This window comes from Triticum urartu, chromosome 3 (assembly GCF_003073215.2).
Source record: "Triticum urartu cultivar G1812 chromosome 3, Tu2.1, whole genome shotgun sequence".
In the NCBI taxonomy this organism is placed as follows: domain Eukaryota; kingdom Viridiplantae; phylum Streptophyta; class Magnoliopsida; order Poales; family Poaceae; genus Triticum; species Triticum urartu.
The window spans coordinates 461,610,664-461,899,021 of NC_053024.1; the positions used below are offsets into that span (position 1 = coordinate 461,610,664).

General features: G+C 47.5%; 1 protein-coding gene across 2 annotated transcripts; it reads right to left on the reverse strand.

The window, feature by feature from the left end:
- Positions 1 to 116,894: 116,894 nt before the first annotated feature.
- LOC125544344 (protein DEHYDRATION-INDUCED 19 homolog 3-like) lies at positions 116,895 to 121,355 on the reverse strand. 2 transcript variants are annotated; one of them, XM_048707994.1, is made up of 5 exons: positions 120,898 to 121,355; positions 120,614 to 120,807; positions 118,444 to 118,521; positions 118,036 to 118,235; positions 116,895 to 117,385 (listed from the first exon to the last, which is right to left on the reverse strand). In XM_048707994.1, exons 1-5 carry the CDS (start codon positions 120,971 to 120,973, stop codon positions 117,274 to 117,276), a joined length of 660 nt encoding a protein of 219 aa, XP_048563951.1. In that variant the 5' UTR covers positions 120,974 to 121,355; the 3' UTR covers positions 116,895 to 117,273. The 2 variants fall into 2 exon arrangements, with proteins under 2 accessions (XP_048563951.1, XP_048563950.1); XM_048707993.1 differs by having other exon boundaries at positions 118,036 to 118,322.
- Between the last annotated feature and the right edge of the window lie 167,003 nt (positions 121,356 to 288,358).

A 288,358-nucleotide genomic window follows, 5' to 3' on the forward strand; every position in this document is an offset into this window, starting at 1 on the left:
GGTTTAAAAGAGGTGGACTTGGATCTTTTGTCGAGTATCACGTCGTCCCTGTCCACTGTGGAGCACAGCGCAGTTAATTCCTCCGCCGCAAGGGCTTCGGATAATGCCTCGAGGGCCAGTGCGGCTGTTTTGTTCTCGGTGTGGAGGGCTATGTCCGGATCACTAGCTAGAGTGATGATTCCATTGGGCCCAGGCATTTTGAGCTCCATGTACCCATAATGGGGTATGGCTTGGAAGATCGTGAAAGCCTCCCTCCCTAGAAGGGCGTGGTATCTGCTACTGAACGGGGCCACTTGGAATGTAATTTCTTCGGACCTGTAATTCTCCGGAGTGCCAAATACCACAGCTAGTGTGATTTTCCCAGCGCAACGTGCCTCCTGACTGGGGATGATTCCTCGGAAGGTCGTGCTGCTTTGCTCAATACGGTTTCTGTCTATTTCCATTTTTTGAAGAGTCTCCTCATAAATGAGGTTTAATCCGCTGCCGCCGTCCATGAGCACTTTAGTAAGCTGAAAGCCGTCCACAATTGGACTGAGGACCAAGGCGGATGGTGCTCGGGCTGTTCGAAATTTAGGTTCATCACTGGCATTGAAGGTGATAGCCGTGTCGCTCCATGGATTTATTGCTGCCACGTGGCAGACTTCGGCAAGGCTGCGGAGTGCTTGCTTACGCCTATTATTTGAGGCAAAGGTCTCAAAGACTGTCAATACTGTATTGTTATCCACGGGATGGTGCTCTGCGGTGTTTTGAATGAGGAGATCCTCACCGCTCTTGGCCACCTACCGGAGTACCCAACATGCTCTAAGGCTGTGTGTTGGTATGGTATCCGCTGTACTATGAATTTTGCAGGGCCCGTTAAGCCATCCCTCCAATACGGTTCCACGCCCTGTAGTGGGCTTTTGCTTCTTTGTAATTGAGTCGGGCGACTTATAAGAGTGCACCCTTTTAGTTTGGACTGGGGGTTTTGTCAGAGCCGGATTATCCCAAAATTTTGTTTGGGTTTTCCAGGCGCTTTTCCATCGCACAATACTTCCGTACTATGGCTGCCAAGTCATCGAAGTGTGATATGTCATGGTGACTTATGGCGTTGAGGATTCCCTTCTCCGTGCAATTGTTGTAAAAGAACGAAATAGCGTCTTCCTCGCGACGGTCCTTGACCTTGTTCATTACAAGGAGGAATCTGGTCCAATAGTGATGTACTGTCTCTTGGGGCTCTTGCCTAATGCGGGAAAGATAATTTATATCTGGGTGGGTGGGTGGATTTAAGTCCAGACCTTGACCCAATCTGAGATCCCGGGGCGGGGGAGTTTCCGATCTTGGAAGTTCGGGCTCCGGGATGTTGCCCCGCAGGTTCGGCATGCAGCCTGATTCTAGGTTCAGGGTTAGGGCAATGTCCTCCCATGGACGGGTATTTGGCTTGGAGAGCTCGGGAATCCGGACATAGTTCATCTTCAGGATAGAGGGAGAATCGCCGCATTGCTCCTCCACCACCGCTATCTTATGGGTGACCGGCGGAGAGTTAATCTCCCTTTGGTTGGGTTTAAGCCCAATCCGATCATAGTCCGTAGCGACTCCCAGAGCGGCGATGCGATACAAGAGCTTGTTCAAAGAGGAGAGCTCCATTGGATCCATCTGCTCGGTGAATTTCGAGCCGATGTGGAGGCTATTTTCGATGACCCGAGAAGTCATCGTCGGCGCAGCGGCCGAGCGGGCGGTCATGACGAAGCCACCTAGTCGGAGAGTTTGGCCTATAGCCAGGGCTCCGCCAGAGGTGATGTTGTTCTTGACAACGAGACGAGCCATCCCTCCTTATGATGACGACACAGTGGAACTCTCAATGAAAGCACCAATGTCGGTGTCAAAATCGGCGGATCTCGGGTAGGGGGCCCCGAACTGTACGTCTAAGGCGGATGGTAACAGGAGGCGGGGGACACGATGTTTACCCAGGTTCAGGCCCTCTCGATGGAGGTAATACCCTACGTCCTGCTTGATTGATCTTGATGATATGAGTATTACAAGAGTTGATCCACCACGAGATTGTAGAGGCTAAAACCTAGAAGCTAGCCTATGGTATGATTGTATGTTGTCCTACGGACTAAACCCTCCGGTTTATATAGACACCAGAGGGAGCTAGGGTTACACAGAGTCGGTTACAAGGGAGGAGATCTACATATCCGTATTGCCAAGCTTGCCTTCCACGCCAAGGAGAGTCCCATCCAGACACGGGACGAAGTCTTCAATCTTGTATCTTCATAGTCCAATAGTCCGGCCAAAGGATATAGTCCGGCTGTCCAGAGACCCCCTAATGCAGGACTCCCTCAAACATCCTTATTCATGTTTTGTAAGTTTGTAGCCATTGAAATACAACTCTTTAAAAATTGATACAACCGTTAATTGCAACAGGCTTAATGGCCATTGAAACTGGTACTGATAAAAATGCAATTGGCAGAGTTAAACATCAGAGGACAGGTCCTGCCAGAGCAGATAATGGCCCAGTTGTCTATAAAAAAGTAGGGAAAATAGCTAAAACATGTTAGGCATGTTTACTACAACATGCTTAATACATCAACCGTACCGAACATATCCATTAATTGCAACTGGTATTGGTAAGATTGAACTGATGAGTACATACTTGGTAAGTCTTGAGAGGTAGTTGCTGGGGCACTTCATCTTGGCCAGAGCCCACCCAAAGTCAGCGGCGGCGGAGGCGAGCTGTTCCTCTGGGTCGAAGCATGGATCAGTGCCATTGACATGTGTACCTATAGGCAACCAGTAAATGGTAGAAGTTAAACTGCAATTGCACAAATGATGTGAAATACTGTAATACATGGGATGCAGCTAACCTCGATGGCAAACAACAGCATCAGCCGTTATGACCCTATGTAAGTACGTGGACAGGCATGTTAAGTACAACAGGGTTAGCATCCACCAAAAATAGCAAATGGGCAGCATATCTAGTATATCTTCATTGCGGAGAGTAGCATGGTAGCAAATGGACAGATTAAAAAATGGATACAACTGTTAATTGCAACAGGTTTAACATCATCCTAAGTCATGTTTTGTAAGTTTATAGCCATTGAAATACAACTGTTTAAAAATGGATTCAACTGCTAATAGGAACAGGCTTAATAGACATTGAAACCGGTACTGATAAACATGCAATTGGCATAGTTAAACGTCACAAGGCAGGTGCTACCAGAGCAGAGAATGGCCGAGATGTCTATAAAACGGTAGGGAAAGTAGCTAAAACATGTTAGGCATGTTTACTAGAACATGCTTAATACATCGACCGTAGAGAACATAGCAATTAACTGCAACTGGTATTGGTAAGATTGAACTGGTGAGTACATACTTGGTAAGTGTAACAGCCTGGATTTGCCTTCTCTCTTTCTCCGGACTTTCATTTGCATTTGCTTTGGATTTGGAGTTTTGAATCAATTCAAATGGACTTGAACACTTGGGCCTACCCTTGATTTTCACCCAAGTGACCCATCCACCTCTAACTCACCTTTCCTTCTCTGAAAAACTCCAACAAAAGCCCAAGGAATATTTTTCATAAAAGAAAATTATTCATTTTCTTCCTTGAAAATCACTTCAGAGAAGTATGCTCCAAAGCAACCCCTAGATTTCTTGCTCCAAAAATCCTGAATAAATTCACAAATATTCTTTGAACCCTAGGGCACCTTCCCGAGCAAAAATATTGCATAACTTTTTGTAATATTTTTGCTACAGAAAATCATTTCTGTTCTGGACAAAATGATCACTTTGCACAACAAGTATAGTTTTGCTTGATCTTTTGGGGCTAATCTTTTCTGAGCTTGATCTTTTGGGGCTAATTTTTCCTAGTGAAGCTCACGAGTTTCTGTCCAGAAACTTGCCAGGAAGAAAGCCACTCCCACAGTTCACCTGTGACCCAGCCAACCGTGCACAACAACCAAAACCACTAAGGACAAACTGCCAGACATGGTGTTTGCGCTTAGCTCAGCCTGATGCCAAAGTTCACCTAGTGACCACGAGCGTCCAAGGGGGTTGGCATGCAGCTGACGCGCTCTGCGGTGCGCCAGCATCTCTGTTTTGCGCGTGCTCGCTACCCCGGCCGCCGCACCTTGCCAAACCGTGCCCCCATCCTCGTTTGCACCTCCATAACTCCACCCTAGAGCTCATCGACGCCGGAGCTCACCGCAGCGAGCACGGGCACGGTGCGGCCAAGGCAACAGTGCGCCCATGCCCCTGTGCTCGTCGCGTACCGCGCTATTGTGCTCGTCCCAGCTCATCTACAGCCCCTGCGTGAATCTCCGGCGTCTTCTCCCTCTCTAACTGATGCCATTCGTCGCCGGGCGACACTCCAGAGAGCTCTGACGAGCTCTCAATCCCCGCCTCGGCCTCGCCTATAAATAGATCTCCCCCGAGATTGTTTCTCTCCGCACACACACTTAGCACACCTCCACACCACCGTAGGAAGCCGTAGCCCGGCCGGGCAGGCTTCTGGCCGCCGTCCCCGCCCCGAGCTCGCCGACGATCCCCGTCCTCTGCCCCCTCCATCTCCAGAGCCACTCGAGCTCCACTAACCACTCCGACGTGTTCATGGTGGTCCACTGGTGCATGCTGGTGCCGTTGGAGCTGCTGGACTGGCCCTGCTTCGCTGGAACCACCATCTCCGATGAGCTCCGCCCGCCGCCGCCGCTAGAGAGCTCCGTTCCGACCCCGTCCGGCCACCCCTAGCCACGCTATGGGTACGGGCAGGTGCGCCTCGATCTCCTCTATAATCCTATCCTCTTAGATCTCGTCGCCGGGCACTCATCACCGGAGAAAGCGCCATCGCCGCGCCGCCCGCCTCTGCTTCTTTTCCCCTCCCCCTCCGACCTGACCGCTGGGGCCCATTGTCAGCCACTCAGTCCACGGCTGAAGCGGTATGAGTGGTGGCACCCAGGCGGTTTACGCCTTCGACGTCACCCCCTCTGGTTTTTCTTTTAATTCAAATTTAGTTCAAATTTGACCAGAACTTTGACTAGTTGTAACTTTTATTCTACAAGTCCAAATGAGTTGATTCTTTTTGCATTATGTTCTTACTGGAAAGTCCTAGAAGCACACCCAAGATGGAATTTTTCTTTGCTGCCTAGAATTTTTGGTAATTTTTAGAAGTGTTCTTGATATTTTCTTTTTGTCATTTGATTTATTTTCATAAGGTGAAGCTTGTCTTGAAGGCATCCAGGAGGAGTGTGAAGTTCCTCTGCACTAAGGCAAGCCACAACAACATTTTCATGGTGTTTTAGATGCTTAGTTAACAGAAATGAGTGCTTGAACTAGTGAGATATAGCTTGAGTAGTTGATCTAAGTAAATTTGTCATGACTATGGTAATATGAGCACCAGTATTATTTTCCTTATATGCATGATGAGTTTCGTATGATAAATGCCAACTAAAAAGTGATTAACCTAGATGACCAGTAAGTAAGGACCAGAAATGTGGAAAGATGAGTTTGTGCAAGTAGAACTTTCAATGAGGTTGATCTGTTGTTCCTAAGTGATATGTGATGCATGATATATTGTTGCATAAGCATGGCATATAGTGACTCGAGCATTTTATTTCAAGTTAAACCTGATGATAACTGAACTTGAACATAAAGTTGGTCGGGTCATAGTGCCACTGAATTGGGCTGACAAGTGCAACCACATTTGCCTTGGTATGGGAAGGCCGCTAGTCGTCCTGTTGTCATGCCTTTTGTCGGTGCCTCCAACGAGGGAAGGTTATGGGCGTGCGTTACCCTGACCCGGTAAGCAGACATAACCTTGTGGACCTGTTGTTGTTATGGTACCTTGTCCCCGTTTGGGACTGTCTATTTGCACGACGGTGGTTGCTTTGCCTTTGGTAGGCTCGGTAACCCAGGACTAAGCCCAGTGGGGAGTTGGTCGGAGTGGCCGAAAGAGTGTCATGGCAATGGGAGAATTCTGTTGGAATGTCGTTGGTCCACCCGAATGGGAGTGCGAGGCCATGGGTTTCGTGGTTTGGGTAAAGTGCGCTACCTCTGCAGAGTGTAATAATCTATCGATAGCCGCGCCCGCGGATAAGGGCCCAGTTCATAAGTAAGTCACACCATGGATCAACTTTCATAAATAAATCTTGCACACTAAGTTATTTGCATTGCACTGGTTGGATCATGATGATGTCAATGAGACTGACTGTTGTGGTATCACTTGTTATCTTGGAATTATCATTGTTTGGTTACAAGGTTATCGGTTGAACCAAGTATGGTTCTGTTCGTGATTCGTCGTGAGCACTGTTCGGTTGCGAGGCAACCTGTTGGTAAGAGAGTCGGAGTGACTCGATGCACAAGTTTGGTTTCACTGCATGAGTAGCATGTTGTTGTTTGCATTTAACTTGATTAAATGTCATGATATTGTTTGTCATTATGGTTCTGTTTGCTGTGAGCTTGCAAGTACATTCAATGTACTGACCTGGCATGTTACGCCAGATTTCAGGAAAGTCTAACTGGATCGGAGTGCTGCCGTGTCTAGACCGTGTCCACATCGGTGTCCCTGTGGTATGGAGTCCCGCTGCGTCGTTGTTCCGCTACCATGTAGATGTCATGCTCAAGGCCCCTTTTATGTTCACTAAATAATGTACATATTGTTCAGCCGCACCGAGTGTGCCGCTTGGCCTCGCAACTTGATGTAATGTCACACTATGCTTCCGCTAGTTTCAATAAAGCGGTGATTTCTGTACCAAGATGTTGTGTGTTGCCAGAAGACATGATCTCTGGGTTGGCAATGCAAGGTAAACCGGTCGCTCCGAGCCAGGGTGCCACAGTAAGTCCTTAGAGGTAGTTGCTGGGGCACTTCATGTTGGCAAGAGCCCGCCCAAAGTCAGCGACGGTGGAGGTGAGCTGTTCTTTTAGGTCGAAGCGTGGATCAGTGCCACTGACATGTGTACCTACAGGCAACCAGTAAATGGTAGAAGTTAAACTGCAATTGCACAAATGATGTGAAATACTGTAACACATGGGATGCAGCTAACCTCGACGGCAAACAACAACATCGGCCGTTATGACCCCGCGTAAGTACATGGACATGCATGCTAAGTACAACAGGGTTAGCATCCACTAAAAATAGCAAATGGGCAGCATCTCTAGTGATATCCCGAGTCATGAATTGTAAGTTTGTTGCTGGTATTAGTGAAATTGAGCTGGACATAGTAATATTTGAACAACACACAATGTGCAGAACTGAAATAAGCAAGGCACGCACATGCTTAATACATCAACCGTACAAATCATACCCATTGCAAGTGGTATTGGTAAGATTTAGCTGGTCAGATCTTACCTGTTAAGTCCTGGGGGGTAGTCGTTGGGGCACTTCATCTGGGCCAGAGCCTGCACCATGTCGGCGATGGCGGCGGAGATGAGCTGTTCCTCCAGGTCAACACACACAGCGGTCATCGCGCCATGGACCGCCATCAGCTCCTGGCGGTGGGTATTTGGAGGCTTGAGGATGTTTCACAGATGCCATTTAAGCAATCAGGCCGGGGCCGTGATAGAGATTGGTGGTTTACCTGACTAGATCCGAGCAGAACATAGATGTGCTTGAAGCTGTGGTTGCGGCGGCGGCGATTTGAGATGCCGGTAGGGGGAGGCGTGATGGGGGGGGGATACCGAGGGTGGAGATGTGGTTGGAGGAATAAATTCTAAAATTGCGCGCCTAATGGAAATTTCGCTACAAAACTTGAAACTTGGGAGGGGGAACACACAACACAGACTAAGCGCGTAATGTGTAGTTGATTTTTTCGGTCAATGGTACGCCTGATTTATTAGGAAACATCACACAGGTAACTGACTTATGGATCATTAACGCAAAGAAACGCAGACGGGTATGACATAGAAACCGTGTGTTTTGTGATCTTCTAGTGATTAATGCAAAGAAACGCACATGGGCACACATGCTAATCAACGCTCAAAGCCCTCAAAGGATGCTCTTACCGATATTGTACGTTAATACTACAAACTTAAAGTACTACTTGTAATTTGCTCTAATACTACAAACATAAACTACTTCTTGTCGGGGAACGTAGTATTTCAAAATTTGCCTATGACCATGCAAGATCTATCTAGGAGAAGCATAGAAATGAACGGGGAGAGTGTGTCCACGTACCCTCGTAGACCAAAAGCGGAAGCGTTTAGTAACGCGGTTGATGTAGTTGAACGTCTTCGCGATCCAACCAATCCAAGTACCAAACATACGGCACCTCCGCGTTCAGCACATGTTCAGCTCGATGACATCCCTCAGGCTCTTGATCTAATTGAGACCAAAGGAGTGTCCCGTCAACACGACAGTGTGGCGACGATGATGATGAAGTTACCGGCGCAGGGCTTCGGCTAAGCACTAAGACGATATGACCGAGGTGTGTAACTGTGGAGGGGGGCACCGCACAGGGCGAAGACAAATCTTGGAGTGCCTTTGGGGTGCCCCCTTCCCACGTATATAAAGGAGGGAGGAGGAGGAGGCTGGCCTATGCACTACAAAAAAAGACACATCCGTGACATTTTGGGCCGAACGAATTTTTTTCCTGTAATACTTATGACACTTCTATGACAATAATTGTGAAAAAACACGGTATCATCATAGATGTGGTGGGGTTCTACTTCTATGACAAAAAATCATGACGGAAAATGGGCTTTTCGTCCTAGGCGGGCCGGAGACGCAGCTGCATGACATTCTTTGGGCCGTCCATGACGGAAAAAATGGTGGTAGAAGCGAGGGTGGGGAAAATATCGGGGTGTTCCCGGTTACGGTGGGTGGTCGGGGCCGAGCGATGCGTGTTTGTCTCATACACGCACGCGCATGGGTGCGAGGCGTTGGGCTCTAACTGAACCCGAGCGATTGCACTGCAGGCTACGCGTTGGTAAACCCGAGCGATCGATCGATGGCTGTTAACTGAACCCGATCGAGTGATTCCTTCGCTACTGCTGCTAACTGAAGCCGATCGATGCTGCCTCTGGATGAACAGTGAGCGTTGCTGGGGGGTTTGGATGAATAGTTCCCCGTGGGGGTGGATGAACAGGACCCCGTGGTGTTGCCTCTGGATGAACAGGACCCCGATCGATCGAGCCGGTTGGGGCTAGATGAACAGGACCCCGTGGAGGGCAGGATGAACAGGACCACCCCGTGGAGGGCTGGATGAACAATAGATGGTGGAGGGCTGGATGAACAGTAGCCTGTGGAGGGGTGGTTGAATAGGAGCCCGTGGAGAGGGCTGGTTGAACAGTAGCCGGTGGAGTAGCGCGCGGTGGAGGCTGGATGAGCAGGAGCCCGTGGATGAACAGTCGCAGGTGGAGGCTGGAGGAGGTCGACGGTGGATGAACAGTAGCCCGTGGAGGCTGGAGGGGGTCGACGGTGGAGATGAACAGTATCCCGTGGAGTCCCGTTTTGCGGTACGCCACACCTATCCCGATGAACAAGACCCCTGTTTCAACCATAGCGCTCCAACACAAGTCCGTTTCCTCCGTTTTGCGGTACGCCACACCCCTCTCGATTAACAGGACCCCCGTCTCGACCGTAGGAGGTCCGTTTCCTCCGTTTTGCAGTACGCTAGACCCCTCCCGATGAACAGGATCCCGTTTCGACCGTGGCCAGTCGAACACAAGGCCGTTTCCTCCGTTCTGCGGTACGCCAGGCCTCCTTTCCATCGGCTGTTCTGTCCAAGCCCTCCCGATGAACACGACAACGCATTCCGTTCCGACCCAGCCGGTTGGCTCCCCATGATCACGACGACGACGATGTTTCTCTGTTCCGACCCAACCATGTACACTAGCCCTGTCCGTACGTATGCGCGAGTAGGCGTTCGAGACCCTGCCCGTATGTACGTATGTGGCCGTATTTTCTTTCTTCCACACTGGGCGCTGTACGCACGTGTACATGCTACGTGCGCGCCTCTACTATGACACGTGCGCGCCTCTACATCGACCAGTATGTACGTACACGTTCACGACCAGAATGACAACGCTACATACGCTTCGACCAGGTGGGTCTCGACTGTCAGGCACTTCCTTGCGTGCGAAGATGTAGCTGCTGGGTCCAAGCAGTCAGGGGGGCGAATAATTTTTTTGCCCGGACGCACTTCCTTGCGTGTGAAGATGTAGCTGGTGGGTCCCAACAGTCAGGGGGGCGAATCGTTTTTTGCCCGCACGCACTTCCTTGCATGCGAAGATGTAGCTGGTGGGTTCCAGCAGTCAGGGGGAAATGTTTTTTTCATGAAATACGGTGGCCCGTCCGTTGGGTCCCCGCTGTCAGGTGGAGGAATAATTATTTTGCGCGTAATAAGGAGGCACTTCCTTGCTGCGGCCGTGGACCCAGCTGTCAGCCTCTCCACGTACAGTCCATGTACGATGGAAGCCGTTCCTTGACCAGGTTGACCACGCTGCACCGAGAGCACCAGGGCGGTGGACGACGGCGAGGCCTAGGAAGGGGACGACGCAGAGCCGGGGAAGATGTGGCAGTGGGTTCCCACGCGTAGAGGAGTATGAGGGTTCACTGGTTCGCTGTGGTGTGAGGCTGCCGTCTAATACGTCTCCAACGTATCTATAATTTTTGATTGTTCCATGCTATTATATTATCAACCTTGGATGTTTTATATGCATTTATATGCTATTTTATATGATTTTTGGGACTAACCTATTAACCCAGAGCCCAGTGCTAGTTTCTGTTTTTTTCCTTGTTTTAGAGTATCGCAGAAAAGGAAAATCAAACGGAGTCCAATTGACCTAAAACTTCATGGAACTTATTTTTGGAAGGAAAGCAACCCGGGAGACTTGGAGTCCACGTCAAGGAAGCTTCGAGGAAGCCACGAGGTAGGGGGGCGCGCCCACCCCTTGGGCGCGCCCTCCACCCTCATGGGCCCCTCGTGGCTCCCCTGACGTACTTCTTCTGCCTATATATATATATATCCATATACCCTAAAACGACCGGGGAGCAGAATAGATCGGGAGTTCTGCCGCCAGAAGCCTCCGTAGCCACCAAAAACCGATCTAGACCTGTTCCGGCACCCTGCCGGAGGGGGAATCCTTCTCCGGTGGACATATTCATCATCCCGGTGCTCTCCATGACGAGGAGGGAGTAGTTCTCCCTCGGGGCTGAGGGTATGTACCAGTAGCTATGTGTTTGATATCTCTCTCTCTCGTGTTCTTGATTTGGCACGATCTTGATGTATCACGAGCTTTGCTATTATAGTTGGATCTTATGTTTCTCCTCCCCCTCTCCTCTCTTGTAATGGATTGAGTTTCCCCTTTGAAGTTATCTTATCAGATTGAGTCTTTAAAGATTTGAGAACACTTGATGTATGTCTTGCCGTGCATATCTGTGGTGACAATGGGATATCACGTGATTCACTTGATGTATGTTTTGGTGATCAACTTGCGGGTTCCGCCCATGAACCTATGCATAGGGGTTGGCACACGTTTTCGTCGTGATTCTCCGGTAGAAACTTTGGGGCACTCTTTGAGGTTCTATGTGTTGGTTGAATAGATGAATATGAGATTGTGTGATGCATATCGTATAATCATACCCACGGATACTTGAGGTGACATTGGAGTATCTAGGTGACATTAGGGTTTTGGTTGATTTGTGTCTTAAGGTGTTATTCTAGTACGAACTCTAGGGCTGTTTGTGACACTTATAGGAATAGCCCAACGGATTGATTGGAAATAATAACTTTGAGGTGGTTTCGTACCCTACCATAATCTCTCTATTTGTTCTCTGCTATTAGTGACTTTGGAGTGACTCTTTGTTGCATGTTGAGGGATAGTTATGTGATCCAATTATGTTATTATTGTTGATATAACTTGCACTAGTGAAAGTATGAACCCCAGGCCTTGTTTCCTATCATTGCAATACCGTTTACGCTCACTTTTATCATTAGTTACCTTGCTGTTTTTATATTTTCAGATTACAAATACCTTTATCTACCATCCATATACCACTTGTATCACCATCTCTTCGCCGAACTAGTGCACCTATACAATTTACCATTGCATTGGGTGTGTTGGGGACACAAGAGACTCTTTGTTATTTGGTTGCAGGGTTGCTTGAGAGAGACCATCTTCATCCTATGCCTCCTACGGATTGATAAACCTTAGGTCATCCACTTGAGGGAAATTTGCTATTGTCCTACAAACCTCTGCACTTGGAGGCCCAACAACGTCTACAAGAAGAAGGTTGTGTAGTAGACATCACCGTCGCCGCAGAATAACAGGGGGTGTGGGTGAGTAGAGGGATGACCTGGCCACCGGTGGGAGTAGTAGGGGGCGGTGAGGCCTCCGCCGCATCGCAGCCGGCCACGGGAGGAAGGGGCATGAGGCACGATCGGCGCTGGTTTGGCTGCTGGAGCAAGAAGACCAGAGGTTGAAGAAGCACTACGGCCGTTGGATGGACATCGTACGGTAACTGGAGCTAGAATCGTGCATATTGACTAAGTTGACAAAGCCCTCCATCCCCGTCAACTTAGTAGGCCCACAAGTCAGCCTGCAACTATACTGGGTCCTAGCTAGCAGGGGGAGTATTCATTTTTTTGTGCGCAATATGGAGGCACTTCCTTGCGTGCGAAGATATAGCTGTTGGTTCCAAGCTGTTAGCAGCGGTAACGTTTTTTTCGCGAAATACAGAGGCCCTTCCGGTGGGTCCCAGATGTTAGGTGGAGGAATCATTATTTTGCGTGTAATAAGGAGGCATTTCCTTGCGTGCGGCCGTGGACCCAGCTGTCAGCCTCTCCACGTACAGTCCACTTCAGATGCATGTCGGTCGTTGACCACGTTGATCAGGCCGCGCCGAGAGCACTAGGGCAGTGGACGACGGTGAGGCCTACGAAGGGAACGACACGGAGGCAGGGAAGACTCGGCAGTTGTTTCCCACGCGGAGGGGAGTACAACTGTACGAGGGTTTACTGGTTCGTCTGCCGTCGCCGGAGAATTACAATAGGTGTGGGTAAGTAGAGGGATGGCTAGGCCAGTGATGGGAGTACGATGGGGCGGTGAGGCCTGCGTAGCAGCACAGCCGGCCGCGGGGAGGAGGGAGCAGGCAGTCCTGCCGGCGCTTGTTTGAGCAGCTGGAGCAGGAAGAGCAGAGATTGAAGAAGCACGACGGCCATTGGATGGACATCCAACAGTCACTGCTTGTGCGTCAGCCTTTTTCTAAGGAAAGCCTCAAATCTGTGGAAAACATCATACAACCCATCTGCCATTATTTCTAATAATTTACACCCCATTTGCTAATTCTTAAGGTTTTTTTGGAGCCCATATTCTTTTCGTTAGCATTACAGCCCATATTATGGCCACGGTTTAAAAATTATAAGAAATTTTGCATATTTCGGTGCGGTCCGAACTATTTTTAATCCCAAAATTTCGAGTCACGTTCAAACTGATTTTAAAAATAAATGTATATCAATATAAAATCCAACAAATTGTCCACGCATAAAAATCAATGCAATTTAAAATCTCGAAATGAAAAAAAAGAAATTTGAAACTAATTGCTGGTTTGATGTGTTTTAAAAATGTAAAACCCATTTCTCATTACTGATAGGCCATTTTCTTGGCTAGCCGAATGAAGCTCTCCTTGTCTTGAAAGATTTGCAGCCCAACAGGCCTGACAAAGCGACTTACTTGGCAAATCACAAAAAAATTGGGTTCTGGCTGTGGACCCAGCTGTCAGCCTCTCCACGTACAGTAATCTTCCGATGGAAATCGGTCGTTGACCATGCCACGCCGAGAGCACCAAGGCGGTGGACGACGGCGAGGCCTAGGAAGGGGACGACGCAGAGCCGGGGAAGACGCGGTAGTGGATGCCCATGCGGAGAGGAGTATGAGGGTTCACTGGTTCGGCTGCGGTGTGAGGCTGCCGTCGCAGCAGAATAACAGGGGGTGTGGGTGAGTGGAGGGATGGCCTGGCCAGTGGTGGGAGTAGTATGGGGGCGGTGAGGCCTCCGCGGCAGCACAGCCGTCCACGGGAGGTAGGAGCAGGCGGCACGACCGGCGCTGCTTTGGACGGCTGGAGCAAGAAGACCAGAGGTTGAAGAAGCACTAAGGCCATTGGATGGACATCGTACGGTCACTGGAGCTAGAATTGTTCATATTGACTAAGTTGACAAAGCCCTCCATCCCCGTCAACTTAGTGGGCCCACAAGTTAGCCTCCCACTGTGGTGGGTCCCAGCTGGCAGGGGGGTATTCAATTTTCTGTGCGCAATAAGGAGGCACTTCCTTGCTTGCGAAGATATAGGTGGTGGGTCCGACCTGTCAGTGGAGGGAATGTTTTTTTCATGAAATACAGAGGCCCTTCTGGCGGGTCCCAGATGTCAGGTGGAGGAATCATTATTTTGCGTGTAATAAGGAGGCATTTCCTTGTGTGCGGCCGAGGACCCAGCTGTCAGCCTCTCCACGTACAGTCCACTTCCGATGGATGTCGTTCGTTGGCCATGTTGACCACGCCGCGCCGAGAGCACCAGGGCGGTGGACGACGGCGAGGCCTACGAAGGGAATGCCACGGAGCCGGGGAAGGCACGACAGTGGCTGCCCACACGGTGGAGAGTACAAGGGTTGACTGGTTCGGCTGCCGTCACCGGAAAATAACAGGAGGTGTGGGTGAGTAGAGGGATAGACAGGCCAGGGATGCGAGTATATGATGGGGCCATGAGGCCTGCCCAGTAGCACAGCCAGCCACGGGAGGCGGGAGCAGGCGGTTCCAACGGCGCTGGTTTGGGCGGCTGGGGCAGGAAGATCAGAGACTGAAGAAGCACGATTGCCGTTAGATTGACATCTAACGGTCTGACGCTGGTAGAGTCGATTGTTGACTAAGTTTCTTTTTTGATAAACCTTGTGTACGCATGAACTTAGTAGGCCCACAAGTCAGCCTCCAAATCTGTGGCAGACAACATAGAGCCCATTTGCCATTTTTTTAATAATTTGCAGCCCATTTGCTAATTCTTAAGTAATTTATTACAGCCCATTTTCTGCCCAGGACCACGGTCAAAAAGTTCAACCTTATTTTGCATATTTCGGTGGAGTCCGAACTTTTGTAATCCCGAAATGATAAACATTTTTAAGAACTTATTGATTTGCCAATAAAATCGTTTTGTTTTTGTAACCAAATTAGACGTGGGACAATTGAGTTGGTTTAAGGGAAAACCAGTGGTAAAAAAAATCAGCGCTGGGAGGGAAAACAACAACAAAAATAAGGATGTAAATATGAAAAGGGAATTTTATGTATTTTCAATATAATGATACGTGTATATGAACTAGTAAAACTATAGGTAGAGATTAGAAAACGGATGTAGGACATGCGTTTCAAGAGGAAAATAGAACTGGGCTGTGTGTTTGATTCAGTAAAAAAAGTGCCTGCGGATGTTGTAAGACAAAATATAACTAACGCTGGTGGGCCAGAGGCCAGTAGATACCTGCTGGATCTTTGTGCACCGTTGTCATGGGCCGGGCCTGTTAAAAACAAAACCAAGCCTAGGCAGTCTACAACCCAGTTGAAACTTGCTCGACCTGAAAAAATAATATACGTGCTCAATAAACGAGAGAATTATGCAAGTACAGGCTGATAACTGGGATGTAGCAGGGATATTGTTTTTTCATCGTGATAATAAGATCATGCACTTGTTCCGGAAAATTTGGAGAACTGGGAATTCAAACAGCAGGTGCTTATGTTACCCATCAAATAAAAATCAGGTGCCTGAAAATTCGTTTCGAAACAAATGATTCAACTTTATATCGTTAACAACAATACCAACTTGCGGATGACAAGGTAGTACAAGTACCAATACCAAACTAACCTATAATCTTTTTACTCCTGGCCCTAGTGTTCGTCTGGTAGAAAATCTTGCAGAGGACCAGCTCCCACTCCTTCTCTGTCAGGACCCCGATTCCAAGTCACATCGATCCAGCCGGTAACACCTCATATCACTTTGCAGCCTCACGCACGGTATTCCCATGGGTGTCGCCTTACCACGACCCAGGACCATTTGCGCCTTTTGGCTCACGTATATGATAGTGTCGCTAGCATCCATATGACAGAGAACCCGGGCCGACATGGCTAGTCGTGAACCCAAAGCGGCACTAACCTATGGGGACAAGCATACATGAATCACATCGAGCATGTCGGTCAGCAGCGTGTGAATCCGGGCTATAGCACTGGGCTAACAGGACTCCGGGAACCCGGGCTGTAGCAGGCTAGGCAGGACTCCGGATGTCACCGCGTGACATTTCCCCGAAGGGACAGACACAGGAACAAAGTGAAACACATGCCGGCCAGTCAAGTGTCCTGAGCAGTAGTGCTGGGCTAGCAGGACTCCGGTGAACCGGGCTGTAGTGGACTACTATGGCTCATGGAAGCACTAGACTACATTTCCCCATAAGAGAGGCTGCCAAGGATAAACAACTAGATTGTCGGATCCCACACATACAAGCATTTTAATCATACACACAATATGCTCGATATGTGTAAATACAACATGGCATCACAACATAACTCTACAACTCAAGTATTTATTCATTAGGCTCTGAGGAGCGAGATATTACAAACATGGGTCTCATGACCCAACAATCATAGCATACAAATCAAACACATGCGGAAGCTTAACATATCTGAGTACAGACATCTACAAATGGAAAAGGCTAAGAAGCCTGACTATCTACCAGATCCTACCGAGGGCACAAGATCGTAGCTGAGGTATCAAGTTAAACGTCAAAGTCCACACGGAACTACTAGCGAGACTGACATCTCTCTGCAAAACATAAAATAGGCAAACGTGAGTACAATTGTACTCAGCAAGACTTACATCAGAACTAACTACATATGCATCGGTATCAACAAGGGGTGGTGGTGGTGGATTTTAACTGCAGCAAGCCAACTTTGACTCAGTGGCTAACCTGAATTACGACTGCAAGCAACTCTTTTGAGGTGGCGCACACGAGTCCACATATTCACCATTCTATACACCACTATGGATCCGCTCCCGTCTCCCTACGTGAACGCCATCCATAGCACTCACGCTTATCTTGCGAGTTTTAGAGTATTCACTTTCACTTGTCTATGAACTGTTATAGGCAACCCAGAAGTCCTTTACCGTGGACACGGCTATTCAAATAGATCATTTATAACCCTGCAGGGGTGTACTTCTTCACACACACTCTCGCCACTTACCACCATGTACACGTCGTGTATCTCGGCAACCTTCAAGCGAAAGCCTGGTGAGGGAGTCGGCCACGACCTAACTAACCACACAAGTCTCTAGTCCAGGTTTATCGCCTATTCGGTTCCATTCGCGAGGAGATCCAGCCGGAGTTTCGCTCACAGCCCCAAACGATGTGTGCAGGGTTGCCGAGACACCAAACGGGCACCCGGTACACTGTGCCACGGTGTATCTACCACATCATAGCCCACCCCTAGGGTCAGCGCTCCGCACGGCCGCCAACACATATCCTACAAACACCAGAAACTAGTTGCAACTCCTGGACAGAGGACAAGGGCAGTTAATAAGTCGAGAGGGTCCATTGGTTTCGGGCCCAATGCGTGGTAGTAGCTGTTCATGGATCACAAACACATAACTCAGTTCCTAAGGACGGTTTCAATGAGACAACCCACCTTGTACTCCTACATGGCCTCTCACCGCTACCTTTACCAAATCGTGTTCACACACTTAGCTCACACACAGTAGGACATGTTCCTCACTGTTCCAATTCATCCCCGATGAATCAGACCTGAATCAACTCTAAGCAGTAGCAGGCATGACAAATAAGCATGAATGAGTAGGCACGTCAGGGCTCAAACAACTCCTACTCATGCTAGTGGGTTTTATCTATTTACTGTGGCAATGACAGGTCATGCAAAGGATAAAGGGGTTCAGCTACCACAGCAAGTAACAGATGAGTCGTTGTTGTCCTAATGCAGTAAAAGAGAGCAGGAGCGAGAGAGTGGGATTGTATCGTAATGAACAAGGGGGTTTTTCTTGCCTGGCACTTCTGAAGATATCATTGGGTCTTCATGAGTGTCAACGATCACAGCGTCGGTACAACATCTACCAAGAGGGGACAACCACCGGCAATAGAGAAGGAACACAATCAATGCAATGCACAACATGATGCATGATAATGACATGGCAATATGTTGTTGATTGAGCTAATGCAACTAGCAACACAATTAAATGAAGTTGGTTTGAATACAAGATTCAAATTCAAACTCCATATATGATTAGTTAAATGCCATTTATTTGTTTTGTCCAAAACAGAGGACAAACATTGTTCAAACATGCATGAAAATGCCATAAACAGATTCCTTGAATTTTTTCTGATAATTTTTCATATATAAATTATTTCATTCTGGGTTATAGATTATTTTCTATGATTTTTAGAAGTTTTAGGCATTTTCTGAAAATAAATAAATCATTTAGATTTATTTAAAATCCAGAAAAGGTTTTACTGCGTCAGCATGATGTAAGAGTGACGTCATCAGGTCAACTGTGGCTGGCCAGGTCCAACCTGACCAGTGGGACCCACTGGTCAGTGACTCAGTCCACTAACCGAGTTAGTTAGTGTTAAACTAATGCTAATCCTAGTTTAGTTAATGGCCTGGGGCCCACAAGTCAGTGAGAGAGAGAGGTTAAACCTCTAGTCAGACGAGGTCAGACCTGCCGGCGTTGAGTCGCCGGCGAGCCCGAGACGGCGGAGAGCGTCAGAAAAGCTGCTCCGGCCACGGTTCGATGCCCGGGTGGGTGCTACGGGTAGCTGGCGGTGTGGCGCATCCAACGGTGGCGTTGGCTGGAGCTGAGGTGGCCGGAGCTGACGGCAGCGAGCTCTTTTGCGGCTTCTGGAGTTCGGCCATGCGCGGGCGAGGTGTTGCAGCTCGAGGCGAGCGAACGGAGGTGCTAGGCAGCAGGAGCACGCCGGAGCAACTAGTAGGAGCGGTGGGGCTCGAGGGCACGGAGCTCACCGACCATGGGTAACGGCGGCTTCAAGTGCTCGCGCAGCAGCGGCTACGGGGCGTGCGCGAAGAAAAAGGCGGAGGGGAGAGGTTCAGTGGCTCACGGCGAGTCGTCCGGTGCAGACGGCGGGGCTGAGGAGGTGTCGGAGCAAGCGGGGCGGCGAGGAGGATCTCCGGTGACCCGAGGAGGATGAAGGGGTCGGGGACGGTGCTTCGAAGCATCTGGCGCCGCATGGCTCGACGGAGAGGACTAGGGCGACGAGGCGGATCGTCTTGGCGTGTCGGCGAGGCGTGGGGTGGCCGGTGGCCGTGGTAGAGCACGGCGGCGCCCTCTGGTGCGCTCGGGAAGAGAGGGAGAGGGAGCCAGAGGAGGGGAGGAGCTGCGGGCATGAGAGAGAGAGGTCGGGGGGGGGGGGCGTGGCGACGCATGGAGGCATCCAGGGCATCGGGGACGCAGGCAGCCAGGCAGGAGGTGGCTCGGGCGTGTGTGCGCGTGCGGCGAGCACACGCTCTACCTACTGCCTAGTGAGGAAGACGACAGGGGAGGTGGAGGTGGGTTGGGCCGGCACAGGGCCAGGCCAGGTGGGCTGCACAGTGCTGGGCCTCGGGGCTGTGGGTAAGCGCCAGGTAAAACCTTTTTCTCTCCTTTCTGTTTTCTATTTTAGTTACTGTTTTCTATTTTTTTCAATTTGTTTTGATTTAGTTCAAGCACTAAATCATTTTTGTTTCTTCTGATAATTTTTGCAGGGACTGAAAGGAATATTCTAAAGCCCCTCACAAAATAACAGAATTATTGAAGCATTAAATATATTTATAACATATATTTGCTCCAACTCAAATACAATATGAATTAATTCAAAAATCCATAAATGGCCAAGAAATATGCTCATCATTTTTGGCAGGGGTTTTCACCTTTATCATAAATCATGAACATTTTCAAAGGGCATTTTGGGGTCTTTGAAAAGATTTAAGTTTGAACCTGGTTGAATTTCATTTGCTGCTAGGGTTTATTATCCCCTATTTCAAGTTTAACTGAAATTTTAGACATGATGCAACACCAGATGCTAGCACTAAGCATTGCCAGAACTAGGGATGTGACATTCTCTTGCTCTAGGTCCCCGAGGTGGTACTGGTGCATCACCCAGTTGGTCCTCTACTGGTCGAAGTTCTTGTTGGTGTGCAGCACCAGAACCTTTTTGTTGCCCGTCTGCCGGCCGTTGACCATCACTGGCAAGGTATTTCTGGTGTTGTGCCACATCGCGTGCATGCCGCACTCCGACTGTATCTTGAGACGCATCCACGTGCCCCTTTTGAACGCCCTGGAATTGCATTGGAAGAAATGCTTGCTTAGGACACTCAGTGTGATACCTGCAGTATTGTCGAATACAGGTTTTAGTGTACGTAGTTGGCATTTTCATAACATCTTTGGCATGTTGCAGTCACTTGTTTCACTTTTAATTAACTATCAAATTGTAATTGCTTCAGCAGGTCTGCGTCTAAAAAGAAAATAGAGATATAAACAAAGGAATATGTTTGTGCAAGTAGACGGCCGATCGGTGTCTTACCTGGAAGTTTCTCAGGATGGGTGTAGCATATGCCGTGCTCGCTGTCGATGGTTGGTATGAACAAATCGATGAGAGGGTGAGATCTCGCGCTGTCAGCACTCACTTTGGCCTCAAGGTGCTCGATCAGCTCCTGATCCATGGGATCAAACTTGACGCCCGCCGGCAGCACCGGCCAATCCTTCTTCGACTTGCATGGGTTAATTCTAGTTATATGGTACTCAATGTATGATCAATCGACTGTTTTAAGTGAATGATGAAAGATTTCGACAGATAAGTGGTACTCCAAATCTGAAGTCCAGAATACCCGAACATGCCTCCGGGATTCTTGTGTCACCTCATGCGCAGCGTGTTGTCACGTCAATTCAATGTGTGGACATGATGAATAATTTGACCGACGTATACTAGTACTGCTACTGTACTACTTACTAGTCGTATTTAGTGTCACATTTTAACCATAGGTTTAACTAACAAGTACGCACTTGAAGCCTAAGTGATATATATATACTGCACATCATCTCCATCATCATTATCAGTACATCCTGCGCAGGTGAGTTAGGATGCACTTGATCCCAGAAAGGTATCTATCCTTCAAACCAGAGGAGTGCTTCAAACTAACAACAGTACATAATATGCAACAAAAGAGGGTCGTGCTACAGTAGCAGAATACATGGCTTAGCTACATATCAGTACGAATCAAGTTGTGCATATTTGCTGTTGGTATGAACCACATCACCGCATGTCGGGTTTGCAAAAGCCATCCATCGCATGGAAGCTTGATGCCTTTCACACACTGAAGATTATCTAGCAACAAGCTGTGTCGACGAATCTTTGGATATGGTGATTCATGAAACCCATGGTATGATGTGTAAACACAGTCCCCCCTGGTGAATGGAAGTTGCATAGCACGGTAATCATAGCCGGTGATATGATCCATGAAATGGTTTGATGAAATGGTTTGGTCATTTTGGTACGTGCAAATGAGCATCAAATGACCACCGTCAGCTAAACGAGTGATAAACCACCACCCATCGGCTGGTATGATTCCAGGTCCTGGAATCATGAAGGCCAGCGCATTTGCGTCTGCTGCAACAATTCAAATTGGAGACCAAAAGGACAAAAATAAGCAATCATGTTTAGAGTATGTGTGGAATTAAGATTATTATAATAGTGACACATATCATAGACAGAGAATTGCAATGTCGTGGTCATAATCATACCCCAAGTTAAAAAAATAAGCCAATGGCTTTCATATTCTAGCAATATATCATGGTTCAAACATCATGTAACAATGAGAGGAAAATAGATATGATAGGGCCTACTCATATTCTACCATAGCACTTACTACAGTTATCATATCAACTCTATTTTATAACATGCGTTGTTATAAAAATCCTGGAAATGAGAGTAACATATAGCAATCATGAGGTTATACTCATAATATCTATTCTAGAATCATTAGATACCAATTGTTCTCATATCAATTCTAACAATAACATGTGTGGTCATAAAAATCTAGGAAATGAGAGGAACATGTAGCAATGATGTGGTTATAGACATACTATACATTCTAAATTTGTAACAATGAATAGGCAGTCGTATTCTTAAGGTAAAAATGAGATGAGATAGAACAACAACGCGGCGATAGATTCCACCAGTATAGGCAGCCAATCTGTGCGTCAACCGCATAAACGATGCCATCGTACACTATAGCATCAGACAAAAGTGTTGGGTAAAGAGGATCGACGATGAGCCATAACCATGTATGGTGACCGGATTCCAGATAGACTAATCCCATGTTGAACACGACAACGAGCTTGTAATCCATGTACTCTTTTGATGGTGTGGGCACTTCGCAGATTACAACCTTCAGCAAATAGAGGTCAAGCCAAAAGCTCCACGCGTCACGTGCGTAGTAGGCAGGAGTGTCCGGCGGGCCGCGAGGCTCGATGGCCGCGGTATCCAAAGATGGAAGGGTGATCTCTCGCTGGGTGTAGATATCCATGATATGCCACAGACTACTGGATTGGTGGATGAGGACGATCCAGTTGGCCTTCATGCCCGCCCAGTAGTGGCCACGAATGAAGGACAAGTGGATGGGTACTGGTAGCATGTCGAGGGGCACCACGGCAACCTCTGTAGGATCGTCAAGTCGGTGTCTGGGCCACCTGCGAGGATCGGGCATCAGCAAGCAAGGTGTCTTGAAAAGAGGCGGCCGGTTGCAGACGAGTAGACGGTACAAAGACACCGAGCATGCGGCCAGATGGACGGTGCTGAGTAGGTCCATACGATTATAGATCTGCTCCAAGAGAACATCGGGGAGGGAATTCCAATCGCGGCTCTGCGTGTCAGTCGGTTCTGCCATTGGGGTTTTTGGTGCCTGCGAGCCAGCGGGGAACTGGATTCGGGCGGGCGAGCGAAGAAGCTTCTCCTCGTGTGGCCAAGCAGTGAGTGGGGGGATATGGTATGCGCGAGCTACCAAGGAAGATAGCGCGGCGGGCGAGCAGAGAGCGGGGGGAAATGGTGTGCGACCGACGATGGGGAAGAGAGGAGGAGGAAGAAGAGAGGAAGACGGGGAAGAAAGTGCATTAAATCTCAATTCTACTACTACTACTACTACCAGGATATACCGTCCTTCGGAGTGTAAATAGTTACACCGATGACATATGTGTCTACCACAAGAGGGCCCATATGTCAGTTAATGGAGGACAGAAGCATGCTGTACTGGCAAACATGATGGTAGTACTGGGTAAGGCTGATTTAGTAACACCAACACGCTGGTTCAGCTTATTAATTAAGTGTCCCATCTACTGCAGCGTGTATTGTCACTTCACTGCGAAGACTAGTTGAATAGTTCTCTCTAACGGAGATGGGGAATATAATGGATCGCGAAGACTTCCTTTCTACATTATCCCTATGCCTCTATGCTCACTTCACTCATCTTGCTTCGTAGTCACTTGTTGAAATCTCTAGAAAGACAAATACTCCATATTTGGGAACAGAGGGAGGATTTTACTCCGTATTTGGGAACAGAGGGAGGATTTTACTCCGTATTTGGGAACAGAGGGAGTATCACCATATGGAGGGAACAGAGGAAGCTTGAAATATGAACATGTCAATGGGAGGGAGTAAGCCACATGCATGCATGCAACATTCAACACTCACGCATACACATGGACGCACGCAACACTCACACACCTACGTTTCAAATTAAGCCATATTAACCGGAAAGGACGCGGTATGGACTAGTACTAGTACTGCTTTGATGTGTCCCGTCAACTCGCCGAACGAGGAGAAGCTTGCTCACTACGCCTCTCCCTCGCCCATGCGCGCGGTGGTTCGTAGGACGAGGAGAGGGTTTTGACTACAACGCCCTCTCCCTTGCCCTCGCCCTCGCGGTGGACGTGCATCAGTTCAATCGATGTCAGATTGCGAGAAGCATAATGTGTACTGCAGTATCATCATTGTTGGACCTTCCAAAGAGGCAAAGAGCCAAGTGCAAGGTTCACATGAGTACAAACTGTTGAACCTCCTGAAGAGGAAAAGAGCCAATTGCAAGGTTTTATAGGAGTTTTCGTCCTAGTAGGAGTGTACTACAACTATAGCGAACGATGCTACTGTATGATGCCGCCATGTCACGTATATCCAAAGCTGTGCCACCTTTTTTTTCTCAAAGAGCATGTTGGAGCCCGTGTAACAACCACACAAGTTGCACGTATACATAACACATTTACTAGTAATAAAGTCTAAAGGACAAATGCTAGTATGCCACACAAGTTCATCTCCAATTCATGTGATAAATTTGTGCACGACTAGTCTACATATATTCGCAGCGCTACCATTCACAATTTACCGTACTCCACTTACACATTATAGATGGGCTACATGTCCTCCAGGTTCCAGTCCCAGGTGTTCTTCATGGATGGCACGATCCATAGCGGTGGGCAACGGGAATCATTGTCGCAACTTTCTAGTCCGGTTCCACACAATGGAGACTCATCCAAGCTGAAGCGGCATAAATCAGGGATAGCGTGTCCCAGCATGTCATTCATCCGGCGGTGCGCACTGAAGACACAACCATGCTTCATGAACGGCATGCCTTCCGTGTCCTGCACGGAAGGTGGCATCCGCTTCACAATGGGGTAGCTATCCCCTATGAAAAGCGAGTACTATCCAAGAGTGTTCCTCGGCACCCACGTAGCATCATGGGGGTCGAACTCGGCACCGTTCATCTGGTACACGCGGCATCTCAGATCCGGACACATGGTGATGTACATAGGTCCATGCATAATAATGTTGTGCTCAAATATGGCGGTCAGTAATACTGTGCAGCAAATAGTACTACTCCGGTATAGAGGAAGTAAAATAACCGTCTTATTATATATAGCCACTCCTGGCTACATGGATGAGATAGTAAGACATGGAAAAACAAAAATGGTGGCAGCTAGTGGGTAAAAAGTACTCCAAGGTAAAAAGTACTCCTACTAGTATGTAAGTAGAGTACTAGTACAACAATGAAAGAGAAGGCGAGAGGGTTAAAAAAATGGAATACTTGGGTAGATGGTGACGGTCCGATCGTGGTAGATTGTGTGACCACATTGCACATCAGTGGTACCATGGGTAACGACTGCTAAGATAGTTGATCCCAATATGCCAAAGTCAGCAACAAGGTTCCAGGTTCGACCGAATTGCGGATGCAAATGCACATCCAGGATCGGCGATCTTATTTTGATCGCGGGATGACTGGTCCCTGTAAAATAATGGAGTATCGTTAGGGATGCAAATGATGGTTTGTGCATTCCGTTTGTAATCTCCCATACCATAGGATGGCAACTAGATGAAACAAGTCCCCTGGCTTGTCACCACGAAGATGCGGCCTAGATGGTGCACGGCGTCTTCGAACGTGTAGGGGTACAAATCTGCCGCCGCTAACATGCGCCAACCTCTACCATTACTGCCTATTGCATTGATGGCAATCCTTATGTCGAACACTGTGATGAGATAGTAATCGTCGTAGCCGCGTTGCTTTGTCAGCGGCTCCGCAATTGCTATCTTCTTCAATCTCATGTAGGCATCATCATACGTATTCAAGCCCAGCCAGTCCGGAAGGCCGATCCCAATGGTGGAGAAGGGGTCTACCCGAAAGGCCGCGCTACTGTGGATGTTGTGCAAAATGATGGTGGTATCTGACCGGAGGTATGCAAGCCAATCTTTGTTGGCACCAACCCAAACCTATATATAAGACGGTGGGCAACGGAGAAATTACAGGATGGAAATGGAATAACTAAGTACTACATGATCAAACTCCATTACTGACCTGCTCATCGGACAAAATCCGACTACCTCTCAACGTCAGCAACTCTAGCGGAGTCAACGTGCAACCATGGCCAGGGAGCGGTGGACTGTTCGAAGGATTGTCCCATAGAAGAACCTTCTCCTCGAGGACGCATGGAAGACCAACAAGCATGGCCTTTTCCCAAGCCTTTTTAAGCACCTTCTTGGAAAAGTTGGTGCAGGAAGCACAGAGTCTTGCGGCGGTGAGGATGTCGGAGCGGCGTGCGATTTCTCCCGGAGGATCGTCGTCCAAGGTCTCCCAGCCCCGACGAGGAGGAGAACCGCCTAGCGAATCCATGGGAGCAGCGACGAACTACCTTCTCTTCGGGGGGAGGGGAACTGGCGAGGAGGAGATAAGAGCGTAGTAACCGCAGGGCCTCGTCCCTTCCAACTGTAGATCGTTCCTCAGCGAAGGGGTGAGGCTATTATTTACTACTAGTACTAGCATTATGGGACGTTATGGGATTGCATTATACTGTAAATAATAGCACTAGTAAGAAATTTTTGGCACTACCTAGTAGTTTTTGGCGTGGATTAAGAAATTTTGGGTATGTTTTTGCTATTTTTTGTACACGCCAACTAGTGTCAAAAAATGTCTTGCATTATGTGACGGAGGAGTACGTACTTGTACTGTAGCAGTACTAGTACTACTTTCTCAACTAGTAGTGCGATGTACTGTACTTCTAGTATAGTGCACCAGTTTTGAACTCTTGAATCTCAGGGCCAAGGAGCTACAGTTGGAAGTGGAGGGTACTACGTACTGTTCTCTAGAACCATCGCTGTACTATCAATGCAGGGAAAGTACACCTGCGTAGTGGCCTAGTGGGTACTCTCGGTGCTCTATTCAGCCGCTCCTCTCACGTAGCTGTCCTACTCAACCGCTCCTCTCACGCACACACTATTATCAACGACGGTTACTGCGGGGGCAGAACATTTGAGTTATTTGATACAGCGAGACTAGGCTTTTCGCTTCCATTTGTGGAGGTGTAATGGATCTCGTCGAACTTTGTTAGTAGTTCCTTCTTTATGAATGAGATGAAGCAAAGCTTTTGCCTCCGTTTCAAAAAAACACGTCAAGAGGAATTTCTATTATAGTAGAGCCGATAATGGAGGGAAGTCCATGCGTGTAATGCCACAAGCTATAGAGTAGTAGTAGAGCACTTTACGTACAGAGCCATATTGCATAGTTCCGAATGCCCCGCCAGGATTTTCCGGCTCCTCGGGCTTAATTGGGAGGCGCTAGTTTAAATATGCTACTACTAGCTGATGAGGAAGCTGCAAGCGAGGTGCGGCTAGGGCGAGAATGCAAGCCACGAGATGCTGGGAAGGTAAACCCGTTCACGTGGCTAGGATATCCAGTGCACCCAGATTGTGGTGCCGCACGTCCGTTTGACTTCAAAACTCAAACTTCCCATGCAAAATATTGGCTCACAGCAAAGTTACTATTTTAAAAAAAGGCCGCCGTGCGTTCGGCCGGGATCGAACCCACAAAATGAGTTATACACTCCCGCGACCACTAGTAGTACTCGTTGTAGTACAACGCAACCTAGAATCGCCTTTTGTCGCTAGTAGTACATTGTTCCTTACAAGAAACCCCTAATAATGCAAGAAACCACTAATAATGCCAAGAAACTACTACCACTTACATACGTGGTAGACTTAAGATAAGACTACCTTATCAACCATTGTACATGCTCTTACCAACCAGCCCTACCAAGAAACGACTACTCTACAAAGTGCCGTTGTAGGCACGTTTCAACCCATGGCCCTGTTTGGATACATTTGTTGTCAATCTAACCTTGCCATCCGAACACCACTTTGGTTAGAGTTAGTTCAGGGTTAGAATCTAACCTCTGACTTAGAGTATCCAAACAGGGCCCATGTCGCCCATTAAATCAACGCCTTCTATTTGACCGGGCGTTATGACTTGTGGGACCTACATGTCAGTCTGCACAAAAATCCCCGAGTGACCTCCTACCTCGGGCCCGTCCACCTAGTCATCCTCGGCCATGGGACGCAGCTACCGCCGCCGATAGAAGGCGAGGTCAAAACCGCCGGCGGTGCGGAGCCCATCTTGCGGCAGCTCGGATGCCAGCTCCGTCCAGCGCTCGCAGCCGCTAGCTAGCCAAGATAGCTCCGTCCAGCTGCTTGTCTGCAAGGTTTGCTAGCTAGATTGGCACGGTGGCGTGGCGTCTTACTCGCGTGCGCCGCGCTAAGGCCAGCCATATGGCTCGAGCGAAGGCCAGCGCGGCGTCCGGCCCGTCCGGCGGAGCGGCGGCCAACTCGCTCATCATCGGCGTCACCGACGAACACGCATCAATACTGTTTGAAGTAATGTTTAGGAAAAAATAATGATTTGAGGGGGAATAACAGGATAGAAGGTTAGATGTGGGTCCCTCGTGTCAACGGTCAAACAAAATCTGTTGGTTTAAGCTGCCTCGTCAGCACGGATGTGTGGGCCAACCCTGTCATAAATGGGTTTAAACTAACCTAATCGGTAGGTAGTAGTTTTTGGTGTGAATTAAGAAATTTTGGGTATGTTTTTGCTATTTTTTGTAGAATAGATTCTTCCTGGGGCTGGTTGAAAGTGGTAGTTTTTTGTTAAATACTCTACATATTGTAAGTAGGAGTGAAAGTTAAGCTATGGAACCCAATATGCAAGGCTAGTTACATAGTGCATATGTGTACATGATTGAAAGTAAATATCAACCATGAGTGACTAATATCTTGATGGAAAACTCGAAACTATGGAATACCAGGGAAAAATTGCATGGTTGGAAATACTAGCAATGTTCATGTGCGTTGAAATGAAGCATAATTAGAATAATACTTATGCACAAACTTGATACAAAACACTCTAATTTTGATATACATATATCACTAGAGATATATTATGTTTCAATTAGAATATATTTCTTGGGCTGTTTTGGTGAGGTCAGGGAGGGATGTGGTTGGTTTTAAGATACTAATTATGGGTTTCTCTACAAATTGGTAGACAAGTGGGATGTTTGTGAGAAAAGGCAACAACTTACCTCACAGTCGTTAGATGTAGATCTAATGGTCACAAACGACGGATGGTAGACACACCATCATCACCAACTTAGTCTTCTATAGGAGTACTAGCAAGATCCGTGCATTGCACGGAACATCAAGATGCATTTTTTTATAAAAACACTCGTTGTGATTGACCCATGCGGGAGTAATCCCATGTGTAAAAACTAATGATATCTTGAGAAATCGGATATAAGGTGAAGAGGAGTGGGGCGTGGTGGTGATTGGTGGTCGGACTGAGCGGAGGCATGGGGATTGACGATGCCGGCAGCGGCCACCAGGCCAGTTTGTTCCGTAGGCTTCCTTTCTTAATTGCTCAACAATGAGGTTATTGGAGATAAGGATGAACGAGGGAAGGCCTTGTCTGCAAATGTGGAGAGGGGTGCGGGTATCTTTTAGTTTAATTTCCATCAGTCAGATATAGATCGGACGGTCTATATTGCAAGATGGCACACGTACCATCATCACCAACTCGGTTTTTTATGAGAAGAAATGTAAGTATGGAGATACAAACATATTATCGATACTTGTTTCCGTAAACTAGCATATACATTCTATTCAATGCCTCAGCATGTGAGGCCTTAGCACAATGACTTCTCGACTGTGTAAAACAAAGGTTTTCCCGTCACCGATAAGGAGGGGGTGATGGCAGCATGCTTTTTGGCTTGCTCTAGTCCTAGTAGTCATACTAGGTGGTCTAAGCACGTGTAGATTTATTCTTTTTCACGTCTCGTGTTCGCCGTACTGCCACGACTGTTGATGAATAGAGGGTAAGTTATTCACGGGGAAACCCTTGTTGAGCGTGTTTGCGAGAGATAGAGACAGTGTGCGTGTGTGATATGTCTAGAGACCAAGGCAATGATAACAGATTCTTTGTGTCTATGTGTATGTAGGATAGAGAGAGACATATACATGGGGCTTTGTGTTGTGTAACGTGGAGACACATATACATAATTAGAGAGTGAGTGTGCGAGATACACATGCGGACATGGGGAGAGATGATGATCCAGATTAATGGGTGTTTGCGCGTGCGTTTGTGTGTGAGAGGGAGTGTGTGTATGTGGAGTAGAGAGACCACTAATGATGTAAACCTAGTATAAGGGAAGGGGGAATGGTGTGACATGTGTAGTAGCAGGATAGCATGGGTGCGGGCAGGGGGAGCAGACTATTTGGAAGAGACATCGACTGTGTGTGGGAGAGGGGTGTGAGAGTGAGAGAGAGAGAGAGCTAGCGATGGAGAGAGAGAGAGAGAGGAAGAGAGGGGGCGAGAGAGGGGGCGTTTGTGTCCATAAATGGCGTATAGATAGGGAGACAATGTTGATGTTGTTTGAAATTGGCCTATGTACGGAGACGCAAGGGAAGCGAGTCATCGTGTGTGTGATAGAGACTTCATGAGAGATCTAGAATAGATGGTGTAGAGAACAATGTGCGAGATCGAGAATGATGATACATTAGGGAGCTATGGAAAGATTGACGACATATATGTATACAGGGAGGAGCTGGGGCGGGTCCGCATGTGGGAGAGATAGAAAGAGGAGAGTGGTGCACAAGGAGACAAAGTGTGCTTGTTTTGCAGTGGGGGTGGTGTGTGAGGTGAGTGTGCGAGAACCACATAACTAGGGAGATAGACGTTTGGGGGCGATGTTTTGTGTGTATGGGAAAGATACACTCTACATAGTGCGTGTGCTTGGGAAAGAGAAATGCCGGGAGACCTAGCTAGAGAGTGGGGGAAGAGATGTGTGCATGCCCAAGAGACAAAGTGATAGAGACCTATATTGGGGTCCGGACTTTAGAAGAGAGAGGGGTGTTAATGTGCTTGTGTGTTGGTGTTTGGGGGAGAGAACGACTTCTCTGTGTTTGTGTGTTTGGGGGAGAGAACGACTTCTCTGTGTTCCTTCTCACAACAAAATATCTCGCGCCCGAAAGTTTAGCCCTGCGATATTCCTGTTTTACCCCTGCCACATGAACGGAAAAGGGCTCCTTTGGTAACTCCATTGTTTTCCCCTCTTTGCCCCCAACATTCTTCCCCAGAGCCCCTCTGCTTCCCCTCCCCGACCCCCCATCCACGGCAAGCCGCCAAATCTAGTCCTCCACCGCAGCGGTGGACCTCACACCCCGACGGATCTACCTTCCGCACCTTGGAACCCCCAACTTCCAACTCACCACTTCATCGGAGCCGCTTCAGCGACTAGCTTATACACCGCTCCAGATCTCCTTGACCGCCATCATGGTCCACCGCACCGGATCTGCTTTACCGGCGCCCTCGTCCACCACAGTGTAGGCCCTTCACTGACTCCCTCGTTCGTCCCTTCGCTGGCCCTTCATACAAGCCCTCGTCCGCCACAACAGATCCGCCTCACTGAAAGCACTGTACAATGCGCCCACTGAAGCCTTCGTCCACTGCACCGGACCAGCTCCACGGACGCCATATTCAACTCCACCGGCCCTAGTTTACCAATGCCATAGGCTCATCAGGTTATTTCAACCTGTACTCCTTCGGTTTTTCTCTTTATCGTGCAACTGTTCACTTACCACAGATGAGCTTTCTTGTATGTCGACAGGCGCCGCAACCGTAGCACCGGAGCCGCTTCAGTGACGGCGACAGCTGGCCCAAACTCAACAGCAACACGAGCACCATCGACGATCCTTAGCTATCAAGTATGCCAATGATACCCATACGCCACCGAGAATCAGGTACTATTATCCAACGGCCAGCGCCTACATTCAGTTTCTTAGCATAAGCACCGCACCTTTGATTTTCTTCAGGGCATCAATCAGTTTTTCATGAGACACGTTATTCTGTTTGCACCTGTAGGGCCATACTTCTGGCAGTGAACATGTTACATGTGCTAAATTACATACCAATGCACATATAGTTAATATGCTTTAGTTTTGTCCTAAGTATTACTGTACTTCCTAGATATCACTGCCTACTATTTTACTTCTTGCATGCTATATTTATGATAGTGGTGTTGTTCTGATGCCACCTGTTGGTTCCATCAGACTGCTTCATGTTCTCTATGCTTAATTACACATCAGCAAACTAGCATGTGGTTCCGCTGGTTTTTGTTCGTTTTACCCTACATTTTCTGATGCTAGCTATTACATCACTGCTATGAGCCTCTGTTCATTAATTTTGTGTGTGTTCTTGATCTTCCCAAGTTGCATGACTAATTTGATGCTTCTATTAATTATGGAGCTGCCAACCCCATCAAGCAAAATATTTGTTCTTTTGGGGCTGGCACCTCGAACAAGCATAAAAATAGGGGGAAGCAGATATATTGTCGTGTATGCACACGCCCTTCTTTCATTAGTTTAGATGAACCATTGATGATCAATTCGAACCAGTGCATGCGATTAAAATTAATTTTTACCTAAATAGAGGGTGCAGAATAAACTACAACAAGTAGATTTGCAACCACGGGATGCTGACGATATCTTGAAAGAACATTGCAACAGCAGCAAGGCTTCACAGCAACATATGGTAAGCCAGTGTGTTTTAGTACATGTGAAATGTAATGCGTGTGGGCTGCTTTCTTGGCTTGTGCCCTCAACCTGTAATCCTACAGAATAACAAATAGTTCAGTTGTCTGCTTTGTTGTATTGCTTGATTCGAATGCTTGTTTGTTACTTGTTACGCTATACTTGAGTTGGCCAATATGTCAGCAGTGCCTGTTGTACTATCGTAAAGAAATGCATGCCTAGTTCATTTGAGTCCTTAAGTTTTCCTCTAAACTTCATCACAAGACTGTCTTCGTAGTTTATATGAGGCCACACCATTTTTTCTCAGATTATTTCAACTGCTTAGATGCCTTGGCAACTTAAATATAGCGGTGGTACACTCCCTTTCAACTAGGGATGTCAACTAGGTCCCGTTTAATCCCGATTAAAGTCCACTAGTGGTATGATAGTTCAAAAGATTTTTTGTTTTTTGAGGAAAATGAACCAGGGAGCTAGCAAAAACTAACTAGATGGGACTGGTGGATGTCGTTTATTTGCCACTTACATCCCTAGTTTCATCTTACCATTTTAATTTCTTTTCGGCTGATGCTGCTTCAAACCATTTAAATATAGCTTGCCATGCTCGGCAATAATTCGTATGTCGTTTACCATGTAAGCTTACTGCCTGGATCATGGCGATAACTATCTCTTACTTATGTCAAGCCGAAACCTTTCAGGATGCCGTTCACACTAGGACATAATGTACAACCCCAGAATCTATTTGTGGAAGCAGTGCGCCATCCATGTTACCAGATGGTAGCAGTTCAGGGGCAACACTGCCGGAGAGCATTCTGAGCACAGATATTATAGTTCTTGAGGCTCTACTAGAGGAAGAAAGAGATGGTGTGGCTGCCATGAATGAGGTAATCTCGATATTGAAGATGGAAATTATGCAATTAGCTGCACGCATTATGCAAGCAACCCAAGAATTGGAGGAAGTAAGAATGTTGCATTTGAAGACGGAGGAGGTCCTGCTGCTTCTGCTATCTGAAGCCCAGGGTAATCCCAGTTCTTCTTTAGATAGCAGTTGAAATTGTCATTAGATTATTGTACTTGCATGTTGTGTCATGTCTCTGAATGGATTATGTTGTAAGACCCCTATGTTGTCCATGTGTTGTAATGATCCGATTTTTTACGCGAGGTAATCCTCAGTACTTGTATGATTGACATAAGGTGAACTATTTTTCGTGTGAGCATATTGTATTGGATGAAATAACTGTTTGACTCAAAGTGTATCCAACCTACTGAATTCGAAGATCACGACATTTCTAAATCATAATCATATATAAAGGTGGAATACATCTTTGTTGTGGTTTTGAAGAAATAAATAACAAAATGTAGAATTATCTGTGGATATTCGTAATCGGATAAAAATTGGATTTGGATTTAGTTGCCAGGGCCCAGGGCAAACTTGAATGCTAATTCTCCCAAGTTTTGAACGAAGCGGCTAAACACCCACTATCATTTGTGGGCTGCCCGAAGCAAGTGTTTGCGAGATGGAAATAACTATCTACCCCTGACACTTGACATCCTCATCGACCGGATTTACACTGCTGTCGATAGGGGTAGACTAGTAACTTCAATCAGACGTGATACGACGACCTTTGAGCCCATTCAGACACGGTGGGCGCCAAACGTGGGCGGCAAAACACATTTGATTCAAGCTCGTCCGAAAGACATGTGTCTCTCCCTCCATTTCCCCATTCATCCACGGTGGGCGGCAAAACAAACTCTCCTCGTCCGAAATCGATGTAGGCTAATATTTTAAATAGGGGCACATGTGTAACTTCCCTTAGACATGACACAACCGCCCTACCTGTCAGCCATGTTCATACACCGTGGGCGCCAACCGTGGGCGGCAAAACACCCTCTCCTCGCCCGAAATCGTTACTGACAAATATTTGGGAGATGCAAGATTACCGTCCTATCCCCGACCGACATGATGTCAAAATTTTAAACGGGGGGTAAGTTCGTAACTTTCCCACATTTCAGACAAGCGCGTCCCAAAGTTTGAGATCCCCCCTCCCCTCCATTTCCCATTCATACACCGTCGGCGCCACGACAACCTCCCCACTGCGGCCAACCTCCTCCGTCCGCCACCCCATCCTCCACCTTGCCGGAGCCGCTACCCCTACCCCGTCGTCCACTACAAGAGATGGACGTCTCTCATCCACGGCGCCGGACTAGGATCCTTTCATCGCGTCATCTCGCTTCATCGGCGCCGTCGTCCACTTTGTCATTGCCGCTCCTACGACCGCCTCGTCCACGGCAACATGATTTATCCCCAACCCGGCCATCTGCCATCTAAAGTCTTCTTCCCCGCCACCGACAGCCATCGCACCCACAACACCCTCAACGTATCAGTAGGGGCCTACACGGCGTCGCAAGAGAGGTGGTACTCTTCCATATGTGCTTAAGTTATTGATCTCACCCGGAAAATAGATCTTAAATTGTTTACTGTACTTTTCTTGTCTATACCAAATCGTAGTGGCTAGTTGAATGCAAACATTGGTTGCGAAGTAGCTTTGTCCGGTTTGCACCTTCAGATCCGCCATGTCATGGTCACTATACTCGTAAAGCTTATGGTTTCCCTCCTTTATATTCACTAACATCATCGTAGGTGCTTCACTGCTTCGTGTCGTGCTAGCACTGCTCCTCAAGACCTCAACCCATCAAGCGAAACAACATGCCACTCATAATTCTTACGTGTTTAAATACGAATCTGATATGATGCTCATATTACTAAAACAGAGAACATTTAATTGGTCACCTAATGTTCCTACATTTGTTTTGAAAAGCATGTGCGCCACCCACTAGTCTAGCTAGTTCCACTTTCCTGAGTTTACTCTTGATGCTTAGGGTTTTCCCCTTTTATCTACTCTACTATGATCTGCGTAGGTGCTTTTTGTCATACAAGCATTACTCCACCCTTCAAGCTAAACAACACAACACTCAAAATTCCAAAGCTTAGTTGCTCAAATATGATTGTGATATGATACTGATATTAGTTAACAGACACATTTAGTTGGTTAGCTAAAGGTCCCACTTGAGTTTCCAATTGCATGTCGCGACATATAGAGAGACAGCAGAATTGCATTTCTTTGTCACTTGTTGACTGTACTTTCTAGTCCATACCAAATCTTAGTTGTTATTTCAAAGCAAATATCGGTTGCTAACTACCCTTTGCGCGGTTTGCAGCTTTAGATCTGCCATCCCACTGCCATGGTCAACACTATACTCATCATGTTTACGGTTTCCCCATTTTATGATGACCACAATCAGCCTACGTGGTTCGTGTCGTAATAGCACTGCTCCACCCATCGAGCTAAACAAGCTTAGTTGTACAAATTCAAATATGATATTATGCTGATATTAGTAAAACTGAGAGATGCTTAATTGGTCAGCTAAATGTTCCTACTTTAGTTTCGAAATGCATGTGAGCCACATATGGAGAGACCGGAAGGAATAATATTTCTCTGTGCACTCTGGTTCATCATGGGTGGCCAACCGACATTGTATAGAAAGACTTGTAATATCTTCAATCTGCTTGCTCTGCTGCTCTTCTTTAAGATGATCCTCTTCTCTTGCGGTCGACTGGTCAGGTCGAGTTATTCTCCCTTAGTATATTTTGAATCTGTCAAGTCAGGTCGACTTGTTCTTCTTTACTATATGTTGAAGCTGTCATCTGCGAAGTATCATCACTTCTGGAGCTCTCATATTTTGAGTAGTAGGCCACATTATATTAATGCACACACCAAATTATAGCATGCATGGCACCTCTTAGAAGAATTGCAGAGATAGCACAAAGGGGTTTACAAGGAGGAAGTATTGGATTAGAATCACTTCTGCATTACAAAGATAATCTCACTTGTTTTTACGTTTTCATGCATGTCAGGTATTGAACATTATTCACCCATCAAGGTGCATGTTCTAACTTGGCAAGGTTGTATTGGTCGCACATATTTTGCATCTGACCTCTTGCATTACTCCTACTTTGTTACACCATCTGCTTAGTCTAAGCATCATATATAAGTATATGCCATACCTATCCATTTTGTGTACCTATTCCATGTGTCGTCATACTATGTTTTCCAGTCAAATGTTGTTCTTTCGTAATAGATGTCCAAAAGGAAGAGGGTGATTGCAGATCCTCAAGGAGTACAAACTAGGTATTTGGAAAAGGTAGTGATACCTGTTAAATCAGATAGATCAGCAGCCATAGAAAACACAGGTCCAACTGTAACAGACTTTACCCCTACTCTGGTGGCCAAACCCCCTATTAGAACTGCTGACAGCCCAGCGTCAGGTACTGTCTATGATATCAATTCGAAATTTGAACTCCTAAATTTCTGCATGTGCCTTACCTTCTCTCTTGTATGAAAACTAATTTAAGATGGATCTCCTTGCTCAAAGGATCATAGGATCTCACGACAATACTGGGCTCTGCATTGCTCTTGTCAGTACCTCTTGCCCTTTGTCAGCATACTTACACTCATTGCTGTTTGATTATGTAGCATCACTGTAAATGTTCGCTTCTTTATCCTCCCTTTGCTTGAAATTATAAGATCTATATTTACTCTTAGATAAATGTAGAATTAACACAATGGTTATGAAGTTTTGGATTGCTCATGTAAGTACATGTTGTCATGTACTCCCTCTGTATCGAATTAATTGTTGATCAATTGGATGTATTTAGAACTTAATAGTGCTAGATACATCCATTTGAGCGACAACTAATAACCGACAGTGGTGGTATTACTGTACATGCATCGCGAGATAGTTGATTGTCTAGCATTACTCTGCATCTTATCTGCCCTGCCCTCCACTTTCTCCAAATTATCATATCTACATTTACTCTTACCAAATGTTGAATAAAGCCAATGCCACTACACACGTTGATGTGTGCATTCCTCTTGTCAGTACCTTTTGCCTTGTAACGTTGTACTTAATTAATTGCTATTTGATTATGTATCATCAGTCTGCACCTGAGCTTCATTATCCTCTATTTCTTCCAATATTATTTGATCTATATTTACTCTTTGCAAAATGTAGAATAATGGCAACGCTTATAAAGAATTTTCTTTGGGGAATTTATTGAATTATCTTTCCATCAACATGGAGAAGGGCTTTGTCCCGCCTGTGTTAACATGTAATGTAAGTTCATCCCTCTCAAGCCTTCAAACTTTGTTCTAGTATAGATTTGGATAGGCATCATTTCCTCCATTGCTGTTTACATCTGATTGGATGTTTGCAACAACTACCAGTTTTAAATTGTAGTTGTTAAAACATGTTCCTTATGCAGAACAGATCCATTTATTTGCTTATATAATTGTGAAACCTGTTACATGTCTCCTTGTTTCTCTCTCAGAGTCGTATCTCTTATGCCAGGCAGAACTTTAGGAAAGATAGTGAGCCAAACCATCTTGAGGATAGCGAGATGACCCCAAGGTCTTGTCTTGATGAAGACAGTGAGTTGAAGCTACTCACCAGTAGGTGTGAGACAACCTCTGTGCAGTCGCTGCCTCAATCAGTTCGACTTATTCAGTCTCAACTTAAAGCAGAAAGGCTTGCTTTAGCTCAGCTCAGACTTGAAGTCAAAGATGTAATGAAGATGTCAGGGGACTGCCTTGCGCACTATGGTGCCATACAACTAGGGATGAAGCATCTATCGTTGACACAATGAGGTCCCATTAGCTTTTTCGGCTGCTTGCGGGGCCTGAGCTTCCTAGGTCTAGTGCCTTCTGAAGTGCTCTCAGTTTTGTATATTCTTTTGTCAGCGCGATGCACTGGTGGCGACCTTTGATGCCCAGTGTATGTAATCCGCGGTCATGTTGCGCTTTATTATCACCGGTAGCGAACTTTGATTCCCAGTGGATGTAATATGCCGTAATTTCTTTGTTGTATAGTCTAGGTTTATTCTTTGGTTGGTATGCTATAATTTAGGCCAGAAGGTTCAGTGGATCTCAGTGTTGTCGGTCTTCAGGTCGTCCCTTTACTCATATGGGCCAAAACGTGGACCTATAATCATCTTGGGCCATTAGCAGGACTAAACCTATAGTAGTTTCCCGCCTTTAACATGCCATGGGCTACATATTTACTGTAGTGACACTGGGCTTTCTACGGGCCATAGAAACAATGGGCCTTCTACGGTCCATAGAAACAATGGGCCTTCTACGGGCCATACCATCAATGGGCCTTAGACGGGACGTATGATCGATTAGCCAAACATGGGCCAAAAATAGACCGCATTATGGCCGTAAACGGGCTAGAGTTGGAGTCGTCCGTTCATGGGCCGACCATAACGGGCCGTAGTTGATGACGCTATGAAAACGGCCCAACGTATTAACGGGCCACAAACAGGCCGACTATAACCACAGGCTGAATTTGGCCCACAAGCAGAAAATGGTAGTAACGGGCCATAAGTAACAGAATGCTGGAAATGAGCCCAAGAATAAATGGGCCCTGAGAAGGCCGAAAGATAACATGGGCTACAAACGGCCTAATGGATTAATGGGCCGTTAATGGGTATAAAGTGATACACTATTCAGTACGGGCCAGTTCCACCATGGGCCGTTAATGGGCCAAGAGTTACAAAGGGCCTCTTATGGGCCGAAAGACGTCATGGGCCATACATGGGCCGAAACTTAAAATGGGATGGAATCATATTGGACGGCCCAGATGACGCGACTGGGCGTAATTCGGATAGGTCGTAACAGGCCCTGGGTTAGCGGGCTGTAAATGGGCTATATGCGAACATGCCATTAATAGGCTTTCCATGGGCCGGCCCACCACCTTTTGACCAAGTCAAACGGGCCGGCCTTTTCACAGGAATGGGCCTCTGTTCGGCCGTGCGACCTTTTGACGTATCATAGGCGCCTTCGGTCCAATGAGTGGATGACATCTGTCCCAACGGTGAGCCGACATGTGTTTCCTCCAGCGAATGATGATTTTACACGTGGAAAATCCCCATTGGTCGGGGCTGTTAGAGGGTTATCGGATCCAAAACTGGACTCGATAGCTTAACGGCGTTTCATTACGGTGGATGCCACATGTCGGTCACCCTTGACGAAAGCACTTCTGTGACGCGCAATTTATCGTCATGGAAGTGGACACTTCCATGATGATAATTTTGGTAATGTCATGTAACACTTCTACGACAACACAGGTATGACTATCTTGATTCTGTCATACTATCTTGATGCATGACAGAAAACGTGACCTACTGTGAAAAACACGTATCATCGCGGAAGTGTATTTTTTTGTAGTGATGAGGGGCGCACCTATAGGGGGAGTCCAACTAGGATTCCCAATCCTAGTTGGAGTCCCCTTCCTTTTCCAAGAGGGGAGAGTGGGAAGGAGTAGGAGAGGGAGAAGGTAAGAGAGGGGGGCACTGCCCCCTCCCTAGTCCAATTCAGACTTGCCATGGGGGGGGAACCGTTGAGGCCCTCCTCTCCTTTCCCGTATGGCCCATTAAGGCCCAATACTTCCCCCGACGAATTCTCGTAACTCTCCGGTACTCCAAAAAATACCCGAACCACACAGAACCTTTCCGATGTCTGAATATAGCCTTCCAATATATCGATCTTCACATCTCAACCATTTCGAGACTCCTCGTCATGTCCGTGATCTCATTCAGGACTCCGAAAAAACTTCAGTCATCAAATCACATAACTCATAATAGACATCGTCATCGAACGTTAAGCGTGCGGACCCTATGGGTTCGAGAACTATGTAGACATGATCGAGACACATCTCCGATGAATAACCAGTAGCAGAACCTCGATGCTCATATTGGCTCCTACATATTCTACGAAGATCTTTATCGGTCAAACCGCATAACAATATACGTTCTTCCCTTAGTCATCGGTATGTTACTTGCCCAAAATTCGATCGTCGGTATCATCATACATAGTTCAATCTTGTTACTGGCAAGTCACTATACTTGTTCCGTAAAGCAACATCCCATAACTAACTCATTAGTCACATTGCTTGCTAGGCTTATAGTGATGTGCATTACCGAGAGGGCCCAGAGATACCTCTGCGACAATCGGAGTGACAAATCCTAATCTTGATCTATGCCAACTCAACAAACACCATCAGAGACACCTGTAGAGCATCTTTATAATCACCGAATTATGTTGTGATGTTTGATATCACACAAGGTGTTCCTCCGGTATTTGGGAGTTGCATAATCTCATAGTCAAAGGAACATGTATAAGTCATGATGAAAGCAATAGCAATAAAAGTAAACAATCATTTATGCTAAGCTAACGGATGGGTCTTGTCCATCACATCATTCTCTAATGATGTGATCTCGTTCATCAAATGACAACACATGTCTATGGTCAGGAAACTTAACCATCTTTGATTAACGAGCTAGTCAAGTAGGGGCATACTAGGGACACTCTGTTTTGTCTATGTATTCACACATGTACTAAGTTTCCGGTTAATACAATTCTAGCATGAATAATAAACATTTATCATGGTATAAGGAAATATAAATAACAACTTTATTATGGCCTCTAGGGCATATTTCCTTCAGTCTCCCACTTGCACTAAAGTCAATAATCTACTTCACATCGCCTTGTGATTTAACACCAATAGTTCATATCTTTATGTTATTAGTTCACATCTCCATGTGACTAATACCCAAAGGGTTTACTAGAGAGAATAATCTAGTTCACATTGCTATGTGATTAACACCCAAAGAGTGATCATGTTTTGCTTGTGAGAGAAGTTTAGTCAACGGGTCTGCCACATTCAGAGTCGTATGTATTTTGAAAATTTTCTATGTCTACAATGCTCTGCACGGAGCTACTCTAGCTAATCGCTCCCACTTTCAATATGTATCTAGATTGAGACTTAGAGTCATCTAGATCGGCGTCAAAGCTTGCATCGACGTAACTCCTTACGACGAACTCCTTGTCACATCCATAACCGAGAAACATTTCCTTATTCCACTAAGGAAATTATGACCGCTGTTCAGTGATCCACTCCTAGATCACTATTGTACCCTCTTGCCAAACTCATGGTGAGGTACACAATAGGTCGGGTACACAACATAGCATACTTTATAGAACCTATGACTGAGGCATAGGGAATGACTTTTCATTCTCTTCCTATTTTTTGCCGTGGTCGGGTTCAACTTCACACCTTGCAACACAGGCAAGAACTCCTTCTTTGACTGTTCCATTTTGAACTACTTTCAAAACTTGTCAAGGTATGTACTCATTGAAAAAATTTATCAAGCATCTTGATCTATCTCTATAGATCTTGATGCTCAATATCAAGCATCTTCACCAAGGTGTTTCTTTGAAAAACTCCTTTCAAACACTCCTTTATGCTTTCCAGAAAATTCTACATTATTTCCGATCAACAATATGTCATTCACATATACTTATCAAAAATGCTGTAGTGCTCCCACTCACTTTCTTGTAAATATAGGCTTCACCGCAAGTTTGTATAAAACTATATGCTTTGATCAACTCATCAAAGCGTATATTCTAACTCCGATATGTTTGCACCAGTCCATAGATGGATCGCTGGAGCTTGTACACTTTGTTAGCACCTTTAGGATTGACAAAACTTTCTTGTTGTATCATATACAACTCTTCTTTAAGAAATTCATTAAGGAATGCAGTTTTGACATCCATTTGCCAGATTATCATAAAATGTGGCAATTGCTAACATTATTCGGACAGACTTAAGCATCGCTACGAGTGAGAAAATCTCATCGTAGTCAACACCTTGAACTTGTCAAAACCTTTTTGCGACAATTCGAGCTTTGTAGATAGTAACACTACTATCAGCGTCCGTCTTCCTCTTGAAGATCCATTTATTCTCAATGGCTTGCCAATCATCGGGCAAGTCAATCAAACTCCATACTTTGTTCTCATACATGGATCCCATCTCAGATTTCATGGCCTTAAGCCATTTCGTGGAATCTGGGCTCATCATCGCTTCATCATAGTTCATAAGTTCATCATGGTCTAGTAACATGACTTCAAGTACAGGATTACTGTACCACTCTGGTGTGGATCAAGCTCTGGTTAACCTATGAAGTTCTGTAGTAACTTGATCCGAAGTTTCATGATCATCATCATTAACTTACTCTCTAGTTGGTGTAGGCATCACATGAACATATTTATCTGATTAACTACTTTCCAATTTGGGAGAAGGTACAGTTACCTCATCAAGTTTTAATTTCCTCCCACTCACTTCTTTTGAGAGAAACTCATTCTCTAGAAAGGATCCATTCTTAGCAATGAAAATCTTGCCTTCGCAACTGTGATAGAAGGTGTACCCAACAATTTCCTTTGGGTATCCTATGAAGACGCATTTCTCCGATTTGGGTTCGAGCTTATCAGGTTGAAGCTTTTTCACATAAGCATCATAGCCCCAAACTTTAGGAAATGACACCTTAGGTTTCTTGCTAAACCACAGTTCATATGGTGTCGTCTCAATGGATTTTTAGAAGGTACCCTATTGAATGTGAATGCAGCTGCCTCTAATGCATAACCCCAAAATGAAAGTGGTAAATCGGTAAGAGACATCATAGATCGCACCATATCTAATAAAGTACGGTTATGACGTTCGGACACACCATTACTCCGTGTTGTTCTAGGTGGGATGAGTTGTGAAATTTATTCCACATTGTTTTTAAATGAAGGCCAAACTCGTAACTCAAATATTTGCCTCCGCGATCAGATCGTAGAAACTTTATTTCTTGTTACGATGATTCTTAACTTCACTCTGAATTTCTTTGAACTTTTCAAATGTTTCAGACTAGTGTTTCATTAAGTAGATATACCTATATCTACTTAAATCATCTGTGAAGGTCAGAAAATAACGATACCCGCCATGAGCCTCAACACTCATCAGATCGCATACATCAGTATGTATTATTTCCAATAAGTCAGTGGTTCGCTCCATTGTTTCGGAGAACAGAGTCTTAGTCATCTTGCCCATGAGGCATGGTTCGCAAGCATCAAATGATTCATAATCAAGTGATTCCAAAAGTCCATCTGCATGGAGTTTCTTCATGCGCTTTACACCAATATGACCTAAACGGTAGTGCCAATAGTATGTTGCACTATCATTAACAACTTTGCATCTTTTGGCATCAATATTATGAATATGTGTATTACTACGATCGAGATTCAATAAACCATTCACCTTGGGTGTATGACCACAGAAGGTTTTATTCATGTAAACAGAATAACAATTATTCTTTGACTTAAATGAATAATCGTATTGCAATAAACAAGATCCAATCATATTATGCTCAACGCAAACACCAAATAACATTTATTTTAGGTTCAATACTAATCCTGAGGGTAAAGGGAGTGTGCGATGGTGATCTTATCAACCTTGGAATTACTTCCAACACACATCGTCAACTCGCCCTCAACTAGTCTCTGTTCATTTTGTAACTCCTGTTTCAAGTTACTAATCATAGCAACTGAACCTATATCAAATACCCAGGGGCTACTATGAACACTAGTAAAGTACACATCACTAACATGTATATCATATATACTTTTGTTCACTTTTCCATCCTTCTAATCCGCCAAGTATTTAGGGCAGTTCCGCCTCAAGTGACCATTTCCTTTGCAGTAGAAGCACTCAGTTTCAGGATTGGGTCTAGCTTTGGGCTTCTTCATGGGAGTGGCAACTCACTTGTCATTCTTCTTGAAGTTCCCTTTCTTTCCCTTGCCCTTTTACTTGAAACTAGTGGTCTTGTTAACCATCAACACTTGATGTTGTTCTTGATTTCTACCTTCGCCGATTTCAGCATCGCGAAGAGCTCGGGAATCGTTTTACGTCATCCCTTGCTTATTATAGTTCATCACTAAGTTCGAGTAACTTGGTGATAGTGACTAGAGAACTCTGTCAATCACTATCTTACCTGGAAGATTAACTCCCACTTGATTCAAGCAATTGTAGTACCCAGACAATCTGAGCACATGCTCACTACTTGAGCTATTCTCCTCCATCTTGTAGGCAAAGTACTGTCAGAGGTCTCATACCTCTCGGCACGGGCATGAGTCTGAAATACTAATTTCAACTCTTGGAACATCTTATATGCTCTGTGGCGTTCAAAACATTTTTGAAGTCCCGGTTCTAAGCCGTAAAGCATGGCGCACTAAACTATCAAGTAGTCATCATACCGAGCTTGCCAAACATTCATAATGTCTGCCTCTGCTCCTGCAATAGGTCCGTCACCTAGCGGTGCATCAAGGACATAATTTTTCTGTGCATCAATGAGGATAATCCTCAGATCACGGAGCTAGTCTGCATCATTGCTACTAACACCTCTCAACATAGTTTTCTCTAGGAACATATCATAAATAAAATGGGGAAGCTATACACGAGCAATTGATCTACAACATAGATATGCGAATACTATCAGGACTAAGTTCATGATAAATTTAAGTTCAATTAATCATATTACTTAAGAACTCCCACTTAGATAGACATCCCTCTAGTCATCTAAATGATCACGTGATCCATATCAACTAAACTATGTCTGATCATCACGTGAGATGGAGTAGTTTTCAATGGTGAACATCACTATGTTGATCATATCTACTATATGATTCACGGTCGACCTTTCGGTCTCAGTGTTCAGAGGCCATATCTGCATATGCTAGGCTCGTCAAGTTTAATCAGAGTATTCTGCTTGTGCAAAACTGCCTTGCACCCATTGTATGTGAATGTAGAGCTTGTCACACCTGATCATCACGTGGTGTCTCAGCACGAAGAACTGTCGCAACGGTGCACACTCAGGGAGAACACTTATACCTTGAAATTTTAGTAAGAGATCATCTCATAATGCTAACATCGTACTAAGCAAAAATAAGATGCATAAAGGATAAACATCACATGCAATCAATATAAGTGATATGATATGGCCATCATCATCTTGTGCCTTTGATCTCCATCTCCAAAGCACCGTCTTGATTACCATCATCACCAGCTTGACACCTTGATCTCCATCGTAGCATCGTTGTTGTCTCGCCAACTATTGCTTCCATGACTATCGCTACCGCTTAGTGATAAAGTAAAGCAATTACATGGCGATTGCATTTCATACAATAAAGCGACAACCATGTGGGTCCTGCCAGTTGCCGATAACTGTGTTACAAAACATGATCATCGCATACAATAATTTATATAATCACGCCTTGACCATATCACATCACAACATGCCCTGCAAAAACAAGTTAGATGTCCTCTACTTTGTTGTTGCAAGTTTTACGTGGCTGCTACGGGCTTCCAGCAAGAACCATTCTTACCTACAGCATAAAACCACAATGTGGTATAGTGATAGCTTTTTGATCTTCAGAAAGAACCTGGTTCATTGAATCCTATTCAACTAAAGTTGGAGAAACAAACACTCGCTAGCCACCTATGTGCAAAGCACGTCGGTAGAACCAGTCTCATGAATGCGGTCATGTAATGTCGGTCCGGGCCGCTTCATCCAACAATACCGCCGAATCAAGAAACAACTAGTGACGGCAAGCAATATGTATATACCCACGCCCACAACTCCTTTGTGTTCTACTCGTGCATATAACATCTATGCATAGACCTGACTCTGATACCACTGTTGGTGAACGTAGTATTTCAAAATTTGCCTACGATCATGCAAGATCTATCTAGGAGAAGCATAGAAACGAGCGGGTACAGTGTGTCCACGTACCCTCGTAGACCGAAAGCAGAAGTGTTTAGTAATGCGGTTGATGTAGTCGAACGTCTTTGCGATCTAATCGATCCAAGTACCGAACGTATGACACCTCCGCATTCAGCACACGTTCAGCTTGATGAAATCCCTCGGGCTCTTGATCTAGTTGAGACCGAAGGAGAGTCCGGTCAGCACGATGGCGTGGCAACGGTGATGATGAAGTTACCGGCGCAGGGCTTCGCCTAAGCACTATGACGATATGACTGAGGTGTGTAACTATGGAGGGGGGCACCGCACACGGCTAAGACAAATATTGGAGTGCCTTTGGGGTGTCCCCTGCCCACGTATATAAAGGAGGGAGGAGGAGGAGGCCGGCCTATGAGGGGGGCGCCTATAGGGGGAGTCCAACTAGGATTCCCAATCCTAGTTGGAGTCCCCTTCCTTTTCCAAGAGGGGAGCGAGGGAAGAAGTAAGAGAGGGAGAAGGAAAGAGAGGGGGGCGCCGCCCCCTCCCTAGTCCAATTTGGACTTGCCATGGGGGCGCACGGCCAACCCTTGATGCCCTTCTCTCCTTTCCCTTATGGCCCATTAAGGCCCAATACTTCTCTCGACGAACTCCCGTAACTCTCCGGTACTCCAAAAAATACCCGAACCACTCAGAACCTTTCCGATGTCCGAGTATAGCCTTCCAATATATCAATCTTTACGTCTCGACCATTTCGAGACTCCTCGTCATGTCCGTGATCTCATCCGGGACTCCGAACAAACTTCGGTCATCAAATTACATAACTCATAATACAAATCTTCATCGAACGTTAAGCGTGCGTACCCTACGAGTTCGAGAACTACATAGACATGATCGAGACACATCTCTGATCAATAACCAATAGCGGAACCTGGATGCTCATATTGGCTTCTACATATTCTATGAAGATCTTTATTGGTCAAACCGCATAACAACATACGTTGTTCCCTTTGTCATCGATATGTTACTTGCCCGAGATTCGATCGTTGGTATCATCATACCTAGTTCAATCTTGTTACTGGCAAGTCTCTTTACTCGTTCCGTAATGCAACATCCCGCAACTAACTCATTAGTTACATTTCTTGCAAGGCTTATAGTGATGTGCATTACCAAGCGGGCCCAGAGATACCTCTCCGACAATCGGAGTGACAAATCCTAATCTGGATCTATGCCAACTCAACAAACACCATCGGAGACACCTGTAGAGCATCTTTATAATCACCTAATTATGTTGTGACATTTGATAGCACACAAGGTGTTCCTTCGGTATTCATGAGTTGCATAATCTCATAGTCAGAGGAACATGTATAAGTCCTGATGAAAGCAATAGGAATAAAACTAAAGGATCATTTATGCTAAGCTAATGGATGGGTCTTTTCCATCACATCATTCTGTAAAGATGTGATCCCGTTCATCAAATGACAACACATGTCTATGGTCAGGAAACTTAACCATCTTGGATTAACAAGCTAGTCAAGTAGAGGCATACTAGGGACACTCTGTTTTGTCTATGTATTCACACATGTACTAAGTTTCCGGTTAATAAAATTCTAGCATGAATAATAAATATTTATCATGATATAAAGAAATATAAATAACAAGTTTATTATTGCCTCTAGGGCATATTTCCTTCACTTCTCACATGCTGCCATCGGGGCATGCTGGCTAGACGCCGGCGTTCTCCTTCCCAGCCTTGTAGGTAGCAGCCCACCGTGCTTCGATCTCCGCCAAGCTCTTCTTACCACGGCGTGCGGCCTCTTTTTTTATTGCGGCGGCTGGACTCTCTTTTCTTGACTGCTTTCTGCCTTTTCCACTCCTTCTATGCGGCTTTGGCCGCCTCTAGATCCACCACCCATTCGGCCATGGCAGCCTCAAAGTCCACCCATGTAACTGTTTGGCCCCCAGCGGCGATGAACTCGGCGCGGCGAGATGCCATCGCTTCCTTACCATGGGTGCGGTCACGGGCGGCGAGGAACATGGCGCGACGAGATGCCATCGCTTCCTTACCAGTTACTATGCACCATGGTGCCAAGGATGACGCCTGGAGAGAGATCTGGGATGGAGGCGCCGGGCAGCCGTAAAGTGTAGTGGTATTCAAGAGCTCAACGACAAACGACAAAAAATTTGGCTTCCCTTAATATTTTGCTTGTTCATTATCGCACACGGTTCATCTCCGTCGCTTTCGGAAACAGTGTGCGCTGAGCCTATTGTGTGTTGCATTATGATTGGCCGGAACCCCAGCCACGCGGATCGCGCATGTGCACCGTAGGATGCGCTGCGATCGAACGGCAATCCACGTCCCTCACATCACACCCGTGCACCTGTAGTTGGATTGGATTTATATGCGCTAAATGCCTAGAAAATGCACATAATCCCCTAAATATGGTAAATGAGCCCGAAAAAATGCCGAATTTGAACACGGTGATTTGCAGGGTGTATGTTCGTCGTAGAAAAAAACTCCAGGGCAAAGAACGAAGAAAATTTGGATTCCCTTCAATCTTGGTGATTTCCCTCTCGAAAGCATGAACTTCTTTGGTGATTGTTCGATTTATGAAGGGCCTGCATGACGACATAAGTTAAACCTTCTCAAATTTTTACCAGGGCATGGTGAGGTCATACCTTGGCACACCATGCCAGGCGTCATGTTTTTCAAGCACTTATTTCATTTTTTCGATAGTTGAAAACCCAATAAGCAAACGTTTGTGGTTGACTATTCCCACACATTTCATCAAAATATCTGTCCCTTCCCTGTAAAAGTCATGCGAATTTACTAAATGGCACGAGCATGGTTTTCTAGGCCGTTCTTGTGCACCCTTTCCTGCACCGATTGTTTGAACTTGAATTATGTGCATTAATGCCTAGGAAATGCACATAATCCCCTAAATATGGCAAATGAACCTGGAAAAGTGCCAAATTTGAACACGGTGATTTGCCGGTTGTATGTTCATCATAGAAAAAAAACTCATGGGCAAAGGACAAAGGAAATTTGGATCCCCCTTCAATCTTGGTGACTTCCCCCTTGAAACCATGAAACTTCATTGGTGATGGTTCGATTTATGAAAAGCGTTCATCACGACATAAGGAAGACATTCTCCAATTTTTACCAGGGCATGGTGAGGCCATACCATGGCACCATGCCAGGCGTCGTGTTTTCCCACCATGTTTTTCATTTTTTGTATAGTTGGTAACCTAGTAAACGACGCGTTTATGGTTGACTATTGCCACGCATTTCCTTGAAATATGTTCCCATTCCTTATAAAAGGCATGAGAATGTACTAAATAACACGAGCATGGTTTTCCAGACCGTTCTTGTGCACCTTTTCATGCACCGATTGTTTGAATTTGAATTATGTCCATTAATGCCTAGAAAATGCACATAATCCCATAAATATGGTAAATGAGCCCGGAAAAAATGTCAAATTTGAACACGTTGCATTTGAGGCGGTATGTTGATCGTTGGAAAAAACTGAATGAGAAACTAGGACGGAAATTGGATTCCCCTTGAATCTTGGGTATTTCCCTCTCGAAAGCATGGAACTTCCTCGGTGATGGTTCAATTTATTAAGGGTGTGCATGACGACATAAGCCAAACCTTCTCAAATTTTTAGCAGGCCATGGTGAGGTCATACCATGGCACCATGCCAGGCTCATGTTTTTCAACCATTTATTTCATCTTTTTCTATAGTTGAAAACCAAACAAACAAACATTTGTGGTTGACTATTGCCACACATTTCATCGAAATATCTATCCATTCCTTGTAAAAGGAATGAGAATTTACTAAATGGCACGAGCATGGTTTTCCAGGCCGTTCTTGTGCACCCTTTCCTGCATCGATTATTTGAACTTGAATTATGTGCATTAATGCCTAGGAAATGCACATAATCCCTTCAATCTTGATGATTTCCCCCTCGAAACCATGAAACTTCCTCGGTGATGGTTCGATTTTTGAAAGGCGTGCATGACAACAGTTTTACCACGGCACGGTGAGGCCATATCATGGCACCACACCAGGCATCACGTTTTCCAAAAATGTATTTCATTTTTGTATAGTTATTAACCAAGTAAATGACGCGTTTATGGTTGACTATTGCCGCACATTTCCTTGAAATATCTGCCCATTCCTTGTAAAATGCATGAGAATGTACCAAATAGCACGAGCATGGATTTCCAGACCGTTCTTGCGCACCTTTTCATGCACCGATTGTTTGCATTTGAATTATGTGCATAATTAATGCCTAGAAAATGTACATAATCCCATAAATATGGTAAATGAGTTCAGAAAAATGTCAAATTGGAACACGTTGCATTTGAAGCGGTATGTTGATCATTGGAAAAAAACTGAATGAAAAACTAGGACGGAAATTTGGATTCCCCTTCAATCTTGGTGATTTCCCTCTCTAAAGCATTGAACTTCCTCGGTGATGGTTCGATTTATGAAGGGCGTGCATGACGACATAAATCAAACCTTCTCAGCTTTTAACCAGGGCATGGTGAGGCCATACCATGCCACCACGCCAGGCGACATGTTTTCCAAGCACGTATTTCATTGTTCTATAGTTGATAACCCAGTAAATGACATGTTTGTGGTTGACTATTGCCACACATTCCATTGAAATCTCTGCCCATTCATTGTAAAAGGCTTGATAAATTACTAAATACCACGAGTATGGTTTTTCCAGACCATTCTTGTGCACCTTTTCAAGCACCAATTGTTTGAATTTGAATTATGTGCATTAATGCCTACATAATGCACATAATCCCCTAAATATTGTAAATGAACACGGAAAAGTGTCAAATTTGAACACAGTGATTAGCAGGGTTTATGTTCTTCGTAGAAAAAAAATTCATGGATGAAGGACAAATGAAATTTGGATTTCCATTCAATCTCGGTGATTTACTATGCACACGATTCATCTCAGTCACCTATGCGAACCGTGTGTATTCACTGACACATGCAAAAGTAAAAAAAGAAAACCCTTGCCCACTTCATCCCCACTCACTCGCCTCAGACTCTTCCGCAACTCTGCACCCTAAGCTCGATGGCCGTTGGCGGCGGGCGTAGGTCGCGCTCCAAACGGCACAGGATTTTGCCCCTACCACTTTTTGCCGCCTATCTGCACTAACATTCTAGACTTTGGCCGATTAGGGTTTTCTGCGGGATTCGGCCGGGGATTTTTCTCATGGAGAAGGTAATGAACTTAGCGAAATATTCACTCATCTCTTACACAGTCTGTCCGTCGGTGTTAATCAACCGACGGAAATCGCTATGGAATCATTTTTGTTCTAGCTGATTCATGGGTGTTCATACATGTGTCCACAGTGCGAGCACAAATCGGGCAACAGTGGTCGTGGCCAGTCAGAAACGAAGTTCTATCTCACCATTCTAGATGACTTCAGGGAACGCTCGGTATGTTCAATCTCAACCAACCACGGTCGGCATGGCCTAAATTTGTGAACATATACCGCATGTTGCTACATTATCTACATATTTGCATCAAATCTTTGTTACATTATCTATTTTTAATTCTATATTTTTGTACTTTGCTTTCATCTATATATTGATCTATTCTATCAGTTACTCCCATATTTGCATCTTGCTCTGTTATTTCAATATATCTAATTTACGATCTTAATTTTCATTTCAAGCAGTACATCCCTTGCTTTGCAAGAACATGAGTAGAAGGAAATCTTGGGCTTTACTTTGTTGATGACTCCCAGGATGTCATATTGACAATGCAGCATGGATTTATAATGTCGGTTCGCGTAAAACTTGGTAAAGATGGTCACTCCTATTTTAATGCAGACCTTTGGAGAAAAATGTCTAAGTGTTACGAACTGAAAGCTTGCAATAAAATTCTAGTGTGTGCACCACAGCCTGGTCTAATTAACATGGATGTTTACTTCCCCAACGTCATCAGCCGATCAAAGTCTGATCGAGGTTAGTGTCCTTTCAACTTTCTCCATGCTGTCATATTACTTAGCAAAATCGGGGTATTTGTTTTGACTAATTGGTCACTATTTAAGCAACCAATTGTGATTTCATATTCTGACTCTATTCCTAGGCAGTAACAAATTCTATTTACCAATTTATGTGCACTATATATGCTTCTGCCATGTTCTGAATAAATAATACCTTTGCACCTTGTAAGCAGGATATGTTGGATGCATAGTGAATGATCTGTATGTTACTAAGCGTACCAAATTTCACTGGAAGGACTTGAAGGATGTCATAAACTTTGTTGATAATCATACAGAGATAGCACAACGTATTAACACTGGATTTTGGATGGGATTAATTATACCTATGGTGCACACACTGAACAAGACCAATTGTGTGCACAAAACGCTGGTAAAATGTCTTATTTTAATGTTGATGCTCATAAACTATATATATCTTCAACGATATGTTACAATTGGTTTTTATTCTACATGTCAACGGAAATTTCCCCCTGTAGTAGTTCCTGGATCGATTTCCTAGCGTGGTCGAATTACACTTGTGCCTACTAATAACGCCAAAGTGATTGAAAGGTATTGCATTTCCCGCAGAAATGGAACCATTCAAATTAACAAGTTCTCGCTTCTCGTGGCAATGCATCCATATTGGAAAATTGGAGACACTGTTCTACTCATGCTCTACCAAGGCACATGAGGGCTCTTCCTTTTCATTAACAAGATGCCGAGTCACCGTGATCAAGCTACTTCCAGTGGATAGTTGTGGCTGTTGGCCCTCAGCCTCTTAAAATGTGCTAGTTGTTACTATATATGTTAAGTATGTAGATATGGACCATATGGTTGTTGGCCCTTAGCCTCTTAAAATGTGATAGTTGTTACTATGTTACGTATTTAGATATGGACCATATGGTTGTCAAAACCGTGTTATGAAGATCCTCCTTTTGCCGAATAGTGTAACCACCATATATATGTTACTCAAATGTGGTTACCCAAGTTCATAAATTTTCATGGAAAGTATTAGTATCGTACACAGTTCATTGGGTTTAAGCGTGTGCCCGATGTCCAGAAGGCATTTGCATATTAACTGTCCATATTGCAAATTCACACACATGTTAACATAAGGAAACGTATGTGTAACATACTAATCATTGTAGACGAGTACTCGCAGATGCATCGTGTGCGATACTCCTAGCCACCGCAAGCAACTAGTTTGCATTTTTCAAAGTTTTTTGTACACATAGAATCACACACGAACTAACTATATTGACTGTCTGTGTTGTAATTTCTCATCGCAAACAGTTCATCCGAGTCGGTTGTTTGCCACGTATCACACACATCTTGTTTACACAACTCGTTTGTGTTCTTTTGGCTCATCGCAAACAGTTCATCCATGTGAACTATATGCCGCATATCACACACATCTTGTTACGTTGAACCGTTTTTGTTGTGTTCCCTAATCGAAAACAATTCTTCCGAGTGAGCCGTATGCCGAATATCACACACACATTCATATGGCTGCCCATTTCTGTTGTTCTACCTCATCGCAAACTGTTCGATTGGATTAACCATGTGTCCTACATGGCACACACATTGATATGGCTGCCCGTTTATGTTGTTTTGCCTCATCGCAAATAGTTTGAATGGATTAACCATGTGCCCTGCATCGCACACGCAACTAAAATCTGAACTGTGTTTGATGGCTCCACCATCGCAAACGTTTTGCACCTTTTTGACGATTTTTTACACCATTGTTTGTGATCATTGCATCGCACACAGTTTTAGCAAAGGGTCTCTGGTCGTAGTGTTGCGTTAGCAGTATCTTGCAGTAGTGTGTGCCGTGCTTTATGGCTTAGAATTGGGACTTCAAAGACGTTTTGTTCGTCATGGACCATATGAGATGTTCCAGGAATTTAAGTTAATATTTCAAGCAAATGCACGAGTTGAGAGATATGAAGTCTCCAACAAGTTCTATAGCTGCAAGATGGAGGAGAACAATTCTGCCAGTGAACACATTCTCAAAATGTCTGGGTATCATAATCACTTGACTCAGCTGGGAGTTAATCTTCCAGATGATAATGTTATTGACAGAGTTCTTCAATCACTGCCACCAAGCTACAAAGGCTTTGTGGTGAACTATAATATGCAGGGGATGGATAAGATAATTCCCGAGCTCTTCGCTATGATCAAAGCTGTGGAGGTAGAAATCAAAAAGGAGCATCAAGTGTTGATGGTTATCAAGACCACTAGTTTCAAGAAAAAGGGCAAGGGAAAGAAGGGAAACTTCAAGAAGAATGGCAAGCAAATTGCCACTCCCAGGAAGAAGCCCAAATCTGGACCCAAGCCTGAAACTGAGTGCTTCTACTACAAAGGGACTGGTCACTGGAAGCGGAACTGCCCCAAGTATTTGGTGGATAAGAAGGATGGCAAAGTGAACAAAGGTATATTTGATATACATGTTATTGATGTGTACCTTACTAATGCTCGTAGTAGCTCCTGGGTATTTGATACTGGTTCAGTTGCTCATATTTGTAACTCGAAACAGGGGCTACAGATTAAACAAAGATTGGCTAGGGACGAGGTGACGATGCGCGTCGGGAATGGTTCCAAGATCGATGTAATCACCGTCGGCACGCTACCTCCACATCTACCTTCGAGATTAGTTTTAGGCCTAAATAATTGTTATTTGGTGCCAACGTTGAGCATGAACATTACATCTGGATCTTGTTTAGTGCGAGACCGTTATTCATTTAAATCAGAGAATAATGGTTGTTCTATTTATATGAGTAATATCTTTTATGGTGATGCACCCTTGAAGAGTGGTCTATTTTTGTTGAATCTCGATTGTGGTGATACACATATTCATAATATTGATGCCAAAAGATGCAAAGTTGATAATGATAGTGCAACATATTTGTCGCACTGTCGTTTAGGTCATATTGGTGTAAAATGACTAAAACTCCGTTCTCCGGAACAATGGAGCGAGCTAATGACTTATTGGAAATAATACATACCGATGTATGCGGTCCAATGAGTGTTGAGGCTTGCGGCGGGTATCGTTATTTTATGACCTTCACAGATGATTTGAGCAGATTGGGTATATCTACTTAATGAAACACAAGTCTGAAAACATTTGAAAAGTTCAAAAAAATCAGAGTGAAGTGGAAAATCATCATAACAAGAAAATAAAGTTTCTACGATCTGATCGCGGAGGCGAATATTTGCGTTACGAGTTTGGCCTTCATTGAAAACAATGTTGAATAGTTTCACAACTCACGCCACCTAGAACAACACAGCGTAATGGTGTGTCCGAATGTCGTAATTGTACTTTATTGGATATGGTGCGCTCTATGATGTCTCTTACCGATTTACCAGTATCGTTTTGGGATTGTGCATTAGAGACAGCTGCATTCATGTTAAATAGGGCACCGTCTAAATCCGTTGAGACAACACCGTATGAACTATAGTTTGACAATAAACCTAAATTGTTGTTTCTTAAAGTTTGGGGTTGCGACGCTTATGTCAAAAGGCTTCAGCCTGACAAGCTCGAACCCAAATAGGAGAAGTGCGTCTTCATAGGATACCCTAAGGAAACAATTGGGTACACCTTCTACCACAAATCCGAAGGCAAGATATTTTGTTGCCAAGAATGGAAACTTTCTAGAGAAGGAGTTTCTCTCGAAAGAAGTGAGTGGGAGGAAAGTAGAACTTGAATAGGTAATTGTACCTTGGAGAGTAGCTCATCAGAGAAATCCATTCTCGAGATCCCTACACCAACTAGAGAGGAAGCTAATGATGATGATCATGAAACTTCAGATCAAGTTACTACAGGACCTCGTAGGTCGAACAGAGCACGTTCCGCACCAGAGTGGTATGGTAACCCTGTTCTGGAAGTCATGTTACTAGACCATGACGAACTTACGAACTATGAAGAAGCGATGATGAGCCCAGATTCCGATAAATGGCTTGAGGCCATGAAATCTGAGATAGGATCCATGTATGAAAACAAAGTGTGGACTTTGGTTGACTTGCCCGATGATCGGCAAGCCATAGAGAATAAATGGATCTTCAAGAAGAAGACTGACGCTGATGGTAATGTTACTGTCTACAAAGCTCGACTTGTTACGAAAGGTTTTCGACAAGTTCAAGGAGTTGACTACGATGACACTTTCTCACCCGTAGCGATGGTTAAGTCTGTCTGAATCATGTTAGCAATTGCCGCATTTTCTGATACTGAAATCTGGCAAATGGACATCAACACTACATTCCTCAATGGATTTCTTAAAGAAGAGTTGTATATTATGCAACCAGAAGGTTTTGTCGATTCTAAAGGTGCTAACAAAGTGTGCAAGCTCCAGTGATCAATCTATGGACTGGTGCAAGCATCTCGGAGTTGGAATATACGCTTTGATGAGGTGATCAAAGCATATTGTTTTATACAGACTTCAAGAGAAGCCTGTATTTACATGTAAGTGAGTGGGAGCTCTGTAGCATTTCTAATATTACATGTGGATGACATATTGCAGATTGGAAATGATATAGAATTTCTAGATAGCATAAAAGGATATTGAATAAAAGTTTTTCAATGAAAGACCTCATTGAAGCTGCTTATATATTAGGCATCAAGATCTATAGAGATATATCAATACGCTTAATAGGACTTTCACAAAGCACATACCTCGATAAAGTTTTGAAGAAGTTCAAAATGGATCAGTCAAAGAAAGGGTTCTTGCCTGTGTTACAAGGTGTGAAGTTGAGACAGACTCAATGTCCTACCACTACAGAAGATTGAGAGAAAATGAAAGTCATTCCCCATGACTCGGCCATAGGTTCTATCATGTATGATATGTTGTGTCCAGACCTGATGTGTGCCTTGCTATAAGTTTAGCAGGGAGGTGTCAAAGTAATCCAGGAGCGGATCATGGGACAGGGTCAAGAACATCCTGAAGTAGCTAAAAAGGACTAAGGATATGTTTCTCATTTATGGAGGTGACAAAGAGCTCGTAGTAAATGGTTACGTTGATGCTAGCTTTGACACTAATCTGGTTGACTCTAAGTCACAAAATGGATATGTATTTATATTGAATGGTGGAGTTGTTAGTTGGTGCAGTTCCAAGCAAAGCATCATGGCGGGATCTACGTGTGAAGCGGAGTTCATAGCTGCTTCGAAAACAGCAAATGAAGGAGTCTGGATGAAGGAGTTCATATCCGATCTAGGTGTAATACCTAGTGCATCGGGTCCAATGAAAATCTTTTGTGACAATTGTGGAGCAATTGCCTTGGCGAAGGAATCATGATTTCACAAAAGAACCAAACACATCAAGAGACTCTTCAACTCCATCTGTGATCAAGTCAAGGAGGGAGACATAGAGATTTGCAAAATACGTACAGATCTGAATGTGGCAGACCCGTTGACTAAGCCTCTTCCACGAACAAAACATGATCAGCATCAATACTCCATGGGTGTTAGAATCATTACAATGTACTCTAGATTATTGAATCTAGTGCAAGTGGGATACTGAAGGAAATATGCCCTAGAGGCAATAATAAAGTTGTTATTTTATATTTCCTTATTCATGATAAAATGTTTATAATTCATGCTAGAATTGTATTGACCGGAAGCCTTAACACATGTGTGAATACATAGACAAACACTGAGTCCCTAGTGAGCCTCTGAAGGAAATATGCCCTAGAGGCAATAATAAAGTTGTTATTTATATTTCCTTATATTATCATAAATGTTTATTATTCATGCTAGAATTGTATTAACCGGAAACTTGATACATGTGTGGATACATAGACAAAACACCGTGTCCCTAGTAAGCTTCTACTAGACTAGCTCATTAATCAAAGATGGTTAAGTTCCTAACCATAGACATGTGTTGTCATTTGATGAACGGGATCACATCATTAGGATAATGATGTCATGGACAAGACCCATCCATTAGCTTAGCATTATGATCGTTCGGTTTTATTGTTATTGCTTTCTTCATGATTTATACATATTCCTTTGACTATGAGATTATGCAACTCCCAGATACCGGAGGAATACCTTGTGTGGTATCAAATGTCACAACATAAATGGGTGATTACAAAGATGCTCTACGGGTATCTCCGAAGGTCTTTGTTGGGTTGGCATAGATCAAGATTAAGATTTGTCACTTCGAGTATCGGAGAGGTATCTCTGGGCCCTCTCGGTAATGCACATCCTAATAAGCCTTGCAAGCAATGTAACTAACGAGTTAGTTGCGAGATGATGCATTATGGAAAGAGTAAACAGACTTGCCGGTAACGAGATTGAACTAGGTATGGAGATACCGACGATCTAATCTCGGGCAAGTAACATACCGATGACAAAGGGAATAACGTATATTGTCATAACGGTTTGACCAATAAAGATCTTCATAGAATATGTGGGAGCCAATATGAGCATCCAGGTTCCGCTATTGGTTATTGACTGGAGAGGTCTCTCGGTCATGTCTACATAGTTCTTGAACCCGTAGTGTCCGCACGCTTAACGTTCGATGACGATTTGTATTATATGAGTTATGTGATTTGGTGATCGAATGTTGTTCGGAGTCCCGAATGAGATCACGGACATGACGAGGAGTCTCGAAATGGTCGAGAGGTAAAGATTCATATATGACGATAGTATTCGGACACCAGAAAGTGTTCTAGGGGTACCAGGTACGTATCGGGTCACCGGAAGGGGTTCTGGGCACCCTCCGGCAAAGATATGGGCCTTATTGGGCCAAGGGCGGGACAGACCTGCCCCTAGTGGGCTGGTGCGCCCCCATATAGGCCGAATAGGAGGAGAAGGAAGGAGGGGAAGGGAGAAAGGAAAGGGGAGGATTCGGCCTCCCCCTTCCCTTCTCTTCCCCCCTCTCTTTCCTTCCACCTCCGACACTTATGGAAGGGGGGAGGCCGACTTGTGGGAGGCGTCCAAGTAGGATTACTCCTACTTGGGGCGCCACTTGCTGCCCCTCTCCCTCTCCCACCTATATATATGTGCGGGGGCACCGCTAGAACACACATTAATTGCTCCAAGCCGTGTGCGGCGCCCCCCTCCACAGTTTACGCCTCCGGTCATATTCACGTAGTGCTTAGGCGAAGCACTACGCAGATCACTTCCCATCACCGTCACCACGCCGTCGTGCTTACAGAAGTCTCCCTCGACACTTTGCTGGATCAAGAGTTCGAGTGACGTCATCGAGCTGAACGTGTGCAGAACTTGGATGTGCCCGACGTTCGGTGCTTGATTGGTCGGAACGAGAAGAAGTTCGACTACATCAACCGCGTTAACAAACACTTCGGCTTTCGGTCTATGAGGGTACATGGACACACTCTTCCCCCCTTGTTGCTATGCATCTCCTAGATAAATCTTGCGTGAGCATAGGATTTTTTTTGAAATTGCATGCTACGTTCCCCGACAGCCTCTACTTGACTAGCTCGTTGATCAAAGATGGTTATGGTTTCCAAACCATGGACATGATTTGTCATTTGATAACAGGATCACATCATTAGGAGAATGATGTGATGGACATGACCCATCCGTTAGCTTAGCATATTGATCGTTCAGTTTTATTGCTATTGCTTTCTTCATGTCAAATACATATTCCTTCGACTATGAGATTATGCAACTCCCGGACACCGGAGGAATACCTTGTGTGCTATCAAACGTCACAATGTAACTGGGTGATTATAAAGATCCTCTACAGGTATCTCCGAAGGTGTTTGTTGGGTTGGCATAGATCAAGATTAGGATTTGTCACTCCGATTATCGGAGAGGTATCTCTGGACCCTCTCAGTAGTGCACATCATAAGAAGCCTTGCAAGCAAAGTAACTAATGAGTTAGTTACAATATGATGTATTATGGAACGATTAAAGAGACTTGCCGGTAACGAGATTGAACTAGGTATGTGGATACCCATGATCGAATATTGGGCAAGTAACATGCCGATGACATGGGGAATAACATATGTTGTCATAACGGTTCTACCGATAAAGATCTTTGTAAAATATGTAGGAGCCAATATGAGCATCCAGGTTCCGCTATTGGTTATTTACCAGAGAGGTGTCTCGGTCATGTCTACATAGTTCTCGAACCCGTAGGGTCCGTACGCTTAGCGTTCGATGACGATTTAGTATTATATGAGTTATGTGATTTGGTGACCGAATGTTGTTCGGAGTCCCAGATGACTTCATGTACATGACGAGGAGTCTCGAAATGGTTAAGAGGTAAATATTGATATATAGGATGATAGTATTCGGACACCGGAAGTGTCCGGGTAGTATCGGGTATTTATCGGAGTACCGGGGGGTTACCGGAAACCCCCGGGGGAAGATATGGGCCATAAGAAGGGAGCACACCAGCCCACAAGGGGTGCCCCCCCCTAGGCAGGAGGCCGAATTGGAGAAGGAACAAGGGGGGTTCGGCCCCCCTTCCTTTCTCCCTTCCCCCTTCCCTTTTCTCTCCAGCAAAAGAAGGACGGGGGGAGGCCGAATTGGGAGAGAATCCCAAGTAGGATTCCTCCTACTTGGGGCACCCCAAGGCTGCTCCCCTCCACCTCCCACCTATATATACGTGGGGAGGGGGCTCCTAGAACACACAACAACAATTTTTAGCCGTGTGTGGCGCCCCCAACCATAGTTTGTACCCCCGGTCATAGTTTTGCAGTGCTTAGGCGAAGCCCTTGAGAATCACTTCACCATCACTGTCACCATGCCGTCGTGTGGATGGAGCTCATCTACTTCCTTGACACCTTGCTGGATCAAGAAGGCGAGGGACGTCATCGCGCTAAACGTGTGCAGAACTCGGAGGTGTCGTACGTTCGGAGCTAGAAGAAGTTCAACTACATCAACCGCGTTGTCAAACACTTCCGCTTTCGGTCTACGAGGGTACGTGGACACACTCTCCCCCTCTCGTTGCTATGCATCTCCTAGATAGATCTTGCGTGAGCGTAGGAATTTTTTTTGAAATTGCATGCTACGTTCCCCAACAGTCACGCCAACTATTGCTTCTACAACTATCACTAACGCATAGTGATAAAGTAAAGAAATTACATGGCGCTTGCACTTCATATAGTAAAGAGACAACCCTAAGGCTCCTATCGGTTGCTGATATTACAAAACATGATCATCTCATACATCAACATATATCACATCATATCTTGACCATATCACATCACAACATGCCCTGCAAAAACAAGTTAGACGTCCTCTACTTTGTTGTTGCAAGTTTTACGTGGCTGCTACGGGCTTCTGGCAAGAACCGTTCTTACCTGCGCATAAAAGCACAACGGTGATTCATCAAGTTTGTTGTTTTAACCTTCTTCAAGGACCAGCTGCAGTCAAATTCGATTCAACTAAAGTAGGAGAAACAAACACCGCCAGCCACCTTTATGCAAAACTTGTTGCATGTCAGTCGGTGGAACCAGTCTCATGTGCGTGGACATGTAAGGTTGGTCTGAGCCTCTTCATCCCACAATACTGCCAAATCAAGATAAGACGTTGCTGGTAAGCAATATGACTATGACCACCCACAACTCTGTGTGTTCTACTCGTGTATATCATCTATGCATAGACCTGGCTCGGATGCCACTGATGGGAATCGTCGCATGGGAAACAAAAAAAATTATATGCACACGCAATGATCTATCCATGGAGATGCATAGCAACTAGGGGGAGAGTGTGTCTATGTACCCTCGTAGACCGTAAGTGGAAGCGTTTCACAACGCGGTTGCTGTAGTCGAACTTCATCGCGCTGCAACCGATCAAGTACCGAACGCACGGCACCTCCGCGTTCTGCACACATTCAGCTTGGTGACGTCCCTCGCCTTCTTGATCCAGCAAGAAGTCGAGGTAGTAGATGAGTTCCATTAGCACAATAGCGTGGTGACGGTGATGGTGAAGTGATCTCCGCGGCGCTTCACCTAAGCACTACGAAATATGACCGGGGGTGTAAACGGTGGAGGGGGCGCCCCACACGGCTAGGCAATTGTATGGTGTGTGCTAGTGCCACCCCCATATATATATATATATATATATATATATAGGTGGGAGGGAGAGGGGAGGCTTCCAGGAGGTGCCCCAATTAGGCTGAATCCTATTAGGGGTCCTTCCCTTGGTCGCGCCCCCCTGCCATGTTTGTCGGAGGGGGAAAGAAAGAGGGGGGAGAGGGAAGGAAGGGGGAATCTGATTCCTCTCTTTCCTTTCCCTTCCCCTCTTTCCTTCTCCTCCTAGGCCGACCCATATGGGGGGCGCACCAGCCCCTTGTGCCTGGTGCATTTCCCCTCTTGGCCCATAAGGCCCATATCTTTTGCCGGGGGTGCCCGGAACCCCTTCCAGTCACCCGATAAATACTCGGAACCCACCGAAACACTTCCGGTGTCCGAATACCATCATCCTATATACCAATCTTTACCTCTCGACCATTTCGAGACTCCTCGCCATGTCTGGCATCTCATCCGGGACTCCAAACAACATTCGGTCACCAAATCACATAACTCATATAATATTATATCATCATCGAACGTTAAGCGTGCGGACCCTACGGGTTCGAGAACTATGTAGAAATGACCGAGACACCTCTCTGGTCAATAACCAATAGCGGAACATGGATTCCCATATTGGCTCCTACATATTCTATGAAGATCTTATCGGCCGAACCGTTATGACAACATACATAATTTCCTTTGTCTATCGGTATGTTACTTGCCCGTTCGATTGTCGGTATCTTCATACCTAGTTCAATCTCATTGCCAGCAAGTCTCTTTGCAAGTTCTATAATACATCACCTCGTGAATAACTCCTTAGTCGTTTGCTTGCAAGATTATGATGTGTATTACCCAGAGGGCTCAGAGATACCTCTCCGATACTCGAAGTGACAAGTCCTAATCTTGATATATGTCAACGCAACAAACACCTTCGGAGATACCTGTAGAGCATATTTATAATCACCCAGTTATGTTGTGACGTTTGATAGCACATAAGGCATTCTTCCGGTATCCGGGAGTTGCATAATCTTATAGTCGAAGGAATATGTATTTGACATGAAGAAAGTAATAGCAATACAACTAAATGATCATTATACTAAGCTAACGGATGGGTCTTGTCCATCACATCATACTCCTAATGATGTGATCCCATTATCAAATGACAATACATGTCTATGGTTGGGAAATCTTAAACATCTTTGATCAATGAGCTAGTCTAGTAGAGGCTTACTAGGGACACGGTATTTGTTTATGTATTCACACATCTATTTAAGTTTCCGATCAATAAAATTATAGCTTGAATAATAAACCTTTATCATGAATAAGGAAATATAAAATAACAACTTTATTATTGCCTCTAGGGTATATTTCCTTCAGTTTGATCGTTACCCGCCATCTTCATTATGATCTTGTAGCATAATTTTCTTGTTGCGTAACACTTTCCCCTACGGATGATGTTTCTAATGTTAATTTTGATCACATGGGCGATCCTATGAACCTCCCACAGTGGGACGCTGATGAGTTTGAGGATTTTCTCTAATTGTGTTAGATGATTCATAGTCGAGAGGCTCATATACAACTTCTCAATGATCTAATTGAGCATTTGTGGACGTTCCATGGGAACAAACAGATCATGTAGCGAATGGTTCCTTAATGATAGCAAAGAGATTGGGATGAATACTTATAGATTTGAGATCCGCATTTTCCTTACTAGATGATTCACCCTTATTTTTAGGAACGTACATAAGCTCGGAAACTTTAGTGGAGGGACTTGGAGTATTCTTTACGGAAGAAAAAGTGGTTCCCAAGTTGGTAATAATATCCTCAAGTTTATCGATCCTAGTAGAATCGTGATTTATTTTCTCATTTACTATGGGTTCCTTTTCTTTAATATTTTTCAAAGTAACTCCTACTTTAGATACCTATTGAGAGATTTGGTTGTGGATCTTTTTATCCAAATTTTCAATTAACTCTACGGTAGCAACCTTATTTTCAATAATTTCAAGCCTTTGCATTACATGCTCCAAAGTTAATACAGCTCCATGAACCAAGAGAGGAGGTGAGCCAAATAAATCTAGCATAGCATTATAAGAATCAAAAGTATGGCTACCCAAGAAGTTCCCTCCGGTAATAGTATCAAGAACATATCTGTGCCAAGGAGTAATGCCTACATAAAAATTGCGAAGGAGAATGGAAGCAGATTGCTTCCTAGTAGATCTATTTTGAGCATTGCAAATTCTATACCAAGCATATTTTAGATTTTCTGCCTCCATTTGCTTAAAATTTAGAATTTCATTCTTGGGAGACAATGGAGAAGATAAGGGACTAGACATAACGACAAGCAAACAAACTAACACACAAGCAAACAAAAAGCAAGCGGGCAAAAAGAGGCAAATAGAGAAAGAGAGGGAGGATAGAGAGAGAGAGAGAGCAAATAAAACGGCAAGGGTGAAGTGGGGGAGAGGAAAACGAGAGGCAAATGGAAAATAATGTAATGCGGGAGATAAGGGTATGTGATGGGTACTTGGTATGTTGACTTTTGCGTAGACCTCCCCAGCAACGGCGCCAGGAATCCTTCTTGCTACCTCTTGAGCACTGCGTTGGTTTTCCCCGAAGAGGAAGGGATGATGCAGCAAAGTAGCATAAGTATTTCCCTCAGTTTTTGAGAACCAAGGTATCAATCCAGTAGGAGGCTACGCGCGAGTCCCTCGTACCTGCACAAAACAAATAAATCCTCGCAACCAACGCAAATAGGGGTTGTCAATCCCTATAAGGCCACTTACGAGAGTGAGATCTGATAGATATGATAAAGATAATATTTTAGTATTTTTGTGATAAAGATGCAAGGTAAAATAAAGGCAAAGTAAATAGCAAAGGAAATAACTAAGTAGTACGAGATTAATATGATAAAGATAGACCCGAGGGCCATAGGTTTCACTAGTGGCTTCTCTCGAGAGCATAATTATTCTACGGTGGGTGAACAAATTACTGTTGAGCAATTGACAGAATTGAGCATAGTTATGAGAATATCTAGGCATGATCATGTATATAGGCATCATGTCCGAGACAAGTAGACCGACTCCTGCCTGCATCTACTACTATTACTCCACTCATCGACCACTATCCAGCATGCAGCTAGAGTATTAAGTTAAAAACAGAGTAACGCCTTAAGCAAGATGACATGATGTAGAGGGATAAACTCATGCAATATGATGAAAACCCCATCTTGTTATCCTCGATGGCAACAATACAATACGTGCCTTGCTGCCCCTACTGTCACTGGGAAAGGACACCGCAAGATAGAACCCAAAGCTAAGCACTTCTCCCATTGCAAGAAAGATCAATCTGGTAGGCTAAACCAAACTGATAATTCGAAGAGACTTGCAAAGATAACCAATCATACATAAAAGAATTCAGAGAAGATTCAAATATTGTTCATAGATAGACTTGATCATAAACCCACAATTCATCGGTCTCAACAAACACACCGCAAAAAGAAGATTACATCGAATAGATCTCCAAAAGAGAGGGGGAGAAGATTGTATTGAGATCCAAAAAGAGAGAAGAATCCATCTAGCTACTAAATATGGACCCGTAGGTCGGAGGTAAACTCCTCACACTTCATCGGAGGGGCTATGGTGTTGATGTAGAAGCCCTTCGTGATTGATGCCCCCTCCGGCGGAGCTCCGGAATAGGCCCCAAGATGGGATCTCGTGGATATAGAAAGTTACGGCGGTGGAATTAGGGTTTTGGCTCCCTATCTGATCGTTTGGGGGTACGTGGATATATATAGGAGGGAGGAGTACGTCGGTGGAGCAACAGGGGGGCCACGGGGGTGGAGGGCGCGCCTGGGGGGGGGGGGGGGGGGGGGGGGGGGGGGGGGGGGGGGGGGGGGGGGGGGGGGGGGGGGGGGGGGGGGGGGGGGGGGGGGGGGTAGGCGCGCCCCCTACCTCGTGGCCTCCTCTTTTCTTTCTTGATGTAGGGACCAAGTCTCCAGGGTCTTGTTCGTTGAGAAAATCACGTTCCCGAAGGTTTCATTCCGTTTGGACTCCGTTTGATATTCCTTTTCTTCGAAACCCTAAAACAGGCAAAAAAACAGCAATTCTGGGCTGGGCCTCCGGTTAATAGGTTAGTCCCAAAAATAATATAAAAGTGGATAATAAAGCCCAATAATGTCCAAAACAGTAGATAATATAGCATGGAGCAATCAAAAATTATAGATACGTTGGAGACGTATCAAGCATCCCCAAGCTTAATTCCTGCTCGTCCTCGAGTAGGTAAATGATAAAAATAGAATTTTTGATGCGGAGTGCTACTTAGCATAATTTTAATGTAATTCTTCTTAATTGTGGTATGAATATTCATATCCGAAAGATTCAAGACAAAAGTTCATATTGCATTAAAAATAATAATACTTCAAGCATACTAACTAAGCAATTATGTCTTCTCAAAATAACATGGCCAAAGAAAGTTCATCCCTACAAAATCATAAGGTTTAGTCATGTTTCATTTTCGTCACACAAGAATGCTCTCATCATGAACAACCCGGATGACAAGCCAAGCAATTGTTTCATACTTTAGTAATCTCAAACCTATGAACTTTCACGCAATATATGAGCGCGAGCCATGGACATAGCACTATGGGTGGAATAGAATATAATGAGGGGGTTATGTGGAGAAGACAAAAAAGGAGAAAGTCTCACATCAACGAGGCTAATCAATGGGCTATGGATATGCCCGCCAATTGATGTTAATGCAAGGAGTAGGGATTGCCATGCAACGGATGCACTAGAGCTATAAATGTATGAAAGCTCAACAAAAGAAACTAGTGGGTGTGCATCCAACTTGCTTGCTCACGAAGACCTAGGGCACTTGAGGAGGCCCGTTGTTGGAATATACAAGCCAAGTTCTATAATGAAAAATTCCCACTAGTATATGAAAGTGACAAAACAAGAGACTCTCTAACATGAACATTAAGGTGCTACTTTGAAGCACAAGTGTGGCAAAGGATAGTAACATTGTCCCTTCTCTATTTTTCTCTCATTATTTTTTTGGGCCTTCTCTTTTTTATGGCCTTTCTCCTTTTTCTTCTTTTTTTGGGCCTTCTCTTTTTTATGGCCTTTTCCTTTTTTTCCTCACTTGGGACAATGCTCTATAAAATTATGATCATCACACTTCTATTTATTTACAACTCAATGATTACAACTCGATACTAGAACAAAATATGACTCTATATGAATGCCTCCGGTGGTGTACCGGGATATGCAATGGACCAAGATTGACATGTATGAAAGAATTATGAACGGTGGCTTTGCCACAAATACTATGTCAACTACATGATCATGCTAAGCAATATGACAATAATGAATGTGTCATGATGAACGGAATGATGGAAAGTTGCATGGCAATATATCTCGGAATGGCTATGGAAATGCCATAATAGGTAGATATGGTGGCTGTTTTGAGGAAGATATAAGGAGGTTTATGTGTGAAAGAGTGTATCATATCACGGGGTTTGGATGCACTGGCGAAGTTTGCGCCAACTCTCAATGTGAGAAAGGGCAATGCATGGTACCGAAGAGACTAGCAAGGATGGAAGGGTGAGAGTGTGTATAATCCATGGACTCAACATTAGTCATAAAGAACTCACATACTTATTGCAAAAATCTACATGTCATCAAAAACCTCGGTACTACGCGCATGCTCCTAGGGGGATAGATTGGTAGGAAAAGACCACCGCTCGTCCCCGACCACCACTCATAAGGAGGACAATCAAATAACACCTCATGTTTCAAATTTGTTACATAACGTTCACCATACGTGCATGCTACGGGACTTGTGAACTTCAAGCCCAACGGCAATGACAAAGTCCTGGTTCTCCACGCCGGCAGGCGGCAATAGTGGCAGTTCATCGTCAGGTGGTTCATGGCGTCGCCGCCCTCGCTCACTTGGACCATCTGCATCCACGACGGTGGGTGATGACCCACAAGTATAGGTGATCAGTCGTATTCCTTTCAATAAGATAGAGTGTCGAACACAACGAGGAGCAGAAGGAAATGAGAAGCAGTTTTTAGCAAGGTATTTTCTGCAAGCACTGAAATTATCGGTAACAGATAGTTTAGTAGTAAGATAATTCGTAACGGGTAACAAGTAACAAGAGTAACAAAAGTGCAGCAAGGTGGCCCAATCCTTTTCATAGCAAAGGATAAACCTGGACGAACTCTTATATAAAGCAAAGCTCTCCCGAGGACACATGGGAATTATTGTCAAGTTAGTTTTCATCATGCTCATATGATTCGCATTCATTACTTTGATAATTTGATATGTGGGTGGAAAGCTGTTTGGGTGCTATCCTTACATGACAAGCCTCCCACTTATGATTAACCCCTCTCGCAAGCATCCGCAACTGCAAAAGAAGAATTAAGAGAAATCTAACCATAGCATGAAACATGTGGATCCAAATCAGCCCCTTACGAAGCAACGCATAAAGTAGGGTTTAAGCTTCTGTCACTCTAGCAACCCATCATCTACTTATTACTTCCCAATTCCTTCCCCTAGGCCCAAATCATGGTGAAGTTTCATGTAGTCGACGTTCACATAACACCACTAGAAGAAAGACAACATACATCTCATCAAAATATCGAACGAATACCAAATTCACATGATTACTTATAACAAGACTTCTCGCATGTCCTCAGGAACAAACGTAACTACTCATAAAGCATGTTCATGTTCAAGATCATAGGGGTAATAAATATCAGTAAGGATCTGACCATATGATCTTCCACCAAATAAACCAACTAGCGTCAACTACAAGGAGCAATCAACACTCCTAGCAAACCACAGGTACCAATGTGAGGCTTTGAGACAAAGATTGAATACAAGAGATGAACTAGGGTTTGAGAGGAGATGGTGCTGGTGAAGATATCGATGAAGATTGACCCTCCCACGATGAGAGGATCATTGGTGATGAATATGGCTTCGAATTCCCCCTCTGGGAGAGAAGTTTCCCCAGCAAAAAAGCTCCGCCGGAGCCCTAGATTACTTCTACCCAGGTTCCGCCTCGAGACGGCGGCGCTTGGTCCCGAAAACTTCCTTATAATTTTGTCTAGGGAAAAACCTTTCATATAGCAGAAGATGGACACAGGGGACTGGCCAGGGGGGCCACAAGCTAGGGAGGCGCACCCTAGGGGATAGGGTACGCCCCCCAGGCTTGTGGCTACCTGGTGGGTCCCCTTTTGTTGTTTCTTCGCCCAATATTTTTATATATTTCAAAACAATTCTCTGTAAAGTTTCACGATATTTGAAGTTGTGCAGAACAGGTATCTCAGATTTGCTCCTTTCCGATCCAGAATTCCAGCCGCCGACATTCTCCCTCTTCATGTAAATTTTGTAAAATAAGAGAGAAAAGGTATAAGTATTGTACCATAATGTGAAATAATAGTCCATAATGCAATAAATATGAAAATAAAAACATGATGCAAAATGGACGTATCAACGGGCTCCTTCGGCAAGGAGGACCAGCCGCAACAGCGGCCCCGTCTCCTCTCGGATGTGGCTCTAATGGATGAAGAATTCATCTGTCAGATGGGTCCGGCTCCATCGTTGCCGGCGTGCATGAAGGAGGAGCCACCGCCCCCGCAGCGGGTTTGCGTTAAGCCGGAGCTCGCATCCCCACTCTGGCAGGTGAAGGGCGAGTCGATGTCTCGGTTGTGCAAAATTGGCCTCCATATCAGTGGCCGCATGAAGCAGGAGTCGGCACCCCCAGTGCCTCCGCTGCGGAAGGACGAGCCGGCGTAGCCCCCATTGAGGGAGTCCTGGATTACGAGGTCATCGGGCGTCTGGGCTGTGCAACATGGGATGGACTAATGGGCCGTGAAGATACAAGATAGAAGACATTCTCCCGTGTCTGGAGGGGACTCTCCTTTGCATGGAAGACAAGCTTGGCGTGTGCATATGAATATCCTTTCTCTATAAACCGACTCTATACAACCCTAGCCCCCTCCGTGTCTATATAAACCGGAGGGTTTAGTTCGTAGTGGCAATCATAATCATACAAGCTAGACAATTAGGGTTTAGCCATTACGATCTCGTGGTAGATCAACTCTTGTAACCCCAATGCTCATCAAAGTCAATCAAGCAGGACGTAGGGTATTACCAACATCAATAGGGCCCGAACCTGGGTAAACATTGTGTCCCTGTCTCCTGTTACCATTGATCCATAGACGCACATTTCGGGACCGCCTACCCGAGATCTGCCAGTTTTGACACCGACATTGGTGCTTTCATTGAGAGTTCCATTGTGCCGTCGTCGAAAGGCTCGATGGCTCCATCAATCATATACAACAATGCTGCCGCAAAGGAGATTTTTCTCCCCGGATAGATCTTTGTATTCGGTGGTTTCGCACTGTGGGCCAACTCGGTTGGCCACTTGGAGTAGATCGACAGCTACGCCCTGGTCACCGGACCAGTTTTGGAAACTTCAACTATGTCACTGATATCCGAGGAGACTTGATCTTCCAAGGGTTCGTGGCCTCAACCACCGCTCCGGCCTTAGATCTGGAGCACGTCATCAGGTCCGAAGACGGGAGTCTAGAGCCCGCTGGACTCTCCGTGGCCTTGGAGCTCAACACCGAGAGAATAGCGTCTCCGGCAATCATTGCAAGGTCGGACTCTTATCCGGATACTACTTCCGAACCCTGGAGGCCCGTGTCATGCGAGCTCAGCGCAGAAACTTCCGACCGTGTCCAAACCCCACTCTTAAATGAGGCTTTGGACCTAATGCGACCCCTCGTCATCACAGAGGAACCGCTTCTGAATCACGCCCAACCCAGACTAGGGGCTGGAAATAGGGAATTTTCCTTCCCACCCACCACCCACTTCATAGCAATTGTCGAGGACCTAACCAACATGCTTGATTACGCCTTCGAAGACATCGATAGTATGGACGACGATGCCGGAGAGGAGCAGGCCCAAAACCCCCCGGTCACCTGACGTTGGACGCAACCTCCTCGTATGACATATATATGGTGGATACACCTAAAAACAACGACGGTGATGATGAGAAAAAACCCAGTCGAGGACGAACCTCCTGAGATACCGCTGAAACGTCGACGTCAGCGGCGCCACTCTAAATCGCGTCACGGCAAGAAGCAATACCGGCACCAAAGACAATGATACTCCGGAGAACGTCGAAGACCAAGAAAACCCCATCGAACCAACATCTGAACAGGATGATCGAGAGGACGGGCAAGTTGACCCTGACGCACAAAGAGGGAACAACGACTCGGAGGACAGCAACTATCTACCACTCTCCGAGGATGATGTAAGCCTCGGCGACGAAGACTTTATTGTGCCAAAGGAACCCCTCGAACAAGAGCGCTTCAAGCGCCGGCTAATAGCCATGGCTAGAAGCCTACCAAAGAAACAACAACAACTCCAAGCTGACCCAGATCTGCTCAACGACAGATGGACTAATGTCTTGGCAGCCGAAGAGTATGGCCTCGAACGCCCAACAAAGAGTTACCCGAAGCGTAAATTCCTACCCCAATTCGACGACGAGGCGCTGGAGCCCATACCACCCGCACATAATGCGGCTGGCGGACTCAACCGACCACCACGTGGCCAGGGCAGAATGGCAACTCAGGCCGAACACCAGCCCGCTCCACCTCGCCATAAAAGCAAAGAAACAACAGCTCGGGGGTACACATATGACCTACTACAAGACCTGGAATATAGAGAAAGTCAAACCAGATCAATCTATGGATCGCGGGGGCACGCCCCGGCACGAGAGGACGGTTACCAATCCCGGCGCGGAAAGTATAACCATGCCCCAGCCGAAAACCGCATACAGACTTCATCCAAACTGCGCTGTGACACGGCCCGATATAGGGGCGCTGCACACCCCCTATGCTTCACCGATGAGGTAATGGAGCACCAGTTCCCAGAAGGGTTCAAACCCATGAACATCGAATCATACGGTGGCACAACAGATCCCGTAGTATGGATTGAAGACTTTCTTCTCCACATTCACATGGCTCGTGGTGATGATCTACACACCATCAAATACCTTCCCCTCAAACTTAAGGGACCAGCACAACACTGGCTGAACAGTCTACCAAAAAATTCTATTGGTAGTTGGGAGGACCTGGAGGATGCATTCAGAGACAACTTCCAAGGTACCTATGTTTGGCCCCTAGATGCCGATGACTTTAGCCACATAATCCAGCAACCCAGGGAATCGGCCCGACAGCTCTGGACAAGGTTCCTAATCAAAAAGAACTAGATTGTGGATTGTCTGGATGCAAAGCCCTTGCGGCCTTCAAACATAGCGTCTGAGACGAGTGGCTCGCCCGACACCTCTGCTAAGAAAAGCCGAAGTCCATGGCAGCCCTCACCCCACTTATGACCCGTTTTTTGTGCGGGAGAAGACAACTGGCTTACTCGCAAAAGCAATAGCACCAGCAACCCTGGTACCTCCGAAACCAGGGACCGCAATGGCAAGCCACGACACAACAAGCATAATCGTCGAAACAACTGAAGGAATTATGCCCTAGAGGCAATAAGAAAGTTATTATTTATTTCCTCATATCATGATAAATGTTTAGTATTCATGCTAGAATTGTATTAACCGAAAACATAATACATGTGTGAATACATAGACAAACATAGTGTCACTAGTATGCCTCTACTTAACTAGCTCGTTGATCAAAGATGGTTGAGTTTCCTAGCCATAGACATGAGTTGCCATTTGATTAACGGGATCACATCATTAGGAGAATGATGTGATTGACATGACCCATTTCGTTAGCTTAGCACTTGGTGTCGGATTTCGGGTTCCGGCAGACCCTTAAGGTTCGAACACTGGGGTGCGCGCGGAGATTTTGCCTCCTACCTACCTGCACCCCTCCGCCATGCTAGGATCTAAAACTAAGGAAAGAACAACACAAGAGACACAGGGTTTATACTGGTTCGGGCCACCGTTGTGGTGTAGTACCCTACTCCAGTGTGTGGTGTGGTGGATTGCCTCTTGGGCTGATGATGATGAACAATACAAGGAAGAACAGCCTCGCGAGGGTCTGTTCTTGGCTGGGGCAATGAACTGCTCAGTGGAGTTCAGTCACCTTCTCCCTCTCTCTGCCTCCAGCCAACCGACCCCTTGCTATGTGGGTGGCTGGTCCTATTTATAGAGGCCCTCGTCCTCTTCCCAAATATCGAGCGGGAAGGGAGCCAACATTGGCGGGCTAATTTGAAGGGGGACAGCAAGTATCAGCTATCCTGACAAAAGTAGTCTTCGCCTGCGCAAAGCTCTGGTGATGACGCCGTCTTGGGATCCATGGTGACCTCCGTCTCGTAGTCCTCCTGGTCTTGGTCTCGTTGCACCAAAATGGCAACCTTTGCCTGATGCCTCGGTACTCCGCGGCTGCGCTTGCCCCCTTTGCACCAAAGAGGAAAGGAGGACACTGCGCAGGCTGGCACCCGCCTGGCGCCCTGAGTCATCATGGCTTGCGTCACGGGCACCTCGTGAGGTACCCCGCCTTGATCTCTCCGCCTCCTCGTGAGCCAGCCTGACAAGGCCGTGCTTGAGGAAGCTCCGCGTCATCCGCCCCGCGAGGCTTGGCCCCTCGCGAGGGTCTTGGGTTTGTGTTGGTGAAGATGGGCCGTGCTGGGCCCCCCTTTGAGCCACGCCGCAGGCCGCAGGCAGGCAAGTCTGGGGACCCCCATTCCCAGAACACCGACAGTAGCCCCCGGGCCCAAGGCGCGCTCGGACTTGGCCGTGCAAGGAGGCAGAAGGGCAAGAGCAAAGCACCGAGGGCCCTAACAGCCTGCGGCCTTGGGCGCCACGTGGTGGTTGACTGGACGTGGGCGCCTCCACTTCCCCATGACGCCTCAGCAACTGCACGGATGGGACAAGTCCCTGCACGCAAAAACGGGTCATGATTACCTATGATCGTGGAGGTCGGCGGTTGGCCTTCGCCGGCCATAAGTACAGAACGGCGCGCGCCCTTCCAGTCCATCCCTCCTTGCTTCTCCTTCTTCCCGATCCTTGCTCCGTCTTGCCGTGATGGCTCCGATCTGCCGGTTCTCAACGGCAGAGAAGGGAAAGGCTCCCCGAGAGGGGCCAGACCCACTCCCGTCGAAGAAACGGCTCATCCCCCGTGGCCCGGACGAAGGGGCCCTTCAGGTGGTGCCGAGGCCTTGGGGCGAGCGGGCGCCGCCGGGGTTCCCGCTTCCATTGTACGCCCACGTTGAGGGCCCCGAAGGAGTTGATGCGGACCGCCACGGGCGGCGCCGCCGTCGGCGCCGCCGGGTCACGAAGGTGTTGGTCGTCCCCCCTGGGGTCCACACGGAGGGCTCCTTCCAAGAGTTCGTGCTCCGTGTCGCCATTCCTCTTCAGTCTTGGATCCGCCTTCCTCCCTTCTTCGCCTCCATCATCCCGCAGGGGGAGCCCCTGGAGCTCTGGCTGCAGCACGCCGGCTGCAGCACCCTCGCGACCGAGGCAGAGGTCGCGGTCGTCGCCCCGGGCGAGGTCTACATGACTCGGGGCTGGAGGGAGATCGCCCGAGTTTGCAGGACAAGGGGTGTCTTCGCGATCCACTTGGACTACGACGGTGCTTCGGTGATGCTCTTCAAGGTCTTGGATGTGAGCGGGCGCTGGCTGGAGTGCTGCCCCGGGGAAGGTGGCCAGGGCCCTGCTGCGAGGAGGACTGGGCTCGCCACCCGCTCCCTTGGAGGCTCCTCAGGCGGTGGAGACGCCGGAGGTTCCAGCGACTCTGGCGAGTTCTTCGCGACTCCGGAGACGAGCGACGACAGCTACGAGCCCCCGAGCCGGCGCCGCTCCTAGAGCAGGGCGGGCTCGTCAGGCCGCCACCGACTCTGATCTGGATGGGGTTGGCGTCGGTGCTTGACGGCCCACTGTTGGTGATGGCGTCTTTTGCAGGGACGCGTGTAGTTTGTGTCCCTTTAGGATCCGTTCCCTGCGAGGAATCAAAAACGCGTCCCGTAGGGGCTTGTAAGGTGCATGTGATCCTGTCTTGTATATATAACCCTTGTCGTAGAATTGCGCGAGTTGCTCATTCCATCTTAGCTCAGTCCTCCCTTTCGAACCTCACGAGGGCTTGGTGCTCTGCGCCGACAGGTCCCAGTCCCAAGGCGGCTTCAGCCGTCGCTGGTATGCCAGGTCGCGATGCCGTGGTCACGGCCAGGAGGTGAGCGACCCGGAGTCCGGTAAGAGCCCCTGAGTCGTGATGCTCAGGAGGTCCCCTTTGGCGCCCAAGCAGCCGTCGTTCGGTGAGAAAGGAGAGCGGCGTCGCTAACATGGGATAGCATTAGGTGCGGGGATGGTGCCACGGTAGCTGGCGCTTCCGGGCGATGACTTATCTCAAGGATCAGGGGCCGCTCTCTGGTGTGTCACCGGGTCTGTGCATCGGCAGGCGCGAGGTTGCTTGGCGAGATCCTCGTGTGTCTCTCCCCTCTCGCTGCTGCTCCCCTTTCTGCTCTATGTCCTCGGGTCCCGGCCCTCGAGCGAGTCTCAGCCGTCGCTGGTATGCCAGGTCGCGATGTCGTGGTCAAGGCCAGAGGGTGAGGGCTGGAGAGCCAGTAGGAGCCCTGAGTCGCGATGCTCAGGCACCCCCCCTTTAACGTGCAAGCGGTTCACGCGGACGAGAGCGAAGGAGACACCGTAAGGGCCTCGCCTGACGCAGCTCCTTCGGGAGGTCCTGCAGGTCCATCATAGAAAAAGCAAAGGGTTGCCATGACAATTGACGGTCAGCCGTGGGTTGCTTCCGAGGGGTAGTGAGGCACTGAAGGCTTGACGAGGTGACGCTATGCGGGGCTGCCGCGGCCAGAGCTCAGCCATCCAGGTTTGTCGGCGTTGCAGGGACGGACCCATGCGCAAGCGTCATGCCATTTGTGAGCAGCGTCGTTAGTTGGCGTCAGCTGAGCAGGCAACTGGGTAAAACACATTAGCCGTGAAGGAGTGGATTCGTTCAAATAGATGCTGGGAATGCAGAGATCACTGGGTCAGGCCCGAGCGACTTGGGGGTGATGCAGCCCGAGGGGCGCCCCCAACAAGGTAAGCTAACAACAAGGAATAAAAGGGATACACGCCGCAGGGACGGACCCACGCGGCCTGGGAATAATGCAGCCCTGGGGGCGCTCCCTGTTAGAAGTAAAACTCGAAAGATGTCACCTGATGACGCTAAAGACGAAGGGGTGTTGGTGTAGCAGACTCGGTGGGCTGCGGAAGACGATCCTCATGAGCCCCTAGGCCCAGGGGCCTCGGGAGGCTCCGGAGGCGCTGGCGGCTCCTCGCGGGCCATCTCCATCTCTGCCAGGGCTGCGGAACGCCTGGCCTCTCGTGCCTCCGCGATGCGCCTCATGAGGCGCTGGTACATGTCAGCCGCGCTCGGCAAACCGTAAGGCATGCGAACATAGATGTGGGGTGGACCTCCGCAGCGCCCCACTCGCGAGGGCCAGAGGTGCTCCAGGGAGGCGACTTGGTTGAGCCCTGGTACGTCGATGCAGACGCGCAGCCCGCCATCCTCGCCTGGATGGGGGGCCACTACTGGTAGGCGACGGCCGCCTCTCATGACTCTTGACTCCTGTAGCTCCTGAATGGCCTTGCTGATGAACTCCTGAGGGTCTGGATCTCCTTGCCTTGCTCCTTCTTGAGGGAAACGTGCTTCAAAACACGCCTCCATGTGGTGCCCAAGCGCCTCCCTCGTGACCCTAGCCAGGTCGGTGGCCCTCCAGGGGAGAGCCCCCGAGCCCTGCCTAAGGAGGGCGCCGGGCACGCTTTCCTATGCAATGGAGGGAGGTTCCCCCTGCGCAGGCGCGGGCTCAGAGGGGCCTGCCTCCTGAGGGGCCGGGCCGGACGATGTCTTCTTCTTCTTGGGGGCGGCCTCGGGAAGCCTCCTGCTTCCGTGATCCGGGTCTTCCAGTGATGCGGCCTGAAAGGCTCGTTCCAGGGAACACACCACGTCCTTCTCTTCACACGACACCGTGATGACTCCGCCGCTTCCTGGCATCTTGAGGACGTTGTAGCCGTGGTGAGTTACGGCCATGAACTTGGCCAGCGCTGGGTACCCAAGGATGGCGTTGTACGGTAGGCGAATGTGGGCGACGTCGTAGTCGATGAGCTCGGTGCGGTAGTTGTCGCGTGCCCCGAAGGTGACAGGGAGGCGGAGCTGCCCAATCGGGACCGTGGAGCCGTCGGTGATACCGGAGAAAGGCTTGGTTGGCTGAAGCTGGCTGTAGGGCACTTGGAGGTTGTTGAACGTCTCCACGGACAGGACGTTGAGCCCTGCCCCTCCATCGACGAGGGTCTTGGTGACCACCACGTTGCTGATGATTGGGGAACAAAGCATCGGGAGGACTCCGGCTGTAGCCGCACACTTGAGCTGATCTGCTGAGCTGAACGTGATGGCGCACGCCGACCACCTGAGGGGGCGCGTGGCTTCGAGCCTGGGGAGGACTGCATTCACTTCGCGGGCGAACTGCTTGAAGATGCGTTGAGAGGCTGGGGCATGAGCCCCGCCCAGGATGCAGGCGATCGCGCGCGGCTCCTGGAAGCCCCCACCCTCCTCGTCCTGGTGGCGGTCCTCGTTTCTCCTTGGCTGCGGCGGCAGCGGTGGGAGGCCTGCGTTACCTTGCGGGCGATCCTCGCGAGGCTGATCCCTCCAGTCTCCCTCGCGAGGTTGATCCCTCCATCCTATCTCGCGAGGCGGGTCTTGCCAGCGATCCTCGCGAGGTTGGTCGTGCCACCCTTAGCGCGGGCCACGGTCTTCCCAGCGTCCTGCGTTCCTTCCTCCTCCTCGACCGTAGCCCCGGTCACCGCGGTCGGGGTGACGGCCGATCCTTCCTTCTCGCACGGCTCGGAGTTCTTGACATTCGTTGGTGTTGTGGGTGTGGAGGTCATGGTACACACAGTACCGGCTGCCCTTGGAAGGTTTGGGCTGATCTCTGCCCCGCTTGGTGTCTGGTTCTGCCGCGAGCACGGCAACCCCCTTGCGCTTCACATCCTTGGCCTTGGGCTTCTTCTCTTCTGGGTCTGCGGTGGGCAGCTCGAGGTGGGAGAGACGCCCTTCCTCGGCCCTGGCGCACTTGTTTGCCAAGTTGAACAGCTCCAAGGAAGTGCACAGGTCTTCATGCATCGCCAGCTCCTCCTTCATCTTGACGTCGCGCACGCCGTCGGAGAAGGCCGAGATGATGGCCTCCTCAGTCACCTTGGGAATCTTGAGGCGTGGGTTGTTGAAGAGTTGGATGTACTTCTGCAGGGTCTCCCCGGGTTGTTGCTTGATGCGGCGCATGTCGCTCACGGTGGGTGGCCGATCGCGAGTGCCTTGGAAGTTGGCGATGAAGCGGGTGCGCATCTCGTCCCAGGAGGAGATTGTGCCTGGAGCCAGGTTCAGGAGCCAGGTGCGGGCCCCGTCCTTGAGTGCCATGGGGAACCAGTTCGCCATGACCTTCTCGTCTCCGTTGGTAGCTTCGATGCCCAGCTCGTAGAGCTGGAGGAACTCTGCAGGGTCAGACATGCCGTCGTAGCGAGGAGGCAAGTCTGGCTTGAACTTGCCTGGCCACGCGACGCTGCGTAGTTCGGTGGTGAAGGCGCGGCAGCCTGCTGTGGCCACGGGAGGCCTTGGGTGACGGGGAGCTTGGTCTTGCATGTCCCCACGCGCTGGAGCAGGAGGATGGTCGTGACGTGCTGGAGCAGGGAGCACCCGGGCAGCTTCTGGCGGGCGAGGGACTTCTTGGCAGCTCTGTTCTTGCCGCGCTGGCGCCTGACGGAGCGGGTTCCGCCCAGGGGCCACGCGCCTTGGATCCATGGCGTCTTCTTGAGGAGGAGGCGGCCGGGGCGCCACCGGAGCCTCATCGCCCGCGCGGGGCGGGGTGCGGTGCAGCGGAACGGACGGCGCAGGAGAGCCCCCTGCGGCGTGGACGAGCTCGGCGACGCGGTCGAGCCATTCTTCGTAGACGTCGTCGACGGGACGGTAGCGCGGGAGCTCGTTTTTCGCGATGAGCACGGCCAGAGCCTCCATGGGCGCGCGAAGCGCGCGGGACGAAGATCCAGCCGGGGCGAGCGAGGGAGTTGCGGTGCGGCTGTCTTGCCGCACAGACGGATGCTGGGACGATGCTTGCCGCTCGTCCCCCGCCGGGCCGGTGACGGCGTTGACGGCAGGTGACGGGGAACGGCATGGATGCCCGCCGACAGGGGCCGTCTAGGTGATGCGGGAAGCGAGTGCGGCCCGGCGCTCGGCGCGGGCCCGACGAGCGTCAGACATGGGTGAGATGGTCGGAGGAGAACGGGGTGGTGGAAGACGAATTCCGGCACACCCCCTACCTGGCGCGCCAAATGTCGGATTTCGGGTTCCGGTAGACCCTTGAGGTTTGAACACTGGGGTGCGCGCGGAGATTTCGCCTCCTACCTACCTGCACCCCTCCGCCATGCTAGGATCTAAAACTAAGGAAAGAACAACACAAGAGACACAGGGTTTATATTGGTTCGGGCCACCGTTGTGGTGTAGTACCCTACTCCAGTGTGTGGTGTGGTGGATTGCCTCTTGGGCTGATGATGATGAACAATACAAGGAAGAATAGCCTCGCGAGGGTCTGTTCTTGGCTGGGGCGATGAACTGCTCAGTGGAGTTCAGTCACCTTCTCCCTCTCTCTGCCTCCAGCCAACCGACCCCTTGCTATGTGGGTGGCTGGTCCTATTTATAGAGGCCCTGGTCCTCTTCCCAAATATCAAGCGGGAAGGGAGCCAACATTGGCGGGCTAATTTGAAGGGGGACAGCAAGTATCAGCTATCCTGACAAAAGTAGTCTTCGCCTGCGCAAAGCTTTGGTGATGACGCCGTCTTGGGCTCCACGGTGACCTCCATCTCGTAGTCCTCCTGGTCTTGGTCTCGTTGCACCGAAATGGCAACCTTTGCCTGATGCCTCGGTACTCCGCGGCTGCGCTTGCCCCCTTTGCACCAAAGAGGAAAGGAGGACGCTGCGCGGGCTGGCACCCGCCTGGCGCCCTGAGTCGTCATGGCTTGCGTCACGGGCACCTCGTGAGGTACCCCGCCTTGATCTCTCCGCCTCCTCGTGAGCCAGCCTGATGAGGCCGTGCCTGAGGAAGCTCCGCGTCATCCGCCCTGCGAGGCTTGGCCCCTTGCGAGGGTCTTGGGTTTGTGTTGGTGAAGATGGGCTGTGCTGGGCCCCCCTTTGAGCCACGCCGCAGGCCGCAGGCAGGCAAGTCTGGGGACCCCCGTTCCCAGAACGCTGACACTTGGTCGTTTAATTTACTGCTATTGCCTTCTTCATGACTTATACATGTTCCTATGACTATGATATTATGCAACTCCCGATTACCGGAAGAACACTTTGTGTGCTACCAAACGTCACAACGTAACTGGGTGATTATAAAGGTGCTCTACAGGTGTCTCCGATGGTGTTCGTTGAGTTGGCATAGATCGAGAATAGGATTTGTCACTCCGATTGTCGGAGAGGTGTCTCTGGGCCCTCTCGGTAATGCACATCACTATAAGCCTTGCAAGCAATGTGACTAATGAGTTAGTTACGGGATGATGCATTGCGGAATGAGTAAAGAGACTTGCCGGTAACGAGATTGAACTAGGTATTGAGATACTGACGATCAGATCTCGAGCAAGTAACATACCGATGACAAAGAGAACAACGTTGTTGTTATGGGGTTTGACCGATAAAGATCTTCGTAGTGTATGTAGGAACCAATATGATCATCCAGGTTCTGCTATTGGTTATTGACCGGAGACGTGTCTCGGTCATGTCTACATAGTTCTCTAACCCGTAGGGTCCGCACGCTTAAAGTTCTGTGACAACCGATATTATGAGTTTTTGTGTTTTGATGTACCGATGGTAGTTCGGAGTCCCGGATATGATCACGGACATGACGAGGAGTCTCGAAATGGTCGAGACGTAAATATCGATATATTGGACGACTTTGTTCGGACACCGGAAGTGTTTCGGGAGGTTTCAGACATATACCGGAGTACCGAGGGGTTACCGGAACCCCCCAGGGACTATATTGGGCCTAATGGGCCCTAGTGGAAGAAGAGGAGGGGCGGCCAGCGCAGTCACGTGCCCCTCCCCCTCTAGTGTGAATTGGACAAGGAGGGGGGCGGCGCCCCCTTTCCTTCTCTCCCTTCTCCTCTCCTACTCCTACTTGGAAGGGGGGAGTCCTACTCCCGGTGGGAGTCGGGAGTAGGACTCCTCATGGGGCGCGCCATAGGAGGCTGGCCCCCTCCCCGTCCTCCATTCCTTTATATATGGGGAGGGGGCACCCCTTGGAGACACAACAATTGATCATTGATCTCTTAGCCGTGTGCGGTGCCCCCCTGCACCATAATCCACCTCGGTCATATCGTAGCGGTGCTTAGGTGAAGCCCCGTGTCGGTAGCTTCATCAACATTGTCACCACGATGTCGTGCTGACGAAGCTCTTCCCGGAAGCTCTACTGGATCGTGAGTTTGCGGGACATCACCGAGCTGAACATGTGCTGAACGCGGAGGTGTCGTACGTTCGGTACTGAGGATCAGTCGATCATGAAGACGTACGACTACATCAACCGCATTGTCATAACACTTCCGCTTACGGTCTACGATGGTACGTAGACGACACTCTCCCCTCTTGTTGCTATGCATCACCATGATCTTGCATGTGCGTAGGAATTTTTTTGAAATTACTACGTTCCCCAACAGTGGCATCCGAGCCAGGTTTATGCGTAGATGTTATATGCACGAGTAGAACACAAGTGAGTTGTGGGCGATAGAAGTCATACTGCTTACCAGCATGTCATACTTTGGTTCGGTGGTATTGTTGGATGAAGCAGCCCGGACCGACATTACGCGTACACTTACGCGAGACTGGTTCTACCGACATGCTTTGCACACAAGTGGCTGGCGGGTGTCAGTTTCTCCAACTTTAGTTGAAACGAGTGTGACTACGCCCGGTCTTTGTTGAAGGTTAAAACAGCACTAACTTGACGAACTATCGTTGTGGTTTTGTTGTGTAGGTAAGAACGGTTCTTGCTCAGCCCATAGCAGCCACGTAAAACTTGCAACAACAAAGTAGAGGACGTCTAACTTGTTTTTGCAGGGCATGTTGTGATGCGATATGGTCAAGGCATGACGCTATATTTTAATGTATGAGATGATCATGTTTTGTAACGGAGTTATCGGCAACTGGCAGGAGCCATATGGTTGTCGCTTTATTGTATGAAATGCAATCGCCATGTAATTGCTTTACTTTATCACTAAGCGGTAGCGATAGTCGTAGAAGCAATAGTTGCCGAGATGACAACGATGCTACGATGGAGATCAAGGTGTCGCGTCGGTGACGATGGTGATCATGGCGGTGCTTTGGAGATGGAGATCAAAGGCACAAGACGATGATGGCCATATCATATCACTTATATTGATTGCATGTGATGTTTATCCTTTATGCATCTTATTCTGCTTTAATTGACGGTAGCATTATAAGATGATCTCTCACTAAAAATTTCAAGGTACAAGTGTTCTCCCTGAGTATGCACTGTTGCAAAAGTCCGTCATGCCGAGACACCACGGGATGATCGGGTGTGATAAGCTCAACGTTCTTATACAATGGGTGCAAGCCAGTTTTGCACACACGGAATACTCAGGTTAAACTTGACGAGCCTATCATATATAGATATGGCCTCGGAACATTGAGACCGAAAGGTCGAGCGTGAATCATATATTAGATATGATCAACATAGTGATGTTCACCATTGAAAACTACTCCATTTCACGTGATGATCGGTTATGGTTTAGTTGATTTGGATCACATGATCACTTAGATGATTAGAGGGATATCTATCTAAGTGGGAGTTCTTAAGTAATATGATTAATTGAACTTAAATTTATCATGAACTTAGTACCTGATAGTATTTTGCTTGTCTATGTTGTTGTTGATAGATGGCCCGTGCTGTTGTTCCGTTGAATTTTAATGCGTTCCTTGAGAAAGCAAAGTTGAAAGATGATGGTAGCAATTACACGGAATGGGTCTGTAACTTGAGGATTATCCTCATTGCTGCACAGAAGAATTACGTCCTGGAAGCACCGCTGGGTGCCAGGCCTGCTGCAGATGCTACTGATGACGTTAAGAATGTCTAGCAGAGCAAAGCTGGTAACTACTCGATAGTTCAGTGTGCCATGCTTTACGGCTTAGATCCGGGACTTCAACAACGTTTTGAACGTCATGGAGCATATGAGATGTTCCAGGAGTTGAAGTTGGTATTTCAAGCAAATGCCCGGATTGAGAGATATGAAGTCTCCAATAAGTTCTACAGCTGCAAGATGGAGGAGAATAGTTCTGTCAGTGAACATATACTCAGAATGGCTGGGTACTGCAATCACTTGATTCAACTGGGAGTTAATCTTCTGGATGATAGTGTCATTGACAGAATTCTTCAATCACTGCCACCAAGCTACAAGAGCTTCGTGATGAACTATAATATGCAAGGGATGGATAAGACAATTCCCGAGCTCTTCGCAATGCTAAAGGCTGCGGAGGTAGAAATCAAGAAGGAGCATCAAGTGTTGATGGTCAACAAGACCAGCAGTTTCAAGAAAAAGGATAAAGGGAAGAAGAAAGGGAACTTCAAAATGAACGGCAAACAAGTTGCTGCTCAGGAGAAGAAACCCAAGTCTGGACCTAAGCCCGACACTGAGTGCTTCTACTGCAAACAGACTGGTCACTGGAAGCGGAACTACCCCAAGTATTTGGTGGATAAGAAGGATGGCAAGGTGAACAAAGGTATATGTGATATACATGTTATTGATGTGTACCTTACTAGAGCTCACAGTAGCACCTGGGTATTTGATACTTGTTCTGTTGCTAATATTTGCAACTCGAAACAGGGACTACGGATTGAGCGAAGATTAGCTAAGGACGAGGTGATGATGCGTGTGGGAAATGGTTCCAAAGTCGATGTGATCGCCGTCGGCACGCTACCTCTACATCTACCTTCTGTATTAATTTTAGACCTGAATAATTGTTATTTGGTGCCAACGTTAAGCATGAACATTATATCTGGATCTTGTTTGATGCGAGACGGTTATTCATTTAAATCTGAGAATAATGGTTGTTCTATTTATATGAGTAATATCTTTTATGGTCATGCACCCTTGAAGACTGGTCTATTTGTGTTGAATCTCGATAGTACTAATACACATATTCATAATGTTGAAGCCAAAAGATGCAGAGTTGATAATGATAGTGCAACTTATTTGTGGCACTGCCATTTAGGTCATATTGATGTAAAGCGCATGAAGAAACTCCATACTGATGGACTTCTGGAATCACTTGATTATGAATCACTTGGTACTTGCGAACCGTGCCTCATGGGCAAGAAGGCTAAAATGTTGTTCTCTGAAACAATGGAGCGAGCAACAGATTTATTGGAAATCATACATACTGATGTATGTTGTCCAATGAATATTGAGGCTCGTAGTAGGTATCATTATTTTCTCACCTTCACAGATGATTTGAGCAGATATGGGTATATCTACTTGATGAAACATAAGTCTAAAACACTTGAAAAGTTCAAAGAATTTCAGAGTGAAGTGGAAAATCATCGTAACAAGAAAATAAAGTTTCTACGATCTGATCGTGGAGGAGAATATTTGAGTTACGAGTTTGGTCTACATTTGAAACAATGCGGAATAGTTTCACAACTCACGCCACCCGGAACACCACAGCGTAATGGTGTGTCCGAACGTCGTAATCGTACTTTACTAGATATGGTGCAATCTATGATGTCTCTTACTGATTTACCGCTATCGTTTTGGGGTTATGCTTTAGAGACGGTTGCATTCACGTTAAATAGGGAACCATCGAAATCCGTTGAGACGACGCCTTATGAACTGTGGTTTGGCAAGAAACCAAAGTTGTCGTTTCTTAAAGTTTGGGGTTGCGATGCTTATGTGAAAAAACTTCAACCTGATAAGCTCGAACCCAAATCGGAGAAATGTGTCTTCATAGGATACCCAAAGGAAACTATTGGTTACACCTTCTATCACAGATCCAAAGGCAAGACATTCGTTGCTAAGAATGGATCCTTTCTAGAGAAGGAGTTTCTCTCGAAAGAAGTGAGTGGGAGGAAAGTAGAACTTGATGAGGTAACTGTACCTGCTCCCTTATTGGAAAGTAGTTCATCACAGAAACCGGTTCTTGTGACATCTACACCAATTAGTGAGGAAGCTAATGATGATGATCATGAAACTTCAGATCAAGTTACTACTGAACCTCATAGGTCAACTAGAGTAAGATCCGCACCAGAGTGGTACGGTAATCCTATTCTGGAAGTCATGTTACTTGACCATGACGAACCTACGAACTATGAAGAAGCGATGGTGAGCCCAGATTCCGCAAAATGGCTTGAGGCCATGAAATCTGAGATGGGATCCATGTATGAGAACAAAGTGTGGACTTTGGTTGACTTGCCTGATGATCGGCAAGCCATCGAGAATAAATGGATCTTCAAGAAGAAGACTGATGCTGACAGTAATGTTACTGTTTACAAAGCTCGACTTGTTGCAAAAGGTTTTCGACAAGTTCAAGGGGTTGACTACGATGAGACTTTCTTACCCGTAGCGATGCTTAAGTCTGTCTGAATAATGTTAGCAATTGCCACATTTTATGATTATGAAATTTGGCAAATGGATGTCAAAACTGCATTCCTGAATGGATTTTTGAAAGAAGAGTTGTATATGATGCAACCATAAGGTTTTGTCGATCCAAAGGGTGCTAACAAAGTGTGCAAGCACTAGCGATCCATTTATGGACTGGTGCAAACCTCTCGGAGTTGGAATAAACGTTTTAATAGTGCGATCAAAGCATATGGTTTTATACAGACTTTTGGAGAAGCCTGTATTTACAAGAAAGTGAGTGGGAGCTCTGTAGCATTTCTAATATTATATGTGGATGACATATTGTTGATTGGAAATGATATAGAATTTTTGGATAGCATAAAAGGATACTTGAATAAGAGTTTTTCAATGAAATACCTCGGAGAAGTTGCTTATATATTAGGCTTCAAGATCTATAGAGATAGACCAAGATGCTTAATTGGACTTTCACAAAGCACACACCTTGATAAAGTTTTGAAGAAGTTCAAAATGGATCAAGCAAAGAAAGGGTTCTTGCCTGTGTTCCAAGGTGTGAAGTTGAGTAAGACTCAATGCCCGACCACTGCAGAAGATAGGGAGAAAATGAAAAGTGTTCCCTGTGCTTCAGCCATAGGCTCCATCATGTATGCAATGCTGTGTACCAGACCTGATGTGTGCCTTGCTATTAGTTTAGCAGGGAGGTACCCAAGAAATCCAGGAGTGGATCACTGGACAGCGGTCAAGAACATCTTGAATACCTGAAAAGGACTAAGGATATGTTTCTCGTTTATGGAGGTGACAAAGAGCTCGTCATAAATGATTACGTCGATGCAAGCTTTGACACTGATCTGGACAATTATAAATCGCAAACCGGATACGTGTTTATATTGAACGGTGGAGCTGTTAGTTGGAGCAGTTCTAAACAAAGCATCATGGCGGGATCTATGTGTGAAGCAGAGTACATAGCTGCTTCGGAAGCAGCAAATGAAGGAGTCTGGATGAAGGCGTTCATATCCGATCTAGGTGTCATACCTAGTGCATCGGGTCCAATGAAAATCTTTTGTGACAATACTGGTGCAATTGCCTTGGGAAAGGAATCCATATTTCACAAGAGAACCAAGCACATCAAGAGACGCTTCAATTCCATCCGGGATCAAGTCCAGGTGGGAGACATGGAGATTTGCAAGATACATACAGATCTGAATGTTGCAGACCCGTTGACTAAGCCTCTTCCACGAGCAAAACATGATCAGCACCAAGACTCCATGGGTGTTAGAATCATTACAGTGTCATCTAGATTATTGACTCTAGTGCAAGTGGGAGACTGAAGGAAATATTCCCTAGAGGAAATAATAAAGTTATTATTTATTTCCTCATATCATGATAAATGTTTATTATTCATGCTAGAATTGCATTAACCGGAAACATAATACATGTGTGAATACATAGACAAACATAGTGTCACTAGTATGCCTCTACTTAACTAGCTCGTTGATTAAAGATGGTTGAGTTTCCTAGCCATAGACATGAGTTGTCATTTGATTAACGGTATCACATCATTAGGAGAATGATGTGATTGACATGACCCATTCCGTTAGCTTAGCACTTGATCGTTTAGTTTACTGTTATTGCTTTCTTCATGACTTATACATGTTCCTATGACTATGAGATTATGCAACTCCCGATTACCAGAAGAACACTTTGTGTGCTACCAAACGTCACAATGTAACTAGGTGATTATAAAGGTGCTCTACAGGTGTCTCTGATGGTGTTCGTTGAGTTGGCATAGATCAAGAATAGGATTTGTCACTCCGATTGTCGGAGAGGTATCTTTGGGCCCTCTCGGTAATGCACATCACTACAAGCCTTGCAAGCAATGTGACTAATGAGTTAGTTACGGGATGATGCATTGCGGAATGAGTAAAGAGACTTTCCGGTAACGAGATTGAATTAGGTATTGAGATACCGACGATCGAATCTCAGGCAAGTAACATACCGATGACAAAGAGAACAACGTATGTTGTTATGCGGTTTGACCGATAAAGATCTTCGTAGAATATGTAGGAACCAATATGAGCATCCAGGTTCCGCTATTGGTTATTGACCGGAGACATGTCTCGGTCATGTCTACATAGTTCTCGAACCCGTAGGGTCCGCACGCTTAAAGTTCTATGAAAATCGGTATTATGAGTTTTTGTGTTTTGATGTACCGAAGGTAGTTCGGAGTCTCCAATATGATCATGGACATGACGAGGAGTCTCGAAATGGTCGAGACGTAAAGATTGATATATTGGACGACTATGCTCGGACACTATAAGTGTTTCGGGAGGTTTCGGACATATACCGGAGTACCGGCGGGTTACCGGAACCCCCCGGGGAGTATATTGGGCCTAATGGGCCCTAGTGGAAGAAGAGGAGGGGCGGCTAGGGCAGCCGCGCGCCCCCTCCCCCTCTAGTCCGAATTGGACAAGGAGGGGGGCGGCTGTCGGTGTTAAAACTGGTGGATCTTGGGTAGGGGGTCCTGAGTTGTGCGTCTAAGGTCGATGGTAACAGGAGACAGGGGACACGGTGTTTTACCCAGGTCCGGGCCCTCTCTATGGAGGTAGTACTCTACATCCTGCTTGATTGATCTTGATGAATATGAGTATTACAAGAGTTGATCTACCACGAGATCGTAATGGCTAAACCCTAGAGGTCTAGCTTGTATGGCTATGATTATGTTTTTTCCTCCGGACTAAGTCCTCCGGTTTATATAGACACCGGGAGGATCTAGGGTTACACAAGGTCGGTTACAAAGAAAGGAATCTACATATTTAGTCGCCAAGCTTGCCTTCCACGCCAAGGAGAGTCCCATCTGGACACGGGTGTAGTCTTCGGTCTTTGTTTCTTCACAACCCATCAGTCCGGCCCATACCTAACAGGTCGTATGCCCGAGGACCCCTTAGTCCAGGACTCCCTCAGTAGCCCCTGAACCTGGCTTCAATGACAAGGTATCTGGCGCGTAGGCCTGTCTTCAGCATTGCAAGGTGGGTTCCTCCTTCTGAACTCCACAATAGTCTTCGGACGTATTGAACGTGTCCGGACCTATAACACACACACCACACACAACCACAGAGAGAATATAATATTCCAGGAGTACAGTCTGCTGACAACTTTTTACAACGTAACATCATGCTCACCCGGTTTTTTGAATCGTTTCCTGTCCCACCGTTTTGAGTTTCGAGGCGCGGTTACTATTGGCATGTTCTGTCGAAGCAGAGATCGCGTCCCCTTATTGCGGGATCCTCATTAATACGAGTGCGGGTAACCCAACCATTCCATTGGAAAGATTCCTTAGGAATAGGCAGGCTTTCAGGCTCAAGAGGAGGCGTTTAATCCCCACTGCCTTTATAAAGGAACCAAGGGCCATCCTTTCTGACGCCAAACTTCTCCTCAGCCTCTTCAACCTCGGGTTGTAGCACCCAAGGTTTCGACTTCGTTGCTCCGAGCTTCCCCATTATGTCCGGACCCAGCCCTCAAGGCCGATGGGTGGCTTCCTCCATTACAGAGGAGGATATTGTGATGCTTCGAGCGGCCAGATACCTGACCGCGGAAATCCACCACAGGCTTCCTGCTCAAGGGCAGGTTATCCCGACCCCCAGATCTGGCGAGAGGATCGTGTTCATCTCACACTTCCTTCGAGGGCAATCAATGGCAGCGAGAGTGATTTTACGTTACGGAGCCTCGCAGCACCAAGTGGGTAGCTGCACCCATGTTTCGCCCTGGCCCATCGTTACAGCTTGCATCATGGGCCAACAAGGGGCTGGATTGGGGATCAGTTGATGAAGTGCGGACTCTACAAAGCCGCATCCGAACCTCCTCGAGTGGGACATCGATCTTGTCAGCGTGATTCAAGTAATGTTGATTCGGCGAATCCTTCCATGCCAGCGTAGGCCTCTCCGTATGTGGGAGTTCAATCCAGAAGGACCGTGAACCCTCCAGCACTTCTTCGGCATTATGCACAAAGGGATGTGGCAATTGTTTTTCAGAAAATGAAAACATTGGCCGGACACTACTGAGGACACAGGCCTCGACTGTAACCGTCCGAATACCCCGGTAAGCACTTGACTTCCGAACACCCCCCCTTAAATATGCTGTAATACATTACTGAGCAAACTATCTCCTTCCAAGACTGGATAAAGAAAGTGGAGCTGATTAGGTGTCTGGCCCCTCTTCCCGAAGGTTCAGCGGATCCGGTATTAACAAGGATGCTAGCCCCGGCACCGCACCAGATGCCTGTGAAGGAGAGCAAGGCAGAGAGGAACAAAGATGGCCCCCATCCCGAAGGTGCGCCAAACATTGTGTCCGGAGGAATCAAGATTCCATCCTCCGAAGAGAAAAATGAAGGGGAAGTCAACTCTTCCCCCCATGGGAAGAAAAGGGCCGCCTCCGAAGATTGGGAGGAAAAGGCTCCTAAGCGAGGCAAGGTGCCTTCGTTGGGTGGCTCGGGCTTGGAGGACAACGTCATCGCGCAGTCCCATGACGAGGACAAGCCTTAGGCCAAATCGTAAGTGAACAAGGATGTTTTAAACACATCCCGCCCCTTTCTTGTAATGTCTAGAATATATGTTTTTTGTAGTTCGGCATGCAGTCTTCAACGATCCTCTTCCTCGGGGGATCTTCTCCCGGAGATGATGGAAAATGAGATGCCTCCGCCAATCTCCTCGCCCAACGGGGCGAACGACTTCGAGGTGTCGTCACGGAGGGTCTCTCCCGATCAAGTGGTGCGAGGGATGATGAAGACACAACCCGAAGGTGCTACTTCGGTGGCCCAGGGTCCGGGGACCAACAATAAAGGCCCCGAACATTCCGGTCTATAGCCGGATACGAATAAACGGATTCCTTTTAAAGGGAGGCCGTACTCCTACGGCAGCCTACGGAGACCCAGAGGCGCCGGATATATTGACGAACATGCTGCGACAGGCGTCCATCTCAGAGGAACATCGTACTTGATGGGCACGATGGTCGAAAAGGTCCTGGCAGCGAAAAGCGGACTGAATGAGGCCTTCGTGGGCCTGCTAAGAGGCTTCGAGGTTTGTACCATAATCTGTTCAATTATGTTTTATTCAAGAATACACCTGTGTATAGATAGTAGCCCCTGAGACTCTGATTGGCTTCCCGAGGGAGGCGATCAGAGGATCAAAAGATATGCCCAGGAAGTAATATGATTAATTGGAACACAGGCTGTGACCTCCCCGGAAACTGTCCGAACTGTAGAGATTGCGAATTTGCAACACAAGATTGATGAGGCAGATGCTGATATCGCGCTTATCAACACGGCGTCTTGACGAGTTGCAAGGTATGTACTCAGAGCAATCCTTACATATACGTATTTGTACTATAAGCGACGCTGAAAGTTGCATACTAGAATGTGCATGGCGGCAGATGGTGCCGCCACCGTTGAGAATCTTCAGGTGGAGCTGGCCTGGGCCAAGGAGTAGGCCCGGTTTAGTAATGCGGCTGCCGAAAAGGCATCGACCGAGTTAAAGGCCGAACAAGCTGCTCGGCACCAAGATGAGGAGAAAATATCCTCAATGGCGCTCGAACTGAAAAATACTATGAGCCGCTGTGAATTCCTAGAGGAGGAGAATAAAGCCAAAGCGGCTGAGCTTGACAAGGCATTGCGAGAGGCAAAAGAAGCATGGTCTGAATCCAGAGCGGCCCGTGAGGAGATCCGGCAAGGTGGGGAGATTGCGGCTGGTAAGCCATTTTTATTATAGACGAAGTTTGGCGATCCGAATTATGCTCAACTTAACCAAGTGTGGAGTTCTCCATACGTGTTTTGGACCTGCCGAAGAGTTCATCCGATGCGACGCAGTTTTACCAAGCGCAAGAGGGATATGCAATGGAGAAGCTTTTCTGGTCATAGTTCGGCGCATCAAAACGCCCTCTACTGCTGAATGAACAGATGTCTCAATGGGCCGAGCTTCATAGGATGTCCGGCACTGCCAGGAAGAATGTCATACTTCAGCTATGGCCGACTGAGCCGATTCCAAATAGCTATTTTGGCTTGGTGCGGCGGCTTGTTGATGCGATGCCACGTATCGATGCCGTGAAGCGGTCGGCGTGCATTGAAGGTGCACAGATGGCCTTTACCCGAGTCAAGACATACTGGGGGAAGATGAAGGTCGTCGATGTTGCAGCGTGGGGTCCACCCAAGGGCAAGGACCATCAAGCACCAGAGCATTACTTTGAGGACATCTTAGAGGCTGCCCGCTTGATAGAAGGTCAATGTTCGAAAGGCATAATATTCGACTGAACCTTTTACGAGTTCTAAAAGACACTTGTTATAATCAGTCTATATTTTCATTTTGCCTAAAGGCGTTTCTTCCTCCTATGCGGCCGTTTGTATATGAACTGAAAGTTTTCCAGTCGTCGGCTTCAGCCCCCTCGTAGGAAGTACGGGGGTGTTTGGAAAAGCATTTGATCACTCTTGACCCAACGTATTGGTCCATGAAGGAGGTGTCAACGCGGCGAACCAGGTGAAAGGATCGAGAAGAGGTGTCTAGAGGGGGGGTGATTAGACACTAAGTACCAAAAGTTGCAGTTTTTGATTTCTTTAAGTTGAAGTGGAGTTTTGGCACAAGTTTAACGAACACAATACATATCAAGCAAGCATGCACAGAGTATATGAGCTGTGGAAAGTAAAGCATGCCACTTGCAAGAATGTAAGGGGAAGGGTTTGGAGAATTCAAACTCAATTGGAGACACGGATGTTTTTGTCGTGGTTCCGATAGGTGGTGCTATCGTACATCCACGTTGATGGAGACTTCAACCCACGAAGGGTAACGGTTGCACGAGTCCACGGAGGGCTCCACTCACGAAGGGTCCACGAAGAAGCAACCTTGCCTATCCCATCATGGCCATCGCCCACGAAGGACTTGCCTCACTAGGGGTAGATCTTCACGAAGTAGGCGATCTCCTTGCCCTTACGAACTCCTTGGTTCAACTCCACAATCTTGTCGGAGGCTCCCAAGTGACACCTAGCCAATCTAGGAGACACCACTCTCCAAGAAGTAACAAATGGTGTGTTGATGATGAACTCCTTGCTCTTGTGCTTCAAATGATAGTCTCCCCAACACTCAACTCTCTCTCACGGGATTTCGATTTGGTGGAAAGAAGATTTGAGTGGAAAGCAACTTGGGGAAGGATAGGGATCAAGATTCATATGGTGGGAATGGAATATCTTGGCCTCAACACATGAGTAGGTGGTTCTCTCTCAGAAAATGTGTATTGGAAGTGTAGGTATGTTCTGATGGCTCTCTCCACGAATGAAGAGTGGGTGGAGGGGTTTATATAGCCTCCACACAAAAAGTAACCGTTACACACAATTTACCAATCTCGGTGAGACCGAATTGAGAAACTCGGTCGGACCAATTAAGCAAACCTAGTGACCGTTAGGATTTTTGGTGGGACTGAGATGCAACTCGGTAGGACCGATATGGTTAGGGTTAGGGCATAACGTAATCTCGGTGAGACCGATTACACAAACTCGGTGGGACCGATTTTGGTAATAAGCTAACCAGAGAGTTGGTCAGGCAAACTTGGTGAGACCGATTACACAAACTCGGTGGGACCTATTTTGGTAATATGCTAACCAGAAAGTTTGCATTGTAATCTCGGTAGTACCAATTGCTCAATCTCGGTGGGACCGATTTTGGTAATGGACATACACAGAGAGATTACAATCCCATCTCGGTGAGACCGAGATCCCTATCGGTGAAACCAATTTGCCTAGGGTTTGTGGCAGTGGCTATGACATCTGAACTCAGTGGCGCCGGATAGAAAGAATCGGTGGGGCTGAGTTTGACTTTTGGTTTAGGTCATATGTGGATGTGGGAAGGTATTTGAGGGTTTTGGAGCATATCACTAAGCACTGTGAAGCAAGAACCTCATCAAGCAACACCTCATCCCTCCTTGATAGTATTGGCTTGTCCTATAGACTCAATGTGATCTTGGATCACTAAAATATAAAATGTAGAGTCTTGAACTTGAAGCTTGAGCTAATCCTTTGTCCTTAGCATCTTGAAGGGGTTCCACATCCTTTAGTCCATGCCACTTAATTTGTTGAACTTGTCTGAAACATACTAGGTAAAAGTATTAGTCCAACAAGAGATATGTTGTCATTAATTATCAAAATCACCCAGGGAGCACTTGTGCTTTCAATCTCCCCCTTTTTGGTAATTGATGGCAACATACATCAAAGCTTTAGATAAAGATATTGAGAATAGTAAGTAAAGCTTTGGAAAGACATGTAACAAGCATAGGCTCCCCCTACATGTATGCAATCATGTGAATATTGAATATAGAAGCATGTGAGAGCATAACCATGACAGAGTAGCAATGTGTTACATGTATCTTGCCTATATGTATCAGGGCAAAAGATATGAATATGGTAAATGTACCTTCATGCCCATGAGTCCTTCTTGCAAACAGTATGTACATCAGCAAGAATTTCTCATACACATGACTATGATGCATATAATTACCTTGTGGTCTTGAGTTGGCTAGGATGGGATGAGCTTGTGTAAATAAGATTAGATAACACAGATGCACCCACTAGCAAGAGCAAACAAAAGAAACCACAAGAGTACCAAGACTAGGATGACATGTAGAGTGAGTACAGAGTACCACGATAGATATTGACATGTCCCCAAAGAGAAAGATATGCAATGAATTTAATAAATTTCTTTCCCCTGGATGTCTTGCTCCCCTTGAATCTAGCATGGGATATGGGAGAAGATAGGGAACAGAAAAACAGAGCTCAAAGAAACAAATGAACAGATCTAATGCAAATAAGCACATATGAACATCTCTTTCCCCCAAGAAGACATGTGGCATCTCTCCTCTTGAACATCAAGCATCTGGGATCCTTGAAGATTACTCTTTCCTGGAGTATTCCCTCCCCCTAGAGATCTCTCCCCCTAGAGATATGATTAAGCTTTGATGTGATTTCTCTCTCCCCCTTTGACATCAATTTCCAAGAAGGGTCTTCTGGAATTTGTTGTGAATGGGTTCGGTCCTTGAATCACAATACAAAGCATTAAGGTAAATGTGATGCTTGCAGAGGACAAGATTCATTGAGTGGAGCTAGATCAAGAATAAAGCAGGAATAAATGGCGAAATGTTTTTCCTGTAGTGAAATCGGTGTCACCGAGTTGTATGCTTCGGTTGCTCCGAAAATCTTCGGCTAGACCGGAGACATGAAACCGGTGGAACCGAGTTCATCACAGAGAAAAACACTTGTCACCTCAGCTCACTGGACAAATAAGATCTCACAAAGATTTGCAATGAATTGGATGCAGAAAATGCAGAACAAAAAAGCAAAGAAAAGAAACTAAAAGATCTAGATGAATTTTTTTTGAAAGGGGAAACAAATATGCATGAGACAAATGCAAGAACACAGAAAAGAACACAAGAGAACTTCATCTAGAGTTGGGTGGTGACAAAGTCACCTATGTTAGAGTATATTGACTTAGGAGTCAAGTGAGATCACTTGATCATAGGTTGTACTCATCGTTTAAGCTCAAAATGGGGTTACCATTTTTAGTTTAAGTATCTTGATGTATTCACATCTTGTCGAGTTGCTTTGACTCATGACTTGGAGTAAAGCTACTCTAAGATGGAATAACATACCTTGGGTGGTGGTGTTGATCTTGATCATGTAGTTGAACTTGTGTGGGTTGCTCAAGGTTGATGTAGCCCATCAAGAGTTGGGAGCACCCTTTGGATTTTAAGTTCATCTACCTACATGGGTTAGTTTTTGCGAGGAAGAGCACTTGTGTATCCAACATGACAATCATGAAACTCAATATAGAATTTGTCAAAGGATATGTTTGAAAGGTTTCGTGTTTCCTTGTCATCAACCACCATTGTGTAGAGACTTGGTGATGTAGAGATTGCTCAAGATGTGAGTGAGTTGCAATCTCATAGAATTAGATTCATCCAAGTACCTACAAGGGTTAGATAACATGCAAGATGCAAATTTTCAAGACATAAGATAATCATCATAGGAGAAATATCAAGTGATTAGTCGTAAGCTCAAGTCTTGCATGTATCCAATGGAGTTCCTACTCCAAGTTTGAAGCATCAATGACGTTCAATTCACCTCTTAACCTACAAAACACTTTCTCATCAAGTGGTTTAGTGAATATATCCGCTAATTTCTTATTGGTGCGAACATGCTTAAGGTTTATGTCACCCTTAGCAACGTGATCTCGAATGAAATGATGACGAACTTCAATATGCTTAGTTTAAGAGTGTTGCACGGGATTGTGAGCAATCTTGATAGCACTTTCATTGTCACAAAGTAATGGAACATGTTTCACATATATCCCATAATCTTTAAGAGTTTGGGTCATCCAAAGTAATTGAGCACAACATGAACCAGCGGCAATGTATTCCGCTTCGGCGGTGGATAAGGATACCGAATTTTGTTTCTTGGAAGACTAAGACACAAGAGATCTACCAAGGAATTAACAAGTACCCGAAGTGGACTTTCTATCAACCTTGTCACCGACATAGTTCGAGTCAGAGTAGCCAACAAGATAAAAGGAAGCTCTCTTTGGATACCAAATGCCAAAATTTGTGTATGTATTAAGTATATCACTATCCTCTTCACGGCCTTAAGATGACATTCCTTAGGAGCAGCTTGATATCGTGAACACATGCACACACTTAGCATGATATCGGGACGTGAAGCACACAGATATAACAATGAACCAATCATAGAGCGGTAAACTTTTTGATCAACCGGTTCACCATCTTTGGTCAAATCAAGATGTCCACTAGTAGGCATGGGTGTAGTCATACCTTTGCATTCTTGCATATTGAACTTCTTGAATAAGTCCTTGGTGTACTTCGTTTGAGAGACAAAGGTGCCTTACTTAGTTTGCTTGATTTGCAAACCAAGAAAGAATTTGAGTTCACTCATCATAGACATCTCAAACTTCTCCGACATTAGCTTCCCGAACTTTTCACTAAAATGAGGGTTAGTTGATCCAAATATAATATCATCGACATAAATTTGGCATACAAATAGTTCTCCATTAACCCTTTTAGTAAAAAGAGTAGAATCTATTTTTCCAATTTCAAAGCCTTTTTCAATAAGGAACTTGGTCAAGCATTTATACCATGCTCTAGGAACTTGTTTAAGACCATAAAGGGCTTTGTGAAGTTTGTAGACATGATTAGGTTTCTTAGGATTGACAAAGCCGGGAGGTTGCTTAACATAAACTTCCTCCTCAATTTCACCATTTAGAAAAGCACTTTTAATGTCCATTTGGTACAAAGTGATATCATGGTGATTAGCATAAGCAAGTAAGATGCGAATGGACTCAAGTCTAGCAACGGGAGCATATGTCTCACCATAGTCCATACCTTCGACTCGTGTGTAGCCTTGGGCGACAAGACGTGCTTTGTTGCGAACCACTTGTCCATCTTCATCTTGCTTGTTGCGAAACACCCATTTGGTACCGATGATGTTGTGGTTGTTGTCGGGCTTCTCGACCAATGTCCATACTTGATTTCTCTCAAAGTTGTGTAGCTCTTCATGCATAGCATTTATCCAGTCCGGATCCTCCAATGCTTCTTCAACCTTCATAGGTTCAATGCTAGAGATGAATGAGTAATGTTCACAAAAGTTAGCCAAACGAGTGTTAGAGCGAGTGATTCTCCCGGTTTGGATATCATTGTAGATTTGCTCCACGGGATGATCTTTAGCAATTCTTGCTCGAACTCGTGAAAGATTTTGCTTGGGCCTTGGTTGAACATCTTCTTCATCTTGTTCTTCTTCTTGGCCTTCTTCATTGTTAGCGTTGTCGTTCTCTTGTCGTGGTGGAGAAGGAGGTTGTTGACGTTCGTCTTGGTGCACTTCCTCGTTTTCTTCATCTTGGTGTGTCCCACTCGTGGATGCTTCCGTATCAATTATTGGTTCACCTTGTCGTGAGGAAGAAGCTTCCACTTGGATGGACGAGGTACCCTCCTTCACCTCCGTTGGACGAATCTTGCCAATAGACAATTCTTGGATTGCTTCCAAGGGATCTTTGTCTCCTACATCAATTGGCAATTGCTCTACTTGCGAGCCGTTAGATTCATCAAACTTCACATCTACCGTTTCTTCAACCTTTCGGGTGAAATTGTTGTAGACACGGTATGTGTGAGAGTTTGAGCCATAACCAAGTAGGAAACCTTCATGAGACTTAGGAGCAAATTTAGAATGACGATGCTTATCAAGAATGTAGCACTTTGAGCTGAATACTTGAAAGTATCCAACTTGGGGTTTGTTACCGGTGAGGAGCCCGTATGCCGTCTTGCCGAGTAGCTTGTGAAGATACAAGCGATTTGTTGCATGACAAGCTGTCTCAACCGCTTCCGCCCAAAAGTGTTTTGGCGTCTTGTACTCATCAAGCATCGTTCTTGCCATCTCGATAAGAGTCCGGTTCTTCCTCTCAATGACTCCATTTTGTTGAGGTGTGTACGTAGCCGATAACTCATGTGCAATCCCTTCCTCGTTAAGAAAGGTGTCCACATTTGTGTTCTTGAACTCCGTTCCATTGTCGCTCCAAACCTTCTTGATCTTCACGTTAAATTGATTTTGGGCCTTCCTAGAAAAGTTTTTGAAGATCTTTTGGACCTGCGATTTGTCATCAAGAAAGAACACCCACGTAAATCTTGAAAAATCAACTAGACCAAATGAGTTACCACCGAGACTCTTGTAGGCATTTGGACCAAAGAGATTCATGTGAAGTAGCTCGAGTGGTCTTCTTGTGGTCATGATGTTCTTAGTGCGATGACTTCCTCCAACTTGTTTCCCTGCTTGACAAGCACTACAAAGTCTATCCTTGTCAAATATGACATCGTTAACGCCAAGGATATGATCTTCTTTAATGAGTTTGTCAAGGTTTCGCATGCCCACATGGCCTAGCCTTCTATGCCACAACCAGCCTTTAGAAGATTTAGCAATTAAGCAAGTTCTACGTTGAGCCTTTTTAGTGAAATCAACAATGTAAAGATCTGCTCTACGTATACCGGTAAAGACCATTTTATGATTATCTCTACGAAACACTTGGCAGTCTACTTCAGTAAATAGGACATTGAAACCGAAATCAGCAAGTCTAGATACTGAAAGTAAGTTGTAGCCAAGAGATTCAACGAGCATGACATTTTGTATGGAGCTATCATGTGAGATGGCCACCTTACCAAGGCCAACCACCTTACCCTTTGAATTATCACCAAAAGTGACATACTTTCAAGGGCCGTCGTTTCCAGCAAGCTCACGGAACATGTCTTTATCTCCGGTCATATGATCAGTACATCCACTATCAAGGACCCATTCCTTTCCTCCAGCCATGTAGCCGCGAAGATTTGCCATAAGACCAAAGTGTCTCATCGCATCATCGAGATCATAGTCACTATCGTCATCCTCATCATAGTATCCATGTTCAACATCATTTTTTGATTGATCAATTCCTAGAGAGGGTAATTCATTAGACAAATGATCATCACAATGGTCACCTTTATGAATTCTAATAGCTTCGGATATGATATCGCTAATGATCCCAACATTTCCTATGGCACGCATGAGATTGGTAAGCTCAAATAGACAATCACCAAAGCTAGGATCACTAGAATTCATCTTACTCAAAGCAATAGACTTATGGAGAATTTCGTCTAAATTTTTCAAGAAATAATCTGGAAATCGTTCCTCAAGAAATTTTCATATAGTATAGGCACAATCAAGAGTAGGCAACCTAGCAATCAAATTTTTAGGCAATCCTCTTATGATAAGATTGATGGTTCTAAGATTGCGAATCATGTCAAGATCCTCTTCGAGTGTGGGATGCAAGGGATCAATATGAGGTGCACAAGGGCTAGCAATGTACTTGTTCAAGTGATATTCATTGAAAATCTCAAGCATTTCATTTTTCCACTCATGAAAATATTATCCATCAAGAATAGGCACTCTATGTCTAAGACTCCCCAAAGTAGACACATTCATCTTCCTCCAAAGGTGTTTAAACCAAGGCAATGGAGACCAAGGCTCTGATACCAATTGAAAGGATCGAGAAGAGGTGTCTAGAGGGGGGTGATTAGACACTAAGTACCAAAAGTTGCAGTTTTTTATTTCTTTAAGTTGAACTGGAGTTTTGGCACAAGTTTAACAAACACAGTACGTATCAAGCAAGCATGCAAAGAGTATATGAGCAGCGGAAAGTAAAGCATGCCACTTGCAAGAATGTAAGGGGAAGGGTTTGGAGAATTCAAACGCAATTGGAGACACGGATGTTTTTGTCGTGGCTCTGATAGGTGGTGCTATCGTACATCCATGTTGATGGAGACTTCAACCCACGAAGGGTAACGGTTGCGCGAGTCCATGAAGGGCTCCACCCACGAAGGGTCCACTAAGAAGCAACCTTCTCTATCCCATCATGGCCATCGCCCACGAAGGACTTGCCTCACTAGCGGTAGATCTTCATGAAGTAGGCGGTCTCCTTGCCCTTACAAACTCCTTGGTTCAACTCCACAATCTTGTCGGAGGCTCCCAAGTGACACCTAGCCAATCTAGGAGACACCACTCTCCAAGAAGTAACAAATGGTGTGTTGATGATGAACTCCTTGCTCTTGTGCTTCAAATGATAGTCTCCCCAACACTCAACTCTCTCTCTCACGGGATTTGGATTTGGTGGAAAGAAGATTTGAGTGGAAAGCAACTTGGGGAAGGCTAGAGATCAAGATTCATATGGTGGGAATGGAATATCTTGGCCTCAACACATGAGTAGGTGGTTCTCTCTCAGAAAATGTGTATTGGAAGTGTAGGTATGTTCTGATGGCTCTCTCCACGAATGAAGAGTGGGTGGAGGGGTTTATATAGCCTCCACACAAAAACTAACCGTTACACACAATTTACCAATCTCGGTGAGACCGAATTGAGAAACTCGGTCGGACCGATTAAGCAAACCTAGTGACCGTTAGGATTTTCGGTGGGACTGAGATGCAACTCGGTAGGACCGATATGGTTAGGGTTAGGGCATAACGTAATTTCGGTGAGACCGATTACACAAACTCGGTGGGACCGATTTTGGTAATAAGCTAACCAGAGAGTTGGTCAGGCAAACTTGGTGAGACCGATTACACAAACTTGGTGGGACCGATTTTGGTAATATGCTAACCAGAAAGTTTGCATTGTAATCTCGGTAGTACCGATTGCTCAATATCAATGGGACCAATTTTGGTAATGGACATACACAGAGAGATTACAATCCCATCTCGGTGAGATCGAGATCCCTATCGGTGAAACCGATTTGCCTAGGGTTTGTGGCAGTGGCTATGACATCTGAACTCGGTGGCGCCGGATAGAAAGAATCGGTGGGGCCGAGTTTGACTTTTGGTTTAGGTCATATGTGGATGTGGGAAGGTATTTGAGGGTTTTGAAGCATATCACTAAGCACTATGAAGCAAGAACCTCATCAAGCAACACCTCATCCCTCCTTGATAGTATTGGCTTTTCCTATAGACTCAATGTGATCTTGGATCACTAAAATATAAAATGTAGAGTCTTGATCTTGAAGCTTGAGTATTCTATAGTCTCACCTAAATAGCTTGGCGTAATCATGGTCATAGCTGTTTCCTGTGTGAAATTGTTATCCGCTCACAATTCCACACAACATACGAGCCGGAAGCATAAAGTGTAAAGCCTGGGGTGCCTAATGAGTGAGCTAACTCACATTAATTGCGTTGCGCTCACTGCCCGCTTTCCAGTCGGGAAACCTGTCGTGCCAGCTGCATTAATGAATCGGCCAACGCGAACCCCTTGCGGCTTATTCATGCGATGCGTTTACATATTTGACCGGAAAGAGGTCCTTCGTGTAACACGGAGGGAATCGCGAAAGATTCTGATAAGTCATCGAGTGGTTGACCAGCTCTCGCCGCATCATGACAGTCAGTTTTCGGCTTTCTCTACTTAGGTGCTTAACCAGGTGAACTGGAAGCACAATCGTAGTAGTTCTCCCTTTACTACCCTAGCCGATAGAGCTGAACGTAGGATAGCAAGCACAGGAGCCAGGCAACCCAATTATTGACCCAAGACATGATTCGGAGCTGATGCATATAAGGCCAAACTCGCGACGCCGAAGTACGCTATAGAGTTGTTCGAACTTGTCGGCAACTCCTCTGTTCCCATACCGAGCCCCTGGCAAGTTATGCCGAGGTGTACGTTTGAGACAACCGTAGGGGCAAAACGTGTTCCTTTTAGAAAAGAATGGATTATTTTTACTGGGATCTGAGTGATGTGCCAATCGTGTATATAGATAACAAAGCCGCAACCCCGGCTATTTGATATGCTAGGGTTCGAAGGCGGAGGAAAAAGACACTTCACAGGCTCGAAATAGAGAGTGTGGTCTACAAAAAGTTATTTTGGACCTCTTGTCGCACGTTTGCGCCGCATGTCCTCGATGAAGGGACTCCTTGACGAAAATGGCCCTTAAGTGAGTGTATGAATCCGAACTCCGATAGAGTTCGAGGCCAGCCGTTGAGCCACCTGTGGAGGGAAACAAAAAAGAAAAAAAATTAAAAAAAAATTTAAAAAGGAAAGATATGGGAGTACTTTCAGGTCCGTCCGTGTTGTGCTTCCGCCGGTGCCCAGGGTATTTTACGTGCGTAGTTATGTATGCGCAGTACAGGTTTTCCATGTATATGAGGCGGGCGGTGGAAGCCGGACTGCTATTCCTGTATGGGTTTTGAACGGTCGTGTTGAATGGAGACCCGTGGCTTAATGGCTGACATGGTATGTGGTGTAATGCCCCTGCTGTGTAGTTCGGCTGAGATAGTCGTAGTGTGATCCTCTGCACAGAGAGAACGCTCCATGCGTTCCCCTGTTGGAGACGGTGCCATGTGTACCATGTTCACTATCTTTACTTCGGGGGAAAACTACTTCTGATCCCCGGTGTTTGGTTGGCAAGTTTTGTATGAAGACGGTTGGCATGTTAATCACATAGCGATGTGAACTAGATTATTGACTCTAGTAAACCCTTTGGGTATTAGTCACATGAAGATGTAAACTAATCACATAAAGATGTGAACTATTGGTGTGAAATCACATGACGATGTGAACTAGATTATTGACTCTAGTGCAAGTGGGGGACTGGAGGAAATATGCCCTAGAGGAAATAATAAAGTTGTTATTTATATTTCCTTATATCATGATAAATGTTTATTATTCATGCTAGAATTGTATTAGCCGTAAACTTAGTACATGTGTGAATACATAGACAAATAGAGTGTCCCTAGTATGCCTCTACTTGACTAGCTCGTTAATCAAAGATGGTTAAGTTTCCTAGCCATGGACATGTGTTGTCATTTGATGAACGGGATCACATCATTAGAGAATGATGTGATGGACTAGACCCATCCGTTAGCTTAGCACTATGATCGTTTAGTTTATTGCTATTGCTTTCTTCATGACTTGTACATATTCCTATGACTATGAGATTATGCAACTCCCGAATACCGGAGGAACACTTAGTGTGCTATCAAACATCACAACGTAACTGGGTGATTATAAAGATGTTCTACAGGTGTCTCCGATGGTGTTTGTTGAGTTGGCATAGATCGAGATTAGGATTTGTCACTCTGATTGTCAGAGAGGTATCTCTGGGCCCTCTCGGCAATGCACACCACTATGAGCCTTGAAAGAAATGTGACTAATGAGTTAGTCACGGGATGATGCATTACTGAACAAGTAAAGAGACTTGACGGTAACGAGATTGAACTAGGTATGATGATACCGGCGATCGAATCTCAGACAAGTAACATATGGATGACAAAGGGAACAATGTATTTTGTTATACGGTTTGACCGATAAAGATCTTCGTAGAATATGTAGGAAGCAATATGAGCATCCAGGTTCCGCTATTGGTTATTGACCGGAGATGAGTCTCGTTCATGTCTACATAGTTCTCGAACCCATAGGGTCCGCACGCTTAACGTTCAATGACGATCGGTATTATGAGTTATGTGATTTGATGTACCGAAAGTTTGTTCGGAGTCCCGGATGAGATCACGGACATGACGAGGAGTCTCAAAATGGTTGAGAGGTAAAGATTCATATATTGGAAGGCTATATTCGGACATCGGAAGGGGTTCCGGGCAAACCCCGGCAAAGATATGGGCTTAATGGGCCAGCTAAGGGAACACACCAGCCCACAAGGGGTTGGTGCGCCCCCTATAGGGCCAGCCACGTGGGGAGAAAGGAAAAGGAGAGGAGAAAAAGGAAAGTACGAAGTAGGACTCCTACTTCCTTCCCTTCCCCCCTCCTTCCTTTCCCCCTCCCTTCCTCCCTCCATCTCCTTCCTTTATATACGTGGGGAGGGCACCCCTAGAACACACATCAATTATTCCTAGCCGTGTGCGGCGCCCCCCTCCACAGTTAACACCTCGGTCATATCGTCGTAGTGCTTAGGCGAAGCCCTGCGCCGGTAACATCATCATCACCGTCAGCACGCCATCGTGCTGACGAAACTCTCCCTCGGCCTCAACTGGATCAAGAGTTTGAGGGACGTCATCGAGCTGAACGTGTGGAGATCGCGGAGGTGTCGTGCGTTCGGTACTTGGATCGGTTGGATCACGAAGACATTCGACTACATCAACCGCGTTACTAAACGCTTCCGCTTTTGGTCTACGAGGGTACGTGGACACACTCTCCTCGCTCGCTGCTATGCTTCTCCTAGATAGATCTTGCATGATCGTAGAAAATTTTTGAAATACTACGTTCCCCAACACTTCAAACAAGCCAGCAAGCTTAACGCCGAACACAAGGGAAAAGGGTCGCCAAGCGACAACGATGACCAAGAGTCTCGTCAGTCGAGCACAAGGGGACAGAAGCAATTTCCCCCCGAGGTAAAAATGGTGAACATGATATATGTCACGCATGTCCCTAGAAGGGAGCGCAAACGCGCACTACGGGACGTCTACGCCATAGAGCCGGTCACCCCCAAATTCAACCCATGGTCGGCTTGTCCGATCACCTTCGATTGAAAGGACCACCCAACCAGTATTCGTCACAGAGGTTCGGCAGCTCTAGTCCTCGATCCAATCATCGGCGGATTCCACCTTACGCGAGTCCTCATGGATGATGGAAGCAGTCTCAATCTACTTTATCAAGACACTGTCCGCAAAATGGGTATTGATCCGTCAAGAATCAAACCCACTAGAACTACCTTCAAAGGAGTAATACCTGGAAAGGAGGCCCACTGTACGGGCTCAATCACGCTGGAGGTAGTCTTTGGTTCGCCGGACAACTTCCAAAGCGAAGACTTGATATTCAACATCGTCCCCTTCCGCAGCGGCTATCACGCACTGCTCGGACGAATTGCTTTTGCTCGCTTCAATGAGGTCCCGCATTACGCCTATCTGAAGCTCAAGATGCCCGGTCCACGTGGCGTCATTACAATCAATGGAAACATGGAGCACTCCCTCCGTACTGACGAGCATACAGCGGCCATTGCAGCCGAAGTACAAAGCGGCCCTATCAAGCCGCACAGCCCCTTGGCTATTAGGCCATCGGACTTCCCCACACAGGACAGGTCAGCTCTATATACCGGCAGTCCGACAACTTCAGAGCTAGATCAGCAGCCTAGCCTTCGTTGACCGCCACATACATCAACGGAATTCGTACCGCGCGTGCACTATTATGCACTCAAAATACCTTGGGCATCGGCGGAGGCAATATACGGACAGGCCTATACAAAGGTTCGACCTTATACTGCCTTGCCCTTTCTCTATTCAACCTTTCCTTTTTACCACAGGTAAATCAAAACCTACTTATTCTTCGAACACACGAGGACTCCTTCCGAGCCTGGTTTCGTACACATGGTCGAAGACCATTCCTTTAAGGAAATCTTTCTTATTTAGGCGAAAAGCGGCGCAGACGTGCGACAGGAAGACCACAACTTCGCTCAAGAACCTGTATAGAGCTTTTCCCTTAGCCCTAGACCCCCGGCATGTAAAATGGCCTTGGTGATTATGGTACCTTCTGTAAGATTACGTCTTGACGTATCAATTAGATTTCAGTAAACTAAAATTCTTACTCGGTATCGTTTCTTATTCCACCTGTTAAGTGGTCCCACGTACACATCTCGGCACAAAAATTGCCAGGAGCTCTATAAGGAAACATATGTGTTGCCAAACAAAAGTCCGAACAGCTTTATAGCACAATTCGGCGTCCCGAGTTTGGCATTATATGCATCGGCTCTGAATCATGTCTTTGGTCAAATGGTCAATAGTTGGGTTGCCCGGCTCATGTGCTTGCTACCTTACGTTCCGTCTGATCGGCTAGGGTAGTAAAGGGAGAACTACTGCGATTGTGTTTCTGGTTCGTCCAGTTAAGCACCTCAGTAGAGAAAGCCGAAAATTGGTTGTCATGATGCGGCGAGAGCTGGTCAGCCACTCGGCGAGTCAATACAATCCTTAGCGATTTTTCCGTATTACACGAAGGACTGTTTCCCTGCCACATATGTAACGCATCCGCATCAGGGTAGCCGCGTACATACTAGGGGCTACCTAATAGACCCATTGTCAAACTCCTATAGCTAAGTGAGAGCAATAAAACCGAATAGTCTGATTGCCTGGTTTGCCGCACTAACACCTCCTTCAAGGACAAAGACATTGGGTCAAGTGTAGTTATGTGCAATTCCGAACACCCCAGTAGCATCTACATGGGGGCTGAAGCCGACGACTGGGAACTCTCAGATATAATAAATGGCCTCACAGGAGGATAAAAACTTTTCATCAATGAATGAATATCTTACAAAAGACTTCGTTTATAACACAAATCCCCGGACAGTTTGAACTCTTTTATTCAAACACTACGTCCTTAGAGCACTGGCCCTCTATAACGCGAGCACCTTTTAGCACGTCCTCAAAATAGCGCTCCGGTGTGTGGTGGGCCTTGCTTTCGGGAGGTCCCTCGACCACCATCTTTTCGGCATTCATTTTCACCCAGTGCATCTTGACACGGGCGAAAGCCATACGCGCTCCTTCCATGCAGGACCACCTCTTGACAGCGTCAATCCAGGGAAGCGCATCGACGAGACGCCGCACGAGGCTGAAGTAGCTGCCCAAAACGGCTTCAGCAGGCCACAACCAGACTATGACGTCCTTCATGGCCATGCTGTACATCTTATGCAGCTCCGCCCATTGTGTCGTCTGGTCATTTAACAGTAGGGGGCACTCCTGCTCCACAAACTGCGACTAGAAGAGCTTCTCCAACTCGTACCCCTCCTGGGCCTGGAAGAATTGGGCGGCGTCCGTAGTACTCGTCGGCAGATCCGCATACGTGTCTGGAGAACTCCACAGTCGATTAAGCAACGCATACTTCCGGTCCCCAAATTTAGCATGTAAAAGAAAAGGCTTACCAACCGCTATCTGACCGGCTTGATGGATTTCCTCGCGCGCTGCGCGGGATTCGGACCATGCTTCTGGAGCATCTTGAAGGGCCTTGGCGAGTTCGGTCACCTTCGCCTTGTTTTCCGTTTCCAGGGACCCGCACTTGGCGGCAGTCTCCTTGAGCTTCTGCTCCACCTCAGTCACCCGTTCCTCCAAACGGCGTCGAGTGGCCTGTTCGGCCGTTAAGTCCATAGCCGCCTTGTCAGCAGCCGCCTGGCTTACCCTTGCCTGCTCCTTGGCTTGAGCAAGCTCACCCCTAAGGGTCTCCACCGCGGAGGCACCATCTGTATAACCATGAATAGTAACGCTCTTTAACTTCCACAAAAGCACGAAAAAAACAGACATACAGCAAGATGCATCTTATACCTTGCGCTTGGTCGAGCCGCGTGTTAACAAGGACTAGATCCTCATCGACTCGCTCCAGTTTCCGTTTGAGTTTGGAAATCTCCGCTGACTGGGCAGTCGCCGATAACAGAGAGGCCTGTTTTGAAATTCCAACAAAATAGCATGTTACCACCTAACAACTGATTATTGATCCTCAGCTCGCTTTTCTTTCAGAAAACCGAACAGAGTCTCAGGGGCTACCATCTATATACGGGCATACTTCTCATAAAAAAGATCAAAACACATTACATTGCGTACCTCGAAGCCTGCTAGCAAGCTGGAGAAGGCTTCGTTCAGTCCACTCTTGGCAGACTGAATCTTCTCAGACACCGCACCCATCAGGATGAGGTGCTCGTCCAGGATGGATGCACTTTGAAGAGTGTCTGTCGTGGTATTCGGCACCTCCGGATTAGCAGAGGTCGACGCTCCCTTTTCTCTCGCAGGGGGTCGTTCACTAGACTTCGGGGCCATACTGGTCTTCGGAGCAGTCTATGACTGGGGGATGGATTGACCGGGGCCCTCGTCACCGGTCTCTATAAAGACCGTCCTCCCCGGCCCTCCGGCAGCCGAGGTATTACCCTCTGGCGCTGTTAGATCCCCCCCCCCCCCCCCCCCCCCCCCCCCCCCCCCCCCCGCACGCGCGTATCTTCAAGGCTTGGGGAGGGCCTATGAGACGACACCTCGACATCATCCGCCTTAGGCGGCGGGGAGGCTAATGGAGGCGACCCGCTCTCCATCATCTCAGGTGGCAGATCCCCCGAGGACGAAGATAGTTGGGGGAGACTGCGTGCCAGACTAGAAAATATAGAACCTAGAGTTATCATCACAATTCACAAAGAATTGGACAATATGTGAGGCATCCCGAGCTGCTTACGAGTCGGCTTTGGGCCTGGTCCGACGACGATGCATCAGGAGGGCTTTGGTGTCTGACTCCGAGTCATCGGGGAGGGTAATTTTGTCCCTCTTGGATGCTTTGGCTTCCAGTTCATCGGAGGCCGCCCTCTTTTTGCCATTGCGGGAAGTATCTTCTTCTTCCTCCTCCTCCTCGTCGTCGTCATCACCTTCGTGAGAGGATTGGGCATCAGCGTCTCCGTACACTACGTCCGAAGTGCCCTCCTCTCTTTTCTTCTTCTTGTCCTTCTTTGCCGGTGCCTGGTATGGCGCCGGGACCAGCATCCTCATTAGAAGGGGATTGACTGCATCTTCAGGGAGCGGAGCTGGACACCGGATCTACTCCGCCTTCTTGATCCAGACCTGTTTGGGGAGGGATTACTTACCACCCCGGGTTAAATAAAGAATATTGGTGTTTGAAGTTCTTAGAATTTACCTTGGAGGATGGATGGTTGCAGTCGAGGCCGATGTCGTCTGAGGACCTTGGCCACGATTTCTGCTTCTTAAAAAGCAGTTTCCAGATCCCCTTGTGCGTTGTGCCGTAAAACTGTTGTAGGGTCCGCGGTCCTTTCGGATTGAACTCCCACATCTTGAGGGGCCGCCTTTGGCAGGGAAGTGCTCGGCGGATCAGCATCACTTGGATTACGTCGGCAAGGGTAACGTCCTTCGCTATCATGCTTTGGACGCGTTTCTGCAGCCGCATCACCTCAGAGACCGACCCCCAGTCCGGACCCTTGTCGGTCCAGGATGTAAGCCTCAGTGGGGGTCCGGATCTAAAGGCTAGCACAACTGCCCACTTGGAGCCGCGGGGTTCTGTGATATAGAACCATTCCTGTTGCCATATTTTTACGGTGTCCACAAAGGCTCCCTTTGGCCAATTGACTTTGGGGAGCTTGCTCACCATGGCGCCACCATAGTCCGCGTGTTTCCCATTGACCACCTTCAGTTTCACATTAAAGATTTTGAGCCATAAGACGAAGTGCGGAGGGACACGGAGGAAGGCTTCGCACACCAGATAAACGCCGAGATGTGAAGGAACGGATTTGGGGCTAGATCGTGAAAATCCAGCCCGTAGTAGAACATGAGACCCCTTACAAAGGGGTGGAGGGCGAATCCGAGTCCACGGAGGAAGTGGGGAATAAACACCACCCTCTCACCGGGCCCCAGAGTGGGGATGACCTGCGCCGGATCGGGAAGCATGTGCTTGATTTCCGTGGTCAAATATCGCGCTTCCCGCGGCTCCTTGATGTTCTCCTCCGTGAAGGGGGAGGGCACCCACTTGCCTTGAGAGCCGGCCATGGTAGGAGGAGTTGTTGGGAAGGGAAGAGTTTGGAGTTTGGGCGTTGGAGCTCGGGGACGGAGAGGTAAAGGGGATGAGGCGTGGGGTGCAACAGATGGGTTCTATCCGCTTATATGGACTGCAAATATCAAGCGTCCCCTCCCTCGAGCCTTAAAACTCGCCTGTTCCCAAGGGGTCACGTGAACCGCACGGTTAGGTTACCAAAACTCGTATTGATGAGAATCCCGTAATAAGGAGGCACGATCTCTGCTTTGACAAGACATGTCGCCGAAGGTTGCGTCTTGAAGCGCGAAACGGGAGGCCAAAAAACGGTTCAAAGTGATAAAACGGCTGGATGTAACGTCCCGTCCGTGAAATCATCAGAAGATGGAACTTATTTGCATTTTACCTTTATATTTAAGGATTGTGACTATTGTATAGAGCTGGATATAGCGCTGGTGGTCAACTATTTTGAAGTGTTCAGAGGAGGAACCTGCCTTGCAATGCCGAAGACGATCTGCGTGTCGTCGTCATTGAAGCCTGGTTCAGGGGCTACTGAGGGAGTCTTGGATTACGGGGTCCTCGGGCGTTCGGGCTATGCAACATGGGTCGGACTAATGGGCCGTGAAGATACAAGATAGAAGACTTTCCCTCGTGTCCGGAGGGGACTCTCCTTTGCATGGAAGACAAGCTTGGCGTGCGGATATGAATATTCCTTTCTCTGTAAACCGACTCTGTACAACCCTAGCCCCCTCCGGTGTCTATATAAACCGGAGGGTTTAGTCCGTAGAGGCAATCATAATCATATAGGCTAGACAACTAGGGTTTAGCCATTATGATCTCGTGGTAGATCAACTCTTGTAACCCCTATACTCATCAAAGTCAATCAAGCAGGACGTAGGGTATTACCTCCATCAAGAGGGCCCGAACCTGGGTAAACATTGTGTCCCTATCTCTTGTTACCATCGATCCTTAGACGCACAGTTCGGGACCCCCTACCCGAGATCTGTCGGTTTTGACACCGACACCCACCGCATAGCCGCCATGCACGGATCGACGGCCCCTCATCGCCACCACGCCGCCATTGCCGGCAGACGAAGGAGGAGCTGTCGCCCGGATCGCCAAGGTGTGTGGCCGCATCCTCCACTACCTCGGAGGTGGTGGTTTCGGCGGTGCCTCTGGCTCTTGGGCCGTGGTATCCGAGGCCAAGCGCGCAGTGCAACAGCAGGCGAGGTATGACCAGCGCAATGTCAGTCGCTGCTCCGCGTTCGCCAAGACGGACGTGGCACCGGAAATGGGTCCACAACGACCCGGACCTCGCCGCGGCGTGGGTGCTTAACCGCTCTGTCACGACCGCCGAGATGGCCGCCAGGCGCTGCTGTCGGCTTGACGGTGAGCTCGACAAGATCGGCGAGAAGTGGTCGCTTAGAGAATGCTTCGCCAACGCCAGTAGGGGCAAGGCCGCCGCCAGCGCCTTCGATAGTGGCCAGAGCGGCCCTTCACACCACGCGCCAGGAGGCAGAGCGGCTCCTCCGCGAGCGTCAGGTAGCAGCCGGACAGGGCTGTCGCGGACCTCCGGCATCCTTGCGCCGCTGGAAGGGACGACGACGAGGATGGCACGGTCACTGACGGCAGTGTGGCAAGACAGGACGGCCACACTTACGAAATGGTCGTCCGATATAGGGTTTGTGTTTTTTAATAGTTTTTAGTAAAATGGTCGAAATATCGTCCGTTCATGTAAATTATATTGAAACTTGAATAAAATCCGTCTGGTTTGTTCAAATAGATTTTGCAATGTATGCGACTATGGATGGACGGCGGCCTCCCGCATTCGTGTCAGCGGACTAATCCCACTGCACACAGACGGATACAGGAGTGCCTAAGGCCATTGAGTTTGCCGCAGACGCTGGGGCATGTAATCATCGACACTGACGCAACAACTCTTCGCCAAGCCTGCCGATTGGATTCTCAAAAACAATCAACAACTCCAAAAAAAAAACTCTTCGCCAAGCCTACAATTTTTTTGAAAGATCCAACAAAGCTGGCTTTTCATGTTGATCAGAGCAGGGAGCAGTGGATAAAAATTGACGTACATGGATGGTGATCCTGAGATCACAAGGAGCAAAAGTAAGGAAAGGGGTTCAAAAAAGAAAAAGAAAAACTACAGGCGATCATCGGTATTATCATCAGCTTATCCCCTCTGGTGGTAGCGTGAACTGGTGCAGTAAACAGGTTGCTCCGGCCTGTCTCCATAGGTCAATACCCCGTCTGATGGCCTGCAGAACCTCTTGCCTAGATGCCTCCTTGTTTCTGAACGTGCAGTCGTTCCGGTGCCTCCAGATTTCCCAAGCTGCTAGCATCGTCAGTGATCTTATGCCTTTTCTGAACTCAGGTTTTGTGCCCTCCAGAATGCCCATGATCCGATCGGTATTACTGTGGATTGCTCGAGCAGATTGCAGACTCAGGGCTTCACAACCTATCCAAGATGACAGGCTGCTCCAGATTGCCGTGGTGAAAGGGCACGACCAGAATATGTGGTCAACCGTCTCGAGGTTTCTGAAGCAGAATTGACAGAAATATGAATTGGGCCACCCACGTCGCTGAAGCCGGTCATTGCACCAGGGCCTGTTTAGCAGCATTAACCAGAAGAAGATCTTCAGTTTCCCTGGCGCCCAAGTCTTCCAGATGATCTGTGGGAATGTGGAGGTGTGGTTCACCTGGAATTGTGCCCGATAGGCTCATGAAGCGGTGTAGCAGCCGCTGGCTTCCAGATTCCACCTTATCTCGTCGCCCACATCTGCAGAGAGGTTGACTGGCACCAAGCGCAGGAGTCTCGCCAAGGCCACGCAGTCACAAACGATCTGGTCTGTCTGCCCGTGCATCAAGTCAAGGATCCAGCGATCATTACTAAGGGCATCGGCGACCGTTCTGTTCTTCCTCCTTGAATGCTTATAGAGCGCCAGAAAAAGCAATCATAGCGTGCCTGCCTGATGCCAGGAGCAAGTCCAGAACCTGACCGTATGGCAGTCGCCCACCATGACCGAGGTGGCCGCGCTGAAGAACAGTCGATCGGAGTCGGAGCACGGTACCTCCATGCCCACCCATGGCCTGTCCAGGTGTTTACAGGCTAGCCAAAACCATCATTGCCGCAGGGCCTAGCCGAAGCGCTCGAGATTGAGGATGCCCAGCCCTTCCTTCTCCAACGGGGAGCACACCTTGTTCCAATTCACTTTGCATTTGCCTCCAGATAGCTCTTCCTCTTGTGCCCACTGAAAACGGCGTCTCACTTTGTCGATTTCCTTGAAAAATTTATTTGGCATACGGAGTACGGTCATAGCAAAAGTTGGGATTGCAGTTAGCACGGCTCTGACAAGTACCCGTCGTCCAGCAATGGTCATTAGTCTGCCCTTCCAGCCTGCCAACCTTGCTCTGATCCGATCCAAGACGAACTGAAGATGCACGAGCCTTGTTCTTGTCAGAGTGAGCGGGAGGCCCAAATATTTCAGCGGGAAGGAGGTGATGATGCCTCCAAAACTCTGCAGAAGTTGCTGGATGTCAATATTATCGCATCGTATTGGTGTTGCTGTTGATTTTTGTCTGTTGAACTTCAGACCCGTGGCCTCGCCAAACATGTTTAGGATGGTGATGAGCACCTCCATCTCCTCTTGGTCTGGGTTCATGAAGACGACCGCATCATCAGCGTAAAGGTTGACCCTTAGCTTCATCTCCCTTCTTGGCAATGGTTGCATCATCTGCTGCTGGACCGCTGCATCGATCAGGCATTGCAGCGGGTCAATGACCAGAATAAACAACAGCGGTGAGATTGGGTCACCCTAGCGAAGGCCCTTGCGGTGCTGGATTTTCCTCCCTGGCACTCCATTAAGAAGGAATTCAGAGCGTGATGATGCCAACAACCAGGCGATCCAATCCCTCCATCTAGAGCTGAACCCCACTTCCTACAGTAGCTCCAATAAGTAGTCCCACGACACACTATCAAACGCTTTGGAGATGTCCAATTTCAAAACTAGAGCTGGGGTTTTGGAGTGGTGCAGCGCATGAACTCCATTCTGAACATAAAGGAAGCTGACTTGTATACACCTCGTCTTCAGGAAAGCTGACTGTGCAGGGGAGACGATCGTGTGAATTACTTTGGACAGTCGAATTGACAACACCTTAGTGACCAGCTTAGCAAACGAGTGGATCAGACTGATTGGGCGAAAGTCTGTCATCCGCATGGCCCCATCCTTCTTCGGCAGCAGCGCCACGAAGGCAGTGTTCAGAGCAGCCAAATTACCGCCGGCTAGGTGATAGAACTGGTGAAAAGCCGCCATGATGTCGTTGCTGATGGTCGACCAACAAGCTCTGAAAAAGGTACCACTGAAACCATCGGGGCCCGGCGCCTTGTCCGTTGGCGATTGCATGATTGCTGCCCAGACCTCACCCTCCGTGAATGGATTCTCCAAGCCAGCTGATTGGATCCTTGGTAACTGCAGCTCGCTCCAGTTGAGGGTCACACGTCGACCGGTGTTCGCTGTCATCACCTTGCTGAAGTGATCGTAAATGATCTGTGCCTTGTCCCCATGAGCCATGGCACACTGATCATCACTCTGAATGGTATGGATGAAGTTCTTGTGTCTTCTGGAGCAACATTTTGCATGGAAGAACTTTGTGCTGGCGTCGCCTGCCCGCAGCCAGAGGACCCTGGAAGCTTGCCTCCTTCGGGCCCTTTCAATGGACGCAAGCCCCACCAGGCGTATCTTGAGCAACTTTCGCAACTTGAACTCTTCTTCCGAAAGGGTTCTTGTCTCCTGCGCCACATCTAGACGAAGAATTACCTCGCTGGCAATGTGGAATTGTGACTTCGCGTCACTGAACAATCATCTGCTCCATATCTTCAGGTCGTGCACCACCCTGCTGAGCTTGATTTGCAAACGTGCAAAAGCGTAGCGCTGTTGAACCGCCCTATTCCAAGCATGCTCGACAGTAGTGTGAAAATGGGGGAATTTCAGCCAGAAGGACTCAAATCTGAAGCAAGCACGACGGACCATGATTTGGCTATGCCACTGTGATTTTCAAGGAAGGAAAGCATCAGCTTATCACTGGTTTCTCTGATTTCCAAGTTTATTTTCTGTAATCGTGTTTGCAATTCGGTGGCTGCTCATGTACTTGACTCCCATGGTGCTCGTATCGCCCAGGGTAGTGGCACTGTCACAATGTTAACCTGGAAAGAGGGCGACCCATTTCTAGTCGACGCAGAAAAAAATACATGTTCATCCAGCGTGGAATTCAAAGTTCAAAGTGAAAAATACATGACAGGAACGCAGAAAGCAAGGAGGAGATCTTCACCGAAGCATATGAGCAGCTGTTGGGTCACGCCGTTGCTCGGGAAGCAGACGTGGACATGGATTTCCTTGACATGGTTGTGCATGATCTCTCGGATCTTGATGCGATCTTCACGGAGGAAGAGGTGTGGAAAACTATCATGGAGCTGCATCCGGAACGGGCGCCAGGGCCAAATGGGTTTAGCTCTGCTTTCTATCAAAAAGCTTGGCCCACGATCAAGAATGACGTGATGGCGGTACTCCTAAAGCTTTACGTGGGAGACGGGCGAGACTTTGGTAAGTTTAACCGCGCTCATATTGTGTTGATTCCGAAGAAGCCGGACGCCGAGGAAGTGGGCGACTACCGCCCCATCGGCCTCCCTCTTAGTGTGGACAAGATTTTTGCTAAGTTGCTTGCGAATAGAGCCCGGAGAAGAATGAAAGAGATAGTCATGGCGAATCAGTCGCCTTCATATACGGTAGACACTTGCACGATAACTTTCTTCTGGTTAGGCAAGTGGCCAGGAAGATCCACGTTCGTAAGGAGGCTAGTGTGTTCCTAAAGCTCGATATTTCAAGGGCTTTCGACTCGCTAAACTGGTCGTTCTTGTTCTAGGTGATGAGGAGCAAAGGCTTTGGCCATAAGTGGTGTACATGGATCTCGATTCTGCTTAGGACGGCTAGTACCAGGGTGATTGTCAATGGGGTTCCCGGAAGAAGTTTCACTCATGCTAAGGGTCTTAGGCAGGGGGACCCGGTCTCGCCTTTGCTCTTCGTGATCGCCATGGACGTGCTGTCGAGAATTATGATCAAGGCCGAGAGCTTTGGAGTCTTTAGTAGCTTCACTGGCATCGCTGCTCACCAATCAGTGTCGATCTACACAGATGACGTGGCATTGTTCGTTAAGCCCCGGGTGCTGGACCTCACGTTCGTCAGATCCATGCTACACGCATTCGGTGCCGCCTCTGGCTTACGGGTCAACTATCAGAAGTCACTAGCGATCATGATTCACGGAAGCAACACCAATCGGGACCAGGTCGACTCTCTTTTGCAATGCCGGTTGGGCAGTTTTCCATGCAAGTGTCTTGGCCTTCAATTGGCTATTAGACAGCTCTCGAGGGCGGAGTGGCAGCCCATGATCGATCAAGCCAAAAAGTTTGCCCCGGCCTGTCAAAGGGGGCTGTTGCACCGCCCTGGACGTCTCGTGCGGGTCAAGTCCGTGATCGCAGCTAAGCCCATCCATCACTTCATGGTCACGAAGGCCCCATCCTGGGTGTTCGAAGAGTTAGATCAATGGATGCGCTCTTTCTTTTGGGCCGGCAAAGAGAGTGAATGGGGGTCAGTGCTTGGTGGCTTGGAATTCGGTTTGTAAACCTACTTGGCTTGGAGGTTTGGGCGGGCGCAACCTTCAGCTGGAAGGCTTGGCTTTGAGAGTGAGGTGGGAGTGGTTGAGGCGGACGGATCCCCAGAGGCCGTGGCAAGGGCTACCCATGGTTGTGGACAAGGAGGCTCGTGCGGTCTTTTGACAGTATGGTGCATATTGCGGTTGGGGTGGGCAATAAAGTTTTTCTGGAGAGATTGATGGATCCATGGCTTCGCGGTTAAAGACATTGCACCCTACATCTATGCTTTGGCGTACTCTCAAAAAAAAGTGACAGGAACAAAGTCAGTCAGCGTGGATTTCCCATGCCAGTTACCGTTCCCACGTCAGTCAGTCAGCGTGGAAACCCACAGAAGTAACCGTTCACACAAAGAGCAACAGCGCCACACAACCCCTGTTCCAAAGCACAGCATTTGTGTGCCCCGATGGCTACAAAGACTTGGATTCTGCTTATTGCTTCCACACAGGTGGAGCTTCTGTAATTTCCCATTGCATTGCATTCTATAGTATGTAACAGCTGTGTGATGTTGGTACAGACCAATGTTCCTTGACAATGAAGAGGATGGCACAACAAGTTACAACCAAGGCAAGGAACTGCTGGGCGATAATTCGGTGGAAAAAACGGCAATATGGAACAGCTACCATAAATTAAGGTGTATGTGTCAAGTCCAAATAAAATCCGCACTTGACTACGGGTGCACCAGACGCACTTGCCTTCGCCCAAGTTAAGATTAACCACTCATGGCGGAGTGCTGCTGTTCTATCCGAATCAGCGTGAAGGAAGCACCCATCTAACAAGGAAAATGCAGGGCCATTCGAGCACTCAGTCGTCTCCAAATAAAGTGGAGAGGACCAGGTCTTGCACAAAGGTCGCCCTGCTTGTGGCTTGTTTCCGCTTTTGTTCCCTTTCCTCGCTTGTGAGGGACGAGTCAATGCTGCCATGGAAAAATACAATTTAAGTTTGCAGATCGAATGAGGGAAATAGAAGTCGCTAAAAATGGAATAAAGTATGTATATTTGAGGGATTCTATAAAGCTGCTTTGGGGGCACAATACTTGAGCACATATATGACTGAAGTGTAACTACAGAGTTATAGGACAAGGAATCCTTTTGCCTCAAATGGTCCAAATGCACTGTCTCTAAACATCAAAGCTAAACTTATAAGATGTGTGTATTCTCATGATTACGGCTACTCTATATGTTATCCAATAGTTTCTTTTTGGGGGAATAAAGAATATAGTTACTGAAGAAACAGTTTTGGCTATGTGAAACTATTAGACTCGGCTAGCAATAGCTTACTAAAAGAACAAGCAGCAATTCAAAATGAACTGCTGCTCACAAATGCAGTGAAATTTTCCAATAGCAGGAGAGAAATTATTTCCAGAGATGCAAAGCCGTGGAATCGGTTCAATCAATAGCTAGGATATTCGGATTTGGATCACAACAGGACTAGATTTGATTTTGAGAACTATATTATTTCTGTCGTAAAGAGTGTGTAAATTGCGTGCAGGTAATAGATTTAAAATGATTCACAGGAATAAAACCGGTAGGACAATTGGCCTGATACCAGGATAATTATATATACCTTGATTCCCAAGGTTGAGGAGGTGCCTCCTTAAGAATTGAAGTATCATCGAGAACCGGAACTGATGATTTCGATGGTTCTTCGGCATCTGATGTTGCAAAACCCAGGCCAAACGATGAAAGCAGTGGATCAGCATAGATATTTGTAGTGGCGGTGGTGGTGTTCCTTGACCTATGACTATGACCGCCTCCTAGAAGCGCCTGCAAATGAGCATCACGTAGATCTCGGCTCAGTAAAGAAAGTGCACGGCGCTCGGGAATAACGAATCTGCGCAACCGGCTGCCATTCTGTAGATGCCAAGAATAAAAAGGGCATCAGAAACCTTACTGACTTGACAGGAACATTGTTTTTAGCCAAGTTATCCATGAGTAATTAGCATATGCATGTACAAGAGAAGGAGAGAGAAACCTTGAACAAGTAACCATGATGCATGGTGATATGATTTAGCATATCTCTTGTAATCTTTTCAGAGCAGATGGGGCAAGGCTGAAATAAGAATGGGAAATAAATTAGGAGAAGATATAAGAAAAAACAATATGTTTGAACAATCTGACTACGACAAAAACAACATGATATGCTAAATTTAACATAAGTAGGTATTTTAGCTGCCAGGAAGTTTGCAGTTAATCTCTGGAAAATTTATTTGGAAATGGATAATCTCTGGAACGTGAGTTTCAGGTAACAGTATCCTTGTGATATGTGCAATGCTTTGGTAGCTTCTTCAGTCTGTACTGCACCCACTTGAACACGATGGATCAAAATATAGCAACTGAATCCATCGTCTCATTTTTAATCTCTCCAAACAAATCAAATTGTATTGTGCATCCTAACAGGAAAAAAGTGCTGTGGTGAACTTTCAAATGTTCAGACTTCAGACATGTAATTTCTAGATTCCTCTTCCCGTAGCACAAGTAGCTACCAGGTGTGCCATAGGTGGATTACTACTCGTGTCTTAACTCAATATGTGGGAATACTTCTATGTCAACTGAGCATAGCTCAAGTACTACAATGACAAGCAAATACCAAGGTTATCACACTGCCCTGTATCTAAGAGTAGACCTTCAAGTTCAAGTAGGAACACAAGAAATTTCAGACCATGGAAGTTTGATAGGTTAGCAATTGACCCGAAACCTTAGGCAAGCTAAATCTACAAATGAGTGAACCTCTTGATTTCTGGGCCAAGATACAAACTTTCGTTCTAGTATCATTTTGTGTGGTCAAGCCCTAAGAGCATCTCCAACAGACGCCCCAAACGACGCGCGCGCGCGGTAAACCCAGCTTTTAGCGCGCGTGGGGCGGTTTGCCGCGCTCCAGCGGCCGTGGGAAACAAGAGCGCGCCGGAACCGTTTGCGCGCGCGCAAGATTTGGCGCGCCGCTTCGCCACGCGCTTCTCCACACTTCCTCTTCCCCTCTTCCTCTCCCTCTCTGCCACGCGCCGCTCCAGCGCCCCACCACCGACGCGCCGCCATGCCGCCGCGCCGCCGAGGAGCGTCCGGCTACCGCGGCGTCCGCCTGCGCCCCAACGGCTGCTACACCGCGGAGATACGCTCCGGCGAACTCCGGCTCGGCCTCGGCACGTACGGGACGGCGCGCGAGGCCACCCGCGCGTACGACGCGGCGGCGTGGCGCCTAGGCCGGCCGCGCGGCCAGATGAACTTTCAAGATGTGTACACGCTCCAGCAAGCGCTCAACCTCGCCCCTCTGCCTCGTCTGAACACGGCGGAAGACCGCGCCGAGCGGCAACGCCGCCTCCTCATCGCCCAGGAAGACGAGCGGGTCATGGCGGAGTGGCGCCAGCGCCACCCGGAGGACGTCGCCTACGAGCAGGCCTACTGGGCAAGGCGCCGCGAGGAGGACACGCGAAGGCGCCGCGAGACGCGGTTGGAAAGGCGTCAGCGGAAGGCGTTGGCGAATGCGCAGTCCGACATCATTGCAGCAGGTGGGCAGTCGTTCTTCGCGCCAAACGATAATCGGTGGCTGGACATCTGGCTAGACACCTCGGACGACACCGCCGAGGATGATAATGGTGATGATGATAGCGACTTAGAGTAGTTTCTATCTAGTTGCGCCGTAGTTTATCTATGCTTTCAAACTATCTATCTAGTTGCACCGATGTAAAATACCTTTGTATCGTTTTTTATTTATGCAATCTATCTAGTTTTTATTTTATCTATGCGTTCGAAAATTTAAAAAAATGTTGTGTGCACGCTGCATTTTTTGCGCGCTGCTGGAGCGGCGCGCGCGCAGCTGTTTTTTGCGCGCGCCGCGTTGGGCGCCTGTTGGAGATGCTCTAAATCCATAAGCCTATCCTGCACAATCGACTGATGAACACCTGACCCTACATCTTGGGTCACCTAGCACTCATTCAGGAGAGTAGAGTATAGGAGATTTGGGCAAAACCATAGGGAGCTTGCGATCAATCAAAATAGGTAGAAGGAGCTAACATTTTGAGTTAATCCGCTGGGTCAACCTCTCGGGCCACAGCATTTTCTACAGCTCTAATCGGAAAAGGAGCAAGATGCGAGTTTTGCAGAGCACATCAAACTATGAGGGTCGGGCACGGTGGCGATTTACTGACCGCGGGGTGTGGCTCGTAGGGGTGGTCCTCCTCGAGGTGGACGCAGAGGGAGCCGAGGTCGTAGTCCTCGTAGCAGTAGGGGCAGGCGACCTCCGGCCATCTTGCCTCCTCCAGCTGCATCTCCATCTCCATGTCCATCTCCCCGTCGTCCTCCATGTCCATGTCCACTTCCTCCATCCCCATCCCCGCCATATCTGCATCCAGTCCAACATGAAATCAATTAAGTAAATCCAGTGAAGGGGGGAGGGCGAAGAGGCAAGGCGAGACGAGAAGGGCGCGCGCACCGTCGATGTGGCCGAGCTGCGCGGCGTAGAAGCGCTTGGCGGCGGCGAGGCGCGAGATCCAGTGCTCCGAGTCCATGATTGGATTGGGTTCCTCTTCCTTCCTCCTCTTGGTTCCTGTGCTAGACGCGCTTACTCAATCAGCCGCTTCCTCCGGGCCTCGCCTCCGCAGCCACCAGCTAGACCTCACGCTCCGACTACGACTCCGTCTCCGTCCGCCGCCGAACTCCGACAGCGAGAACCCAACAAGTGAACCTCTTGGTTTATGAAACGAAGCCTTTTTCTTTGGGGGATTCACGCTGTGGTTGGCCGTGTTGCTTAGCCCAGCAGTGACCCAGCTCCTCAAGATGGGGCGGATTTTTCGGTTGACGGAGAAGAGGAGGGGGAGGGGGAGACGACGAGGAAGCTTCTTCTTATGGGGGGAGGGGAGGAAGAGGAAATGGGTGAGAAATCGGGGCGCGGGGCCTTTTCGTGCAGGGTAGTAGAGCGTAGTACCGGTCGCCGTCCCGGTCAGCAGCAGCGGCCGGGCCGACAGCTACCCCGTCGCGTCTGGTGGGAATAGTGGATGACGGGTGGGCGCACGGAGCGTCCGGGTCCCGGCCGGCGGTGGATGGGGGTGGCGTGTCCGTGGGCCGTGGCGAGTGCGGGAGGAAAGGAAACCGCGTGGGCGTGGTAGGAGTGGTGGTGGCTTCTGGTGGGCTTGCTCGCTCGCTCGCTCATCACGGGGTAAAAGAGAGAACGGGGGAGGTGTCGCGTTGCGTGGTTGGTTGCGGAGGGTGGAGCCGCGGGGGAGGGGTTTATTTATTTATTTTTCTGGTGGACACGACCGGGGGCCGGCCAAGGGAAGGACGATGGGGACGTGGGGCCGGCCGAGCGCGAGCAAGAGCTGGGAAACGAGGAGGAATTTGTGGTGCCGTGTGCTCGTCGCTGCGGTCGTTTCAATCGTCGCCGTCACGCGGAATGCGCACCGTTCCTCTCTAGAACCAGAATGGAAAGCACAGCTGTCAGCAGGCCGGAGCTTTTAATACAGCAAAGATCCCTTGTTTCTTTCTTAAAATGTAAAAATATACCAGTACTCCCTCGGATTCGTATTGATCATCGTTGCTTTAGTACGGAAAGTAAGGCCAACTCCACCGTGCGACCCCAAACGGACATCCATTTTGTCCGGATTCTGTCTGTTTGGGTAAAGCAATGGGGTCGTGTCCGGACGTGTCCTGGAATGCGGTGGTCGTGCGCCCAATATGCGGACGCATCCCGGCCGCATCCTGTCCGCGTACTTTTTTCTTTGCAAGTCCTTAAACTTTTTTTCATCATTCATTTTTGGTACATGGGAATACATCATCAAATTTTGACTAGAAAAGTAAGACCAAAAAAAACAAGAACCACAATAATACATTTTAGAAGATATCTGACTTCCATAACTACTCATGTAAGTTGGATTAGTGCCTTCTCGATGCATTCATTGTTGATCTGCGGAGGAGCCGCCTCCATCTTGCGTGTTTCTTTCTTCTTCGAGTCTAAAGAAGTAGAGGTTGCTTCCTCGCATCTAGTCTCGTGTCTAGCCTTTAATCTAGCAACAAGTGCATTTGTCTCATCTATAGCCTCTATGCTAGCTAAAAGTGCACGAACATCTACTAAATTGCGCTCTATCAATATATCGATGTACTCTTCTTCCCAATACCAAAACTTGCATCCATTCTACACAACAAAATTTGAAGTTAGCACAACTAGTCAAATCTAGAGCACAAACCGAAGCTAAAAAGAACACATACCCCATCGTTTAAGCACTTGATGAACACCCATCCGGGATGTTCCGGCGTTGTAGACACGCGGCGCATGACCATCTTTAGGCAGTGCTCGCACTTAATGAGCGGCAACGGTGCGCCGACGAGCTTTTGGGCTAGCACCGAGCCCGACCGACCGCCATTCGTGTATCTGTCGGCGGACCACCGACGGTGTAGATCCGAGCGGCTAGAGGAGGAGCCACTGCCTGCATGTGGCCTTGCGGCCCTGCCATGGCCTTCCGGCCCGGTGCCCGGCCAGTCCATGGCGTGGCACGGCCTCCTACAGCCGGGCGAGCTCAAGACCGACCGGATCCGCCCCAAATCCGACCGGCGGGTACGCAAAATAGCTGGCCGTGGTTGGGTAGCTCGGGGGCGCCAAGGGGAAGGGGATGGGCGAGCGCACGTCCGGGTTGCACAGCTACAATGGTAGCTGCGGCGGCGGCGACGGTGAGGGAAGAGTGGGAAAGAGTGAAGAAGAATGGAGGGCGTGCGGCCGGAGGGAGGGAGGGGCGGATAGAAAAAGGCACCCCTGTGTCACCGACGGGCAAGCCAGAGGAGGACACGCGCAGACGGCCCGCGCATCCGCGTGATGTCTGTTTCACCCCAAAAGCGGCGCAAACTTGGGCCGGGGATGGGTAAAAAATGGACAAAAGTCCGTTTGCGCCCGCGCGCTGGGCCATTTGGTTCGTCCATTTTACTCCAAACGAACGCGCGTGGACAGGATGGGGTCACGCGGTGGAGTTGGCCTAATACTTTTTTTAATGAATCAAATCTATTACTATAAAGGTTGATCAAAAGTATAAAGCATCCCAAACATAAATAAATAAATGAAACTACATCAAAATTTGGACTATCCAACAACCACTGCCGGCTGATTTTGTTGGTTTGACCCTTTTGCTAAAGTTTAGCCGGATCTGACCCTATCCGAAAGTATTTCGGGATCTAACTTTTTTGCTACCGCTAGAGTCGATGACGGTCGGGTATAATAGCCTACTGCCAAGGTCCCTAGAGATAGGCAACTTATCCACGTCAGCGCAGTGCTGCCCTACCGCCAAACTGGCTGGCGGTAGCCTGTGTACCCCTACCGCCGACGCGCCGGCGGTAGGTGAGTACACACACTGTATTTTATACTTAGAAATTTTTTGCGGTAGGGCGTGCGCCCCTACCGCCAAGGCCTTGGCGGTAGGCTATTCTATCATACCACCATCAATACTGACGGTAACAAAATGGTCAGATCCCGAAATACTTTAGGATGGGGTCAGACCCATCTAAACTTTCGTAAAAAGGTCAAACACCAAAATCGGACACCATTGCCGCGCGAGAGCAGGTCATCGATGTGTCGATGTCGTCTCTTATACCGAAACTGACATGATCTTGTCGATAACATCCAAAAAGTACTCATGCAAGTATCTCTAAGGACTAGTGCCATGGAGAAGTAGTCGTCGTCATTGAACCTTTGAATCGATCCAAAGAATCTGACATTAAATCTCGTCGTTGTTTACACACGATGAGAACTCTAACCTCACCGTCTCGAGGAGCTAGCAAGAATCTACGCCGAAGCTCGGTCTAATCCATCCCAACTGATCAACTTGAGAGTTTGATGTGATAGATGGATTGTAAGGGATCCTACTTGTGGACTCATATCAACCAAAGGATGGTGTAGATTCAAATGTGTTTCACCACAATGGAAATTGGGATAATACAAAACTGCAACAATTCTTCCTCCTAGTGTACATTTGTGAGATCCAGAAAATTCGCCCCTCTCATTGTCTTGGCGATGATTTTATAGCATGGGATCCAAAAAATGGTTGTTGGTCACGACTACTAAAAAAAGTGGAGATGAATCTTTCTATTTTACATGGAGGAGTGTGCATCTTTATGTTGGGTGTTCTTCCCTCTTATCCGTCAACCGCACCTTAATAGCTCAGACTTCTGAGCCCTGGAAATGGAAATAAATTATGGTAGATTACCTACCTCATCTGAGATGAGATGAAGGAATTTCCTACTTAAGATTCATATGCCTATTTTGTTGTTGATGTGGAGGAATTGGTACTAGCCTACTCGATATGTTCCTTGCCTGGTTCGCTATAGGAAGTTCTTTCAGCAAATGAGGAGGGGAATATTCATAGTATGAATCTTCCGTCAATGGTTAAGGTTGAAGTGAAGGCAAACCTTCTTTGAATTTTGATGCATGAATCCTATTTTTGAGAAAAGCTTGCGCCTATGCTTCTACAAAAATTTACCTATGTGGAACTGATGCTTCTACTTGGTTATCATAGAACAATAAATCCAGCATTGGGAGATCGATCTAATTGCAAAAAAAATGGGAAGCAAAGTGTTGGTTATCTAGCAGTGTAGATATGATGCAATATCTTCATTGGCGAGACAAGCAAGGAAGTAGATTCAAAAAAGCAAAGTCAAGCAAGCAGCAACATTGGTGACTTTATTGAGTCTTGTCCTAGTTGATCTGGAAATGCTCGAGGAAGCCTTTGACTCATCCAATGCTTAATTGATTGTCCCAATTTCTTTCTTGGAAACATGTATGTAATGAAAGACTTGTGTGAATAAGATCCAATTCTATCCATGACCGATATCCCCCCAAGGTGGTGCTTTATATTACTTCAAATAATGACTATGTGACGAAGATACCATGCAAAGATTTTATTTTTAAGTGGTATCTTCATCTCCTAGATCTTCTTGTTATTATCATCTGGCACATCAGACTGGATTAACACTCTATACACTGACTCCACTGAGAATTGTCCATTCCCATGGAGGTTCCATCTGAAAAACATAAGTCCCATGTGACAATTGCACCGTGGACAACCTCTTGAGCAGGATGTTCCATGATTAGAGCCTGGGTCCAATTAAATCTCTTCTGGACGTCACATTTGGCGGAAATGATTGCATTACCATGCAATAGTATCACCCTTGTGGCGCACAATGTTGTATAGAGCCAGATATGGTACCCGGAGTGTGGCACCTCCTAGCCACTTGTCCTCCCAAAATCTAATTTTCAAGTCGTCCTTAATTGAGAAGGATCCATAGTAGAAGAAATATTTCTTCGTAGCCATTAGGCCCGCCCAAAAGTGGGTATATCCCCTCGCTTCCAGTATACTTGGGATACCTCCTTGGAACCCACATATTCCCTCCTTAGGAGGTTTGCCATAAACCATCTTCTGTTAGTAATTTAAACAACCATTTTCCAAGGAGGGCCCTATTCTTAACCTCAAGTTCATGAATGCCCAACTCGCCTTGGTCTTTGGGATGGCAAACCACACTCCATTTGGCTAGTCGATATTTCTTTCTCTCGCTATCTTCTTGCCAAAAGATTTTTGATCGGAAATAATCCAATCTATGTAAGACTCATTCCGGCAACTGGAAGAAGGAAATCATATATAGTACCATATTACTTAGTACTGAATTGATGAGGACCAATCTTCCACCTAGGGACAATAGTTTACCTTTTGAACTGCTAAGTCTTTTTTGCAGTCTCTCCTCGATGTGTTTCCATTCAACATTTGGAGTCTCCGATAATGTATCGGTATCCCCGAATATGTGATCGAAAATTGGCCCAACCCGCATATGTATAGTTCAACGTATAGGTGGGCCTCGTCTTGAGCGTCGCAAAAGAAAAACAATTCACTTTTATGAAAATTGATCTTGAGACCCGAGAGTTGCTCGAATGCTGATAAAATCAGTTTTATATTTCTCACTTTTCTCGAGGTCATGATCCATGAAGAGAATCATAACGTCGGCATATTGCAGTATAGAGAGACCACCATCAACTAGATGATTTACGACTCCATCAATTTGGCCATCAACCTTGGCATGCTCAATCATGACCACTAGCATATCCGCCACTATATTGAATAGCATGGGCGATAACGAGTCACCTTGTCGCAATCCCTTCTTCGTTTGGAAATAGTGTCTAGTGTCATCATTGACCTTAATGGCAACACTGCCTCCAGAAACGAAGCTATGGACCATAGCTTGCCACTATGCAGAAATTCCTTTCATTCTAAGAGTCTGTTGAAGAAAGGGACACTTGACTTTGTCATAAGCTTTTTCATCGTCTATTTTGAGTACCACCCCATTCAACTTTTTTCGCTGTAATTCATGGAACATTTCATGAAGGACAACAACTCCATCTAGGATGTGTCTGCCTTGCATTAAAGTTGTTTGTGAAGGGCGAACCACATGTTCAGCAACTGAATTCAGCCCAATAGTCGCAACCTTCATGAATATTTTAAAACTAACATTAAGGAGGCAAATAGGTCTATATTATTGTATACTTTCAGCCTCATTAACCTTAGTTAATAAAATAATCTCACAAAGTTCAAGCGAAACAATTCTAGCTGGCCAGCATGAAGGTCACTAAACAAACGTAGGAGATCCGATTATATGACTTCCCGGAAGTTATGATAGAACTCTACGGGAAAACCATCCAGACCCGGGGCTTTGTTATGCTCCATAGGGAAAACTGCCTTTCTAACTTCCTCCTCGGAGTATGGAGCTGTTAGTAGGATCTTTTACTCATCACAGACCTGGGGGATGTCATCTGTTCGAGACTCATCCATCGAGAAGTTCCCTTCATCTAGGGCTCCGAACAGATTTTTATAGTAATTAGTGTTATAAGATTTAAGTTGCTCATTCCCCTCAACCTATAGATGGCAATGGACCGGGTTTGGCTCGGGTTGAACAATATCATATCCATATCCAAATCCACGAAGACATTATGTGCCTGTCCACGAAAAAATTCATGGGCGAAAAATTATGGCCATGTCCAAACCCAACGAATATCCATTGGGTATGGATATCCATCGGGTTCTCTCAATACATATACATAAGAAGTAGCACAACATTCACATGAGCTCTCAAATTCTCACAAAATGACAAAGCACAAGTGCATAATGTCAAATAAGCTCTTAAATTCTCACAAAATGACATAAGACAAGTGAACATCACCAAATAAGCTCCCAGATTCTCATAAAATGACATACCATGTCCCAGACAAAGTCCCTGCGGAGTGGAGTTCATCACCGTTGTCGTTGTTCCGCTGCTAGAAATTTTCCCCTGTTACGAATTGTTTCACTGCTAGCATAGAACTACCTTAGTTGGCATAGTGTCGTTCTGATGTAATTCTTTGTAACATCAGACCTTTGTACCCGTATCATTTGTAATAAGAGCTAAGTTGTTCTATGCCAAGTAGTGTCATATTCCGGAAGACTTGATCTCTAGGTTGGAATACGGGGTGTTCCGGTTCCTCTGAGCCGGGGTGCCACAACAGTGCTCAAAGAAAATATTTTACTTTTGAGAAAGAATTTTTAGCGGTTGTGTTTGCATGTGATAAATTCAGACCCTATATTGTTTATTCTAAAGTCACTATTCACATCGATCATGCTGCCATTAAATATCTTATGGAAAAGAAAGATGCTAAACCTAGACTGATTAAGTGGGTTCTATTGTTACAAGAGTTTGATTCATATATTATTGATAGAAAAGGGGCTGAAAATCCCGTAGCAGATAACTTGTCTAGGATGGAAAGTGTTCTTGATGACCCACTACCTATTGAAACGTCTCCAACGTATCTATAATTTTTGATTGTTCCATGCTATTATATTATCTATCTTGGATGTTTTATATGCATTTATATGCTATTTTATATGATTTTGGGACTAACCTATTAACCTAGAGCCCAGTGCCAGTTTCTGTTTTTCCTTGTTTTTGAGTTTCGCAGAAAAGGAAAATCAAACGGAGTCCAATTGAGTTGAAAATTTACAATGATTTTTATGGACCAGAAGAAGCCCCCGAAGCAAAAGAGTTGGGCCAGAAGAGCCACGAGGCCTCCACAAGGGTGGAGGGCGTGCCCTACCCCCCGGGCGCGCCCTCCGACCTTGTGGTTGACTCGTGGGCCCCCCTGACTTGTTCTCGATGCCAAAAAATCCTATAAATATAGAAACCCCCAGGAATAAACCTAGATCGGGAGTTCCGCGCCGCAAGCCTCTGTAGCCACCAAAAACCAATCGGGGCCCTGTTCCGGCACCCTGCCGGAGGGGAAAATCATCACCAGTGGCCATCTTCATCATCTCGGTGCTCTCCATGACGAGGAGGGAGTAGTTCACCCTCGGGGCTTGGGGTATGTACTAGTAGCTATGTGTTTGATCTCTCTCTCCCTCTCTCTTGTGTTCTTGATTTGGCACGATCTCGATGTACCGCGAGCTTTGCTATTATAGTTGGATCTTATGATGTTTCTCCCCATCTACCTTCTTGTAATGGATTGAGTTTTCCCTTTGAAGTTATCTTATCGGATTGAGTCTTTAAGGATTTGAGAACACTTGATGTATGTCTTGCATGTGCTTATTTGTGGTGACAATGGGATATTCACATGATCTACTTGATGTGTGTTTTGGTGATCAACTTGCGGGTTCTGTGATCTTGTGAACTTATGCATAGGGGTTGACACACATTTTCATCTTGACTCTCCGGTAGAAACTTTAGGGCACTCTTTGAAGTTCTTTGTGTTGGTTTGAATACATGAATCTGAGATTGTGTGATGCATGTCGTATAATCAAACCCGCGGATACTGGTGGTGACATTGGAGTATCTAGGTGACATTAGGGTTTTGGTTGATGTGTGTCTTAAGGTGTTATTTTAGTATGAACACTAGGTCTATTTGTGACACTTATAGAAATAGCCCAGTAGATTGATTAGAAAGAATAACTTTGAGGTGGTTTCGTACCCTAAAATAATCTCTTCATTTGTTCTCCGCTATTAGTGACTTTGGAGTGACTCTTTGTTGCATGTTGAGGGATTGTTATATGATCTAATTATGTTATCATTGTTGAGAGAACTTGCACTAGTGAAAGTATGAGCCCTAGGCCCTGTTTCCAAGCATTGCAATACCATTTTCGCTCACTTTTACCACTTGTTACCTTGCTGTTTTTATATTTTCAGATTACAAAAACCTATATCTACCATCCATATTGCACTTGTATCACCATCTCTTCGCTGAACTAGTGCACGTATACAATTTACCATTGTATTTTGTGTGTTGGGGACACAAGAGACTCTTTGTTATTTGGTTGCAGGGTTGTTTGAGAGAGACCATATCCTACGCCTCCCACGGATTGATAAACCTTAGGTCATCCACTTGAGGGAAAATTGCTACTGTCCTACAAACCTCTGCACTTGGAGGCCCAACAACGTCTACAAGAAGAATGTTGCATAGTAGACATCACCTATTAATGATAGTTTTCCTAATGAGCAATTAGTTGTTGTGAGTGGTTCTTCTTCTCGTAATAGTCCATTATCACAACCCTAGAATTTTGGGTGTAATTAAATGCATCAGAAGCATTCATGCATCACGTTAAATTTGAAAGAAATTGAATTGAGGGAATTTTCAAAAGCCTTAGAAAATATTAAATAAAGGGCAAGAACCCTGAAATTGCATTCAATAAATCCAAAATGCCTTCAAAATAGTTCTGAGAATTTCAGGAGGAGCTATATATCAAACCAAAATTTAGGAACATCTTTAAGGATTTATTTTTGGGCCTTTGAATTTAAATCAATAGCTATTTGAATCTGAGTTATATTCATATAATTATAATATAATTTCAAATATCTCTAAAACATTTTATGTGCATTTGGAAAGTCCATATTGCAACATGAAATTATTCACAGGATATTTGACACTGTTTTGAAATAGTTTTGAATTTTAAATAGTGGAAAATATTAAATTAAATCAAAACAGAAAAATAGAAAACAGAAACAGAGAGAAAGACTCACCTAGCAACCTACTGTGTGGCCCAACACTGTAGCTGGCCCAACCCACCTCCTCGCCAGCGTCTCCTACCTCCTGCGAGTAGGAGCACCCGCGTGTTGCCCGCACACGCACCGCGTCCACCTCCTGCTTACCACGTAGCAGCCTCCCCCATGCCCATCCTCTTCGACTGGGAGGGGCCCTCGAGCCCCTCTTCCGGCCTCCTCCTCCCCTGGCCCGTCTCCTTCTCTCCAGCGCTCGATTCCGAGAAACCCTGTCAGTGGTAAAATTGGAAGACCTCGGGGTAGGGGGTCCCGAGTTGTGGATCTTGGATCAGTGGGTAACAAGGGACGAAGGAGATAGTATTTGATACGTCTCCAATGTATCTATAATGTTTGATTGTTCCATGCTATTATATTATCAACCTTGGATGTTTTATATGCATTAATATGCTATTTTATATGATTTTTGGGACTAACCTATTAACCTAGAGCCCAGTGCCAGTTTCTGTTTTTTCCTTGTTTTTAAGTATTGCATAAAAGGAAAATCAAACGGGGTCCAATTGACCTGAAACTTCACGGAGATCATTTTTGGACCAGAAGAAGCCCACGGAGTACCGGAGGTGGGCTAGAAGAATCCCGAGGCCACCACGAGGGTGGGGGCACGCCCTACCCCCCTGGGCGCGCCCCCCTGCCTCGTGGCCGCCTCGTGGCCCCCCTGACCGACTTCTTTCGCCTATATATATCAACATACCCTAAAAACATCGCAGAGCAGAATAGATCGGGAGTTCCGCCGCTAGAAGCCTCCGTAGTCACCGAAAACCAATCTAGACCCGTTCCGACACCCTGCCGGAGGGGGAATCCCTCTCCGGTGGCCATCTTCCATCCCGGTGCTCTCCATGACGAGGACTGAGTAGTTCTCCCTCGGGGCTGAGGGTATGTACCAGTAGCTATGTGTTTGATGTCTCTCTCTCACTCGTGTTCTTGAACTGGTACGATCTTGATGTATCGCGAGCTTTGCTATTATATTTGGATCTTATGATGTTTCTCCCCCTCTACTCTCCTGTGATGAATTGAGTTTTCCCTTTGAAGTTGTCTTATCGGATTGAGTCTTTAAGGATTTGAGAACACTTGATGTATGTCTTGCACGTGCTTATCTGTGGTGACAATGGGATATCATGTGATCCACTTGATGTATGTTTTGGTGATCAACTTGCGAGTTCTGTGACCACGTGAACTTATGCATAGGGGTTGGCACACGTTTTCGTCTTGACTCTCCGGTAGAAACTTTGGGGCACTCTTTGAAGTTCTTTGTGTTGGTTGAATAGATGAATCTAAGATTGTGTGATGCATATCGTATAATCATACCCACAGATACTTGAGGTGACATTGGAGTATCTAGGTGACCTCAGAGTTTTGGTTGATTTGTGTCTTAAGGTGTTATTCTAGTACGAACTCTATGATAGATCGAACGGAAAGAATAACTTCATGTTATTTTACCACGGACTCTTGAAATAGATCGATCAGAAATGATAGCTTTGAGGTGGTTTCGTACCCTACCATAATCTCTTCATTTGTTCTCCGCTATTAGTGACTTTGGAGTGACTCTTTATTGCATGTTGAGGGATAGTTATGTGATCCAATTATGTTATTATTGTTGAGAGAACTTGCACTAGTGAAAGTATGAACCCTAGGCCTTGTTTCCTAGCATTGCAACACTGTTTACGCTCACTTTTACCACTTGCTACCTTGCTGTTTTTATATTTTCGGATTACAAAAACCTATATCTACCATCCATATTGCACTTGTATCACCATCTCTTCGCCGAACTAGTGCACCTATACAATTTACCATTGTATTGGGTGTGTTGGGGACACAAGAGACTCTTTGTTATTTGGTTGCAGGGTTGCTTGAGAGAGACCATCTTCATCCTACGCCTCCCACTGATTGATAAACCTTAGGTCATCCACTTGAGGGAAATTTGCTACTTTCCTACAAACCTCTGCACTTGGAGGCCCAACAACGTCTACAAGAAGAAGGTTGTGTAGTAGACATCAAGCTCTTTTATGGCGTTGTTGCCGGGGAGGTTAGCGCTTGAAGGTATATCTTTAGATCTTGCAATCAAATCTTTTTGTTTCTTGTTTTAGCACTAGTTTAGTTTATAAAAGAAAACTACAAAAAATGGAATTGAGTTTGCCTCATACGCTTCATATTTTTAATATCTTTCATGAGAATGATGGAAAGGAAAATTGTGCTCAAATGCTAGAAGAAGAAGTCTATAATATGTTTGGCACTAAATCTTTGAATGATGAGCATGATTGCAATGTTGTTAGTATGAATTCCTTGAATATCCATGATGCTAATGATATGCAAAGCCACAAGCTTGGGGATGCTATGTTTAATGAAGATGATGTTTTTGAGAATATATTTGCTACAATTAATGTTTGTCCCAAGCTTGGGGATGCTACATTTAATGAAGATGATATTTTTAGTCTCCCAAGTTTTGATATGCAAATTTATAATGATGATAGCATGCCTCCTACTTATGATGATTATATTGATGAAAGTGGGTTTGTAAGAGTGTCAACTTTAGGAAGTCATGATCCCACTATTTTGGAGGATGTTGAATCTTATTATGATAATTATGAAAGTGGATTTGTAGAGGTCATGACTTTATTTAGTGATGATTCCACTATCTTGGAAGAGGTTTCAATCGATTATGATGAGAACAAAGTTGCTACTTATGATAATTATTGTGATGATGCATATGATATAAAAAGTGGTGATGATTATATTTATAAAACTTGTCATGATTATGATTACCCTTTTTCTGAAGATTACTCTTTTAATATGGAAACAATTTATAGTATTCGAGTTTCTTATGATACTCCCACTATTCCGAATGAGAAGAATTTTGCTTATGTTGAGAGTAATAAAATTTCTATGCTTGTAGATCATGAAAAGAATGCTTTATGTGCTGGTTATATTGTTGAATTCATTCATGATGCTACTGAAAATTATTATGATGGAGGAATATATGCTTGCAGGAGTTGCAATAATATCAAGTTTCCTCTCTATGTGCTTAAAATCTTGAAGTTATGCTTGTTTTGCTTTCCTATGCAAGTTGATTATTGTTCCCATAAATTGTTTGCTCACAAAATCCCTATGCAGAGGAAGTGGGTTAGACTTAAATGTGCTATTCATATTCTTCTTGATGCTCTCTTTATGTTTCAATTCTTATCTTTTATGTGAGCATCATTGAAATCATCATGCCTAGCTAGGGGCGTTAAATGTTAGCGCTTGTTGGGAGGAAACCCAATTTTATTCTTGTTCCTTGCTTTTTGCTCCTGTTTAGCAATAAATAATTTACCTAGCCTCTGTTATTATTGAGTTTTTATGTTTTAGTTAGTGTTTGTGCCAAGTAGAACCGTTGGGAAGACTTGGGGAAAGTCTTGTTGATCTTGCTGTAAAAAACAGAAACTTTAGCGCTCACGAGAATTGCTGCCATTTTTATTTGAAAAGTGCTATTTAGTTAATTCTTTTTGCAGACGATTAATATATAAATTCCTCACGTCCAGAAATTTATTTTAGAATTTTTGGGGTTCCAGAAGTATACATTTGATCCAGATTACTACAGACTGTTCTGTTTTTGACAGATTCTATTTTCTATGTGTTGTTTGCTTATTTTGATGAATCTATGAGTAGTATCAGAGGGTACGAACCATAGAGAAGTTGGAATACAGTATATATTACACAAATATGAATTTAGAATGAGTTCACAACAGTAATTAAGTGGTGATTTATTTTCTTATACTAACGGAGCTTACGAGCTTTCTGTTAAGTTTTGTGTTGTGAAGTTTTCAAGTTTTGGGTAAAGATTCGATGGACTATGGAATAAGGAGTGGTAAGAGCCTAAGCTTGGGGATTCCCAAGGCACCCCAAGGTAATATTCAAGGACAACCAAGAGCCTAAGCTTGGGGATGCCCCGGATGGCATCCCCTCTTTCGTCTTTGTTCATCGGTAACTTTACTTGGAGCTATATTTTTATTCACCACATGATATGTGTTTTGCTTGGAGCGTCATTTTATTTTATTTTGTTTTGTTTGCTGTTTGAATAAAATACCAAGATCTTAAAATCTTAAATGTTAGAGAGTCTTCACATAGCTGCATAATTATTCGACTACTCATTGATCTTCACTTATATCTTTTGGAGTAGTTTGTCATTTGCTCTAGTGCTTCACTTATACCTTTTTAAAGCACGGTGGTGGTTTTATTTTATAGAAATAGATGAACTCTCCTGCTTCACTTATATTATTTTGAGAGTCTTTAGAACATCATGGTAGTTTGCTTTGGTTATGAAACTAGCCCTAATATGATAGGCATCCAAGTGGGATATAATAAAAACTTTCATAAAAGGTGCATTGAATACTATGGGAAGTTTGATACTTGATGATTGTTTTGAGATATTAGGATGGTAATATTAGAGTCATGCTAGTGAGTAGTTGTGAATTTGAGAAATACTTGTGTTAAAGATTGTGATTCCCATAGCATGCACGTATGGTGAACCGTTATGTGATGAAGTCAGAGCATGATTTATTTATTGATTGTCTTCCTTATGAGTGGCGGTCGGGGATGAGCGATGGTCTTTTCCTACCAATCTATCCCCCTAGGAGCATGCGCATAGTACTTTGTTTCGATAACAAATAGATTTTTGCAATAAGTATTTGAGTTCTTTATGACTAATGTTGAGTCCATGGATTATACGCACCCTCACCCTTCCACCATTGCTAGCCTCTCTAGTACCGCGCAACTTTCGCCGGTACCATAAACCCACCATATACCTTCCTCAAAACAGCCACCATACCTACCTATTATGGCATTTCCATAGCCATTCCGAGATATATTGCCATGCAACTTTCCACCATTCCGTTTATTATGACACACTCCATCATTGTCATATTGCTTAGCATGATCATGTAGTTGACATCGTATTTGTGGCAAAGCTACCATTCATATGAGTGGCGGTCGGGGACGAGCGATGGTCTTTTCGTACCAATCTATCCCTCCTAGGAGCATGCGTGTAGTGCTTGGTTTTGATGACTTGTAGATTTTTGCAATGAGTATGTGAGTTCTTTATGACTAATGTTGAGTCCATGGATTATACGCACTCTCACCCTTCCACCATTGCTAGTCTCTCTTGTTCCACACAACTTTCACCGGTACCATAAACCCATCATTTACCTTCCTCAAAACATCCACCATACCTACCTATCATGGCATTTCCATAGCCATTCCGAGATATATTGCCATGCAACTTTCCACTGTTCCGTTTATCATGACACGCTTCATCATTGTCATTATTGCTTGCGTGATCATGTAGTTGACATCGTATTTGTGGCAAAGCCACCGTTCATGAATGTCACTCATGCATCATTGCACATCCCAGTACACTGCCGGAGGCATTCACATAGAGTCATATTTTGTTCTAAGTATCGAGTTGTAATTCTTGAGCTGTAAGTAAATAAAGTGTGATGATCATCATTATTAGAGCATTATCCCAAGTGAGGAAAGGATGATGGAGACTATGATTCCCCCACAAGTCGGGATGAGACTCCGGACGAAAAAAAGAGAGAAAGGCCATAAAAAAGGAGAAGGCCCCAAAAAAATGAGAGAAAAAGAGAGAAGGGACAATGCTACTATCCTTTTTACCACACCTGTTCTTCAAAGTAGCACCATGTTCTTCATATAGAGAGTCTCCTATGATATCACTTTCATATACTAGTGGGAATTTTTCATTATAGAACTTGGCTTGTATATTCCAATGATGGGCTTCCTCAAAATGCCCTAGGTCTTCATGAGCAAGCAAGTTGGATGCACACCCACTAAGTTTATTTTGTTGAGCTTTCATATACTTATAGCTCTAGTGCATCCGTTGCATGGAAATCCCTACTCACTCACATTGATATCTATTGATGGGCATCGCCATAGCCCATTGATACGCCTAGTTGATGTGAGACTATCTTCTATTTTTTGTCTTCTCCACAACCACCATTCTATTCCACCTATAGTGCTATATCCATGGCTCACGCTCATATATTGCGTGAAGATTGAAAAAGTTTGAGAACATCAAAAGTATGAAAAAATTGGTTGGCTTGTCATCGGGGTTGTGCATGATTTAAATATTTTTTGTGGTGAAGATAGAGCATAGCCAGATTATATGATTTTGTAGGGATAACTTTCTTTGGCCATGTTATTTTGAGAAGACATGATTACTTTTTTAGTATGCTTGAAGTATTATTATTTTTATGTCAATATTAAACTTTTGTATTGAATCTTATGGATCTGAATATTCTTGCCACAATAAAGAGAATTACTTAGAGAAATATGTTAGGTAGCATTCCACATCAAAAAAATTGTTTTTATCATTTATCTACTCGAGGACGAGTAGGAATTAAGCTTGGGGATGCTGATACGTCTCCAACGTATATATAATTTTTGATTGTTCCATGCTATTATATTATCAACCTTGGATGTTTTATATGCATTAATATGCTATTTTATATGATTTTTGGGACTAAACTATTAACCTAGAGCCCAGTGCCAGTTTTTGTTTTTTCCTTGTTTTTAAGTATTGCAGAAAAGGAAAATCAAACGGGGTCCAATTGACCTGAAACTTCACGGAGATCATTTTTGGACCAGAAGAAGCCCACGGAGTACTAGAGGTGGGCTAGAAGAATCCCGAGGCCACCACGAGGGTGGGGGCGCGCCCCCTGCCTCGTGGCCTCCCTGACCGACTTCTTTCGCCTATATATATCAACATACCCTAGAAACATCGCAGAGCAGAATAGATCGGAAGTTCCGCCGCCAGAAGCCTTCGTAGCCACCGAAAACCAATCTAGGCCCGTTCCGGCACCCTGTCAGAGGGGGAATCCCTCTTCGGTGGCCATCTTCATCATCCTGGTGCTCTCCATGATGAGGAGGGAGTAGTTCTCCCTCGGGGCTGAGGGTATGTACTAGTAGCTATGTGTTTGATCTCTCTCTCTCTCATGTTCTTGAGGTGGTACGATCTTGATGTATCGCGAGCTTTGCTATTATATTTGGATCTTATGATGTTTCTCCCCCTCTAGTCTCTTGTGGTGAATTGAGTTTTCCCTTTGAAGTTGTCTTATCGGATTGAGTCTTTAAGGATTTGAGAACACTTGATGTATGTCTTGCACATGCTTATCTGTGGTGACAATGGGATATCATGTGATCCACTTGATGTATGTTTTGGTGATCAACTTGCGAGTTCCGTGACCACATGAACTTATGCATAGGGGTTGGCACACGTTTTTGCCTTGACTCTCCGGTAGAAACTTTGGGGCACTCTTTGAAGTTCTTTGTGTTGGTTGAATAGATGAATCAGAGATTGTGTGATGCATATTGTATAATCATACCCACGGATACTTGAGGTGACATTAGAGTATCTAGGTGACATTAGGGTTTTGGTTGATTTGTGTCTTAAGGTGTTATTCTAGTACGAACTCTATGATAGATCGAACGGAAAGAATATCTTTATGTTATTTTACTACAGACTCTTGAATAGATCGATCAGAAAGGATAACTTTGAGGTGGTTTCCTACCCTACCATAATCTCTTCGTTTGATCTCCGCTATTAGTGACTTTGGAGTGACTCTTTGTTGCATGTTGAGGGATAGTTATATGATCCAATTATGTTATTATTTTTGAGAGAACTTGCACTAGTGAAAGTATGAACCTAGGCCTTGTTTCCTAGCATTGCAATACCATTTACGCTCACTTTTACCACTTGCTACCTTGCTGTTTTTATATTTTCGGATTACAAAAACCTATATCTACCATTGATATTGCACTTGTATCACCATCTCTTCTCCGAACTAGTGCACCTATACAATTTACATGTATTGGGTGTGTTGGGGACACAAGAGACTCTTTGTTATTTGGTTGCAGGGTTGCTTAAGAGAGACCATCTTCATCCTACGCCTCCCACGGATTGATAAACCTTAGGTCATCCACTTGAGGGAAATTTGCTACTGTCCTACAAACCTCTGCACTTGGAGGCCCAACAATGTCTATAAGAAGAAGGTTGTGTAGTAGACATCAGTATTTACCCAGGTTCGGGCCCTATCGAATAGTTAATACCCTACGTGATGCTTTGATTGTATTGATGGTTGTGTATCGAGTACAAGCTAGATCTACCTCGAGGTCGTAAGTTGTGTTCTAACCGTAAGGATAGGTGGATGTGATTATGATCGGGTCCCTTCTATAGGCTAAACCCCTTGGCTTATATACACGCTAGAGGGGCACCTAGGGTTACATAATCGGTTGTAGATCTCAGGATGCATATGGCGGCGGCCGGAGATGTCCTTGGAGTACACGTCAAGTCTTTGGTAGAGGCTGTCTTGATCACGTCGAGGTGCAGGGCTTCCGGAGTCCTTCCTTATGAGAATGAGGGCCCATAAGCCCGGCCCGAGGACTATGGGCCAACTAGGTTGGTACCCCTAGTCCAGGACACCGCAAACCCCCGAGGGCATCCATCGCCGCCGAGCTCTGTTTACGCAGCCACCATCGACGAGACGCCGCGCCAGCATGTCTGGGAGATCCGCCGTCACGCCTAACCTCACCGTGATGAAGACTGCGTCCTCGGACTCCCGGAAGCGTCACCATCGAGATTGTCCCTCTCGCCTCTGCCCGAAGCTCGCCGGCTTTGATCCGCCCCATTCCTGCCGTCCCCGAAGCCGCTGACCAGCTGCTCCGCCGCACCTGTGAGCTCATCGCAGGCTTCCATGTCGTCGTCGTTGTTACAGTGGACAAACATCACGTCCGAGCATGTGGATGTGCTCCCGGCACCACTAGGAACCTAACCCACATCCCAACCTGCTCCCTTATGCATTGCAACGCTGTGCTCGTACAGACCTGAGCTCCCGCTGCCACTGATGTAGCCGCCGATGTTGCTATACGCCTCCTCGACACTAGCCACTCCCACCACCCGACGCGCCTCGTTGCGCTGGTTCTAGGAGGCCCAGCCACGCGACCTCTCGTCGCCGGAGTTGGCCAGTCGGCGAGCTCCGCCATGTCTTGTTTATCATCGGCGACTAACTGCCGTTTTAGATGACATGGCACCATTAGTTAGAATAATTATGGTCAGTTTAGGTCACTGACAGTGGGCCCCGTCCTGCTAATTACTTTAGTTAGCTGTTAATTAACCCTCTGTTAACCGGTGTGTTAATGACATGTGGACCCCGCATGTCAAGTTTGACCTAGACAGGCCCTATTGACCAACTGACATAGCACTGGTACATCGACGTGCTATACAAACGAGTTTTAACCCCCTTTTCACGACGACATTTGGAACCGTCGCCAAGTGAGTGTGGGCGATAGGGGGTCCTTCCCACACGACCCAAAAACCGTTGGGGATAGGCCCTCCCGGGACACCAAATGAGCTCGTGTGCGATTGGGAGAGGCATCGAAACCCAATCATTTTCGTAGGTATGTACATCCAACACGGTGAATCCCAGAAAAACATTTCCATAGGTATGTATATCACACACAGTTCTTTGTGTGGAAACGTTTGTGCAAGGTGGCCTAACGCAAACAGTTCGCTGCCGGAAGCCGTGCGTGATTGTTAGTTGATCGAACACACCTACTTTCTAGAAACCGTGCGGGTTGTTTGAGTTCATCGCCCACGGTGCTGTCTAAGTAATCGTATGCAAAAGAAAACCCCAATAAGAAGGGTAATTAGCCTATTATTGATAATCCATGTACTAATCAAATTGATATTTCTTACAAAACACACCAGATATTTCATATCCGTATAACAGCAACCAGGATTTCGTAATAGAATTACATCAGATAGCTTCGGCGCTCTGTTACGCCATTACACAACAGCACCAAGTTTCACATGTAGCATCAAAAACCTTTGGAAAGTAGCATCATACATAGTAAATAGACAGATGAATCTCATCTGAGAAACTGCATAAGCGGAAGGCAAATATTGAGCCTCCAGTGATGTTGAATGTCCTTGCAACTTTAGGCCAGTGGCTGTGGATAATTGCCCGCCCAAACTTCATCCTCTTCAGCAAGACTTCAATATTGTACCGTGGGTGTTGAATGAATACCTTCCTCGCCTCTTGACCATGCAGGTGGTTTGGGAGGTAATCACTGGTGAACTGCTTTGAAAAGTACTGAAAACAAAGATATGCATAAATAGCTGTTATAAATTTTGAAATGGCACAAGGGGTAAAAACAAGGTAAAAGAGTTAGTACCATCCTATAGTTGACTGATGTCTTCTTCATTGTGCAAACAAAGATCTTGCTGTTATTCGTCGCAAGTTTCTTCATCCTAACAATCTTTCTGAGTTTCTTGACTTGACTGAGATTCATGGACATCTCATTTCCCCATATGCAAAATGGGTCGAACAGTGGGTCTAAGCCTCTAACAGCATGACCTACATGTGCAAGACTAAATTGTAAGAAACCTAAATATTAGAATGATTCCTGCAACTGCACAATAATGTGATATTAGCCAAAGGACCATGCTTGAACAAACCTTGATGGTAAACCACAGTGTCTCCCATTGTTTCCCTGCAACACACATAAGGAAGATCTTGATCAGGTTAACTGAGAGTTGCCATACTATTAGTAGAATATGTATTGAGTACAACCAAATTCGATTGGTGTCACATGCATAACAATACAAAATTGTACCCACAGCAAATGAAAATCAAATTGCAGAACTGAACCAAACAGTTAAATGGACATCAGACCAAATGAACCAAAATAGTTAACTAAGCACGACATTGCAGAATAGAAACGTGTACTAGAAGATAAGGCAGTTAACAAAACAAAGAATGCTTGAGAACAGTACTACGAAATGTAGCAATTGTTGGACCAAAGTGTTAACTGAACATCAGATTGCATATTAACATTACAGAGGACAAATCAATAGAAGGCACTAGAGGTGGCATCGAGAAAACAACATGAACTGTATTTTAAAGTAGACAACTGCGTGGCGGTGTCGATGGTGGCCTCGAAGACGAGGTGCTCCTCCAAGAGCTGGCGGTCGGCATGCATGGCAGCCATAGCGACCTCGTGCGTGCGTGCGGCCGCATGCTAGTGAGCTCCATGTTATACTGTGTGCAAAATGGCTGTGGACAACGCTTAATTGGAGGAGGGGGACAGTGATTTCGGTGGAAGGTGTTGCACCGTCGGTCTGGGCATGTGGGACTGGAAAGGAGGAGGATGGTGTGGGTGGGGTGTGGATTACCTGACCATATCGACGAGGCCGCGCATCAAGAAGAAGGGTCGGCGACGAGGAGGCCGCGCAGCAAGAAGAAGGGTCGCTGGCGAGGAGGCAGCGCTGCAAGAAGAAGGGTAGCCGACGAGGAGGTGGCGCTGCAAGAAGAAGGGTCACCGGCGCGGAGGCTGAGTTGCCACTAAGAAGTAGTGAGGGTTTGAACTTGGAAAGCAAGGAGGAACAGTGGAAATGTGGCTTTTGGTGGGAGGGAGGGGGCGGGGAGATAGATATTTCCGCGGTGGCAAAAAAATTTGCTCGGTGCCGCGAGAAACTGGCGCGCAAGTGTGGTTCAAGCAGGGGCGGTGCACTATAGACGACGAAGCTTCCTACGTAAGCCAGACAAGACGGTGTGCCAAGATATTTTATATTGCATCCCACACGATTCTTTCTAGTAAACTGTTTGTGGTATACTTGATTTTTTCATTATGTTTTGAAAGACAAAATGGTGTTACAGAGGGAAAGGATGGTGTTTGAATTGCTAGAACATTTACGTACAGTGAACATGCAACTAGTACATGAGTGTCGTGTTTAAATTTGGAATTACTCCTGGTTCGTTTGGCATTTTTATGCAGTAATTGAGTTTGTGGGCATTTAATGTGCATAATTCAAATTTGAACTACAAGCACATGCTCCAGTGCACCAAAGTTTGTTGAAAAATCACATGTGTGTCTTTGGGTGAATTTATAGGTCCCATGCAAGAAATGGGAATGAAATTCAAACATGTGGGCGTCGTGGTTTGGCCAGAAAGATTGAGAAACTAGGTTTTTTAATTCCTGTAAATCCAAAACATGCCTGAAAATCACGAAACTTGGCATGGTGTCATGACATGGCACCAACATGCTGCGGTAAAGTTTTTGGCCGAATTGGGACAAGCTTTGGCGAAAGCTTATTGCAAACCGGAGCTTCCCTCAAGAAGGCTTGTGGTTCCGAGAGGGAACGTGTCACCTCCGTGTGCGAAACGACATACGTACACTGCCTTCTCCCGCCTTAATTTTTTTACATAGACAGATTGGACCAAATAGTAGTATTGTACTAAAATTTTGAATTATTCCGGGTTCGTTTGGCCTTTTTATACATTAATTGAGTTTATATGCATTTAATGTGCATAATTCAAATTTGAACTACAAGCACATGCTCCAGTGCACCAAAGTTGGTTCAAAAATCACATGTGTGTCTTTGGGTGAATTTATAGGTCCTATGCAAGAAATGGGAATGAAATTCAAACATCGCGACGTTGTGGCTCTGTTGGAAAGATTGAGAAACTTAGTTTTTTAATTCCTGTAAACCCAAAACATGCCTGAAAATCATGAAACTTGGCATGGTGTCATGACATGGCACCAACATGCTGCGGTAATTTTTTTGGCCGAATTGAGACACACTTTGGTGTAAGCTTCTTGCAAACCGGAGCTTCCCTCAAGAAGGCTCATGGTTCCGAGAGGGAACGTGTCACCTCCGTGTGCGAAACGGCATATGTGCACTGCCTTCTCCCGCCTTAATTTTTTTACACACGCAGATTAGACCAAATAGAAGTATCGTGCTAAATTTTGGAATTATTCCGGGTTCGTTTGGCATTTTTTATACATTAATTGAGTTTCTGCGCATTTAATGTGCATAATTCAAATTTGAACTACAAGCACATGCTCCAGTGCACCAAAGTTGGTTGAAAAATCACATGTATGTCTTTGGGTGAATTTATAGGTCCCATGCATTGATCGATGATGTTCGTAGGCATGGCTCCATTTCCTGGGCACAATGTTCATTGGTTGGCAGCTAGTTTCACGCAGCTCTGTGGCCAAGAAAGAGGTGTATGGAGGACATCACAATCCGATCATTTTGTGCAGTTCCACTAAAATCGAGCTGATCATCCATGTTTGCAAAGATATTCAGTCAGTGTGATTACAATAATAGTGGAACTAGATGGTGATACATAACACAAACAAATAGAAGCCGATCACCTCTGCGATCTCTCTTTAGGACTAACTACTTGTTGGAGAAGATTAGGCACGGAGTTGGATGAGGAGGATAGCAAAACCAGTCTCCCTTTCTGCAGTCCCACATAAATGTAAAAATGTTGCCCGTGTGACATTTTGGCGGAACTGCACAAAACACTCTTAAGAGAAAAGTGATTTGTGTTGTTCACCAAAAGTACGCAATAGCAACGAGGTGAAATTGATAGCCCTGTTTGCAAAAAGAGGTAGAAAGGAAACAATTACTACCCAATAACAGGAGTTGAAGACACATACGCTGATAAAAAAGAAGCATATTCCATGACATAAGGGAAAGATAGCAGCATGGTGGTTTATCAAAAACGGCTTGAGGATGAGATTGCAAAGAACTAAAGAAGATCCACATGGAAGTACGCCAGCCGAGATACGTATTAAGCAAAGAACTAAAGAAGATCCACATGCAGCAACGTGGGAAAATGGGCAGTGGAGCAAGGCCGGAGGAAGCTATACCTGAGGGTTGTCGGGGTGTAACTAGGAGGGCATCGGCGGCCAGGATCCACCCATACTATGGCATCGAGCAAGTGGCGAAGGCCCTACCATGCCGGAGCTTGGTCAGAGAGAACGGCGGGTACCATAGATCGGGATGTGCTGCCTCGACGCCGTCGAACGGAGAAACGATGCACATTCTCCCTTTCCGTCGGCAGACGGGATGCAGCCGGATCAGTGACCAACGGTGAGAGAGAGAGAGGCCACCGCCGCCTTTTTGTGAGATAGTGTGAGGAGAGACAAACCCTGGCAGGCAGGCTCCATTTTATATAGTGGAGCAGATTTCTATTTTCCTGATGACAATCATTTTATATTTTGTACGTGCCATTGAGGAATATAACTTTATTTAATACTAACGCGTCAAGTCAAACTTTGTTCTGTATACGCGTGGTACACGACCCTCCTTCGAGTAAACAACCGCTACACGCGTCAAATTATCACATGGGCTGCCTTTTCATACAGAAATGAACTCCACCGTGTACCCGCGCGGGTGTGGCCGGGAACGAGACGTGAGTACGTGCGTCGTGCGTGCACCTCTTCTTTATGTGCAAGTACGTACATGGGTGAGTGTGAGAGAGATGGTTTGTGCGAAACAGAGCCAATGTGTCGATGATATCTCAAACAAACAAATGTAACATATGCAATCTGTGTGAAATAGAGTCATGGATATATCATATATAGACACGACTAGGGATAAGCCTAGCAGCAGCGCGGGTATTTGGTGTATGAGTAGCGCGGGTACCCGCGCTACTGATATGGTGCTACAGCTAACATGTAGCAGTAGCGTGGGTTGGCCCACGCTACTGCTATACATGGTAGCAGTAGCGAGCTTTGGAGCAATGCGCTACTGCTAATAGCTGTAGCGCTTTTAAATAAGCCATGCTACTGGTAAGAGCACACTGCTACTAACTTTATTCCCCTCGCTACTGCTAGTTTTATTATTTTCTTTTTTTGTTGTCTGGATATTCGTTTTGTATTTGAACAGCCTTTATACAACAATCTTTAACATATCATACACATACAAATGTAATCATAACATATACATACTAATAGTCTCACCAAATCATGTCATCATCATAATCATCATCCAACACAAAGTGGTCTCTCATCATCATCTCGAAAATAGTGATACAAGTCTCGAATACTTGCAACTACATCGTCATCCATCTAAACAGTGATATACGCGAGAAGAGCTATCACTATGAGTGAGAGCGGAACTATGCAGTACATGAGGCCGTGGTTATGCATCCTCTCTCGCGCTAGCGTGAACCTCAAGTAACTAGCTTCTGCTTCTTGTCTGCTTTTGAAGCCTTTATGACTGGCGCCTGAGACCCCCTCCACTTGCGCGTGACATTCAGGCCACTCGTTGTACACTCCTGGAACCTTCCCTTTGTACACGACATAGCACTGCTTCTTTGCCATCAAGAATCTAGGTACCTGTTAGAGATGCATCTTCATCAAGAGAATGTACAATCATATGCAATGAAAAATACTTGAGCAACACGAAAAAGAAAGGGTTAGCAATTAGATGCAACATATAGTAAACATACAAATAATCAACGCAGTTTCATCGTACGCAAACTAATTAACTAGAGGTATGCAGGTCATCGTACCAAAACTAACAAAGTAGCGTTACACAAGTTCGGTAGGGACCATGGACATCACAAAGTTTCATCGCTACAGAAACTATACAAGTTCAACCGACACATATTATCATCATCATCATCATCATCATCATCGTAAATCACTAGAAGTTCCATCCTTCCATATCATCGAGGATCCACCCTAGCTTCTTGAACGGCGTGAGGTCCTGATGTTGCATGCCTATGCGAGTTCAGATGTTAGCTCGCGATATAGGGCCATGGTGGAACATCCCCTTCTCTTCGACGACTTCTTTCATGATGATCGTGGCAATGTCCCTCTCGATGCGAAAGAAGTCATCTCTAAGTTTATAATCCGCTTCTCCATGAGATTCTACCCACTTGCAGATATGATCATCGTTTCTGCTTGTCATGTGAAGCTTTTGGTGATCCCTTCTGAACTCCATGAGATGGAGGAGGTAGAATCCACCGTTCTTGCTTGGTTTTGGGACATGGATGCAGCAGAAGTTAGTTTTATGCGAGAAACATGTCTTCTTGTTCCTTTGTTTCCTGATCTTCAGGTGGCCACCCCTCAAGCTGAAGCCCTGGAGAGCATCATCTAGAATATTCATTATGTGGGTGTAGTCCTTCTTCTCATAGTTTCTGGTAGGGTCGAAATATACGGCGTCGGAGACTCACGGGTAAAGAACGATAAGGACAGCGCGCCCGTTGCTGTGGGAAAAAAACACCTCAAATTATTCTCCATGTGAGCGAGAAGGAATGATTGAAATGTATGAAAGGGCTTCCCGACACTGAGTTACTTTGGATGATAAGGTAGGAGGACAATTTCCTGGTCCTTATTCTGTACCATGAAGTTTTCGAGGTACTCCCTAGAAGTTTTATGCTCAAAGTCGCCGAGACTCAAGAAGGACTCGTGCATGTAGTATGGATCTGCCACACAGATTTGCGAGACTTCTTCTCTCTTCATGATGGAGCTCATATGCAGCACAAAAAGGCAGATGATTGTACAATCGATCTGCCTTGTTAGAAACTTCTCGAAGATATGCTCAAACCGTAGGAAGAACACCTCTACGGGCCTTGTGTCGACGTAGAACTTCCCCTCAGGCACACGAGCCGCCTATGTCGGATATCCTGGATCCTTCAAGGCTAGTAGGCTTTTCTAAGTCAACAGCACATGGTCGTGCAGTATCTTGACATCCCTTGATATTGCCTCCAGGGGTTTCGGCGGTAGCATCGGCTCGCCCGTGACATGGAACATGGCCGCACCTTTGACAGGTACACGCTCTTCAAAATCCTCCGTCTGGCTGCTATGTGCTCTGGCTTGTTTGTACGCAGCAGAGCCTCTCTTCCCCGGTCTCTTCCTCTCCTTTTTCTTGGGATGACCTTCCAGACCCTTCCTTAACCCTGCCCCAGTGTTGTCGGGCTAAGCATTGTACGACCCTCGACTAGTGGAGCCTGTGTTGAGGCGGCATCTTCAGGCATGTCCTGTGAGGATTTCATGAAGAGAGACTTCTTGCAATCCCTGCTAGGATGTTCCTGCCCGGGCAGATCATCCATATCCTCAACAGCATGCTGATAGCCCGAGTCGTCATATGGCTGACTCATCATATCTAAGTCACTGTCATAGGCGCATGTATTTAGGAACCGAAGAGGGTCCTCATCCATCTCATCATGCATACTTTGTTCTACGGGGGCGATTATATTAGCCACTATTGGACCCCCCTTCATCACGTCGTCTGCCGCTCTCACCCGGCACTACAAGCGCTGGTAATTGCGTAGGCGGGGTGGTGGTGTTCATACCTGCTTGTTGATGTGTGGTTATTGGTGTGCTATCGGACGGCTCCAGAAAAAGAAGATTCTTCGGCCATAGCAGCACCCAACCCTTGCACTTTCCAATTGATGTCTACTACACAACCTTCTTCTTGTAGACGTTGTTGGGCCTCCAAGTGCATAGGTTTGTAGGACAGTAGCAAATTTCCCTCAAGTGGATGACCTAAGGTTTATCAATCCGTAGGAGGCGTAGGATGAAGATGGTCTCTCTCAAGCAACCCTGCAACCAAATAACAAAGAGTCTCTTGTGTCCCCAACACATCCAATACAATGGTAAATTGTATAGGTGCACTAGTTCAGCGAAGAGATGGTGATACAAGTGCAATATGGATGGTAGATAAAGGTATTTGTAATCTGAAATTATAAAAACAGCAAGGTAACTAATGGTAAAAGTGAGCGTAAACGGTATTGCAATGCATTGAAACAAGGCCTAGCGTTCATACTTTCGCTAGTGCAAGTTCCCTCAACAATAATAACATAATTGGATCACATAACCATCCCTCAACATGCAACAAAGAGTCACTCCAAAGTCACTAATAGCGGAGAACGAACGAAGAGATTATGGTAGGGTACGAAACCACCTCAAAGTTATTCTTTCCAATCAATCCGTTGGGCTATTCCTATAAGTGTCACAAACAGCCCTAGAGTTCGTACTAGAATAACACCTTAAGACACAAATCAACCAAAACCCTAATGTCACCTAGATACTCCAATGTCACCTCAAGTATCCGTGGGTATGATTATACTATATGCATCACACAATCTCAGATTCATCTATTCAACCAACACAAAGGACCTCAAAGAGTGCCCCAAAGTTCTACCAGAGAATCACGACGAAAACGTGTGCCAACCCCTATGCATAGGTTCATGGGCGGAACCCGCAAGTTGATCACCAAAACATAAATCAAGTGAATCATGTGATATCCCATTGTCACCACAGATACACACGGCAAGACATACATCAAGTGTTCTCAAATCTTTAAAGACTCAATCCGATAAGATTACTTCAAGGGGAAAACTCAATTCATTACAAGAGAGTAGAGGGGGAGGAGAAACATAAGATCCAACTATAATGGCAAAGCTCGCGATACATCAAGATCGTGCCAAATCAAGAACACGAGAGAGAGAGAGATCAAACACATAGCTACTGGTACATACCGTCAGCCCCGAGGGAGAACTACTCCCTCCTCGTCATGGAGAGCACCGGGATGATGAAGATGGCCACCGGAGAAGGATGGCCCCCTCCGGCAGGGTGCCTGAACGGGTCTAGATTGGCTTTCGGTGGCTACGGAGGCTTCTGGCGGCCGAACTCCCGATCTATTGTGCTCACGGATGTTTTTAGGGTATATGGAGATATATAGGCAGAAGAAGTATGTCAGGGGGCCATGAGGGGCCCACGAGGGTGGAGGGCGTGCCCAGGGGGGTGGGCACGCCCCCCTGCCTCGTGACCTCCTCGCAGATCCCCCGACGTGCACTCCAAGTCTTGTAGGCTTCTTTCCTTCCAAAAATGAGTTCCGTGAAGTTTCAGGTCAATTGGACTCCGTTTGATTTTCCTTTTGTTCGAAACCCTAAAATAGGGTAAAAAACAGAAACTGGCACTGGGCTCTGGGTTAATAGGTTAGTCCCAAAAATGATATAAAAGTGTATAATAAAGCCCATAAACATTCAAAACAATAGATAATATAGCATGGAGCAATCAAAAATTATAGATATGTTGGAGATGTATCACCAATCCGTGGCGGGGTCTCGTCGTCCTCTCCCCCTAGCCGTACTGGAGGAGGCAAATCCTAGTGCCCCGATTTCACACTCTACAAGGTAACCCTGAAGTGCCCACCGGGAATCGGCTGGCCGTGGAACGTGAGTTCCAAGGGCTTCGTTGTCATCGCCTTTCCCACGTCCACCTTCCGGCCTTTGATCAAGTAGAGTACGGTGCACGGGGTTTCGTCAGCCTACAAACACATGTATGCGGCGTAAAACATCTGAAAGGCAATGAAAATGGAATATTCTAGATATATGTTTGTGTGACATGTAATTACCGTGAGGGCGTCGAGCCCAGCCAAAGACGAAGGCCCACCTAGCACGGCAGAGACTGGGGACGGGCTGCTATGAGTGGGTGCTGGTGCGCGAGCAGGCGCGATTGCGTGAGCAGGTGATGGTGTGGTGATGTTGTTCACCGAGTTGCTCCCGACGAAACTGGGCATGGGGAAATCATCTACCGTCTTGTCTGGATTTTCCTTCGTACAGTTGATGATAACTGGGATCAAGTTAGTAGCGAAATCATTTCTACAGGCATATACAGCTGCAGCAACTTCCTGCTGCAGCAACTCATTTTTCTCCTCGACTGCTTTTTCGCGTCCTCAGCTGCTTTTTTCTCGAACGCAAGATTTACCTTCTCGTCGATGTCCGCCTGACTAAACTTCCTTTTCTGCTTCTTGGCCTCCGGGCCCTCGTTGTAAAAGACCTTACACGTGGCCCCGTCTCCAGCGTCATGCACACGTCCATATTGCGGCCGCTGGTCCAAAGGGGGTCCCTTAAGTTCGTTCAAGGCCCGGTTGAGAGGGGTGTCCCACTTGGGCCTCATCAACGAAGACTGGCTTTTGGCTGCAAGTTGGTGTTGCTTCTCCTGCAAAAGGAACATGAACCGTTTACGAATGTGTAGTCGACTTGATCAGAAGCTAGATGTAAGGTGGTAAAAGAATAATTACCAGTATTCTAATCAATTTCCTCGTGATCGGGTCCATGTAAAAAACCTTCTTTTCCTTGTCCCACTTGTAGCGGGCCCTGATGAAGTCATGCTTCAAGGGGTTGGTGAACTTCGCGAAGGGGTCTGGTAGACCCACGGCTTCACGTTCCGCGTCCTCCTTATCCCATATGGGCCTTTTGCCAAGGTAGCCACTGCTTCCGAGGCGTTGGTTCCCCATGTTCCTTTGCTGAAGGCTCTTGAATTTCGCAGCCTTAGCCTTGGCTGCCTCGGTAGCGCAAGTGTTCTTGAACTTTTGGAACTCCTCTGTTGTAAGTGTCGGATTTTCCTCCAGAATCTTGGATAGGGGTTCCTCAGCCTCAATAGCTCGTTTCACCCTCCCTTTCCAGGAGGTCAAATCATTGCTGAACATGCCCATGGCGTGATTGTTAATATTTTTCATCTTCGGATCATCCCACGGTTGTTCTATGCTATCATCCCGGTCGGGGAACTTGAATCTCTTATGCAACTTTGTCAGGAGCAACTGCCTCAAATGTTCTTTACTCCGTAAGTCATCATCGTTGATGCTAGCGCATTCCTGTAGGATGCATCCTACTTGGTTTCCATAGCACTTGCGAGGTTCTTCCGGCTCTAATGGCTCAAACTTGCCATGGGCCATCTTTGTGATCACTAGTCGTCCAATGCCGAGTTTGTTAGGTTTTCGTATCCTCTGCTTCTTCTTTTCGGTAGTGGCTTCGGCGCTAGTACCTTCCCCGCCAGTATCTTCCCCGCCGGTACCTTCCCCGCCGGTCTCGGCGCCGCCACCGGTGCCGGCGCCGTCGGTGTCGATGTCGGCGTCAATACCATCATCGAGGCCGCCCTGCAAACCTTGACTGTGCTTAGCAGGCAAAAAGTCGAGGTACTGTTGTTTACCCTCATAATCCATCTCGTCTGCATCTTGGTTAGAAGGCCCGTTTTCTTCGTTGTTCGACATGTTTCCTATGATTAAGTCTCCTCGTTTAACTCTAAAACTATAATAAAATGTGAAATGACATAAAAAGGTCTATGGTTTGCCGGAATGCCGTTTCATTCCCGTCGCAAGAAATCCCGGCACTCGATATGCCTACTTTCTAGCACAAGTCATGCCAAAATTCACGAGAAATTTCAGCATGACCTTTGCTAAAAAGTGGACATTTTGAGCGCTTGAAATTCATCGGAACAGAAATGAATCAACATCCGGCGAAACATAGGCCAGTCGGATCATTTACCCTGCAAATAACCATCATTTTCCAAATATCACATGTCCTCTTCAAATATGTCCAAATCACATGTCCACATATCATATAGGGTTCATATAGCAACAACAACTTTAACTAAAAAAATCAAATATCAACAATTCTGCTTTCTTTAAATACCAATAAAACTTCCTTGAATAAATTTTTATACCTAGCTAAATACCAAATTAACCTACTAGTTTGATACCTAGCTAAATTCATAACTAAATTTGATACCTAGGGTTCATAACTAAATTTGATTAATTCATCACCGCAAATTTCATAACTAGGGTTCATACCTAGCTAAATTCATAACTAAATTTGATACCTAGCTAGGGTTCATAACTAAATTCATCACCGCAAAAAAAACTACCTATTGCCCTAACTAAATAGATAACCTAATTAACCTATTGCCCTAACTAAATAGATAACCTAATTAACCTACTGCCCTAACTAAAACCTAAGTAAATTAACCGAAGAACCCTAGCTAGAACTCCAATGGCAGAGAGAGAGGAGCGGTGGGGGCCTTATAGAGGGTGCAGGGCGAGGAGGCAGGCCCGATGATGGCCGAGGTTGGGAGGGGAGGAAGAAGAGGAGGGAGGCGTGGCGCGTCGGGGTCAGGGTGGGGGACGGCAAACGGCGACGGAGGCGTGTGGCGTCGTGGTCGGGGCCGGGGCCGAGGGAGGAGGCGCACGGTGTTGGTGTTGGGGTCGGGCGATGGTAAGGGAGGCGTGCGACGTCGGGGTCGGTGCTTGGGCTCCGGCGAGGGCGAGGGTAGGCGCGACGAGGGGGATAAGAGAGTGGGGGAATTGGGGGAGGAAGGAGAGGAGGGAAACCCGCGCGGGGGGTTATGTGAAAATAGCAGTAGCACTTTTCTTGAAAACGCGCTATAGCTAACTTAGCTATAGAGCATTTTCAAGAAAAGCGCTACTGCTATATGAAGTAGCTATAGCGCTTTTCTGGAACAACGCTACTGCTACATAACGTAGCTATAGCGCTTTTACTCAACCAACGCTCCTGCTATTGTTTTCATTTTTTATTTTCCTTTTCTTTTTTGCTTACTTTTTTCCCTTTCCTTTTCCATTTTGTTGCTTCTGTTTTCTTTTCCTTTTCCTTTTTTTCGAGAGCCGAAATGAAGGGAAGGTGGTACAATGTATATAACTAAGGCGATATATATTGCATCGTTTGACCCATAACAGTTAAGTGTGCATACAAAATAGGAACATATATATTACATCATTTGACTGATAACGGTTTCTCAGCATCGACATTTTAGTTTTTCAGTGAGCTTCTTTCCCTTCTTATTCGTTGACGAATAATTGAGCCCCTCATTGTTACTTTTCCTTTTCCATGGAGTATGATCTTTCTTAGGTAATGTAGTATTGATTCTTCTTTGGATGTATACTTCATTGTCATCGTCATCTTCCCTCATCGGGATTCCGTACTAGTCGTAGTTTTCCTCATTGGTGACTCCATCCATTCCAATGATGTTCCTTTTGCCTCTCCTCACGAAAACACGGCTGGGATTGTTCGGGTCGGTTATGAAGAAGCATTGTGTCACGTGCTTAGCATGTACCCATGGCTCGTTTTTTGCGATGGCGTTCACGGCAGCGCTCTTGGCGTTGGGTATATTCATGGTAGTGAAATACCGGTTTTCTCTTTCAACATTCTTAGCCCATCTAACACGGAACATCGTCGCATTGTGCAGTCCAGAGTAGTCAAGCTCCCAGATCTCCTCGACCCTTCCATAAAATCTCTCAGTTGCGTCGTTGTCGCTGCCGGTCATGCATTCCACCGTCACCCTTGAGTTCTAAAAATCACTGTCCATATATTTGGCCTCTGTGTAGAACATGTATCCGTTGATATCGCATGCCTTATAGGTGACGAGGTTGGGCGGGGGGCCATGTGCTAAGGCGTATATGAGCAATCCGTCCTTAGAACCCTCTTTCGGGGGATTAGCAATAATATGCTCTTTGAACCAATGCAGGAAAGTGGAGTTGTGCTCTCTAGTAACTTCGGCGTCCATCCTGCATACCCCACGGTCACGATACTTCTTTGCGATAGTTTCTTTGTGCAATGTCACGAAAGGATCTACCTGGTCTAGGTGTGGTAGCACTACCAAGTTTGCTCTGTCAAAGTCATTGCTCGATCTGAGTAGGCCACATGTAGTTCCCTGTGACCGTTGGAGTGACCTTCTCCTTCGAGCCTCCCAATGTGCTTCTTAATGAGCAAACCAACACCAGGCGGTCAGTCTGCGCCATATAGAAAATTCTCGCAGAAATAGTTGCACTCTTGTGTTAGATAGCCCTGGACGATGCTTCCATCCAGACGGGACATGTTACGAATGAATCCTTTGATGATCCTATTCATCCTCTCAAATGACATCATGGTGTGCAGGAATGATGGCCCCGGGTCTATTATGTTGTCCACAATATAGACACACAGATGCACCATAGCATCAAAGAACGCGGGCGGGAAGTACATCTCAAGCTCATTTAGTATCACAACGATCTCTTCCTGTAGCCTTCGGAGCTGCTTCACACTGATCGACTTTTGAGAGATGATGTCAAAAAAGTTGCAGAGACCAATAAGCATGTCACAGACATGCTTGTCCATTATACCTCTAAGGGAAACATGTAGTATATGCGTCATCATCACATGACAGTCGTGGGACTTCATCCCGCTGAACATTTTCTTCTTCGTGTCTAGAAATCTACTTATCTTCCCACTGTAACTGGAACTAACTTTGATTCTGGTAAGGCACTTGAAGAATTGATCAATCTCAGCCGGACTTAAGGTGAAGCAAGAAGGGGGGCAATAATCCTGTTCCTTTACTTTTTTGCCCTTCTTCTCCCGCGCCTCTGTCTCCGTCTCTGTCTCCTCTGACTTTTTACGAGGCGACATGTGCAGATCTTCCCTGTTTTTCAAATCTTGCAAGTCTTTTCTTGCCTTCGACCCATCCTTGGTCTTAGCTGGCATGTTCATCAGTGTCGCAAGCAAGCTCTCAAGGACATTCTTACATATATGCATTTGATCAAGGAAATGAGGCATGTCGAGTTTGTGACAGTACTCCATGTCCCAAAAAAAGACCTCGTCTTCCATACCTTCAGCAGCGGCTCTGGCGCCTTTTTCATCTTCTTTCCTGGCGCGGGGCACTGTTCCCAGTTTTTCAATAGCTCATCGATTTCAGCGTCGCTCCGCTTACGTGGAGGTCCTCGATGGTCAACCTCACCATTGAATAGATCTCCATGGTTTCTCCATAGGTCGTCCTTCTCGAGCCATCTTTGATGCCCCATGTACACGATTTTCCCAGACCTGCCATCTTTCCTTGACGTTAGCTGCTGAGACGTCGTATCATCCATGCACTGCGTGCATCCACAATATCCATGGCACACCTAGCCTGCGACATATCCGTAACCGAGATAGTCATATACTATCGTGATCAGCGCGATTCTCATATAGAAATACTCACCTTTGCTGGCGTCCCATGTCTTGGCTGGTGTTTTCCATAACGTGTCTAAATCCTTTTGAAGTAGCCCCAGATATAGATTAATATTATTTCTCAGTTGTTTTGGCCCTTGAATCAGCATGCTCATGTCTATGTACTTCGACTTCATGCACAACCAGGGGGGAGGTTGTACATCCATACAAACACAGGCCATGTGCTATGGTTGGTGTTCTAGTTGCCAAACGGATTTATGCCATCGGTACACCCGCCAAGCACGATGTTCCTTGCATCACATGCGAAATACCGATGTTTTCCCTTGAACACTCTCCACTGGCATCCATCCATGAGGTGTCTCAGCTTCGGATCATTTCCATCGTCGGGCTTTGTCCTCTCCGCGTGCCAACACATGAGCTTTGCCTCCTTGGGATCTACAAAATAACGTTGCAGATGGGGAGTGATCGGTATGTACCATACAACTTTCCAGGGAGATTTCTTCCCGGCCTTCTTGTATCGAGAAGCATTGCACACCGGACAACTGGTTTTTTCCGCGTCCTCCTTCCGATAAATTATGCAATCATTGATACATGCATGGTATCTAACGTGCAGCAGATCAAGAGGGCACACGATCTTCTTGGCCTCATCCACACTAGTAGGACATAGATTCCTCGTAGGAAGAACATCCTTTAGGTACTTGAGAAGCTCATCGAGGCTAGTGTCGGTCCATTTGTTTTTAGCCTTCGTCTTCAGGAGTTCGAGCGTGAAACTCAAGAGGGTCACCTCGGGATCGCAACCATCATACAATGGAGTGTTCGAGTCTACCACCAGTTCCTGTAGGTTGGCCTCCTCTCTAGAATCATCTCTGTCAGTACTCGCCTCCTTGTGAAGCAGTGCTTGAACATGAGGGTCCCGCACGATTGAACTTAGTACCGACGAAGTCTATGGCATGGAGTCCATGTTTTCTTCGCCGCCATGTCCGACCCCTTCTACACCGCCATGTTCGACCTCTTCCCCGCCGCCATGTCTAGCCCCTTCTCCGCTGCCATTATAGATCATCTCTTCGTATTGCCCCATGTCTTCATTGCCTGGCCAGTCAGCGTCCTCAACATCATCATCCTCATCTTCAATTATCCACCGAGTATATCCATCCATGAAACTAGTCATGAGCAGGTGCGCCATCACACGACCATTGTCATAGGGGTTGAGCCAAACTCCTCCTTTGCATCTTCGACACGGACATAAAATCTCTGTTAGGTTATTTTCTTTCATGTCCTACATCGCCGACCGCAACCACATGTCCACCATCGTTCCACTGACCATCATGAATGCCTGGATGGTAATAATAAACAAATTGATTATAAAAATGCATTCATGCATCAAAGTCATACAAAAAATTGGCATGACCTTCCCTAAAAATGGTACATATAGAGTTTGCCCAGAATTCGCCGAAACGGAAATAAATCGACATTTAGGCAAAACATAGGCAACTCACAAGCACAATTTGGCAGCAACTCATGCCAGACACACAATTTCCATCATATCGCCTGATTATGTCATATCACACACATACACATATTTCCATTCTTGCAAAAGCCTAAATTTTTAATCACCTATCTCGAGATCAAGCACAGTGATGATGATATGTCGATTGGTGTCGCCACACACCTATGGAATGATCAAAAGTGGACAAAGCTCTTCTTGACAAGGCTAGATCTAGTTAGGGAGGTACATAGGTCACTTCACTAAATACTAGATCTACCTAGCTAGCTAATTTGGGAGGAGACAAGTTCAACTAGTGGAGGGGGAAGGAAAAAGAGAAAGGAGATGCATTAATGGAGGTGGTGTAGTTAGCCAGGAGTAATAAAGAGAGAGAAAGATAGGTAGAAGAAGGAGAGTAATGGGGGGAGAAGTAGTGAGGAAGAAGCAAAGTGAGGGAGAGAGGAGGTGGGAGCTAGGGGAGAGTGAATGAAGAGAGGATGGGGAAGGGGAGGAAAAAGGTGGTATGGATGTGGTTTAGTAGTAGCGCTAGGTGTAAAACGCGCTGCTGATAATAATATAGAAGTAGCGCGCTTTTGGAAGAGGCGCTACTGCTAAGCGGGGCCCACCATGTGGCCAGGTTCAAGATTAGTAGTAGCGACCTGCAAAAAAGTGTGCTACTACTATTACATTAGTAGTAGTGCGGTTAACGTGGGCGCGCTACTGCTAAACCTAGCATGGCGGGAACGGTCGGGCAATTTTAGTAGTAGCTTGGTTCTACCGAGCCGCGCTAGTGCTAAGTCGGTAGCAGTAGCACCTGTTTATGGCCCGCGCTACTGCTTAGCAGTAGTGCCCCTTCTTGTCGAGTGCTACTGCTAATATTCTGTGTATAAGGTTTTCCCTAGTAGTGAGGGAGCGATCCACGAGAAGAAAGTGGAGGGATCATCGACGTGAGATATCGATAGAATTGAAAACAGGGATGAAGTGTGTGGGTGCATGATCGATAAAGAGTGCAATCAATTTTGTGTTTGCCCATGTCAAAGATACAGGGCGGCCGTCCTACTGGAATGTGAGAGGGCAGATGTGCAGTTTGTCTCTGTGGCATGGATACCTACCTATAACGTTCGACTATCCGTGTGTGTGGGGGTGGGGGAGGGGGCAGAGACCTAACTATAGAGAGGTAGATCGACTGGTATATGTGTGGAGAAGGACAGAGACCTAGCTATGTATTGAGGGAGATCGATCGACATCCATGCATATGTGTAGTAGAGGAATAAGGTTGGGAGAGAGACAAAGGTAGAGTGTTAGAGGGTTGGTGGTGGAGTTGCTTCTCACAAATGGTGGGAGAGGCCTGCTAGATAAACGGAGGGTACGACTACAATATCAATAAGAGAGGGGATGTCTTCCGCGTGAGAGACGGGTCGGGAGGTATGCAAGGATGACGAGGGGGGACAATATGGTTGTGGTAAGCAGACGTAACTGCATAGGAAGATCAATAGTCCTGTGTAGGAGAAAGGGAGAGACATAACTAGTGAGGTACATCGATCAGTGCGTGAGGAAAAAGACTTATAGTCGACCTAGCTATATGTAGGGAGGTTGGTAGGTATATGCATGCATGTGTTAGAAGCAAATAAGGTCCAGAGAGATGTCTGGGGGAGAGGGGTACGTCTATGAGTTGGTGCGAGAGGCTTACTATATCGAGGGGGAGGAGTGTGCGACTATGAGATCGATGAAAACAGGTGCAGGGAGTGTGCACCTGCGTGGAACCGTATTGGTCATAGGGGGGCATGGACGGTGAGAAGAGAAGAGGGGAAGTGTGTGTTTGTGGTAGGCACACTTGGCTAGAGAGCTATACCGACTGGTGTGTGCCGGAAAGAAGGAGCCCGGGGGCCTACACACACCATGGGTGAACGACCTAAAAGAGAAATAACGAATGTGTGTGATGGAGGGGACGCTGAGGGATGGTGAGAGGGGGGCATGCATGTGCATGCATGAGAGAGTGTTAGCGCTAGCTACAAAGAGAAGAGGATTGTGTGGGTGTAAAAGACAAACAGAGATCATAATTCATTATAAAAAAGTGGATTCGGATATTTGAAGAAGGAATCATAGTGTTTTAAACCGACGCATGCATGAATATATATTATGGCGATACGCATGGTGTGGTTATGAACATGTTATACTACATATAATATGTAGAACATTTATTTCAATTTGTGATAATGTGTGGCTTTTGCAGCTCAGGGCTAAATACATGTCATAATGTAGGGGGCAGGGCACTATACTTTGTGTGATAAACACAATGTACATATGAAACATGGTTTAGATTATCAAGATCTAGTTAGTACATCAAATGTACTATTATTTGGAATCAACATCAAGTGTATTCAAAAAAGAAATTACAACACGCGCGAAAACGCCCTCCAGCTGCCAAATCCTGACACGTGAAATCCCCCTTCTAACCCTGAGTCAAAAGGGCCGCTAGTTCAAATCGATGGGTGTACTTTTGTAACACACCCTACATTTTGGACAAGCGCATCCCTAAGTCATGGTTCCCCCCTCACATCGCCTCATTTTCACCATTCGAAATCTCAGGTCGCCATAGCCTCTCTGCTTCAGCCGCGAAACCCCACCCTCCTCCGTCCGCCACCTCATCGCCGTCCAGCTGGAGCCTCTTCCCTGACAACGTCGTCCACCGCAACGGCTCGACATCCCTCATCCACCTCCCCAGATGAGGATCCGTCGTTGATCTCATTGTCCCACCGGTTCAGCCGCCCCGTCCTCCACCTCCAAGGAGCTGCTCCGGTTATCGCCTCGTCTAACGCGGTTGATCCATCCCCGCAGCGTCGCCTTAACCTGCTCCACCGGAACCGTAGCATCCTCACCGACTCCTCGGACGAAGCCGAGACCTACTCAGTGCCACCAAAGAGTTTGCACACTCATCGCATCACACCTTCTCCTTAACTCGACCTCCCGGCACCGACAGTGCTCCAACCCGCACCCCCATGGCGCGACTACCTCGTCAGCGCCGCCGGTGACATATCCACGACGGCTCTTCCCCAGTGCGAGGCTCCCTCAGCAGCCGTACCAACCGGATTTGCTGTTGCTGCTCCGGCTCTCGCTCGCTCGCGCTGTTGCTGCTGCTCCAGCTCTCGCTCGCTCGCTCGCTCGCGCTGCTGCTGCTGCTCTATATCTCGCTTGCTCGCGCTACTGCTGTTGCTCCGTCTCTCGCTCGGTCGCGTCGCTGCTCTGCTCTTCCCCTCGCTCGTTCAGCTGCTCTACTCTTGCTCTCGCTCATACTGCTGATGCTGGTACATGGGCTACTACAGCTACATGAGTTGCTGCTCTGGCTCTAGTTCGCGCTGCTCCTCCAGGCGCTGCTGCTCCGGCTGCTATCTGCTACTATGTTCCCTATCAATCGCTTGCTGATTTAGATCACTGTTTTTCTACTACTAGTGCTGAGCGGCCTAAACTACATGTGAAGTGTCTCTATGCTACCAGTGCGTTTAGTTTCGAAAGTAACATTCAGATTCCACAGTAAATTTCAGTTTTGACAGTTAAGTTCAGAGTCAATAGTTTTTACCTCATCTGTTGTAGTCAGGTGTTTTTTGGTGATGTAAATTTTATATCTATCACTTTTTGGTAATGTATTTTACATCATCTATTGGAGATGCTACTAGAATCCCACTTGAGATTAACGATGTATGTCTTGTACTGCTTTAGCCTCAATGTCTTACGGCTCGTCAGAGCTGCTCCAATGACGAAACCATCCATCACAACAGAGAAGTACCCTGGACGCCGTCTACAGACGCCTCAGATCTTCCTCCACACCTCCAACAGCCACCTCTGCTGCAACTTCTTCAGCGACCAACCCAATGAGGCTGAGGTCGACACGGCTATGCCAAAGAGGTTGTACACTTGTTGCATCACTTATTACTCTACATTCATGTCGATCCATTAGGGCTATTTTGGTTCAAAGGAAAAATTGAAGGAAAAACATAGTAATAGGAAAATTTCCCATGGCACTCTACTATTCAATTATTCATGCATTTCGTTGAAAGGAATGGAGCAAAACATCCACCTGGACCTACTTTTCAAAATCCTATGCATGAAAACAAGACTAAGTTTCACTTTCATGTGGCAGAATAACATTCTAACTGTACACACTTTCGTATGGTTTCACTTTAATTTGGCCATGTTTCTTTGCATTCCTCTGCTCTTCCAATTCCTGTGAACCAAACACCCAAGTTGACAGAAATCCTGTATTTACAAATGCTCTGTTTCCCACATGCATTCCTATCCTATTCTGGTATTTTTCCTATCCCTGCATTTTTAGAATCCTGCAAGTCAAAGGAGCCCTTATAGAATTACTTCAGTTACAGACAGGCGTCGAAGAAAACTTTGTGTAGTTTGTCCTGCTCTTGCCGCGATGTCGTCCACCTCACCTGAGCTGCTCCATCGATAGAAGCATCCACCATAACAGACATCATGACTCCTGACTGTCTTTCGCAGCCTCAGATCTCCTTCCCTGTCGCCGGCACCCACCGCAACTGCATCACCATCATCGACTCAGCAGATGAACCTAAGGAGTACACGGGTCCACAAGAGAGGTCGCACTCTTTTGTTTCTGCTTATGTTATGCATTGCTTAATATTACCTGCTACTTTATCGTCCTGTTCACCTCTTAGACTCCAAGTCAGGTCCAAAATAATTTTCAAACTTGAGTTTTAAAATTACTTATGGGGCACATATCGAGGCAGCAATGAATAGTATCTCTGTGTATTATCTGGTTCACCTAGGGTATGCCTATATGGTTCATCTTGGGTGGGAAATATGGTTCATCTTGGGTGGGAAATAAATAGTAATAAATAGTAAAGCAATCATCATCTATCTTTTTATTAAATTAAAGCTATCATCAGCTTGCTATCAGTATTTTTGGATCCATCCACTGGTTGTTACCATCACTCTAGATTTCTGCATTCTCTCCTTACATAATCTCACTATATTTTTTTCGTATGCATGGCAGATATTGTACACAATCATGCTTAACATGTAGAGAGAAAGAGAAGAGTTTTGAGAGGCAATACAATGTCATGTAGACATCGCTCCATGGTGGTTTCAATGGCAAACCCTCTCCCTCTAGATTGTAATCCAGAGGAAGATATCTGTTCTGAGGCGGATTCATATGCAACTGACCACTCCTATTTACCCCCCGAGGTGTTTTCTCTAACTTGGCATGATGGTGATGGTCATATCATGCATATGTTGCCTTGCAGTGCCTACTTTCAACATCATATATGTCATATGCTTAGTTTAGACTTGTTCTGTAATGCCACCTATACAGTTTCTATATCATATATGTGAATTATGCAATCTCATCTCATTTAGCCAGCCATAATATATGTGAAATATGCAATGCCATCCTGTTTAACCAGGCATCATAAATTTGAATGATATCTTGCCAATCCTTTTCTTCATTACATTTCCATTTGTCAACAATGTTTATACATTCAACTACTCTTCCTGTGAATCAGCCATTTGAGTGGGTGATGGAAAAATCTGGAGTGAAAACAAGGTCTTCCGAGCAGACAATGCTACTTGCCGAAGCAGATCTCTTGCTGGGTCCCGATAGCTCCTCAGAGATGGATTCAGAGACAGATGACCAGTCCTATTCCCCTACCGAGGTGTATGCTCTAACATGGCACGGTTATACTGCTCATATCATGCATATGGTGTCTGTCAGATTTCGGGTTCCGGCAGACCCTTGAGGTTCGAACACTGGGGTGCGCGCAGAGATCTCTCCCCTACCGATCTACGTCCGATCCTCTCGTGCGAACTAAGATGAAAATGATGAACAACACAAGAGACACAAGGTTTATACTGGTTCGGGCCAATGTTGTGGTGTAATACCCTACTCCAGTGTGTGGTGTGGTGGATTGCCTCAGGGGCTGACGAGGATCAGTACAAAGGAAGAATAGCCTCGCGAGAGGTGTTCTAAAGCTGGTGCGATGAACTGCTAGGGTGAGTTCAGTCGCCTCCCCCCCTCTCTCTGCTAGGGTTCTACCAGATTTCCAGCCGTCTCCCCTACTCTGCGGTGGCTAGCTCTATTTATAGAGGCCCTGGGCCTCTCCCCGAATAATGAGTGGGAAGGGCGCAAACAATTGGCCATTTTGAAGGGGAACATGTAGTACAAGTTATCCTGACCAAAGGTGGTCTTCGGCTGCCAAAAGTACTGGTGATGATGCCGTCTTGGGCTCCACGGTGACCTCCTCCTGCCGCTCTGCTGGTCTTGGTCTCGTTGCACCGGAATGGCAACCTTTGCCTAATGCCTTGGCCTGTGCTTGCCCCCTTTGCACCAAAGGGGAAACAAGGACACTGAGTAGGTCGGCGCCCGCCTGGCACCCGCCTGGTCTCGATCGTCATGGCTTGCGTCATGGGATCCTCGCGAGGTACCCTTGCATTGATCTCTCTGCCTCCTCGCGAGCCTGCCTGATGAGGCCGCCCTTGAGGAAGCTTCCTGTCGTCCGCCCCGCGAGGCTTGGCCCCTCGCGAGGGTCTTGAGCTTGGGATGATGAAGATGGGCCGTGCTGGGCCCCCACCCGAGCCACGCCGCAGGCCGCAGGCAGGCATGTCTGGGGACCCCCGTTCCCAGAACGCCGACAGTAGCCCCCGGGCCCAAGGTGCGCGCGGGCTTGGCTTAGCAGAGAAGCGAAGGGGCAAGCACGAAGCGCCGCGTTCCCTAACAGCCTGCGGCCTTGGGCGCTGCGTGGCGGTTGATTGGACGTGGGCATCTGCACTTCCCATGATGCCTTGGCAATTGCACGACTTGACAAGTCCCTGCATGCAGAGAAACCGGTCATGATTACCTGCGATCGTGGTCCTCGGCGGTCGACCTCCTCCGGCTATAAGTACGGGGCTGGGCGAGCCCCTTCACTCCATCCCTTCTTGCTGCTTCTTTTCTTCTTCTTGGCTAATCGCCGTCCCCACGACCCCAAAGAGATTCTCGGCTGCGGAGAAAGGAAAGGCCCCCCGGGCAGGGCCTGACCCTCCCCCGACCAAGCGCGGCCGAGGCCGCCCTCGCAAGCACACCACGGTCCCCGTGGTAGCCTCCCGCGGTCATGGAGGCGGTTCCCTGCGCGATGGTGAGCGCCCGGTTGCCGACGGGGGCACGCCGTGGGTGTGCGCCCCCCTAGGCCATGCTTCCGCTCTGCGGAGGTGCTGCCGGAGTTCATCGTGTGGTCGGCGGACCCGACCAGCACCTGGCTCCAGCTCCCCCCGCTTCTTCGTAGGTGAGCTGCCGGCCAGCGCCCGGTGCGGCTTCTGGCTCCAGGAGGATGGTTGCTGCAGCAGGGCCTTCTAGGCTTCGCTAGAGGTCTCCCCTTCCAGAAATGGGGCCCTGACTCGCGGCTAGCAAACGTTTGCCCCCGCGCGCGGCCTGGGTCAGTGGTGCACCCTGCACTTCAAGTTCGATGGCGACACCACCCTCTACGTGAGGGTGTTTGGGGGATATGGTCGCCGCGCTGGGTGCTGCCCCGAAGATGGTGACTGCGGCCGCCTGCCCAGTCCCGTCACCGACCAGGATGAAGACAGCGCCAGGCGCGCCAGCGGCGGTGCTCGGGGCTCGTCAAGTTTCGGCGACTCTCCCTCAGGCAGCAGCTCCTCCAGCGGTGGCCGCGACCAGCCCCGCACCGTCGCGCCCGCCTGGGTGAAGGCAGCGGGTCCACCCGCCGCCACGCCCAGGTGAAGCGAGAGGAGGCGTCCGCCTGAACCCCAGGAGCAGCTCGAGATTTTGCTGTAGGTTGGCATTGGACAGGTCGTGTCCATCTTGTTTCCTTCCTTTCCTGCGTAAGAAGAAGGTAGTACAGGGCCCCGTGGGGGCGTGTTAGAACTGTTGCTGTCAAGTGTCGTGTTGCTTTTGCCATTTCTGTGCTATGTTTCCGTGTTGCGTGTCCATGCGCAGGAGTCATTTGAGCTTGGTGGAGTTTGACGCGGCCCTCGCCTCCGGAGGCTGAGGCCTCACCGTGCGCTTCATGGCCTGCAAGGATTAGTTAGAGGGGTAACCTTTGGTCCCGGCAGCGGGAGCGATCAGCCTAGGTCCTGCGTTTGTGTCGCGATGCCCGTGAGGCATGGACTGGGAGGGGTGCTCCCGCAGAGGACTCAGACAGGAAAGCTCCAGACGATCAGGGCAGAAGACGCTCGCGAGGGCGCCCGCGAACATCCCTCACGAGACTTGTGCGAGAGAAAACGAGGCGAGTGGATGAAAAAGACATAGAGTCACAAGCCAGGAACGCCAACAACTCCAATAAGACTTCAAACGCGAATAAACATGCCAACTGCAGAAAGCAAAAGAAAAAGCCGCGTCCGGCACCTATTCTAGTCTTCGACGTCTTCTCACCAGCGCGGAGCTAAGTGCTGCCACTGGGCGTGGGCGGGAGCCCCCGAGGCCCAAGGGCGGCACTCCGGAGACTCCGGGGCGTGTACAACCCCACTCATTATTACGTGAGAGTGTCACGGGCGGCGAGCTTCACAGGCGTTTGCCTTCTTCACAGGCACCGGGCCTTTCCCAAAACGCGATAGCTTCACAGGCATTGGCCTTCTTCACAGGCACCGGGCCTTTCCCAAAACGCGACAGCTTCATAGGCATTGGCCTTCTTCACAGGCACCGGGCCTTTCCCAAAACACGATAGCTTCACAGGCATTGGCCTTCTTCACAGGCACCGGGCCTTTCCCAAAACGCGATAGCTTCACAGGCATTGGCCTTCTTCATAGGCACCGGGCCTTTCCTAGGCGCTAGGCCTCGCTCAGGGGTAGAACCTCCGGAGATGTTGAATGTTCCATGCGTTCTGGATGGGTACTCCCTCCAGAGTCTCCAAGCACGCGGAGCCAGGCCTGGAAACATGAACAACCTTGAACGGGCCCTCCCACATGGGAGAGAGCTTGTGTAGCCCCTCAACGGAGAGAACCTGTCTGAGCACGAGATCCCTTACCTCAAGGGTCCTGGGGCGGATGTTGCGGCTGTGGTATCGTCGTAGCGCCTGTTAATACCTTGCCGCTCGTAGTGCGGCTTCCCGACGGTGTTCCTCCCCCAGCACGAGATCCGTCCCCCGCATGGCGTCCTGCTGAGCCTCGTTGAATGCCAGGACCCGTGCGGAGCGACACCTGACCTTGTGAGGGAGAACAACCTCTGCTCCATAGACGAGGAAGAACGGGGTCTCGCCAGTCGGCTTGGTCGCTGTCGTGCGGATTGACCACAACACGGACTGGAGCTTGTTGTACCAGCCCCTGCCGCAGGCTTCCAGCTTCTTCTTGAAGGTCCTAGCTTTGAGGCCCCTCAGGACCTCCGCGTTGGCCCGCTCGGCCTGGCCTTTGCTCCGGGGGTGTGCTACCGAAGCGTAGCATATCTGCGCTCCAAGGTTAGCACAATATGTTTTGAAGAGATTACTGGTGAATTGCGAACTGTTGTCGGTGATGATGCGGTTGGGCACCCCAAATCGGCTCACGAGGCCCTTGATGAATTTGACCGCTGAGCCTGCCGGGATTGTGCGGACGGCTTCCACCTCAGCTCACTTGGTGAATTTGTCCACGGTGACGTAGAGGTAGCGATAGCCCCCTGGCGCCCGAGGAAACGGGCCAGAATGTCGAGCCCCCAAACTGCGAACGACCATGAGAGGGGTATAGTCTGTAGACCCCCCGCAGGCTGATGGATCTGCTTAGTGTGAAACTGGCAGGCCTCGCAGGCCTTCACAAGCTCAATGGCGTCGTTGAGTGCTGTGGGCCAATAGAATCCACTACGGAACGCCTTGCCGATGAGGGTCCGTGACGACGAGTGGTGCCCGCAGTCTCCACCATGTATGTCCGCCAGTAGCTCCTTCCCTTGCTCTCGGGAGATGCAACGTAAGGACACATCATTCGGTTGCTTCCTGTAGAGCTCTCCATCCCTGATGCAATAAGCCGTGGACTGCCGCGCCACACGCTCCGCTTCCTCCTCATTCTCTGGCAGAGTCCCTTGTATCAGGTAGTTCTTGAGCTCCGGGACCCAACACCCTTCCTGAGGCTCCAACGCCAGGAGCAGGCGTGCCCCTGAGGCCGGGCCGTAGACCGGAGCTCCCGAGGCAGGCGGCTGAGGAGGCTCCTCCCTTGGTTGTGCCGTGCCCGATAGCGACGACACCGCCGAGGGCTTGAAGAGTCGCTCCTCGAAGATGCCAGGTTCCTGCGGCAGTCGCCTAGACGCCCTCTTGGCAATGTCGTCAGCCTCCTGATTGGTGCCGCGAGGCACATGCTGCAGTCCCAGCCCCCAGAACTGTTTCTCCATCCCGCGGACTTCGGCGAGGTAAGCTTCCATGTGCTCGTCCTTTGGCTCGTATATCTTGTTGGAGAAGTTGACGAGGAGCTGTGAATCGCCCTTGATGGTGAGGCGCTTTACCCCTAAGGAGATCGCGGCTTTCAAGCCTGCTATCAGGCCTTCGTACTCTGCTATGTTGTTGGAGACCTTCTCTCCGTGCTGGAAGCAGAGTTGCACGGCGTAATAGAGTTTGTCCTGAGTGGGGGATACGAGCACTGCGCCAGCTCCCGCGCCGTGTCGGGAGAACGCCCCATCAAAGTACATGACCTAGCTGTCCGACGCTTCTCTTCCTGGGGAAAGTGACCGGTCTTCGCCTGCCTCGAGACCCGGTGCTTCTGCCCATTCTGCCACGAAATTCACAAGTGCGGCTCCCTTGATGACCCTGGTCGTACTGAATTCCAGCTGAAATGCTTGTAGTTCGATGTTCCATTCAGCGACCCTTCCAGCTGAGTTGGGGCTCCTGAGCACTCTTTCCAAGGGGTATGCTGAGACGACTTTGATGGGATGTCCTTAGAAGTAGTGGCGCAGCTTGCGTGAGGCCACTAGTAGCGCGAGGAGGAGTTTTTGAGGCATGGGATACCGTGCCCTTGCGTCCCGTAGCACCGTGCTGACGAAGTACATGGGATGTTCGACAAGGTTGAGGGTGCTGGCACTGCTTCCGTCCTCCAGAGGTCGAGGCGTCTCTTGAGACAACGGAGCTCCCAGTGCTTGGTCGCCTGAAGGGGCCTCTCCTGCTCTGGGTGCGTTCTCCTTCTGTCGCTGTTCCTTTTCGGCTGTGGTTGCGGCCCTCGCGAGGCCCTCCTAGCTCTACTTTGCTTCAGTTCGGACGGTCGATGCGGCCTTGGCACATCGCTCCTCCCTGACCGCTACCAGGGCTGCGCTAGCGGAGTAGGGGGTGGCCGCAAGGTAGAGCACCAGGGGCTCCCGAGGACGCGGGGCTACCATCACTGGTGGACTAGTAAGGTACCTCTTGAGGTCTTGGAATGCCTTGTCGGCCTCTTCAATCCATTCGAAGGGGCCCTTTTTATTCATCAGCTTGAAGAAGGGCAGCGCTCGTCCCCCCAGCTTGGAGATGAAACGCCCCAGCGCAGTTACACGTCCGGTGAGCTTTTGCATTTCTCTGAGGGTCCTTGGCGGGCTCATGTCTTCGACTGCCTTGACCTTCTCCGGGTTGGCCTCGATGCCCCTGTGGGATACGAGGAAACCCAAGAGCTTGCCTGAGGGGACTCCAAACACGCACTTCTCCGGGTTGAGCCGTAGGTCCACTTCGTTGAGGCTCGCGAAGGTTTCTTCGAGGTCCTGTATCAAGGTCCTTGCCTCACGAGACTTCACCACAATGTCATCGACGTAAGCTTCAGCGTTCCTCCCGAGCTGCCGGCCTAAGGCGATGTGCATCAGCCGCTGAAAGGTCGCGCCTGCATTGCCCAACCCAAACGGCATGCACGTATAGCAGTACACTCCACACGGGGTCAGGAAGGCCGTCTTCTCCACGTCTTCTACCGCCATCTTGATCTGGTGATAGCCCGAGAAGGCATCTAGGAAGCACAATAGGTCACACTCTGCGGTGGAGTCGACTATCTGGTCAATGCGGGGGAGCAGAAATGGATCCTGCGGGCAGGCCTTGTTGAGGTTAGTGAAGTCGACGCACAGGCGCTCCTTTCCTCCCTTTTTCGGCACAACGACCGGATTAGCCAGCCAATCAGGGTAGCAGACCTCGCGGATGACTCCTGCCACCTCTAGCTTCCGGGTCTCTTGAACGATGAAAGCCTGTTTCTTAGTAGATTGCCGCCTTGCCTTCTGCTTCACGGGGCGCACATTGGGGCACACGTTGAGGTGATGCTCAATCACTTCCCTTGGGACCCCTGCTAACTGATCAGGTTCCCACGCAAACACCTTCTTGTTCGCACACAGGAACCCGATCAGGGCTTTCTCTTGCTCGGGCTCGAGGTTGGCCCCTATGGTGAAGGTGGCGCTCGCGGACCCGTCCTCGTCGACTGGTACCTGCTTGGTTTCTGCCTTGTCTTGGGTGAACATCTGCTTCTTTTTAGCCGGCGCAGCCCCCTTGGGCTCAAGGGTGTCGGTGCTAGTGGGCTGCGCCACCGCGGCCGCCCTGAAAACAAGCTGGAGTACCTGCAGCGCATCCCTTGTGTCTCCTAACACAGTGAGGACGCCGCTGCTCCCAGGCATCTTCATGAGGTTGTACGCCGGGTGAGTTGCTGCCATGAACTGAGCCAGGGCTGGATAGCCGAGGATGGCGTTGTAGGGGAGGCCGATGGGGGCGATGTCGAAGTTGATCAGCTCCGTGCAGAAGTTGTCGCAGGTGCCGAAGGTCACTGGGAGGCGGATCTGTCCCCAGGAGGCGGTGGAACCGGCTTTGACGCTCGAGAAAGGCCTGCTGGGTCGGAGCCGCTCCAGCGGCACATGGAGGAGGCTGAAGGCCTCCACCGAGAGCACGTTGAGGCCGGCACCACCGTCGATGAGGGTCCTGGTGACGGCCACTTGGCAGATGCTGGGGGTGCACAGCATCGGGAGCGTGCCCGAACCAATTGGGTTGAAGGGGTGGTCCTCCGAGTCGAAGGTTAGATCGGCCTCGGGCGCCACCCAGCCCGGGGGGCTTCTCGGCGCTTGGAGGCGGTGATGATCCGACGGGTGAACGGCTTGACGTGATGGCTCGAGGGTGGTGCCTGGGAGCCATCCAGGAGAGCTGCGACGACGGACGGCGCTGGTGCGGCGAACGGGCGAGGAAGAGGTCACGCAGCTCCTCCCAGGAGGTGACAGAGGCCGTCGGCAGGTGGAGGAGCCATGCGCGCGGGATGCCGGTGAGGGCCATGGGTAACCAGTTGGCCATCACCCGGTCGTTTCCCCCGGCTCTGAGGACGGCCTCCTCGTACGCCAGGAGGAAAACCATCGGGTCCGTCGCGCCATCGTAGCACGGTGGCGTCTCGGGCCTGAACTTGCGCGGCCACTGCACCTGTCGCAAGGCGGGGGCCAAGGCCCGGAGCCCCCTGGCCCTGGTGTCGACATTCATTGCTGGAGCGGGCGGCGTGTTGTCCGTCATGAGGGCGGGATGCGATGTTGGGGGAGAGCAGGTCATCAGGAGGGAGGACTCCGGCGCACCCCTACCTGGCGCGCCAAATGTCGGATTTCAGGTTCCGGCAGACCCTTGAGGTTCGAACACTGGGTGCGCGCGGAGATCTCTCCCTTACCGATCTATGTGCTATCCTCTCGTGCGAACTAAGATGAAAATGATGAACAACACAAGAGACACGAGGTTTATACTGGTTCGGGCCACCGTTGTGGTGTAATACCCTACTCTAGTGTGTGGTGTGGTGGATTGCCTCAGGGGCTGACAAGGATCAGTACAAAGGAAGAACAACCTCGCGAGAGGTGTTCTAAAGCTGGTGTGATGAACTGCTAGGGTGAGTTCAGTCGCCTCCCCCTCTCTCTCTGCTAGGGTTCTACCAGATTTCCAGCCGTCTCCCCTACTCTGCGGTGGCTAGCTCTATTTATAGAGCCCTGGGCCTCTCCCCGGATAATGAGCGGGAAGGGCGCCAACAATTGGCCATTTTGAAGGGGAACATGTAGTACAAGTTATCCTGACCAAAGGTGGTCTTCGGCTGCCAAAAGTACTGGTGATGACGCCGTCTTGGGCTCCACGGTGACCTCCATCCTGCCGCTCTGCTGGTCTTGGTCTCGTTGCACCGGAATGGCAACCTTTGCCTGATGCCTTGGCCTGTTCTTGCCCCCTTTGCACCAAAGGGGAAACAAGGACACTGAGCAGGCCGGCGTCCGCCTGGTCTCGATCGTCATGGCTTGCGTCATGGGATCCTAGCGAGGTACCCTTGCATTGATCTCTCCGCCTCCTCGCGAGCCTGCCAGATGAGGCCGCCCTTGAGGAAGCTTCCCGTCGTCCGCCCCGCGAGGCTTGGCCCCTCGCGATTGTCTTGAGCTTAGGCTGATGAAGACGGGCCATGCTGGGCCCCCACCCGAGCCACGCCGCAGGCCGCAGGCAGGCAAGTCTGGGGACCCCCGTTCCCAGAACGCCGACAGTGTCTTGCATTGCATAGTTTAGACATCATATACACAATATTCAACACCATGTTCTTAGTTCAGACATCATATATGCTAATGCCCTCTTCTTAGTATATAAATCACATATGTGAATTAAATCATGCGATCCTGATTACTTACATAACAGTATGTGAATTATGTCATGCGAACCTGTTTACTAAAGACATCATATAATTAATTATATCATGCCATCCTATTTAGTTAGTCATCATATCTTTGAGTTATGTCATGCTATGCTATCCAGTTTAGATAGACATCATGTATATGAAATTGTCATGCTATCCTTTTTAGTTAAACAATACACATGTGAACTATTTCATGCCCTCTATTTTCCACACTATCTATTGCATTTGTATCTCATACAAGGTATGTACATTCAACTACGTTTCTTGTTTATCAGCCATTTGAATTGGAGCGGGTGATGGTAGTATCTAGCGGAGTAAAAACACGGTCTTCAAATAAAACAGTGCTACCTCTTGGTGGAGATAGCACCCCGGTTGTACATGCACAAGAACCAGCCCTACCACACATAACCCAGACTCTCGCAAATTGTACCCCTACTGCGATGGACAGAGAACCAACTTCACCCAATCTAACCCCAACCCCAACAGATAGTAACCCAGTTCCATTTGATACAGCACCATCTCCACCACAGAGCTCCCAAACAAGAGCAGTTAGGAAGGCTGCTCCAGTGCCCAAAGCGCCAGTACTACCATGGTGAACCCCAACTCCACCAGTTAGTACACCTATTCCTGTGGACGAAGCACATCTATCCATTCGTAGTTTAGCATCTATTGCATTTGATGTTGTTAAATCCTATGTGCGTATCTTCCCATCATGGAAACATTATGCCGAAGATGAAGGAAAATGCCAGTTGCAGGTGTTACTATATGCCTGAATCTTACTGTACTCTATTCGTGTAGAACAAGTGATTAAACCTGAAGAACAACTATTCTCATTTAAGATTCCATTGCTATCGTGCATACTGCTTTGCTCTTGTATCACTGTATTCACTCATACAAACTTATTTTTAAATTGAAGGATCCAATTGAAACTCCAATGGCACAACAGGTATGTTTAAGCATGTTTCTTTAACAAGTTTGCTCTTCTAAATAGATCTGTTGATTTCAATTTCAATTGTGTATACAGTTGACTTCTCATATCATGCACATTACTTGCATCACAACATCACCAATAGTGTTGTTCAACATGTAGACCCGTGGTACCTATCTGAAAACTTGTTGTGCCGTGTAGTTTCCCACGCTTTGTATTCTTTCAATGTTGCTTTGTCTTGAACTGATATGATTTGAACCGTGTCTCTATTTTGATTTGGCAAGACAATGCAGTGACCATAAGACATAGATATATGTTTATTTGATGCTTTTATTATGTACTACTTGGCAATAGAAGACTTGGTAGTTAATCCTGTCCACCTTACTACAAAACTGGTTCACCGAAATGAGTTGCATATACTACATGCTAAATCTGTTATGTGTCTGCTTGTTTCTTCTTTTAGAATGCTCACAGAATATTGGGGAAGAGTACCTTATTAAGCAATGGTAAAGGAAGTAATGCAGATAAGGTTCAGGATAGTGAGACATCCTTGTTGGTCTCCAACAAAGCTGATAAAACTGCTATGGAAAACTATCTTGAAGACAGTGAGACAACCCCAAAGTCCTGTTTTGGTGTAGTGTTCGAGTTACTGGCCACTACCGCTGGCACAACCTATTCAAAATCACTATCTGAATCAGTTCGGTTTCTTGAGTCTCAACTACAAACTGAAAGACATGGATCATTTGTGCTGCGACAAGAAGCCGAAGGACTGCGGGAGTCCTTGGAGAATTCAGATGCATACTTTCTGGTGCAACGACAAGCGTTGGAGGATTTTAGCGCCAAACAGGAGAAAGCTAATAAGCTTGCTAAGCTTATTGCCAGCATGGCAGATACCCAGGATAACATTTCTTGAGCTCTTTTGAAGTTGTTTTAGTTATGGACTTGTTTTTTTGCCGCATTTATTTGCACAGGTGGCTAATTTAGATGGCCAGTGTATGTAATATGCTGCTTTGTTCCCTATATTTGCACTGGTGGCGAACTTTGATGCCCAATGGATGTAATATGTGTAATAGCGGTAATAGCCTAGCGTTAGTTGCTTGCTTATTTATTTCCTTATTGTCTAGTTGTTTGCTTGTAGTCATTGTAGTTCTTTTTCCATGTTTTTCTAGTGGCCACAATAACCTATTTTTATAACTAGGCCATAATAACCATGGGCAATAATATATGGGTCGTAGGATCCATGGGCCTTCTACGGGCCGTATGATCGATTGGCCAAACATGGGTCGTTCTATTCGTGGACCAATAACGGTCAGCAAAATGGCCCGTAAACGGGTTAGAGTGGAAATCGTTAGTTTATGGCCCGACCATAACGGGGCATTAATAGGCCGAAATGTATAACCGACTTAATTCTATCGATAGGCATCTCGAGTCGTTAATGGGCCGTATTTGATGAGGCTATGAAAAAAGCCCAAGGGGTTAACGAGACACAAACGGGCTGACTATAACCCACGGGCTAAATTTGGCACACAAGCGGAACAGACCAGTAACGGGCCGTAAGTAACCGAATGCTGGAAATGAGCCCAAAAATAAATGGGCCCTTTGAAGGCCGAAAATTAACATGGGCTGGAAATGGCCCAACGGAATAATGGGTCGTTGGTGGGTATAAAGCGATACACTGTTCATAATTGGCCAGTTTCACCACAGGCCTTTAATGGGCCTAGAGTTACAAAGGGCCTCGTATGGGACGAAATACGTCATGGGCCTTACATGGGCCCGAAGTTACAATGGACTGGAATCATATTGGATGGCCCAGATGATGCTACTAGGCCTAATTCAGATATGCCATAATGGGTCGTGAGTTAGCGGGCTGTAAATGGGCTATATGCGAACAGACTGCTAACAGGCTTACCGTGAGCCGGTCCACTACCTTTTGACCAAGTCAAATGGGCCACACTTTTCACCTGAATGGGACTTTGTTGGGCCGTGGCACATGTCGACGAATCATAGGCGCCTCCCGTCCAATGACCATCTTGCCCAATAGTGAGCCGACACGTGGTTCCTCTGGTCATTGAGAATTTTACATGTGGAAAATACCCATTGGTCCGGGCTGTTAACGGGTTATCGGATCCAAAGCGGAACCCGATAGCTTAACGGCGACTCATTATGGTGGATGCCACATGTCGGTTACCCTTGACGAAAGAAATTCCATGACGCGCCATTTATCGTCATGGAAGTGGACACTTCCATGATGACAATTTTGGTATTGTCATGGAACTCTTCTGCGACAGGATAGGTATGACTATCTTGATTCTGTCATAAAATCGTCATGGATGTACATGCATGACAGAAAACATGACCTACTGTGACAAACACGTATCATCACGGAAGTGTATTTTTTTGTAGTATCTTGTGTTTGAATTGAAACAATTGCCTGATAGTTTGAAATATGCTTATTTAGATGAAAATAAGATATATCCTGTTATTATTAGTGCTAACCTTACAGAGCATGAAGAGAAAAGACTATTAAAAACTCTGTGGAAGCACAAAGCTGCTATTGGATATACCCTTGATGATCTTAAGGGCATTAGTCCCACTCTTTGTCAGCACAAGATTAATATGGAGCCTGATGCTAAACCAGTTGTTGATCATCAGTGGCGTCTAAATCGTAAGATGAAGGAAGTGGTAAGAACTGAAATATTAAAGCTTCTAGAAGGAGGTATAATTTATCCTATACCTCATAGTTGATGGGTAAGTCCTGTTTATTGCGTTCCTAAGAAAGGAGGCATTACTGTTGTTCCTGATGATAAAAATGAACTTATCACACAAAGAATTGTGACTGGTTATAGAGTGGTAATTGATTTCAGAAAATTAAACAAAGCCACTAGAAAGGATCATTATCCTCTACCTTTTATTGATCAAATGTTAGAAACATTATCTAAGCACCCACACACACTTTTGCTTTCTTGATGGATATTCTGGTTTCTCCCAAATACCCGTATCACAACCTGATAAAGAGAAAACCACTTTTACTTGCCCTTTTAGAACTTATGCTTATAGACGTATGCCTTTTGGTTTATGTAATGCGCCTGCTACCTTTCAAAGATGTATGACTGCTATATTCTCTGACTTTTTGAAAAGATTGTTGAGGTTTTCATGGATGATTTTCTTGTTTACGGAACATCTTTTGATGACTGCTTAAGCAACCTTGAACGTGTCTTGCAGAAATGTGAACAAACTAATCTTGTCTTGAATTGGGACAAGTGCCACTTTATGGTGAATGAAGGTATTGTCTTGGGGCACACAATTTCTAAATGAGGTATTGAGGTAGATAAAGCTAAAGTTGATGCAGTTGAGAAAATATTGTGTCCTAAAGATATTAAAGGTATAAGAAGTTTTCTTAGTCATGTTGGTTTCTATAGGAGATTTATTAAAGACTTTTCTAAAATTTCTATGCCTCTTACCAATCTCTTGCAAAAGGATGTTCCATTTGTTTTTGATGATGATTGTGTAGAAGCTTTTGAAACACTTAAGAAAGCCTTAACTTCTGCAGCTATTCTTCAACCACCTGATTGGAACTTGCCTTTTGAATTATGTGCGATGCTAGTGATTATGCTGTTGGTGCTGTTCTAGGACAAAGAGTTGATAAAAAATTAAATGTTTTCCATTATGCTAGTAAAACTCTAGACAGTGCCCAGAGAAATTATGCTACCATTGAAAAATAATTTCTAGCATTTGTGTTTGCTTGTGATAAATTCAGATCTTACATAGTTGATTCTAAAGTAATTGTTCACACCGATCATGCTGCTATTAAATATCTTATGGAAAAGAAATATGCTAAACCTAGACTCATTAGGTGGGTTCTTTTGTTACAAGAGTTTTACTTGCACATCACTGATAGGGAAGGAGATGAGAACCTCGTAGCTGATAACTTGTCTAGGTTAGAAAACATTCTTGATGACCCACTACCTATTGATGATTGCTTCCCTGGTGACCAACTAGCTGTCATAAATGCTTTTCATAACAATCCTTGTTATGCAGACTATGCTACACTACAAAAAAGACACATCCGTGACATTTTGGGCCGAACGATTTTTTTCTATCATGCTTATGACACTTCTATGATGATAATTGTGACAAAACCTGGTATCATCATAGATGTGGCGGGCTCCTACTTTTATGACCAAAAATCATGACAGAAAATGGGCTTTTTGTCCTGGTGGGCCGGAGACGTAGCTGCATGACATTCTTTGGGCCGTCCATGACGGAAAAAACCATGGTAGCAGCGAGGGCGAGGAAAATATCGGGGGAGTTCCCGGTTACGGTGGGTGGTCAGGGCCGAGTGATGCGCGTTTATCTCATACATACGTGCGTGTGTGTGAGGCGTTGCACATTAACTGAACCCGAGTGAGGCGTTGGGCTACTGAACCCGAGCGATCGATTGATCCCTTGCTGTTAAGTGAACCCGAGTGATTCCTTCTCTATTGCTGCTAACTAAAGCTGATCGGTGCCACCTCTGGATGAACAGTGAGCGTTGTTGGGGGGGGGTTGGATGAACAGGACCCCGTGGTAGTAGAGGCCATTGCCGCTGGATGAACAGGACCCCGATCGATCAAACCGGTGGAGGGGTGGATGAACAGGACCCCGTGGAGGGCTGGATGAACATGATGACCCCGTGGATGGTTGGTTGAATAGTAGCCGGTGGAGGGCTGGATGAACAGTAGCCCGTGGAGGGGTGGGTGAATAGGACCCCGTGAAGAGGGCTGGTTGAACAGTAGCCGGTGGAGGAGCACACGGAGGAGGCTGGATGAACAGGAGCCCATGGATGAACAGTCCCAGGTGGAGGCTGGAGGAGGTCGACGGTGGATGAACAGTAGCCCGTGGAGGCTGGAGGAGGTCGATGGTGGAGATGAACAGTATCCCGTGGAGTCCCGTTTTGCGGTACGCCACACCCCTCCCGATGAACATGACCCCCGTTTCGACCGTAGCGCTCCAACACAAGTCCGTTTCCTCCGTTTTGCAGTAGCCACACCCATCCTAATCAACAGGACCCCATTTCCATCGTAGGAGGTCCAAGAGAAGCCCGTTTCCTCCGTTTTGCGGTACGCCAGGCCCCTCCCGATGAACAAGATCCCGTTTTGACCATGGCCGGTTGAACACAAGGCCGTTTCCTTCGTTCTGCGGTACGCCAGGCCTCGTTTCCATCGGCTGTTCTGTCCAAGCCGGTTGGCTCCCGATGAACATCACGCGTTCCGTTCCCTCCCGATGAACATGGCGCATTTTGTTGCCTCCCCATGAACACGACGACGCGCAGTTTCTCCGTTCCGACCCAGCCATGTACATGTGTGTGACGCCCTGAGTCCGATGCGCCAGGTGTCTTCCAGTTATTCGCCGGCGTTGCCATGTCATTTTCTTGCATGTTGCATTTCATCATATCATCATGTGCATTGCATCATCATGTTTTTGAAAACTTGCATCCATCCGGGTTTCCTCAGCTCCGTCCGTTGTCCGTTCTGAGTCCAACCACACTCGCACGCGCCCGCGGCATGTCCGAAATATTATTTTATAAGTGACCGAAAAATGTTCTCGGAATGGGATGAAATTTGGTGTGTGGTCTTATTATAGTGTAGATAGACCGCCTGTCAATTTTCATCGCGTTCGGAGTCCGTTTGATGCCCCAACGGATAACTATAGCGGCAATATAGCCGGCCTTTTCGCCGGACGTTTTCGGTCTCTGGAAACGATTGCCGGGTTGCATTCCTCCTCTCTCTTCTCAGTCCAACCACACATTTGACCTTGTTCGTCTAACCCCTCTTTTCTCAGTGCATTGACCCCTCGCCCGCGTCCGAAAGCTGTCCCGGACCCGACCCGGGTAGTCGTCACCGTCGGGTCCAGATCATCCCCTAACATCCCTAAAACATCACCGTTTTATTATTTGGACTCCCTACCTATTCTTTTCCTCTCGACCATCTGATTTCGATCGGAGGGACAAGGTAGCCCCTTTCCAAATCCATCTGCTATAAATATCAGTCCAAAGCCCTAGATTTTAGGAGAGTTGTCCCATCTTCCAAATCCTCCTAGTCGCCGCCGTCAGTCCTCTCCACCTCGGGATTGCTCCCGATCCAAACCCACCAATCACCCACAGCTTCCAGATCCGCCGCCACCAACCTGCTCCTAGTCGTCCGAGCTAGCCACCTGGTGCTCAGCACCGCCTCCCTCTTCTGCTCGAGCACGTTTACTCGAGGAGGAGCCCCCGCTCACTCCTGGATCGACCCAACCGCCGCGCGGGTGACCCGCCGACGACCATCCCGGCCAGCCAGGCCACCAGAGGGTCACCTCACCCTTGTCGGTCCTCTCTTTCTTTCTCCCTCCTTTTGTTTCTTCGCGGTCTCCCTCCTCTCATCTCTCGGCCTCTATCGCTGTTTGAGCAGGAGCACCGCCGCCCATCTTCGTCGCCACCACAGGAGCATGCCCCGCCATGGCCACCTCATTCGGGAGCAAGCTCGCCGGCGTCCTCCTCTTCCTAGCGCCGCCCCATCCCTGTGAGCCCGTTGTGCGCCTGCCCGAGCAGGAGAGCTCGGCCTCGCCTCCTCGCGTCGTCGCTCTGCTCCGAGCGTAGACCGCGCAGCCTCCACTGCCCGTCCATGGACAACCACCCAGCAGCTCTGCGTCGACCTCTCTGCCCAGACCCGCTTACTCTGCTTCGCCCCAAGCCGCGTCCTCGCCGGATCCGTGCTCGCCGGTCTCCCCGTCGCGCCAAGTCCCTGCGCCCGTGGCCCCTGCCTCGTACGCGTCCTGGTTGTCGAGGAGAAGACGAACACTGACCACGCGCGTGGACTGCGCCTCGTCCACGAGCGACCGCCAGTGGGATCTAGGCCCAACATCTCTAGCAGCCTCCCAGATCCAGCCGGCCCACTTGCCTCGCCGGCCTACTGCCCCAACCAAATCGGGCCAAAGCCCATGGGTGAGCAGCCCAACAACCCCTCTCCTGTTCTCCTATCGGGCCAGCCAGATTCGGCCCGATATATGTTTTTTTTTCAGTTCTGCGATTTAGTTTTTATTCCAGTGGAAACAGTTTTGCAGATTAGGCCCTAAACATCGTGCATATCATATCTCACAAACCGTGCATCGGATCTAAACAAATTATATATGTAACTTTACTAGAATTTCATCTAGTTTCATAATATCCTACTTTCATGCATGTTTGAGATGTTTAAAATGCTGTTTGTGTAATTTTGTCCATATGCCATGTTAAAATGATTTTTTTCATAACTAAATAACCGTAGCTCCAAACCTAACAAACTTTATATGTAAATGGGGTAGAAAAATGCCTAGTTTAACTTGGTGCACTCATCTTGCATGTTTAACAACTCTAAAATATGGTTTAGAGCAGAACAGTACCAAATCCATAAAAATGCACATGAGGATTTTCCGGACTTGTTGTTTGTTGTTCCGGCCTCATTTAAACTTGCCTAGATGGGTAGTTTTCTTTGCTTCACCCCTTGCCATGCTAAAAACATTTAATATTCATGGGTACCTAAACGAGATCGAACTAAATAACTTGTTGTGGTGTTTCGTCAATATGCAATGGAGTTGCATATTGAGCTCCACTTAACTTGTAGTTTTGCTTGTGCATTTTGCCATGCCATGCCTCATTAAACCGGACATGCATCATACTTGGTTGTGCATCATGCCATGTTCATGTGTTGGTTGTTTACTATGTTGTGTGCTTCTTTTCGGTGTTGCTTCTTCGGGTTGGTTCCGATAACTTCGCGTTTGTGAGGATTCGTTCGACTTCGTCCGCTTGCCTTCTTCATGGACTCGTTCTTCTTCCTTGCGGGATTTCAGGCAAGATGACCATACCCTCGAAATCACTTCTATCTTTTCTTGCATAGTTGCTTGCTCTATTGCTATGCCGCGATACCTACCACTTGCTATATCATGCCTCCCATATTGCCATGTCAAGCCTCTAACCCACCTTACCTAGCAAACCGTTGTTTGGCTATGTTACCGCTTTGCTCAACCCCTCTTATAGCGTTGCTAGTTGCAGGTGAAGTTGGAGTTTGTTCCATGTTTGGAACATGGATATTGTTGGGATATCACTATATTTTTTTTTAATTAATGCATCTATATACTTGGTAAAGGGTGGAAGGCTCGGCCTTATGCCTGGTGTTTTGTTCCACTCTTGCCGCCCTAGTTTCCATCATACCGGTGTTATGTTCCTTGATTTTTGCGTTCCTTACACGGTTGGGTGTTATGGGGACCCCTTGACAGTTTGCTTTGAATAAAACTCCTCCAGCAAGTCCCAACCTTGGTTTTACCATTTACCTCACCACCACCTACTTTTCCCTTGGGAGTCGCTCTCTCGAGGGTCATTTTTATTTTAAGCCCCCCCGGGCCAGTGCTTGTCTAAGTGTTGGTCCGAACTAGAGTCCTTTGCAACGCCACCTCAGGGAAACTTGAGGGTTGGTTTTATTTGTACAGAGCGCTCATCCGGTGTTGCCCTGAGAACGAGATATGTGCAGCTCCTATCGGGATGTCGGCCCATCGGGCGGTCTTGCTGGTCTTGTTTTACCATTGTCGAAATGTCTTGTAACCAGGATTCCGAGCCTGATCGGGTCTTCCTGGCAGAAGGAATATCCTTCGTTGACTGTGAGAGCTTGTGATGGGCTAAGTTGGGACACCCCTGCAGGGTTTTGAACTTTCGAAAGCCGTGCCCGCGGTTATGGGCAGATGGGAATTTGTTAATATCCGGTTGTAGAGAACTTGAAACTCGACTTAATTAAAATGCATCAACCGCGTGTGTAGCCGTGATGGTCTCTTTCCGGCGGATTCCGGGAAGTGAACACGGCATTGGAGTTATGCTTGAACATAAGTAGTTTCAGGATCACTTCTTGATCACTTCTAGTTCACGACCGTGCTTTGCCTCCTCTTCTCGCTCTCATTTGCGTAAGTTAGCCACCATATATGCTAGTGCTTGCTGCAGCTCCACCTCATACCTTTTTCCCTACCCATAAGCTTAAATAGTCTTGATCGCGAGGGTGTGAGATTGCTGAGTCCCCGTGACTCACATATTACTTCCAAAACCAGTTGTAGGTGCTGTTGATACCAGTGCAGATGACGCAACCCAGCTCAAGTGGGAGCTCGATGAAGATCTTGTTCGTTGTGTTGTTTCGTTTGCAGTTGATCAGTAGTGGAGCCTAGTCGGGGCGATCGGGGATCTTTTGCATTATGGGTAGTATTCTTTTATTTTGGTTCTGTAGTCGGACCTTGTTTGTATCTGGTTGATGTAATGATTTATTCATGTATTGTGTGAAGTGGTGATTGTAAGCCAACTCTGTACCTCTTTCTTATTCAGTACATGGGATGTGTAAAGATTACCCCTCTTGCGACATGCCTACAATGCGGTTATGCCTCTAAGTCGTGCTCCGACACGTGGGAGATATAGCCGCATCGTGGGTATTACAACATGCCCTGGCCGTACGTATGCACGAGTAGGCGTTTGAGACCCCACCCGTATGTATGTACATGGTCGTATTTACTTTCTTGCACCCTGGCCATTGTACGTACGTGTACATGCTACGTGCATGCCTCTACTACAACACGCTCCCTTCCTTACTCGGCCACAGTTCATCGTTGCAACCTACAGACAGACCGATCGACCAGTATGTACGTACACGTTCGCGACCAGAATGACAACGCTACGTACGCTTGGAACAGGTGGGTCCCGACTATCAGGCACTTCCTTGCGTGCGAAGATGTAGCTGGTGGGTCCCAGCAGTCAGGGGGCGAATCATTATTTTCTTGCCCGTAATATGGATGCGCTTCCTTGCGTGCAAATATGTAGCTGGTGGGTCCCACCAGTCAGGGGGGAAACGCTTTTTTCACGAAATATGGTGGCCCGTCCGGTGAGTCCCTGCTGTCAGGTGGAGGAATCATTATTTTGCGTGTAATAAGGAGGCATTTCCTTGTGTGTGGCCGTGGACCCACCTGTGAGCCTCTCCACATACAGTCCACATCCGATGGATGTCGTTTGTTGACCACGTTGACCACGTCGCGCCGAGAGCACCAAGGCGGTGGACGACGGCGAGGCCTAGGAAGGGAACGACACGGAGCCGGGGAAGACTCGGCAGTGGTTGCCCACACGGTGGGGAGTACGAGGGTTTACTGGTCCTGCTGCCGTCACTGGAAAATAACAGGAGGTGTGGGTGAGTAGAGGAATGGCATGGCCAGCAATGGAGTAGGGTGGGCGGTGCGGCCTGTGCGGCAGCACAGCCGGCCACGGGAGGCGGGAGCAGGCAGTCCCACCGGCGCTGGTTTGGGCGGCTGGAGCAAGAAGACCAGAGGTTGAAGAAGCACTACGGCCGTTGGATGGACATCGTACGGTCTCTGCAGCTAGAATCGTTTATATTGACTAAGTTGACAAAGCCCTTGGTAGGCGTCAACTTAGTAGGACCACAAGTCAGCCTCTGAAATGGTGCATCCCAGATGTCAGGGGGAGGAATCATTTTTTGGGCGGCGGAAGCTAGAATATCCGAGATTGAAGAAGAAACACGACATCCGTTGGATGGACATCCAACGACCACTGCTGCTAGAACTGTGTGTTGACTATAAGTTGACAAAGCCTTGCATACGCATCAATTACTTTTTTTAGGGGACGCGTCAACTTAGTAGGCCCACAAGTGTGCGGCACAAAGCTTGTAGCCCATTTGCTATTTGTAAGAATGTACAACCCATTTTTAAATTCTAATGGAATTTACTACAGCCCATTTACAGTTTGTTAAAATTACACCCCATTTTCTAGGTAGGACAATGATTAATAATTTCAACCTACCGTTCAAAACAGAATTCAATAAAATTTCCCACATTTTGATGGGATCCAAAATATTTTTATCCCGAAATTTCTAGTCAGTTTAAATACAATTTCAATATAGATTTGTATTACATAAAAATCCAATGAAACATTGCACGCGCAACAATTAATGAAATTAAAATTTTCAAAATCCAAAAAATATTATAAACTAATTATGTGTTTGGTGCCATTTTTTATAGTTACTGCCCAGTTTTTATAATTACATCTCATTTATTATTTGTTAAAGCCCATTTTCTTGTTAAGCCTAATGCATCCCTCCTTGGAAAGATTTGCAGCCCAGCGGGGCGGAGAATAACAAGTTGACCTTGCCTGGGTGTGGGAGTCATGGATTAGGGGGTGTCCGGATAGACGGACTATAACCTTTGGCCGGACTCTTGGACTATGAAGATACAAGATTGAAGACTTCGTCCCGTGTCCGGATGGGACTTTCCTTGGCATGGAAGGCAAGCTTGGCAATATGGATATGTAGATCTCCTCCCATTGTAACCGACTTTGTGTAACCCTAGCCCTCTCCGGTGTCTATATAAACCGGAGGGTTTTAGTCCATAGGACGAACAACAATCATACCATAGGCTAGCTTCTAGGGTTTAGCCTCTCTGATCTCGTGGTAGATCTACTCTAGTACTACCCATATCATGAATAGTAATCAAGCAGGACGTAGGGTTTTACCTCCATTAAGAGGGCCCGAACCTGGGTAAAACATCGTGTTCCCTGCCTCCTGTTACCATCCGCCTTAGACACACAGTTCGGGACCCCCTACTCGAGATCCGCCAGTTTTGACACTGACGTTGGTGCTTTCATTGAGAGTTCCTCTGTGTCGTCGCCATTAGGCTTGATGGCTCCTACTATCTTCGATAGCGATGCAGTCCAGGGTGAGACTTTTCTCCCCGGACAGATCTTCGTGTTCGGCGGCTTTGCACTGCGGGCCAATTCGCTTGGCCATCTAGAGCAGATTGAAAGTTACGCCCCTGGCCACCAGGTTAGGTTTGGAAGCTTAAACTACACGGCCGATATCCATGGAGATTTGATCTTCGACGGATTCGAGCCACTGCCTTGTGCGCCACGCGGTCACGATGAGTATGACTTAGCTCTCCCATCGAACAGTGTTAAGGAGATCGCACCAGCAGCCGCTCTGACCCTCAATTCAGAGCCAGTTGTGCCTTCCGCGGACGGGTGGATGGACCCCGCCATGGAGGCCTTACCCTCAGTGGTGATCGAGCCAAACATCGACCTTACCTTGCACGAGAGCCGTGTTGTTAAACTGTCGGATCCTTCTCCGGCCATGGACTCCGAACCGCCTGCGCCCGTTCCTATCGAATCCGATTGGGCACCGATCATGGAGTTCACCTCCGCGGATATTTTTCAGCACTCGCCCTTTGGCGACATACTGAGCTCATTAAGGTCTCTCTCCTTGTCAGGAGGATCCTGGCCGAACTATGTCCGGCAGGACTGGGATGCGGACGACGAAGAAATTCGAGGCCCACCCACCACCCACTTAGTAGCCACTGTCGATGACTTAACCGACATGCTCGACTTTGACTCTGAAGACATCGACGGTATGGACGATGATGCGGGAGGCGAAGAGGAACCACCGCCCACAGGGCACTGGACGTCCACCTCATCACATGACGTATACATGGTGGACACACCAAAGGAAAATGACGACAAGGAACGGAAGGACGCAACGAAGGGCTGTCCCCTCGAGAAGCAGTCAAAGCGGCGGCATAAGCGCCGCCCCAAATCTTGCCTTGACAGAAATAATGATCATATGGACCCAGCGTTAGAGCAGGGCGAACCACTGCCGGACCACGGCAATGCGGAGAATCAAACCGAACAAACCAACTCTATCAAGGATAATAGTCCAGAGGACATAACACCGGACAGACGCCCGGAGCAACAAAATGCCCATCAAAGGCTTGTTGCCACCGCGAGGAATCTAAAAAGGCATAAGCAAAGGCTCAAGGCGGCGCAAGACACACTCCAAATCAGATGGAGTAAAGTACTCAACACAGCAGCGAAGTATGGCGGTAATCGCCTCACCAAGAGCTACCCGAAGCGGAAGTTGCTACCTGAATTCGATGAGGAGGCCTTAGATCCCCCGCAACCAAAAATTAAAATGGCCACCCGGCCGGATAGACGACCTCACGGCCAACATAGAGCGGCAAGCAATGCCGCACATAAGCCAATACGCGATCCACGCGAGGGCTCGCATCAAAAGGATGGCGCAACCAGATCCATCTATGGACCACGCAAGCGCGCCCCAGCATACGATGCAACACACCAAACATCCGAACACCACGGCACGCCCAGATACAGGGGCGCCGCACACCCCCTATGTTTCACCGATGAGGTGCTGGACCATGAATTTCCAGAGGGATTCAAACCCGTAAACATAGAGGCATACGACGGAATAAGAGACCCTGGGGTCTGGATTGAGGACTATATCCTCCACATCCATATGGCTCGAGGAGACGATCTGCATGCCATTAAATACTTACCCCTCAAACTCAAAGGGCCAGCTCAGCACTGGCTTAAAAGCCTCCCTGAAAACTCCATTGGAAGCTGGGAAGAGCTCGAAGACGCTTTTCGGGCACATTTTCAAGGGACTTATGTCCGACCCCCGGATGCGGACGATTTGAGTCATATAACTCAACAGCCCGAAGAGTCAGCCTGAAAGCTTTGGAATAAGTTTCTTACTAAGAAGAACCAAATAGTTGACTGTCCGGACGCCGAAGCCTTGGCAGCTTTTAAGCATAGCGTCCGCGACGAATGGCTTGCCAGACACCTCGGCCAAGAAAAGCCGAGAACAATGGCTGCATTAACAAGCCTCATGACCCGCTTTTGCGCGGGTGAGGACAGCTGGCTAGCCAGATGCAGCACCAGCGACCCAAGCACACCCGAAGTTAGAGATAAAAACGGGAAATCACGACGCAACAAAATAATAAGCGATGGAATAAAGAAGACAACCCGAAGAGCACGATGGTAAACGCCGGATTCAGAAGCTCTCGGCCAGGTCAGCTAAAGCCGCCCTCCAAAGGCGCCAGAGATGAATTGTCCAGCCTGAACAAAATTCTGGACCAAGTATGTCAGATCCATAGCACCCCTGGTAAACCCGCTAATCATACCCACAGAGAATGTTGGGTCTTCAAGCAGTCCGGCAAGCTCAACGCCGTACACAAGGGGGAGGATACACCAAGCGAAGATGAGGATGAGCCTCTCAAGCAAGACACTGGGGAACAAAAGAAGTTTCCATCAGAAGTCAAAACAGTCAACGTATTACACGTGATCAAGGGAAGCAAAGCGGCCCTGCCAGATAAATATGCCCATGGGCCTATCACCGCGAAATCCTGCCACTGGTCGTCTCAATCGGTCACTTTCGACCATCGTGATTACTCAGCAAGTATCTGGCGGGCAGGATGGGCTGCCCTGGTATTAGACCCAATAATTGACGGATACCACTTTACACGAGTCCTGATGGACGGTGGCAGCAGTTTAAACCTGATATACCAGGATACAATCCGCGAAATGGGGATAGACCCAACGAAAATTTGCCATAGCAACACTACCTTTAAAGGAGTAACGCCAGGCCCAGGGGCTCACTGCACGGGCTCCTGCTACTAAAGGTTATATTCGGTTTCCCCGATAACTCCCATAGCGAACATTTAACCTTCCACATTGCTCTGTTCCAAAGCGGTTATCAAGCACTACTTGGACGCGAAGCTTTTGCTCGCTTTAATGCAATACCGCATTACGCTTCCCTCACGCTCAAGATGCCTGGTCCACGTGGCATCATTACGATGAACGGAAATATTAAGCGATCTTTGCGTGCCGAAGAGAATGCGACTGCCTTGGCAGCCGCACACTAAAAACGGCCTCACCAACTAAAGCATTTGATAGGTCATCAAGACCACGGACGCGGTTAGACGAGTCCGGAGCTGCTATATGTAATTTGTACCGGATTGATGGCCACACCCCTATTACAAATACAAGGGGCTCAACGCGCGCAGACAAGTGGCAATTTCTACTCATTTTTAGTTATACATGGTTTCTTTAAAAACTATCTTTTTGCGCGACAACTTTTTCACCAAAGTTCCTCTCTTTTACAGATGATCATCGTGCTACACCCGTCCAGGATACGGCACAACAGAGAGACACGCAGACGTGCAGCAGGGACCCGCTCCAAGGATTCTTTTTAGATTAAGACCCTGCGTAAACCTTTTTTACTGTCTCTTGTTGATACACATCCCTCGAATTCTAAGTACAATTGAGAAGGATGCTGACATCTTGGCATGTGGCCACGTCAGAATAATGCACGTACCTAGACACAAGGGGCTTCTTACAAAGGGCACTATTTAGGACCGGTTTATACCATAAAGACCGAATACCTTAGGGAGTGTTCGGTGTCGCGAGTTTGGCCTTATATGCATCAGCTCCGAATCATTGTCTTTGGTCAAATGTTGGGTTTGCTCGGCTCCTGTGTTTCAGTGCCTTATGTTCCGCTTTATCGGCTAAGGCAGCACCAGGAGAACTACTGCGATTGTGCCCTGGTTCATCCGGACGAGCACCTCAGTAGAGAAAGCCGAAAACTGACTGTCATGATATAGCGTGAGACTGGTCAACCACTCGATGACCTATCAGAATGTTAGAATTGCTATGCTTTAACGAAGGGCCGTTTTCCGGCCAGACATGTACGCACCCCGAGATCGGGAGAGTGCAGAGCCACCAGGGGCTATCTAGTAGCCCCACTGTCAAACTCCTATGGCTAAGTGAAAGTGTTAAAGCATTATAGTCCGGTTGCCTCGTTCGCTGTGCTATCACCTCCTTAATAGGACCAAGATGTTGGGTTAAGTGTGAACACGCGTTTTTTGAGAGCACCTCCGCATTATATGCGTGGGGGTTGAAGCCGACGACTGCAATCTTTCAGGTTATCTTTCAGGTTATATACATATATACATAAACGGCTGCACATGAGGCATCACATTACTTTCTGGCAAAAGTATAAATACAGCCTTACTATATTTCATAAAAACATTGTGTTTACAATGGGAATACATGTCATTCAAACATAATATTCTTCGAGCACTGGGACTCTATCAAACGAGCACCCTCAAGAACCTCTTCAAAATAGTGCTCGGCAGCTACTCGGCCTATGGCCGAACCTTGCGCCGCAACAGTGGTAGCATCCATCTCCGCCCAGTATGCCTTGACATGGGCATAGGCCATCCGCGAGCCTTCTATGCACGTCGACCTCTTCATCGCGTTGATGTGCGACACTGCGCCAAGGAACTGCTGCACTAAGCTGAAATAGCTGTTCGGCTTTGGCTTCTCCGGCCACAAATGATCTACAACAGACCTCATGGCGAGTCCGGACAACCTATTAAGTTTGGCCCATTCGGCTAGATGATCAGTCAAGGGAAGCGGACGCTCTGGAACGTTGAATTGCGACCAGAATAGCTTGTCCACTTCATGATCTGATTGATCTTGGAAGTATTCGACCGCATCGACAGCGCTCGCCGCAAAGTCCATATATGCGTCTGCCGAACTCCACAGCCGATCTAGAGGGGCATACAGCGGATCTCCGAACTTCCTCCGCAGCAGAAAGGGCTTCCCAGCCGCAATATCCCCAGCTTCGCGCAGCTCCTCCTTCTTTGCCCTCATAGAAGAGCGACTGTCTTTGGTCGCCATAGTGGACTTCTCAAGGTCCGCTGCCTTCACTCGGTTCTCTTCTTCAAGGAACCGGCAACGGTCGGCAGTGCCTTTTAATTCTACGGCCATCTTGGACATCTTTTCTTTGATTCCGCAATGGGCGGCTGAGGGAGTCCTGGATTAGGGGGTGTTCGGATAGCCGGACTATACCTTCAACCGGACTCCTGGACTATGAAGATACAAGATTGAAGACTTCGTCCCGTGTCCGGATTGGACTTTCCTTGGCGTGGAAGGCAAGCTTGGCGATGCGGATATTCAAGATCTCCTACCATTATAACCGACTCTGTGTAACCCTAACCCTATCCGGTGTCTATATAAACCAGTGGGTTGTAGTCCGTAGGACAGAATCAACTCCATACACAACAATCATACCATAGGCTAGCTTCTAGGGTTTAGCCTCCTTGATCTTGTGGTAGATCTACTCTTGTACTACCCATATCATCAATATTAATCAAGCAGGAGTAGGGTTTTACCTCCATCAAGAGGGCCCGGACCTGGGTAAAACAAAGTGTCCCCTGTCTCCTGTTACCATCCGGCCTAGACGCACAGTTCGGGACCCCCTACCCGAGATCCGCCGGTTTTGACACCGACATGGAGCTTTCATTGAGAGTTCCTCTGTGTCGTCGCCTGTAGGCCCAATGGCTCCTTTGATCTTCAACAACGATCCGGTCCAGGGTGAGACTTTTCTCCCCAGACAGATCTTCGTCTTCGGCGGCTTCGCACTGCGGGCCAATTCGCTTGGCCACCTTGAGCAGATCGAAAGCTACGCCCCTGTCCATCAGGTCAGGTTTGGAAGCCTGAACTACACGACTGACATCCGTGGAGACTTGATCTTCGACGGATTCGAGCCACAGCCAAGCGTGCTGCACTGTCTCGATGGGCAGGATATAGCTCTGCCGCCGAATAGCGCCTTGGAGGCTGCACACGCATCGGTTTCGACCATTGATTCGGAACCTACTGCGCCGATCGAGGATCAGCGGTTGGACGCTGCCTCAGGGGCTGCGATCTTAGAGGCGATCGAGCCGTACCCCAGCCCCGCACTCCGCATGGCCCGTGACTCCGAGGAGCTGGATTCCTCTCCGAACTCCGAGCCCCTGTGCCCCTGCCAATCGAATCCGATTGGGCGCCGGTAATGGAGTTCACCGCAGCGGACATCTTTCAACATTCGCCTTTTGGCGACATCCTGAATTCTCTTAAGTCTCTCTCTTTATCAGGAGAGCCCTAGCTGGACTATGGTCAGCAAGGGTGGGATACGGATGGTGAGGAAATTCAAAACCCACCCACCACCCACTTTGTAGCCACTGTCGACGATTTAACTGACATACTTGACTTTGGCTCCGAAGACATCGACGGCATGGACGACGATATAGGAGACGAAGAGGAACCAGCACCTGTAGGGCACTGGAACACCACCTCGTCATATGACATATACATGGTGGATACTCCAAAAGATGGAGATGGCGATGGAACAGTGGGGGATGACGCCCCCAAGAAACAGCCAAAGCGCCGGCGTCAGCGGCGCCGCTCTAAATCCCGCCAAAGCAAAAACGGTGATTCCGGCACGGGAGATAATACTACCCCGGATAGCGCCGAAGAACACCCACCTCAGCAAAATTCGGCACAAGAAGATGGAGAAGCCAACCCTCATGAGAGAGCAGTAGACCAAGAGGTCGAGGATGAAAACTATACGCCTCCCTCCAAAGACGAGGCAAGCCTCGATGACGACGAATTCGTCATACCGTCAGACCCTGCCGAACAAGAGCGTTTTAAACGTAGGCTTTTAGCCACGGCTAGCAGCCTCAAGAAAAAGCAGCAACAGCTTAGAGCTGCCCAAGATTTGCTAGCTGACAGATGGACTGAAGTCCTTGCGGCCGAAGAGTATGAACTCGAGTGCCCCTCCAAGAGTTACCCGAAGCGCAGGCCGCTACCCCGATTAGAGGAGGAAGCACCTACATCACCAGCGCATGACATGGCAGACCGGCCACCCCGTGGCCGCGACAGAGAGGCCTTTCAGCCCTCCACCCAAGCCATGCCCCGACGCCGCACAACTAAGGCACGGGAAAATGCGCCCGACCTGCGAAACATACTGGAGGATAAGGCAAGACAGACAAGATCGATCTACGGATCGCGCAGGCGCCCTACGACAGGTGACAATGATCTTCACTCCGGATACAACAAATCCGGCCGGGCAGAACACAACAGACATAGCTCTTCCGAGCTGCGTCATGATGTAGCCCAGTACAGAGGCGCCGCACACCCGCTATGCTTCACGAATGAAGTAATGGATCATAAAATCCCAGAGGACTTTAAACTCGTAAACATCGAATCATACGATGGCACTACAGACCCGGCGGTATGGATTGAGGACTATCTCCTTCATATCCACATGGCACGCGGCGATGATCTACACGCCATCAAGTACCTCCCGCTCAAACTTAAAGGACCGGCCCAACATTGGCTTAACAGCTTGCCAGCAGACTCAATCGGTTCTTGGAAGGACCTGGAAGCCGCATTCCTCGATAACTTCCAGGGCACTTATGTGCGGCCGCCGGATACCGACGACTTAAGCCACATAATTCAGCAGCCAGAAGAATCAGCCAGACAATTCTGGACACGGTTCCTAACAAAGAAAAACCAGATAGTCGACTGTCCAGAAGCAGAGGCCCTAGCAGCCTTCAAGCATAACATCCGCGACGAGTGGCTTGCCCGGCACCTGGGACAGGAAAAGCCGAAATCCATGGCAGCCCTCACGACACTCATGACCCGCTTTTGCGCGGGAGAGGACAGATGGCTAGCTCGCAGTAACAACTTATCAAAGAACTGTAACACCCTCGATGCGACTATAGCTCCCACGTGTCGAGGCACGACTTAGAGACATAATCGCATTGAAGGCATATGTCGCAAGTTAGGCAATCTTCACAACATCCCATGTAATAGATAATAAAAGGGGAGAGGAAGATCCGGATTCGGAGGGGTCTTTAAATAGGCATAGAGGGAGCTAGGAGAGTCCAAAAGAGGTGCGGTTTTCGGCCACGCGATCGTGATCGAACGCTCTAGATGATGGAGCAGGTTTAGGTGGGTTTTGGGCCAAATTGGAGGGGTGTTGGATGCAACACACACGAGGCCTTTTCGGTCCCTCGGTTAACCGTTGGAGTATCAAACGAACCGGTCTACTGGTAGTAAACCAAGGCCGCTTGGCAAGTCTCGGTCCAATCCGGAAATGTTTAATCCCCACACATGAAAGAAAGCTAGAAATGATCACCGGAGGAGAACGAAGCGCCGGAATGCAAAACGGACAACGGGGAAAATGCTCGAATGCATGAGACGAACACGCATGAAAATGCAATGCACATGATGACATGATATGAGATGCATGACAACGATAACAACACACGGAGACAAGGACCCGAACCCAAGAGAATAAATATAACTTAACGCTGGAAACGGCAAGAGTTGGAGTACAAATTGGGAAAGTTACATCCGGGGTGTTACAACACTCCACCACTACGAAAGGATCTCGTCCCGAGATCTAGGACTGAAAGAACGCCGGGTAGTCATAACGGAGGTGATCCTCGCGTTCCCTGGTAGCTTCACGGTCGGAATGGTGTGACCACTTGACTTTGAGAAATTTGACTGACTTGTTGCGAGTCTTGCGTTCAGTCTCTTCAAGAATAGCAACTGGGTGCTCACGATAAGAGAGATCTTCTTGGAGCTCAATGTCCTCGAAGTTGACGGTGCAGTCAGGAGTCTTGAAGCACTTTCGAAGCTGAGAGACATGGAACACGTCATGAACATTTGCAAAGTTTGAAGGAAGCTCGAGTTGATAGGAGAGGTTGCCTCTCTTGCTGACAATCTTGAAAGGTCCCACGTATCTAGGGGCAAGCTTCCCTTTGATACCGAAGCGACAAGTACCTTTCATAGGAGAGACGCGGAGGTAAACATGATCTCCGATCTCGAAAGCCAAATCACGGTGCTTACTATCATAGTAGCTCTTCTGACGGGATTGGGCTGCTTTGAGGTTATCACGAATGACTTTGCACATTTCCTCTGCCTCTGTGATTAAGTCATTACCCAAAAGCTGATGTTCACCGGTTTCAGACTAGTTGAGAGGGGTACGGCACTTCCTGCCATACAGAATTCCAAATGGGGCCTTGCCCGAACTAGCTTGAAAACTGTTGTTGTAGGAGAATTCAGCATAAGGAAGACAATCCTCCCACTTCATGCCGAAGGAGATCACACAAGCCCTGAGCATATCTTCAAGAATCTGGTTGACACGCTCGACTTGACCGCTAGTTTGAGGATGGAAAGCTGTGCTGAAGCGGATGTTCGTGCCCATGGCCTTCTGAAAAGAATCCCAAAACTTCGAGGTAAAGATGCTGCCACGGTCTGAAGAGATCACTTGTGGAATACCGTGCAGAGAGACAATTCGAGAGGTATAAAGTTCCGCCAATTGAGCTGTAGTGATCGACTCTTTGATAGGTAGAAAATGAGCCACTTTGGTGAGTTTGTCGATGACAACGAATATAGCATCATTGCCACGTTTGGACTTTGGAAACCCAGTCACGAAGTCCATTTCAATGTGGTCAAACTTCCATTCTGGAATGGCAAGAGGTTGGAGGAGACCTGCTGGCCTTTGGTGTTCTGCCTTCACTCTTCTGCAGACATCACATTCATTCACGAATTGTGCGATCTCGCGCTTCATTCGAGTCCACCAATAAGCTTGCTTGAGGTCCTGATACATCTTCGTGCTCCCAGGGTGGATGGAGAGGAGAGAATTGTGAGCCTCATTCATGATCACTTTACGGAGGTCACCTTTGGGTACAACAATACGATCCTCGAAGAAGAGAGTATCCTTGTCATCAAGGCGGTAGCACTTGTACTTGGACTGACTCTTGGCAATCCCAATCTTCACCTTTTTCACCATAGCATCAAGAAGCTGAGCTTGGTGTATCTGGTCTTCCAAGGTAGGAGATACTTGAAGGTTGGTGAGGAAACCTTGAGGAACAACTTGCAGGTTAAGTTTGCGGAAAGCTTCACAAAGCTCAGGTTGATAAGGCTTGAGAATCAGACTGTTGCAGTAAGCTTTCCTGCTCAATGCGTCAGCAATCACATTGGCCTTGCCTGGAGTATACTCGATACTCGGATTATACTCTTGAATCATTTCGACCCATCGAGTTTGCTTGAGGTTGAGATTAGGCTGAGTAAAGATGTACTTGAGACTCTTGTGATCAGTGAAAATGTCCACTTTTCTTCCCAATAGAAGGTGTCTCCAAGTCAAAAGAGCATGCACAACTGCTACCAACTCGAGATCATGAGTGGGGTAGTTCTTCTCATTAGGCTTCAACTGGCGAGATGTATAAGCAACAACTTTCTTCTCTTGCATCAATACTGCGCCAAGACCTTGGAGAGAGGCATCACAAAAGACCTCGTACGGCCTGGATTCATCAGGCGGAGTGAGAACTGGAGTAGTGATCAATTTCTCTTTCAAAGTGTTGAAAGCAATATCACACTCCGGAGACCAAACATACTTGACGTGCTTTTGAAGAAGATTTGAGAGAGGTTTCGTGATCTTAGAAAAGTTTTCAACGAATCTTCGGCAATAGCTTGCGAGACCAAGGAAGCTACGGAGTTGCTTCACGTTCTGAGGAGGTTCCCAATTCACAATTGCAGACACCTTCTCAGGATTCACGGCAATGCCCTTGGCAGAGATGATATGACTAAGATAAAGAACCTCATCGAGCCAAAATTCACACTTGGAGAACTTGGCGTAGAACTTGTGTTCCCTGAGTTTATCAAGAACCAAACGCAAGTGCTTGGCATGATCTTCCTTGTTCTTCGAGAAAACCAGAATGTCGTCGAGATAGACCAAAACGAAGTCATTGGTGTAGGCGTTGAAGATGAAGTTCATCATGCGAGAGAACGTCGGAGGAGCGTTGACGAGGCCAAAAGACATGACAGTGTATTCATATGAACCAAAGCTTGTCCTGAAAGCCGTCTTGGGAATATCTTGCTCACGGATTCGAATCTGATGATAACCCATACGAAGATCAAGCTTGGAGAATACTTGGGCACCTTTGAGTTGTTCGAACAGCTCATTGATGTTGGGAAGTGGGTATTTGTTCTTGATGGTCTTTTTGTTCACTGGACGGTAATCAACACAAAGTCGGTCCATTCCATCCTTCTTCTTCACAAAAAGAACACCACAACCCCACGGAGAAGAACTAGGCCGGATGAGACCCATTTTCTCTTGAATATCGAGTTGCTTCTTCAGCTCCTTCAACTCTTCAGGTCCGAGCTTGTAAGGACGTTTGCAAACAGGTTCCATGCCAGGCTCAAGATCAATAACTAATTCAACTGGCCGGTGCGGAGGCATTCCTGGAAGCTCTTCTGGAAAGACATCTTGATATTCGCAAACGACTGGAATTTGCGAGATGGCATCCAATTCACCCTTCTCATTGAGAGAAAACAGACGGATAGTATCATAATGAGCGGCAAAGACAATTACATCCTTAGACGAATGAGTCAATTGAATCTGCCTGGCAGCACAATCAAGATGTGCCTTGTGCTTAGTAAGCCAATCCATTCCGAGAATAAGATCAATATCCGAGTTACCAAGCACCATAGGAGAAGAGAGAAACTTGTAGTCACCCAAAGTGATAGTAACATCCGGAGCCATCATTTTGGTGTTCATGAACAAACCCGGAGAAGAAACCGCTATCGGCTTAGGCAAATCAATAGTATGCACATCATGCATAGATGCAAAAGGCTTCGATAAAAACGATAAAGATGCACCAGTGTCAAAAAGAACTCTTGCGGGAATGTCATTAACAGGAAGGTTACCCATGATCACATCTGGTGAGTCCTCTGCCTGAGCTGCATTCAGCAAGTTGACCTTGGCAGACTTGGGGTTATGCTTGACCGCAGCTGTACTTGCCGATCTCATAGGAGGAGGAGGAGGAAGACGCCTCTGGTTGAAACACTTGTTGGCATAGTGACCCTTCTATTGGCACTTGTTGCACGTGACCTCTGAAAGCGGACGTTGATACGGAGCACTCGATCTTGGAGCTTGAGACGAAGTCTTGTTCTGAAAGCCAGGGTTGGGTGGGTGGGAAGAACCACTGCCACCTTTGCTCTTCTGCTGATACGGCTGACGGAACGGAGGAGGAGGAAGCCAATACTTCTGCTGCTTGGCCACTTGAGTAGAGGAAGAAGGAGTAACATTTCTGACTCGCTTCTTGGAAGCATCACACCTCAACTGAGTAGCCTCTTGCTTCAGTGCCATGTTGTAGAACTCATCGTATCTCAAGGGTTCGAAGAGAACAAGAGCTAGCTGAATTTCTTCTCTAAGACCACCCCTGAACTGGTATATCATGCTCTTCTCATCAGGGACGTCCTGCTTGGCAAAGCGGGCGAGCTTCTGAAACAACTTGTTGTAGTCATAGACAGATAAAGAGCCTTGCTTCAGATTGCGGAATTCCTCACGCTTGCTTTCAACCACGCTCTGAGGAATATGATGAGCTCGGAAATCTCGACGGAAATCATCCCAAGTGATAACACGTCCACCTCTGGAGTCCTTATACTGCTGGAACCATTCTGCAGCTTGATCTTTGAGTTGGAAGGAAGTGAACTTGACGAAGTCCTCATGCCTGACGTTACTGCACTCGAAATGCTTGCACAGATCCACAAGCCAATCGTCAGCATCGGTGGCCTCAACACAATTGCTGAAAGTCTTTGGCCCGTTAGCAAGGAACTAGTTGAGTGTAGCAAAGTGATTCTGATTGCCGCCTTGATTCCCTTGGCTGCCTTGATTGCGCTCTTGAAGAATTTGCATGATCAACTGTGTGTTTGCATTGGTTGCGGCCATCACAGCTTGCCATGCCTCCGGAGGAGGTGGAGGTGGTGGCGGATCAGGATTCGGAGTCGTGTGCGTTGGAGGAGCCATCCTGAAGAGCTTGACATCCATTAGCACATTGACAGACAAATATTGAAGCTGAATCCAACGGAATGAAAATTGCAACATATAGTCTTCACATCCGAACAAAATGAACGAATGCATTCCTCTTGAAATGGTCACATATCCATAAATTGAGAAGCCACGTAGAATTTAGGTAGAGAAATAAATCAACAAGGTACGGATCAAGAACGAATAATCGGTAAGAAATCCCAATCTCAAACCAACTATCCGTGGAAGAAGAACTAGAGCTACTAGAATTCCCACCTATGAAACTCCCGAACCTTTCCGGTTATGCAATCAGGTGTTGGGGATACAGGGGAAGCATAATATCTCACCCAAATCTAGCAAATCCTACATCCAGCTGTATCCATCCTTCAACACATAACTGAGAAAAAACTTCAGAAACCATCTACCTCAACCTTCGAAAAGCATCCGTTATACAAGTTATGGCGATACTCCCGAACTCCCGCCCCAGTACTGGGTGGCGTCGAGGTTATCTCACCAACGAACTGCATAAAAGAGATTTTCGATGTCGGCGTACTAAACTCAGGTATTCCAGAGCTGCAACGATAAAATTATGATGAAAACACCTCAGAGCTCAACTCCCTGGGACACTTCCACTAAACCCCTGACAGGAGGCACCAAGACAATGTTCTCATCATAAAACCATCGGAACGGTTCCAAGATACCCGCGTGATCCTAAATTTTTTTTAGTGAAATTTGAGAAGAGAAGAGTCAAAAATCTACATCAGGATGCCTTACCAGAGCGATGAGGAGACTAGGAAGTAAAAAGAATTCCTAAACTCTCTGATATATAATTCCTAAATGACTCAAAACATCTTTCTAGACACAACTCGGCCGCTAAAACGATCAAGCAATGGGGCTCCTAAGGTCGGGGAAGGCTCTGATTACCAACTTGTAACACCCTCGATGCGACTATAGCTCCCACGTGTCGAGGCACGACTTAGAGACATAATCGCATTGAAGGCATATGTCACAAGTTTGGCAATCTTCACAACATCCCATGTAATTGATAATAAAAGGGGAGAGGAAGATCCGGATTCGGAGGGGTCTTTAAATAGGCATAGAGGGAGCTAGGAGAGTCCAAAAGAGGTGCGGTTTTCGGCCACGCGATCGTGATCGAACGCTCTAGATGATGAAGAAGGTTTAGGTGGGTTTTGGGCCAAATTGGAGGGGTGTTGGGCTGCAACACACACGAGGCCTTTTCGGTCCCTCGGTTAACCGTTGGAGTATCAAACGAAGTCCAAATGATACGAAACTTGACAGGCGGTCTACCGGTAGTAAACCAAGGCCGCTTGGCAAGTCTCGGTCCAATCCGGAAATGTTTAATCCCCACACACGAAAGAAAGCTAGAAATGACCACCGGAGGAGAACGAAGCGCCGGAATGCAAAACGGACAACGGGGAAAATGCTCGAATGCATGAGACGAACACGTATGCAAATGCAATGCACATAATGACATGATATGAGATGCATGACAACGATAGCAACACACGGAGACAAGGACCCGAACCCGAGAGAATAAATATAACTTAACGCCGAAAACGGCAAGAGTTGGAGTACAAATTGGGAAAGTTACATCCGGGGTGTTACAAGAACCCTGGTAATTCGGATACCAAGGACAAAAGTGGCAGGACACATCGGAACAAACAAAAACTCTGCGTTAACAGCGACAACAATGAAGACACGGCAGTCAATGCCGGATTCAGAGGCTATAAATCCGGTCAACGGAAAAAGCCATTCAAAAAGAATACTCAGGGCCCGTCCAGTTTGGACCGAATACTCGATCGCTTGTGCCAGATACATGGCACCCCCGAAAAGCCGGCCAATCACACTAACAGGGATTGTTGGGTGTTCAAGCAGGCAGGCAGGTTAAGAGCCGAAAACAGAGACAAGGGGCTGCACAGCGACGATGAGGAGCCCAAGCCGTCGAACAACAGTGGACAGGTTTTCCCCCACAAGTGCGGACGGTGAACATGATATACGCAACCCACATTCCCATGCGGGAGCGGAAGCGTGCGCTGCGGGACGTATACGCGATAGAGCCAGTTGCCCCAAAGTTTAACCCATGGTCCTCCTGCCCGATCACCTTTGATCGAAGGGACCATCCCACTAGCATTCGTCATGGCGGCTTCGCCGCATTGGTTCTCCACCCAAAGATCGACGAATTTCATCTCACAAGAGTCCTCATGGACGGCGGCAGTAGCCTGAACCTGCTTTATCAGGACACAGTGCGGAAAATGGGCATAGATCCCTCAAGGATCAAACCCACAAGAACGACCTTTAAAGGCGTCATACCAGGTGTAGAAGCCAACTGTACAGGCTCAGTAACACTTGATGTGGTCTTCGGATCCCCGGATAATATCCGAAGCGAAGAGTTAATCTTTGATATAGTCCCGTTTCGCAGTGGATATCATGCCCTGCTTGGATGAACCGCATTCGCAAAATTCAATGCGGTGCCGCACTACGCATATCTCAAACTCAAGATGCCAGGCCCTCGAGGAGTAATCACGGTCAATGGAAACACCGAACGCTCCCTCCGTACGGAGGAGCATACGGCGGCTCTCGCAACAGAGGTACAAAGTAGCCTCCTTAGGCAATTCCCCTATCCGGCCATTAAAAAGCCAGACACTGCCAAGCGCGCCCGGAGTAACCTACAGCAAGACCGCATGGCACACTCTGAGCAAGCGTAGCAATGCGGCCCCAACCCCAGCTTTCGCGACCTAGCGAAATCAGTACCTCGTGTACATAACTACGCCCTTGAAATACCATGGGCACAGGGGAAGGGGCACAATAACGGCACGCCCAAAATATGGCTTAAAACGTACCAGGGGCTGCCGAATTCTTTTTCTTTTCTTACTTTCAGGACTCCATACTTCGGACGACCTGTTCGGCAATTTGACTGCCGCACAAACGATGCAAGATCCAAGGAGGCAGACAAGCCATGCCGCATTATGGAATCCCCAGGTGGTCTCTGTTACGAGCGGTATACCTGTTTTAAATAAAATTCCGCGGCCTACCCCTGGCCAGGACATACTGAATAATCCAATATCCTTTGCTTACCACACTATTTGTATCGTTCGGCTTTGATAAACAACCTCCGTAAACAATGCTTAGCTTTTTGTCTTTATTTTTGCATTACTTTTTTCATATATATGTTCATCAATGACATGTTGCATCCGTACACCGTAGTACGGCAAGTACGCCAAGGGCTTCAGTACCCTTCAATATGGCGTGAGAAGTCCGTACACTTTCACAAGTGCGGCACCCCGAACTTATAGCACTATATGCATCGGCTCCGAATCATGATTTGGGTCAATAGTTGGGTTTGCCCGGCTCCTATGTTTTGGTGCCTTACGTTCCGCTATATCCACTAAGGTAGCACTAGGAGAACCACTGCGATTGTGCCCTGGTTGAGCTGGGTTAAGCACCTCAGTGGAGAAAGCTAAAATTGACTGTCATGATGAGGCGAGAGACCGGTCGCTGTTCGAGAGGTTTTTCGAGTCCCTAAAGGCTTATGCCGCTTCGAGCGAGGAGCTGGATAACCCCAGCCAAGGCGTGGATAGCGCCCCGAACTCGGTCTTCCGAACTAGGGGCTTCGCCGAAATTTAAAATTATAACGTTCTATGGCTAAGTGAGAGTGTTCAAGCATTATAGTCCGATTGCCTGGTTCACTGTGCTGAGCGCCTCCCTCGAAGGACCCAACTATGGGAAAAAGAGTGCTGAGGTTTATCCCCGAACACCCCAGCACTAGTGGCATGGGGGCAGAAGCCGACGACTGGCCATCTCTCAAATTTTTGATAAACGGCCGCACAGAAAAAAATATTTTAAATTCAACAAGCATTGCTTAAAGCGCCTATGAACAAGTTTTCAGCGCACAGGATAAAAACGAGCGAGTTTATTCAAAAATTACATCCTTGGTACATTCATCTGCCACAAGGCAGGCACCCGCAAGAACATCCTTGTAGTAGTTCTCGGGCTTGCGATGCTCCTTCCCCGGCGGCGGCCCGTCCTTCACAAGCTTCTCACCGTCTAGCTTACCCCAGTGCACCTTTACACGGGCAAGGGCCCTACGGGCACCTTCGATGCAGACGGAGCGCTTGATGACCTCGAGCCTTGGACAAGCCTCCACCAGCCGCCGCACCAGCCCGAAGTAGCTCCCAGGCAGGGCCTCTCCGAGCCACAGCCGAACTATGAAACCCTTCATGTCCTGTTCGGCCACCTTGTGGAGTTCGACCAGCTGTTTCAGCTGGTCGCTCAAGGGCACATGGTGTCCGGCCTTAGCATACTGATACCAGAACACCTTCTCCGTCGAGCTGCCCTCTTCAGCTCGGTAGAATGCGGCGGCATCGGATACGCTGCGGGGAAGATCTGCGAATGCCCCTGGAGAACTCCGGATTCGGGTAAGTAACAAGTAGTTTACTTTTATATTCCTGCTTTGCATAAAGAATGCCTTACCTGCTGCTATCTTCTTCATATCCTCCAACTCTCGGAGGGCCTTTTGGGCTTCGGCCTTGGCAGACTTGGCAGTCTCAAGGGCCGTCGCGAGCTCGGACGCTTGGGTCTTGGACTCAAGCTCCAAACTCTCATGTTTTTTCATGAGAGCCTGAAGCTCTTGCTGCACCTCACCGATCTGAGTCCCAAGTTTCTGTCGCTCGGTGCGCTCCGCGGCCGTTTTCTTTTCGGCCTCGGACAGCGCCTGCTTGAGGGTCGCCACCTCAGTCGTGGCCCCTATAATAAGCAGTACAATCCTGTTATTTTTTGCAATCACGCCTCTCTATAGGCACCTTTTTATAAGGTATTTCTTACCTTGTTTCTCCTCAAGCTGCCGCTTGGCATGGCCGAGCTCTTGCTTAGACCGCTCGAGCCCCTGCTTCAGGGTACCCACCTCCGCAGTCAGTGCGGCGGTGGCTAGCAGCGAAGCCTGCATATGCATATTGACTTTTTATTGTTAGACTCCTGCGAAATTTAATAGATCCTCTATTCGGCTTTTCTTTCCGAACGCCAAACAGAGCATCAGGGGCTACTGTCTATGCGGTAATATTTTTACATATTCGTACTTACCTCGAAGCCTGTTAGGAGGCTAGCGCAAGCTTCACTCAGCCCGCTCTTGGCGGACTGAACCTTCTAGATCACCGTACTCATAATAGTAAGGTGCTCCTCGTCGATGGAGGCGCCTTCAAGCACCTCCAGCAGATTGTCCGGCACCTCCGGTTGGACGGGGGCTGCCGGCTCAGAAGGCTGGCTCCTCTTTGAAGGAGTTCGCCTGCCGCGGTCTGGAATCATTGAAGATTCCGGCATGGTGTCCGGCTTAAAGCCGGACTTGGAGGCCCGGGGGGTCTTGTCCCCTTCACTCTTGGGGTCCGGGAGGTCGCCTTGCGGCTCCTCCAGGGCCACCTCCTCCTGCCCCGGAGCTTGTTGCGACGCCACTTCGGCGTCATCCGCAGTGCGGGGGGAGACAGCGGGCGGAACAGAGTTCACGTCCGATGAATCCAGGGAGCCGCTCGACGACTTGTTGAGTTCGGCCCGGGGCAGGCTGCATGATTATATTCGACGTTAGGGAAAGCTGTGCAACAAAAGAAATATCATGAGTTACTCTGGTATCTGAACACTTACGATTTCGCCGGACGCCTGGCCCTGTCCGGCCACTCCCCTTCGCCGTCGTCGGCGTCGGGGGCGTAGTCCGGCGGAGGGGTTTTCCTCTTCTTGGACCCTTCGCCCCCCCTCTGGGGCGACCTTCCTTTTCTTTCCTTCCCCGGCTGGAGGGGGAGAGGTTTCTTCTTCCTCCTCCTCGTTTTCACGGGAAGAGGGCATCTCGGACTCGTCAGATGACGATTTCGATAGTACCACATTACAGGTACTCTTCCGGGTCCCCGTGGTCTTCTTCTTCTTGGCCTTCTTTTCCGGCACCACATAAGGCGCCGGAGCCAGCAGCTTCACTAGTAGAGCTGGGGCTGGGTCTTTGGACAGCGGAGCCGGACAGTTAATTGGTTCGGCTACCGCTCGCCAAGCCTGTCAAAGGTAAGGGAGTTTAGATCCCGCACAGAGTCAATCTATGAAAAAAGCTCAAACATCTTGTAAAAGGTGTAGATGGCATACCTTGCTAGCGTGACGCTGCAAGATGTATCCGCGGTCCTCGGAAGCGGATGCGGGAGCCTCGGCGCCCTTGAATAGCATCTTCCAGGCGTCCTCGTATGTTGTATCGAAGAGCCCACTGAGGGTTTGATGCTGTGCCGGGTTGAACTCCCACAGATTGAAATCCCGTTGTTGGCACGGGAGGATCCGGCGGACGAGCATAACCTGGATTATATTAACTAGCCGGACTGGCTTGTTTACCAGGGACCAGATGCATGTTTGCAATCTGGCTACCTCTTCCTCATCGCCCCACGACAGGCCCGTCTCTTTCCAGGACACAAGCCGCATGGGGGGTCCGGATCGGAACTCAGGGACCGCGGTCCATTCCGGATCGCGTGGCTCGGTGATATAAAACCACTCGGATTGCCATCCCTTTAGGGTCTCCACGAAAGAGCCGTCGAACCATAGGGCGCTGGCCATCTTGCCCGCCATGGCGCCTCCGCACTCCGCCTGGCTGCCGCTCACCACCTTGGGCTTGACGTTGAAAGTCTTGAGCCAGAGGCCGAAATGGGGGCGGACGCGGAGAAAGGCCTCACACACGATGATAAACGCCGAGATGTTGAGGATGAAGTTCGGAGCCAGATCGTGGAAATCCAGGCCGTAGTAGAACATGAGCCCCCAGACAAATGGGTGGAGTGGAAAACCCAGTCCGCGGAGGAAGTGGAGGAGAAATACCACCCTCTCATGGGGCCTTGGGGTGGGGATAAGCTGCCCCTCCTCGGGAAGCCGGTGCGCGATGTCCTTGGACAGATAGCCGGCCTTCCTTAGCTTCTTGATTTTGCCCTCCGTAACGGTGGAGACCATCCATTTGCCTCCCGCTCCGGACATTGCTAGAGAAGGTTGAGGTGGGAAGTGCGGGCTTGGGCGCTGGAGCTCGGGTGCGCAAGGGAGGAAGAAGGCATAGGTAAATAGGGTGGATCCTTATCCCCTTATATAGGCGGATGCGGTTATGCGTCCCCACCTGCCTGATAAAACTCGCTTGCCTCCCGAGCGCCGTGATAAATGGCGCGGTTGGGTTACCCACATCCGTATTAATGAGAATCCTGTAAAAAGGGTACACGATCTCTGCTTCGACAAGACGTGCCAAGGAAACCGCCTCGCAAAACATGCTGAGGTGGGAAAGTAAAAACGATTCGAGTAAAGGACTTGGCTGTAGTGTGATGGTGCACTACAGAATACGTCAGCAGATTTGATTTGTGTTAATATTATTCTCTCTATGGCAATATGTGGAAACTTATTTTACAGAGCCGGACACTACTCTTGGTGATTACAATCTTCTATGAAGGACTTGGAGGAGGAACCCGCCTTGCAATGCCGAAGACAATTTGCGCGCCGGACTCGTCGTCATTGAAGCCTGGTTCAGGGGCTACTGAGGGAGTCCTGGATTAGGGGGTGTTCGGATAGCCGGACTATACCTTCAGCCGGACTCCTGGACTATGAAGATACAAGATTAGAGACTTCGTCCCATGTCCGGATGGGACTTTCCTTAGCGTGGAAGGCAAGCTTGGCGATGCGGATATTCAAGATCTCCTACCATTATAACCGACTCTGTGTAACCCTAACCCTATCCGGTGTCTATATAAACCGGTGGGTTGTAGTCCGTACGACAGAATCAACTCCATACACAACAATCATACCATAGGCTAGCTTCTAGGGTTTAGCCTCCTTGATCTCGTGGTAGATCTACTCTTGTACTACCCATATCATCAATATTAATCAAGCAGGAGTAGGGTTTTACCTCCATCGAGAGGGCCCGAACCTGGGTAAAAAAAAGTGTCCCCTATCTCCTGTTACCATCCGGCCTAGACGCACAGTTCGGGACCCCCTACCCGAGATCCGCCGATTTGACACCGACAGCGGCCTTCTCGTCTCTTAACTCTTTGGCCGCCTTCAAAGCAGCCGCGTTACTAACCCTTGCTTGTTCCTTGGCTCGGGCGAGTTCCGCCCGAAGGGTATCCACGGTGGCAGCTCCGTCTGCAGTCACAACATATTAAAGATACTGGCATCATGCTGCTCTTATTATGTGACATTCACCAGAAAACATTACTTACCCTGTGATTCGTCAAGCCGCTTGTTAACAAGCTCGATGTCGGTGTCTGCCGCATCCAGTTGCCGCTTTAATTCGGCAAACTCACTAGTCCGGCTAGCCACCGGAGCTTCCACCACCTGCACATAAAGGCAGTCTGGTTATTGCATGGGACTATGATCCTCTGTTCACCGCCGTTCTCGACGACAACCAGAGTCTCAGGGGCTACTATCTACATAGGGCACACCTAACATGTGCGGTACTATCAAATATTATTTCACGTAACTCAAAGCCTGTCAGTAGACTCATAAAGGCTTCATGTAATCCGCTTTCGGTGGACGAAATTCTTTCCATCACCGTACCCATCAGCGTAAGGTGTTCTTCTGAGATGGCTGCTCACCCCAACAGCTCCCTCAGAACGTCCGACCGCATACCAGACGGTGTCGGACTCTTTTGTTTGCTCTCTTCGAGAGTCGGACGTTGGGGACTTCGGGTGACTATGGGATTATCTTCTGGCCTCACCGGATCCGGAGAGGCCCTCCGTGACGACACTTCAGGGTCGCCCGCTTCTTGAGCGGAGGAGTCCGGGGGAGGCGTTTCGCTCTCCATCATCTCCGGAAGAAGATCCCCCAAAGACGAGCTCAGCTGAGAAGTACTAAGACCCGAACTGCATGATATATGCGGCGGTTATTCTCCTCAGAGGAAAGGTAGTATACCTTCACTATTAAAGTATTTTTTGGATCACTTACGACTCATTGGAGGGCTAATCCCCCCACGGACTTTGTGCGGAAAGAGCACCCCCCGAGGCAGGACCCTCTGTTGGAGACTTCTTCTCTCGTTTGGAGGCCTCAGCTTTCGGATCCTCGGAAGCAGTCCTCTTCCTCCCCCGGTTATCCTCCTTTATGGAGGCGCTCATTCCCTCGGTTGGAACTGGCAGCGATGGGGGCCCGCTTCCGCCCATATTATTCCCCCTGTATCTTCCTTCGAGGGCTCCTGGCAAGGTGCGAGTTCGAGCATCTTTTCCAATACCGGATTTTCCAAATCCTCAGGGAGGGGGGCCGAACACCGAATCATCTTCGCCTTTGTTAGCCAGTCCTGGTCAAAGAGCGATCTCTCAGAAATAACTTCATGATGAATAAAAGACAGTGTGTTCGGCTAGAGGATTATTTACTTGTTCGGCGACGCGGTTACTGCTCAGGCCCACGTCCTCGGTAGTATCCGGACACTCTATTTGAGGTTCGAAGAATTACTTGTACATCTCCTCGTCCGTCAGGCCGAGGAAACTTTGAATGGCACGCGGTCCTTCTGGGTTGAACTCCAACAAGCGAAGGGGCCGGCGTTTGCAGGGCTGGACTCGACGAACCAGCATAACTTGCACTACCACAACCAAATTAAAATCTCCCTCGAAGAGATCTTGAATGTGGCTTTGCAGTATAGGCATGTCCTTGGCTGGACCCCAGCTCAGTCCTCTGCTAATCCATGGCATCAGTTGTGGTGGGGGGCCCGAGCGGAAAGCGGGGGCAGCCGCCCACTTGGCACTTCTGGGAGCCGTGATGTAAAACCACTCCCGTTGCCATAATCCGGACACCTCTGGAAAGGAACCTTTCGGCCACGGAGCTCCTGCCATCTTGCTTATTAACGCACCTCTGCACGCTGCATGTTGCCCCTCGATCATCTCCGGCTTCACTTCAAAGGTCTTGAGCCACAGACCGAAGTGAGGGGTAATGCGGAGGAAGGCCTCACACACGACAATAAATGTTGAGATGTGGAGAAAGGAGTCTGGAGCTAGATCGTGGAAATATAGCCCGTAATAGAACATCAAACCCCTGACGAAGGGATCCAGAGTGAGGCCTAGGCCTCGGAGGAAGTGGGAAATGAACACGATGTTCTCGTTGGGTTCGGGAGTGGGGACGACCTGCCCTCGAGCAGGCAGCCGATGCGAAACCTCGGTGGTCAGGTATCTGGCCTCCCTCAACTTCTTGATGTCCTCTTCCGTGACGGAGGAGGGCATCCATCAGCCTTGAAGGCTGGATCCGGACATGATTAAAGATCCAGAGAACCTGACTTGGGCTTTGGGTGTTAGAACTTGAGGCGGGGGAGGGGTTCGATTAAGCACGAGAGGGAAAAAGCGAAAACATTGTCCCTTTATAAAGAGGGTGAATATCAAGCGTCCTCTCCGTAGCCGTTTGGGACTTGCCTATAATCTAGGAGTCCTAGACATGGTTGGGTTACCCACAACCGTATTAATGAGAATCCCGTAATTGGGGGAACACGATCTCTGCCTTGACAAGACGTGTCAAGAAACCGCTTCGCGTTATGTGTGGAGCTGGTTGAAGAAAAACGGTTCGAATAAGCACCGGGCCATGGCATAATGTCATGTTGCCAAAACGTGTCAGCAGATTAAGATTTGTGTAAATGTTATTCTCTCTACGACCGTATGTGGAACTTATTTGGCAGAGCCGGACACTATCCTTGTGTTCAAAATCTTCTATGAAGTATTCGGAGGAGGAACCCGCCTTGCAATGCCGAAGACAATCTACGTGCCGGACTCGTCGTCATTGAAGCCTGGTTCAGGGTCTACTGAGAGAGTCCTGGATTAGGGGGTGTCCGGATAGCCGGACTATAACATTTGGCCGGACTCTTGGACTATGAAGATACAAGATTGAAGACTTCGTCCCGTGTCCGGATGGGACTTTCCTTGGCGTGGAAGGCAAGCTTGGCAATATGGATATGTAGATCTCCTCCCATTGTAACCGACTCTGTGTAACCCTAGCCCTCTCTGGTGTCTATATAAACCGGAGGGTTTTAGTCCATAGGACGAACAACAATCATACCATAGGCTAGCTTCTAGGGTTTAGCCTCTCTGATCTCGTGGTAGATCTACTCTTGTACTACCCATATCATCAATATTAATCAAGCAGGACGTAGGGTTTTACCTCCATCAAGAGGGCCCGAACCTGGGTAAAACATTGTGTTCCTGCCTCCTGTTACCATCCGCCTTAGACGCACAGTTCGGGAGCCCCTACCCAAGATCCGCCGGTTTTGACACCGACACTGGGTATTCCTCAAAAAAAGTATAGGTAGCTAGCCATTTTCAGCTTGAAAAAAATTAATATCTGGGCTAGATATCTGTCTGGGCTAGACGGGCCATAGCCTGCCCAGTTAATACCCTGCTCTCCTCTGAACAACAACGAAAACATCGCTCAAGAAAAACTCTGATGTGCTCACACCTCAAAAACACAAATACTGCTCGAGCTGCTTGGTCCCAGCTGTCGGTCGCTCCTTGTGCAACTCTCTTGTTTATTGACTACATAGGTTGACAACGGTGTGGGACCGTGATGTCAGGAAACTAGGAGGAAGCAAAAAAAATTATAGTTGTACATAATAAGGAGGGAGTTGCATACATGTGGCTATGGCCCTGGCGGGTCCCCACTGTCATCCTCTCCAAGTAAATTCATATCCTCATTCCTCATGTCCGTTGACCATGTTGACAACGCGAGATGGCGGCGCCACAGTGAGCGCAACAACTCGAAGGACGACGGAGAGGGCCTCACGGGCCCTACGGATGGTCTGATACAATGCCCGCTGCTCATTCGGAAGCCAGGATCATAGGGCCACATGCCCGCGACGGCATTGTCGTTCGCTTGTTCACCGGTGCTCGTTGAGGAGACGGAGGTTGCAGCACAGGTCCTCCTGTGCTGGTAGCTCTTCCGCCATTAGGGCATTGAAGTGCGGCCGCACCTTCTCTATGGCGAACACGGCATGAACCGGCTTGGACAGTGGCGTCGGCTCTTGGTTGGAAGCTACGTCCATCGTTTGATTGTCGACACTCAGCTCGGCGAACCAGCATGTCCGGCTGCTGGACCGACCCCCTGCCAAGGTAACACTCTTCCTTATTGCTATGTAGCCTGGGATTGCATATTTAGTCATTCAGTACAATGCATGTTGCTAAACAACAATTGAAAAATGAAAAGGCATGTTAACTTCAATATCCTTAACAGCAACCAAATATCGTAATTCATAGTGGTATTGTTGAAACTGTTATTGATGAAATTGAACTACACGGCAAATAGTTGCACATATAGCGCATCACATTGTGAAGAACTGAAATAAACAAGTCATAAGGACATCTCTAGGCGATCCTTAAAAAGTTAAAGGACTAAAACCCTTAGTGGATATATATACTCCATCAATTTTTGGCCTTTTCTAGTCGATCCCCTAAACTTAAGGTTGTAAACTTCAATTTGATCAAGTTCAAAGCAGGTTCAACCGAAAGTAGCATGCATTCAAACATAAACATAGATAGTTTTGCATAACCGAACATAAAACATAAATTTAAACTAAGCTAAACTACTATCGGTCGAAGTAGAGGTCGAGCCAATCCTTCCTCGTCATGTACGGTGTGCCGCGAGCCAGGTCCGGGCCAGTACCATCGTCAGGGTCGTTGGGGAACGCACTCCTCTACTCGTCGACGTCGATCTCCTCGTCCTCGGGGCCCACCTCGACACCCTCCGTGCCGTCGTCGTCGCCGCCTTTGACCTCGTCATCAGAGGAGAGCGCGATAACCTCGCCACCCTCTGCACCGCCGTCCTCGCCGCCTTCGACCTCGTCATCGGAGGAAAGCGCGATAACCTCACCACCCTAAGCGCCGGCAAAGATCGCCCGCTCTGCCTCCACGAGCTCTGGGTGCTGCTGGCGGAGCACTTGCATGTAGGCCTCATCGGCGGCCTCGGCCTCGAGACGCTCCCACGCCTCGCGGTCCTCCCGCGCCATAGCCGAGCCCACCACCCCTGGCTCCGACGGAACGAGGTGGACCGGATGTGTGCCGAAGGGGAAATTGAGCCTAGCCGCCACGCCGTGGTAGCGGACCTTCCAGCGATCATACTCCATGGTCGTGAGCTCGGTCGTGTGGAAGCTACCAAGCCACCGGCGGGTGTGGGTCTCTCGATCTGTAATCTCGGCGACCCACGTCCCCCACAGCCGCTGCCGGATCCTGAGGTAGGACTTTGTCGGCTGCCGGATCCGGGGGAGGACAGGGAAGTCCTCGAACCGGCAAAGGGGCGCGGCGGCGGGCGGATCGGGCCCGCGAAGGACGACGGGGACACCTCGGCGGCCACCTCACCGGCGTCGGGTGAAAAGGCCGCGATAAACCTCTTTTTGGCCATTGGCTACTCGAGCTCCTCAGCACATAGGCAGAGGTTGAGGATGGAGGCGCCGGTGATGGCGGCGACCTACCAATGGTTTCGAGGGTCGTGTGTGTCTGTGTGAGCGGAGGTTGTGTTTGAGGAAATACTGCTGCAACTGAAAATTTTACTAGGCGGGAGTAACAAGGCAGGGCTACTAAAAATTTGGATCAAGGGCGAGAAGATATTTTTGAGATTGCGAGGGATGCAGAGGCGGGAGTAAAATGCCGGGGCTACTAAAAATTTGAATCGAGGGACTGAAGCAGAGCGGGAGTAACAGACATCGCACACGGTCTGCACATACTAATCGTGTGCTATCAAGCATTAAAACCTTCCAGGCGGTAGATATTTTTGAGATTGCGAGGGATGCGGAGGCGGGAGTTTTGGGGGAGCGAGCTAGTGTGCTTGACACGCCGGTTGTGGACTGTAGCCGACGCAGCCATAGGCGTACTATACACCGACAGTGCTCCAAGATATTTTGTACTAAATCTCAAGGTTCGTGAGAATAAACCGTGTTGGATCTACTTTATTTGAATTACAAAATGGGGTCACAGGGGCAATGGACGGTGTTTGAATTGCTAGACCTTTTATATGCAGTGAACATGCAACTGTATGTGTGTCGTAAAAGAATTGGAATTATTCAGGGTTCGTTTGGACATTTCATACATTAAACTGGTTTTCTAGCCATTTCAGGTGCACAATTCAAAATTAAACTACATGCACATGCTCCGGTGCATACAAATTGGTTGAAAAATCAAATCTGTGTCCTTCAGTGCATGCTTAGGTCTTATGGAAGAAATGGGAATGAATTTTTCGGGGTTCTTTTGGCCTTTTTTATACATTAACTGGGTTTTCTAGGCATTTTATGTGCATAATTCAAATTGGAACTACAAGCACATGCTCCAATGCACTAAAGTTGGTTGAAAAGTCACATGTGTGTCCTTGGGTGAATTTCTAGGTCCCATGCGAAAGATGGGAGTGAATTTCAAACACTAGGCACTGTTGATTGCCGGCAAAACGTTGAGATACCTGGTTTTTAAATTCTAGTAAATCCAAAACTCGTCTGAAATTCATGAAACTTGGCATGCTATCATGGAGCGGCATCAACATGCCGTGGTGAAAATTTTGTCCCATTTGGGGCAGGTTTGGGTATAAGCTTCTCACAAACGAGAGCTTCTCACAACAAGCATGATGGTTTTAATAGGGAACGTACCACCTTTGGGGACGGGACAATATCCGTTGCCTCTTATTGCTTTCAAAAATTTTCTAGTGTCAACATAGAACAACAGGAGTGTTGTGTTCAATCTTGGAATTTTTCGGGGTTCGTTTGGCCTTTTTTATACATTAACTGGGTTTTCGAGGCATTTTATGTGCACAATTCAAATTTGAACTACAAGAACATGCTCCAATGCACCAAAGTTGGTTGAAAAATCACATGTGTGTCCTTGGGTGAATTTCTAGGTCCCATGCAAGAGATGGGAATGAAATTCAAACACCGTGGCACTGTTGATTGTCGACAAAACGTTGAGATGCCTGGTTTTTAAATTCTAGTAAATCCAAAACTCGTCTGAAATTCATGAAACTTGGCATGCTATCATGGAGCGGCATGAACATGCCGTGGTGAAATTTTTGTCGCATTTGGGGTAGGTTCGGGTATATGCTTCTCACAAACCAGAGCTTCTCACAACAAGCATGATGGTTTCGATAGGGAACATACCACCTTTGGTGACGAGACGATATTCGCTGCCTCTTATTGCTTTCAAAAATTTTCTCATGTCAACATAGAATAACAGGAGTGTTGTGTCAATTTTTGGGATTTTTCGGGGTTCGTTTGGACATTTTTATGCATTAACTAAGTTTTCAATGCATTTATGTGCATAATTCAAATTTGAACTACATGCACATGCTCCAGTGCATATAAATTGGTTGAAAATCAAATTTGTGTCCTTGGGTGCATGCTTAGGTCCCATGGAAGAAATGGGAATGAATTTCAAACACCAGGGCACCATTAATTGCCGGCAAAACATTGAGATGCCTCATTTTTAAATTCTAGTTAATCTGAAACTCGTCTGAATTTCATGAGACATGGCATGCTATCATGGAGTGGCATCAACATGCCGTGTTAAAAAATTTGTCACATTTGGGGCAGGTTCGGGTCAATGCTTCTCACAAACCAGAGCTTCTCAGAACAAGCATGATGGTTTCGGTAGGGAACGTCCCACCTTTGGGGATGAAATGATATCCATTGCCTCTTATTGCTTTCAAAATTTTTCTCATGTCAACATAGAGTAACAGGAGTGTTGTGTCAATTTTTGGGATTTTTCGGGGTTCGTTTGGACATTTTTGTGCATTAACTGAGTTTTGAATGCATTTATGTGCATAATTCAAATTTGAACTACATGCACATGCTCCAGTGCATATAAATTGGTTGAAAAATCAAATCTATGTCCTTGGGGGAATGCTTAGGTCCCATGCAAGAAATGGGTATGAATTTCAAACACTAGGGCACCGTTGATTGCCGGCAAAACATTGAGATGCCTCATTTTTAAATTCTAGTAAATCCAAAACTCGTCTGAAATTTCTGAAACTTGGCATGCTTTCATGGAGCGGCATCAACATGCCGTGGTTTCGGTAGGGAACGTCCCACCTTTGGGGACGAAATGATATCCACTGCCTCTTATTGCTTCCAAATTTTTTCTCGTGTCAACATAGAACAAGAGGAGTGTTGTGTCAATTTTTGTGATTTTTTGGGGTTCTTTTGGACATTTTTATGCATTATTTGAGTTTTCAATGCATTTATGTGCATAATTCAAATCTGAACTACATGCACATGCTCCAGTGCATATAAATTGTTTGAAAAATCAAATATGTGTCCTTGGGGGCATGCTTAGGTCCCATGCAAGAAATGGGAATGAATTTCAAACACTAGGGCACCGTTGATTGTCGACAAAACAATGAGATGCCTGGTTTTTAAATTCTAGTAAATCCAAAACTCGTCTGAAATTTATGAAACTTGGCATGCAATTATGGAATGGCACCTGACATGATGTGGTATTTTTCGTGTCCATTTTGAGAGAAGGCGCACTCGAATAATGACAACCAACAAGGCATTTTGAAAAAATAGCTGCCACTTTAATATCTCAAACGTTTGTATAATTCTAACCGTCTGCGTTCTGCTAACCATTCATGTGATGCCACGTGTCTTGGTTTTAATGGCTGTAGGAGGGGCCGTGCAGACATCTGCTTGACCTTGACTAAGCGGGAGGCGTGCGAGCGCAGTCCGGTGCGCAGGCTAACCGAGAGGCGTGCAAGCCGTCCTCCAATGCGCAGGCTCACCGAGAAGCGTGTGAGCTGTATGCTGCGCATGCTCACTAGGAAGCGAGCCCTTTGACTTCCATGGCCGCCCGCCTTCGTCTCCATTAATGGCACCCGAGCCGCTGTTTAATACGGGCGTCCTTATTGTTCGCCTCCCATTCCTCCCCCCTGTAGACCTCCACCGCCATGGTGCAGAATGATCATCTGCCACTAGTCTTCAAGTTTGGTGAAGTCAACTCCGAGCTGGAGGAGATAGAAAATAAGGAGGAATGGGGCCTCATGGACATGGCCCAGAACGAGCTGGCTGTGGCGGTTACTACCCCCGCTCCCGTCCCAACTCCCATCCCCGCGCCCGCGCCAGCGACCATCCCTGTAGCATTGACGGGCTGGTCGCCCAGCACTATCACATATCTGGAAGCTGCGGGCGTCAACGAGGTCTCCACGGACCCGCGTGAGATCGTGTACATGCCAGCGCCAGCGCCCGTGCCCGTGCGCGCCCCTCCACCCACCGTAGCGCCGGCCCCCGTGCGTTTGGCTACACCCGCCATGCCCGTGCGCACCCCACCACCCACAACGGCGCCGGTCCCCGTGCATTTGGCTGCACCTGCCGTGCCCGTGCGCCCCCCCCTCAGCGGCATGGGACGCTGCTGTTCACCGCTACCTCTCAGCGGCGCCAGTTGACGTCCTCCCGCGCCCACCCGTCGATCGCGCGATGACATGATGTTTGATTTACAAGTGAAGAACATTTTGTGCTGCCTTGAAGAATTCAACAACAGTGTCCCGGAGGACGACAACGACAACGACGGCGCGGCACGCCGCCTCCGCCGCCACCAGAAATAGTTTTTTGGCGTTTAATACTGTAGATCGAATTCTCGATCATATGAATGTAAATTCACAGTGTGACTGAATGAAAGATATGGTTTGAACGAACTTGCGTTTTTCTCTCTTAATGTAGAGACTTATCAAATGATTTTCTTTTGAAAAAAAGTCAACGGTTTTTAAATATGAAACACTTATCGCAAACGTTTTAGTTAGAACACCCGTATGCAAACCGATAGCTTCCCCAGGAAGCCAAGGGAAAATGTGTCGAGCAGGATTGCTGCATCCCTTCAACGCAAACGGTTGTTTTGCATGACCCATGTGCAACCACGTACAAAAAATTGGGTAAGATTTGCATATCTGTCATTTTGGGTGTGTTGCCATGTCTCAAACTAGAAAGATTGACATTTGTTTATCTAGTAACATTGCCATTTGTCAACCTTGTAACACTGCAATTTGTCAAAATATGCAGCTACAAATCACTAGCACTATCTAATTTTTGCAACTAAAATTACTAGCACTGTTCATATGAACACCACTAGTAGGCGTGAGTTCATGGACGCATATGCATATGTACCATTGATTACATACAACAAGTCATCAACCCACAACGACAACGAGGATACACATTGGATTATAGATCATTTCCAACAAAACATTCTAGTAAAGTTTTTCTCACACAACAAATAAAAAGCGATGAAATGTACTTCAACTCAACCACTCATCGGCGTTGGAAATGCTTGCTTTGAACCAGAAGTGATTCTCTGGGAAGGGCCAGCTACTGTCAATCTCGAGACCAACGCAGGACTGATCATCGAGGCTGAAGCGGCCTATGTCAGGAGCCATGTTGGGAAGATAGGGAAGAATAGTAATGTCTGAGGTATAGATACAGTTGCTTCTCATAAATGGTAGTAACTTTGTGTAAACAGCAGCTGGATCGCCTTCCACCATCATTGGATAGTTTTGTCCAAGGAAGAGCGAGTTTCCTCGAAGACTTTCAATACTGAACCAGGGAGAAGGTGTTGGCGCTAGTACACTAGTATCCATCCCGAATACCCTACAACGGATGTTGGAATAGGTCCGGAGAGTGCGATCATACGAGACAACACCTGCTTCCTTAGTAACATCAGCAGTGCCCTATATACAGACAAGAATAGGTGATCCATCGGAATAAGTTGCCAGGCGCCATTGAGTATATGGGTCCTGCTCGTCCTCATGCTCGTGAATAAAATTTTCATGTATAGGTGGTGGACTATTCACATGACCTTGGAAACACAAGAAGGTTAATTAGTAAAGGGAAACTAGCTAATTCGCATGCATGTGGATGAAACCACTATAATTACGGTGGAAGACAAACATACCGAAATCATAAGGATTCCATGCAAAAATAGTGCCACGAGTTGTGGCAGCAAACACAGGACCCTCGTATTGAATTGCATCACAGTAGTCATCCATGTATAGAAACAGATTTTTGAGCAATATCCATCGAGTCGAACCATGAAGGACGGAAACAAGCTTGTTGAAGATAGCGACAGCATAAGCATCCATATAACCCCAAGAGCGGTTGGGAACTCGACAAATTGCTATCTTCCATAGAGGACAGTCGGCATGATCATATTTGAACTCACGTAGAATACCGGTGTACTCAACCTCTGGGCAGTCGTCTGAGATTTTCGAAGTGGAAGCCGGTGACGAGTGTACACATTCACAAGTTCCCACTCGCAGTTGTACCCAATATGAACAACCCAATCTCCATTTGTGCCTGCCCAAGCCTTGCCCTCAAGCGATGGCATCTTAACATCATACATATTATTATCAAGCGGCATTAACTTACACAAGGCGAGGCTTCCCTCGTCCCTGCGCCAGTCAGCAGGGTCACGGCGAAGAAGATAGGGGAGATCAAACCGCTCCTGGACCCTTGGGTTCCTTGTAATGATGTTATTAGTTGAGTCGAGAATGGTCTTGAACGAACCTGCCATGCTAGCCGAGGTGATGATGTCGCACCGATCAATGAGTTCCTCCACCGCGTCATCATTTAGATCGGGGCAAGAATAACGACGTCATTTCCGGCTTGTTCCCTCCATGGAGAAGACGATCAAACAATGGCAGAAGGAAGGGTGAAGGCAAATGGAGGAGGGAGGAAGAGCTAGCGTGCGACAGCAATTCCAAATTGAGAGGGAAAGGCAAAGAGTCGGTGGACGGTTGCCACAGTACATGAAGAGGCGCCTGGGGAGCGAACGGTTGCCACTGAGGTCACACACTGACGACAAGGGCCGAGTTAACCACATGCAATCCCATCGCAGAACACGCACGTCTTGTTAAGTTGAACCGTTGCTGTTCTCTTGTGTCAATGCAAACAGTTCAACCGAGTGGGCCGCATGCCGTATATCGCACACACCTTGATCTGGCTGACCATTTCTTTTGTGTTGCCTAATCACAAACAGTTCATCCGAGTGAACCGTATGATGTATATCGCATACACGTTCATCTGTGTGCCTATTTCTTTTGTGTTGTCTAATCACAAACAGTTCATCTGAGTGAACTGTATGCTGTGTATCGCACACGCCTTCATCTGGCTGCCCGTTTATTTTGTTCCTCCTCATCGCAAAAAGTTAATTGAACTGAACTGTATGCCCTTCATTGCACATGCAACTAAAATCTGAACCGTGTTTGATGCATCCTCCATCCTAACGTTTTCACCTTTTTTGACAGTTTTCATACACCACCGTTTGCAATTATTGCATCGCACATAGTTTCTCGAAGGGTCTCTGATCATAGTGTCGCGTTAGCAGCATCCTGCAGTTGTGTGTGCAGTTCCCATTGAAATCAAGCTGAGCACCCCTGTTTGCACAAATACAAAATAAGTGATTAGTATAAAGCAAACTGTACTATGAATTGACAGTTTAAACAGGCCTCTACATGGTCCATGTAGATCACACTTTAAAAAAATGGAACTCACTGGAAAGAATCCTAGAACAACATTGTACTTGCGCATCACAACAAAAAAGATGGAGATCTATCAGTCCTTCTGAGCTGAAGTTAGTTTGGTCTTGTGGGGAGTAATGTAACCATCCTTCAACTGCTCCTTCTGATGAGAAGATAGACATGGCTTCTTCATCCTGGCATAATCGGAACTAGTCACTTCACATACTCCATATTCTTCTTTAAAGGAGGATGATCCTGTTGTGCAAAGACAAGAGGACAACTAAATTCTAGCATCCCTGTTTGCTCGAAAAAAAGGAAAGGAAATATTTAAAACAACAGAGATGAAGCACTTCTCAAGGACAATACCACTTTCTCATGAAAGTATCTAAACAGTAGGACGACACCAATAGAGATGACAAAGCTCAATCATATGGATGAAATCCGTGGGCGAGTAACAACCTTTGTCAAGAGGCTTATTGTGCAGAGCATACAAATCAAGCACTTCTCCGGAACCATATATTGTTATCTACTGTGGTTGCCATGCTTACTATATACTCCTCGATTAGTTTAATGTTTCCAACATCTTCTTGTGCAGTTCTACTAAAATATATGGTATCTTCGAAGAAGGTCCCTGTTTGCACAAGTAGAGATAATTACATATTACATTAAGAGTGGCATCAAACCAGTGGCAAAAAAATTGCTCCTTCCAGCCATAGCAATAAATTAAGATGCAAAACTATATCATTACTTGTGTCATCACAGTTCCAGTGCTTCATTACAGCACTGGGAGTTGGTTTTTGTTTTTCTCCCGCTTGTTCTTCCTGTTCATCACTTGGTTCAATAACAGACAAGCTTCGTCTTCAATGGAATATTTGTCATGTAAATTAGGGAGCACAAGTATAGCACTAAACAACGACATTAATTTTTTGATGAAAGTGGCAAAATACATGCCAAAACTTGTGCAATATCCTTATCTTACCTCAATGGGATATTACGGTGCACATACAGATTGGAAGTCTTGTCTCCATTTGTGTAGTTCACTAAAATCAAGCAACATTACCGTACAGGTAGCACAACATATGAAAGCACACTGCACAATCATGTGAAAGAAGGCTAGTACTGACCTCTCATGACGCGGAATTCAAACAACTCACAAGAAGAAGATCTGAACCAAATTTGCCAACACAGATAGGAAGTAAGATCTCTTCTTGTGCAGTTCCACTAAGATCAAGCAATCAAGCAACGTTGTCAGTGTGACATTTTGGTTGAACTGCACAAAACACTCTTAAAACAAAAGTGTTTTGTGCAGTGCAACAAAAGGTCACAATAGCAACGAGGTGAAGTAGATAACCTTGTTTACACAAAGGTGCAAAGGAAACAACAAGTGTTGAATAATGGTGGATGACAGAGAAGCCAACAAAAAGAAGCATCTAACTTATCTAATTGCGAAACAAAGCAAGACAGTAGAATTTCTCAAACAGTGGCATTGATTCATATAACAGAGAGATTATATTAACAATAAAATTCATTAAACATGTATTTTGCTTTTAATTGTGGCATTGCATCAATTTTCCAGCGGCATTATTAGAGGATGTTTGTTTATAGGGACTTTTTGGTGTAGGGACTAAAAAATGTCCCTTTCAGTCCCATCTAAACCAAACAGGAGGGACTTTTAGGGACTAAAAGTGGGCATTTGGGACTAAAGAAAGAAGACCCCGAGGGAGAGTCTTTTTGGGATTTTTTCCAATAGTTGCCCCTGCCCCGCATCGCACCTTATCTCTATTAGTTCATTACTAAGGGTATCATGGTTTTTTAGCATGTCATTTAATAACCTCTGGTCCATGTATACTCCTTGGAACCAAGCAGGTAGGGACTAGGGACTTTTTAGTTGGGACTAAAAAAAGTCCTAGGAATTTTTAGCCAAACAGGGCCTTAGATTAACAACAGCTAAAGAGTTGCATGGGAAAATGGGCTCACCATCACCATGTGCATCTATCGATGTATGAAGGGGTGATGCGCAGTCTGTTTCCACAAAGAACAAACAACCAAGGAGCATATTTGTGTTGGTCCTAGTTTTGTTATCTTTAGACACCTTTCCCTATGTGAGCACAACAAATCTAGTCCTGTTGAAAGTCTACAGCCTTGTCCCCCAAAACAAAAAGATCAGTTCGTTACAGATGTGCGTACTGTGTTTGTCATTGTTTTCCCTTTTCGACCAACATAGGTGCTGGATAGCCAGTCTGTACTAGTACTTTCCCCCTTCCTTTCCTCTTTGAACCACGTCCTAGATTCATGCTATACAACTTTCCCCCTTCCTTTCCTCTTTGAACCATGTCCTAGATTCATGCTATACAACTTTCCCCACTACTTTCCCCCTTCCTTTCCTTTTTGAACCCCACTTCCTAGATTCATGCTATACAACTTTCCCCACTACTTCCCCCCATTCCTTTCCTCTTTGAACCACGTCCTAGATTCATGCTATACAACTTTCCCCACTACTTTCCCGTTTGATCCAACACCAAGTTTCAAGTGCAGAAGCGGAAAAAGCCCATATGCAGCTAGAGCAATGCATGTGGAATAAGTAAATTATACCTTAAGGTTCTTGGGGTGTGGTTCGATGGGCGACCGGAGGCCGTTCTGCCCACACTATGTACGGCGGTGAGGAAGAAGGGTGTCAGTGTCAAAACCGACGAATCTCGGGTAGGGGGTCCCGAACTGTGCGTCTAAGGTCGATGGTAATAGGAGAGAGGGAACACAATGTTTTACCCAGGTTCGGGCCCTCTCTATGGAGGTAATACCCTACGTCCTGCTTGATTGATCTTGATGAATATGAGTATTACAAGAGTTGATCTACCACGAGATCGTAATGGCTAAACCCTAGAGGTCTAGCTTGTACGGCTATGGTAATGTACTCCTCTGGACTAAGTCCTCCGGTTTATATAGACACCGGGAGGATCTAGGGTTACACAAGGTCGGTTACAAAGAAAGGAATCAACATATTTGGTCGCCAAGCTTGCCTTCCACGTCAAGGAGAGTCCCATCTGGACACGGGTGCAGTCTTCAGTCTTCGTATCTTCACAGGCCATCAGTCTGGCCCATGGCTAACAGGCCGGACGACCGAGGACCCCTTAGTCCAGGACTCCCTCAGTAGCCCCTGAACCTGGTTTCGATGACAACGTATCCAACGTGTAGATCTGTCTTCGGCATTGCAAGGCGGGTTCCTTCCTCCAAACTCCAAGATAGTCTTCGTACGTATCGACGTGTCTGGACCTATAACACACACCACACACAACCGTAGAGAGAATATAATATTACACGAGTCCAATCCACCGACAACTTTTTTACAACATAACATCACGTCTGCCTGCTGACTATATCGAACCGTTTTGTCTGCCATCCCGTGTTTCGAGATGCGATTTCCATTGGCATGTCCTGTCAAAGCAGAGATCGTGTCCCCTTATTGCAGGATCCTCATCAATATAGGTGTGGGTAACCCAACCGTGCCGTTTATACATCCCTTGGGAGTAGGCGAATTTCAAGGCGAGTGTGGAGGCGTTCAATATTCACTTCATTTATAAGGAGATAAGAATCCCTTTTCTTCACCCACGCCTTCTCTCTTCCTCCGCCCTTCCACTCTTGAGCTCCAGCACGTAAGTTCTCATCTATTTTCCACTCGAGAAAGCACCTAACCATCTCTGGATCCGGAGGTCAAGGCAAGTGGATGGCCTCCTCCGTCAAGGAGGAGGACGTCGCCGAGCTTTGGGCGGCTGGGTTGTCGGCGCTCTGGGAACGGGGGCCCCCAGACTTGCCTGCCTGCGGCCCGCGGCATGGCAGAGCCAGCAGGCCGTACGACCCATCTTCACCAACAAAGCATCCAAGACCCTCGCGAGGGTCCAAGCCTCGTGAGGAGGACGATGCAAGACCTCCTCTGGAGTGGCCTAGCTAGGCAGGCTCATGAGGAGCGGAGATATCAAGGCGAGGCGAACCTCACGAGGCTCTCATGACGTGAGCCATGACGATCGACACCAGGCGGGCACCAGGCGGGCGCCAGCGCGCGCAGTGTCCTTGTTTCCCCTTTGGTGCAAAGGAGGCAAGCGCAGCCGCGGAGTACCGAGGCCTCAGGCAAAGGTTGCCACTTTGATGGAACAAGACCAGGACCATGGACTGCAAGACGGAGGTCATCGTGGAGCCCAAGACGGCGTCACCACCAGAGCTTTGTGCAGGCGAAGACTACTTTTGTCAGGGTAGCTTGTACTAGCTGTCCCCCTTCAAATTAGCCCGACATTGTTGGCTCCCTTCCCGCTCGATATTTGGGATGAGGACCAGGGCCTCGATAAATAGGACTAGCCACCACCATAGTAGAAAGTGGGAAAGGGGGGATCAGACCCAGAGACACCACAAGTTCGTACGTGCAAGAACACCTCAACCTCAGGAGGTTGTTCTTCCCTTGTATTGTTCATCATCAGCCCAAGAGGCAATCCACCACCACCACACTAGAGTAGGGTATTACACCACAACGGTGGCCCGAACCAGTATAAACCACGTGTCTTTTTGTGTTGTGAGTTCGTCCGCGAGATCAAGTGAGCTAGAGCGTTGATCGATAGGAGGGGAAGACTTTGCGCGCACCCTAGGGTTCGAACCTTAAGGGTTTGCCGGAACCCCACATCCGACATTTGGCGCGCCAGGTAGGGGTGCGCCGTAGCTTCCTTTCCGTCAGTCCGTCGCTCCCTCGTCTCCATGTCGGACGCTCGCCGTCCTCGAGCTGAGAGTCGGGCTGCCCTCGCCGCCCGCGTCGCTCAGACGGCTCCCATCGGCGGGCCGCCTCGTCGTTCTCTGTCTCCCGCCGCCAACGCTGCCACCGGCCCGGTGGGGAACGAGCAGCAGGCGTCCTCGCAGCATCCTTCGATGCGGCAGGACGGCCGCACCGCTACCCCATCACTCACCCCTGCCGGTTCTTCGTCTCACGCGCACCGCGCTCCCATGGACGCATGGGCCGCGCTCATCGCAGTGAACGAGCTCCTGCGTTACTGCCCCGTCGACGACCTCTATGAGGAGTGGCTCGACCGCGTCACCGAGCTCGTCCGTGCCGCAGGGGGCTCTCCAGCGCCGTCCCACTCTCTGCCCCCCCCTCAACCAGCCGCGGGCGACGGGGCTCATGGCGTGTGAGGGAGTCCTGGATAAGGGGGTCTCCGGATAGCCGGACTATATCCTTTGGCCGGACTGTTGGACTATGAAGGCACAAGATTAAAGACTTCATCCCGTGTCCGGATGGGACTCTACTTGGCATGGAAGGCAAGCTAGGCAATACAGATATGTATATCTCCTCCTTTGTAACCGACCTTGTGTAACCCTAGCCCCCTCCGGTGTCTATATAAACCGGAGGGTTTTAGTCCGTAGGACAACATACAATCATACCATAGGCTAGCTTCTAGGGTTTAGCCTCCTCGATCTCGTGGTAGATCAACTCTTGTACTACTCATATTACCAAGAATAATCAAGCAGGAAGTAGGGTTTTACCTCCATCAAGAGGGCCCGAACTTGGGTAAAACATCGTGTCCCTTGCCTCCTGTTACCATCCGCCTTAAACGCATAGTTCGGGACCCCCTACCCGAGATCTGCCGGTTTTGACACCGACATTGGTGCTTTCATTGAGAGTTCCTCTGTGTCGTCGCCATTAGGCTTGATGGCTCCTTCGATCATCGATCGTGATGCAGTCCAGGGTGAGACTTTTCTCCCCGGACAGATCTTTGTATTCGGCGGCTTCGCACTGCGGGCCAACGCTTGGCCATCTGGAGCAGATCGAAAGTTACGCCCCTGGCCACCAGGTCAGGTTTGGAAGCTTAAACTACACAGCCGATGTCTGTGAAGACTTGATATTCGATGGATTCGAGCCCCTGCCGAGTGCGCCACACTGTCTCGATGAGCATGATTTAGCTCTACCATCGGACAGTGTTCAGGAGATCGCACCGGCAACTGCTCCGACCTTCAACTCGGAGCCAATCGCGCCATCCATGGACGGGTGGATAGACCCCGCCATGGAGGCCGTATCCTAGCGGCGATCGAGCCGAATATCGACCTTACCCTTCATGAGAGCCGTGTTGCCAAACTGCCGGATCCTTCTCCGGCCACGGACTCCGAACCGCCTGCGCCCGTGCCTATCAAATCCGACTGGGCGCCGATCATGGAGTTTACCTCCGCAGATATCTTTCAGCACTCGCCCTTCGGCGACATACTGAACTCATTAAGGTCTCTCTCCTTGTCAGGAGAGTCCTGGCCGAGCTATGTCCGGCAGGACTGGGATGCGGATGACGAAGAAATTCGCCGCCCACCCACCACCCACTTAGTAGCCACTGTCGACGATTTAACCGACATGCTCGACTTCGATTTCGAAGACATCGACGGTATGGAGGACGATGCAGGAGACGAACAGGAACCACTGCCCACAGGGCACTGGACGCCCACTTCATCACATGACGTATACATGGTGGACACACCCAAAGAAAACGACGATGAGGAACGGAAGGACACAGCGAAGGGTTGTTCCCTCGAGAAGTAGTCAAAGCGGCGGCGCAAGCGCCGCTCCAAATCCCGCCTTGGCAGAAACAACGATCATATAGACCCAGCGTTAGAGCAGGGTGAACCATCGCCCGACCATGGCAGCACGGAGAATCAAACCGAACAACCCAACCCCGTCGAAGATAACAGTCCGGACGACATCACACCGAACAGGAACCTAGGGCAATAGAATGCCCATCAAAGGCTGGTTGCCACTGCGAGGAGTCTGAAAAAGCAGAAGCAAAGGCTTTGAGTTGCACAAGACACACTCAAAATCAGATGGAGTGAAGTACTCAATACTGCAGCGAAGTACGGCACTAATCGCCACACCAAGAGCTATCCGAAGCGAAAGTTGCTACCTAAATTCGATGAGGAGGCCTTAGATCCTCCGCAATTAAAAAATAAAACGGCCATCCAGTCGGATAGACGACCCCGTGGCCAACATAGAGCGGCAGCCGACGCCGCACATAAGCCAGTACGCGATCCACGCGAGGGCTCGCATCAAAAGGACGGCGCAACCAGATCCATATACGGGCCATACAAGGTGCTCCAGCATGCAATACAACACAACAAACATCCGAACACCACGGTACACCCAAATACAAGGGTGCTGCACACCCCCTATGTTTCACCGATGAGGTGCTGAACCATGAATTTCCAGAGGGATTCAAACCCGTAAACATAGAGGCGTACGACGGAACAACAGACCCTGAGGTCTGGATTGAGGACTACATCCTCCATATCCATATGGCTTGAGGAGACGATCTCCACGCCATCAAGTATTTACCCCTCAAGCTCAAAGGGCCAGCTCGGCACTGGCTTAAAAGCCTCCCCAAAAACTCCATTGGAAGCTGGGAAGAGCTCGAAGACGCTTTTCGGGAAAATTTTCAAGGGACTTATGTCCGACCACCGGATGCAGACGATTTGAGTCATATAACTCAACAGCCCACAGAGTCAGCCCGAAAGCTTTGGAACATGTTTCTTACTAAAAGGAACCAAATAGTCAACTGTCCGGACACCGAAGCCTTACAGCTTTCAAGCACAGCGTTCGAGAAGAATGGCTTGCCAGACACCTCGGCCAAGCAAAGCTGAGAACAATGGAAGCATTAACAAGCCTAATGACCCACTTTTGCGCGGGCAAGGACAACTGGTTAGCCTGATGCAGCACCAGCGACCCAAGTACATCCGAAGTTAGGGATGGAGACGGGAAATCACGACACAGCAAAAATAAGCGCCGGAATAAAGAAGACAGCCCGAAGAGCACGGCGGTAAACGCCGGATTCAGAAGCTCTCGGCCAGGTCAGCAAAAGCCGCCCTCCAAAGGCAACAAAGACGAACTGTCCAGCCTAAACAATATTCTGGACCAAATATGTCAGATCCATAGCACCCCCGGTAAACCTGCAAATCATACCCACAGAGAATGTTGGGTCTTCAAGCAGTCCGGCAAGCTCAACGCCGAACACAAGGGGCAGGATACACCAAGCGAAGACGAGGACGAGCCTCGCAAGCAAAGCACTGGGAACAGAAGAAATTTCCACCAGAAGTCAAAACAGTAAACGTGTTACATGTGATAAAGGGGAGAAACAAAGCGGCACTCCTAGAGAAATATGCCCGAGGGCCTATCATCGCGAAGTTCTGCCACTGGTCGTCTCAACCGATCACCTTCGACCATCGGGATTACTCGGCAAGTATCCGGCATGCAGGATGGCTGCCTTGGTATTAGATCCAATAATTGACGGATACCACTTCACACGAGTCCTGATGGACGGCGGCAGCAGTTTAAACCTGATATATCAGGACACAGTCCACAAAATGGGGATAGACCCAACAAAAATTTGCCGCAGCAATACTACCTTTAAAGGAGTAATGCCAGGCCCGGAGGCTTGTTGGACGGGCTCCCTGCTACTAGAGGTTATATTCTGCTTCCCCGATAACTTCCGTAGTGAAAATTTAACCTTCCACACCGTTCCGTTCCAAAGTGGCTATCAAGCACTACTCGAATGCGAAGCTTTCGCTCGCTTTAACGCAATACCGCATTATGCTTCCCTCATGCTTAAGATGCCCGGTCCACGCAGCATCATTACAGTAAATGGAAATATTGGGCACTCCTTGCGCGCCGAAGATAGTGCAGCTGCCTTGGCAACCGCACACTAAATGGCCTCACCAACTAAAGCATTTGACAGGTCGTTAAGACCACGGACACGGTTAGACGAGTCCGGCGAGGCTATATGTAATTAATACAGGTTTGATGGCCACACCCCTATTACAATACAAGGGGCTCAATGCGCGCAAACAAGTGGCAATTAGGCTCAATTTTACTCATCTTGAATTGTACATGGTTTCTTTAGTATAACCTACCTTTTTGCACGACAACTGTTCAACTAAGTTTCTCTCTTTTACAGATGACCATCGCGCTACACCCGTCCAGGATACGGCACAACGGAGACACAGGCGCAGACGTGCAACAGGGACCCGTTCCAAGGATTCTTTTTAGATTAAGACCCTACGTAAACCTTTTTTACTGTCTCTTGTTGATACACATCCCTCTGATTCTCAGTACAATTGAGAAGGATGCTGATGTCTTGGCATGTGGCCACGTCAGAATAATGCACGTACCTGGACACCAGGTGCTTATTACAAAGGGCACTGCTTAGGCCCGGTTTACACCATAAAGACTGAATACCTTAGGGAGTGTTCGGCGTCGCGAGTTTGGCCTTATATGGATCAGCTCCGTATCATGTCTTTGGTCAAATGTTGGGTTTGCCGGGCTCCCGTGTTTTGCTGCCTTACGTTCCGCTCTATCTACTAAGGCGGCACCAGGAGAACTACTGCGATTGTCCCCTGGTTCATCAGGACGAGCACCTCAGTAGAGAAAGCCGAAAACTGACTGTCATGATATAGCGTGAGACTGGTCAACCACTCGATGACCTATCGGAATCTTCGGGATTCCTCCGCCTTAACGAAGGGACGTTTTCCGGCCAGGCATGTAGCACGCCGAATTCGGATGAGTGCGGAGCCACCAGGGGCTATATAGTAGCCCCACCATCAAACTCCTCTGGCTAAGTGAAAGTGTTAAAGTATTATAGTCCGGTTGCCTAGTTCGCTGCGCCATCATCTCCTTAATGGACCAAGACGTTGGATCAAGTGTGAACACGCGTCTTCTGCGAACACCCACGCATTATATGCGTGGGGGCTGAAGCCGACGACTGCAATCTTTCAGGTTATATACATATATACATAAACAGCCGCACATGAGGCATCATAATACTTTCGGGCAAAAGTATAAATACAGCCTTGATAAATTTAATAAAACATTGTTTTTACAATGGGAATACATGTCACTCAAACATAATATTCTTCGAGCACCGGGCCTCTTTCGAACGAGCGCCTTCAAGAACTTCTTCAAAATAGTGCTCGACAGCCACTCGGCCTATGGCCGAACCCTGTGCAACAACAGTGGTGGCATCCATCTCCGCCCAGTATGTCTTGACACGTGCAAGGGCCATCCGCGAGCCTTCTATGCACGTCGACCTTTTCATCGCATTAATACGAGGCACCGCACCAAGGAACTGCTGCACCAAGCTAAAATAACTGTTCGGCTTTGGCCTTTCCGGCCACAGATGATCTACAACAGACCTCATGGCGAGTCCGGACAATCTATTCAGCTCGGCCCATTTGACAAGCTGATCAGTCAATGGAAGTGGATGCTCTGGAATGTCAAATTGCGACCAGAACAGCTTGTCCACTTCACGATCTGTTTGATCTCAGAAGTATTCGGCCGCATCGACAGCACTCGCAGCCAAGTCCAGATATGCGTCGGCCGAACTCCATAGCCGATCCAGAGGGCCATACCGCGGATCACCGGACTTCCTCCACAGCATAAAGGGCTTCCCAGCCACAATATCCCTGGCTTCACGCAGTTCCTCCTTCTTCGCTCTCATTGCAGAGCGGGTGTCTTTGGTCGCCATCGTGGCCTTTTCGAGGTCCGTCGCCTTCACCCGGTTTTCTTCTTCAAGAAACTAGCAACGGTCGGCAGTGTCTTTTATCTTTACAACCATCTTGGCCATTTTCTCTTTGCTCTCGCAATGCGCGGCCTTTTCGGCTCTTAACTCTTCGGCCGCCTTTAAAGCGGCCGCATTACTACTCCTTGCTTGCTCCTTGGCTCGGGCAAGCTCCGCCCGAAGGGTCTCCACGACGGCAGCTCCATCTGCAGTCACAACATATTAAAGATACTGGCATCATGCTGCTCTTATTATGTGACGATCACCAGAAAAATAACTCACCCTGTGCCTCGTCAAGCCGCTTGTTGACAAGCACAATGTCGGCGTCTGCCGCATCCAGTTGCCGCTTTAGTCTGGCAAACCCATCAGTCCGGCTAGCCACCGGAGCTTCAACCACCTGCACATAAAGGCGGCCTGGTTATTACCTGGGACTATGATCCTCTGTTTGCTGCCGTTCTCGACGACAACCAGAGTCTTAGGGGCTACTATCTACACAGGGCCCACCTCAAAATGTGCGGTACTATCAAACATGTACATCATTTCACGTACCTCAAAACCCGTCAGTAGACTCATAAAGGCTTCATGCAACCCGCTTTCGGCGGATGAAATCCTTTCCATCACCGTACCCATCAACGTACGGTGTTCTTCTGAGATACTCGCTCGCTCTAGCAGATCCTTCAGTGCGTCCAACCACATACCAGATGGTGCCGGACTCTTTTGATTGCTCTCTTCAAGAGCCGGATACTGGGGACTTCGGGTGGCCATAGGATTACCTTCTGGCCTTACCAGATCAGGAGAAACCCTCCGTGACGACACTTCAAGGTCGCCCGCTTCTTGAGCTGGGGAGTCCGGGGGAGGCGTTTCGCTCTCCATCATCTCCGGAAGAAGATCCCCCGAAGAAGAGCTCTGCTGAGAAGGGCTAAGATCCGAACTGCAAGATAAATGCTTCGGTTATTTTCCTCAGAGGTAAGGTAGCATATCTTCACTATTAAGTACTTTTTGATTACTTACAGCTCGTTAGAGGGCTGATCCCCGCGCGGACTTTGTGCGGCAAGAGCACCCTTCGAGGCAGGACCCTCTGGTGGAGATTTCTTCTCCCGTTTGGAAACCTTGGTTTTCGGATCTTAAGAGGTAGTCCTCTTCCTTCCCCGGGGCGAGAGAACGTCAGATTCTTCCCCTTGGTTATCCTCCCTCACGGAGGTGCTCATTCCCTCGGTTGGAATAGGAAGCGGTGGGGCCCTCTTTCGCCCTCTTTATTCCCGCCTTCATCTTCCTTTGAGGGCACCGAGCGAGGTGCTGGCTCGAGCATCTTTTCCGGCATCGGATTGTCCAAGCCTTTAGGAAGGGGGGCCGAACACCGGATCATCTTTGCCTTTGTTATCCAGTCCTGGTCAAAGAGCGATTCTTCAGAATGATGCCATGATAAATAAAATGACAGTGTGTTCGGCTAGGAGATTACTTACTTGTGCCGCGGTGCGGTTGCTGCTCAGGCCCACGTCCTTGGTAGTGTTTGGACACTCTATTTGGGGTCCGAAGAACTTTTTGTACATCTCCTCGTGCGTCAGGCCGAGGAAATTCTGAATTGTGCACGGTCCTTCCGGGTTGAATTCCCACATGCGGAGGGGCCGGTGTTTGCAAGGCTGGACTCGATGAACCAGCATAACTTGCATTACCATAACCAGACTGAAATCTACCTCGAAGAGATCTCGGATGCGGCTCTGCAACATAGGCACGTCCTTGGCTGGACCCCAGCTCAGCCCCCTGCTAATCCATGACATCAGTTGTGGTGGAGGGCCTGAGCGAAAAGTGGGGGCAGCTACCCACTTGGCACTTCGGGGAGCTGTGACGTAAAACCACTCTCGTTGCCACAATTCGGACACCTCTAGAAAGGAACCCTTCGGCCATGGAGCGCAGGCAATTTTTCTTACTAGAGCACCTCCGCACGCTGCGTGCTGCCCTTCGACCATCTTCGGCTTCGCATCAAAGGTCTTGTGCCACAGGCCGAAGTGAGGGGTAATGCGGAGGAAGGCCTCACAAACGACAATGAATGACGAGATGTGAAGGAGGGAGTCTGGGGCTAGATCGTGAAAATCCATCCCGTAATAGAACATAAGACCCCTAACAAAGGGATCTAGAGCGAGGCCTAGTCCTCGGAGGAAGTGGGAGGCGAACACGAATCTCTCGTTGGGTTCGGGAGTAGGGATGACCTGCCCTTGGGTGGGCAGCCTATGCGAAATTTCGGCGGTCAGGTATCTGGCCTCCCTCAACTTCTTGATGTCCTCCTCCGTGATGGAGGAGGACATCCATCGGCCCTGAAGGCTGGATCCGGACATGATTGAAGGTCCGAAGCACCTGACCTGGGCTTTGGGTGTTTGAACTCGAGGCGGGGGAAGGATGCGATTGAGCACAGGAGGGAAAATAGTAAAAGCCTTGTCCCTTTATAAAGAGGGTGAATATCAAGCGTCCTCCTCGTGGCCGTTTGGGACTTGCCTAAAATCTAGGAGTCCTAGGCACGGTTGGGTTACCCACGTCCGTATTGATGAGAATCCCGTAATAAGGGGAACACGATCTCTGCTTTGACAAGACGTGTCAAGAAAGCGCCTCGCGTTATGTGTGGGTCTGGTTAAAGGAAAATGGTTCGAATAATTACCGGGCCATGGCGTGATGTTGTGTTGCCGAAACGTGTCAGCATATTAGATTTGTGGAAATATTATTCTCTCTATGGTAGTATGTGGAACTTATTTTGCAGGGTCGGACACTATCCTTGTATTCAAACTTTTCTGTGGTGTATTCGGAGGAGGAACCCGCCTTGCAATGCCGAAGACAACATGCAACCTCTTGATCTTGCGTTGGATTTCCCCGAAGAGGAAGGGATGATGCAGCAAAGTAGCGTAAGTATTTCCCTCACTTTTTGAGAACCAAGGTATAAATCCAGTAGGACGCCATGCTCAAGTCCCTCGTACCTTCACAAAACGATAGCTACTCGCAACCAACGCGATTAGGGGTTGTCAATCCCTTCATGGTCTCTTACGAGAGTGAGATCTGATAGATATAATATTTTTGGTATTTTTGATATAGAGATGCAAAGTGAAAAGTAAAAGGCCAAGTAAAAAGCAAAGCAAGATTAAAGTGATGGAGATTAATATGATGGGAATAGACCCGGGGGCCATAGGTTTCACTAGTGGCTTCTCTCAAGAGCATAAGTATTCTACGGTGGGTGAACAAATTACTATTGAGCAATTGACAGAATTGAGCATAGTTATGAGAATATCTAGGCATGATCATGTATATAGGCATCACGTCCGTGACAAGTAGACCAAAACGATTCTGCATCTACTACTATTACTCCACTCATCGACCGCTATCCAGCATGCATCTAGAGTATTAAGTTAAAAATAGAGTAACGCTTTAAGCAAGATGACATGATGTAGAGAGATAAATTCATGCAATATGAAATAAACCCGATCTTGTTATCCTCGATGGCAACGATACAATACGTGCCTTGCTGGCCCTTCTGTCACTGGGAAAGGACACCGCAAGATCGAACCCAAAGCTAAGAACTTCTCCCATGGCAAGAACTACCAATCTAGTTGGCCAAACCAAACGGATAATTCGAAGAGACTTGCAAAGATAACCAATCATACATAAAAGAATTCAAAGAAGATTCAAATATTATTCATAGATAGACTTGATCATAAACCCACAATTCATCGATCTCAACAAACACACCACAAAAAGAAGAAGATTGCGTCGAATAGATCTCCACGAGAGAGGGGGAGAACTTTGTATTGAGATCCAAAAAGAGAGAAGAAGCCATCTAGCTACTAACTATGGACCCGAAGGTCTGAGGTAAACTACTCACACTTCATCGGAGAGGCTATGAAGATGTAGAAGCCCTCCTTGATGACGGCCCTCTCCGGGGGAGCTCCGGAACAGGCCCCAAGATGGTATCTCGTGGATACATAAAGTTGCGGCGGTGGAATTAGGTTTTTGGCTCCTGTTCTGATCGTTTGGGGGTACGTAGGTATATATAGGAGGAAGGAGTACGTCGGTGGAGCACTGAGGGGCCCATGAGGCAGGGGGCGCGCCCTAGGGGGGGGCGCCCCCACCCTCGTGATCGCCTCTTTGACTCCTTGTAGTAGGGTCCAAGTCTCCTGGATCATGTTTGGTTGAGAAAATCATGTTCCGGAAGGTTTTATTCCGTTTGGACTCCGTTTGATATTCTATTTCTCCGAAATACTGAAATAGGCAAAAACAGCAATTCTGGGCTGGGCCTCCTGTTAATAGGTTAGTCCCAAAAATAATATAGAAGTGGAAAATAAAGCCCAATATAGTACAAAACAGCAGATAATATAGCATGGAGCAATCAAAAATTACAGATACGTTGGAGACGTATCAGGCATCCCCTAGCTTAATTCCTGCTCGTCCTCGAGTAGGTAAATGATAAAAAGAGAATTTTTGATGCGGAGTGCTACTTGGCATAATTTCAATGCAAATCTTCTTAATCGTGATATGAATATTCAGATTCGAAAGATTCAAGACAAAATTTTATATTGACATAAAAATAATAATACTTCAAGCATACTAACAAAGCAATTATGTCTTCTCAAAATATCATGGCCAAAGAAAGTTATCCCTACAAAATCATATAGTCTGGCAATGCTCTATCTTCACCACACAAAGTATTTAAATCATGCACAACCCCGATGACAAGCCAAGCAATTGTTTCATACTCTAACTTTTTCAGAAAAAATTCAATCTTCACGCAATACATGAGCATGAGGCATGGATATAACACTATAGGTGGAATAGAATGGTGGTTGTGGAGAAGACAAAAAGGAGAAGATAGTCTCACATCAACTAGGCGTATCAACGGGCTATGGAGATTCCCATCAATAGATATCAATGTGAGTGAGTAGGGATTGCCATGCAATGGATGCTCTAGAGCTATAAGTATATGAAAGCTCAAAAAGAAACTAAGTGGGTGTGCATCCAACTTGCTTGCTCATGAATACCTAGGGAAATTTGAGGAAGCCCATCATTGGAATATACAAGCCAAGTTCTATAATGAAAGATTCCCACTAGTATATGAAAGTGATAACATGAGAGACTCTCTACTATGAAGATCATGGTGCTACTTTGAAGCACAAGTGTGGTAAAAGGATAGTAACATTGTCCCTTCTCTCTTTTTCTCTCATTTCCTTTTTTTATTTGGGCATTTTCTCCTTTTTTATGGCCTCTATTTTTTGGGCTTCTTTGGCCTCTTTTATTTATTTTTCGTCGTGTCATCCCGACTTTTGGGGGAATCATAGTCTCCATCATTCTTTCCTCACTTGGGACAATGCTCTAAAAATGATGATCATCACACTTCTATTTTTCTTACAACTCAACAATTACAACTCGATACTTAGAACAAAATATGACTCTATATGAATGCCTCCGGCGGTGTACCGGGTTATGCAATATGACAATGATGAATGTGTCATGATAAACGGAACGGTGGAAAGTTGAATGGCAATATATCTCGGAATGGCTATGGAAATGCCATAATAGGTTGGTATGGTGGCTGTTTTGAGGAAGGTATATGGTGGGTGTATGATACCGGTGAAAGGTGCATGGTATTAGAGAGGCTAGCAAAGGTGGAAGGGTGGGAGTGCGTATAATCCATGGACTCAACATTAGTCATAAAGAACTCATATACTTATTGCAAAAATCTAGAAGTTATCAAAGCAAAGTATTACGCGCATGCTCCTAGGGGGATAGATTGGTAGGAAAAGACCATCGCTCGTCCCCGACCGCCACTCATAAGGAAGACAATCAATAAATAAATCATGCTCTGACTTCATCACATAACGGTTCACCATACGTGCATGCTACGGGAATCACAAACTTTAACACAAGTATTCTTTAAATCCACAACTACTCAACTAGCATGACTCTAATATTATCACCTCCATATCTCAAAACAATTATCATGCTTCAATCTTTCCTTATTATTCAACACACTCAAAAGAAAGTTTCACAAATCTTGAATACCAAGCATATTATTATTAAGCAAATTACCATGCTATTAAGAGACTCTCAAAATAATTTAAGTGAAGCATGAGAGATCAATAGTTTCTTTAAAACGAATCCACCACCGTGCTCTAAAAGATCTAAGTGAAGCACATAGAGCAAAACTAAATAGCTCAAAAGGTATAAGTGAAGCACATAGAGCAAAACTTCATAGCTCAAAAGATATAAGTGAAGCACATAGAGTAAAATTATAATGCTCAAAATATATAAGTGAAGCACATAGAGAAAAACTACATAGCTCGAAAGATATACGTGAAGCACATAGAGTATTCTATCAAATTTTAATTCATGTATGGCTCTCTCAAAAGGTGTGTACAGAAAGGATGATTGTGGCATACTAAAACACAAACACACAAATAATACAAGACGCTCCAAGCAAAACACATACCATGTTGGTGAATAAAAATATAGCTCCAAGTAAATTACCGATGGAAGTGGACGAAAGAGGGGATGCCTTCCGGGGCATCCCCAAGCTTTGACTTTTTGGTGTCATTGGATTATCTTGGGGGTGCCATGGGCATCCCCAAGCTTAGGCTCTTGCCACTCCTTGTTCCATAATCCATCAAAAGAATTCACCCAAAACTTGAAAACTTCACAACACAAAACTTAAAGTAGAAAACTCGTGAGCTCCATTAGCGAAAGAAAACAAAAAACCACTTCAAGGTACTGTAATGAACTCATTATTTATTTATATTGGTGTTAAACCTACTGTATTCCAACTTCTATATGGATTATAAACTATTTTACTAGCCATAGATTCATCAAAATAAGCAAACAACACACGAAAAACAGAATTTGTCAAAAACAGAACAGTCTGTAGTAATCTGTAGCTAGCACAAGATCTGGAACCCCAAAAATTCTAAAATAAATTTCTGGACGTGAGGAATTTATCTATTAATCATATGAAAAAAGAATTAAGTAAATATCACTCTTCAAATAAAAATGACAGCAGTTCTCGTGAGCGCTAAAGTTTCTGTTTTTTACAGCAAGTTCAACAAGACTTTCCCCAAGTCTTCCCAATGGTTCTACTTGGCATAGACACGAATTAAACACAAAAAACACAACCAAAACAGAGGCTAAATAAATTATTTATTACTAAACAGGATAAAAAAGCAAGGAATAAAAATAAAATTGGGTTGCCTCCCAACAAGCGCTATCGTTTAACGCCCCTAGCTAGGCATAAAAGCGAGGATACATCTAGGTTGTGCCGTAGTAATAAGATAGATCGGTGAAACTCATTTCATATTCTCTACGTTCGGCCACAAGTTTTCTTTGAGGCAAGAAAAAGTAATCAAAAGGGCTGAATTTAATGGGACAGAAGTCCCCAATATCAATTTTAGGAGGTATAGGTTCCTTTTCGGCCCTTCGTATTGTACAACCAATTCATCATTATAAGCATTCTTTTGACAGAACCTTGTGAGCCTAAACTCAAGAGAGCATCCTAGCTCATTATTTCGAATAGCCAAATCATCATTAAGTTCAGAGATTCTATCAATTAAAATATTGATTGTCACCTTTTTTCTAAGGTTTTCATTAAAAGCAACATAGTCAAGAGATTGAAAGCGCATAATTTCTTCTTGATCGAAGAGGATAGATTCTATGGGAGGACGACTAGCGTCCACCCTAGAGTGCGCAAAGATTTCTTTGGCTTCTTTTATTATAAATCTGAATTCATGAGCCAAAAAGATAGTAGCAGCACACTTAACAGAGGAATGCTCGATATTAGAAAATTCTAGGAAAACTCTTTGTATAGATGGGTGCATATGCATATATTGCCTTTCAAGTTCAACGATAAGCATGGCAATAGCGTCCGCAAGACTACTAGTTCTATGGAGAATAGAACCGCCCATAGAGGGCAAAGCACCGGCACAAGTAAAGAAATCTTGAATAACTCCTTTCCAATTATATTACCACTACCGATTCGAAATCTTTTTGCATGGTAAGTGGGGGGTTCTTCAGCAGGAGCATCAGAATTTTCCATGATATTGTTATCGCCCATATCGGCGATAACTTCCCCAATTTCAGACATAATGACAAGCAAGAAAACTAGCACACGAGCAAACAAGAGCAAACGGGCAAAAGGGGAAAATAAAGAGGGAGGATAGAGAGAGAGAGGTCGAATAAAATGGCAAGGGTGAAGTGGGGGAGAGGAAAACGAGAGGCAAATGGCAAATAATGTAATGCGAGAGATAGGGACTGTGATGGGTACTTGGTATGTTGACTTTTGTGTAGACTCCCTGGCAACGGCGCGAGGAATTCTTCTTGCTACCTCTTGAGCTTGCGTTGGATTTCTCCGAAGAGGAAGGGATGATGCAGCAGAGTAGCGTAAGTATTTCCCTCAGTTTTGAGAACCAAGGTATCAATCCAGTAGGAGGCCATGCTCAAGTCCCTCGTACCTGCACAAAACGATAGCTACTCGCAACCAACACGATTAGGGGTTGTCAATCCCTTCACGGTCTCTTACGAGAGTGAGATCTGATAGATATAATATTTTTGGTATTTTTGATATAGAGATGCAAAGTGAAAATTAAAAGGCATAGTAAAAAGCAAAGCAAGATTAAAGTGATGGAGATTAATATGATGAGAATAGACCCGGGGGCCATAGGTTTCACTAGTGGCTTCTCTCAAGAGCATAAGTATTCTACGGTGGATGAACAAATTACTGTTGAGCAATTGACAGAATTGAGCATAGTTAGGAGAATATCTAGGCATGATCATGTATATAGGCATCACGTCCGTGACAAGTAGACCGAAACGATTCTGCATCTACTACTATTACTCCACTCATCGACCGCTATCGAGCATGCATCTAGAGTATTAAGTTAAAAATAGAGTAACGCTTTAAGCAAGATGACATGATGTAGAGAGATAAATTCATGCAATATGAAATAAACCCGATCTTGTTATCCTCGATGGCAACGATACAATACGTGCCTTGCTGGCCCTTCTGTCACTGGGAAAGGACACCGCAAGATCGAACCAAAAGCTAAGCACTTCTCCCATGGCAAGAACTACAAATCTAGTTGGCCAAACCAAACGAATAATTCAAAGAGACTTGCAAAGATAACCAATCATACATAAAAGAATTCAGAGAAGATTCAAATATTATTCATAGATAGACTTGATCATAAACCCACAATTCATCGATCTCAACAAACACACCACAAAAAGAAGAAGACTGCATCGAATAGATCTCCGCGAGAGAGGGGGAGAACTTTGTATTGAGATCCAAAAAGAGAGAAGAAGCCATCTAGCTACTAACTATGGACCCGAAGGTCTGTGGTAAACTACTCACACTTCATTAGAGAGGCTATGATGATGTAGAAGCCCTCTGTGATGACGGCCCTCTCCGGCGGAGCTTCGGAACAGGCCCCAAGATGGGATCTCGTGGATACAGAAAGTTGCGGCGGTGGAATTAGGTTTTTGGCTCCTGTTATGATCGTTTGGGGGTACGTAGGTATATATAGGAGGAAGGAGTACGTTGGTGGAGCACTGAGGGGCCCACGAGGCAGGGGGTGCGCCCTAGGGGGGGGTGCCCCCCACCCTCGTGATCGCCTCTTTAACTCCTTGGAGTAGGGTCCAAGTCTCCTGGATCATGTTCGGTGAGAAAATCACGTTCACGAATGTTGTATTCCGTTTGGACTCCGTTTGATATTCTGTTTCTCCGAAATCCTAAAATAGGCAAAAAAAACAATTCTGGGATGGGCCTCCGGTTAATAGGTTAGTCCCAAAAATAATATAAAAGTGGAAAATAAAGCCCAATATAGTCCAAAACAATAGATAATATAGCATGGAGCAATCAAAAATTATAGATACGTTGGAGACGTATCACAACACTGCGCGCCGGACTCATCGTCATTGAAGCCTGGTTCAGGGGCTACTGAGGGAGTCCTGGATAAGGGGGTCTCCGGACAGCCGGACTATATCCTTTGGCCGGACTGTTGGACTATGAAGACACAAGATTGAAGACTTCGTCCCGTGTCCGGATGGGACTCTACTTGGCGTGGAAGGCAAGCTAGGCAATACGGATATGTATATCTCCTCCGTTGTAACCGACCTTGTGTAACCCTAGCCCCCTCCGGTGTCTATATAAACCGGAGGGTTTTAGTCCGTAGGACAACATACAATCATACCATAGGCTAGCTTCTAGGGTTTAGCCTCCTCGATCTCGTGGTAGATCAACTCTTGTACTACTCATATTACCAAGAATAATCAAGCAGGAAGTAGGGTTTTACCTCCATCAAGAGGGCCCGAACCTGGGTAAAACATCGTGTCCCCTGACTCCTGTTACCATCCGCCTTAGATGCACAGTTCGGGACCCCCTACCCGAGATCCGCTGGTTTTGACACCGACAGCGTGCCTCCACCGCCTCGACCCCAAGACGGTGCCTTGGCACCAAGGCGCGCGCCTCCGCGGCGTGATCCACCGCGCCCGGCGCCCGCGCGCGAAGAAAGGAGGTGCCAAGAAATTCCGCGGCCGCGAGAAGCTGCACCGGCGCTCCCTGCGCCACCTCGTCAAGACCGCGTGCCGCCTGCAGTGGCACAGTGCGACTTCGCCAAGACAAAGCTCTGCCTCCGAAGCGGGCCCCGGCGACCACGGCGGGCTGCCGTGCCTTCACCCTCAAACTGCGTAGCGTCGCCTAGCCAGGCAAGTTCAAGCCAGATCTACCTCCTCGATACGACGGCACCGCCGAACCCGCGGAGTTCCTGCAGCTCTATAAGTTGAGCATCGAAGCGGGCAATGGCGACGAAAAAGTCATGGCGAACTAGTTTCCCATGGCTCTCAAGGATGGGGCCTGCTCCTGGCTCCTAAACCTGCAGCACGGCTCGATCTCCTCCTGGGACGAGATGCGCGACCGCTTCGTCGCCAACTTCCAGGGCACTCGTGACCGCTCACCGGCCACGGGTGATTTACGCCGCATCAAGCAACAGCCAGGCGAGACCCTCCAGAAGTACATCCAGCGCTTCAATAGCAATCGCCTCAAGATCCCCAAGGTCACGGACGAGGCCATCATCTCCGCGTTTTCCGACGGCATCCATGAGGAGCTGGCTATACATGAGGAGCTTTGCACATATCAGGAGCTGTTCAACCTGGCGACCAAGTGCGCGAGAGCTGAGGAGGGGCGCCTCTCTCTCCTTGAGCTGCCGGCTGCAGGAGTGGAGGAGAAGAAGGCCATGGCCAAGGACGTGAAACGCAAAGAGGCAGTGGTGCTCGCAGCGGAGCCCGACACCAAGCGAGGCAGAGATCAGCCCGAGTCGTCGAAGAACGACCGTCCATTCTGTGCCTTCCACAACCTGAACACCCACAACACCAGCGACTGTCAAGAGCTCAGAGCCATATGGGAAGGATGCTTCGGTCGATGCCCTAAGCGCAATGACCGGGGCTACGACCGCGGAGGAGGACGCGGAGGCGGACGCTGGGACGACCGTGGCCCGCGCCAGGAGTGGCGCGACTGGCCTCGTGAGGACCTCTGGCAGGACCAACCTCGCGAGGGCGCCTGGAGGGACCCGCCTCGCGAGGATCGCCCCCAGGGCAATGCCGGTCTTCCCCATTGCCGCCGCCAAGAAGGAACGACGACCACCACCAGGACGAGGGGGCTGGGGGCTTCCAGGAGCCGCGTACGATCGCTTGCATCTTGGGCGGTGCTCAGGCCCCAGCCTCTCAGCGCATCTTCAATAGTTCGCTCGTGAGGTGAACGTGGCGCTCCCCAAGCTCGAGGCCACGCGCCCGCTCAGGTAGTCCCAATGCGCCATCACCTTCAACTCGGCCGACCAGCTCAAGTGCGCAGCCACCGCTGACACATTCCCTATGCTGTGCTCCCCAGTCATCAGCAATGTGCAAGTCACCAAGACTCTCATCGACGGTGGCACAGGGCTCAACGTCCTATTCGACAACCTCCAAGTGCCCTATGAGCAGCTCCAGCCAACCAAGCCTTTCTCAAGAGTGACTGACGGTTCCACCACACCGACAGGGCAAGTCCGCCTGCCTGTCACCTTCGGGGAGTGCAAGAACTACCGCACCGAGCTCATCGACTTCGACGTCGCGCACAGCCTCCTGCCGTACAATGCCATCCTCGGGTATCCAGCCCTGGCCAAGTTCATGGCAGTCACTCACCATGGCTACAACATCCTCAAGATGCCAGGAAGTGGGGGAATTATCACGGTCCCATGTGAAGAAAGGGATGCGATGTGCTCCCTTGAGCGCGCCTTCCAAGCCGCAGCAATCGACAACCCTAACAGCAGAAGTGAAGGCCCTCCGGAGACCACCCCCAAGAAGAAGCAGCCGTGGTGCGCAGGACCCCAAGAAGATGGCGTCGCGTCAGGAACCTCGTTAGGATCAACGCCCGCTCCAGGGGCGCCTCCCTCCACTGCATAGGAAAGCGCACCCGGCGCCCTCCTCGGGCAGGGCTCGGGGGCTCTCTTCTGGAGAGCCTCAGACCTTGCCAACCTCACGAGGGAGGCGCTTGGGCACCACTTCGAAGCGTGCTTCACGGCACACTTTCCTCAGGAGAGCACAGGGCGAGGAGTGCCCACCACCCAGGAGTTCATCACCCAAGAGCTAAAAGACGCGAGAGACATGTGTGGCGACAGCCGCTCACCAACCACGGCTCACCATCCAGGCGAGGGTGCTGAACTGCGCGTCTGCATCGACATCCCAGGGCTCAATAGGGCCGCATCTCAGGAACGCTTCTGGCCATAACGTGCGGGCCGCTGTGAGGGTCCACCACACAGCTATGATCGCATGCCCTTCGGCTTGCCGAGCGTGGCGTCGGCCTATCAGCGCAACATGCGGCAAGTCCTAGGGGCTCAGGAGGCCAGGTTCCACGCTGTTCTGGAAGAGATGGCGACGGTCTTCAGGGAACCTCCTGAGCCCCCAGAGCCTCCCGAGGTCAGGGTCCCGGTGGCTCATGAGGAGTCATTCCTTCAACGTGTGGCTTCAGCTGCACCAACTCTACTTCGTCTACAGAACCAGGTGACATCTTCCAAGTTCATTTAAGCCGGGGGCGCCCCTCGGGCTGCATTATTCCCAGGCCACGTGGGTCCGTCCCTGTGGCATGTATCCCTTCTTCTTATGTCTCTAGCTTACCTTGTTGGGGGCTCCCCTCGGGCTGCATCATCCCCACGCCGCTCGGGCCAGACCCAGTGGCATGTATCTTCCTGCATGTATCCAAGTCGATCTGCTCTTCATGCTTCACCTGCCAACTGCTATCACCTGCTCGATCACCGCCCACCACGGGTCCGTTCGCCCTATGCAATTTTCTTGCATGTTAAAAGGGGGGCTCTTGAGCATCGCGACTCAGGAGCTCTTACTGGCTCTCCAGCCCTCACCCCCTGGCCTTGACGACGGCATCGTGACATGGCATACCAGTGGCGGCTGAGCTCGCTCGAGGGCCGGGACATGAGGACGTAGAGTGCTTGCATCTAACCGCCTTGCAGGGACATACAGTCACCAAGACTCAAGACCAGGCGCAACCCGCCTTAAGGTAGGGCCTCGTGAGTCCCGCGCTGGCTCACGAGTGCCCAGATACACCTCGCAGCCCTGCCGTGCAAGCCACGTGTCAGGGCGGGGCTGTACACGCCTCGGGGGCTCCTCCCGGAGGGGCCCCCATCCCACGCCCAAGTGGAAGCTCCATGCTCCGCGCTGGCTATCGACACTGCCGAGGAGCAGCTATGCCCGTGCACAAGTGGAAGCAGTATGCTCCGCGCTGGTGATAAACAACTGAGGGCGACCCCACGATCGTACCAACCTCAGGGAGCCCAAAGCTCAGCGCCCAGCCTCACCACGACGCCTCCCCTCGGGAGAGTCGCGCGAGGGGGCTAGGCACGGGGGCTGCGCTCGGGTCACGCCCAAGCACACGCCACCTGTCGGTGTCAAAACCGGTAGATCTCGGGTAGGGGGTCCCGACTGTGCGTCTAGGCCGGATGGTAACAGGAGGCAGGGAACACTTTGTTTTACCCAGGTTCGGGCCCTCTCGATGGAGGTAATACCCTACTCCTGCTTGATTAATATTGATGATATGGGTAGTACAAGAGTAGATCTACCACGAGATCAAGGAGGCTAAACCCTAGAAGCTAGCCTATGGTATGATTGTTGTGTATGGAGTTGATTGCCTACGGACTACAACCCTCCGGTTTATATAGACACCGGATAGGGTTAGGGTTACATGGAGTCGGTTACAATGGTAGGAGATCTTGAATATCTGCATCGCCAAGCTTGCCTTCCACGCCAAGGAAGGTCCCATCCGGACACGAGACGAAGTCTTCAATCTTGTATCTTCATAGTCCAGGAGTCCGAATGAAGGTATAGTCCGGCTACCCGAACACCCCCTAATCCAGGACTCCCTCAGTAGCCCCTGAACCAGGCTTCAATGACGACGAGTCCGGCGCGCAAATTGTCTTCGGCATTGCAAGGCGGGTTCCTCCTCCAAGTCCTTCATAGAAGGTTGTAAACACCAAGAGTAGTGTCCGGCTCTGCAAAATAAGCTTCCACATATTGCCATAGAGAGAATAATATTAACGCAAATCAAATCTGCTGACGTATTCCGCAGTGTGTCATCACACTACAGCCAAGTCCTTTACTCGAATCGTTTTTACTTTTCCACCTCAGCATGTTTTGCGAGGTGGTTTCCTTGGCATGTCTTGTCAAAGCAGAGATCGTGTACCCCTTTTACGGGATTCTCATCAATACGGACGTGGGTAACCCTAACCGCGCCATTTATCATGGCGCTTGGGAGACAAGCTAGTTTTACTAGGCTGGTGGGGACGCACAACTGCATCCGCCCATATAAGGGGATAAGGATCCACCTTTTTACCTATGCCCTCTTCCTCCTTTGCCTGTCCATCTCCTGCGCACTCGAGCTCCAGCGCCCAAGCCCGCACTTCCCACCTCAATCTTCTCCAGCAATGTCCGGAGCGGGAGGCAAGTGGATGGTCTCCTCCGTCACAGAGGGCCATGTCAAAAAGCTAAGGAAGGTCGGATACTTGTCCAAAGACATCGCGCACCAGCTTCCCGAGGAGGGGCAGCTTCTCCCCACCCCAAGGCCCCATGAGAGGGTAGTATTCCTTCCCCACTTCCTCTGCGGACTGGGTTTTCCACTCCACCCATTTGTCTGGGGGCTCATGTTCTACTACGGCCTGGATTTCCATGATCTGGCCCCGAACTTCATCCTCAACATCTCGGCGTTTATCGTCGTGTGCGAGGCTTTCCTCTGTGTCCGCCATCATTTCGGCCTCTGGTTCAAGACCTTCAACGTCAAGCCCAAGGTGGTGTGCGGCAGCCAGGCGGAGTGCGGAGGCACCATGGCGGGCAAGATGGCCAACGTCCTATGACTCGAGGGCTCCTTCGTGGAGACCCTGAAGGGGTGGCAATCGTGGTGGTCTTACATCACTGAGCCGCGCGATCCGAAATGGATCGCAGCCCCCAAGTTCCGATCCGGACCCCCACGCGGCTTATGTCCTGGAAAGAGACGGGCCTGTCGTGGGGCGACGAAAAAGAGCTGACCGGACTGCGGACATGCATCCAGTCCCTGGTGAGCAAGCCGATCAACCTCGTCAATGTAGTCCAGGTTATGCTCGTCCGCCGGATCCTCCCGTGTCAACAACGGGACTTTAATCTGTGGGAGTTTGACCCGGCGCAGCACCGAACCCTTAACAGGCTCTTCGATACGATGTATGAAGACGTCTGGAGGGTGCTAACCAAAGGCGCCGAGGCTCCCACATCCGCTTCCAAGGACCGCAGATACAGCTCGCAGCGTCACGCTAGCGAGGTAAGCTATTTTCACCTTTTACAGGATGTTAAGTTTTTTCATAGTTTGACTCTATGCGGGATCTAAACTCCCTTACCTTTGACAGGCTTGGCGGGCGAAGTCCGGATCGATTAACTGTCCGGCTCCCTTGCCCGAAGACCCAGCCCCAGCTCTACTAGCGAAGCTGCTGGTTCCGGCGCCGTATGTGGTGCCGGAGAAGAAGGCCAAGAAGAAGAAGGCCACGGGGACTCAAAAGAGTTCCCGGCATATGGTGGTGTCGGATTCGTCGTCCGACGAGTCCGAGACGCCCTCCTCCCGCGAAAACGAGGAGGAGGAAGAAGAAAACTCTCCCCCCCCAGCGGAGGGAGGAGAGAAGAGGAAGGCCGCCCCAATGGGGGAGGCCGAGGGGGCTAGGAAAAGGAAGACCCCTTCGCCGGACTACGCCCCCAACGCCGAAGAGGGCAAGGAGGAGTGGCCAAACAGGGCCAAGCGTCTGGCGAAATCGTAAGTTCGGATATCAGAATGACTCATGATGTTCCTTTGTTGCATAGCTTTCCCTAATGTCGAATGTAATTATGCAGTCCTCCCCGGGCCGAACTCAACGAGTCGTCGAGCGGCTCCCTGGATTCATCGGACGTGAACTCAGTTCCGCCCGCTATCTCCCCCCGCACTGCGGACGATGCCGAAGTGGCGTCGCAACGAGCTCCGAGGCAGGAGGAGGTGGTCCTAGAGCAGCCGCAAGGCGACCTCCCGGACCCCAGGAGTAAAGGGGACAAGACCCCCCAGGGCTCCAAGTCCGGCTTTGTGCCGGACCCCGCGCCGGAATCTTCAACAGTTCCGGACCACGGTAGGCGAACTCCTTCCAAGAGGAGCAAGCCTTCTGAGCCGGCGGCCTCCGTCCAACCGGAGGTGCCGGACAATCTGCTTGAGGTGCTTGATGGCGCCTCCATCGACGAGGAGCACCGTACTATTATGAGTACGGTGATCCAGAAGGTTCAGTCCGCCAAGAGCGGACTGACTGAAGCTTGCGCTAGCCTTCTAACAGGCTTCGAGGTAAGTAAAAATATATAAAAATATAACCGCATAGACAGTAGCCCCTGATGCTCTGTTTGGCGTTCGGAAAGAAAAGCCGAATAGAGGATCTATTAAATTTCGCAGGAGTCTAACAAAAAGAGTCAATATGAGTATGCAGGCTTCGCTGCTGTCCACCGCCGCACTGACTGCGGAGGTGGGTGTCCTGAAGCAGGACCTCGAGCAGGTCGAGCAAGAGCTCGGCCTTGCCAAGCGGCGACTCGAGGAGAAAGAAGGTAAGAAATACCTTACAGAAAAAGTGCCTATAGAGAGGCGTGATTGCAAAAAATAACAGGATTGCACTGCTTATTATAGGGGCCATGACTGAGGTGGCGACCTCAAGCAGGCGCTATCTGAGGCCGAAAAGAAAATGGCCGCGGAGCGCACCGAGCGAGAGAAACTTGGGGCTCAGGTCGGCGAGGTGCAGCAAGAGCTTCAGGCTCTCATGAAAAAACATGAGAGTTTGGAGCTTGAGTCAAAGACCCAAGCGTCCGAGCTCACGGCGGCCCTTGAGACTGCCAAGTCTGCCAAGGCCGAAGCCCAAAAGGCCCTCCGAGAGTTGGAGGAGATTAAGAAGATAGCAGCGGGTAAGGCATTCTTTATGCAAAGCAGAAATATAAAAGTAAACTACTTGTTACTTACCCGAATCCGGAGTTCTCCAGGGGCATTCGCAGATCTTCCCCGCACCGTATCCGCCGCCGCCGCATTCTACCGAGCTGAAGAGGCAGCTCGACGGAGAAGGTGTTCTGGTCTCAGTATGCTGAGGCCGGACACCCCGTTCCCTTGAGCGACTAGCTGAAACAGCTGGTCAAGCTCCACAAGGCGGCCGAACAGGCCATGAAGGGCTTCATAGTTCGGCTGTGGCCCGGAGAGGCCCTGCCTGGGAGCTACTTGGGGCTGGTGCGGTGGCTGGTGGAGGCCTGTCCAAGGCTCGAGGTCATCAAGCGCTCCATCTGCATCAAAGGTGCCCATCGGGCCCTTGCCCGTGCAAAGGTGCACTGGGGTAAGCTGGACGGTGAGAAGCTTGTGAAGGACGGGCCGCCGCCGGGGAAGGAGCATCGCAAGCCCGAGAACTATTACAAGGATGTTCTTGCCAGTGCCCGCCTTGTGGCGGATGAATGTACCAAGGATGTAATTTTTGAATAAACTCGCTCGTTTTTATCCTGTGCGTTGAAAACTTGTTCATAGGCGCTTTAAGCAATGCTTGTTGAATTTAAAATATTATTTTCTGTGCGGCCGTTTATCAAAAAATTGAGAGATGGCCAGTCGTCGGCTTCTGCCCCCATGCCACTAGTGCTGGGGTGTTCGGGATAAACCTGAGCGCTCTTTTTCCCATAGTTGGGTCCTTCGAGGGAGGCGCTCAGCACAATGAACCAGGCAATTGGACTATGATGCTTGAACACTCTCACTTAGCCATAGAACTTTATAATTTTAAATTTCGGCGAAGCCCCTAGTTCGGAAGACCGAGTTCGTGGCGCTATCAACGCCTTGGCCGGACAAATCCGGCTCCTCGCTTGAAGCGGCATAAGTCTTTAGGGACTCGAAAAACCTCTCGAAGAGCGACCGGTCTCTCGCCTCATCATGACAGTCAATTTTAGCTTTCTCCACTAAGGTGCTTAACCCAGCTCATCCGGGGCACAATCGCAGTGGTTCTCCTAGTGCTACCTTAGCCGATATAGCGGAACGTAAGGCACCAAAACATAGGAGCCGGGCAAACCCAACTATTGACCCAAATCATGATTCGGAGCCGATGCATATAGTGCTATAAGTTCGGGGTGCCGCACTTGTGAAAGTGTACGGACTTCTCACACCATATTAAAGGGTACTGAAGCCCCTGGCATACTTGCCGTACCACAGTGTACGGGTGCAACATGTCATTAATGAACATATATAAAAGAGAGTAATGCGGAAAATAGACAAAAGCTATGCATTGTTTATATAGAGGCTATTTATCAAAGCCGAACGATACAAATAGTGTGGTAAGCAAAAGATATTGGACTATTCAGTATGTCCTGACCAGGGGCAGGCCGCAGAATTGTATTTAAAACAGGTATACCGCTCGTAACAGAGACCACCTGGGAGTTCCATAATGCGGCATGGCTTGTCTGCCTCCCTGGATCTTGGATCGTTTGTGCGGCAGTCGAATTGCTGAACAGGTCGTCAGAAGTATGGAGTCCTGAAAGTAAGAAAAAATTAAAAAAAGAATCCGGCAGCCCCTAGTACGTTTTAAGCCGTATTTTGGGCGTGCCGTTATTGTGCCCCTTCCCCTGTGCCCATGGTATTTCAAGGGCGTAGTTATGTACGCGAGGTGCTGGTTTCGCTATGTCGCGAAAGCTGGGGTTAGGGCCGCATTGCTACGCTTGATCAGAGTGTTCCAGGCGGTCCTGCTGTGGGTTACTCCGGGCGCGCTTGGCAGTGTCTGGCTTTTTAATTGCCGGACTGGAGAATTGCCTGAGAAGGCTACTTTGTACCTCCGCTGTGAGAGCCGCCGTATGCTCCTCCGTACGGAGGGAGCGTTCGGTGTTTCCTTTGACCGTAATTACTCCTCGAGGGCCTGGCATCTTGAGCTTGAGATATGCGTAGTGCGGCACCGCATTGAACTTTGCAAACGCGGTTCGTCCGAGCAGGGCGTGATAGCCACTGCGAAACGGGACTATATCGAAGATTAACTCTTCGCTTCGAAAATTGTCCGGGGATCCGAAGACCACGTCAAGTGTTACTGAGCCTGTGCAGTTGGCTTCTACACCTGGTATAATGCCTTTAAAGGTCGTTCTTGTGGGCTTAATCCTTGAGGGATCTATGCCTATTTTCCGCATTGTATCCTGATAAAGTAGGTTCAGGCTACTGCCGCCGTCCATGAGGACTCATGCGAGATGAAATCCGTCGATGATTGGGTCGAGAACCAATGCGGCAAAGCCGCCATGACGGATGCTAGTGGGACGATCCCTTCGATCAAAAGTGATCGGGCAGGAGGACCATGGGTTGAACTTTGGGGCGACTGGCTCTATCGCATATACGTCCCGTAACGCACGCTTCCACTCCCGCTTGGGAATGTGGGTTGCGTATATCATGTTCACCGTCCGCACATGTGGGGGAAAGCCCTTCTGTCCATTGTTGTTCGGCGGCTTGGGCTCCTCGTCGTCGCTGTGCAGCCCCTTGTCTCTATTTTCGGCCCTTAACTTGCCTGCCTGCTTGAACACCCAACAATCCCTGTTAGTGTGATTGGCTGGCCTTTCGGGGGTGCCATGTATCTGGCACAAGCGATCGAGTATTCGGTCCAAACTGGACGAGCCCTGAGTATTCTTTTTGAATGGCTTTTTCCGCTGACCGGATTTATAGCCTTTGAATCCAGCATTGACTGCCGTGTCTTCATTGCCGTCGCTGTTAACGCGATGTTTTTGCTTATTCCGACGTGTCCTGCCACTTTTGTCCTTGGTATCCGAATTACCAGGGTTCTTTGATAAGTTGTTACTGCGAGCTAGCTAGCTATCTTCTCCTGCGCAAAAGTGGGTCATGAGTGTCGTGAGGGCTGCCATGGATTTCGGCTTTTCCTGTCCCAGGTGCCGGGCAAGCCACTCATCGCGGATGTTATGCTTGAAGGCTGCTAGGGCCTCTACGTCTGGACAGTCGACTATCTGGTTTTTCTTTCTTAGGAACTGTGTCCAGAATTGTCTGGCCGATTCTTCTGGCTGCTGAATTATGTGGCTTAAATCATCGGCATCCGGCGGTCGCACGTAAGTGCCCTGGAAGTTGTCGAGGAATGCGGCTTCCAGGTCCTCCCAAGAACCGATTGAGTCTGCTGGCAAGCTGTTAAGCCAATGTCGGGCCTGTCCTTTAAGTTTGAGCGGGAGGTATTTGATGGCGTGTAGATCATCGCCGCGTGCCATGTGGATGTGAAGGAGATAATCCTCGATCCATACCGCCGGATCTGTTGTGCCATCGTATGATTCGATGTTTACGGGTTTGAAACCCTCTGGGATTTTATGATCCATTACTTCATTCGTGAAGCATAGCGGGTGTGCGGCGCCTCTGTACTGGGCTATATCACGACGCAGCTCGGAAGAGCTATGTATGTTGTGTTCGGCCCAACCGGATTTGTTGTATCCGGCGTGAAGATCATTATCACATGCTGTAGGGCGCCTGCGCGGCCCATAGATCGATCTTGTTTGTCTTGCCTTATCCTCCAGTATGTCTCGCAGGTCGGGCGCATTTTCCCATGCCTTAGTTGAGCGGCGTCGGGGCATGGCTTGGGTGGAGGGCCGAGAGGCCTCTCTGTCGCGGCCGCGAGGTGGCCGGTCCTCTGATCTGGGTAGCGGCCTGCGCTTCGAGTAACTCTTGGAGGGGCGTTCGAGTTCATACTCTTCGGGCGCAAGGACTTCAGTCCATCTGTCAGCTAGCAAATCTTGGGAAGCTCTAAGCTGTTGCTGCTTTTTCTTGATGCTGCTTGCCATGGCTAAAAGCCCGCGTTTAAAACGCTCTTGTTCGGCGGGGTCTGATGGTATGACGAATTCGTCATCATTGAGGCTTGCCTCGTCTTCGGAGGGAGGCGTATAGTTATCATCCTCAACCTCTCGGTCTGCCGCTCTCTCATGAGGGCTGGCTTCTCCATCTTCCTGTGCCAAATCTTGCTGAGGTGGGTGTTCTTCGGCGCTGTCCGGGGTAGTATTATCTCCCGTGCCGGAATCACCGTTTTTGCTTTGGCGGGATTTAGAGCGGCGCCGCTGACGCCAGCGCTTTGGCTGTTTCTTGGGGGCGTCATCCCCCACTGTTCCATCGCCATCTCCATCTTTTGGAGTGTCCACCATATATATGTCATATGATGAGGTGGCCTTCCAGCGCCCTACAGGTGCTGGTTCCTGTTCGTCTCCTACATCGTCGTCCATGCCGTTGATGTCTTCGGAGCTGAAGTCAAGCATGTCGGTTAGATCGTCGACAGTGGCTACAAAGTGGGTGGTGGGTGGGCTTTGAATTTCCTCATCGTCCGTATTCCACCCTTGCTGACCGTAGTCTGGCCAGGGCTCTCCTGATAAAGAGAGAGACTTAAGAGAATTTAGGATGTCGCCAAAAGGTGAATGCTGAAAGATGTCTGTGGCGGTGAATTCCATTATTGGCGCCCAATCCGATTCGATTGGCAGGGGCGCGGGGGTTCGGAGTCCGGGGAGGAGTCCGGATCCTCGGAGTCACGGGTCGTGCAGAGTGCGGGGCTAGCATTCGGCTCGATAGCTTTCGGGATCGCAGCCCCTGAGGTGACGTCCAACCGTTCATCCTCGATTGGCGCAATAGGCTCCGAGTTAGGGGTCGGAACCGATGCGTGTGCGGCCTCCAGGACACTGTCCGGGGGCAGAGCTAGATCATGCCCCTCGAGATAGTGCGGCGCGCTTGGCCGTGGCTCGAGCCCGTCGAAGATCAAGTCTCCGGGATGTCGGCCGTGTAGTTTAAGCTTCCAAACCTGACTTGATGGCCAGGGGCGTAGCTTTTGATCTGCTCTAGGTGGCCGAGCGAATTGGCCCGCAGAGCGAAGCCGCCGAAGACGAAGATCTGTCCGGGGAGAAAAGTGTCACCCTGGACCGTATCGTTGTTGATGATCAAAGGAGCCATCGGGACTAAAGGCGACGACATAGAGGAACCCTCAATGAAAGCACCAATGTCGGTGTCAAAACCGGCGGATCTCGGGTAGGGGGTCCCGAACTGTGCGTCTAGGACGGATGGTAACAGGAGGCAGGGAACACTTTGTTTTACCCAGGTTCGGGCCCTCTCGATGGAGGTAATACCCTACTCCTGCTTGATTAATATTGATGATATGGGTAGTACAAGAGTAGATCTACCACGAGATCAAGGAGGCTAAACCCTAGAAGCTAGCCTATGGTATGATTGTTGTGTATGGAGTTGATTGCCTACGGACTACAACCCTCCGGTTTATATAGACACCGGATAGGGTTAGGGTTACATGGAGTCGGTTACAATGGTAGGAGATCTTGAATATTTGCATCGCCAAGCTTGCCTTCCACGCCAAGGAAGGTCCCATCCGGACACGAGACGAAGTCTTCAATCTTGTATCTTCATAGTCCAGGAGTCCGGCTGAAGGTATAGTCCGGCTACCCGAACACCCCCTAATCCAGGACTCCCTCACCACCCAACCAGGTCCCCCGGACCTGGGCTTCGCGCGCCCCTTCCGAGGCCTCGGCGAGGGCAGGTGCGGAAATTGTTTGAACGTCAAGGGGGACTCCTGAGCATCGCGACCCAGGAGCCTAACTGGTCACGTAGCCCCTCACTCCTTGGTCCGTCCTGGTTTCTGGTCGGCCCAATGGCGGTTGAGGTATGCGCGGGGCCGGGCTCTACCGACATAGAACATTAATCTATCCTCACGAACTCTTCCTATATGATGTTCGCACGTCAAGGGGGACTCCTGAGGATCGCGACTCAGGAGCCTAACTGGTCACGTAGCCCCTCACTCCTTGGACCGTCCTGGTCTCCAGTCGGCCCAATGGCGGTTGAGGTATGCGCAGGGCCGGGCTCTGCCGACGCAGAACAAAGCAAATAGGAAGGAAAATGCGAAATCCCGAAGCAAATATTACAAGCATATTGTTCTCAAAATACCAAATGAAAAGTCTAAACGCCTCCACGAGGCCTGATGTATGTCGCAGGAATGAAATGAGAAGAATAGGTCACCCCTAGATGTCGCCATCGCCTGCGGAAGGTGCTCCCCCGTGGGCGATGATGCTCTCACCTTCACCACCAGCCGCAGGATCCACGGCATTGCCAGACAGAGGATCAGAGACAAAGCCGCGGAACTTCCCCAGCAAACCCTCCACTTGACCTTGAACAGCTACGGCGGCATCGTCATAGAGGTCTTCAGCTACAGGCTCCAGCAGCTCGTCAAGGCGGGCGTTGGGGTCGCGGAGGTGCAGATGGCTGAAGACGCGAGTCAGTGTGGCTGAGGACAGAACGTGAGCTTCTGCCTCCGCCATGGGACCGAGGCCCTCGACGACCTCCTCAAGCACCTTCACCACGAGAGGAAGCAGCTGGGCGGGGCCGTCCTCGTCAGTTTCCAATGGCTTCTCTAGGCCATGCTCGTAGAGCGTCCTCAGCGCCTTGCGAGATCTCTTCTCGAGATCGGCGAAGGCCACACGGTCTTCGGCCAGGACTCGCGCCTTGGCGTCAAGATCGGCCCCCTTGCCCCCATCTTCTGCACCAACTCTTCCAACCAGTTGCACTAAGTGATACGTCTCTGTCGTATCTATAATTTTTTATTGTTCCATGCCAATATTATTCAACTTTCATATACTTTTGGCAACTTTTTATACTATTTTTGGGACTAACATATTGATCCAGTGCCCTGTGCCAGTTCCTGTTTGTTGCATGTTTTTTTTTGCAGAATATCCATATCAAACGGAGTCCAAACGGAATAAAAACTGATGGATTTTTTTGGAATATATATGATTTTTGGGAAGAAAAATCCACGCGAGACGATGCTCAAGGGGCCCACGAGGTAGGGGGGCGCGCCCCTGACCCTCGTGGCCACCCCGTAAGGCGGTTGATGCCCTTCTTTCGCCGCAAGAAAGCTAATTTCTGGATAGAGATCGTGTCAAAATTTCAGCCCAATCGGAGTTAAGGATCTCTGGGAATATAAGAAACGGTGAAAGGGAAGAATCTGAGAACGCAGAAACAGAGAGAGACAGAGAGACAGATCCAATCTCGGAGGGGCTCTCGCCCCTCCCGTGCCATGGAGGCCATGGACCAGAGGGGAAACCCTTCTCCCATCTAGGGAGGAGGTCAAGGAAGAAGAAGAAGGAGGGGGGCACTCTCCCCCTCGCTTCCGGTGGCACCGGAGTGCCACCGGGGCCATCATCATCACCGCGATCTACACCAACACCTCCGCCATCTTCACCAACATCTCCATCACCTTCCCCCTTCTATCTACAGCGGTCCACTCTCCCGCAACCCGCTGTACCCTCTACTTGAACATGGTGCTTTATGCTTCATATTATTATCCAATGATGTGTTGCCATCCTATGATGTCTGAGTAGATTTTCGTTGTCCTATCGGTGGTTGATGAATTGCTATGATTGGTTTAATTTGCTTGTGGTTATGTTGCTGTCCTTTGGTGCCCATCATATGATTGCGCGTGTGGATCACACCATAGGGTTAGTTATATGTTGATAGGACTATGTATTGGAGGGCAAGAGTGATAGAAGCTTCAACCTAGCATAGAAATTGATGCATACGGGATTGAACGGGGACCAATATATCTTAATACTATGGTTGGGTTTTACCTTAATGAACATTAGTAGTTGTGGATGCTTGCTAATAGTTCCAATCATAAGTGCATAGAATTCCAAGTCAGGGATGACATGCTAGCAGTGGCCTCTCCCACATAATACTTGCTATTGGTCTAGTAAAGTAGTCAATTTCTTAAGGGGCAATTTCGCAACTTCTACCACCACTTTTCCACACTCGCTATATTTACTTTATTGTTTCTTTACTTACAAACAGCCCCTACCTTTTATTTACTTGCTCTTTATTATCTTGCAAACCTATCCAACAACACCTACAAAGTACTTCTAGTTTCATACTTGTTCTAGGTAAAGCGAACGTCAAGCGTGTGTAGAGTTGTATCGGTGGTCGATAGAACTTGAGGGAATATTTGTTCTACCTTTAGCTCCTCGTTGGGTTCGACACTCTTACTTATCGAAAACTGTTGCGATCCCCTATACTTGTGGGTTATCAAGACCTTTTTCTGGCGCCGTTGCCGGGGAGCAATAGCGTGGGGTGAATATTCTCGTGTGTGCTTGTTTGCTTTATCACTAAGTAATTTTTATTTGTTGTTCATAGTTGTTCTTTATCTTTAGTTATGGATATGGAACACGAAATAGCAAAAAAATTAGGTGTACCTTCTGCTCATGGAGATGGGGAACCTCCTAAAACCCTCGATGCTAGTTATGTGAAAGATATTATGTACTACTTTAGTAATCCTGAGAAAACCCCATTCAATTATGTAATGGGAGTAACGTTGGATCAACGTGAATACTTTAGGGATTACCGCTTGACACAAAAAGGAAACTATTATGGGATCAAATTCATATATTGAATTGGTATGCTAGGCAACTATGCTTGAGATATGATTATACTTGTTGCTCTAAGGTGAAGGCTCCACACGTTCCCTTTTCATGTGAACTTAATGATAATGAGACCTTAGCTTCTTATGCTAATGGTATATATGATTACTATGATGTGGAACAAATAGAAGAATTTGTTGCTTTTAAGGGTGCTTATGAAATTGAATCTATGTTTAAAGAGTTTGAAGATTTTGATGATGCTGTTTATAGACCTGAAAATTTAGCTATCCTGAAATATTGTTATGAGAATTATGAATACAATTATGAAATTAATGCGCTTATTAAGAAAGTCTCCGCTGTCCAAGAAGAGACTAATATTTTGCAGGAATCTATGGAAGAAGAAATTGATGAAACTGTGAGATCATTGGATGAAAAAGACGAGGAGGAGAGCGAAGAACAAAAGGAGGAAGAGCGGATTGATCACCCATGCCCACCTTCTAATGAGAGTAACTCTTCAACTCACACATTGTTTAATTCCCCTTCGTGCTTACCGAAGGATGATTGCTATGATGACTGTTATGATCCCATTGATTCTCTTGAAATATCCCTTTTTGATGATGCTTGTGGCCAAGATGCCAATATGAATGATGCTTATGGAGATGAACTTGCTATAGTTCCTTATGTTAAACATGAAGTTGTTTCTATTGCACCCACGCATGATAGTCCTATTATCTTTTTGAATTCTCCCAACTACACTATATCGGAGAAGTTTGCACTTATTAAGGATTATATTGATGGGTTGCCTTTTACAACTACACATGATGATTTTGATGAGTATAATATGCATGTGCTTTCTGCTCCTACTTGCAATTATTATGAGAGAGGAACTATATCTCCACCTCTCTATGTTTCCAACACGATAAAATTGCAAGAAATTGTTTATACTATGCATTGGCCTTTACTTTGTGTGCATGAATTGTTCTTTTATGACATGCCGATGCATAGGAAGAGAGTTAGACTTCATCATTACATGATATATGTTACTTTGTGCACACTACTAAATTACAAATCATTGCTAATTAAAATTGGCTTTGATATACCTTGGGATCCGGGTGGATTCATTACTTGAGCACTATATGCCTAGATTAATGGCTTTAAAGAAAGTGTTGCCAGGGAGACAACCCGGAAGTTTTAGAGAGTCATTTATTTCCGTTGAGTGCTTTCATATAGTTTAAAAACAACAAAAATAAAGAGGGGAACCCAAAGCTTTTTCAAAAAGAAAAGCGAAAGTGAGAGAGACAAGCATTGTTGAAGTGGGAGCTAGCCTTGAACTTTGTTCATGCTCACAGAAACTTTGTGAATCTTGATTACAGAAACTTTTCAATAAAAATAATTATCCCCTTGTACAATTTCTTTGTATTATAAAAATAAGGGAAAACTTTGTTTTTGCCACTCTAGTTTTTGCCCACTTTGATTATGCCACTCTAGAATTTGACATTTCACTTTTGCCACTATTAGCTTTTGACAATATATCACTTTTGCCATTCTGTGGCAAAAGCGAAATATTCAGAGTGGCAATTGTGATACATTGTCAAAAGCTAAGAGTGGCAAAAGTGAAATGAAAAATTATCGGATTTGCCACGGAATGGCATTTGTGATCTATTGTCAAAAGCTAAGAGTGGCAAAAGTGATATGTCGAATTCTAGAGTGGCATAAGAAAAATTGGCAAAAGCTAGAGTGGCAAAAACAAAGTTTTCCCTAAAAATAATGTGCCAAGGTTTGCCTTTAGGATGTTTACATTTGCTTGATGGTGTGTACGGTGGAGGACAGAAACTTTGGCTGTAGTGCGCGATTTTACATTTTTAGCTGGAACGTCAAATGGTTCTGATTCTTTTTGCACTGTCTTCCTATACAAATTATCTATTTGTCCTAATTTTGGTAGAATTTTTGCCGGAAGTATGGTGAATGTTCAGATTATTACAGACTGTTCTGTTTTAGACAGATTCTGTTTTTGATGCCTAGTTTGCTTGTTTTGATGAAACTAACGATTTATATCAGTGGATTAAGGCATGAAAAGTTATACTAAAGTAGACACAATGCAAAAACAAAATATGAATTGGTTTGCAACAGTACTTAGAGTAGTGATTTGCTTTATTATACTAACGGATCTTACCGAGTTTTCTGTTGAAGTTTTGTGTGGATGAAGTGTTCGATGATTGAGAAGGTCTCGATGTGAGAAGAAGGAAGAGAGGCAAGAGCTCAAGCTTGGGGATGCCCGAGGCACCCCAAGTAAATATCCAAGGATACTCAAGCGTCTAAGCTTGGGGATGCTGGGAAGGCATCCCCTCTTTCTTCAACAAATATCGGTATGTTTTCGGATTCATTTCGTTCATGCGATATGTGCAAGTCTTGGAGCGCCTTTTGCATTTAGATTTTTATTTTTCTTTTTATGCACCATGCTGGTATGAGATAGTCCTTGGTTGATTTATAGAATGATCTTTGCACTTCACTTATATCTTTTGAGTATGGCTTTATAGAATGCTTCATGTGCTTCACTTATATCATTTGAAGTTTGGATTGCCTGTTTCTCTTTACATAGACAACCGCCATTTGTAGAATGCTCTTTTGCTTCAGTTATATTTGTTAGAGTGTGGGCATATCTTTTGTAGAAAGAATTAAACTCTCTTGCTTCACTTATATCTATTTGCAGAGATGACAGGAACTGGTCATTCACATGGTTAGTCATAAAATCCTACATAAACTTGTAGATCGCTGAATATGATATGTTTGATTCCTTGCAATAGTTTTGCGATATAAAGAGGGTGATATTAGAGTCATGCTAGTGGGTAGTTGTGGATTGTAGAAATACTTGTGTTGTAGTTTGTGATTCCCGTAGCATGCCCGTATGGTGAACCGTTATGTGATGAAGTCGGAGCATGATTTATTTATTGATTGTCTTCCTTATGAGTGGCGGTCGGGGACGAGCGATGGTCTTTTCCTACCAATCTATCCCCCTAGGAGCATGCGCGTAGTACTTTGTTTTGATGACTAATGGATTTTTGCAATAAGTATGTGAGTTCTTTATGAATAATGTTGAGTCCATGGATTATATGCACTCTCACCCTTTGTAACGCCCCGAGACCGATGTGCCAGGTGTCGTTCAGTTATTCGTTGGTGTTGCCTTGTCATTCCTTGCGTGTCATGCATTGCATATCATGTCATCATGCGCATTTCATTTGCATACGTGTTCGTCTCATGCATCCGAGCATTTTCCCCGTTGTCCGTTTTGCAATCCGGCGTTCCGTTCTTCTCCGGTGGTCATTTCTACCTTTCTTTCATGTGTGGGGATTAAACATTTCCGGATTGGACCGAGTCTTGCCAAGCGGCCTTGGTTTACTACCAGTAGACCGCCTGTCAAGTTTCGTACCATTTGGACTTCGTTTGATACTCCAACGGTTGACCAAGGGACCGAAAAGGCCTCGTGTGTGTTGCAGCCCAACACCCTTTCAATTTGGCCCAAAACCCACCTAACTCTGCTCCATCATCTCGGTCGTTCGATCACGATCGCGTGGCCGAAAACCGCACCTCATTTGGACTCTCCTAGCTCCCTCTATGCCTATATATACAACCCCCCTCCGAAATTCACGGTTCATTCTTCCCCTAACCCTAAAAATTCTCAGATCCGCGCCGCCGGACGAAATCCCCACCTTCACCGGACATGTCCGCGCCCCTCCACGCCGCTCCAGCCAACCAGAGGCTGCCACGTCACCTCGCCGCCGCCGCTAGCCAACCAGCGCGCGCCATCTGTCCGCTCGGTGCCCACTTCACCGCACCACGCCACAGAGCCCGCGAGGCCTGCCGCAGGCCCTCCCGGGCCCGAGCCGGGCCGCCGTTTCCCCGCACAACCGCCGCCTACGTCCGTCGTCTTCACCATCTCCGGTCGCCGGAATCGCCCGCCGGAGCGCTCCACCTCGCCGGCGCGGCTCCCCACGCCCGTCGCCGGCCACCGCCCGCACTCGGCGCCGCCTCTTCGCCCGTCGCCTCGCGCCGCCTCCCGGAGCGCGTCGCCACCGTCGACCCTCGCCGGAGGCCCGCCGCCCGCGCCGTACTTCATCGCCGCCCCTGCCTCCCCGATCCGATCGGGATCGAGGGAGCCGACGAGCGCGCCCCGTTGACCCTCCGCGTGGGCCTCGCAGGCCGCAGCGCGCCAAGGCCCAGCGCCAGCCTCTCCTCTCTGCTGGGCCGCCAGCCAGCTCCGGTGGCCCATCTCCCACCGGCCTGCCTCCTCCTCCTTCACGGGCCACAACCCAGGGGTGAGCCGACCCCCAGCGCCCCCTCCTCTATTTTTTTTTCTCTGTTGGGCTTGCCCATTTTCATCCTGATCATGTTTTTTTTCTCGTCCTGCGATTTTGTCTAATATTCCAGAGATTGCTGTTTTACAGATTAGTCCCCCTAGTTCATGCATTTAAAAACTCACTAACCGTGCATCCGATTAAAATGAGTTATATATGAAACTTGCTCAGAATTTTGTGTAGATTAATAATATCCAACTTTCATCTATGTTTGAAATATTTAACATGTTGTTTGCATTAATTTGCTCCTATGCCATGCTAAAATGATTTAATTCATAGCTAATTAACCGTAACTCCGATTTTCATAAACTCTATATGTAAATGGGGTAGAATTTTGCCTAGTTTAACATGGTGGCATCATCTTGCATGTTTAACAACTCTAAAATTATGTTTAGGGCAGAACAGTACCAAACCTAAAATATGCATATGGAGATTTACCGGAAATGTTGTTCGTTGCTTCCGGCCTCATTTAAATTTGACTAGACAGGTAGTTTTACTTTGCTTCACCCCTTTCCATGTTTAACAACATTTAATATTGTTGGGTACATAAACGAGAGAGAACTAAATAAATCATGTGGTGTTCCGTCAATATGCAACGGAGTTGCATATTGAGCTCCACTTAATTTGTAGGATTGTTTGTGCACTTTGCCATGCCATGCTTCATTAAACCGGACATGCATCATACTCGGTTGTGCATCATACCATGTTCATGTGTTGGTTGTTTACTATGTTGTTTGCTTCTTTCCGGTGTTGCTTCTTCGGGTTGGTTCCGATAACGTCGCGTTTGTGAGGATCCGTTCGACTACGTCCGTTTGTCTCCTTCATGGACTCGTTCTTCTTCCCTGTGGATTTCAGGCAAGATGATCATACCCTCGAAATCACTACTATCTTTGCTATGCTAGTTTGCTCGCTCTTGCTATGCCAATGCTACGATGCCTACCATTTGCTTGTCAGCCTCCCAAATTGCCATGTCAAACCTCTAACCCACCATGTCCTAGCAAACCGTTGATTGGCTATGTTACCGCTTTGCTCAGCCCCTCTTATAGCGTTGCTAGTTGCAGGTGAAGATTGGAGGCCGTTCCTTGTTGGGGTATTTATTTACTTGTTGGGATATCACGATATATCTTATTTAATTAATGCATCTATATACTTGGTAAAGGGTGGAAGGCTCGGCCTTATGCCTGGTGTTTTGTTCCACTCTTGCCGCCCTAGTTTCCGTCATATCGGTGTTATGTTCCCGGATTTTGCGTCCCTTACGCGGTTGGGCTATAATGGGAACCCCTTGACAGTTCGCATTAAGTAAAGCTCTTCCAGCAATGCCCAACATTGGTTTTACCATTTGCCACCTAGCCTTTTCTTTTCCCTTGGGAGTCGCGCTCCTGAGGGTCATCATTATTTTACCCCCTGGGCCAGTGCTCCTCTGAGTGTTGGTCCAACTTGTCAGCCGCCGGTGGCCACCAGGGGCAACTCTGGGCTGGCCTACCGGAAGTTTAGACAATCCGGTGTGACCTGAGAAAGAGATATGTGCAGCTCCTATCGGGATTTGTCGGCACATTCGGGCGGTGTTGCTGGTTTAGTTTTACCCTGTCGAAATGTCTTGTTGTACCGGGATACCGAGTCTGATCGGAACGTCTCGGGTGGAGGTCTATTCCTTCGTTGACCGTGAGAGCTTGTTATGGGCTAAGTTGGGACACCCCTGCAGGGATTTGAACTTTCGAAAGTCGTGCCCGCGGTTATGGGCAGATGGGAATTTGTTAATGTCCGGTTGTAGATAACATGAACCTTAACTTAATTAAAATGAATCAACAGCGTGTGTAACCGTGATGGTCTCTTTCCGGCGGAGTCCGGGAAGTGAACACGGTTGTTGGAGTTATGCTTGACGTAGGTAGTCCAGGATCACTTCTTGATCATACTTTTATCGACCGTGCTTTGCCTTCTCTTCTCGCTCTCATTTGCGTATGTTAGCCACCATATATGCTAGTCGCTTGCTGCAGCTCCACCTCATACCTTTTACCTCACCCATAAGCTTAAATAGTCTTGATCGCGAGGGTGCGAGATTGCTGAGTCCCCGTGGCTCACAGATACTTCCAAAACCAGCTTGCAGGTGCCGATGAGACCGTACAGACGAGCCAATCAAGCTCAGGAGGAGCTTGTTGAAGATCTTGTCCTTTGTGTTGTTTCCGTTCTAGTTGATCAGTAGTGGGGCCCAGTTGGGGTCGATCGGGGACCTTTGTCGCACTTGGGGTTCTTCTTTTATTTTGGTTCTGTAGTCGGACCATGAGTGTATTTGGTTGATGTAATGCTTTAATTCATGTAATTGTGTGAAGTGGCGATTGTAAGCCAACTATGTATCTCTTTCCTTATTATATTACATGGGTTGTGTGAAGATTACCTTACTTGCGACATATGCCTTCAATGCGATTATGCCTCTAAGTCGTGCCTCGACACGTGGGAGATATAGTCGCATCGAGGGTGTTACACCCTTCCACCATTGCTAGCCTCTCTAGTATCGCGCAACTTTCGCCGGTACCTTAAACCCACCATATATCTTCCTCAAAACAGCCACCATACGTACCTATCATGGCATTTCCATAGCCATTCCGAGATATATTGGCATGCAACTTCCATCATCATCATATACATGACTTGAGCATTCATTGTCATATTGTTTTGCATGATCGTAAGATAGCTAGCATGATGTTTTCATGGCTTGTCCGTTTTTTGATGTCATTGCTACGCTAGATCATTGCACATCCCGGTACACCGCCGGAGGCATCCATATAGAGTCATATTTTGTTCTAGACATAAGTCAGGATGATCCATATAGTGTGATGATCATCATTATTAGAGCATTGCCCCAGTGAGGAAAGGATGATGGAGACTATGATTCCCCCATAAGTCAGGATGAGACTCCGGACTTTACAAAAAAATAAAAGAGGCCAAAGAAGCCCACCCAAAAAATAAAAAAATAAAAAAAATGAGAGAAAAAGAGAGAAGGGGCAGTGCTACTATCCTTTTCCACACTTGTGCTTCAAAGTAGCACCATGTTCTTCATATAGAGTCTCTTGAGTTATCACTTTCATATACTAGTGGGAATTTTCATTATAGAACTTGGCTTGTATATTCCGATGATGGGCTTCCTCAGATGCCCAAGGTCTTCATGAGCAAGCAAGTTGGATGCACACCCACTTAGTTTCAGTTAGAGGTTTCATACACTTATAGCTCTAGTGCATCCGTTGCATGGCAATCCCTACTCACTCACATTGATATCTATTGATGGGCATCTCCATAGCCCGTTGATAGGCCTAGTTGATGTGAGACTATCTTCTCCTTTTTGTCTTCTCCACAAACACCATTCTATTCCACCTATAGTGCTATGTCCATGGCTCACGTTCATGTATTTCGTGAAAGTTGAAAAGGTTTGAGAACGTCAAAAGTATGAAACAATTGCTTGGCTTGTCATCGGGGTTGTGCATGATGTGAATATTTTGTGTGGTGAAGATGGAGCATAGCCAGACTATATGATTTTGTAGGGATAACTTTCTTTGGCCATGTTATTTTGAAAAGACATGATTGCTTTATTAGTAGGCTTGAAGTATTATTATTTTTATGTCAAATGATAGACTATTGCTTTGAATCACTCGTGTCTTCATATTCATGCCATGATTAGATTACATGATCAAGATTATGCTAGATAGCATTCCACATCAAAAATTATTTTTTATCATTTACCTACTCGAGGACGAGCAGGAATTAAGCTTGGGGATGCTGATACGTCTCTGTCATATCTATAATTTTTGATTGTTCCATGCCAATATTATTCAACTTTCATATACTTTTGGCAACTTTTTATACTATTTTTGGGACTAACATATTGATCCAGTGCCCAGTGCCAGTTCCTGTTTGTTGCATGTTTTTTGTTTCGCAGAGTATCCATATCAAACGGAGTCCAAACGGAATAAAAACTGACGGAGATTTTTTTGGAATATATATGATTTTTGGGAAGAAAAATCCACGTGAGACGATGCTCGAGGGGCCCACGAGGTAGGGGGGCGCCCCAGGGGGCAGGCGCGCCCCCGACCCTCGTGGCCACCCCGTAAGGCGGTTGATGCCCTTCTTTCGCCGCAAGAAAGCTAATTTCCGGATAGAGATCGTGTCGAAATTTCAGCCCAATCGGAGTTACGGATCTCCGGGAATATAAGAAACAGTGAAAGTGAAGAATCTAAGAACGCAGAAACAGAGAGAGACAGAGAGACAGATCCAATCTTGGAGGGGCTCTCGCCCCTCCTGTGCCATGGAGGCCATGGACCAGAGGGGAAACCCTTCTCCCATCTAGGGAGTAGGTCAAGGAAGAAGAAGACGGAGGGGGATCTCTCCCCCTCGCTTCCGGCAGAGAATTTTTTTTGGAATATATGTGATTTTTGGGAAGAAGAATCAACGCGAGATGATGCCCGAGGGGGCACGAGGCAGGGGGCGCGCCCCAGGGGGTCAGGCGTGCTCTGGGCCCTCGTGTCCTCCTCGTATGGCAGTTGGTGCCCTTCTTTCACCGCAAGAAAGCTAATATCAGGATAGAGATCGTGTCCAAAATTCAGCCCAATTGGAGTTACGGATCTCCGGTAATTTAAGAAACGGTGAAAGGGCAGAATCTGGAACGCAGAAACAGAGAGAGACAGAGAGACAGATCCAATCTCGGAGGGGCTCTCGCCCCTCCCATGCCATGGAGGCCATGGACTAGAGGGGAAACCCTTCTCCCACCTAGGGATAAGGTTAAGGAAGAATAAGAAGAAGGGGTGCCCTCTCCCCCTCTCTCCCGGTGGTGCCGGAACACCGCCGGGGCCATCATCGTGTGACGGCGATCTACACCAACACCTCTGTCATCTTCACCAACATCTTCATCACCTTCCCCCATCTATCTACAGTGGTCCATTATCCCGCAACCCGCTGTACCCTCTACTTGAACATGGTGCTTTATGCTTCATATTATTATCCAATGATGTGTTGCCATCCTATGATGTCTGAGTAGATTTTCGTTGTCCTATTTGGTGGTTGATGAATTGCTATGATTGATTTAATTTGCTTGTGGTTATGTTGCTGTCCTTTGGTGCCCATCATATGATTGCGCGTGTGGAGCAAACCATAGGGTTAGTTATATGTTGATAGGACTATGTATTGGAGGGCAAGAGTGTTAGAAGCTTCAACCTAGCATAGAAATTGATGCGTACGGGATTGAAGGGGGACTAATATATCTTAATGCTATGGTTGGGTTTTACCTTAATGAACATTAGTAGTTGCGGATGCTTGCTAATAGTTCCAATCATAAGTGCATAGAATTCCAAGTCAGGGATGACATGCTAGCAGTGGCCTCTCCCACATAATACTTGCTATTGGTCTAGTAAAGTAGTCAATTGCTTAAGGGGCAATTTCGCAACTCCTACCACCACTTTTCCACACTCGCTATATTTACTTTATTGTCTCTTTACTTACAAACAGCCCCTACCTTTTATTTACTTGCTCTTTATTATCTTGCAAACCTATCCAACAACACCTACAAAGTACTTCTAGTTTCATACTTGTTCTAGGTAAAGCGAACGTCAAGCGTGCGTAGAGTTGTATCGGTGGTCGATAGAACTTGAGGGAATATTTGTTCTACGTTTAGCTCCTCGTTGGGTTCGACACTCTTACTTATCGAAAACTATTGCGATCCCCTATACTTGTGGGTTATCACTCGGCAGCCTGCTTCTTCCCCAGCTCCGCCAGCTCAGCGTCACGGTTCTTGAAGGCTTCCTCCCGGGCCTTCATCTCCTTCTCCTCTGCTTGGCGGCGGCGTGCCTCTTCGGCGTGCTTGTCGTGCAGGCTCTGCAACTCACTGTTCAGCACTTGGCAGCGGTCACGGGCGGCCTTGGCGTCTTTCAGCGCCGCCTCACGATCGGCTGCAACACCGACAGCTCCTTGCTTCTCCCTTTCGGAAGCTGCAACAGCCTGGCCCAGAGCCGCGCGTACCGCCAGGTCAGAATGAAGCCAGCTGGAGGCCAACTCTAGACGCCCGGCCACCAGGCGCGGGTTAGTGCTCAGGATATCTGCTTGAAGTTGGGTCATCTCTGAAAGGGCACGCTCCAAGACGGCAGTAGGAGCGGAAGAACCAAGGAGTGGAGGTGCAGCAGTAGGAGGAAGTGACGCCGTCACCAGGGCTTGGGAGACCGTGGGCCCCGGAGTATCTGGGACCTCGTCAGCCGCGCCATGCACCGGCACTTTCGGAGCCAACGGGGCTATGGGGGCTGATTCCACGTGGCGATGTTCCTCCTAGCCCCGCAAGGGCGACCGAGCTGGGGAAACACGGGTGATGTTGCCTCCTTGCTCCGCGGAGGGAGGCACAGCCGCCGTACCCTCCTTCTTCCTCTTCGCCGAAGATGTCGGCCTGATCAACCAAAGGCGAGTGTCAGGAAATAACAAGTACCAGCAGGGATAAAGCGAAGCTCGAGACACCTACCGGTCCATCGCGAGGTACTCCACCCTCCGCTTGTGAAGCTTGAGGCCTGACAGCATTGGGGCCTGAGGGGCAGGCGCTCGGGCTCCGGTAGCGCCATGCGGTGCGGAGGCAGAACCGGATCCAGCCCTAGGAGGTGTTGGGGTGGAGGCGGCACCACGGTCCACCAGCGACGACCTACCCTTCGTCGGGACGAGGGGTTGCTCCTTCCCTGCTTGGTAGGCGTCAGCCTCGGCATCATTAGGAAGGGCGTGGAGAATCTCTGCCTTGCTCGGAGGGGAGGTCTCCCCCACCTCTTCCAGGATCTCCTCCGAGTCCGCCTCCTCTTCCCCCTCTCCGCGGGACTGCCAGAAGACACCTCCACCGGTTTCTGCGCCGAAGGAGCTCCCGAAAACACTGGCAGCACCAGCCCGCGTGCATCAAAAGTCGGCCTGGAGGCAACGAATTCCTCCCGGTCCCTACATTGGAACAGGGGAATGAAGGCGCTAGCGGGTACTCCTGGTTGTCTCCGACTATGAGACGCAAGACGGCGTCCAGTTCGTCGTCAGGCAGGTCCCCCGCGGCCTCAGGCGGGCCTTTTTTGCCCCTCCTTCAAGCTCCCAGAATGGGCGCGCGCGCTCCTGGAGTGGGGCGACCCGTAGCGTCAAGAACTCCCTTAGGAGCATCGCTCCCGTTATTTTGGCCGCCCTCACATTGCCTGGCTTCAGGTCAGTCATCATCTGCCCCAACACTGACGGTGCCCGCTCGTCCACAAGCTCCGCCCTGGGCCACTCCTTGCCTTGCTGGGGCACCTCCGTCGGCAACACCAGGCGCGGATCGGTGAGCTTGGCGTCCATCATGACCCATTTGGATCGAATGTTGTCGGCCCTCTTCCCGGTGCTCAAGATCGAGTTGGCCTTGCCGGACGCAACGAAGTTGGCGCATCCAGAGTGTAAGTGCATCTAGTGCCCCTTAGTGATTTTGGTGTATTGAATACTTATAGGTTAAGGGACTAATGTGTTTTTGAGTGTACACAGGTCTATAAGTCTATGAGGAGTTTGATATTTACAGAAAAAGTCGACCCCTAAAAATGAAGTTCTTCGACTGAAGACTTTGGATTTCTGAAGACTTTGAAAGTGAAGAAATTGGTGTGACCTTGAAGACTTGGTATTCATTTGAGGAACATGAAGCGTGAAGACTCTTGTTTTTGTAGTTTCATGTTCTCTTTCTTGAGTCTTAGGAAACACCGTACTGTTAAAGGGGGTTGAGGAAATACTAAGGAAAAATTTCCATGTGATGCTCAACTCAGAATCCTACACCTACCAATCCCTTTGAATGAAGCCATTGGAAATCCCATACAGTTCAGCCATATTCTTTAGTGACAGAGACGAAGTTCTTCTTGTCTCTGAGGAATTTGTTCTGACTGAGGACTTAGGAATTCGCCAGTGCGGATTTCCTACATAGTGAGAAACATGATAGCCCTGAGGATGTTGCCTACACAGTGAGAAACATGATAGTCCTTAAGGATCACCTATGCGGAGCCTGTGAAGCTGGGAAGATGACAAAGGCTAAGCATCCAGCGAAGACTATCATGACCACCACTCGTCCATTTGAATTGCTTCACATGGATCTCTTCGGTCCTAACCATTATTCTGCAGTCTCAAATGAGGCATCTCAATATGGCTTTGTTATTGTTGATGATTACTCTCGATACACATGGGTACACATTGTTACTTACAAACATGAAGTGCAGGAAGTCTTCAAACGATTTTCCTCGAGGGCTTCAACCAACTTTGGTGTGAAGATCAAGCACATCAGAAGTGACAATGGAACTGAGTTCAAGAATTCTGGTCTAGATGACTATCTTGATAAACTTGGTATTGCTCATGAGTTATCTGCTCCTTATACTCCTTAGCAGAACGGCGTCGTGGAGCGCAAGAACAGGACTCTTGCTGAGATGGCTCGCACTATGCTTGATGAATACAAAACGCCTCATCGTTTCTGGATTGAGGCAATTGATACTGTGTTCCACATCATCAACAGAGTATATCTTCACAAATTCTTCAAGAAGACTGCCTATGAACTCCTCACTGACAAGAAACCCAATGTGAGTTATTTCAAAGTCTTCGGTGCTAAATGTTGGATTAGAGACCCTCATCGCAACTCAAAAATTTGCACTAAAGCACATGAAGGTTTTATGCTTGGTTACGGAAAGGAATCGCACACCTACAGAGTCTTCAACAACATTCTTCACAAGGTTGTTGAAACTGTAGATGTGCGGTTCGATGAAACTAATGGCTCGCAAAGAGAGCACTGCTACCTATTGTGATAGATGAACCAGCACTTGAGGAAACTATCAAGTTCAAGGCTACTGAGGATGTCATTCCTACTGAAGAATCTGCTGAAGAATTCATTCCAGAACATGAAGAATGTTGAGCTAATGCACCTGAAGAAAATACTGAAGAAAATGGTGCTGAAGAGAACGTTGATCAAATTCCTCAACGACAACCAGCTCATCCTCGCATTGCAAAAGAAGTGGAAGTTGAAAATATCGTCAATCACATCAAAGCGCCAGGTCCTCTCACACGCTCAAAAACTTCACATTTATCTAACTTCTGTGGGCACTATGCTTTTGTCTCTATCACAGAGCCCACTAAGGTAGATGAAGCATTTCTGGAGCCTGAGTGGATTCAGGCCATGCAAGAAGAATTACATCAGTTCGAGCTCAATAATGTCTGGGAACTGGTCAAACGTCCAGATCCTCGCAAGCACAATATCATTGGCACAAAGTGGATCTACCGAAACAAGCAAGATGAAAATGGCCTTGTGGTGAGGAATAAGGCACGGCTCATAGCTCAAGGCTACACACAGGTTGAAGGAATTGATTTCGATGAAAATTTTGCATTTGTTGCTAGACTTGAGGCTATTCGCATATTACTTGCTTATGCTAACCATCATGATATCACTTTATATCAAATGGATGTGAAAAGTGAATTCCTCAATGGTAAGCTTGAGGAAGAAGTATATGTTGCCCAACCCCCAGGTTTTGAAGATCCAAAGAATCCTGACAAAGTCTTCAGACTCAACAAGGCCCTCTATGGCCTCAAGCAGGCCCCACGGGCGTGGTATGATACCTTGAAGGAATTCTTCAGGAAGAAAGGCTTCAAACCCGGTTCACTCGACCCTACTCTTTTCACTAAATCTTATGATGGTGAATTGTTTGTGTGCCAAATATATGTTGATGATATTATCTTTGGCTGTACTGACCAACGTTATAGTGATGAATTTGCCTATATGATGAGTGAAGAATATCAAATGTCTATGATGGGAGAATTAAAATTCTTCTTAGGTCTTCAAATTCGTCAACAACACAATTGCATATTCATATCTCAGGAGAAATACCTCAAGGATGTACTGAGGAAATTCGGCATGCAAGATTGCAAAGGCGTCAAAATTCCTATGCCCACAAATGGCCATCTGTGCACTGATGAAAATGGTATTGACTTCGATCATAAGGTATACCTCTCCATGATTGGTTCTTTATTGTACTTATGTGCATCTAGGCCAGATATAATGCTTAGTGTTTGCATGTGTGCCCGATTTCAAGCTACACCGAAGGAATCACACCATAAGGCTGTGTAGCATATTCTTCGATATCTAGCTCACACACCAACACTTGGATTATGGTACCCCAAGGGCTCGGCTTTTGATCTCATTGGATATTCTGACTCTGACTATGCTGGTGATCGTGTGGACCGCAAGTCAACATATGGTACATGTCATTTCCTCGGACGATCTTTGGTATGTTGGTCCTCGAAGAAACAGAACTGCGTATCACTATCTATTGCTGAAGCTGAGTATATTGCCGTTGGTTCTTGCTGTGATCAATTGCTATGGATGAAGCAAACTCTCAAGGACTACGGCGTCAACATGAAGAATGTGCCTCTCTTCTGTGACAATGAGAGTGCCATCAAGATTTCTCACAACCCAGTTCAGCACTCGAAGACTAAGCACATTCAGATTCATCATCATTTTCTTCGTGATCATGTGTTGAAGGGCAACATTTCTATTGAGCATGTGAAGACTGAAGAACAGCTAGCCGATATCTTCACAAAGCCCTTGGATGAGAAGAGATTTAGCAAGTTGCGGTGTGGCCTAAATATCCTAGAATCTTCGAATGTTCTTTGAAAAGGACACTCATCCTAACACTTATGCAAAATTGACGACTTAGATGTGCAACACATGAAGAAATGTTTTTCTTCAATCAATGAAGAATAACACTCTAAGTGTGAAGAAATTAACGAAGAATTTGATTCTCATAACCCTACGATAATTGTACGCGGTGTCTAAAATCATCATTCTTATACGGTGGGTCACGCCACCACCAAAAGTTGAAGTTCCTTAGTTGTTAAAATTCTTCAACTTTGCATTATCTTCACTATTTCCGTTATTTTTCTTCATTGGTATATATATATGTTTATTTCCTCTACAGCATTCACTTATGGCTACTTCTTCAAGTTGGTTTTTCTACTAAGTGAATGTGATCGGACCCTTCCCCCTCTATGCTATACTCAACCCAATCTGTTGACAAATTCTTCATGTGCGTTCTATTTGAAACTCGTTCAAAATCTTCACTGTGTCCTTGTCAGCTGAAGAAATTGCGAAAGGAACTTTTAACTTATCTTATCCAATTTTTGGCGTTGCTGCTCAAACCATTCCGCATCCCACGACATACTTATCCACTCACCCATGATCTAACACGATCTCCACTTCTCAGTACGTGGGTGACACATGTCATGCGAATGAGAAGGGTCAGGGGCACGTTCGTCCAAATTCTTTGGGCGAACGGTTTTCACCATGGCTATAAATACCCCTTTCCCCTTCCTCACTTCTTTTACTCCGCTCGACCTCTCTCCAGCTCGAGCTTCTCAAACCCTAGCGTCGCCGCTACTTCATCGTCACCGGTGAGGAAGAGCTTCACCGCCTCGACCTCGTCGCCGCCGTACTCGTGCCGGCCGCGGAAATCTTCACTCCGCCGCCGTAGCTGTCTTCCTCCGCCAAGTTAGGGCGTGGAAGATCCGCACTGACGAAATTCACATCTCATCACTCCAGTTCGTCGTGTTCTTCATTCAGGGTAATTAAAAGTTACTTTTACTGCCCTCGTTGATTCGAATGATTTTCTACAAAATCATCAAAGGTGTTTTTCTTCATATTTTCACACACTAAAACACCTCTCATATCATTTTTTCCTGATTCATTTCTCTAAGCTGTGAATTTCTCTTCAAGATTCCTCAATTGTGCAAATTTCTGATCTGTACAACTCTAGAACCTAGGACTAAGAACGCTTAGTGAAATTCTTCAAGACTTATCTGGTCAAATTCCTCAAACTTGTTCTTTATAAAACCTTCTGAGAATGCATATGACCTCTCCAAATTCCTCGCAACTATACTCTGTTCACATGTACTCATGTCAGCTGCTGAATCACTAGGTTCTCATCAACTTAACTCATTTGCAGCCTTCCTCGAAGAAAAGTTGCATACTTCTTCAGAGAATTCAATTGTTCAAATTCCTCAACTGAAGAGAATGGCTGACGGTAAGAAGTCATAGAAAGGAGAAAAGAGGGCTCAGGTCAACACAGCGTTTGAGATCCCTGATGACATATATGCTAGGTACTACACACCTCCCGAGGAAGACAAAAATCAGCGCAAGGTGCGCATTCAGAAGATAGAGAGGAGATGGGCTAGAGAGTGGAGGGAGTACAGATATGTCACTCCAAAGTACATGAAGAAATTCGCACTCAATCCTCCATGCCCAAGACCTCCATTGGCACCTGACCAAATAGCTGATCCCACCAGCCTCAAGCGTGGTGAGGATTATCCTGATGAATGGGCCAAGCACCAAGCGCCAAGGCAAGTTGGCTAAACAAGCCAAAGAAGCTGTGAGGAAATTCAACGAAGACTCTGCTGCTGCTGCTGCCGCTGAGGCATCTGTGAAGCCTAAGAAGGCCATGTCAAAGAAGCCTGCGCACAAGCCAAGTGCTTCACCTTCAGTGGTTTCAAGGCAAAGTTCCTCAGCAATGCCCTCACGGCCAGAATCTTCAAAGCCATCAAGGCCAACTTCTCATGTTCCTTCCAAATCCTCAGCTACTCACAAGTCCTCAGCTGCTCTGACAAAGTCCTCTGCACCTGTGCATCTCACCACGTGTCAAAGGACCACAGGCGTCTCAATTGCCTGAGGAGCTTCAGCTAGTTCCTCAGCTGCACCAAATTCTTCTATGGGACCCTCTCTACTGAAGACAAAGGCCACTGCTGGACGAGGTCCTTGCCCTAGTCCTCAGAAGAAGCAGGTTGCCTTCCAAGTGCCGTCTGAAGAAGACGAAGCTGATGATGATGAACTTGCTGAAATCATCAGAGATAGGCAAGTCAGGGCCGCTAGAGCCAAGGGAACAAATGTGCCACTACTTTTGGATCCAAAGTTGATCCTCAAATACATTGATGTTTGGCACAAGGACCCCAACACTCCCATGCCTGACTTCAAGCTGACTCCTGGACAAAGTCACATGCTGACCCACTTCATTCAAGAAGAAAAATGGAAATTTGAGAAGGCCAGGAAGATCAAGAAAGCGCAGTACAAGAAGGAGCGCTATCTGAAGAAAAACATTGTCTCTATGACAACTGAAGAACTTGTCGCTGTTCAAACTGAGATCAAGAAACTCAGTGATGAATTTGATGCATACCGTGCTGATTGGCTTGGAGCCAAGGTGCGATTTGTGAAACTTGCGGATAACTTCACCTCAAATGTTGCAGCCCCAATGCAACAGGAAGTTCCTCAGGCTGAAGCATCTGCTCAGCCGACTGAAGAACATGCCAGCACCGCTGATGAAAATCAGGCTGCTGAGGAAAATGTAAGTTCCAGGGCTGATGACTACATTCCAGCCGCTGAAGAAATTGCTAGGGCATCCACTAGTGGTGCGCCTGAAGAGGATGAAGAAATTAGGGCAACTGCATTAGTTGTGCCTGAAGAAAATCAACCAGATTCCTCTACTCCTCCTGCGCCAACACCAACTCCGATCCTTCCATCTCCATCAGATGTGAAGAAAACCAAGGCTACAGAGCATGCAGCAGTGAAGAAAAGGAAAGCATCAGCTACTTCAGATTCTTCAGCTCCGAAGAAGATGAAGCCTTTGACCAACTCGTTTGAAAATCCCACTGATGTTGTTCCTCTCTCTACCATGCCATCAAAGGACCTTGTTCCTTTCTATGAAGAATATGTGATCCCTAGCGGATCTGATGAAGAAACTCCTTCTGCTATTTCATCAGAGCAGTTGGTTGAAGAAATTGAAGTGAATGAGATCCCTTCAACACCTGTCATTTCCTCGCCTATGCCTCAGTACACTGCTGACGAGGCTGGCATTGAAGAAGTGGAAGATGAAGATGTGGACGTTGGCTGCTCCACACCAGTGGTGAGTGATGAATTCTGGGAAAGTCGGCATCCAAACTCTCCAATGTTCACACCATTGCAGCAAATACCTCAGTCCCCTGCACAAACTGTTCAAATGGGCTATGAAGAAACTCACCCCACTTCATCTGTATGTGAAGAAATTCCAGCCACTAGTGCTGAAGAAACTGCTGCTCCTAAACATCTGAAGACGCAGGCTACCACTGAAGAGGAACCAGAAATTCCTCAGCCTGAAGAACCTGTGATTGAGATTCCTGAGGTCATGATGCAACTCACTGACACTCCTCTACCCAAGACAAAGGATCCATTCTCCAGGAAGGAAAAATTCAAGGCTGATGATTTCTTCGGTGAGCACGTATTCTTCGCAGACTACAACCCTTATGACTCTGCTCGCATTAGGAAGAGGCGTTTCTGGACTGCCAGCCAGGCTAATTTCTATTCCTCAGTGCTGTTCAACAAAAACAAAATCTTCTATCATGAGCACATTCCTCACGTGGATATGGAATCTCTATCGTGCTTCATGCCAGTCCTTAGTATTCTTCACGATGTCGGACTGTTAAATTTCTGCTCTGACATCTATGATTGGAATGAAGAACTGATTCTTCAAGTTTATGCGACGCTGCACATCACAGGAGATTCTGAAGATGTGAATTCATGGGTGCTGGACTGGATGTCTGAGAACACTCACTACACAGCACCAGCTACTGAATTGCTCCGTGCCTTACCACTTAGTCCTCCCCTTGAAGAAGCTCATTGCATTTACAGTGAACCTGAGCTTACAAATCACTACATTCAAGTTCTAATGAAACCTTTGAAGCCAGGTCAGGCCCCACGAACCAAATTCCTTGTGAAGGAATTACTATATGTGCCAAGAACTGTATATCGCATTCTAATGAGGACAATGAGTCCCATCAAAGGCCACGACTCATCTGATGAGGAAATTGTTGGCATCATGAAGAATTTGGTATTCAATATCATTCATGGCATTCCTGTCAATTATCACGATTTCTTCATGAGAACTCTGGCAAATGTTGCACTTTCTCCGTTTGAGCTGAAGCCTTATGCACCTTGGATTATGAGATTCCTTAGGACAAGGTCTTCACTCAACTACAAAGTTGATTTTCGGAATCACCTCAGCTACTTGCCCCCGATTGAAGTCCTCAAGCGGACCTATTCCTTAGTTGATGAAAAGGGCAAGACACCAGCTGTTATAGATGAAGGCATTCATCCATTGGATGGACAGTTTCGCAAAGCTGCATCTTATTCCACCAATGATGACTCTGCCACACATGACTCTGCCAATGCACCCAAGTCTACTCCTCAAGCCACCGCTCCTCGTGTGATGACTGATCGTGAGCTTCTGCTTAGTCTTCACCAGAAGGTGGATCGAACTCATAAATGGGTTAAGCGTCAGTTTGGTTCATTTCTTCACAACATGACTGCTACGCACAATCCAGTGAAGAAAAATCATTACTACCTCCATGAAGTTTTCGGTCTCACCTGGGCAATACTGTCACATCTGTATGGTAAAGAAGATCTCAAGAAAATGGGTCTCAAGGAAGATTTTGACTGGTCTGCTCCTCCACCGAAGAATTCCAAGAAGATTAAGGTTCCTTCTCTGGTGGCCAGCTCATATTCTTCATCTCGCGACACCGATGAGAATGAAGACTTGGACGACACTGCGGCAGGCCCTTCCATGACAAACGACCCCAACAACGCTGGCGCCCCTTCATCAACTTGATATTCTTCAGGGGCATTAGTCCTCATATTCGATCCTTTTGGTCATTTGATGACAAAGGGGGAGAATTTTGAGTTAGTCTTCAAGCGGGTCTTTCTATATGGGCGTTTTTTGTTAAGTTACAACTCTCATTCTTTTGAGACTTTATTGGATCGAGTTGTAAACTTAAACCCGATGGTGCTCTGATACTTTTGATATGTTTTTCTGCATGCTTATTCCTCATATATGCTAATGCACACATGCTGAGTTACATCAGTCACCATATTTCATCATGCATTTCAAATTCTTCATTGTGATATGTCAAATGCATGTATGAATTACAAGATATAGGGGGAGATCTCCATGATTCTACTCTCCAAGTGTGCAATGCTTTAAAAGAAAATACCTCACCATGCACATATTCAGGGGGAGTTCTTCTATATCTTCCAATACAAATTCCTCAATATCAGTATTTACACTTCATATGTTTATCCCCGTTGAACACTTAACCTATATTGTCATCAATCACCAAAAAGGGGGAGATTATAAGTGCATCTAGTGCCCCTTAGTGATTTTGGTGTATTGAAGACTTATAGGTTAAGGGACTAATGCGTTTGTGAGTGTACACAGGTCTATAAGTCTATGAGGAGTTTGATATTTACAGAGAAAGTCGACCCCTAAAAATGAAGTTCTTCGACTGAAGACTTTGGATTTCTGAAGACTTTCTGAAGACTTTGAAAGTGAAGAAATTGGTGTGACCTTGAAGACTTGGTATTCATTCGAGGAACATGAAGCGTGAAGACTTTTGTTTTCATAGTTTCATTTTCTCTTTCTTGAGTCATAGGAAACACCGAACTGTTAAAGGGGGTCGAGGAAATACTAAGGAAGATTTTCCATGTGATGCTCAACTCAAAATCCTACATCTACCAATCCCTTCGAGTGAAGCAATTGGAAATCTCATACAGTCCAGTCATATTCTTCAGTGACAGAGACGAAGTTATTCTGGTCTCTGAGGAATTTGTTCTGACTGAGGAGTTAGGAATTCGCCCGTGCAGATTGCCTACACAGTGAGGAACATGATAGCCCTGAGGATTTCGCCACTCAAAATTCTGACCGTTGCTGTGCTATGCGCCAACTGTCCCAAAATATTTATCCACCTAACGGTCATATCATTGAAGGGCATTTATGTCGTATCATGTCGGGATGCTCCCTAGGCTATAAATAGCCACCCCCTACAACCACTAACTGGTTGGCTGCTCCGAGAGAAACTGACACTTGTCATTTGAGAGCAACCCATCCCCCGAGGACTTTGAGCGAAAATCATCAAGTGAGGAAAACCCAAACCCAAACACCTTCAAACCCCAAGTGATTGAGTATCACTGAAGAGATTGATCCTGCATGGATCCGACGCTTGTTACCTTTGAAGACTGTGCTTCTTCCAGACGGTTAGGTGTCATGGTCTAGAGCATCCAAGAGGAATTGTGGATCGCTGAGTGACCAAGTTTGTGAAAGTTCAGAAGTCACCTGACGACTTACCATGAGTGATTGGGCGAGGTTTGTGTGACCTTAGCTCAAGGGGAATACAGTGAGGACTGAGTGTCCTGAGCTGCATGTTCAGGACTGGGTGTCCGGGACTGTGTGTCCTCAGGTTTAAATACCTAGTCTCCCTAACCAGACGTACAACTGAGACAACAGTTGGAACTGGTCTACCAAATCATTGTCTTCGCCAAGCTTACTGGTTCTATTTCCTCAACTCTTTCATTTCCTCATAACTGTGTTGTGTGCTTGTTCATATCTGTGCTTGAAGAATTTGACTGAAGATTTTCTCAATTTCCTCAGTTCAATTTCTTCAGTCTGTTTGTATTCATCATCTGTTATCCTGTGCTTACGCTTTCTGTACTCTGTGCCTATCTTCATTTCATCACGATGACTATGCTTGTGTTCTGTTATGTTTACTTTTGAGTACTTATTCTGCTGCTAGTAGTTCTTTGCTAAGGAATTTCCTCACCTGCAAATTCCTCAGTGAAGAATTCATAAAAATCGCCTATTCACCCCCCTCTAGTCGATATAATGCACTTTCAACAACGTCTGGGAACTGGTCAAACGTCCAGATCCTCGCAAGCACAATATCATTGGCCCAAAATGGATCTATCGCAACAAGTAAGATGAAATGGCCTTGTGGTGAGGAATAAGGCATGTCTTGTAGCTCAAGGCTACACATAGGTTGAAGGAATTGATTTCGATGAAACTTTTGCACCTGTTGCTAGACTTGAGGCTATTCGCATATTACTTGCTTATGCTAACCATCATGATATCACTTTATATCAAATGGATGTGAAAAGTGCATTCCTCAATGGTAAGCTTGAGAAAGAAGTATATGTTGCTCAACCCCCAGGTTTTGAAGATCCAAAGAATCCTGACAAAGTCTTCAAACTCAACAAGGCCCTATATGGCCTCAAGCAGGCCCCTCGGGCGTGGTATGATACTTTGAAGGAATTCCTCATGAAGAAAGGCTTCAAACCCGGTTCACTCGACCCTACTCTTTTCACTAAATCTTATGATGGTGAATTGTTTGTGTGCCAAATATATGTTGATGATATTATCTTTGGCTGTACTGACCAATGTTATAGTGATGAATTTTCCTATATGATGAGTGAAGAATATCAAATGTCTATGGAGAGTTGAAATTCTCCTTAGGTCTTCAAATTCGTCAACAACGCAATGGCATATTCATATCTCAGGAGAAATACCTCAAATATGTACTGAGGAAATTCGACATGCAAGATTGCAAAGGCATCAAGATTCCTATGCCCACAAATGGCCATCTGTGCACTGATGAAAATGGTATTGACTTCGATCATAAGGTATACCTCTCCATGATTGGTTCTTTATTGTACTTATGTGCATCTAGGCCAGATATAATGCTTAGTGTTTGCATGTGTGCCCGATTTCAAGCTACACTGAAGGAATCACACCATAAGGCTGTGTAGCATATTCTTCGATATCTAGCTCACACACCAACACTTGGATTATGGTACCCCAAGGGCTCGGCTTTTGATCTCATTGGATATTCTGACTCTGACTATGCTGGTGATCCTGTGGACCGCAAGTCAACGTCTGGTACATGTCATTTTCAAAAACGATGTTTGGTCTGTTGGTCCTCGAAGAAACAGAACTGCGTATCACTATCTACCATTGAAGCTGAGTACATTGCCGCTGGTTCTTGCTATGCTCAATTGCTATGGATGAAGCAAACTCTCAAGGACTACGGCGTCAACATGAAGAATGTGCCTCTCTTCTGTGACAATGAGAGTGCCATCAAGATTGCTCACAACCCAGTTCAGCACTCGAAGACAAGGCACATTCATATTGTTCATCATTTTCTTCGTGATCGTGTGTTGAAGGGCGACATTTCTATTGAGCATGTGAAGACTGAAGAACATCTAGCCGATATCTTCACAAAGCCCTTGGATGAGAAGAGATTTAGCAAGTTGCGGTGTGAGCCAAATATCCTAGAATCTTCGAATGTTCTCTGAAAAGGACACTCATCCTAACACTTATGCAAAAATTATGACTTAGATGTGCAATACATGAAGAAACGTTTTTCTTCAATCAATGAAGAATAACACTCTAAGTGTGAAGAAATTAACGAAGAATTTGATTCTCAGAACCCTACGACAATTGTACGCGGTGTCTAAAATCATCATTCTTATACGGTGGGTCACACCACCACCAAAAGTTGAAATTCCTCAGTTGTTCAAATTCTTCAACTTTGCATTGTCTTCACTGTTTCCGTCATATATATATGAGTTTATGTCCTCTACAGCATTCACTTATGGCTACTTCTTCAAGTTGGTTTTTCTGCTAAGTGAATGTGATCGGACCCTTCTGTAAGACCCACGATGCGGCTATATCTCCCACGTGTCGGAGCACGACTTAGAGGCATAACCTCATAGTAGGCATGTCGCAAGAGGGGTAATCTTTACACATCCCATGTACTAAATAAGAAAGGGATAAAGAGTTGGTTTACAATCACCACTTCACACAATACATATATATAGCATTACATCATTCAGATACAATTAAGGTTCGACTACGGAACGAAATAAAGAAAGACAACTCCTAATGCATAGATCCCCGATCGACCCAACTGGGCTCCACTACTGATCAACAGGAAACGAAACAAAACAACGAAACAAGATCTTCATCGAGCTCCCGCTTGAGCTCAGTTGCGTCACCTGCACTGGTATCATTGGAACCTGCAAGTGTTTGAAGTAATTTGTGAGCCACGGGGACTCAGCAATCTCACACCTGCGAGATCAAGACTATTTAAGCTTATGGGTTGGAAAAGGGGTAGTGAGGTGGAGCTGCAGCAAGCACTAAGTATATATGGTGGCTAACTTACGCAAATGAGAGCGAGAAGAGAAGCAAAGCACGGTCGTGTACAAGAAGTGATCAAGAAGTGATCCTAAAACTACTTACGTTAAAACATAACACAAGAACCGTGTTCACTTCCCGGACTCCACCGGAAAGAGACCATCACGGCTACACACGCGGTTCATGCATTTTAATTAAGTTAAGTGTCAAGTTCTCTACAACCAGACATTAACAAATTCCCATCTGCCCATAACCGCGGGCATGGCTTTCGAAAGTTCAAAAACCTGCAGGGGTGTCCCAACTTAGCCCATCACAAGCTCTCATGGTCAACGAAGGATATTCCTTCTCACAGGAAGACCCGATCAGACTCGGAATCCCGGTTACAAGACATTTCGACATTGGTAAAACTAGACCAGCAAAGCCGCCCGGATGTGCCGACAAATCCCGATAGGAGCTGCACATATCTCGTTCTCAGGGCACACCGGATGAGCCAGGCGTCGGGTTGGCATAGACCCTGGTTGCCCAGGGGGCGCCGAACACCGCTCAGGTTGGACCAACACTTAGAGAAGCACTGGCCCGGGGGGGTTAAAATAAAGATGACCCTTGAGTCTGCAGAACCCAAGGGAAAAAAGGCTAGGTGGCAAAAGGTAAAACCAAGGTTGGGCCTTCCTGGAGGAGTTTTATTCAAGGTGAACTGTCAAGGGGTTCCCATTATAACTCAACCGCGTAAGGAACACAAAATCAAGGAACATAACGCCGGTATGATGGAAACTAGGGTGGCAAGAGTGGAACAAAACACCAGGCATAAGGCCAAGCCTTCCACCCTTTACCAAGTATATAGATGCATTAATTAAATAAGAGATATTGTTATATCCCAACAATAACCATGTTCCAACATGGAACAAACTCCATCTAAGAGGGGCTGAGCAAAGCGGTAACATAGCCAAACAACGGTTTGCTAGGACAAGGTGGGCTAGAGGCTTGACATGGCAATATGGGAGGCATGATAAAGCGAGTGGTAGGTATCGCGGCATAGCAAAAGAGCGAGCAACTAGCAAGCAAAGATAGAAGTGATTTCGAGGGTATGGTCATCTTGCCTGAAATCCCACAAGGAAGAAGAACGAGTCCATGAAGAAGACAAACAGACATAGTCGAACTTATCCTCACAAATGTGACGTTATCGGAACTAACCTGAAGAAGCAACATCGGAAAGAAGCAAACAACATAGTAAACAACCATCACATAACATGGCATGAGGCACAATCAAGTATGATGCATGTCTGGTTTAAATATGCATGGCATGGAAAAGTGCACAAGCAATCCTACAAATTAAGTGGAGCTCAAGATGCAACGAGTTGCATATTGACAAAATACCACGTGACTTATTTAGTTCTCTCTCGTTTAGGTACCCATCAATATTAAATGTTGTTAAACATGGAAAAAGGTGGAGCATGGTAAAACTACCTATCTAGGCAAGTTTACATGAGGCCGGAACAACAAGCAACAATTCCGGTAAAACCTCATATGCATTTATCAATTTGGTGCAACAACAAATTTAAACATTTAAAGGTTATTATCACGATGCGAATGACATATGCAAGTTTATGCAGTTTTTTTGAAAAATGTTGATATGAACATGTATGAAGCATTTTGTCATCGTGGCGGAAACGAAAGGGGTGCCACCGCAACGATAACGAAACGGTGCCACTGCAACATTCCGTTTCCGGTAGCTCAGGGAGATACCGGTGCAAAAGGAAAAGTGAAGGGAGCGTGTCATGCAAGGATGGTGGGGTGCTCCCGGATATCGGGTTCCCACATGTTGGTGACAAGGCAAAAGAGGGGCAACGTGCACCGACAATTCGGACTCGAGGCAAACAAGGGTGCATCTCATACAACATGCATTCGTTCACGGGCGGTCGTCTCGGGGTTATACCTTCGAAGCGTGCAAGCGGCACGGTTCGAGTTCGGGTTCGATGCAAGTAGAGGAAGTAGGCGTTCTCGGGACGGCGGTAGGGGTACACATTTCGAAGGTGAACTTGACGAATTCGAACCCCTTCGGGGTTGTCGTGGTACTTGGGGTTTTCGGACTCGTCGATCTCGTTCTTACGACGGTAGTGGAGCACGGTCTTCGTGGAAGTGGTTGTACACATTGTCTTATCTAGTCCACGGCAAGGGTAGTTGTTCACTCGACGGTCTTTGGCAACGGTCTAGGTACATGGATCACAGATGTTCGGGTCTTCCATAGAGGTACTAGACGCATCTCGGATGTGCAGTTGTACATGCACGTAGAAGAACTTGACGGGTCCCGTGTGTAGTCGTTCTCCGCGACTCCGTGTAGTTGTTCACATCTTCGTGCCGTAGTCGAAACAAGTTCATACTTGAGTTTCCTGGAACTTGGCAGGCACGAGGTGCAGGAGAACAAATCGGGAGGCGGCGCTGGACGATAGAGACGACACAGGCTCCTGCTCCAGCGAGACTTCGGCCAGCCACGAAGCTGCTCCGGCTAGGCACGAGGAGGGGAAGCAGAGCAGGCAGCATGGAGCTACGACGGGGCGGCAGCTGGCAATAGCTCCGGTGGCTGGCGTGGTTGAGGACGGAGGCGAAGAAGCAAGGCTCGCGAGCAAAGGATGCAGGGTCGAGCCGACTCGGGCGCGTGCTCCAGCAAAGGTTGGCCGGCGACGCGTCTGAGGCGAGGGAGGAGCACGTTGGAGCAGAGAACTGTTGGGGAACGTAGTAATTTCAAAAATTTTCCTACGCACACGCAAGATCATGGTGATGCATAGCAACGAGGGGAGAGTATGATCTACGTACCCTTGTAGATCGCAATGGAAGCGTTGACACAACGTAGAGGAAGTAGTCGTACGTCTTCTTCCCGATCCAACCGATCCAAGTACCGTTACTCCGGCACCTCCAAGTTCTTAGCACACGTACAGCTCGATGACGATCCCCGGGCTCCGATCCAGCAAAGCGTCGGGGAAGAGTTCCGTCAGCACGACGGCGTGGTGACGATCTTGATGTTCTACCGACGCAGGGCTTCGCCTAAGCACTACAACGATATGATCGAGGTGGAATATGGTGGCAGGGGGCACCACACACGGCTAAGGAACGATCTCAATGATCAACTTGTGTGTCTAGAGGTGCCCCCTGCCTCCGTATATAAAGGAGCCAAGGGGGAGGGGTGCGGCCAGCCCTATGGAGGCACAGGAGGAGTCCTACTCCTACCGGGAGTAGGACTCCCCCCCAATACTATTCCAACTAGGACTCCCAAGGGGGAAAGAGGGAGAGGGGTGGCCGGCCACCTCTCCTAGTCCTAGTAGGACTAGGGAGGGGGTAGGCGCGCAGCCCTTATGGGCAGCCCTTTCACCTTTCCACTAAGGCCCACTAAGGCCCATATGACTCCCGGGGGGGTCCGGTAACCTCCCGGTAATCCGGTAAAATCCTGATTTCACTCGGAACACTTCCGATGTCCAAACATAGGCTTCCAATATATAAATCTTTATGTCTCGACCATTTCGAGACTCCTCATCATGTCCGTGATCACATCCGGGACTCCGAACAACCTTCGGTACATCAAAATGCATAAACTCATAATAACTGTCATCGTAACGTTAAGCGTGCGGACCCTACGGTTCGAGAACAATGTAGACATGACCGAGACACGTCTCCGGTCAATAACCAATAGCGGGACCTGGATGCCCATATTGCCTCCTACATATTCTACGAAGATCTTTATCGGTCAGACCGCATAACAACATACGTTGTTCCCTTTGTCATCGGTATGTTGCTTGCCCGAGATTCGATCGTCGGTATCCAATACCTAGTTCAATATCATTACCGGCAAGTCTCTTTACTCGTTCTGTAATACATCATTTCACAACTAACATATTAGTTGTAATGCTTGCAAGGCTTATGTGATGTGTATTACCGAGAGGGCCTAGAGATACCTCTCCGACAATCGGAGTGACAAAACCTAATCTCGAAATACGCCAACCCAACATGTACCATTGGAGACACCTGTAGTACTCCTTTATAATCACCCAGTTACGTTGTGACGTTTGGTAGTACCCAAAGTGTTCCTCCGGTAAACGGGAGTTGCATAATCTCATAGTTATAGGAACATGTATAAGTCATGAAGAAAGCAATAGCAACATACTAAACGATCGGGTGCTAAGCTAATGGAATGGGTCATGTCAATCAGATCATTCAACTAATGATGTGACCTCGTTAATCAAATAACAACTCTTTGTTCATGGTTAGGAAACATAACCATCTTTGATTAACGAGCTAGTCAAGTAGAGGCATACTAGTGACACTTTGTTTGTCTATGTATTCACACATGTATTATGTTTCCGGTTAATACAATTCTAGCATGAATAATAAACATTTATCATGATATAAGGAAATAAATAATAACTTTATTATTGCCTCTAGGGCATATTTCCTTCAGTCTCCCACTTGCACTAGAGTCAATAATCTAGATTACACAGTAATGATTCTAACACCCATGGAGCCTTGGTGCTGATCATGTTTTGCTCGTGGAAGAGGCTTAGTCAACGGGTCTGCAACATTCAGATCCGTATGTATCTTGCAAATCTCTATGACTCCCACCTGGACTAGATCCTGGATGGAATTGAAGCGTCTCTTGATGTGTTTGGTCCTCTTGTGAAATCTGGATTCCTTTGCCAAGGCAATTGCACCAGTATTGTCACAAAAGATTTTCATTGGACCCGATGCACTAGGTATGACACCTAGATCGGATATGAACTCCTTCATCCAGACTCCTTCGTTCGCTGCTTCTGAAGCAGCTATGTACTCCGCTTCACATGTTGATCCTGCTACGATGCTTTGTTTAGAACTGCACCAACTGACAGCTCCACCGTTCAATGTAAACACGTATCCGGTTTGCGATTTAGAATCGTCCGGATCAGCGTCAAATCTTGCATCAACGTAACCTTTTACGGTGAGCTCTTTGTCACCTCCATATACGAGAAACATATCCTTAGTCCTTTTCAGGTATTTCAGGATGTTCTTGACTGCTGTCCAGTGATCCACTCCTGGATTACTTTGGTACCTCCCTGCTAAACTTATAGCAAGGCACACATCAGGTCTGGTACACAGCATTGCATACATGATAGAGCCTATGGCTGAAGCATAGGGAACATCTTTCATTTTCTCTCTATCTTCTGCAGTGGTCGGGCATTGAGTCTTACTCAACTTCACACCTTGTAACACAGGCAAGAACCCTTCCTTTGCTTGATCCATTTTGAACTTCTTCAAAATCTTGTCAAGGTATGTGCTTTGTGAAAGTCCAATTAAGCGTCTTGATCTATCTCTATAGATCTTTATGCCTAATATGTAAGCAGCTTCACCGAGGTCTTTCATTGAAAAACTTTTATTCAAGTATCCCTTTATGCTATCTAGAAATTCTATATCATTTCCAATCAGTAATATGTCATCCACATATAATATCAGAAATGCTACAGAGCTCCCACTCACTTTCTTGTAAATACAGGCTTCTCCGAAAGTCTGTATAAAACCAAATGCTTTGATCACACTATCAAAGCGTTTATTCCAACTCCGAGAAGCTTGCACCAGTCCATAAATGGATCGCTGGAGCTTGCACACTTTGTTAGCTCCCTTTGGATCGACAAAACCTTCCGGTTGCATCATATACAACTCTTCTTCCAGAAATCCATTCAGGAATGCAGTTTTGACATCCATCTGCCAAATTTCATAATCATAAAATGCGGCAATTGCTAACATGATTCGGACAGACTTAAGCATCGCTACGGGTGAGAAGGTCTCATCGTAGTCAACCCCTTGAACTTGTCGAAAACCTTTCGCGAAAAGTCGAGCTTTGTAGACAGTAACATTACCGTCAGCGTCAGTCTTCTTCTTGAAGATCCATTTATTCTCAATTGCTTGCCGATCATTGGGCAAGTCAACCAAAGTCCATACTTTGTTCTCATACATGGATCCCATCTCAGATTTCATGGCTTCAAGCCACTTTGCGGAATCTGGGCTCATCATCGCTTCTTCATAGTTCGTAGGTTCATCATGATCTAGTAGCATGACTTCCAGAACAGGATTACCGTACCACTCTGGTGCGGATCTTACTCTGGTTGATCTACGAGGTTCAGTAGTATCTTGATCTGAAATTTCATGATCATTATCATTAGCTTCCTCACTAACTAGTGTAGGTGTCACTGAAACAGTTTTCTGTGATGTACTACTTTCCAGTAAGGGAGTAGGTACAGTTACCTCGTCAAGTTCTACTTTCCTCCCACTCACTTCTTTCGAGAGAAACTCCTTCTCTAGAAAGGATCCATTCTTAGCAATGAATGTCTTGCCTTCGGATCTGTGATAGAAGGTGTACCCAACTGTCTCCTTTGGGTACCCTATGAAGACACATTTCTCCGATTTGGGTTCGAGCTTATCAGGTTGAAGCTTTTTCACATAAGCATCGCAGCCCCAAACTTTAAGAAACGACAACTTTGGTTTCTTGCCAAACCATAGTTCATACGGCGTCGTCTTGACGGATTTTGACGGTGCCCTATTTAACGTGAATGCGGCCGTCTCTAAAGCATAACCCCAAAACGATAGCGGTAAATCTGTAAGAGACATCATAGATCGCACCATATCTAGTAAAGTACGATTACGACGTTCGGACACACCATTACGTTGTGGTGTTCTGGGTGGCGTGAGTTGCGAAACTATTCCATAGTTTTTCAAATGCACACCAAACTCGTAACTCAAATATTCTCCTCCACGATCAGATCGTAGAAACTTTATTTTCTTGTTACGATGATTTTCAACTTCACTCTGAAATTCTTTGAACTTTTCAAATGTTTCAGACTTATGTTTCATTAAGTAGATATACCCATATCTGCTTAAATCATCTGTGAAGGTGAGAAAATAACGATATCCGCCACGAGCCTCAATATTCATCGGACCACATACATCGGTATGTATGATTTCCAACAAATCTGTTGCTCTCTCCATAGTACCGGAGAACGGTGTTTTAGTCATCTTGCCCATGAGGCACGGTTCACAAGTACCAAGTGATTCATAATCAAGTGGTTCCAAAAGTCCATCAGTATGGAGTTCCTTCATGCACTTTACACCGATATGACCTAAACGACAGTGCCACAAATAAGTTGCACTTTCATTATCAACTCTGCATCTTTTGGCTTCAACATTATGAATATGTGTATTACTACTATCGAGATTCAATAAGAATAGACCACTCTTCAAGGGTGCATGACCATAAAAGATATTACTCATATAAATAGAACAACCATTATTCTCTGATTTAAATGAATAACCGTCTCGCATTAAACAAGATCCAGATATAATGTTCATGCTCAACGCTGGCACCAAATAACAATTATTTAGGTCTAATATTAATCCCGAAGGTAGATGTAGAGGTAGCGTGCCGACCGCGATCACATCAACTTTGGAACCGTTTCCCACGCACATCGTCACCTTGTCCTTTGCCAGTGCCCGCTTATTCCGTAGTCCCTGTTTCGATTAGCAACAGAACCAGTATCAAATACCCAGGTGCTACTGCGAGCTCTAGTAAGGTACACATCAATAACATGTATATCACATATACCTTTGTTCACCTTGCCATCCTTCTTATCCGCCAAATACTTGGGGCAGTTCCGCTTCCAGTGACCAGTCTGCTTGCAGTAGAAGCACTCAGTTTCAGGCTTAGGTCCAGACTTGGGTTTCTTCTCCTGAGCAGCAACTTGCTTGCTGTTCTTCTTGAAGTTCCCCTTTTTCTTCCCTTTGCCCTTTGTCTTGAAACTAGTGGTCTTGTATACCATCAACACTTGATGATCCTTCTTGATTTCTACCTCCGTAGCTTTCAGCATTGCGAAGAGCTCGGGAATAGTCTTGTTCATCCCTTGCATATTATAGTTCATCACGAAGCTCTTGTAGCTTGGTGGCAGTGATTGGAGAATTCTGTCAATGACGCAATCATCTGGAAGATTAACTCCCAATTGAATCAAGTGATTATTATACCTAGACATTTTGAGTATATGCTCACTGACAGAACTGTTCTCCTCCATCTTGCAGCTATAGAACTTATTGGAGACTTCATATCTCTCAATCCGGGCATTTGCTTGAAATATTAACTTCAACTCCTGGAACATCTCATATGCTCAATGATGTTCAAAACGTCGTTGAAGTCCCGATTCTAAGCCGTAAAGCATGGCACACTGAACTATCGAGTAGTCATCAGCTTTGCTCTGCCAGACGTTCATAACATCTGGAGTTGCTCCAGCAGCAGGCCTGGCACCCAGCGGTGCTTCCAGGACGTAATTCTTCTGAGCAGCAATGAGGATAATCCTCAAGTTACGGACCCAGTCCGTATAATTGCTACCATCATCCTTCAACTTTGCTTTCTCAAGGAACACATTAGAATTCAACAGAACAACAGCACGAGCCATCTATCTACAATCGACATAAACAAGCAAGATACTATCAGGTACTAAGTTCATGATAAGTTTAAGTTCAATTAATCATATTACTTAAGAAATCCCACTTAGATAGACATCCCTCTAATCCTCTAAGTGATCACGTGATCCAAATCAACTAAACCATAACCGATCATCACGTGAGATGGAATAGTTTTCAATGGTGAACATCGTTATGTTGATCATATCTACTATATGATTCACGCTCGACCTTTCAGTCTCCGTGTTCCGAGGCCATATCTGTATATGCTAGGCTCGTCAAGTTTAACCTGAGTATTCTGCGTGTGCAAAACTGGCTTGCACCCGTTGTAGATGGACGTAGAGCTTATCACACCCGATCATCACGTGGTGTCTGGGCACGACGAACTTTGGCAACGGTGCATACTCAGGGAGAACACTTCTTGATAATTTAGTGAGAGATCATCTTATAATGCTACCGTCAACCAAAGCAAGATAAGATGCATAAAAAGATAAACATCACATGCAATCAATATAAGTGATATGATATGGCCATCATCATCTTGTGCTTGTGATCTCCATCCTCGAAGCACCGTCGTGATCACCATCGTCACCGGCGTGACACCTTGTTCTCCATCGTAGCATCGTTGTCGTCTCGCCAATCTTATGCTTCCACGACTATCACTACCGTTTAGTAATAAAGTAAAGCATTACATCGCGATTGCATTGCATACAATAAAGCGACAACCATATGGTTCCTGCTAGTTGCCGATAACTCGGTTACAAAACATGATCATCTCATACAATAAAATTCAGCATCATGCTTTGACCATATCACATCACAACATGCCCTGCAAAAACAAGTTAGACGTCCTCTACTTTGTTGTTGCATGTTTTACGTGGCTGCTACGGGCTTAAGCAAGAACCAATCTCACCTACGCATCAAAACCACAACGATAGTTTGTCAAATAGACTCCGTTTTAACCTTCGCAAGGACCGGGCGTAGCCACACTCGGTTCAACTAAAGTTGGAGAGACAGTCGCCCGCAAGCCATCTATGTGCACAGCACGTCGAGGGAACCGGTCTCGCGTAAGCGTACGCGTAAGGTTGGTCCAGGTCGTCTCGTCCAACAATACCGCCGAACCAAAGTATGACATGCTGGTAGGCAGTATGACTTGTATCGTCCACAACTCACTTGTGTTCTACTCGTGCAATTAACATCAAACCATAAAACCTAGGCTCGGATGCCACTGTTGGGGAACGTAGTAATTTCAAAAAAATTCCTACGCACACGCAAGATCATGGTGATGCATAGCAACGAGGGGAGAGTATGATCTACGTACCCTTGTAGATCGCAACGGAAGCATTGACACAATGTAGAGGAAGTAGTCGTACGTCTTCTTCCCGATCCGACCGATCCAAGTACCGTTACTCCGGCACCTCCGAGTTCTTAGCACACGTACAGCTCGATGACGATCCCCGGGCTCCGATCCAGCAAAGCGTCGGGGAAGAGTTCCGTCAGCATGACGGCGTGGTGACGATCTTGATGTTCTACCGACGCAGGGCTTCGCCTAAGCACTACAACGATATGATCGAGGTGGAATATGGTGGCAGGGGGCACCGCACATGGCTAAGGAACGATCTCAATGATCAACTTGTGTGTCTAGAGGTGCCCCCTGCCTCCGTATATAAAGGAGCCAAGGGGGAGGGGTGCGGCCAGCCCTATGGAGGCGCAGGAGGAGTCCTACTCCTACCGGGAGTAGGACTCCCCCCCCCCCAATCCTATTCCAACTAGGACTCCCAAGGGGGAAAGAGGGAGAGGGGTGGCCGGCCACCTCTCCTAGTCCTAATAGGACTAGGGAGGGGGGGAGGTGCGCAGCCCTTATAGGCAGCCCTTTCACCTTTCCACTAAGGCCCACTAAGGCCCATATGACTCCCGGGGGGTTCCGGTAACCTCCCGGTAATCCGGTAAAATCCTGATTTCACCCGGAACACTTCCGATGTCCAAACATAGGCTTCCAATATATCAATCTTTATGTCTCGATCATTTCGAGACTCCTCGTCATGTACGTGATCACA

Bases quoted from the DNA above. Each gene is read 5' to 3' on its own strand.
- LOC125544344 (XM_048707993.1), bottom strand. From the start codon at position 120,973: ATGGACTCGGAGCACTGGATCTCGCGCCTCGCCGCCGCCAAGCGCTTC. The intron at 120,808-120,897 runs GTGCGCGCGCCC...GACTGGATGCAG, and splicing joins GCAGCTCGGCCACATCGACG to ATATGGCGGGGATGGGGATG. The intron at 117,386-118,035 runs GTATATATAATT...TTTCCATGGCAG, and splicing joins CCTCAACCTTGGGAATCAAG to CATTGACTCGTCCCTCACAA.